Raw genomic sequence first — 210000 nt, forward strand, 5'->3', positions numbered from 1 at the left:
CTTGTCGTGTCTTGTCTTTTTTTCCCCTCCTGGGTTTTTTTTTTTTTGAAAGCCACTGAAAAAGCCATTTCCATTCTCAGCATTTTTCTCCAGTCACAAACGCTTACCATCACTTAAAAACACAGACAGAGACAAACTAGGGCAGTGCGAGGGAGTTTATCATGCAATAGAAATAACTTGGCACCCTCGTCAGTATTGATGACGAAGAGAAAAGCCTGCTGCACTGGTATGTCTGCTATTTAAATGGAGTGGCACGGGCAGATCTGTCTATACTTTTGTTAGTGTTGAAATGGAGTCGCTATCATTACCTGTCAATTATGCATGCTCCTGTGTTTTTATAACAAACTTTTTAGCGTTATATCTTCTACCCTGCCTGACATTTCTTCTTCAACAAAGCAATGTTTATCTGAACAAAAGTCATATATTTAGATAGGTGCAGCACATACTAGTTCACTTAAAAAGGGAAGACATCAGTATGGAGATGTGTGTATGCTGTTTTTACTTCATTATCCTTACATGCACGCACACACACATGCACGCACACACACATGCACGCGCACAAACACACACACACACACACCCACACACACAGACACACACACACACACAGACACACATCTTTACGAGAATATTTATGTCTATTTGTCATTGTAATCTCCTGGATATACAGAGGCATGTCCAGGAATCCATGCGTTAAAAATTGAGCTTGAGTCTAGCATCATTTGCCTCTGTACTGACAGAAGGGGAGACAGGGATATGTGTGCGAATCTAAGGGAAGGAGATAGTCACGTAGATAAATACAGCCGCCTTCATTTGGTATGCATTGCTTCTTCCCACACTGGGGAAATTTATAAGCAGAGTGCTGATAGTTTCCAAATCAGTTTGACTGGGGGGGGGGGGGGGGGGACCGGGCTGCTCAGCGTCAGAAAGATTACCCTTCCCTCCGAGAGTCTGCACCATTTTACTCTGCCCACTGTTTTTCACCATTCTACAATGTAATGTCTCCTGTCCACTGTTGTCACTTCCTATGACGTGGATCTGTTACTTCATAATGCTGAAGACACATCATTTTGCCTGACCCCCCCCCCCCCACACACACACACACCACACACCACACACTCATTCACACACACACACACACACACACACACACACACACACACACACACACACACACACACACACACACACACAAACACACACATCAAACCCACCTCACCTCACCTCAGTTCAGCTCTGATCCGAAGCACAGTGGGATTAGATCACATCACAGGGGCCACTATGCCTGTCTGGTCTACCATGAGCCCCTGGCAGGGCAGGGCACAGTTTCCAATGATTCCACAATCATTGTCAATGTTTTTAAATGAAAAAGAAGCTGTTCGGGCAGGCTCATGCTGCTAAGTAACAAAGTAACAAAATACAAGGAGGACGTGAAGCTGCCCTCCAAAATGTTTACGCTGAGGGGGGGAGAGTTTAGAAGGATGCAAAGGCAGCAAAAGACCCTACACAAGTGATGGATATGCCAGAAGTTAAAAACATCATTTGACCTCTCAGTTTGTTGGCAGTGTGGATCACAAACACACACACACACACACACACACACACACACATGCCCACATTGAATAAACCTTCCCTCGAGCTGAATACCAGTCCCCGTCGTGTAATAACTTCCTGTGTGAGGATGAGGACATTTTGTTCTGAGTGTTCTCTTGACTAGCATGCGCTAAGAGCTACTGCTTCATAGCTGTGTTTTAGCACCGCGTAAATATCCTGCATCAGCCCGGCCACACACCAGGCTATTTTTGTGTAATTATCTCCTTGTTTAGTTGTAAACAAACAAGCTTTGCCATCCACCCTCTCTCCTCTGAAGCTCAGCTGTGTGTTTGTGTGCGCATATATACGTGTGTTTGTGTGTGTGTGTGTGTGTGTATGTACGTGTCTTTCTCTGTGTGTCAACACACAGGCATCGCTCTCTGCAGGGACTACATTTGTTACGTTTAGAGAGAGTCCACTGAGACTCCCCTTCACTCTGCTTCCCCCGACTCCTCTGGGGGGTGTTTCCCTAATGTTTAAGCCTGACAGCCTCATCCGAAAATAAAACTCACCCCCAAACGAAAACTGCCTCAACTAACTCCACTGCGGAGTGTTTTCAGAAAACGTAGCGAGTTAGAGAAACGCGTGCAGTGGACACGGAGGTCACTGGAGGTCATGGAAATCATGGCTGTGGGTGAAAAGTGACACAAGTCCCCCGCCCCCCTCCATGTGACACCTCCAGCCGCCTCGTTGGCTACCACCTGAGCCCAGGCGCATGTCTAGACACGTTCCGCACAGATTAATGAATGCTCGAGAAAGGAAGGGGGGGGGGGGGAATCCAGCGGTGCCAGGATTATGACTTGATGGAAAAAAAGAGAGACAAATCTAGTCAAATTGGGCACCTTGCTCAAACAGGTCGTTACTTGAACATTTCCACAGTGCGGGGAGTCTGACACAGAATTTCATAGGCTATTAGCGTGTGACAAGTGACAAGTTTTTATCTTTCCAATTTTGCGACAGCAATTTAACGAATCTGTCAGCATGCATCATGGCTCGTGTATTTAGTGTCATCAGAGTCTGTGACATGTACATGTTCTGACACGTGTCGGACAAGGGGTGCAGAGGGCTCCACTATTAGGGGTCGTCTTTATCTCTCGGCCTTGCTAGGGCCTGTGAAGATGGGGCTACGTGGCTCCCTTGCACCTCAGTGTCCCCCACGACGCCCCCCCCCCAGTCGAGATGAGTCTGTCTGTCTCCTCACTTGGACAGCATGGGCAGCCCACAACGTCTCCCAGCATTAGCAACCAAATTTTGCTATTCCATTAGACCTGAGCAAATTAAATGCTCTTTTTGTGCACACGTGATTGTATGTGTGTGTGTGAGCAAGAGAGAGAGAGAAAGAGAGAGAGAGAGAGAGAGAGAGAGAGAGAGAGAGAGAGAAAGAGAGAGAGAAAGAGAGACAAAGGGCTCATCAACCCTGGCAGTATCTTGACAGGCTGCAAAAACAATTTCAGCCTGACACGTAAACCCTACACATCCCTTCCAGCACAACTCTCATCCAAGGTCCATCCATTTTTTTTTTTTTTTTTGGAGGCCAGCCGATTGTCTTGACTTTCACATCTCTGAGGCCTGAGGTTTCCCCTTCCTTCCTTCCAGCATGTTTAGCAGAGCAGTGAAAGAGTAAGGCCGCACGCCTCTTGTACACTGTGTTCCCCATTCAAATGTGGAGTGGCTCTTCGCAGACGACCATCATTCACTGCGCTCTGTTCCCCGCTCAAAGTGTTCTGTGGGCTTCCAATTTTCCTCCCCGTGCTTTTTTGCCACCATTCATTCATTTCCATTTTCAGAATCAATCTCACTGTCTATTTGATTTATCTCCCATGAAAGCACCGTTGAAAGTCAATTCCATGTTTGGTTTGCCTTTTTTTTCTCCCCAATGTCAGCGCTCAATGCAGATCTAGCTCCACGATGCACATTTAAGCCATAAACCTGTAAATCGCACTCATATTTTTTGTCAGAAGGTACAAATAACCCTCTAACACTCCAGCAACCGGGCTCGATTATTCTCTTTTTCCCTGCACCTCCACTATTACACCTTTCTGCTGGTTGTCCCTGTCTGCTGCCTGCTCTAAGCCTGCCATTGGCTTCAATGACCTCTCCTGGTGTCCTAGGTCTGATTTCATCTTGAAGTGGGCACTTTTTTTTGAGGAGATCAGTATCTCGACCTCCCTCTCTCCCTCCCTCTGTCGTTCTCATCTCTTCGCAGGCATGGGAGAGCTCATCGAGGTCAGCTAGGAGGATCTCTCTACGCCACCAGCACTATAACACAAGCAGTAGCAGGCAGTCTGAGCCAAGTTATTTCTCCAGACCATATCTTCCTCCTGTTTGAGGTCATTTACAAAGCAGATTCCCATCAAGGATATAATGACATTGTGTTGTGGCAATGAAAGATGCATTCAAAAACAAATGTTTCATTGCGTATTATATCTCACATGTATTTTTCCAAAAACATCACTCACTAATCTAACTAAGGAGGCAGTGGGAATGTTGTACACTATTCCCACTCCTCTGTCATTGCCCTTTTGACCTCACAGCTTGGGCACCCTCTTGAGTAAAACAGGCGTCCTTTTCAGTGCCTGCCAGCCTCCAACACCCCCCTCCTCCTCGCAGCAGACATGGGGTCCCCAGGGAGCGGAGCAGGCAGCTGCAGGACAGCCCGTCCGTCCGCACCCGGGGAGAGAGGGCACGTGCCCACACACACCCACCCAGCAGTCCTCTGCCAACGATACTGTAAACACAAACGGGCACGCACACACGCTGAGGGCCAAAACAGGTGCACACATATGTGGGCTTCTGCACTGGCATGCACTCACACATACACACTCATGAGCTCCAGTAATGTAAACACACACACACACACACTAACACACACACACACACACACACTAACACACACATGCACACTTAGGCACTCATTGGTCCCTGTGGAAGCACAAACACACCTTCTGACAGGACCCAGCAGATTACTCACATACATGTACACACACACACACACACACACACACACACACATAAATCCCCACACGCACACAAAAACATGGAATCAGCCAAACTGAAATATACAAAACAACTAGGTTGTGTTGGAACTGTTTCGCCTTAACCGATTCAAAATGCCCAAGGCTTGTCCAGGAACTGCTGGCACTGGGCTCTCTTAACATTTTTTTTTTTTTTTATATATATTTAGAAAAACTTAAACTACTCCCTGTGTGAGTGTGCTCTGACTAAGAATCAAATACACTTCTTTGTTTGTGTGCCACTGGGCTCGTACTTCATCTTAATCAGGTTATATAAGGCTGCTGCTCGTAACATTCAGTACATGCTAGTTAGACTGTTTTCATGTCTCTTTGTCTTTCCGCTACTCCTTTCCCCTTTCAACTAGGGCTGAACGATTAATTGCATTTGCGATTTAATCGCGATATGATAGAACGCGATTTTCTAACCGCAACGTTCACGATTAAAAAACGTGGTCTAAAAAAAAAAAAAAAAAAAAAGTTTTTTTTTTTTTTTTTTTTTAAGATGGTAAATTTTGCACACAGTGTTTAAAAAGTGCATGCCTAGTGTTTATACTTAAAATCACTTTTTTTAAATTACTTAAATGCACAGTGGCAAAGCCACCTATTTGTTGTTCTTGTTTCTGTAATGAGCAGTTAAATAAAAATGTAAAATGTGGGAAAGAATATTTTACACTAAATGTATCTAATATTGTGTTGGTCATATTTAAATCATTCATTACGTTTCGTTGGAAAAAAAAGAGGATACAAAAAAAAAATTGCATATTAAATCGCAATCGCAATATTTTGGTAAAAAAATCGCAATTAGATTATTTTCCCAAATCGTTCAGCCCTACTTTCAACGCAAAAGCCACCTGACACAAAGCAGTTGATTTCAGAGCCTTGCAAATGGCATACATCATTTCCCACTCTGGTGACGCTTCTCTCTCTCTCTCTCTCTCTCTCTCTCTCTCTCTCTCTCTCGCTCTCTCACTCTCAGCCAGACAGCAACACTCCATCGAGAGTGGAGCCTTCACCTTCACTACAGCAGAACTGGCTGTAAAATCTCCTCTAAGATCTCGCCGGACACAGGCCTCTCATGTGAATCCTTCCTACCGAAGCGTATGGCTGCTGGGAGGTGCACATCATTACCATAGAGTTATCAGGGATCCGCCCCCTAACCTCTGTCAAGGTGACAAATGTAAAAAGGTAAGCACCACACACACACACACACACACACACGCACACATGCCTACACACGACAATGCTGTGAATGCAAGGGCGATTTGATGAATGTTTCCAACTTTATTTGGACGTGATTGGACGAATATGAGGCTGCCCCACAACACCCCCCACCCTTGCTCCCTACACCCCCACCCAACCCCCCTCTCTCACTGCTCACTGAAGTAGCCTCAGCGGTCAGCTCCCATAGCTGTACCTCCAGGTTGCACCGCAGTAACGACGCCCAATTAAAATTATATGGCACATTTCATTAGAGGGGGAGGTAGCGAAAAAAAGGTACAGTCAAAACAATGCCCTGGAGAGAGCCGAGGGGGTGGGTGGGCAGGACAAAGCCAGTCAGCCATTTTGTGGCCTTGCAGCAGGCAGTACAAGACTGGAGGACTTTGCAAGTGAAAGGCACCTTGGATTCCTTTTCTCCATTACTGTAAAGGGGGGAGAAGGGGGGAAGAAAAGTTATTGATTTGATATGGCTGGCTTTTATCTACTTCCCCCTCGGACACGACAGATAAGTCCTGTAACATGTTTGGGTTTGGGGTCCTTTTTTCCTTTTTCTTTTTTAAGCAATAAAAACAGTGCTGAATACATTTTTTAAACATTTCTTTTTCCCTAAGCAAATCCCAAATGTATTATTCATATTTTCATGAGTTACATCTGGAGAGCGGCTCCAGCTGGCTCCAAACCACAATTATTGATAAAATGGTTTAATTCATTAATAAATAAGACTTCATACTGTGGACGGCGGACTGAACGCTGTTCATGTTATACACGGGGGGGGGGGGGGCTTTCTCTGATCTGTGAAGATGTGCTGGATGATAAGGCCTTTCCTTGTTACAGCCTGTGTGTGTTTGTGACAGAGCATCTAATAGCTTATTATATCTTCCAGGTAAGCTGGTTGACCCCGCCGCCCGCATTCACACTCGCATAGGCACACTCAAACAAACACAATCAGAGATGTTGCTAGCAGAGTGTGTGTATAGCCTTGAGGATGTCAACAGGACTATGCGTTTGTTGTGTGACATTGCAGCACACGGGGCAGTGCATCCGAGGTTAATTCAGCCGTTTACCGTAACAATGCCTACCGACAGTGTTCATAGCCATGACAATAATAACAACAAGTAGTTGTCACTACAGTGCCTTTATCTGGTTCTCTCGAATTCTACTGTCCAAAAGCGCGTTTCTTTTTTAATTGCTTTTCCTGCACTGGCCTCCATTTTTGTTTATGTTGCTGCCACCTATGATAAGGGAGGCAGTAATGGGGAAATTAATTTGAATACATTTACAGTTGTAAAATGTCAACCTCGGAGAAAGTTGTCAGTGCTCAGAAAAATGCAATCACTTTTTTTTTATCCTTCAAACAACATGGCCAGATTTTCATTACGAGCATGAAAGATGGAGAAGCTGAGAGAAAAACAAACACATGATTTTTTTGTGTATTTGCCTGCAAGTGTATAATTAAGTGATTGCTCTGTTCTTTATGAACAGCACGGCTCTCTGTTGAGAGTTCTACACTTCCTGGAGGCATTCAATGCCTCATGTGATGATTTATAATCCACAAAATAATTTTGAGACGGCCAGAAATATATTCCCAGGTCAGGAGTGTTCGGTCAGACTGGCCCAAACGCATCAGAGAGGGCCTCCCTTTTGTGACTTCAGATTTTTTGCTTTAAACACACACACACACACACACACACACACTTCTCAACGCAGCGAGCACCCAGAGAAAGCAAACATGGCAAAATAAAACTAAGCAGTTTTTTTTTTCAATCTTTCCCGAATCACAACCTGCCCCAGAATCTGCTAGTTAGCTTAAATGCCATCTGAAACCAGAGTCCCACATTGAGCGTGCCCCAGCACACAAACATGCACACACACACACGCACACAAACATGCACACGCACACAAACATGCACACACACACACGCACACAAACATGCATACACACACACACACACACACACAAACATGCACACACACACACATAAGCCTTGTGTGTGTGATTGTAATGGTGGAGATCAAACATACATTCAGGGACTACCTTGTCAAAGTGTTGCAAATGAGCATGAGGTGTGAAAGATCCATTAGGTCTTCCCGGCTTAAGACATGGGAGCAACCATGTCATGAAGCACAAATAGGAACGGGTTAGTTCTAAGGTTCGAGGCAGCTAGAGGTATAAACAACTGTCAAGCGAAATTTGCCTTCAGTTAGCAACCTCAGTCTATTCGATGTGGCTGTGTGAGTGTGTGCACGTGCGTGCGTGCGTGCGTGTGTGTGTGTGTGTGTGTGTGTGTGTGTGTGTGTAAACAAACGCATACTGTATCTTTCAGACACACACACAGCTTTCCACACAGCTCATTTCGCAACCCTTTTGTGTATGCATGTGTCCAGGAGATGCTTCACACCATTCCTCCATTCTCAGTTAACATATCTAACATTTGCTAACAGCTGATGTCTGTTCCATTACCCAGAACCCCTCTGATCCTTCCCTGCTTCTGCATTAAAAACGATGTTGTTGTTTTTTTTCAGCCAAAGTCCCGCTGCTGAATCAAACTGCCTCGGAACATAAAGTAATGTTCTCGAGTCAGGTGCAATGGTGAGCGTGCACGTTTGTGTGTGCATCCTCCATGAGGAAATAACCGAGTGGTAGCCACAGGCTTTGATGGCTAACGCATTGGTATGCAGGCAGAGCAAACATCCCCCCCTTCACAATCCCACCTTGCGCCGGGTTTGTTGTTTCAAACACATGTAATTCAAATGAATGCAAATATCACCATCCTCCACACATTTGAAGACAGGTGGCGTCATCCTTAAACCTCCTATCAACTGACACAAGCTTCCTCACTTCTCAACAAATACAATACAAGGCTTTTTTTTATGTTACAACCTCCTTTCATGTCTGTGTTTAGACGAGGGAAGGCTATCATCCCCCCCCACCTCCCATCCCCCCCCCTTTTTTCTCCCTTTCCCTTTCCTGCCTGTTTGTGACAGAAAGGAAACACATACATCATCCGGCGCGGCCGGGGCTGACATTGACCTGCGTCGGGGGGCTGCGGAGCACTTTCAGTGGTGATAATCAGCTGGTCACCTGGGCCCGGCGGCGAGGCAAGGTCGCGCCGGGGACAGGCTTGCGGAGCGTTGCAAAGCTGCCGCTGCCGCCGCCGCCACCGTCCCCCTCCGCCACAGCAGAGAGGTGTGAAGCATCAGGAATGCAAAGCGCTTCCCCCTCAGGGCTAGGGAGGACTGTCGCGCGCTATAAAACTCTAGCCCACATGCACACATGGGAACCTAACACTGTGCCGTGCCTGTGTGTAACATTTCTGTTTATCAACGCTGGGAAATACATGAGAGCCATATGCTCTAGGAGTGCCATGTTAGCTATGGAGACATGTGTACAGGGGAGGCCATAATCATACAATATATATTAGCTACATAGCTTTACACATGTACATATAACATACAGTATATTATAGCATTGCTTGTGTTATAACTCTATAGATGTGAACATATGTGCGAGATAAATAAATAAAATAAACCCCCCTGGAGTCTAGAGATGTTGAATTAGACAGCATATCTCTGGGTTCACTATGAAGAGGGTAGTTTTGTTGGTTTACTCCCGAGTTTCATTTTGAAACGTGAAGGCTCTTTCAAGCTCACACCAGAAGGCAGAGGCCTAATTAGTTGTTTGGTTGAGCTTGTTACACCATTCGGGGCTCGTGGCCCAGAGTGCGGTGCACTGCTAATACCAAACAGCACCACACTGAATTTGTAGCAGTTTGTCTCTCGGTAAGCAGATCATTTAGATCAACCAGCGAGAGTGATCAGACTAGCCATCCACTTAACAGCTTTCGTTAATCCTCTGAGGCGGCTGGCCTAGCGGACCCAGCCTGAGATTTGCTGCCACTCCCTGCACAGCGCTGAGACGAGTACGAGTGCCCGCTGTGTCTAAGCGGAAGTTTGTGGATCACAGGGGGTTGACCTTGATGAGGTCATCCAAGGTAGCCGGGCGATAATGAGCAACGAGGAGGAGAAGGGGGTAGCGGTAGGCCACGGACATGTAGCTTTTGTGACAATATGCAAATACTAGCACAAAAAAAAACGCTCCTCTTTTTCGGTCTCTTCTCTTTCTCTCTGGCTCGCTCTCTCTATTTCGGTCTCTCTCTTTCTCTCCGGCTCGCTCCCTCTTTTTAGTTTTCACTCCGCATGTAGAGTCACTGCCATTCAGCACCCATCACTCAGAGTGACCTTGCCACTGCAAAACAAATTAAAGTCCCATTCATTACACCGCGTGGCTCTTTGTTAGTGAGTGAGCGCCTGAGTGACGGCACAAGGACGGCAGCTCTTCTTTTTTTTTCTTCCTCATCTCTCCTCCTCCTCCGCCTCCCTCCATCTTTTGCTCTCTCTATCCTCTCTCTTCCCTCCACTGAGTTCTGTGGAGCGGAGAAGACAAACAGTGGTGTCCAACAGGGCCCCACCCTCCCTATACACTCCCCCCCCCACACACGAACACACACACACACACACACACACACCACCACCACCACCAACCTCTTTTTTTTCCTCTGAAAATGATGTGTCTGTCACCTCCTGCTAGCTGGCAAACCGTTCCTTTAAAGATCTCCACTGGGCTTAAATTATTCTGTTCAATTACATACACATAATGCACCGCACACTGGAATGCCCCCGCGAAAGGCAGTCTTTAAACTTGATTCAGAGGGAAGATTTAATTCCATTCAAAAATTCCGGAACACGTTCCTTTCCTCGAGTGGCCATACGTGGCAGTCACGTCGACAGAACGTTTGTGTTCGCAGTTCTCGCCGTGCAGACTTAAGTCAGCGGCATGAAAGTTTTATATTATTTCATTTATATTTGAGATTTCTGCAGCGGTGCAGCGACTCGGCTCGGGTAATTTGTCAAATGAAAACTCTCCTGTCAACCCGGATAGGGTGAGTGAACTCGCTAGTGCGGCGGATAGCACAAGTTTTAACATTGTGATTGGAGGTACCCTGTTCACTTGCAAAGGCAATGGCAATGGAAATGCACACACTGCTCAGTTAATGCTGGGAAGTTTGTTCTTTCTTCCTTTAAAGTCCTTTAAAAGAACTCAGACATCCAATTCATTCTCAATGCCCAGGGCAGTTGCCATGTAACTGTTATAAAGTGGAGTGGTTATAAAGTGAAGAAACACTAATGCATACAAAGAGCTGGTGTGTGTGTGTGTGTATATATATGTGTGTGTGTGTGTGTGTGTGTGTTTATATATGTGTGTGCGTGTGTTTACATGCCTATCAGAGAATAACAAAAACTTACACAACCCTCTCAGTTTTCCTGACACCTTCCCCTCTCTCTCTTTCTCTCTCCCCCTCTCTCTCTCTGCTGTAAATCTTACAAAGACTGTAGTAATAGCAGAATGAATAAATCACAGGGTCATTCCTCACTCATGCATCTTTAATGGCAAATTACTCACAGCAAAAGGTTGTTTCAAGAGTGTTCTTTCCTCTGCCTGTCCTTACACTCACACACATAGAGATCGTTCTTTCTTGCTTGAGAAACAAAAGTAAAAATAAAAGGTATGAATATATGTGTCTCTAAATAAATGAACTGTCAAGCCAAACTCAAGACGCACGATAAAAAGTGCAGAGGCTTATGAGAACGTCTGATATTTCACCTTACATTTTTCTCTTCATTTTGCTTGTCATGCTGTTTGATAACCTCAGAAGATTTCAGCAAGCTATAAGGAATATTTTCTCAGAGGTAACATTTTCTCCTTTTTTTGTCGTTTTCGCTTGTTCTTGAGTACACTGGTTGAAATAATGCTGTGTTTTTGATGTACCCCGGGGCAGACCCGGTGAAAAACCTTCAGATCTGAGCTGCTCCTCCTCTCCAGATGAAACCCAACGTGCCCTTTTTCAAAAGCAACCCTCCCGTCTTCATTTTTCTCTCAGCTCCGTTCATTCCTCTTGTCTTGTCTTCCTCCCTGCCCTGCCGTGTCCCATCAGTCCACGTTCTTCACCACATCCTACCTCCACCCAGTGTGATGTGTTTCAATAGACCACGGCACACACCCAGAACAAAAATCCTTACCTAAAACTGTTTTTGACAGCCCCCCTAGGCTAGTCAAAATCCTTCACCAAAAAAAATAAAAGAATCACGAAGCTTTGCCTGGGTAAGGAAAATTATGCCTAGTGTGGTTCTGTGTGTGTGTTTGTGTGTGTGTGTGTGTGTGTGTGTGTTTGTGTGTGTGTGTGTGTGTGTGTGTGTGTGTGTGTGTTTGTGTGTTTGTGTGTGTGCTTGTGTGTATGTTTGTGTGTGTGTGTGTGTGTGTGTGTGTCCTGACCGACTCTGACATACTGCTGCTGTGAGCACTGTGTCACACACTGTCTCACTCTCTCACGTGTCACCCCATATGCGCCAGACTACACACTGCCAGCAACATGCAGTCATCAGTGATACTGCCACCCAAAAGTCTGGGGACGCTAGTATGCGAGAGTGTGTCTGTGCGAGAGTGTGTGGACTGTGTGTGCATGAATCTCTCTGTGTCATGTTCATGGCACTGTGTGTGTGTGTGTGTGTGTGTGTGTGTGTGTGTGTGTGTGTGTGTGTGTGTGTGTGTGTGTGTGTGCATCTTTAAGCACTGCTGAAACCCATTCTTGGCAGGTGGTGTTTATTTACAGTAAGTCACTTTACCTCTTGTTCACATTTTATTCTCTCTCTCCGTCTCCCTCCCTCTCTCCCTTTCCCGGCCACTGTGTTTAAACCATAGCTGGGCTATTAATAGCTGTACCGCCTCATCTCTAGTTAGAGAAGAGACTGCATACGAACCATGCCATCTTCTGGCTGCTACGCTACAAATGAGAAGAGAGGGAGATAGAACAACAGCCAGGGAGGAATCAAGAGAGAAAAGGCAGGAAATTCTGTGGCTACCTTTGTATTTTCAGAAGAAAAAAAAAAACATGCCAGAATAATGGTCTGCCCTCTCATCATTGTCCAACACACATAGTATATATACCCGTATAGTTTTTTCCTGGATGACTTGAAAGTACAAAGTGCTTGTATGGTCTTGTATGAACACTGCCCCCCCCCCCCCCCCCCCCCCCCATCCACTGAAAAAGCAATTCAACTTAACAGACCTTTCAAAAAATGCTTTTGTCCACGGTTTGTAACAGAAACAGTCCCTACGGCTGAAGGCTATGCCATGGTAGACATACAGCATACCAGCCAACCACGTGTTCTTAGAAGTTACACTGGATTTAAGACACAGCTCAACAGTGACAGATATCTTAAATCATGCACCCCACAAACTTAACTCAAACCAATCAAATACCCCAACCACATCCCCTCTCTTGTTCTGTGGCTTTTGTCCAAATCTTGCCAGTTTGTAAGGTTGCTTTCATAAACAGTCCTTAAACTGTTTGTGTGTGTGTGTGTGTGTGTGTGTGTGTGTGTGTGTTCTTTCTCTGCCTCTGCTCTGGTTGTGTGACTCACAGGTCATCATAACCCAGAAGTGGCATACGAATAGAAGTGCAGGAATGGGTGTATTTTCAGATGAGTGACTCACTGTAGGAGAGAAAGAGGGAGAGTGATAGAGAGAAAGCAATCTCCAAGCACTGGATTCATTTAATAACTTGCCAAGACTGCTTAGAGAATAATGACCTAATGTTTGGGGCACAGAGAATGGTGAAGAGGTCTCTTTGTTTTTTTTCTCTGTGTTGAGTTTCTGTGAGATTAGGTCCAGTCTAGCTCAACCAGAGGTGATTTAGGCACTTCTGTGATTATGATACACATTTGGGCACAACTTGTTGAAACTACGATAGTGGATTGTGGTACTGCCCATAGACAAGGCTTGCCCAAAACTGGCCCAAAAAACCTTCAATCCTGTACATTATTGTGGGAATCAATACCGCTACTTAGAGCTTCACCATCAGTAGGCATTAGGGTTATTTTGAAATCCTCACATCAAGTAGCCATGCGATTATTGCCGTCACATTCCAGCCAAATGCTCACCCTATGGCACATAATTGTCACCGCATATATTTACTTCCTTATTGTAATTCATGCATGCATGCTGGGAAATGCTTTTTTGAGGTCAGGTTGTCCCTGTTGGAGTTTTTCCAAAGATGCATTTTCTGTGAATATGTCACAGTCTCCCACTGTCAGAACGCTTTATAGGTCGGCTGAAAACACAGAAAAGTATGCAGTGGGCAAAACGTTTGGACCTTAACTTCTCAGTTTGATGGCCTTTTGTGTGTTGAGCAAACGACTTTGCAATTGCAATGCAAAGATGGCTATTTAACCAGGGATAAAATTGCTAGTTTTCGCCGTTCTATCACCATGTTTCTCTTCCTAAAGAGATTCATTTAGTTTTCCTTCTCTCGGTGGCTATTTGTTTTTACCTCATTGCCTGCAGTTTCTCTGAATACAATGTGCAGACACATCCCTCTCTCCATTCTTCTAAGACCCATTTCTCCTTCTTCTTTCTGCACACGCCAGCCCCCAAATGAGAGTGCTCTTTCCCTCTCCACTTTGTCATTGTTAGTACCTCTTCTGCCTCATTGCCCCACCCTCCTCAGAGGCAATCACAGACGCCACCACCGTGTCTCCGTGTCCACACAAAATGGCTGCAGTATCCAAACCAGGTAGGCAGGCTTTTTCAATGTTTCCCCCTCAGACAATACAGACGCTCCTTTCCGAGATCTGCATTTCTTCCCTGGCTTCAAAAAGCTCAATTTATTCCACTCAGAGGCAAAAGGATCTGAAACTTTGATGTTCATTATGAAATGAAGGAGGCCTACCATTGGCTGTTGCCGGGTGTGTCTTCACCTTCCTGGAGGCTCCTGCTTTTATCATATTAAATTCACTACAAAAGAAGGACATAGCCCTCACAGTGTGTGTGTGTGTGTGTGTGTGTCTGTATGTGTGTCTGTGTGTGTGTGTGTGTGTGTGTGTGTGTGTGTGTGTGTGCACGTGTGTGTGTGTGTGTTTGTGTACCTCTCTGTGCTGTTATCAGCAACACCCCCACAGACTCAGACCCAGGAACAAACATTTTTGGGTCAGATACGACCGCATTGGCTTTTCATTTTCATTTAAGCTGCTAGCCCCACAAGGGTCTAAGCACACAGAAGGCCTTGCCCTTCTGTCGGAGTTACACATACACATGCCGCGAGAGAATCGATGTCATTAAGTTACCCTTTTTTCACGACTCACATGTCAGGTCTTCACACAGCTGTTCGCAGATGCCCTGGATAGATACTCCGAATGTGTTGCAGATAGTGATAATTGTTTGACACTTTATCACGTCTTGGGCCTGAAATAATCAGCACATTTTTGAAAGCACATCCAAGAGGAAAAGGAGTGAAAACATCAGATGAGACTGGAAAGTGAAAATGGGGTGCAACAGAAACACCCCACAATGCACTATTGCTTCCGTCTTATCATCTTTATCCGTTCTTTTTCCTCAGCGACATTTATGTCACTAGGGTTTTGTTTAAGAAGGGTCGTTTTTTTATTATTATTATTAATATAAGATTATACTTGGCACACTGCTAGCGAAGGGCATTATCGGCGCTAAAGCAGTGATGCCTTGAGCCATGGGAGAGATGGGTGAGGAAGATCAGATTTCAGAGAGATGCCAGGATTAGACAGGAAAACAGAGGCGTGTGTGTGTGTGTGTGTGTGTGTGTGTGTGTGTGTGTGTGTGTGTGTGTGTGTGTGTGTGTGTGTGTGAGGCGTCCACCCTGTCAGCTCATGGCAGATTAGCGTCGACCTGATCCCCCCCCACCCCCCGCCAACGCAGACTGCCACTTTCAATCCCAGAAATATTGTGGTTCCAAAATCAAAATCATCCTCTCACCTCGGTCGCACACTCTTAGGGAGAGAAGAAAGGGATGGGATGACTTTTCTAAAATAGATGGGTGCGGTTAATGGCACTAAACATTATATTTAGTGTTATTCTTAGCTTTAGCTTTAACAGTAAGGCACACACAGGTACTGTGGAACCTGAATCCTGGCAAAAAAAAGTACTTGACCACCGCAAAACACAGAACGTCCCCTTGCTGATCCGAAATGTACATCGGATACCTTCCCTGTGTGGGAAAGCAGCACTTTACTAAAGACATAAATACAGCCTAGGTAAATCAGTACACTTGATGGCTACAAAGTGGGCACCTTGTGTGTTAAGAACTGAACAATTCTTCTTCTGCTTTTTCTATTCGTCCTGCTTACCATGTCCTTGCTTCACTTGTTGCGTCAGAGAGCAAATGGAAATGGAGGCCAGGGGCAAAGGAGGCGACCCTCAGGGGAGACGCATGCATCTGTACTTTTCCGTTCCTCGCTTGTGACGCAACAGCCCACAATCTGTCCGTTTGCCGGATCTCTATAAACCCATGATGGGCATCCCTAAGAGCGAGGCCCTGGGACGAAACGAATGGATTGGAGCGTTCTTCCCGGCTCCTCATCACGTGGGAGCATCCATCTTCCCCCCGCCACACGCCCTGTGCCATTCCCGCGGTGCTGGACCTCTTCTTCGCTGGGGCGGAGCACGAGGAGCGTTTAGTAAACCAGGACAACCCCCTGAGGGCCACCTGGCAAACAAGGCCAGCGTCCCCCGTGTGTTCCCCACGCCAAACGGGACGCATACACAGGCCTCACAGAGCCCACAGGGTCCCACTCTAGGTCTGAAGACAGCCAACACTGGCCTAGTTCTTCAAACTGCTGAGTAGCAAAAGGTGCTCTTTCCAGCCTTTATTTTAAACAAAAAAACTGTCGATATTATGTTTATAGTCAACTCAGGCATTTAACAGTGCTGTGATTTTCTTGTTCACTATAGCATCTCACTGTTAAAAGGGTAAAAAGATACTTAACACTAACCTGAAGCACCTAAGCATCTTTGGAATTGCCAAAAAGGAAGGGGAAATCATTTTGCCTTGCAATCTTTTCTTATATGATAACAGACTACACACATTCAGAAAGAACAAAACTATTTGTTAAACGTCATTGATGTTCCTACAAAGTATATATTTGTAGCAGAGAACACTTCACTCAGGGTTGTATTTATCTGGGTGCCAATATTCTTCCCAGGAGAAGTCTCAGTTTCTCTTTACGACCACATGCTGAAGGAGTTATGGCGTCCCTGTCCTCCGTGACCTCACTCTAGGAAAGGTCGAAGGTTGCTCCGAAGAGAACGGCACGGGGCTAATCACATGCAACTGCCGTGCTCCCAAGAACTGTCACTCAGCCAGGGAGCAGCAGAGCGGTGATGGTGCCGTCGCCGCCCGTAACAACACCACCACCGTCACCACATAAAAACCGGCTGCGTGTCGTGATTCATGGCGCGACGGGGAGTTACGACAATGAACTAAACGACCATGGGCGCGGCGGACTCAAATCTCGCACAACACACCAGAATGACACCCCAGAGCTCCTGCTGCTGCTGCTCCACTAATAAAACATCTGACAACTGCAGCCGAGCCTCGGTGCCTCGCTCCGGCTTCAAGGAAGTGCTTTCAGACTGAGGACACTAAGACAGAATCAGCACTTTTCTTTTTGAGGAGAAGGAGGCGAGGCGAGGGAGGGAGAGAGGGAGTGAGGAGAGCGAAATGACCTCAAAGGCCGTTGAGCGAGGCTTTATTCAGCTTTGGGGAACTATAGCCAGTGGTTAAATGGGCACTGTAGTGTGGAGAAACGACACTATGTGCTGCCCTAGCACTTTAGGATAGGAATCGGGGACAGCGTGCCTATTTATTTCTTTGTTTTGTTCTGGTGGCAGAGAGGGGTTTTTTTTCCACTCTGCTCCCTTTCCAATTTCATCGCTTGTATTTCTTTCTTTCTATCTCTTGTGGTGAATGACTCTGCTACCCTTTCAGAAAAGTTGCCTGGGTAATTTCAGACTGCATTACCATATTTTGTGCATGATCACAAATCATCCCGGTGTGGGGTAAGTCCCATAAAACACACCCCATCAGATATGTACTTGAGCTATAGAACAACCACAACTGATCCATTTTTTAAGAGGGACTTTGAAGTGATCCCTGTTGCATACAGAGAGCCCTGCTGGTGTCCTTCTTACATCCCGGTCCATTTTTTTTTTCTCTCCCCCACACCCCTTTTTTTTTTGAAGGGCGGCGCTCCGAATCTCAATAATGCATAAACAGCAGAGCATTGTGGGATGCTGGCCTGGAAGAACATGCAAATGAGAGGAGAGGGCAGCAGAAGGGCTTGACTGGGAGCAGGACACGCCCTCCACAGAACACTGACACAATCTGCCTTCACCTCTGTACCGTTGACTATGGCAACACTCCAGCGAAAAATATTTTACTTTATACTTTATCTTTTTTTTTTTTTTTAAACACCTCCACCTGAAGTTCTTAGGTTCACCCACACACATTCCTGTGGCAGACATCTTGACCTTCGTCATACTAATCGCCCCGGCTCATATGCACGGGTGTATTCTTTCTACCACCATGTGGCTGCACTGTTCTTCCTCATGCATTTGTGACTCAGATAGAGCAAGCACAATAAGTTAGTAAATTCATACCCTCCAGATACAGAAATGTAGGTTATTTTTCATTGTATGCTGAGATACCCGTTTTTGTTTTTATAAATTGTGATTTTGTGTAGTTTTGTTCAGTACTTTAAAGAATAAAGATAATACTACATGGTGTATGCCAGAATTGTCACAATTGTGCTCTACTCACTGGGAAGCTGACTTTGAGTACGTCAGTAACATATGAATGCATTCTACAGGATCGTTTTGTCAACATGTAGGACTATCACTGAAGGACTAACACTCTTTCTTGTGTAAAGTCGGATCTGAGCTGTCTCTATTGTTCGAGACTGAAGAGAGAAAATCCTTGACAACCATTTTCTCACCCACTCACACTCACACTCTCTCTCTCTCTCTCATACACACATACATACACACACACACACAAACACACACATACACACACACACACAAACACACACACACACGCGAGAACAACGGAGGAGGAAACCGGGCACACAGCAGAATACAACAATACCATTTTAAGATGCTCACAATGAACATCCTCTTTTTACAAAAAGAAAAAGATTACGAGAAACACTCAGAGTGTACTTCCTCCAAAGGGCCAGTTGTGGGGCATCTGATGTAAGCTCTCTTGGGCATATGGTGGTATAAATCCAACCTTTTCAAGAGTTGCAGTGCAATTGCATAGTAGTACTGACAGCCACAATGTCTCTACTTTTTATAAATTAGCTTTATGTTTGCACCCCTGGACCATGGCATTTAACTATAGAGCTGAGCATCACATTTATACTGTGTCTAGGCAGAAAAACATAAAGGCAGAACAGATAGATTGGGGGAACAACGTGTTTACGTTTGTCATATAAACTTGTGCTAACGCAATGTCAACGTTGGAAATAGAGAACATGGGCTACATTTAGGCTAGTTCAAGTGAACTCCATTGACTAAACACTAACCAACTAACCAACCAACAAGCGACTTCATCATTTGCAAAACAAACTCAAAGAATCTGATGAAAAGATATTGTTGTCCTTTTTTTCAGCAACAGGTGTAAAAGCACATTCGATTGTCAGTTCAACTATCAGTGCTGTTACTGCGCAAGTATCCAATTTACCAGGTTAGTCAGGCAAGCGGGGGGTCAGCCAATAAGCGCTTTTAGCTTGTCGTGTGCAAGAAGTAATGCTGTAATAAAACCAATGTTACATAAACTATACAAACTCACTTTCATTTACTGGAAAGTGCTGACTCGGTGGTCTAGACACTGCAAGCACACTTATGTGTGAGCGTGCGCGCGCGCGCGCGCGCGTGTGTGTGTGTGTGTCTTTGAGATGATTGGAATGATGAGAAGTGCTGGGTGGCGCTGAGGGCAGGCAGGCATAGCTCCTTTTAATTACTCCACCAGGGCTCCCTCATCTGCGCTAATTGTTTTTTTATAAAAAAAACTGAAAAAAAAAACTGAACGTCACACCCCTGCCTCAGCCGTGACCGAATCTCTGCAGATCATCGTATTCCAGTAAAGCGTGACAGTCCAACTTCTGATTATTTTTCAATTCAACTGTGCAAGAAATGGATTCCTACCCCCATGATCCTGAGAGAGACAGAGAGAGAGAGAGAGAGAGAGAGAGAGAGAGGTGCATGGGGGATAAGGGAGGGTAACAGAGGAGGGAGAGGATGGCAGGCAGGCAGACAGCCTGATGAAGTCATCGTAAGTGTTGGCCTGTTGTACTAAACTAATCCTACCGGTTGACTAATGTGATCTAATCTTGTTACTTTCTAACCACCCGGAGAATCACTGGCTTACTACACAGGAAGACCAGCACGGATTTAAAACATAATCTGATATGTTGTTGTTTTTATCTTCCGAAACCTCAGTCTGCACATGTATACTGCAATACATACAAGTTCCCACAAGCCCCCGCAATGTACATACATACTCTAACACATCTATTATACATGTAATGTATGTATCCAACATCTAAATACAAAATAATAATAGAGGCCCTAGTACTTCTGGATACAATCCACCATGCAAAACACTGATATCAACCATTTATCTTAGAGACCCCTTTTGGAAAAATTAAACAGCCAACATTTAAATCAGCCTGTATGACGTATAGAGCACGCTGACCTGTGGACAGCACCACATTATTTCCCACTTTCCCTCACCATGGTCTCCTTCCGCTGCCTTTGTAAAAGCAAACCTATTATTTCCTCTGAAGTGCCTTCAGTGTCCAAGGCCGTACACGGGAGCCGCTGCGTGTGCCGCACTCCACTTGACTCACGGCTTGTGACGTGACGTGTTCCTGCAGTCACGCCGGTATGCTACCATTCCCCCTCGGCTCCTGCTCCACTGACCGCCACGCTCCCCGTTGCCCAGACAGCAACAGAGGAACTGGGTTAACGGCACAGCAGGATTACAACCGCTGCTGCTGCTGCTGCTTCGGCAGCTGTGGCTGCTGGATAGCCCCTGTCAGGCCAGGGCCCTAATTGAATCAGAAGTGTGGCGCTCTAAACAGATCCCTTTAATTAAGCATCTTAACAGACACAGGCGCCTTCCTATCTGAGGCGCCTTTGGCCAACCACTTCCTGCTCCCCTCCCTGCTATTGAGACACCACTCCAACTGACTCTGCTGGTTGTCACTGGCTCTCACTCCCAATCCCCAAGTGGTCCAAGAAAGAAAGGAAAAAGGGGGGTGGCACTTTTTGGGGGTTTTGGTTTGATTTGTGTTCGAGATTAAGTTAAAGTCACTAGTTGAAGGCCTCGCTCAATCAGCCAACACATGCACACACACACACACACACACACAAAAGACTCCACCACGTACACCCTCATCCTTTACTCAGAACATTGTTGCCATGGTTACTGTCAACACAATCTTCGGTGGGGAATGCTGAGGAAAGAGGGTCGGATGTTTTTGTTGGGGATGAAAGGCCCCTTCTGCGCCGGCCATGATAAAGTCGGCTCTGGCCCGAGCCCTCGGTGCTGACGGTGCGTGGCGCTCCTGACGGCGGCTAATCTGCTGACCGCAGACAGCCCGACAGCCAGCTAGCGCGCCACTGCCGGTGAACTGGGTTATCAGCGCAGCGAGATGCCTCCAAAACATTATCGGGGGGGGGGGGGGGAGAAAGTCAATACAGACCCTCTTAATCCATACGCACTGGCCTTTACTAGCTGAAGGCTTGATGCCCAATCCCCCAAACATCTCCACAGCTGTGAAAAACAAACAACACAAAAGAGTTTGACTTCTCAACCCTTTTATTGGTTAGGGTGGCACCTCTTCAAGCGCGTCCAGTGTCGTTCTGCCCGTGTGCCCTTGCCTTGTGTTTGCTCTTTTGTTTGATTCCCCGCTCGCCACCTTTTTTATTCGGATCCCGAGATCCGCTGGAGGGGGGGGCGCTTTGGTTGTTTCGGCGCTACAAAAAGGTCACCTCCAGCGCCGGTGCGAGGTGCCGCTTCCTGCAGCCGTGCTGATAAGGAGGTGTTACGCAAGCCTTCCGCCCGTGCTCGCGCCCAAGTGACCGCTCCCGTATCCACAGGCTTGTGCCCAGCTTCAGTCTACGCTCCTCCCCCGCCCCACCCCACCCCGACCCCCCCATGTGCTCTGCTATGCATGACCACACAGAACACATGAATAAGTTGGTGTACTCAGGAATGTCACGCTAATGCAACACACCAGTTAAGAGCAACAACATCATTACTTGCGGAGTCTGTTCCGCTCAAATGAACAGCCCTGAAGTCAAACTCTAGCTCACCAGGTTGAGCGCGGCATGGGGGGGGGCAGGGGGAGGGGGTGAGGGGGCAGGTATGACAGTGTAATACAGTGGAGATGACAGAATGAATGACTTTCACCTGCACTCCACACAAGCCGCCTGGCATGACTGACTGACTGAATGCGTTGCTACGATACGTGAGCAAGAGGAGAGAGAGAGAGAAAAGCACAGGCCTGACGGAAGTTCACTAAGAGGACATTTCTTTTGAATGAGCCACAGCTCCACTCCACTCTCCACAGTGCTATGGACAGACAGCTCTCCCAGCTTTTGTCACTCCGCACACATGTAGGGTAATTATATTGCCATGTGTACCAAGCTGGGCCCATTCATAGCCTGGGGCACTAAAGCACAGGCTTTTTTTATTACCTGCTCCAGACTGCATGTGGTTTTTTTATGGCTTTGTCGAGCAATTTCACCTCTAAAGTAGATTTTGATTTTGGTCTCAAGTACTGCATGGTACCTGTATTCTCAGTAACTTTACTGCTGCCACTAACTCCGCATTGAGGTAGCTTACAGCAATGCCGTCCAAGGGAAATGCCTGAACTTTGTGGATATTATTATTGACGTCCATGATATTACTTTCTGTTGCCATAGGATACAGCCAGCCTTGCTAATGAAAACTGGATGAACTGCAAATATTTTTGCCAATATAATTGCTAATGTATGCTGAGCTGCAACTGACACAGGGGAAAGGTATGATATCTCATGAGGAGTAACTGGCCCTATTGGCGTTTCATACGCTGAAATAAACTAAAATGTATGCAGCTGTTCAAATGCTACACAACCTGTTTAAAAGATCTTTGCCATCTCAGCACCTGAAAACTCCAAAACCTAACCAAGAGACGATATGTTTTGGACATGGATAAATATATGTGTGTTCAAACAGAAAAACCGAGAGAAAGCTAACACGCAAGGTACACAGACACAAATTTGAAAGTGTTAAGGCAATTTTCAAAGCCTTTTGAATGCGAAAATCAAAGCACTCCTGTCCGTCTCCTGAGTATCTATCTCTCTCCCCTATAGGGAGTACAAGAATATCTGACTGTGGAAGGATATTCTTACCTTGCTTACCTTGTCAAGGCAGAAAGGGAGACAGAGGGGAGGGAGGCAATGTTTTCTTCACATCACGTAGTGTCCAAAAAGCTACTGCTGATCGCTCCACTTCCCTTTCCACTCTGCACTGCTTTTGAGGACAAGACTGTTTACAGCACTCGGGCAGACTGTGGGCTCCCTTTCTGAGTAACCAAACACCATTCACTCCCTAAAATGGCATGGATAATTAAACTTGCGCTCTGGCTATTTTTATTTTGTTTACTTTTGTTTGACTGTTGTATTTTGTCTCTGTCTCCCTCTCTCTCTCTCTCTCTCTCTCTTTCTTTCTTTGCTGTTAAAATAACATTCCTGCTGGGGTTTCTCCACAGTAGACTGGATTGTTACGCAAACCGTCTCTGCTCTCAGGCACTGATCTCAGCTGCTCTGCGCCTCAGTTATACGGTCATACCCAACCCAGAGACCATCAGAGCAGCTACCACCTGCAGAGTAGCCATTTAAAAATGAAGCACTCTGCGCATTTCACACACTGATATATGCACTGCTTTAAACGGTGCTTCTTGCTAGTGACTTCAATCCAAGATTTATCCCGCTCCTCCCAACTACTGCCAGACAACCTCAGGCTACCTCTCTCCGTGGTTTGGGGCTAGTCTCGGGTCCTCTCAATACTCCTCCGGCCTGCTGCCTCGGCCTTCAGTTCTTTGAGAAATCTGAGCTTGTCACCCCCCCCCCCCCCCTTCTCTCTCTCTCTCTTTCTGAAAAGAACAGCTTTTCAGCCAGAGAGCAAATCCTCTTATTCGCAACCTCTAACTCACCCCCAGTCCACTAGCCTGTAATGTGAATCAGAGTGTCCAGAGCTGTGCTATGTTGCATTAACTCTAACACTCCCTGGAGAGCAATCATTTTGTCTGTATGTATGTATTTGTGTGTGTGTGTGTGTGTGTGAGTGCGTGTGTGTGCTTGAGAGAGAGAGAGAGAGAGTGCACGTTTGTGTCTTTGAGTGTTTGAGTGCCCAGATATTAGTGTAAGGTGTGACTCCTCACAACAGTAAGGCATTCATTTGCATCCTGGTGCAACTGTGTGTGCGTGTTTGTGTGCATTCATGTTTGTGTGAACAAAATATCGAAGGCATATCTAACTCCCCTTTCATATTGATCCTCATCTCCTACACCGCGGGTTCACCTTATGGGAAGCCACTCTCTCCGCAATCAAGTCAAATGGCAGAGTGAGGAGGAGAGGAGAACAGAGACACAGTCAGCCCCGCGCAGGATGCAAGGAGGCCCAGCATGGCATGGCTCTCGTGTCTAATTACGAGACAAGCTCGGAAGGAAATGCTGCTTGATTCTGAGCCCCCCCCCTCTCTCCCTCTTTCTCTCGCTCCCTCTTTCTTTTTCTCTGTCTTTCTCTCTCTCCCTCTCGAAAAGCATGAGCAGGTATCTGCTATTACGGCAAGCCATTTCTGTTTGGAGTACTGATATATGACTGCAAAGGAAAGATGTGCCAATTACTAGGCTGTACCCTCACTTGCTTCACCGCCCCCACTCTCTCTCGCTCCCTCTCTCTCTTTCTGATTTATGCCTTTAATAATCTTATTTACTGTACAAAACTCTAATAGGATAATAACAATGCCAATTCCAGGCCTTATTTTTGGAACCTTGCATAAGATCTTACTCAACCAGCCTAGTGCACAGGATTGAACTGGTTCACGTTTTTTTGGTTCGTTGTTCATGTTTATGGTTCACGGTTCAAGTTTTCCAAATACACAACTAATTTATCAAGTGTTTTTACATATTGTTGGGCTGCGTATGTAGAGAGAGGAAAGGAGAGAGAGATAAGGAGAGAGAGAGACTGAGAGAGAAAGAGAGAGAGAGAGATTAGGGTGGCATGGCAGTCAACATGGGTTAATTCACTGTAGCCTTTCTCTCTCCCTTTGCCTGCCAGCACAGCAGCATCAGCACTTTTCTATGGCTCCCTGGAAATGACTACTGCACAATAATAACCAGCCATTCCAGCCTGCCCGAAGGAGGGGGACTATCTGCTGTCATCACCGGCAGAACACTGCATTTTCCACATGGCATCCATACAACCTGTTTACTCCGCTCTTCTGCAATTAGTTTTAAGGGGAGAGGAATGTCATCACATGTTTTTTTTTTCTTATTTCGACAACTGGAAACTCTTGTGTGTGTGTGTGTGTGTGTGTGTGTGTGTGTGTGTGTGTGTAGGAGGAGGAGGAGCAGGAGGAGGAGGAGGAGGAGGAAGAGGAAGTGTGCACACACACTAGCAATTTTTCAGGACATCTCTTGCCATTCCATTTGCGGGGCAGGACTGACCTTTAAGCTTGCAGCGAAAGCATCCCGAGCTACAGCTAATGACTGCTTCTCAAAGTGCCCCAGTTTGAAGAGATTTGTATGCTAAAGACCAGAGCTAAGCCACTAATAAAACTTATTTAAAAAAAAAGACTCCGGACAGCCTCACTCTTCAATATCCTATACACTAATGACCCCCCTCCACACACACACACACACAGCATCTCATCGCTCTGGATCCGTGCGCTCGGCTCCCTGAGGAGAAGTCATGTCAGAGTGTCGACATGGCGCTCTTAATTAAGCTCTGGAAACTTATTTTTTTCTCTCTCAACTAGCAGGCCTTTCCAGCGTGGTGATTAAAGGCAATCCACAAACAAAGGGCTTGGAGATCCGCACAGCCTGGTGTGAAACAACGTAACAAAAAGACTGGGACTGATTTATAGTCCCAGGAGATTTAGGGAAGGTTCCGCCACAACTCTTTTCGTGACATTTGGATGCCCTTTGGTTGCACACCTCCCCCACCCCACCCCTCCACTCCTCTCCACCACCTAACCTCACACATGCCTTCTTGAAACAGATCTTCCACCTGCACTCTAACCTCCACCCCCCCCCCCCCCCCCCCCCCCCCCCCCCAAAAAAAGGTCCCACCCACACCTACACCCACCTCAGTGTTGAGCCCCAAGCAACTGTGAAAGTTGATGCTTCTGGAAACCCTCTTTCAATCAACTACCACCAGTGGTCACACAGAGAGGAACCTTCTGACTGTACAGAGCCCTGGAATTGACCTTTAGAGGGAGGAGGAGCGGACCTTTAAGTCACCAGAGAGGAGGGAGGGGGGGGAAATCTATGTGATATGTGGGAGAGTAAGGCTTGCCTTGAGGCAACTTGTGCATACTGCATGCATGTAGGAGCACACACACGTTTGCTCATTCCTGACACATCCATGTCCGCGCACATATGCACACACACAGAAACACACATATGCATACAAACGGCCTTACAGAGGAAAATTACCACAGGAAAAATACAGAGCCTTCTAGCGCAAAATGTGTGGAAAATGAATGGAAATTGCCTCACAATCTGGGATAATTCCTATAGATTTGGTGTTTGAAACCTTTGAAGAATCGAACTAATGGGCCCTAGACTGAGGGAAAAGATGAAATATTGCTTTCTGAGGGGTTGAATGAGGTTTGGTTTGGACAGGCCAAAAGAAAAACGCTGTGTCTGCCAAGTCTCTAAAACCTTTCCCACTTATTACATCCCCGGTCCCTGGCTTCCCTACCAAAGACGTCTCCATATTGCCAGGATTTCAGCTAGACGTGCTGGTAAAGTTTTACAGAGAACTATCTGACAAACACTCCATCAGTCCCTCGGCCAAAGCCCCTCTTCCGCACCTCTAACTCTGGCCCAGAGAGGATGGAGGCGCATGGAGAGGGGGATGGGAAAGCAATATCACTGACTCCCACTGGGGACAGAGAGCCACGGTTCCCCTTCCCTTCTCAAATGTCAAATCACTGAGCTCTGCCTTTATGGCTTTAAACTTCACAAGAGCAATATGGCCTCAGTCTTACTCCAAATCTTCCTCCAAAGGTTTGTGGCTCAAGAATTGGGCTCCTCGGTAAACTAAGATCGCGAGGCAAAAGCCGCGATGGGCGTCATACTCATTCCGAGTGACCGCCGAAGATGGTTTCACAGGAGAGTTAAGCTGTGTTATTGCAGCCCGATCTCACGGTGTTATCAGTGGTTTCCTCAGCCTTAAGATTGCACATTGTTTCATTGTGTCCTTTCTTCGCAGTGACAAAACAACTACACACAATACTCCCCATTAGTGCTTTGAATTAACACCAATAAGGCCCATTTAATTGGACCCCCCCTCCCCAGAAAACCCCTCCTACCACTTCACCTTATATGGGCGAGCAGCTGTAAGGGGAGCTGGGAGATGGATGCCCCCATAGTTACATCCTCAACCTTTCACCCAGCAAAACCTACCACTACTACCTCCAGCTGGAGGGAACTAAAACCCCCACACCCCGCAGGACTTTGAGTCACATTACTCACCATAGTCCAAGCTCCCATACAGTCCCTCTCTCTCTCTCTCTCTCTCTCTCTCTCTCTCTCTGCTCATATCCCCATCCCCCAGCCAACTCCACACAGCTTGCCAAAAATCAACCTTCATCTTGAGCACAGTGTCTCCTGTAGCAATCATCATTGGCTGTCTCAACAAAGAAGGTCAAAATAAAACCTTTCCATCCACTGTATGTTGTTCTTCTACTTTTAACAGGGGTTGTGGAATAGCAGTTTTATTCAATACCTATCACTCAAATTGTCAGTTTTCTGGGAATGTTCTCCACTGTTAAAGTCCATCACAAGGCTGTATCGGAAAGTACCTTTTTAATTGCCTCATTTCTAAATGCCCCGAACATTCCCTCTGGCCACTTTGGGGATTGAGTTAAGAAGCCCCGAGCCAAAAGATTGTGAGTAAACATAGTGTACTGCAATTAACTGCAGGGCCCTGGATTTGGCAGTGGGTGAGGAGGACACAGAACTTGCCCAGTCATGTCCGGCCTGGGGCCCAGTTCTCTCGCTGCCTCCTCCAATCACGGAGTCCATGGCAGAGGCTGCCACAGGTGAATCAGGCCAATCAGATGCCGGTATGACCCGGCCCCAGCTCACATATCCAGGCTAATGGTTCCTGACAGGATGCTGAATTGCTACCATGCAACATCAAAAAAATAAATAAAAAACGAGATGGAGCCAACTCAGAGACGTGCTCTTCTGTGCGTATCCATAGCATACCCACAGCCATCTTGCACATTTCTGTCTGACTTGTTTGTTTTTGTTTTTTTCTTTTTCAAGTATGGCCAATCTTTTTCTTCATCTACCAATCCAAATGCCCTCCTACGTACAAGGGACTCGTATTTCAGTCACTGTCAGTTTGTTTCTTGTCAGGCCTGTTCTCTTGTTCCTGTTCTCTCGTATTAGTTTTATGTGTCCTTTTCTGTCTCTTCCCTCTTGCTCTGAATAAATCTCTAAAAGTCTCCCTCTGTCTTTCCACATTTCTCACTGCACGTCCTGTACTCTCTTTGGCTGGAGTTCCTTCCTTCCAGCTGATAATCGGATCTCTTTCTCCCCAGCCTTCTCCTCTCTTTTCCTCTTTTGTTTCTCCTTTTCTTTTTCTTTCTCTTTCTCTTTCTCTTATGTACACACGGTAACCAAATGGCTCTCTGTAAGAGGCTACCAAGACTCTCTCTAAGCCTAACCCTCACAGACTCACAAACAACCCTGGTTTATTCTGGTGTTAGTGAGTAAAATGTTATTTACACTAGTATCAACCTCCCCCTCCACCTTCCACTTCTCCTCTTATCTTCCAAGCAGCTGTATTAATTAATCCGAACAGGAGCGTGGGTACAACACAGAATCCAAATAAATAAGTGATGCAAGTAATCCCTTTTACAGAGAGAGCCAGAGAAAACTCAGGAAAAATGGCTTAATGAGGACAGCATCCGTGCCGCTCAGAGGAGAAAAGAAGATGAAAAATCTTGGTGCTGAAATATGCCTTTTACAAGTGGATTTTCCATTTCATCATGCTAATGGCTATTAGCCCGAATCACATATAGAAATGCACAGTTGGCAAAAAAAAAGATGAAAACTTTCAGAGGAGTGAATAAAACTGGAGAGAGAGTTTGTAGGCTAAAGCTACAATGGTGTGCTGTAACTGTAAATAAACCCAGTCCAGGGCAACATGCATAACATGAGAGCTAGCTCTGCTCAATACATCCGAGGAATGTGTGACGACTTCAGTGATGCAACGAAGAGCAAGCATGCCACAGTCTAGCAGAGGAAAACATTCCACTTGTTTGTATGCATTTACATGTGAAATAGCAGAGAAATGGGGTATATTATGAAATATGTATTTCACGTCAGGAAACTGAGGAGAAAAATGTGAAAGATGATAAATAAAATAAAATATAATATTTTCCAATAGGCCCTGAGGGAAACAGCAGGTCACTCGAGACAGAATTGTTGAACAAGATTATTATTCTCTCGTAATGAGCTTCTTTGCCATCGGCTTAGCAGTTTCTGCTACACCACCCTAGTGAAGCTCACAGCCTAAAAAAACATATTGGATCAACTGCAAGGTCCCAAAACTTACACTTCCTGGAAGACAATAACATTCTTTTTTAGATCCTGCTTGTCTTACATGCAAGCATAATTAGTTCATACCACAAGCGACTTAAGAAGAAGGTGTATTCTAGGCCATCTTATACCATCCATAAACTTCAGGCCTGTCCTCTTGTTGAATGCTCACTATTGCCTCTTCTTTGTGGAAAGAAAGTTCTCATGCCTTATGGCGGGGTGTGCACTATAGGGGGTGCAAGGGATGCAGACGCACCCAGGCTCAGTCTTAAAGAGGGCCCAAAAATAAAATGATATTGCATGAGCCACGACCTTAAGCAAACTCTGTGTTTTCTTCGAAAAATAAACAAATTCAGTGCTTTAAGGTAGGGACAGGAAGTGTGGCTGGAACTATCTAAAAGGGATGTAAATTGTTTCTTGAGCCTATTCCAATGGTTAAGGGTACATTCTCATCAAAGTATGTAATTGCTATTGAACACTTATTACAGTATATGCCCTGCCCCCATATATGCCCTACCCTCTATCAGTTTTGAGATAATGTTGGTTTAGAGTTCCTAGCATGTAACAAAGACAAACAAAAACAAACTGTGGTGCAAAGAACGGAAAGAACATAAACAGCAATTTGAGAACACAACAAGGGAGGCGGAAAACACCAAGAAAATGTCCACTTTGTGTGTGTCTGTCAGTGTGTGTGAGAGAGAGAAACGCCAAGAGAATGTCCACTTTGTGTGTGTCTGTAAGTGTGTGAGAGAGAGAAACACCAAGAGAGTGTCCACTTTGTTGCTTAAAGTACAGTCATCTGTAAATTCTGGAGGTTAGCAACCCCCATGTCAGCACATCCGCTGTTTCATTGTATGATTCCATCATGGCAACAATACTAACCCAAACAGTGCAAAAGTAGGCCCATGTTTTTTACTATATTCATTGGGGAGGGGGGGACTTTTGCCATATTTTGCACGCCGGGCCAACAGCAGGACTGCGCCAGCCTGGCCTTACAGAGCTGTTCTGATATACCTCAAAGATTGCTGAATGAAGATCAATGGGAGTCATAACTGTCATTAGAGCTAGACCTATGCTCGCCAAAAAAACTGCTGCTATTGCCACTGGAACAGATTGCACTGTGCTGAGAACAAAAGGTAACACATTATTTTGCTTTGGTCCGTTAAAATGATCAGGTTTCCCCAAATGCACAACAATGTCTACCTCTTTTAAATAGATAGATCACAACAAACTAATGCAAGTGCTATGCAAGCTGCCCTTATGTGGTTTAATTAATTATGTTTTACATCTAAAGCTAAAAAGACAGTCATAAAACATAGTACATTGCATTAGATAATGCAGTGTTTAACACTTAACCAACTCAAACGACAGGGGCTATGTTCTAGGTCTGTTTTAGTATGTATTAGTTCTATGACTTCCTGCATCCAAAATAGAACAGCGTTTTGGAAGTCGAAAAAAACTGCCAAGTCAAAATTAAGTTACATTTATGCTGTTTACATTCATATAATGTAAACTCAATAATTTGGCAACAATCACAACAAACTCCAGAACAACATATGGTGTGTGCATACGTTGTTTGAATTTCAATAGAAAGTGGTTTGGAGGTGATTATTATTCATTATATATTACGCTTACACAAGCGCATTTATAATAAATGGACTGTGTATACAAAATGGACTTGTACACAAAAGTAAACACAACCATCTGTATTCTTCAGGTGCTACATCAGTAACCTCCGAATGTCTGCCAAGTAGAAATCCTTTCGTGGTCGACAACAACTTGCTTCTACATCGCAAACCAGAGCCCACGAAAAAGTGGAGGTCATATTTGCTAGTGAAATAGAACAGAATACGCTCTGTCTGGTGATTAAACATCCCTTGCGCTGTGCTGACTCGGTTTTTCTCTCTTTCTACCTCCCCTCCCCCTCCTCCAAAAACAGCATCAAAGCAATCAAAATGGTAATGTTCGGCATGAATGAGACCCATCCCCCACCACGAAACTCTGCAGACTTTTTCTCCATGTTAGGAAGAAACCAACACCCCTTCTCGCACAAAATGGAAGCTTCCACTATCAAACTGAAGCGCTTTGCAAAAACATTACAACAAATAGAGGCTAAACGCTAACATTTTGTTTGAAATACATCGAACTACGTTAAACTCAAGTATATCGTGATGATATTCAGTATTTTATTACAATCTGTGTCGTTGAGCATTTGAAACACGTTTAAATGCAGAGGCCAAAAATCAAGGCGCTGTTCCAAGTGCTGAAAAACTGCATTCCAAAGGAAACGCGATCGATTAAACTTAACAGAAGGCAAAACGCCTTCAACGAGGACACGAAATGACTAAACAATAAACAGTTGTATCACTAATCTTTATGTTGCTCTTCATTTAACATTGTTGTTACCCATAGTTGCTTGGGGAACTTCACAAATTCAACGAGGAACGGAGCAAGCATTGTGACTTTAAGCATTCTATGGCATCTGTTCGTGGTGCTGAAAAATAGCTCCTCTAGGCGGAAGAACTCCACTCGCTAAGTCCCTTCACTAACATTTCACGATTATACCTCTGATTTCACCCTACAACCAGTTTAGGTCGTTTATGAAACGACGAAAGTTAATCGTCTAACACCGTTTGATTCAAGATTGTAAAAAGTGAAAGTGCACCAGTGAGATCGAATCAAATGCTACCACGTCGTCATGTGACCAAGTAGAAATAATACCCAAGACTGGAAATAAAGTAACAAATTAGTCTATTTATGAAATTACAAACTTAACAGTCGTCTTAATATGTCAAGACATGCACTTAATTTCCATAATTTGACGCTGGATGCCCAAAAGTGAACACCGGATACTTGAAAGCATATCCTTTATTACTCTCCAGAAACATGTCGACCTACTCAAAATGGACGCTAAATTTTTCAACATTTCATGTTACACAACTTACAGTATTCAGACAATTTCACGATATACCTAAGGCACTTCTTTCGTATGACGACTTCGCCAAATCCAAACACACACGAATTCCAATACTTTTCAGACATTTGAAAAAACAAAATTGTCCTAAACATAACGGTCTATCACAATACAAGGCTACGCCGTGACATGAAAAATGATTACTAATAAAGGACCATGAGGCAAATATATGTAAAATCTTACTTGTTTTTCGCTTAAGGCTGTTATTCGTGTCTGTCTGTCGTGAAGCTGTTTCTTAAGCTCGCCATCCTATAATTGAACAAAACATCATCAGTAAGTATACTGCTTAAAAGAACCAAAATACCAAGTGGAACAATGCCGATACTGACAAAAACTTGAATTGATACGTAACGTTTTCCAGCAAAGTCACATTGAGGACAAAGCTGGGAAAACGTCTTGAAGTACGAGGTCTAAAGGAAACAAGATGAGATTTATGCTGATAAAGTTTCTCGTACACTCAATGCAACTGCCTTATTCTGAAGACAACCACAATGCTTTACAAATAGACATTTACCTGTGGGTCTTGCTTCATCTGTGCAACTAGTTTCTAAACGAAGAAAAGAACGAGAGGTGAATTACAAAAAGTGTTTCAAGTTAGTATGTTAGGGAGGAACAAAGCGGCGAGCATACACAGCGAGTCAGTTTCTTGCACCTCATAAATATTCAAGTCTCGTTCTGATCGCTACACAAAACCACCGCATTATTTCTCCAAATCCTTGTTGCTCTAAAAAGACGCACGACATTAGCAAAGTACTCCAAAAAGTACATTAACAATCTCTATTCGAAGTGCATGTTACGGCGTCACCAGATATAGAGGTGAAATATGTTAGATGGAGCACTTATTACCTCGGAATGCTAACCTCTCACGTTTGATCCCATCAGATTTTTTCTAGCTCTCACTCGTTCGTAAGACCAGTAATGGTATAATAATACGATGCTTCCCTTACCTGATGACATTGGATTTCTACTTTCAACGCCTCTTGCAGGCCTTGTAGTTCCATGTTCCGACTTCAAAAGCACTTTTGTTCCACTTTCGCTTCAATCGCGGGGAAGTTTCCGTATAATAAAGGTTTTTTAAAAAGCGACAATAACAATCGAAAGAAGAACTACTCAGTCTGCAAAGCAAGTTCTCGCTTCTTTACTGGGTACAGGACTCATCACTCACTTTACGCCAGTGAGCAAAGTGCTCCAAAGAGACCGAAAAGATTTCAGCACTCGGACAGATCCACTTCAAAAATAGCACCGCGAAGACGCATTCCGTCGTAAAGCTAGATATGTATTTCTTTAGGTTATTTTGAGTTGAATAAGGGGGACTATATTTTGTCCGAGTCCGCGGCTTGATTTCACTTTGCCTGGGGAAAAGTTGCGCTTCGGCTGTCAATGCTAATTCGAAAGTTCCCGGATGGAGCAGTGAAAGAACAGAACTCTCCCCTCGTCTGTCTTCCTCTCCCCCCTCTGTCACACAAGCATACGCTCAGTCATGCGCACTCCCGGAAACATATACAGGCGACTGATCTACAATATTGCAAGGACAAGTAGGCCTACTGAAGAAAGTCCTTATGGGTTGTACAAGTAGTAATAAGCTATTTATAAGGTTCTCTAAACTAAAGACCTTGTTGGTCAATGTATGGAAGATATCATATATTTTTTTTTGGCATTATATTTGATGATAGTATTGATACATTTTCCTTATTCTATATTTAATATGACACAACTTAAGAGTCTATGTTGTTTATACTGAGTCTATATTGTTTCTCTAGTTTTGAATATCATATGTGTCACTTGTTTTTTGTGTATGTTCACAACAGGCCATATTCACTGCCTGTGAGTAAACTAGTTAATCTTACCAAAACACACCTGACCTCATTGCTATTCATTTAATCAGTTTTAATCATATGCAAATGAGTTACTCGGCCAAACTACATGCATTAACCGAGAGTTGAATGTAGTCTATGGATGAAATTTGCGAACATGTTTGTGATCTTTCCTAATTCTTGTTTTATGGAACCATGTAAGAAAGCCTGGTTGGCCTGTAAAACTCATAAACAAGAGTAGATTAAACCGCAATATATGGACAAACTTACTGAAACAACTATAAGTTATAACTGTTAATGGATTTAATACATTATTTGTAGTTAGCACAGTTATGGACTAGGCTTACATCACATATGGGGCTCACTGGCCAAATAATTCTGAACCATAAAACCAAAACAATGGTCTGCCTGACGGAGGATTAGGTTTTTTTTGATGGCCCTCTGCTTTCTCCTTGTAGACTCCTCCCTCTTTCAAAACCTCCATAGGCCTCTCATTACTTTTGTGCTCTGTCTCCCCCACATGTAAATGAGCATCCATCCCCTCCAGCTATTAAGATGCAAATAAATATCATCCGTTAGTCTTAACTTCGTAAGTAAATATCTTTTACACTTCAGAGGGCTCAAACAACAGAACTAACATATGTGGGTCAACATGAGTTTTATCTAGTTTTTCACTGTAAAAGTAAACGTGTGCGCAGTTTACATTATATATTCGGGTATTTTAAGTTATCACTTATAATCCTCATACACAGTTATCATAGAATGCTCTCATTTTCCCAAATGTTTTTTCTTATGGGGAAAAGACTAAAAGATGGTTATTTTACCTTTTTCTTTCTTTTTTAAAAATCTGAACTTGTTAAAGGATATACCGTCAAATTCACATAAAACAAAATAGACTGTATCTAACTAATGAAAATCGGGTCATGAGCCGGCTAACAGTGTGACGTCTTGCTCATAAATATATTGCTCCTTCCCCCTTGCTGACACTCTCTACCCCGACTGTTCAAGGATGGCCTTCCCCTCCCCCTCCAAAGCATCCCTCCTCCCAAGCAGACCAGTCAAGTCGCAATTGGAGATCTTTTCGTGTGTTTGGCCAGCCGACGCCCAATCAGGAGTTGCCGCTGATGCATATGCCTTCAGACCGACGCAAGTAAGGATGCTGAGGGGCGAATCAGCGTCACGGAGTGGGCTGGTCTCGGCGCGGATGTGAGTTGAGAGTTGATGAGTAGCCGAGATAGCATAGCTGAGTATTTTACATCAGCTGTGTTAAAAAGCACTCATATTCGAAAATGGTCTTTTCAGCTCTGATTTCTCATGGCATATGAAGAAAATGTTAAAAAAAAATGAGAACAATTGTGGACGCATTTGAAAAGCTGTGAATAAAGCCTGTGTGTTAACAGTAACAGCATGAAAGGGTCTGCTTGCCTACTGAAGAGGGCGAGAGTGTAAAGAGAGCGAAACTTAAGCACCATGGACAGCACCGCTGCTGCTGGACCCGTTTCATAACGCTGCCACACTTCGTGTTTGTAGACTCCGATTTCACGTATGCCCTCCTCGAAGCTTTTTATTTACTTTCTCACCCAACCTTTAGCCTCACAGCATTTGCCATATTAATGCACAGCTCAAATCCCGAGGGATTTTTTTTGTCCTCCTATTTCGGTGGGTGTTTTGTCTCGGGCCTTGTCTTCGCATATCACCGTGTTGTGCTTAAACGGCGGATGAGATATAAGTTGGCCCCGTCTCCGAAATTACCTTTGTATCTCAGAGGGGAGATTCTGTTCTCTTTTTTGGTGAGTTGAGAGAGCGGATATGAGTTTCTCCACTTGAGTCGACCCCTCCCCCACCCAGCACAGGTCGAAGGAGCTGGTGCTGCCACGGCGCTACATCAGCTGTTGCTTTTCATTTCACGGCTCAGCGATGAAACTCTTGAACTCCTCTCAGAAAATGACCAGCAGTCGCTTTCAATTGCAAGATGCCTCGAGTAGGTTACCACACTCTGACGTCAACGAGCCAGAACCCTCTTTCTGGGAGGATTTTGTTGTTCCCCTTTCTCTCTCTTCACCCCGTTTGCCTACTGGGGATAGCTTGAGTATTTATAAACATTCCGAATTCCCTCAACAAATCCTTTGTCTTTAGGCCTATTTGAGAAAGAAAAGGTCTTACGAGTTTGAGTACAGAACGCTTCAAGTTAAAATATCTGGCTGGTCTATCATTTTACATCAAGATGAGAAATTAACTGGTAATAACTCAGCTGGAGGAATTTAATTAGGCTTTGTATTTGGTTTTAATCCCATGACCATGGATTTAATTTAATCTGTTCTTTTTGCTCATTCAAATAATGAAAGGGCATGACAGTGTGCTGAGCCTTGGCTATTTGTTAACATCAGTTCCAACCCATGTGTTTCAACTCAACATTTTAATGATTCTTTCAAAAGTATTTCAGAGACCCTGAGTCAGCGCTGTTGGTTTTGATTGAATCATCCATAAATAAATGCATAAATACATAAATATATATACTGAATACTTACACATTATTTAATTATTAAATGTGCCAAATTAAATTAGCTTAGGTTAAGTAAAATACAATTAAACTACTTGCATGTTTTATATTTCAGAGGGAACTGGGTCAGTAAAAGAACTTCACTGCCCTTACCCTGAAACACCCTGTACAGACATACTGTAAATATAGACTGACTGATTGTAGCCTTGAATGTGACAATGCAACAGGCAGTATTACTAATATGTTATTTGTATCCATAGATTTCAGTATATTCAGTTTATGAATTTTGATGTAGCCTATCAGTAAATAAAAAGCCTGATACCCCCACATCTGAAAGAGACATGCCCATTTATGCCACTTCGGCATCAATTTGTTGCTTTCAAGACTCTTTAATTTACCGCTACGTGGCCTGGGTTGAGAGCTGCACATGCTTTCAAGCACATTGGGTAGTTTGTCTGGTCTCTGTGCATATTCGATGACAGCAACCCATTAAGTAAACAGCTCTCACACACCGCTCTTACTATCACACTACTCTGTTCACACACTCCAGAGCTGAGCACTCTCATGCCAAGTGCCTCTTAAAAATCTGTCCCTGTTATTCTGGAAAGTCACAGTTACACCTTTGTGCATATTATACCTTACTGCGGTAGGCAGGAATGGTTTGTTGGTGTATCTCATGGTGACGCATGGTGGAGTTAAAGTTTAGCTGTGCTCAGGGGCCCACATGGAAGATGCACAATACATATAATCAATAAATTACATATAAATACATACAATCATAAATACATATAAATAAGGAAAGAAGGGCTACAAAAGGCACTCATGCCAGTGTTCCCAGATCTGTGTACTTGACAAAGCTGCGGCCAGGGTCTGTCATCAGATCAATTATAAAATTTGTAGAGCAGTCCAGCCGACTCATAAACTTAAAAGTAAGGTTCCTCAGCAAGGCCATGAAGGTGGTTAGATCCATATTACAGAACAGCTGACTGGCTCTAGTACTCCTGGGTTTCTTCAGGAGTATGTATAGCTGTATAGAGAGGGGTGCAGTAGGCTCTAAACAAAATAATTTTAAGATCATATGTACAGTGGTGGAATTTTCTAACCAACATGTTAGCTCGGACATAGAGCAATCTCCTCTGTCTGAACATGTCGGCATCATCCTCCAACGTGTCTGTGATAATGTGCCCTAAGTATTTGGTACTATTGGACACCCCCAGAGCTTGCCCAGAAAGATGAAAGGCAGGGAACTTAATATCCATGTCCTCCTTAGTTCTACAGACAATTACCACACTCTTCTTGGTCAGCATAAGATCAGCATCCTGGCTGCAGCGTGTTGACCAAAAGTGAGAATAAGTAGGCCCTCTCTGTGGTGGCAGGATGTGAAGCATGTGGGCAAAGGCAGTCTATACTGTATGTCAGGACCTCATCAGAAGTTTTCAGTATTTGTGCAGATGGCCCCAGTGGCCCTTCACTACATGCATAGGGGCCAGAGAGAAGAAGAAGGCGGAGAGGCGCTGTGAAAAGCCCTGTGTCTAATGGCTGATTGAGCGAGTAACACACTTTCCTGGAATAGAGCAGAGTCTGTCACTCATGCTCATACTGCGACGGTGAACATCATCCTCGGAGAGAGAGAGAGAGAGAGAGAGAGAGAGAGCCGGGACTGCGAGGGCCCTGGGCAGCGCTTAGTGTACAACATAATCCGCCAAGTGCTCAGTCTTGCCTCGGGCCCCGTCGTGAGTAAGCACGCCAGCCAGCCGAGTGGAAGACAGAAACAGAGAGTGAAAGAGAGAGAGAGAAAAGTGGGGGTCGGTGGAAGAGAGAGGGGGGGGAGAGAGAGAGAGAGAGAGAGAGAGAGAGAGAGTGGTGGATAAACTCGTTTTGACTTAGATCAGCCGGCCCCACCAAACTTCCTGGTTCTGACATCAGCAGTCCTCCCTCATCGGCAGCACTCTTGCTCCATCACTTTGACAGCCATTGCCATGGTCAGATGTGACAGGGCAAACTCAGGGGTGGGGATTAAACATGCACCATTATGCAAATATGTTTATGCTTCACTCTGTGCCCGTTAGGCATCATGGGAATTTTTTTTGTTGGTGCTTAAAGATTTTGGGAGATTGTTCGTATTGATAAGTAGCGCCAGAGAGAAGTAACGGGAAGATAAGCCAGCGGGGTTCCGAATTGGGGCGGTTTTTCTGTGCGCGGTTTGTCAAACACTATTTACTGTCGTAGGCTCCCACAGAAATAAAAGGGGTTAAGCGAAGCGTACAGCCCGTGAGCCAAATGATTATGGAATCAAGATGTGGCCTGAGTAGTCATCTACCAAATCATGCAGAAACGGCTCCATTAATTCACGACGCTAAATCATTACACTGGTCTCTGTGGTTATTTTTTATTATTAGCATCACATACTAAATGCAGTACATAAAAGCCATTACAAATGATGAACATGACCCTGTGTGTTGGGCCATCACTATCAGCGCAGGGGTAAGAGTCAACGGTTTCAGCTCGAATGGGTCATCTGAACATGCAACATGAGATATTATCACTGAACCCAGGCCATGAGTGACATTTGCCATTGGCTTAAGAGGAGCGAGCAGTCCTGGCAAGTTGCTGTGAAAGTGATGAACTGATGAATGGACAGTTTGGTGTGCTAGACTCACTTTGGAAGGTAAAGTGATGAACTGATGAATGGACAGTTTGGTGTGCTAGACTCACTTTGGAAGGTAAAGTGATGAACTGATGAATGGACAGTTTGGTGTGCTAGACTCACTTTGGAAGGTAAAGCTTTTCCTTGGATGTCCTTTGCTGGAAAGTGGGCCCATATTGTCGTGGCAACACTCTGAAAAGTAACATGCTGTCCAATTTCTCCCATTCCATACCTGTCAAACTGTGGATTGGAATGAGAATACGAACACATGGTGGTTCTCTGTAAATGGCCCATATCCTTCAAACGCCTTATGCTCCAAAAACAGGTTTTTCCACACAAAAATAAATAAATAATATATATATATATAAATATATGTATAAAGCACCATATAGGCCATGTACAACACATGGTAATAGACTTTACTGTTGAAAAGGATTTTGTGTGTGTCTCTCAGTGCCTTTCATGAATTACCCACACAGAAAAGAACCCTTATAGATCTCCACATCATTACACAATATAATGTTTTCTTTGAAAATTATTGTTGATGAATCATGATATCTGAAGGCTGCATAGCTAAATTGATTGTACCATGTATTGATGTAGAGTAGAAAATGGCCTTTCAAACCAGTCCCTGAATGTGTTTGTCTTATTTCACAAAGCATACACAGACAATGTTTACAAATGTTATGACTGACAACCAATATGTGCCTTTGCCCTGTGAGAAGGCGTGTTCTCACTCATACCCCCCCCTTTCCTCCTACGAGAACACGCTACTCATCCTGGGGTAGTCAGCGAAGCAGTGATTCACTCTCCCAGCGCTGAGATCACCATTAATAAGCTGCACTCTGCTCTTTCTCTGCCTCTGTTTGCAGCCTCCCCAGATAAGAGCAAGAGCAATTACTACACAGTGGCCAAGTGAACCATTGCCTTTTAATTTAGTTCACTCGCCTGTGTATGGAGAGGCCAGAGACATCCATGGACTTCTGGCACACAGAGCACATTTTCGTCCTTGTAATTTTCTCTGATAATGTAAAGCTTTGGAAATGGCAGATGGCATGAAGTCCAGCATTCCTTTATTACAGTTTCAACATAATGATGCTGGAGGGGGTATCAGTCACAAACCTAAACTTTAAATTGTAACGTTCTTACTTCTAGCCGTACCATTCTCAAGAGGAGGGAGATGCATTTCACATATTCAGTCATATTTATTCAGTTTGTATTGCTGTGAATTGTCTGAATGTTTATATTCCCTCCCCTCTGTGGAAATTCCTCAAAGACAAGCTGGTACTAGTAAAATAGTAGATCTGGAGATTTGGTTAAGGAAAAATGACTCACTTCCCTACATCCCCTCAGAGAAGCCGACTCAAGAGGAAAGTCATCCTCAAGGATACTCCCGCTGTTTGTTTTGATGGGGGATGCTGATGGTGCTTGGATTTATATCCACTGGGTTTTTTATTATCTATTTATTTATTTGCCTGGTTGGGAACAACAGTAGTGTTTTGTCTCCTACACAAAGGAGTGAATTAAACCCTTATCACAAAGATAAACTCCCCGCGTTGAGCAGTTGCATGATTAACATTTTGCCTACTCAAGTGAAAACGAACAAACAAACAAACAGAGAGCATCAGGGCTTGCACAGCATTAGTCACTGGCAGATGGGAAGAATGTTCATCACTGAAAATTTCTTTCAGACCTACAGGCAGGTTTCAGGCCTTCATCCCAGGCCGTTGTTTGCATTTAAATACATCGCCCTCTTTTCTAGCCAAATTAACTCATGCTCTGCACAGATCATGGGCACTGGTTCACTACATGTACAATGGTGATAGCACAGGCTAATTATGAGGAAAATAATATCCATGTACTGTATGCCAATCCAAACAGTGTTTTCGGAGAGTGGATTTGTCCCATCGCCCAGCTGTCCTCTTGCCCCAGAGTGGTTTGCCTATCTGAAGTGTTGCCCTGTGAGTTGGGGGTCTACACCACTGTGATGGCTCAAGGCAGTCTGGTAGTTGGCAGGCAAAGAACAGTTAAACACTGAGAGAGGATAGAGCCAGACAATGTGAATAAGACAGAAAGTAAGGCACAGTAGATTTGCCAGCAGCAGAGCTCAGAAGGAGAAGGTGGTATATATAATCGTTTAGCGTCTATAAACCTGGTGCTTTATTGCAAGGCATCAATGAGCTGTCTTACAACTCATGGACACAAATTCAAGATGCCTCCAAGAAATTTCTAAATGGACACCTGCTGTGTAATTATCATGTCAAATCTCTTTGTGAACTTATGTGTCGACAAATGTTTGAGTTGAAGGCTGGAAGGACAGATTGTACACATTACATTTTATCGACAGCATGTTTAATTTATAATGTAGATAGAATAGAATAGAATAGAATAGAATATATTTATTTGTCATTGCACAAGTACAACGAAATTGAGGTAGCAGCTCTCAGACACAAAAACAATACAAATATAGATTGAACATATATATATACATATTTACACTATAAAAACACAAGACATATAACACAACAGAGAGACAAATACAGGTCAGTTTTGTGCATTGTTAAGTGCTATGATGGCTCTGGGATAGAAGCTGTTTCTCAGCCTGTCTGTTTTTGCTATGATGGTCCTAAAGCGTCTCCCTGAGGGCAACAGTTCAAATAGGTGGTAACCAGGGTGTGTTGAGTCTCTGAGGATACTGTGGGCTTTTCTGAGGCAGCGTGTTTTATAAATGTCCTCAAGAGATGTCTTACTTCAATGTCAGTATGATCTTTTCTTGTTTTGAACCACTAGTGCTCATTTTGACAATTTCAGTATTGGGCTATAGTAGACTGCTATTTGACTTGTCCAAGACATGCTTTTATAGAAATGCTGTAACTTTCATGAGAGGAGACATAATGTTTTGGTACAAAATCAACACTTGCAGGTCAGCAGGCAAAGTAATGATTAACACAATCAATTCAACCACCCTCTCTGAAGGTTATCAAAGCACTTTCACGTTTAACTGCCCAGACAGGTTTTAATCATTTTTTATTGGTCTTACTGGCAATAACATTCATATCATGGATATTTCTCCATGTTGTGGTTACATTTTAGATGCTGCAATATTCAATCCGCCTGGAGTAAGCTCAGAAAAGAGAAAGCCTCTCCTAACCACGGGTAGTATTTTCATGTCTAGAGTTGAAGGCAAGCCCATTTCAGACCTTAAATGGTTATGTTTAGATGAATTAATTGTTCAGCATCTGCTAAATTACTTAATGTAATCACATAAAATGAATTAAAATGTATTTGGTTCCCCTACTGTTTCTGTTATTTGATGCGCCAACCTTTTGTTTGTTGGTGATGAGAAGATCTTTTAGAATAGCTGGCCAGAATGAAGTGAAAACTAGTCAGTGTATAAATAAAGAAATAAACAGATGTGTTAATAAAGCAGTAACTAGGGGTCCTGAATAAATCCACCAACACTAGATCTTCTCTAAATGTGAGCACGTTTAAATCTTATGCTTGAAAATGAACTGAAACAATAAGATCTAGTGTGTTATATATAGCAAGTGTACAAAAAGGAAACCAATTCCAAGCATGCTTGATTATAATCATGGAGAATAGTGATCAATATTTCCGTTCTTAGCCAAGACCAATACCTTTCACAGCCACTAGAAGGCAATAACCTTATTGGGCCTTCAAAACAAGGAGAAGAACCACTGAACAAGTGGTCAAGAGTGAAGTGGTGACCTTTTGTGCGATGTGTCTGATGTAAAATACATCAACAACTCTAGTATTCAAGTACTTAACAGTCTATTTAAACCAATGTCTGGCCATTACAACCAGACATGTTTTTACAACGTGGTAGTGTGTTTCAATACAAATGTCAAACTACCTCATATTCACTTTACACTTTATTTTCACAATGTGGTAAACTACTATATCTTGGGATGAGAATACACCTTGGTTGGGTAAAAGAAAGTAACCAATTACATTTCCTCATATGATTCTTGCATTCGCTTCAGTTATTACCACACCAGACAGTTAACTAATTGTGCATAATTATAGTATTATGAGTCTACGGTGCCTGGTTGACATTTCAATATGTCATGTGAGCAGATAAGCAATTAAAAGTGCATGCAGAAAATTATAAGCTGAAACCCCTGAATTAATTAGCAAATTAGCATGGATGAAGATGTTACTATCATCTAAAGAGCTGAGATGGGACGCACCTTAAATATTCAAACTGAAAATGCACAACTGTGCTATAAAATTCTTTCTGCAATCCTGAACATGTGTGGGTCTGAGTGCCCACGACCTGACCCGAGTTGGAGTCCAGCTCGCAGTCATTTTCCGATTCCCACTCCCAATCTCTCTTCCTACTCATTTCCTGTCTCTCTTCACTATCCTGTCTGATTGAAAAGAAAAAGCCCCAAAAATAAACAAAAAATCTTTCATTCCCAGCTGGTATGTACAAAAGAACAGTGGTAATATAACTGGGCTTCCCGAGAGCACATGCACCATGGTGGAATATGAGCTGCCTCATTCACAATCATCACTGATGTTAAACATCCCCTCACAGAAAGCGATCAATAACACCAGTCCCTTTGGGGCAGGGAGAAAAAGAGAACAAAAAATGTGCCTTTAAATCGCTGCCCCCACTCGAAAGTTTCAGGCAAAAAAAAATCTAAAAATCAATACATTTGGCTGGCCTTGTCAAGCACAGAGTCCTGGGAGCTGCTGTCCACGATGACAGGCTGAGTGGACTGCTCTGATCCTTTCTTTTGAGAGGCCACTGTTGTTGAACACGGTGGGGCCCCCACCATTTGATCAAGCCTGTAATCTCCAGGTCACCATGGGAGAGGGGGGGACCACAGCTCTGTTTCACTCTTTTTTTGTGAGGCCTGGTTGGCCCCTCCTCCACTCAGGGTGATGTCATAGGCTCCTGGGGCCCCACAGATGTCCCTACTGGTATGACATGGTGGTGTGGGAGTGGGAAATATCACACACGGAAACTGTAAAAAAAATATGTGGCAAATAATAAGGACACATTACATTGGATGTCTGATGCCAGTCCAGTGGGGCTATTTGTAACACTTAGCAGTAGAAGCAAAAAACTTATAAGTAGGGCATTCCCCCTTCTAAATTAGTATCTTTTTCATCCCTTGTTTCCAACTCCCCTCAAGATGACCTATTGTCTCTGTAAAGAGGCCTGCTTTGGTCAGACTCCTGTCCCTAGTTCATGGTGGCAAGCCTCCCAAGTCTCTCTCTGCCAGCTGGTCAGGGGTCTCCTGCTGCCGATACGGCTCCCATCTCACTTCCTACTTTCTCCAGCACCTGTTCCTATCTTGGCAAGGCTGTGTAGTATCCCAAGAGCTTGGATCATTGCCACCTGCTCTCAAACTCTACCGCATTTCCATTTCAACCCCCTTAAAGCCTTTCTGAAACACACTCTCATAGGCCACTGAAACAAATACTGCCACTTCGTATGTTTCAAATCTGACGGCCTCTCACAGTTAGACATTTATTTTGGCAGCGTGATGTTGCATCTCTTTAAGATCAATCCAATCCAACCTCCTCTGCACTGCAAGCATCAGTTCTGGACGCCATCTCTTTAGTGTCGAGAAACTACAATTCCCATAAGGAAACTGTACCACCTCAGATATTATACGCATGCGTGTTGCGGTATCAGGACGCGCGAATATTCCGTTTTGTAAAATGGCGGAGTGAAAAGGGCCCGGCATTTAATTTAGAAAAACATAAACTGTTATTGCCTAGAGTTTTAATTGACTTGATTATTGGGACTTTTAGTGATCGTTTCAAGGAACGAAAGGTATGTCGTCTCTATTTCTTGCACTTTTGCATTGATATTAGGCAGGTTCTTTACTCTTTCCAGGCTCTATCGTTAAGCTAACCTTGGCATAACTAGCTTTTGGGATTGCTGTAGGCTGCTACATACAGCGCATTGCGCTAGCATTCTAGCTAAATATGAACCGAGTCAGATGTTCCCAGCTAGTATGTCTTACACATGGTTACTATATTAGCCTAAATATTTTACCCGCGTGGTTCATAGTGAAATGTCGAGGATGTCGCCACTGGCAGACTGACTTCCAGGTTCAAGATCACGGGATCAACTTCAGGCTTAAAGTAAACCACTACGCAAACCGTAGCTTTTAAACTAGCTTTAGCTCAAGTTGGCGTGCTGTATTGTAGTTCAACGAGACGTTTAACCTAACACAGCTAGCTAGGTAGCTAAAAGTTAACTACCTGTTGGTCAAAGTTAACCATTAACTACAACGTTATCAGAATTGTTTTATTCCCGAAATCTTGTGCACTCTTAAGATTACATTGCCTATCGGTCCAGCCACCGTTAGCACCCCAACGTGTGTTAGATAAATTGTTGTTAAATATTGGCTAGCTAACCTAATCATGTAACAAAAGCTGCATTAATTTACCATTAGCTTAATTTACGTTGAAGCTTAGTATTTGTGTCGACTGACATTAGGCAGATAAGCAAGCTAACGTTATATACACGGTAGTTGTAGAACTGTTTGGTTGCCAAGGGTTGATTACCAGTATATCTGTTTGTGTTCTAACTTAAATCATCACATTAGATAAAGTGCCTTGATATTTCACTTGTTCACCCATGCAGTAAATGTGCTGGCCGTTGTATTTTATAGTGCCCCTGGTAGCAACCGAACTAAATAAAGGTGAGATTACGTCATGTTAAATTAGTTTAGGACAAGATTGCCGATCAGACTCTTAAATGAGGAAATTGGAGAATTAAAAACATTGAAGTTAGAGGCTATGTCGATGGACAGGTGCACTGATTTACCCGTCCAAAGGGAATTCCTTACTGAAATGCGTTCAGTCAAGTGTCAGTTATGAGCTTCTTGTGACGGCTACATTAGTTGCTGTTGAAATTACCTTCGAACATGATTTAAATTTTCGTGTAAGGTCGTCGTGGAACATATTCTATACTATTTGGGTGAAATGATCTCAAGTGTGGTAAAAACTTGCAGCACACTAACTGCCTGATAATCTCATCAAAAATTCACCACTGTGAGTTGAGAAGGAACAGCTCTGCCTCCATAGTACAGCAGTGCTACTGTGCTGTTGACTTTTACAACCATCAAAGGCACATGTCTGAGTTTTGATTGATGTTCTCTTGTAGCAGGTATCAGTATTGATATGGCGAAGAGGATTGCAGACAAGGAGCTGACAGACCGGAACTGGGATCAGGAGGAAGACACTGAAGAGGTAATGACTCGGAAGTACTCTGAAGGCCTTGAAGCAGCAGAAAGGCATTTTTGTCAAAAACTAGCAAGCTATCTAAAAGGCATGCAAAAACTGTCTTCACATTGCTATATACCATCATAATACATTTTAAGATGCCAAAACTAGTTGCCTATAAAAAAAGTGTCACAAAAAGTGGCAAATTGTTACAAAGTGTTGCTTTAACTTAAACCATTTATCCATCCAACCCAAAGATCCTACTCTTAAATCATTGAACTATCCTCACCAAAAATAGGTCCTCTGAAAAAGCAGTCACTGCTCAGAAGGATCAGTATATTCTAAATATATTCAATGTAATTCTAAATAGGCATGCATCCCCCCAATCAGGATATTGATGTATACTATTTTGCGGTTTGTTTGATCTCTGTGAAATGTGGTACACCGATAAGGATTGTGAAAATTCAAAGAAAAATCTCTCTCTTTTCTGACAGGCAGGGACATTTTTAGTGGCCAGTGATGATGTTATGAAAAGCAGACCCATCAAGAAAGCCAAACGTCGTGCTGCGGGCGCAGAGGTACCAAGCTTATCTTCCCATTTCATTTCAGAAAAGAAAGAGCCTCAACTAACCAGCCTACAAAAAAATCAGGTCACTCTTATAGCAGTTCCCTCTGTGGGACGTGTGTGAATAATGCATGGCTTTTCTCCTCTGCTGCAGAGTGAGAACACCGGTGCATTTAAGGGATTCCAGGGCTTCGCCCTCTCTGCGTCTGGACCGGCAGCGGCAGCCCCCTCCTTCTCCGGCTTTGGTAATGGTGCCAGCTTCAAGCCTCTGGCAAGCCTGACCAATGGCAGTAGCGGCGGCGCTGCTCCGGTTGCCACAGCAGCTTTCGGCAGCTTCTCCTCTCCTGGCACCACCAAGCCCTCTACCACCCCTGGTAAGGTCCTGCTCAGTACCCCGGCAGCCCACTCATGGTGGTTTAACCTTGGCCGTTTTTCAAAATGCAAAGTACAAATTCTATGCAGCATTTAGCAGATGTTCTAGGGGTTTCATATGGAGATTTTGCGACATTTGTGTTAAACTAGACACATGAAAATGATGGTACTGATAAGGCATTATGGCATTTTTGTCTCAAACTAGCGAGCTGATTAGCTGACAGCAAATGGTTTTGCACCCAGAACACAAAACTAGAGACTGAATAGACAAGGCAACTAGTGGGAACACCAGGTGTGTGTCTGCCAGTGGAACAGGTGGTTAGCTCTTTCACATAGCTTAATAATGCATCAGCGTTCATTTAAAGATGGTACAGAAAGTAGTTGCCTTCTAAAACATAAAAAAACAAGAAAGAAAAAAAAAACAAGAAAACTGCACAATGTCGCTAGAGATGGGAAACCTATAGTAGCTGCATGGTGATCGTCATTTTGATTTTCAGTTGTTTTTCAGACCTTACAAATGTCCACTTGGGGTCAATTTTGACGTATTCTATTTTGAGTGTGTGAGGGCTTTCTTCTCTTTAAAATTGGAAGTGTTGTTGTGACCATTTACGATTCTGGTAGTGCAGTGACTTAAGAGCACTAATAAATTAAGACAGCAATTCATTTTCTCCCTATACATTAGACCAGGTATGGTGCCATTTACTAATTAAACGTCATAATCCTGTTTCCTGATTTACTGGAGGTAACTTTCAGCAGTGAGATGTTCATGCCAGTTTGATAATTCCTTCAAAACATCCACTAAAAAGGGCTGGTGAATCTACATTTATATACTTCTATTTTGATAAAAAGACTTCCTGTTGTACCTTCAAAGAAAATGAGCATTCCGTAACAAGTGTGAGCTGGGTCTAGGCAGTGTTATTCTGTAATGGACTCAAAAAATCCTCTATTGTTGGAGCCTGAATCTTGGCATTCATGGCTAATGGGGCTGAATCGTGTGTGTGTGTGTGTGTGTGTCTGCTTTAGAGAGTGTTATTTCTGTGTAAGGAAAGGGAGGGGGGAGCTGCAGTGCTCACTGCAGTCACACACTTTCAGGGAGGGGGTGGGGAGCAGTTCGGCTTGAGGGATATCAAAGCTGTCAGATTCACTCTCTTTCCTCTCTCTCACACCCCCCCTACTCCCTCCTTCTCTCTTGCTCGCTCCATTTTTCTCCCCTCCTCCCTCTACTATTGCTGCCTCTTCCTCCTCCTCCTTCCTCCTCCTCTGCCCCCTCCCTCCCTTGGGGCTCCTCAGGCTCATTGACATTCAACGGCCCCTCCTCCGCAGCCCCCCCATTGGCTGTGGGTGGTGAGCGGCAGTGGAACGGCTCCGCCTCCGGGCCGACGGTAGCAGCAGTAAGCGTGGGCAGTGGCAGCGGCAGCGGCGGTAGCAGCACTAACAGCGGCGCTACCAACAGCAGCAGCACAGAATACAGGCGACAGCTCACCGCACTCAACTGCTCAGTGCGCGACTGGATCACCAAGCACGTCAACGACAACCCGCTGTGCGACCTCAACCCCATCTTCCGTGACTATGAGCGGCACCTGGGCAGCATCGAGAAGAAGTACGGTGGCGCCGGAGCAGGGGGGGCGGGCGCCACGGCAACCGGGCCCCCGGCGCCCGATGCCAAGAGCGATGCGGAGGGGGTGAAGGCTGGGGGATTGCAGCTGGCCAGCAGCCGTACCTCCACGGCCACCTCCAGCGGCAGCAGTGGTGGCACCGCAGCCCCGTCTCTGTTCAGCTTCAGCAAGGACACCTCCACGTCCTCCACCTCCACCTCGGTGGCCTCAGGGGTCACCTTTAACTTCGGCCAGAAGGTAGACAGCTCTGTGCTGTCCTCGCTCGGATCCGGCGGAGCGCCCAGCTTCTCCTTCTCCACCTCCTTGTCCTCCTCCTCTGCATCCACCCCCTCCCTGTTTGGTGGCCAGAGCTTGAGCACCACCACCACCGCGGCAGCAGGAGCAGCTGCCCCCTCGACACCCTTCTCTTTCAGCATGGCCAAGGCTGAGGCACCCAGCACAGGTAAACGCCCTCCGCTGCACCTCACCTCACTCCTCAAAACAGGGCACACGTGCTGGGAACACGCTGCAGAGACAGGAGTCCTGTCTCCCCCTCACCTGGGTAGAGGGCTGCAGATGGACCAGGACGGTCAGGATTCAGTGGGTCTCACATGCTGGGCTGCTGTGCTAGTGTAGTGACTGGCTGCTTTGGTCCATGTTTTAGGAGATAAGGGGGAGGTCAGTTGATCTTATTTGTTGTGATGAGAAATGTGCTGTGTAGGTAGTGGCAGTTGTGTTTAAGAGGGGAGTCTCAGGTAGTCTTGTTTGTGTATTAATTTGTATGACATTTTTTAGTTGTGGAAGAATACAGTACTGGTAGTTGTTATATTTTTGGAAAAGGTGGACCTTTAGTGGCCCTTGAAATGTATGTGATCTGATCACTGCATCATTCAAAATGTTTATGTAATGGAGCAATACATATCACATTTTTAGTGGATGGATTCTTTTGACTGCAAACTTGTCTTTATAGAATTGATGTATTCTGTTTTAATGAGCAGTTGGTAATTATGGTATTTGAGAAAATATGGTATTGGAGAACCTGAAAAAAGCCATTTTATAAGATTATACAACATCCTATAATGCACATCCTATAATATTTATAGCCCATATTCACGGAGAAATGATTCCACCCATTTAATCTCAGGACACTTAAGAGTGACAGTTAATGTTAATGATTCAAATAAAAAAAATGTAATGAAAGAATTGTCACTGTGAGTAGTGGCATGGTATGCATGTTATTAACAGTGTAAGACTGCACTGATTAAATGGAGATGGAGCTCATACTGATCACTAGTAACAATCATTGGACCCTGGGCACTGTGTGCCGTTACGGGTGCTGTGGGAATGATGCAGCACTGATGGCTTGACTGCATTTCCTTCTCTCTCTCCCTCTCTCTCTTTCTTTTGGTCATCCTCTCTGTCTCCCTCTTCTTCTGTTTGTCTGTCTCTCTCTCTTTGCCCCTGTCTGTCTCTTTATCTGACTGTCTCTCTCTCTCTCTCTCTCTCTCTCTCTCTCTCTTTCTCTCCCCCTTGTCCTCTCTCTTTCTCTCCCCCTCGTCCTCTCTCTCTCTCGTTCCCCTCGTCCTCTCTCTCGTTCCCCTCGTCCTCTCTCTCTCGTTCCCCTCGTCCTCTCTCTCTCGTTCCCCTCGTCCTCTCTCGTTCCCCTCGTCCTCTCTCTCTCGTTCCCCTCGTCCTCTCTCCTTCCCCTCTCTCTCTCCCTCTCTCGTTCCCCTCGTCCTCTCTCTCGTTCCCCTCGTCCTCCCCCCCCCCCCACCCTCTCTCTCGTTCCCCTCGTCCTCTCTCTCTCTCCCCATCCCTCCCTCTCTCCCTCCTCCTGTCTGTCTCTGCAGATGTGGGAACGGGGCAGAACGGGGCCGACGAGGAGTCAGACGAGCCTCCTGTTCCCGTGGTCAAAGAGATCAAGGAGAAAGATGCCTTCTACTCCAAAAAGTCAGTGGCCCTTGTACATACGAACCCTTTCACTCATACCGCTGTACCATCACTTCACCTGCTTGTGTAGTCCATGTCATCAGTGTAGGATGTCATACGTTTGAGCCATACACGAGATGTAATGATTCCATGCGGTCATGTTGGTCTGTAGGTGTCGCGTTGTAATGGTGTAACCTGTGCATTGTGTGTGTCCCGTCCTCCAGGTGTAAGTTGTTCTATAAGAAGGAGAGCGAGTTCAAGGAGAAGGGGGTCGGCACGCTGCATCTCAAGACGGTTGCCGAGGGCAAACTGCAGCTGCTGGTCCGTGCCGACACCAACCTGGGTAAGGACACAGCCTACGGGTACACACACACACACACACCCATGCGCATACATGCATACACACACACACTCGCAGCCATACTCACACACACTCGCAGCCATACACTCTCTCTCTCTCACACTCTCTCTCACACTCTCTCTCTCACACACACACACACACACACACAAACACTCACCCATATGCCTATCACATTTCCAGTTAGTAGGGCGAACTCATGTTTTACTGGAATGGCTCACAGATGTCACGGGCGGGGACAAGTATAGACTCGTGTGTTCCTTCTTTTTTTTTTTTTTTTACTACACTTTTGAAATTTGAGCTGGCAGTATGTGTTTTTCAAGTTGGTGGGCCAGCCAATTACTGATGCCTAGAATGAATCCTAGTCCGGTGCATTTTCAAAACTAGGGCATATGGACCACTGAAATATCGAACTACATATATTTGGCCATGGTTTCAGACAGGCAGTGGTGACCTTTTGCCGTGCATACTCCATAGCTGCCAAAAGAATTTCTGGAGGAACATAGCTAGTAAGGCTATATCTGTTTTAGCTGTGCTAAGTGCTAATACAAAATTAAATACAGAGTGTTGATTGTATTCCTTTTGCAGATATACGCATATGATGGTGTCAGAATATCTGCCCATGATCAACTAAGCTTGTTGTAATGTGTTCAGGACCAGGGACAGCAACTACGTATTAGGAAAATTAACAAATTATTTAAAATTCTGTTTTATGATGGGTGCAAAGGTTATAGAAAGAAGCTTATAAATGATGTATGCATGTGTACATAATCCGATTAATTTACCCAGAGGCTTGTGTTAATATAGTTTCACTTTCATCAGAAAGTGCAGGCCGACTCCACACAGCACCACAGTGTAGACGGGAACGATAGACTGCAGTCAGACTCCACACAGCACCACAGTGTAGACGGGAACGATAGACTGCAGTCAGACTCCACACAGCACCACAGTGTAGACGGGAACAATAGACTGCAGTCAGACTCCACACAGCACCACAGTGTAGACGGGAACAATAGACTGCAGTCAGACTCCACACAGCACCACAGTGTAGACGGGAACGATAGACTGCAGTCAGACTCCACACAGCACCACAGTGTAGACGGGAACAATAGACTGTCCTTTTTCAGTAATGCTAATAGGACATCAAATGTATTGGGTGTACTTTTTGTGGAGATCACCGAGCAGGATCTCATTGCTCATTCTCATTGTGTGTGTGTGTGTGTGTGTGTGCGCGCACACACACATTCTGCTTTCAGCAGGTTTGCAGGTGTGTGTGCAGATTTTGCTGTGACTCAGATATTAACAGAGCAGAATCAGCCGTGGCAGGTTCTTAGCAAGCTATCTTTAGTTTGTAGTCATGCCGAGGGTCTTTCTGTAGTGACTTAAAACAAAGTGATGGGTGAGTTAACCTTGGCGATGGAACGAATGCCTTTTGGCCCCCTCATAACAGTGGATGGAGGTGCTGGAGCTCTAATGCTATTAAACTCAGCACATTGCCAGAAGCAGATACTGTTTCAGAATTGAAAGCTTTGTGGTTAAGATTTATTTATTTATAATTTTTTTTGTCTTGAACCAATACTTTCTTTTCCCTGAAAATAACTTGGCAAATGCATAAAAGCAGGAAAGTCTTTCATCTTTGTTTACCGCCTGAGCAGAACGCTTTTTAAACTAGGTCATAATTACGGCCTCAAAAGGGAGTCAGTCTGACAGCTTTGCCACTCTTGAAAAACGCTGGCATTTGCATCTCTCAAGAGGAATGAGAAGCTGCTTTTTTCCGTGGGTTCTTGTTGTGTCAGTTGCTGGCTGGAGGTGTGTGTGTGTGTGTGTGTGTGTGTGTGTGTGTGTGTGTGTGTGTGTGTGTGTGTGTGTGTGTGTGTGTGTGTGTGTGTGTGTGTGTGTGTGTGTGTGTGTGTGTGTGTGTGTGTGTGTGTGTGTGTGTGTGTGTGTAGGAAATGCAGCACAGGTGTGCAGTGCCTCCCCCTGGTGGCCACAGCTTGTGTTGCTCTGTGAAATGAACCCTTTAAAGGGGATGGATTTCTTTTCTTCATTTCTTTTTTTTTTTTTTTTTTTTTTCCTTGCCTCTTCAAAGACCAGACTTCTAAAGATAGGTAGACTGCTATTTGTCTCTTACTAGATCTTTAGTCTATGGATTGTCTTTTGAATTTATTTATTTTTTTCCCCTCACAATTTATTGGATGCATTAAGCTTATGATGTCTTGTCTCGTTTGTTTCATAGGCAACATTCTACTGAACATCATGGTGTCTCCCACCATGCCCTGCTCGCGCACAGGAAAGAACAACGTGATGGTGGTGTGTGTGCCAAACCCCCCCGTGGACGACAAGAACCCCACCACGCCCGTGCCCATGCTGATCCGCATCAAGACAGGCGAGGACGCCGACGAGCTCCACAAGCTCATGCTGGAGAAGAGGGCCTGAAGAGCCTCTACCCCCACCCACACATCCACCTACCGACCCACCCACCCATCACCCCGAATCTTAAACCACCACCCTCAACTCACCTTCTGCATTCAGACACAGAACCAACCCCTGACTCGCATCCCCCCCACCCCCACCCCCACCCGGTCTTGTCCGTCGGACCCCGAAATACGGCTCCCCGTCCCATCTGTAGTGTCACCTGAAATGTGTTGAAACAAAAGAGGAAAGGGACTCATTATTTTCTTTAAGTTGTAGTGTTCATACAGGATGGCTTAAAGAGGCAGGCTCCTGAGTGGTAAACTAGGATCCAGCAAAGGCCTGCTGTCAGGAACATTCCTTTGGGTTTTAGTCTTTTATTTTTTTTTCCTCCTTCCTTTCCCCCCCCCGCTGCTATCAGTTTACTTAAGAGATTAGACAAAGGGGTGAATCATAAAGGTTTTGCTTTTATTTTTTAAACAGACAATTTTTATGGTGATCTTTTGTTTTTGTGTTTTCGCCAGGTGCATCAGGTAGGGCAAAGTTGAAATTGTTAAGAGTGTGAATGGAGGTTTGTTTGGCTTGAATGCGTTTTTCTACTTGCCAGGCTCGCACTTTTTAAGAAAAAAAGAAAAAAAAACAACAACAAAATGGTGGCTGTGAAGGCAGCGTCGGCAATCTCATCTGTTAAGTATCTGAAGACCGGAAGGAGACGGTGATGTGAACAGAAAGTTTTGTGAAGACTGAATTCTTTTTTCTCTGTAGATTTTTTTGGCATAATCAGAATGTTGAATGATCTGATAGAATCGTTTCAGATGTAATGGTTTGTTGTCCTGCACAAACTCTTGTGTGTGTGTGTGTGTGTGTGTGTGTGTGTATGTATGTGTGTGTGTGTGTGTGTGTGTGTGTGTGTGTGTGTGTGTGTGTGTGTGTGTGTATTTTGGCACTTGCTGTAATTGACTATTTATTCTTCGATGAGGGTCTGCGTTTGCGCCTTCCCCTCACTGGGTGAAAATGGACGCTGTGTATCCCTCCCCCTTGTCCTAAGAATGACCCACAATGCACCTCTGTCCAACCCTGCTGCGGATATTTACCACCAAGCAATCGGTTTCCTGATGCTACATTCAGTGTTTCACCGTGGATCTCATGGAGGTTTTTTTTTCCCTTTGTTTTTATTTTTTTCAAGTGACCTTTGTAAGGCCTTTAATGATGACAGCGCCTGGTAACATCTGTAGATTGATCGATTGGAGAATAAACTACACCAAACAGAGTTTCTCTTTACTAGTCTACTACTACTTTTGTACTGGTGTACTACACTACTTTACTGGTGTACTACACTACTTTACTAGTATACTACTTGTGACAACCTTGCCTGATGGGTGCAAAAGGTGAAACTTGACTAGCACAGCGATGAAAGGAAGAGCTGTTTGAAATTTCCATTGGCAAGAGTTTTAAACCACATATATGGTACGTGCGGCCTTGCCCACTGGGTGAGTAAATGCACTGTTTCCAGGCAAAGTTGTTGCCATCATTACAGTAATAAGTATAGGGTCTCTACAGTGTTTTTGTATCAATGCATATTTTGTTTGGCTCAAACCTAGTCATGAGGGTCAAAGAGGCTCTGCAGACTACTGAGCATCCTGTCTGAAAACTTGTATGTGGTGGTGTGAGTCTGACTGGAAGTGCTCATGTTCAAGGGGCAGGTCTGCCGTTTCAGGTTGAATGTCTTAGAAACCTGACGTGTGCCCTACACAGTCTGAGCTTGCCACTGTGTGCATGTGTTAATGTCAGCCAATGATTGTAAACCAGAAGGAAAAGGGTATCATAGGGTGGTGAATGGGAAGAGGATTGAAACGCAGACTCAGAATGGTTTTCTTCTTCTGGTAATTGTATTTTCATAAAGAAGTACAGGGGAGGGGGGACATACAGACACTTGGTAAATGATACAACAGAACTATGGGCCTAACATGCACAGACATTTCCTAAGTCATCTTTTAAAATGGATACAAAAAGTGCGTTTTTTAAGCATAAAGAAAGGTGTATGTACTCGGACCTCACGAGCTACATCTCCATGGTATTGACAAGGACATTTCTTATCCAGAAGCCTACAGGAAATAAATACAAATAAATACGGTCTCAAAACATTTAAAAAGCATTTTCAAAATGGCGCTGAAGTCTATACCACTGCTTCTAAGTATTCGGTCAAATAAACTTTTATGAAAGCAGTCAGTTTTAGTTTAACACTGAATACATTCAGTTCTCTCAGAATTAACAACACTGGAGAATGCAGACTTCCCCATAACACCTTTTTACTGTCGTTAAGCTTGCAAAGCCATGTAGTATGCGTTGCGTCGGTTCCAGTCTGTCAAAGAAACTAATGTGTCTTCAGACATGAGGCGTTTAACAAACCCTTTTTACACATCACACAGAAACCGTTAAGACCAAGGGAGGAACAAAACGTTGCAGGTCTACATCGCAGAAAGCTAAAACTGTGATTCCTTACTGGACTAGCTTGTTTAATCGTCATCTATGTGGCTCACATCAGTCAGGTCTGTCCAATGACAGGAAAGGTCTGCCAACAGGTGTACATTCTCATTCACTCTTGCTGAAGCGGTGTGTGTTGACCACGTCTGTGTCACTGCGGAACTTGAAACACTGGCATGCCGGCTGCAATGCAGTAGGGGGAAAAATACTCTCCTCAAGGTGTCGAGGCAAAGACTCCACCGAAGCGGGTATGTCAAACTCCCCACAGCGACATCTGCTTTTCTTATACGTTTTATTCCCCCTCCACCCACAAAGTAGCTACCGCTGCAGATCTCAGACGGAGCATTCTATTGAATGCGATTTCTGTCTGTGGAGTTGTGCTCGCAACTGGCAGGTAAGATCGAAGATGGCGACCTAGTTCTCTTTCAGGATCAATCAGTGAATAAATGAGGAATTCTTCGTGTAAGTCTGTGGGTACATATAAATGTGTGCGCCACGTGACGGTGAGTGATCAAAAGTTTCTTCCACTAGTACAGATCAGCTGGTAACGAGTGTTAAGGCTCAGGGAAAGACGAGGGAGACACCTTGCCTTTGGATAGTGTGTTAAGCACTGCGTGGCGTACTTGGCCTAACGCGTGTTTACTTCAAACAAGGCTCTTGAGGAGTGGAAAGCAGACTGTGATTCACTGAGTAGCTAAGCAGCAGAGTGTATTTACACGAAAACAGAAAAAACATTCTTTTTAACCTCCCCCCACCCCACACTGTTTAAATCCCCCCTCCTTTGGTTTCCCTGTCAGACTTGCACCAGATGAGTTTCCAGGAAAAAAAGCCTGCAGGATTTCCATGATGTCCCTATGCCTGATGTCCATGGTGGTGTTACCATGGAGACTGCTCACAACCTCCTCCCTCCACCCCCTATAGTTGTCCAAGAGGGATGGGGTGGTGGTAAGAACCATTGGAAGAGGCACTTTTTGATTGGCTGGTTTTTAATTGTTTTTTTATTTCCTCCAAAGGTTTCCCCTATTGTCTCTTTTGTTATTGTTGTTGTTCTGTGATCTCCTTTTGTCCATTCGCTCGCTCGCTCACTCACTCACTTGCGCCCTCTTCTTTAGTTTTTGGTGTTTTGTCCAGACACTAGATGGTAGTGTTGAGTCAGTGGCCTGATGCAGGTAGGCACTTGGTAGTGAGTGTCTTAGGCAGTCAGGCTTTCGCTAAGTCATCAGGATAGGTTTTTGTCTCACCTCCAGAATATCTGTAAGAAGGATGGCGACATGAGTACACAACACGGAGCATTCAGATATGACATTTCTATGTTCAATGCCATAATGGAAAAAAAATGGGTTTGTGTGTGTGTATGTGTGTACCTGCGGTGATGCGATGGATAGGGAGGGTGACGTAGGTGAGGTGGGAGAAGAGAAGGAAGTACTCCTCTGTGCGGTTGAGCTTCAGCCAGGAGCCCACCAGAGAGCGGCGTGTCCCCGACAAAGAGCGAGAGCGGAGGTTTGTGGGGTTGCCGTAGTCTGGGGAAAAACGGCACATACAAATTTGCCATTTAGGTCACTATCAACTACTGGTTGTAGTAGTACTGACCGATTATAGTAGTCCTTAACCACCACCATACTGATCTCCCAAAATGTTCCCATATAAAAACATAATTATATGTTATGAAATATATCATCACTATGTTGAAAACTTCACTTTGGGATCAGTATGTTTAAGCAAGTTTGGTGGTCAGCAATGCATGTTATATTTTTTCAAATCAAATCAAATCAAATCAAACTTTATTTATATGGTGCATTTCATACCAGGAGGTAACACAATGCGCTTCACAGAAGGAAGAAGTCTTGGGTATTCTCATCTGTGACTGATGTGCTATGGTTCAACAGGGTCATCGCCACTGAAACTACTACTGACAAAATATCTTGTGTAAATACTAATGGTCTAAATCCAACATTAAGTCCAGAATAGCATGACAAACATGCAGAAGAAATGGATGAACTATCACAATAACCAATATCTGTGAGCCTTGTGTAATAGCACTGGTAGGAGAGGAGGTGCTTGCAGTGTCTTTACTCTACTTTACCACTGGGGGGCAGTATATACAAATAGAAGAAGAGTCCCAACTTTTGTAAACCAAAAAGAATACTTCCTACAATATTTCTCCCAACTAAACAGAACTGAGCTACAGGTTTTTCTCTATGGCGCAGTATAACAGTGGTGGTTGAAGGATGGCTACCCTGAAGGACTTCAAGGTGGCAGTTTAAATGGCCCCCAATTAACATTGAAGAAAGGTTAGACACTGCATCAGACAACCTCAATCATCGAGTCAGATTTAATTAATCACGTCCAGAGCACTCGGCCTTCTCATAACAATGGTTAATCAGACTCTCGCTTAAAATAACCGCTAACAAACCTCACTGCATATGAAGTTTAGATTCTGAACACCACCATACAACACACCCACGCGCTAAAACTGCTGCAACTGCTACCACTGAACATGGCTCAGCTTCCGACTGTCAGGTGTGCTTGTTTCTATTTTGTGAAAATGATGTTAAACGTGTAGTTGTTTGTACAGTGTGTATTTATGGCCACAATGTCTACAGTGTTTTGTATATTATCAAGTCCTAATTTAAAGTAGCAGTAAGGAGTTTTGGTCAAAAACTAGCAATCCTACTGAAGGCATATGAAACCTTTACCCTTTACACCAAGACAAGCGTGTTTGTCTGTCCTTCAAATTACACTAATTTAAGATGATAATAGTATTGGTTGATTATAAAATCATTTTTTGCATTTTGACTACTTTTTCACTACATAGTATTTTGTGTATTTCTTGTGTGCTTGACTTTCTACTTGACTTATGCCAACGTTGGGCTTGACATGAGTTTATGAATATTTGCATATGCTGTGCTTTAGCTGCAAATACGGCACATCTTTAACATGTCAAAAGAAGGTGATAAGGAGTTACATATTACTACACAAACCTATGACACCAACCAGTGTTCTGCACCAAACTGCTCTGTAGCTGTAACAGCATGAAGCAGTAAATAGTGAACATGCGGTGAAGCCAACAGCACTAAACTCCTTCAGAAGAACATGCATTAAGCAGATTCTGATTCTGAATTCTGATTCTGATTCTGATTAAGGACACTTACAAAATAGCACAGATGTGTCCTACTTCCATGCTCACAGCCACCTACTTTGCGGAGGAACCCAATGACACTACTTGCTTTCCATACTGTTCAGCAGTGCAAGCAGTGAATGAGCAATTGCGGCAGTAACCATTATGCTAATTGGTCATCTAAGGGACATTTGTGGTGAATGAATCCACATGAACCACACATTATGTGATTAGGTCTCCTCTCTGGGCCTATTCTGGACTTTTCGATTTGCACTCATGCTTCAGAAGTATTGAGTTCACAGATTTGGAGTGTGTGTGTGTGTGTGTGGTGGAGAGAGTATGTGTGTGTGAGGTGGAGAGAGTGGAGGTTGCTCACCTGCGTCGTCCTCCTCCCTGAAGAACTCCTCGCTGTCATTGGCCGAGTGCGACTTCTTCATCTCGGCCAGGGTGCGTGGCACCTTCCTGCGCAGCGACGGAGAGAAGAAGGACGGACGGTTGCGCTCTGGGGTCGGGGGCGTGCTGAACGACGTCATCTGTGTGGTAGAAGGGGAGGGGGGGGGTGAAGCAGCAGATGATGAGTTGTGTGTATTGATGCTGACATGCTGGTGCATTGCTATCAGGTGGTCAGGAAGACCTCATAAATCTGAGTTTGTCATTCTGAGAAATGTCTGTGTGTGTGTGTGTGTGTGTGTGTGTGTGTGTGTGTGTGTGTGTGGCACTGACCCGCTCGTGCATTGGGGAGTCCTGATCCTCCTCCGTGCCGCAGGGCGACGTGTCTCCAGTGGGCACTCGGCTCACTGCCATCTCCGCGTGCCCTTTGCCCTGCGGACCCTTCATCCGCACAAACTCCATGTTGTTGGACTTGTAAAAGCCGAACGACATCCTCTGAGCCATCTTCGCTGCCACGCTCACCTATACACACACACAAGCACATACACAAGCGTTCACACACACACACACACACACACATCCACAGTGGCGACACGCAAGAGAGAACTTGACATAATTAGAGGTACATCATACAGAATTTGGCTTTATTTGCTCTGCAGAGGAACCGAAAACAGATGGTGGAGATGCTTCAAAAAGACTGAGATGGTTTGTGGTTAAGACTTTCACTTGAATAAACATGAAGGCTTGAAACTGAACACAAAGTGCCACGGAGGAACGTAAGTGAATCAAACTTGAGAGACTGCCAGAGCTGTGATCAGGGCAGGGCTGCACCTTACCCTGTTGTCGTAGACCTTCCTCAGGGCCTCGTAGCGGATGGAGCCCTGGAAGATTACTCCCTGGAAGGTGTTGGTCTTGTCGCTCGCCACCAGTTCCACACACACCATCTCTCCTTCTCCGACAGACATGTCGCTGAACACCTGTGCGTCACAGCGGACATGTTGGACAAGTCATCAGGATCTCACAACCTTACTAGCATCACCGCTACACCACTGCTTGAGAGTACATTTGTGTAGCTCCAGCAGTTGAACTAGTTAACCGTTGCTACCGCTGTTTCTAGACCTCTAAAAATGTACTCCACTTTTTAAAAAGCATGTAGAATGAATGGCAGTAATTTAAGATAACAATCTTGTAAAACAAGAGCCTGGTTTTCTAAAGAACACGCTAGATCACTTTACATTGGTCACTATGAAGATGTAAGTGGCATGACCTAAATCCACACAAGTGGCTAAAGTCTCTTAGAGCCATTCCCATTGAACAGATAAGATCATTAATTAGCTTCACACTTGTATGACATCCAACTTCTGCATGTCATTCTGCAATTGCATGGGCCAAACTGACAGTGTGTTTTATTTAAACACTCATCACCGTATCCATGACATCGTCTTTCCTTTCATGGCATCCTAACATCGTTGACCTCCTCGTTTGACAGACTAGACTAAGCTGAGTGGTGAGGCTCATTTTAAATCAAAGGGTGGTCGAGCTTTTACTGTCATTGGTCTAAATTAATGATGGAATAGTCTCCCCTTTGATGTTAGATTTGCTACCTGCACTTAGTTCAGAGGTTAGGCTTTTTATTTGTGCTTTTAGTCAGTCTGAGGTTTACTTTATGTTTTTAAATGTGTTCTTTTGTTGTATTTGTATCGTTTTGGTGGTTTTATTCTGTTCTATTACCCCATATTTATGCTCATCTCTTATCCATCCTCTTTTTTTATCATTTTTCGATTTTGCTTGCTTATGTTCATCTGTTGCATTATGTTTTTTCGCTAATCTATTTCCCTCTTGTATTATTTCTCTTATATTGTGATATATTTATAATATTTATGTCTGTTTTTTTAAAATAGTAAATTGATTAACCTTGACTGGGGTGCACTTTGGTCCTATTGTTTTTAAATGTGCTCTATAAATAAATGAGAGTTGACTTGACCTCATTGATTTCTCATCAGGAGCGAGGCCATTTGAAACAGTAGCTACCCGTTTCCCTGCCCAGTTAATGAAGCTGCTCTGGCAACATGGACGTCTGTGACCCCATGAGGTCACAATTCATTAGACAGCTGGCCACTCAGGACTCAATCAACAGCACATCCCAGGGGCCCCATTGGCCGGTTCCCACAGTCAATCAAACCCTCGGAACTGTCTCATTAGATTGTCTGGGAAGTAAAGGGGAAGGGAGGAGGGGGTGGGACTTACCTCGTCAAAGTTGTCGATCATGAAAAAGATGTTGGGGTAGCTCATCTTGGACTCTTCGCCCTTACTGTCCATGGGGTGTTTGCTGGGCGAGGCGAAGACTTGCTGGATATAGAAAGAAACAGGCAGAGATAGATAGACTGAATGTATGTACTGTACATATGTACTGTCCTCACTTGTATAAACAAACAAGTATTAGTATACAGATACACACATAAACAAAAAAATAAGCTTCTCTGTAACGGTTAAATACCAAAACCATGCACATGTCTCTATGATGCCAACAGACGACTCAAGCTGCATGTCCTTCCATCTCACCTGAGACTTCTTTTTATGGATGTGAATGTCACCTGCATCGGAACGAGTGCACACTGCACAGGTGACCACATAATCCAGCTGGGGATGACAACAGCAACAATATTCATAATCATATTAGTATATCATTTTAATATAATACTATTACATACAATGTATATTAATGCATAATCCCATATTATGAGATGAGTATGTATAATGTAGTGTGCACATTAAAAAGCTTCCTAGTGTGATGAGCTTCATCAGCTCTCCATAAGAAGACCAACTGCTGTAACCGAGCCCTCTTACCTTCTGCAGAATGAGGTTCAAGTAGACACTCTCCTCCCAGTCAATGTCAGGATCCCCCAGGCCAGGAAGCTTCTTGGAGTCCCTCCTGTAGACCTCCACCTCCACCTGAAGAGCACAAAGCACATACTTAAGTAAGCATATCTGCAGGAGACCTACTACATCTCTGTGCAAACAAGTAAAGTAAAATGTCCACATAGTACATATCTCATAATGTGGGATTATATTACTAAATATACCAATAATATAAATCGTTCATGCAGGAGACCCAGTACATCTCAGTGCAAACTAAACTAGACATGGACGTCATCATCGTCACCTATTAATAATAATAAAAAAAAACAATCACACAAGCCCCAGGTGCTTGACAGGTGTGATATTAGTTTGGGAAGGTGACACCAGAGGACATCATCAGTTCACACTTTCGTTGCTCAAGTGTACTTTACTTTCTTTTGTCCTTTAAAGCAAAAAGGGTCATCTTGATTACTGCTTCATGTCGCTGCTGGCTTTAGATTGTATCTTTTCTCTCTCCCATTAGATATGAGCCTGGCTCTCGCCCCAGCAGTGTGACAGGTTATAACTCACTCTGTGTGTGTCTGGGAGGCATGTGAGTCCTATGAGAGAGACGGACTAATAAAGACAAAAAAGAGAGGAAGAGATGGGGGCGGCAAGAGAGGAACGGGGGACTGAAAGAAAGAAAGAAAGATTCAGGCTGCAGATGATCATCTGTGAGGGAAGCTGATGAATCTGTCTGGGTGATCCACTGCTCCAGAAAACAATGTTTTGATTGATTTTGGACCATATACATTCTTACCTACTAAGCCTTATTGGTTAACTTCCTTTTGCCTGAACTAAATCTGGAGGCTCCCCATGGACTAAACCACATTCATCCGCAACTTCTGTTTTTCACTGCACTCCTCCTTCACATCTCAGTAGTGATGTTGTCGTTTGCATAAAGACCGATGCCCACTGGCGGCGCCTGATGCATGTCAAGGACCTTCATTCCTGGCTATACGGAGGGCAGTCTGTCCTTGGCTGCTCATAAGGCAAGGTGATTATGGTGATGCTTATGGGCTCTCCTTGAGTGTGTGTGTGTGCGTGCATATTCATGTTTGTGTGTGTGAGTGAGTGAGAGAATGAGTGTGTGTGTGTGTGTGTGTGTGTGTGTGTGTGTGCTCTATTCCAAAATGACTGTGCTTATCTTCCTGTGATGAAATACTCCCTCGTCCAAACTCCTTACTGGTTCACACATCGGGCATCTCTGACTTCATGATTCCAAGATGTGGGGGTTGCTATAGTGACAGTGAAGTGTGTCTCTGTGCGTCTGTAAGTGTGTACTACGATAATCCTATTGCCCTCTGAGATTGTGTCTGTGAATATTCTATTCTGTAAACCTCAAGGCAATAAACCCCTTCAGCTCCACCATGCATGTATTCACAACAGTAAAACCAATCTAGGTCACCAACTCTCCCCAACTCTTGGTGTCTCGTATACAAGCAGACCAACTCTGAAATACACATACACATACACACACACACACACACACACACACACACACACACACACACACACACATATATATCAACAATATATATATCATAACAACGCACACCCAATCCAAACCACGCTGACACAACAAAAAAGAGAACAAACAGCAACTAGGAAATCCCCAACGTGCACACAGAGTCAAAACATCTGGACCCTGAACTCTTGCCAGCACACTCACGGATGCTCCCTCCTTATTCAGCAAACGGCTCGTCTGAGCAGTCGGAGGCCACCGACTGACTGCATACATTATTGAGGCCCAACTGCGGAGCAGCTCTGCTCTTCGCGTTCCTTACGCCTGAAGGGACTCAAGGGTCGGAAACCAGGCTCGCACACAGGAATTAGACCATAAAACAGATCCAGTGTTTTACCTGTGGGAAGCCAACCACCAGGTCATTACCAGAGAGTACAGAGACTCTGCTGAAACTGTAGCCACTATACGCACATACGACATGACAGCCTTTGAGATTGTTCAGCAATAATGAGAAGTAGGCCTACCTGTATGTGAAACTATGATGAGTAGCTTAGGGCCATGAATGAGTCAACAAAACAGGTAAAGTAACCTACATAGTTAAACCTGGTTAGACCTAACGAGAGAACATCTGTTTATATAGCTACATTAATGTAGACTCCTGAGTAGGCTAGTGTCAGCTTGCACCGTCACCCAGTTCCAGAACTGACTTGTCCTCAGTGCACACGTCAAATCTAGCCCCGTGAGACATACTTTTAAAATTATTATTTATTTAAGATTATGTCATGACACATTTTGCATTGTAATGACAGTGTGTCGCTGCGCTGCTAAAAGCCTTGTTTTCTGGTGTGTCAGATGGACATTATGCTGATGGTGTAGATAAAATTATTTTACAGGGTGCTAACTGGGGCTGTTTTACTGGGCAGCACAGACAAACAGAACAGAACTACAGTTAGCTGCTGAGGTGAGTTCTCATTAAATTTCTTGTGATTTCAATCCATTTCACTGCACTTTCTAAAAAAAAATTTTTTCAATTGCATCACGGCATTACAGGAATGATACAAAATTGCGAGTATGGTTCTTACTGTGAACACACATGTCTGACAGCAGTAAGAGAAGGGGGGAGGGGGGGAAGGGTAGGAGGAGAAAGAGAGACAGGAGGAAAGAAAGAGAAGAATAGAATGAAGAAGAGGGAGACACAAGGAAGAGGAGGAAGATACAAAGATGAAGAAGAAGGAAAAGATAAACAAGAAAAAAATTATGAGGATGAAGATGTAGAAGATGAAGAAGAAGAAGGAAACGATGCACAAGGAAAAAAGATCAGGAAGAAGATGCAGTAGATGACGAAGATAAGAAGAAGATAAGAAGAAGAAGAAGAAGAAACCAGACGAAAAGGAGGAGTAATGGGCATGTAAGCTGGGCATTCTTTCTGACAGCCATCATGCTGAGCCCCATCACAGGATGCGCTTGGTTAGTCTGATGCGGTCAGTCTGGCTAGCCCTAAATCTTCACCATGTCATGCTCGCTCAAACATCAGACAGACAGATAGAGAAAGAGACAGGGGGAGGAGAGAGAGAGACAGAGGGAGGAGATAGATAGAGAGAGAGAGAGAGTGGTAGAAGAGATAGAAGAGAGGCTTAATGTCAATGCCAGCAGGATCCTCTTACCGCTTCAAGTGCAGTGCCATAAAAATGCTGTTGCATGCTGGGACACTGGCATTTTAGTGGAGGGGGCATTCAGCAATGCTGTCACAAGACCAACAGCACTTCCAACGAAGTTTAGAAGATCCACCCAGTACACATATAAAATGTTGAAAATTTAAATGCTAAATACTGTACATACATCTACAATAAAAATAAATGAATAAATACAATGGTAATAATGTTGTCAGTAGTTTGCCCGTCAAAGGAAATCCCAAGAGTTAAGACATTCCGTTGCTTGTTTGTTCAGCGTGCCAGTGACAATAGACTCACTTTTACTTGACCTTTTCAAAGGCCACTGAGTCAACAGAGCACTGCATCTCCACCTACTATGAATGCAAATGCACAGACTCTTTTAACCTCTTGATGCACACACAACATACTTATCCCTTGTATATATACAGTGGGGAAAATAAGTATTTGAACCCTGCTGATTTCGCAAGTTTGGCCACTTGCAAAGAAATGTGTGATCTATAATTGTAATGGTAGGTGTATTTTAACAGTGAGAAATAGAATATCAACAAACAAATCCAGAAAACTGCATTTTATAACATTTATGACTTTATTTGTATTTGATGCAGAAAATAAGTATTTGAACCCCCAAGCAAACAGCAAGAATTCTGGCTCCCAATGACCAGTTATGTGCCCAAGAAGCACACAGATTAGTCTTCATTAGGCCTAACAAGGTACACCTGATCTCAACTGGTGACGTGTATAAAAGAAACCTGTCCAAAGAATCATACTTCACACCTTCAACCTCACCACCATGGGCAAGACCAAAGAGTTGACCAAGGACGTCAGAGATAAGATTGTAGACCTGCACAAGGCTGGAATGGGTTACAAAACCATCGGCAAGCAGCTTGGTGAGAAGCAGACAACTATTGGTGCGATTATTCGTAAATGGAAGCAACACCAAACAACTGTCCATCGCTCTAGGTCTGGGGCTCCATGCAAGATATCCCCTCGTGCGGTATCGGTGATCATCCGAAAGGTGCAGAATAACCCCGGAACTACACAGGGGGAGCTTGTGAATGATCTCAAGGCAGCTGGGACCACAGTCACCAAGAAAACCATTGGCAACACACTACGCCGTAATGGTTTGAAGTACTGCAGAACTCGCAAGGTCCCCCTGCTCAAGCAAGCACATGTACAGGGCCGCCTGAAGTTTGCCAATGAACACTTGAATGATTCTAAGGAGGATTGGGAGACAGGATGTGGTCAGATGAGACCAAAATCAAGCTCTTTGGCATCAACTCGACTTGCCGCGTTTGGAGGGGGAAGAATGCTGAATATGACACCATCCCCACCGTCAAGCATGGAGGTGGAAACATTATGCTTTTGGGCTGTTTCTCTGCCAAGGGTACAGGACGACTCCACTGCATAGAGTGGACTATGGATGGGGCCATGTAATGTGGAATATTGGCCTTGACATTCCCTCCCATTGAAAACGCAACCTTAAGGATTTGGAGAGGATCTGCAAAGAGGAGTGGACCAAAATCCCTCCTGAGATGTGTGTAAACCTGGTGACCAACTACAAGAAAAGTCTGACGTCTGTGCTTGCCAACAAGGGTTATTCCACCAAGTACTAAGTCATGTTTTGCTAGGGGTTCAAATACTTATTTTCTCCATCAAATGCAAATTAAGTCATAAATGTTATAAAATGCAGTTTTCTGGATTTTTTTGTTGATATTCTATTTCTCACTGTTAAAATACACCTACCATTACAATTATAGATCACACATTTCTTTGCAAGTGGCCAAACTTGCGAAATCGGCAGGGGTTCAAATACTTATTTTCCCCACTGTATATATATATATATATATATATATGGCAGTGCATCAATCTATTCAAGCATTCCTTTCATTCAGCATCAATGCTACCATGTGGATGCTCACCTGTATCCTGTTCCTTTACACTAATAAAGACAAGAACATTGGAATAGAATAAGAATTGCGTCTCTCGACTTTAGAAGCAGAAGAGGCCCTGCTCTAAATCAAACGCATACCTGATATGGACCGGCACAGTCCAGACTTTACTTGTTGTCAGGATAATAGAGGGACAACACACTAGATATTGGGCCTCCAGAGGAAACAGAGTCTCATCACTGCCAGTCCACACCATGGAGAATTATTCTGAAGCACTGCTGCACACAGATACAGGAGAGAGAGAGAGAGAGAGAGAGAGAGCCAATGAGAAGAGAGAGAGAGACAAAGAGACAGAGAGAGATGAGCAAGAGAGAGGAGGAGGAAAGAAAGAGAGGGACAGAGAGGAGGAGAGAGGGGGACAGAGAGTGAGCACTCTATTTACATCCCTTGTGTTCTCCCTTTCCATTTAAATGCTAATGTTGGCTAAAAAAAGGCAGAGATTAAAAAGCGAGGGATGACTCTGCATGTAGGGAGGAGGAGAGGAGAGACGTCTCTCATTATTGCGGCACTGTGTGTTGCTCAGGTGATTTAATCACAGGCAGCCTGTCACGGCTCCGCCAGTGAGAGCACTAAACAACCGAGGGCCCCGCCACAATGGCAAACACTGTCAATACTAATCAGGCTTTCTGCCATGCCGCATTTGTGTGAAGAAAGAAGAGTGTGTGTGTGTGTGCATGTGTGTGTAACTGTGACTTTGTATGAAACACCATTTCTGGGTGTGTGAGTACATGTGTAGGATAACGGTGCCAGGTTAGAAAAGAGGATTCTTGGTTTGTATGAAGACCCTGTGTCTGTGAAGCAGAACTAACTTAGCGATGTGGCCAACTACCCAATAACCTAACTATGAAGATGTATCACAATAGTACTGTTCAGTTTACAAATCAATAAATGTCAAGTTAAGCAGTCTGAAGCTCAGCCATGTAAACAATTATGCTATGCTAGCTACATATATGTCCAGTTCAGAGTCCACGAAAGGGAAGGGAAAGGAATACACACACACACACACACACACACACACACACACACACACACACACACACACACGCACACGCACGCGCGCAAAAGTGGTGTCAGCAGCTGATGAATGCGGTCTTATGAAAATCACCCTGCTCTTAGCTGTTCTTTGTCCCACATGCACTAGGAAAAATCAATAGAGCCACCTGCACATAACTGGCTCTATGCTAGTCAGCCACCTGCACATAACTGGCTCTATGCTAGTCAGATTGTACAGTATAATGTCTGTCCTAACCACACAGGTTCTATTTGATGACTTATTAATTTTGCTTTTATCAACATCACAACAGTAATACAAATTAAAAGTGACTCAATGGAGGCTAAATGATCTCCAGTCTGCCAGTGAAAGTCTGTTAAACGAAGTCTTGCCTCAAAAATGCCAGTGAACAAAATCAAAATGATCAGTCGTGAAATATGATGACATGGACTGCAAACATATGGCTTCGAGAAGAGGTGCACAAAAATGAAGCTCACCGTGACTTGTTGTTTGATTTGATTTAGATAGAAAGGTGAGCAAGAGTCTGTTGTAAGTCAGACACTAGTCAGTCACAAAACCACTAACAGTCAGTCAACAGAACTTGAATCAAAGAGAATGACTATCAACATTGCAGCTTAAAGGTCCAGTACGTGTTTTTTGTTGTATGAAAATGTATGACAATTGTTATATGAAAATATGAATATTCGTCTGGACTTACAATGACATAACCCTGAAGGCATGACAAATAAATTGTGTCCCTCAATATTAGGGTGCACTTTACACACTTTGTTTGTTTGTTTGTTTGTTTCAGCCCCTTATAGGTATTTGTTTACATGTATGAGACATCATAATTACGAGAGAACATCTCAAAGCATCAACATGCACAGAAAACACAGGGACAACCAGCAGCTATTATCTTTCAGATTTATATCATTAATATAGCTCTAGGAGCATTTCTTTCTACCACAAAAAACACTGACTACACCTTCAAATCCACAGCATCAAGAACAAGAAACATGACAAGAAAATGAGAGGTGAAAACCAGAAACGGAGAGAGAAACTAAAAGAATTTTCGAAAGAGATGTAAAGAAGGTCTGCTGTGAGCCACCACATGTCTGAGACACTGTCAGTGGGGTGACTGCAGTGCTCAGCAGGGGAGAGACACACACACACACACACACACACACACACACACACACACACACAGAGTTGTAGCTCTGTAAATGGGCAACAAACAAAGGAGCAGTATTACACTATTCCAGCCATCCAGGATCAAGGAAGCCACTTAAGGATGTACAGACGGATGTACTTAAAGGTGCAAACATGGCTGTGTTTGACCTGATTCTGCTTAAGTATACATCCGCAGGGCCTTAAACCTAATGTGGGATTCCCAATTCCCTTATAATATCTGCTTCGCCACGAAGACGGACAACAACCGCAAATTCCCCACCTTCCATAAGGACAACGAGCCATCCTGGGGAAACTGTGGCCTGTTCTACCAGCAGAGGTCCATGATGATGAGACCAGCTGTTCTGCCAGCACAAAGGTCCAAGATGATGCCGCTGACTTTTCTGTCCTGTAGTTCCAGTTCCTCAACCCAAACCCAACCGATGAAAAAGATCTAGGATACATTTACATAACCATTATAGATAACTAATGCTTCAAAACAATTGATCTGTGATACTGTATGCAAGGGTTGTCTGAAGAAATGTTAACACCTAAAATGTTGGTGCAGTTTGTGCTGATATTTGCTTATAAGTGTCGTTGCCTGCACCTGTAATGGGGAAGAATACAGAACAGAACGTGATTTGCCAACGCCTCACACACACAGAGGGATAAGATATCTTTACCCAGAACTATTCATCACTCTAGCTCATGCAGAACAGCAGAGGTCCTTCCCTAAAAAAGCAACGCTCTTCACAGATTTCTTCAGTTCATTTTGCTTACCCTAATGCCTACTCTACAAAACTGATGAAGTGTGATAAGAGTTCATCTTTGAAACTGGATGTGTGACTGTGGTGAGATTTGGGAATATTGATGAGCTTACACTTAACTAAAGTAAGCTACAGAATCTTTTAAATTTTACAGGTATTTTTACTCTGGGGCTCTTTAAGCTGCGCGCCGGTACTTTTTTCTTTCCTTCAAAAGCATTAACGGTGAACTCGCCCTAAAGCAGTCCGATAAATTACATAGAGTTCCGATTATAGGGTACTACGCAAGTCGAAAAAGAGAGAGAAAAAGAATTGAAAAATTGAGCAAAAGGGTATTTCATTCTCTTACATTCTCAAAAGGTGATCCAATGGAGAATGGATGGATCTGTGAACTTCTACTGAGGATGGGACCAGTTCAAGACTGGTTTTGGACATGCAGCTGGAGAATACTGGACTGGTGAGTAGAAAGGTTAATATGATGTCCTTAGCTACTGGATTATTAGTTACTGGATTAGGATGCGTTCACATCTAACAATCAACTAAAGATGTGCTGACAAAAATAATAGCACACAGAATTTTACTAGACTTTCCATGTAACGTTTGGAGATCATGAATGAGATCTACGAACTGAGGGTGGAGTAATAATTGGACAGAGACATTGCCAGTGAGATGAACCTACTTTCTGTATGCACAGGTGACAAACAGCAACCAGGACCTCTCGCCCTACTCCAACTGTGCGGAGAAGCATGAGGGAGGCTCCTGGCACTGGGCGGGCACCAAACGTCAACATCAACAGTGTCTACACGAGGGGGGCAGAGCAATGCCAACAGCGTCCACTGGCACACCTTCAGGAAGCGAACTTCTCGAAGTCCATCTCAATGAATAGGCTATTGGGCCCGCATCATTCACCAACATTCCATACAAGTGGAATTACTCTGAAAGGATTAGGGGTGACACCGTATTCAAACCCTTGGTCGTATGACTGACATAACCATGTCATAAGCATGTTAAAAATATGTTATATCTTTTCATAAGTTGCCCTGACAGTCAGTGAAGGCTTTAAAAAATGTTTAAGCAATGCCAGCTTATAAGCATGTAACATAGGCTGCAATGGCGTCAAGAAGAGCTTTCATCACAATTAATGATGATGCTAATTGGTAAGATGACACTGTAATGGCACTGCATAATGACCGTCATGATGACTAATGACAAGATATGGCATCTGCCATGAGATCGTCAAGACAAGATGACGTCACTCTTACGACAGGGGGCTCAAGTTGCTGTTTAACTAGTGGGTATACTCATGACTCATGACGCACTAGATCTCAAAATAAAAAGTCTGTCTATCACCTGTTTATGACATTGAGTCAAAGCTGCAATGTGTTGAAATGGCACTTTCGAAGTACGTGTCACACTGTCACATACAAAAAAAATAAAACCATTGATTGCATTGGCTTGGAGACCTGGCATTTACAGAGAAACATTTAACTGCAAGTTGGTCTCAGGGCCTAGACTGCTGCAAAGGGCACCGTTATGCAACACGCAAGCAAAGCCTGAAAACATTACGCTTTCTTGTGCAGTCACGAAATCTGCAATGAGTCATAAGCCACCAGCATCTCTCTTTCTTCTTAGTCTGCTAAAATCCCTGGCAGCCTCGACAGCAGAGCATGCTATACTTCAGGAGGTATGATGCTAAATATAACATAGGCCTATACACTTTTAACACTTTTATCAGTTTTATCACACTTGTGCAGTTCTTGCACAATTTTATAACTGTAAGCATGGCACGGTGTCTATAACCAAACGAGTTATAAAGCTCCGCCCGCCTATTGCTCTCAGGTCAGTTTTCACTGAGATTTCAAGCCCCTCAAATAAATTCCAGGCTATGATTGCATATTACTTTTGCTCAACCGTCATTTGTCTGTGACGACTCCCTGGGACATCCGGAGGAAAATGGATGGGACAGCGTGTGACATCAGCCACATAAAAATTGGCTAATCGATCAGTTGAAGGTAGATAATTTAAAGGTCACCTGATTGTGGGTTACCTCAATATATAAAATAGAAAGCCTGGCCAGGTACTACTGGGGTAATTTCTTAGTCAGTGGAATATATGGGCGTATTTCACCGATTCCAGAGCAATCACAAGCCTAGGAAGACGATAGGGTCACTCACATTCTCACTCACTCACGCACACACCTTTTGCTGCTCTCCGTTTGGAATCACTTACGGGCTCTTTGTATTTCCTGACTTTCTTCTCTTCATTCACAATATAAGCACTTAAATAAATATACAATTCACGTTATTTTCTGTCCTGCGTGGTTTTAATGAACCTTGATTTATTTTTGTCGACAAACTCTGCGCGTCTAGCCGAGATTTGTTACAAGCGAATGTTGGAGTCAATGTTGGAACGCATATGGGGGAGTACTGGCTTGGTTATTAAGCTTGTTGACCATTCGAAAATGTTTGTACAGTCTTTTGGTAGTCCAAATTGGGCCTTCCTCTCTCACAACGCAAGGGCTGGAGGTCACCCAGTTCCTGAGAGTGAACTTGACCCACAAGCTGAGGCTGGATCTGGAAGACTTTGAGGGGAACAAAGTTTATACTCGTTACAAATCATTTGCTGTCTCCCCTGGAATAGTCACAGAAGGAAACGGCTACAAGCTCTTTGTTGATGGATTTGTTGACGGAAGAGCTGGGGAGAATTCCCCTTCGTGGGAGGGGAGGTAGTTGGGTATTCCAGAAATACACTCTACAGTCGTTTTGGCATCTAAAGTGAAGTGAAGTGAAGTGAAGGTGTATTCATCAGTTATAATTTTTTTCAAATTCAGCTAATTTCTCTTCACGTCCCTCTAGCTGTCAATTCTAAGTGTGCTAAAACCACACACACACACACACACACACACACAGAGTTGTAGCTCTGTAAATGGGCAACAAACAAAGGAGCAGTATTACACTATTCCAGCCATCCAGGATCAAGGAAGCCACTTAAGGATGTACAGACGGATGTACTTAAAGGTGCAAACATGGCTGTGTTTGACCTGATTCTGCTTAAGTATACATCCGCAGGGCCTTAAACCTAATGTGGGATTCCCAATTCCCTTATAATATCTGCTTCGCCACGAAGACGGACAACAACCGCAAATTCCCCACCTTCCATAAGGACAACGAGCCATCCTGGGGAAACTGTGGCCTGTTCTACCAGCAGAGGTCCATGATGATGAGACCAGCTGTTCTGCCAGCACAAAGGTCCAAGATGATGCCGCTGACTTTTCTGTCCTTTTCTGTCCTGTAGTTCCAGTTCCTCAACCCAAACCCAACCGATGAAAAAGATCTAGGATACATTTACATAACCATTATAGATAACTAATGCTTCAAAACATCTGATCTGTGATACTGTATGCAAGGGTTGTCTGAAGAAATGTTAACACCTAAAATGTTGGTGCAGTTTGTGCTGATATTTGCTTATAAGTGTCGTTGCCTGCACCTGTAATGGGGAAGAATACAGAACAGAACGTGATTTGCCAACGCCTCGGGGTCGGCAGCGGGTGCTGCGGGGTCTGGGTCGGCAGCGGTGGCTGGGAGTGGGGCGCCAAGAGCGGCAGAGTCGTCAACGGAGGCAGTGGCTGTCGTCGTCTGAGCAGGGGCGGAGGCAGCCGCAGGAGTGGGGACAGCGGCCCATGGCGACAGGAGTAGCCGGACCAGCTGCTACGGCAGGAGCCGGCGCAGCAACCGCGGGAGGAGCAGCAGCGGCAGCAAGAGCAGCGGCTGTGGGAGCATTGAACGCCGCAGGGATTGGAGCACGGAACGCCGCAGGGGCTGGAGCTGGAGGGTAAGCCGGGGTGCTGGAACTGGAGGGGACGAAACCTGAGGAGGTGTCCTGAACGGCGTTCGCCGGATGGCCAACCGACTACCCGCAAACAGACCGTCCAGAGTTGTTTCCCTTTCTTCCTCCTCATCTGAAACATCCTCGTTCTCATAGGTATAGTCCTCATAGTCATCTCGTAGACTGACTTCTCAAAGACATTTCTCTCAGCCCACTCATCCTCTGAGCACTCCAGTCCTCCCCACTCAATGAACCACCGTCCCAGAAGATCTCCCACGGGAGCAGATGTATGGCTTCATTAGCCACAAAATCAAAAAACATACAATACGGGTCCATTTGTACTGGTCGGCCTTTCACCAGGTTCAGGTCTGCTAGGTCCATCATGCTGGGTTCGTACTGTCAGGGTTTTTCAGGAAAGGACCCAATCGCAGACCAGATGCAGGGAAAAACTCAGAAACACAGAATACGCAGAAGATCCCAACTTAAGGATCCAAACACGGGCAGAGCAAAAACAAGAAGACAAAACAAACACAAGAAGCACATGACAAAATAAACAAACAGGGGAAAGCACATGTCAGGAACAAGGAAACACAAAACAAAGACAGATAGCCTGTGGCAATATTGGCTTAATAAACAACAATTATTCATCCTCTCATATATAAAAAGCCATACCTGATCATTTCACATCCACCAGTGACCAAAGAGAGTAACAATGGCAATTCAGGTGAGAACTCTGAACACCATCCTTTACATTGAACAACTTTCACATTGCTTGGAAGCTTTACATTATTCATATACTGTAAATTATGAACTAATTTCTCTTCCAGGTCCTTATACCCATACTGCTGTTCTGTGCAGAGGCCTTCTCTCAGACTTCTTTGCCGCTGGACTGTGCGGATATCTATGATGAAGGCTTCAGGGCAAACGGCGTTTACACCATATACCCAGCATGTGCCACGTCGCCTCAGTACGTATACTGTGATATGGAGACAGATGGTGGGAAGTGGACTGAGTATTTATGCCAGTGGGGCCAAAGTGTGATTGGGCTGTTTTGCCAGCAGAATAAAGTGGGGAGAACATAATTACAGGACAGAAGGAGCAGGAGAGTAGCTGCATTTAGAAGTAATACTTCCCTCTAACACGATAATTCATCCTCTCACGCATTAAGTGATTTGAATAGAGGGTAATTACAGACATAAGAATGTTTCTGTCGGACGGAGAGTAAATGCTATGCTATGCTTAAGTTAAAGATACAGACAATGTCCACGTGTCCATCAACACCTTGTAGGAAATACAGCGGGTAAAATAAGTATTGAAGACGTATCAGTAAGCGTGTTCAATACTTTTTCCCTGTGTCATTTCACATTATTACACATAACTTAATTTCTGAACTTATTTGTTTTGGTTTCCCTGTATATATTCATTACTTGGGTTGTTCCCAACATCTGGTGAAAATGTCAATAGCACCTTTGGAAATATATTTACTGAGAAAAATGGTGACGTGTTCGATACTTATTTTACCCGCTGTATGCTTTCCCCACCTTGAATGTAAATAAACTTCTAGAAGCACTAGTAGAGGTTCATAAAAAAAAAAGCCTGGAGTTCTAAAATCACTAGACTTGAAATTTCAAAGGTTAAAAAAAGGCTTTATGTTTTGGAGACTATCAGCTTTAGTCACCATTTTGTCATGAAACAACATTTGCAGGTGTTTCAGAGGAGGATGGATGGCACAGTGAACTTCTTCAGAGGATGGGAGCAGTACAGGAATGGCTTTGGACATGCAGCGGGAGAATACTGGCTTGGTATGTACATCAAAGATGCACATAAAAACAGAATGAAAAAAAAATAGTTTGTGTTATTTCATAACTAATGGAAAGTATGACTACTTGTAGGTTTGGAAGCCATTCACCTCCTCACTGAGAAGACTAAGTATGAGCTGAGGGTAGACATGGAGGACTTTAAGGGGAATAAAGCATTTGCCAAATACTCATCGATTTCCATCCGCAACGAACTGGATGGATACAGACTCACAGTGAGCGGCTTTCACAACGGAGGCACTGGTAAGTACATTTACCAGCCCAAGCCTAAACACAATCTTTATGGGCATCACGTGAATCCACGTTTAAATCTGACTTAAACGGTGCAGAGCATCATTTCCCCGACCACTCAAAACAGGCTAAGATAGACTTTAGCCCCTGACACGCCAAGCTGACGGTCGGCCGTTGGCCAGTGTCGGGCCATTGGTGAGCGTCTGTGGCCCTAGTTTTTGCAGTGTGTCCCAAAACATTGGCACTAGTTGGAGCCTTGTTGGCGGCTTTTCGGATGATTGAGCATGTTGAATCAGTGACGCAGTCGTCTCTGGCCTGACTTACACCGACTGACGAATATGTTGTGATGTGAGGAATGATGAGAATGATCTATCAGTATCGGAATTCTCTCATATACATCAAACACTAAATTATACTATGGTTTCAACAATTACATTTTGAATAAAATAATGTGAGGTGTACCTGAAATAACACTTGTGGAGAGATTCTATGCAAATGACCCTTGCCTTCATGTATTTTAGGGGATTCTTTGGCTTACCACAGTGGACAGAAGTTCAGCACATATGACCGTGACCAAGACTCAAATAATGACAGCAACTGTGCATTCGTAGGAATGGGAGCATTCTGGTACAACAGCTGCTACCACGCCAACCCAAATGGCCTGTACAGCTGGGGTGAATCCTCTGTGCTCGGAGCAAATTGGCGAACCTTCAAAGAGTTCAACTCTTTGAAGGCCATTTCCATGAAGATACGACCACTAGGGAACTAACCACAATACCATTTCTTCTTGTCTATTGTGTGTATGATGTATTAAAAAATAATACATTTTTAAATCAACTGCCTTTGTATATAAATTGCAGTCATTGCAGATTTAAGACAAACCCATGTTATTCATGACACAGTTATCATTCTCTGCTAAGGGTGGTGAGGTAAAGGTCTGTGAAAAGTAGGGTCTCAGATAAAGTTTTGCCATTTTTCTTTATACAACTGCCTTCTTATTAGTACCAACCCCTCAGCATGACTCATTTCAATACGTTAATACTTCAGATACATTGAATTTCCTTTTCTGTGTAAACAAAGCAGAAAAAATACCTGCTTCAGATAGGAATTCCACTGACCTTTCAGTAGGGTCAATAATTCGTTATTACTACTTGGAGAGTAGTACCTCTCACCAATGAAGTATATGATCTATACTACTTTCTCTATGGGAACTATGCACTTGTGACTGTCTGATTCTCTGTGCTTGGGAGTGCACATCATACAAAACACACTAGCATCCAGTCTTATCTAACCTTGCCTTAACTTACGGTCATCATCTATCTTACTCTAGTCAGTATATGTGTCTGGGGGGCAATTAAGGGAAAGCTGATGGGAGGGAGTGTTTGATTGGTGGTTGAATTGGTTGTTGATTGCCTTCAAAAATCCCCGACCATGCTTTTAACCTGGGTGTGAAAGTTTGTAATTATTACAGACAATATATTATACAGTTATAAAGCTTTCCCCTTTTTATTGAGGTTATTTTTCTACTAGACACTGATAAGTGTGATAAGGGTTTCACAATAGCAGGAAGAGGTGAGATGAGATCAAATGCAAACTCAGGCAAACCAGCCACAAAGATGGGTTGTGACGTTATTTGGAAAGTACCACACAGTATATGTCAAACTGTATTCACAACAGAACCATACGTTTTGATTCACAATCTTGAAGATTTTAGTTTTTCTCTTAATTTAAACTCCACAAACTACACCAAGCTTCCCAACAGCCAAAAAGGCAAAGGCAATTCACCACTTGTTGAGGATTTGTTATAGGCAATTAGTTTTGGTATCATCCAAATTCAGTTTGCCGGTATATTGTCATGTGAAAGACATTCCCATGCTCTGTGTAGTTTTGTGGCCTGGGTTGGATCACCCCGAGAAAATGTAAGAACATCTTTCAAAGCACAACATCGCCACCTATGCCACAGAAAGACACCAGTTAATCAGTGCCAACTGTGGTATGGCCGGTTTTTGAATGCCTTATAGGTAGTTTGGACCAAAACTGTTGCTTTAAGCAGATCTCGTGAAGGTAACTCTGACATACCTAGTGTAAGCTTGTGGTGGCCTACCAGGGATGAGTTCTAGTTTGTTTACAAATACTGAGATATAGTAGCAAGCACCATAATGACTGGGCCAAAAACCACTCCAGTGATCCATGCACTGAGGAATCATGACCCATCACACCCAATGACCACAAAATCAATGCAGTTTCAAAATCAGACCCTCAGCAGGATAAATGGATACATAACCAACAGACCATGGCATGTTTTGTAAACTACATAATTGGTTAAGCAGGAGAGTAGTACTGACATACTGGTATGCTGGTAAGGACTCTTCCCCAGCCCTACCAATTATGTAGTTTACCTTTAGTTAACTATAATCAACCAATATATAAACAAGCGCTGTAGTGTGGACCTTCAAAGGTCTTTCCCTTACCTTCTTGCCTTCTGTGTTGTCTGCACTGACGTAGGACAGCTTTCTGCGCACGTAGAACAGCATGTCGTCTTGCCTGGGGGCCCACTTCTCCATAAAGTACGTGGAGAACATCCATGTCCAGAACACAATGCGGTCGTCCTTAAAGCAGCCTGAGCAGAAAGGGATGGCAGGTTAGACTGAGGTTCTCAGAGCTACAAAGCTACACCCCATTTGTGACATTATCAACAGAGAGAAATCTACCTTTAAAATTACAATCAAATATCTAAATAGCCTTATAATAAAGAATGACAAAGTGGGATATTTCAGGAGTTTTCATCCAACTCAGACCTGAAAACTTGTGCCAAGGGATAACTAAGAAAAATAGTTTTACATTCCAGGTACTAGAAGTCATGCAGCCTTTTCTTCATAGGAAAGCAAGAACATTATATGCAATGCACTCTGCAATGTATTGATTCACCTGATAGAGACAAAAGGTATATTCCGTTATCTGTAGCAGACCCACTTCACACTTTAAAATACAATGTAAGCAAGGGAACTCCCTCAACTAAATCACACTGGCATCTTCTGTCTGGTTGCCAGGCAACAGTGTTGCCGAGCGGCAGGTGTCTCTGTCTGATGAGGTAAAATCCTGAGGTGGTGCACCACAGCGCTGCATTGATAGAGAGCTCCTACCACCACACAGCCATCTGTAGAGAGCTCAGACTCTTACAACCTCCTACACTTAAACAAACACGTTTAAAAGAACCCTGTTTCACACTACCTGCAATATCCATGATTACTTGTTCATAATCTGCTCATATGTTTTTTTTATATGAAATACAAGAGGGCACAGGATTTATACCCCAATCACAGGACCACGTCTAAAAATATATATATATATATATATATATATATAATCTGGTCACAGTAATCATCTGGGTTTAAATTTGCAAATCTTTGCACAAGGACATTGGCTAACTGAGGGAGAAAATCTCACGTTGTAAAAGGTTATCTGGACATTCTTCAAACAGCAGGAAAAGGTCAACCTTTTCCAGTGGGTTTATATTGGACATGACAGTTGGTGTCCCTCAATTAACTTTAGAAACATTGAATCAATACGGCTGTAACCATGGAAATCACACCGTGCATAACATCAAGAGGAACATTACTGTAGATCTATAATAAAGCAAATAGTGTGGAATTAATTCAGAGGGTCTTTTGTCTTTAAGATGACCACATGAGCAACCTAAAAGCCAACACCCATCTCAATGGTCCAATCTTCCCCATCAGTAAGTTGATTTCTCTTCCTTTTCGGTCTACACATGGAGGAGCTTTTTATACATGTTCTCTACAGTGCCCCCTAGAGGCGAATAAATAAAGACACACTACACAGACATTGCTGATGTAACACTGCAATAACACAATCTCCTACAACTTTCATCTGTGCCTTAAGCATAGCACACTGGCACTCGTCTTCACCTTGCTAACTTCAGACTGTCAGAAGGTCTGAATGATGAGAACAACTGTCACCATTGCACATGAAACAAACTTAACAACAACAAAAAAACACTAGGGGTGATTTGGTGGCATGCATCTGAATCAAAAGACATCTCCAGGGTGGTTATGGGATATCTGGCTTTGCCGCTTCGACTGAGGCAAGAGGCTGCTGTGGTTTATGATGCTCCTTATTGCAACTGTCTGCTTTAAGCGATGGTGACCCTCTGGCTTCCTCACCTTCATCACACACACACACACACGCGCACACACACCAGCCTTTCCCTCTCCACAAGAAAGAGCAGACAGTGGGGGGAACGGAGCCAAACAGCAAGCATGCTTTTGTGGCTTAATCAGTACAGCTGATATCTGGGGAGCACACATACCGGTAGAAATGTATAATTGTACAATACTCTAAGTCACATTGGATAAAAGCATCTCCTCATTGACTGAAAATGTTAAATGGAAAGCAGACCGAATGTACAAATTGTGTGAGGAAGGTAGGTTTCAGAGAATCAACTAAAAAAGAGGATACCGTGATTACAAATAAATAGATGTCATTTGTGAGGAGGGAGGTCTTCTCCTTTCTTGTGAAGTTTAATGTCAATGAAGTGATCTGTCCCTTGTATGCCTTGCTACTTGTTAGGCCACAAAGCACTCAGAACTTTCTCAAGTGAAACAGAGAAAAAGATGTGGCCTACAGGAAGCCAAGAGGATATTATGAACAACCCCAGTTCATAAAAGGTCAGAGGTCGGTAGTATACATTTAAATCGCATGTATTAATTGAGCACACTCCTTTCTTCCAAAGGCACTTGCAGTATAGGTTAGGTATAGGATTCTACAAACATGTGTGTTCCCTTCCAATCAATTCCATGAACCTGGTGTTCACAGCAACTTGATCCACCAGCTGAGCCACAGGAAAAACAACATTTGCCTATATGTACCGCCAATTTAATGTCTAAATAACTAACATTTCTCGAGGACAAAGCCCAATTAGCCTAGAAGATTGTCTAAATGTATTAATGACTATGCCCTGACCCGAGAAATGCTTTCCAAGCACTGCACCAAAAGAATACTGCTGGTGAATAAATCTGATCAGTGCAATTCTCCTGGTGATGGACTCGATTATAAATACTATAAATGTATTGTGTCTGTGTGTGTCCGTGTGTGTCCGTGTGTGTCCGTGTGTGTCCGTGTGTGTCCGTGTGTGTGTGTGTGTGTGTGTGTGCATGTGTGCGTGTGTGCGTGTGTGCGTGTGTGCGTGTGTGTGTAAGCTACCCTGAGCCATAATGCTCAGCTGCATTCTGAGAGCAGGGAGTAGCATTTCCCTTGGGTATCTGCGATGTGCATTGATTTCTCATGGAATAAAGAGCAGCGGTGAGCACTGCATGTGCAAACTCAAGGAGACAGCCGATAAGATGGGTCTGCCCTCTGGCCTGTCGCTGGTAAAGCCATATTTTGGCTATACAAATTAATTGGAGCATCGTTGAATTAATTCTCCCCTCTTAATAAGGAAGAGGTCTCTTCAACGTAGTCGTCCTATGACATGCCCTCCGGACTTCATCCCAACCACCAATCTCCAGTCCCCAATCCACAAGTTTCTGATTTTGTGTCTCAGAATAATTAGCTAGACCCTAAGCAGTCTGGTTTTATGCGCAGTCATTCCACTAAAAGCGCTCTATTTTTTTTTTTTTTTTTACTTATTGTTTATTGATCCAAGACAGTCAGTCAGCACAAGACAATCAAAAGAAAAGAGTTATAGCTACATTTATATCCATTACAGACACAGCAAAAGGAAAACTCCTCAGCACACATATCCATACATATAACACAAAAGAAAAACATAGACCAACAAAGAAAAAAAGACAAACATTTGTTTTTAAAAAACAAATACAAATTATTTTCTCTGTGACTGAAGCAGCGGAAGCCTCTGCTCAGTCATCAGATCTGATTTGACTAGACTTGTCAGCAGCCATTGACCAAGTGAAGCATGGCATCCCCCTCTCGACCACTTCGCTCCTCTGATGAACCCCTGTTGTCTTTGCCTTCCCTCAGCAGCAAGACATTGCAGGAAAGACTCTTTTCATTTGTGGTACCTCGTGGTGGAATGACCTACCTAGTGCTGTCCGTTCCAGCGACAACCTTGGCAGATTCACCTTTTTAAACAGCATTTGTCTAACTACTTAATTTACTTGAAGCATACCTTATAAATATATTCAGTTTTGGTATTTATTATTAATATATTATTAATATTATTATTATTATTGTTGTTATTATTATGGTAATAAGTGATGGTTTTACTTTAAGATTATATGTATTACTGTGTTATTAATTTAATTTCATTATACTTATTTCTTAATTTTCTCATTGTTTTTCTTACTGTTTTTTTATGTAATGTTTTTGTCACATTGGACTAAAGTGGCTGAATATCTTAACTATATAACTATAAAAAATGCTTCCACTCTGGCTATCTGCCGTCTAGATATCTATTTAGATATTGCCATTGTAAGTATTTCCTGCCATTCCTGTCATTATCTGAGGCCTTTATTCAAAGCTATGTTTCTACTCCATGGGAATGCAAGCCATAACCTTGTCTTTTTCTATACTGCCCCCAAAACTATAGGAAGTCATATTGTTGCCAGCAATGCTCACTCAGAACTCATTTTCCTTATCCTACCGTAGCCTTGCTGTTTGATACAAACAAAATGTCCGATCTCCAGCATGCAGAAGCTGTCTGATTAACTCCTCCCACTTCTCCATTCCTAAAGGTCGAAATATACTTCTACGACTCTGTTACTCCGTGGTCACGCATTTGCCTCGACGGAGTTGTTTTCATTTATGGTTCTCCGACGGTTGTGGGTGTTGTAAAGCATTGGTACTGATGTATTGACGGATCGACAGAGTCGGATAGTTACAAAATTTGGGAGGTGCACGTCAGGCCACGGAGAGGTGCTCGGAGAGGGTTTGCAACGTCGGAGAGGGCTCTCCGTGTGTCCGTAAATGGACGACCATAAATTGCGCTTAAGAATCATAATTGTTAGCGGAATGTCTGAGGTGTGTGATGTCCCCTCACTGCATGCTGGCCAGATCTGCAGAGACCATGGAATAAAACAACTGCAGAACCTCACATCTCCACAACACCTCACAGACATACACGAACTTCATACAGTTATGTCAGTGTATCGGGGTCAGGTATAGTACACTACTACTATGAGTCTTAAACTGAAAGGGTTTGTAGACACGTAAGTTTGGCAAAATCATGTGCACGTAACAAAAGTGGTTCAGCAAGAAGTCAAAGGGGGAAGTCAAGTTTGAAGGAGCCTGAGATTAAAGATAAACTTGAAATGTGGAACAGAAATCTGGGAACCACAACAGGGAAGTGTGAAGTTCACTACATTGATACAAGGAAACGTTGATAATGAACTATAACTCCTGAACTGAGATAAATGAGGACTGGACAATACATTTGATCTTAAAAAAAAGGAATAGACTGATATTCGTAACCAGACAGAGTTCTGAATTAAAGATCATAATATTTAAACATTAAAAGGTGCAGTCCCAATTATAATCCAATACAATGTTTGTCAAATTTAGCGAATTGTCCTGTTGGCCCTCTAGCTGTCCGTTCAGTGTGCGCGTTCAAAAGAACTCCGGTGTTCGCACACAGTCCTGACTGTCAATGGGAAACAAACATAGTGGCTCAGACTGAGCCATAAACAACTTCAGCCAATCAACACGTTCCTTCAGGAGCATGGAAGCGAGGGGATGTAATTTGCTTGTCTGTTGAGCTTAAATGTCAACAACCTGCTATCACATGCATCTGAGCATGCGATATTTATTCCTGATATAAATGTGTCCTATGAGTGGTAAGTTGTTGTTGGGTTGGGGAGGCAACTCTGCTGGCTATGTAGGTACTTTGATTCTGATGATCTACTATCTTCTTTTATACAATCAGTGACACTTTGACATTTACTTTTATTTGTGATTCTTATATCACTTTTATGTCATGGTCATTAAAATAATACACAGTGGGCCAATCCCAGCTATACACATTGGAGAACAAATCTGACTGTAAGACTTAATCTGCATCTAACAAATTATTCCTGACTCACTGCAGTTTGTGGTATGAACAAATAATCTGACAAGTCACTTGAATACTCAATGCACTGAATACAGCCTAGTTTAGTTGAGAGGGATGCTGTATTTACACACAAAGACTAAATATGGTCTAAAGTAAACCACAAACACCTTTAAGAAATCACATCTTCAGCACAGTCTCACCTCATCCCCTTCCTGTGGTGTCTCATCTAATGCCTTTCATATGTGGTGAACCACGGCTGCATGATTGACCTCTTAAAGAGACAGCACACTGCAAATTCATTTGAAAGTAGCAGAAAATGTGAGCACCATGGTTTAAATTTGGAGGGACATCTATGCAAAACAGACTCTGAAACATGATATGTCCCACCAAATCAGAACAGAAAGCTGACTAAGGGTCACACTGAAAAGGTTTCTGTTTTTGCATCCAATACTGCAAAGTGCAGAGAGCGCTATCTGATTACATACAGCCAAGCAAAGCGGTTTTATGAAATCCCCTACTCTTATATCTTATTCACAAGTACTGTTTGAGTCCACTGCTTCAATTGTACTATATGAGTGCTGAATGGTATGACATTTCTTAAACAAGCAACATAGAGCTGACTGTGTGTTTACACACTATTATATTGATGATAACTGTTTATATGAAGCATGTTGTACTGTGTTGCTATTTGTTTTATTGGATTCTTGGTTTGTAACCAACTTGTAATCTGTTATTAAAGCGCAGATCTTCACTTCTGCAGACAAAAAAAAGACTGTTATAAACAGAGGGTATAAATATATACCGTAGTCTATATTCCAAAGCCCAAATACGACGCACCTGAATCAAAACTACTCAATTGACTTAATTAAGTGATAGGGGCAAACAATAGCACATTCAGGTTTCAAATGAAAAGCTTAGTGCTATCGATTTCTCCAATTCAGTCTTGTGGTTGTCCAGCATGAATCACGGTGCCTCACATAGCCACCTTGCGCATCATTAGCTTTTACAACCGCTCTTTGAAAGGGGATACTGCTTGTGTAATCTGTGAAAAAGCCTCTGAATCCATGCACTTCTTTACTCAAGCACCGTGTGAAATTGGCTGAGCGCGTGTGGGCAGTGGAGCGCAGAGATCGATGAGTTCTGCTGGTCTGATTATTGGACGTGGGGCTTTTTTTTCTGTTGGCAGACAGAACACAGCAGGCAGGAGACTGGGGGGGTACCATCCTCTGGACCCGCGCCAGAGGAGAGGAAGTGTGTGTGTGTGTGTGTGTGTGTGTGTGTGTGTGTGTGTGTGTGTGTGTGTGTGTGTGTGAGTGTGTGAGTGTGTGTGTATGTGTGTAGGGAGGGTGACCTTGTTTTGGGGTGTACGTGAGCACCGTTGCATTGGCATTCAGGAAGATATGAACACATCACTTACTGATACGGGCAAGAATAGTATGGAGAGAGGGGAAAAAATCCTGGTTGAGAACACAAGAAATCAAATCCCAGTTACGCATCCAAAAAAGGCTAATGATCATGCTAAGACTGCTGTGCTGCTAAATGGGTCTGGGCCATGCTGCCATGCTATGAATCTACATACTAATGTATGTGCTATATATGTAACAGTACCATCAGTAGCACCCGGAGATGGCCGCCACAGTCCAGTTATTTCTAGTCTACATGGCATTCTGTATAATGAGAGACCACCAAAGCCGGCTATGATGCCTGGGCCTTTCGCGCTAAAAGGCCTCTCTTGTAAGCTTCTTAATCCTGGGTGACTGAGTGCACAACAGCGAGAGCAAACAAATGCTGCGCTGGCTTTCGGCCTCTCATCAAGACACCCGGAAGGCTGAGCCGTCTTAGAGGAGGGGGAGAGACGATCCCCGGAGTGGTCACTCGGAGTCACAGAGAAACAAGGCCAGACAACGAAAGAGGAACAGAGCGAGAGGGAGAGAGGGTGGAAGAGAGGGAGAGAGACAGAGAAAGAGAAAGAAAGAGGGAATAGACGAGACAGATAGAGTGTGGGATAGGAAAATAGAGATATAAAGAAATAGATATATAAAAAAAGGGAGAAGGTGAGAGAGAGAGAGAGAGAGAGAGAGAGAGAGAGAGGATGGTGATGGGGAAGAGCATCAGGAAGATCTAACAGAAATTATGGATGCCATCCATCAATAATGCTTATTCAAAACACAGCAAAAACGGAATAACTCCACGAAGTTCAAGTTCCCATTCGAGTGGGTGTCAACTACAGAACCAGTTGGAAAGAAAACATAGTGACGTATCAATACGGGAACTAAAGTTACATTAAATGAATGAGGACGGAGGTTAAAACCTGAGGGAGGACATGAGAGAGAGAGAGAGAGCGAGAGCGAGAGTGAGAGTGAGAGATGTGGAGAGATTATTAAGCACAAAAGTTTCTTATAGTCACCACAGCATCTCAAGCCTCCCCTGTCTACAGATATATTGACTTCCAAGGCTCAATCAATTTGAACAAAGTTTTGTATTATGATCCCTGACTCACTCCGGACTACACACCATGAAGCAGATCACATCAGGGCCCTCTTCTCACCGCCGCCCCTGGTCAAGCAGAAGGTTATTTTTTTATTCCCTTTAAATCGATAGCCTCGCTTTAGCCGAGGAAAACCTCCATCCTGTTGCGGTGGAGAAAAAATGCGCCGGCGGAGAGAGTTTTTTTTTTTTTTTTTTTTTTTTCAAGCCCCGTTTGATCCGATCCTTTCCACACGTCAATTTGGCCCGCAGGCTGCTGAGAGCAGCGCAATCTGGTGGGGGTGCGATCTGTTCAAATGAGGTGCTGGGGGTTAGCAGAGGGTTCACCTTTCCCACCCCCACCTGCAGACTCAGAGGACAGAGCAGGTGAACTGGGATGGAGGGGAGAGTGGACACCTGCCACAACCAAATGTACAACGTAATTACAGTTCAGCAAAAGCAATCACTTATATAGTACTTTCATTGTTTCTGTTTATTGACTTCTTTTCTGCAACAATGTTTGTGTTACATCACATCAATACAATCACCAATTTCATCATAATTGAAATATAATGGAAATCGGGAATTTAATCATTTTGGTGACGGAGGAACAGAGAAAAAGGCTCAATATTTATCCACAGCAATCTCACCGCGAAGCACGGAAGGAGATTTGGTGAGATCAGTGAAAAACAAATTGCTCTCCTCTTCAAAAGTGACACAGGGCCCCTCGTTCCAGTTCATTCCAGAGGGGCTAGCCAACCACAAGAAAGGCCAATGAATTAAACAAGATCAAGGCCATGCTTGGGAAAGCTTGCCTGTGAATATAAAATATTTAAGTATCCCCATCACCCCTCCACGTACACACACACACATACGCACGTGTTCTAACATACGTCACAGGGAAAAGGCTGGGATGGGATGAAAAGAACAAAGAAATGCTTTCTGGGGAATAGATGTGCCCTCCTCATCTGAGCACGATGTCAGAGAGCGAAGGAGGACACTGGGCATTGTTCTTGTGGATGGGTAAACAGTTTAACGATGCGCACAAACAGCTATGTGAGGGTTCAGATCTGGGGGGGGCAGAGGTGGGTGGATGGATGGATGGATGAAGAGAGAGGGGAGGGGAGGGGTGGAAAGAGGAGGGCAGCCATAGCCATCTCCAGACATCAAAGCACGGGGAGAGCAATCGTGCTGTATTGAAGCAAAGAAGGGCTGAAAGGCCATAAGGCAATCTGCTTGACGCTGCTGTGTGCTTACACACACACACACACACACACACGCACACGCACACGCACACGCACACGCACACGCACACGCACACGCACACGCACACGCACACGCACACGCACACGCACACGCACACACGCACACACGCACACACACACACACACACACATATGCGCGTGCACACGTACTAAAGCACAAGCACACATCGGGGGAGGGAGGGGGATGTTCAGGAGGAGAGAGACTAGGACACATTTGTGTGTCTGTGTGCTTAAAATGTGAGCAACAATTTCTTTTCTTTGGGGAGCATAACTAGAGTCTTAATTGTGTAGCAAACAATTACCTAGAGTTACGACCCATTCACACGTACACATTGGAGGCTGAGACTGAGACGCCTCTCATTTACTTTGAATGGGGTAACGCCATGCGTTGTTAAACTGAATTGTGATTCTGTTGCTTCGCTTTGCTTGCAGTAAACCAAAAAATACATTGGAGGTGATTTGCGAGGTGTCTGAGAAAACTATCTAACGTTAGCACATTAACAAGGTAACTACGCACAAAGTAAACAGCTTGCTAGAGAAGCTACACAGTGGACAGCAATTCATAGCAGGATGATTGGCAGGTCAACAACCAATCTCGCTACAAACATCTGTTCATCCATGGTACTCTTTTTTTACAAAAACTAAAATAGTCATTAGTGAGAATTAGTGTGCTCTGATTCTCACTAATCGTTATTTTAGTTTAGTCATTAGTGAGACTTAGTGTACTCTAATTCTCACTAATGATTATTTGAGTTTTTGTAAACAAGAGTACCATGGATGAACAGGAGGAGTGTGTGTGTGTGTGATTGTGTGTGTGCGAGAGTGTGTGTGTTTATGTGACAGAAAGAACAAGGGAAAAAAAAGGGTTTGAAATATCCAGAGGGACAGAAACAGAGAACAGAGAGAATAGAAAAGATCCAGCAACCTTATAAAACCCATCCCATAGAGAGACAGACGTGAGGGAAGAGCTTCATTAATTGAGGCAGCGCCGGCCCAATCTCCATCTGATTTAATGACTCCCCGTCCCCCAACCCATTATCAGTGAGACTTGAGAGAGGATAATTAATACTATATATGCCTCTATGTCTGAGGTCATTCTGGTACAGTGACAGAGAACACTTCGGCAAGAACCAGCGGCAACATCCCAAATGAAGGTGATAGTGAGAGGACACACTAATTCTCTTCGCTAAGAGTGGGAACAGAGTGTACTATTAGTCCGTGTGGAAAGGGGGCTTTATGTAGGTGTTTACATAGGGCTTTAAATAGGGCTTTATGTACCTGCTGATGACCGCAGGACATCAGTGTAAAGGTGTATCAATCCATGTACATGAATATTTAACCCAGTTTGTCCAAGGAAAATAATGAATGATAATGAAACTTATCAACGCTCTCATTGCAGGTCGTAGGTTTTAGCACCAGCTATGTAGGCTAGTGGTGAGGTGAGGAGGGAATACAAGGTCTAGTCTATACATCATTATATAGCCAATATATCATCATCATCATATATCAGGTATATGGTTAATTGGACTTTGATTTAAGCAGTACGACATGCTGCCACCAACAGGTCACACCAAGCATGACAAAGTGCAGCCTACTCTGTAGCTAGGAGTCATTAAACAATCTGGTGCCAGATTAGATTCCAGCTCATCTCTGAGGAGTCATTTCTGACTCCATCCATCCCGTCCCCTTCCTTCCTGTCAGCGAGACGAACTGCACTGTACTGTGGCAGGGTAAACAAGAAGGAACTTGAACAGTCAGCTCAACAGTCAGCGGCAAAAAAAGGGGAAACAAGACTGCGTGACACCTCGCCAGCAGAAATGGGTAGCGTGGGATGTTGAACTGAAAATGCTAACGCGTACAAAACACCCAGAGCCATGTTCAAAACACTCTCCACCACAGCTGTTGCTCACTTCTTTACATTTAAGTTCAGGGACAACTGCTGAACAAATGTCAACTATTTCCATGCACTAGTTCTAGTCCCAGATATACTTTATCTGTATTTTTAGTTCCCCTCATTGAAAGGCAAGCAGGGAAGTGTGTCCAGAAGGTACTGGGTGATTGACTGCAGCCCCAGCCAAGACTCACTGATGAAGCCAGCCTATATAGACGCCTTACACATCAGTCCAAATATATTTTTGCTCGGTGCCAGGTCTCAAAAGAGAGCTGTTACGCCGCTGCACTGACAACAAACCTTTTCTATTTTTATCTCCCGGAGTTGAGCGTTTTGAGCGTACCTTTTGTGCTATTTATACATATTTCAGCAGTTGCACTTATGTAACCTACCGGCACCCTAGCCAGAGAGAGGAGTTGTTAAAACTGATCAGACCAGCATCCCGGAGCTAAACCAGAAGCGAATGACTCATAAAGAGACCTTACATGACGCTTGGTACTGACTTTTCTTTTCCCCAAATCACTTACAGTGGTGCTAAAAGTCAAAGCACTGTTAATGAACAACCATAAATTAAAAGACAAGGCTAAAGTGTGGAGACCTCCACTAATTCAAAGGAATGCTATTATCCATTGTGAATCTGAGGAGTCCACATTAGCATTCTTCTGAAGGTTGAATGTGCTTCCTTTTTCTTTAAAGGTACAGTCTGCAATTCTGGTGAAACGTTGTTGATATTTGAGCTCAACAGCCAATCAAATTACACCCCTCCCTTCCGTGATCCTAAAGCAACGTGTTGATTTTTTGTGAGCGCACACACAGGATGGACAGCTAGAGAACCGCAAGGAGCAATTAGTTGAATTTGAAAAAAAAGTGTGTTGAATTAGAATCGCGGAATGCACCAAACAGTGTCCTGAGTTGAGTTGGGCCGGGCTGGTCTAAGCTGGGCTGGGGGCACCCATCCTGTTGGTCTGGTCCACTTGCGGGCAGAGTGTAGGCGTAGGTGGTAATGGTCAGACGCCAGACGCTGCCAGCCAGCCCGATAGATAGCAAGTGAGTCAAAGCGTTCGGTCCAGTGAGTCTTAATTACCCCTTAAGGCCGAGCTACACTTCTGCAGACACGGCTTTGCGTAATACGGACACGGACATGCGCATTGGTGTCCCAAGTATACTTGTTTTTGTGCTGTTGCAGACAAGCGTATACGGACAGGCTGAGCACGTGTGCACTATGACCTCATTGCATCTAAATTTGCGTCATCCGCACCATGCGGAGACCATGTGTAAACCGCAGGAGTATACCAAACGGTCTAGTACTCTCTGCCTGAAGGTGCTCATAACCAGTGCAGAAAGAGAGTCAAAGACAGAGAAAGAGAGAGAAAGAGAAAGACATAACTAAGATAAGTGAGGATAGTTCTGTGATACTCTATGAAGGCAGATCAATTAGCAAAGCTAGCATCCTGGACGGTATCACAGAGGTTTCAATGACTGCTGGGAAAAAAATCTGGGGAAAGTTTCACAAAAGTACCACCAGCCCTCCCAACAGGCCTCATGTGATCATGAAATCACCACCAGGCACAGTAACCGACGCAATCTATCAAAGAACAAGCACAGGCCACTGGGAACCCCCACTGGGCACAGTTAAAATCTAACAAAGAACAAGGATGCACCCCCTCAGTCATAATGTGCTGTGTTGTGGTGCTCATCACAGTATAATTAAAGACTCATGTAGTGTGTGAGTACAGATTTAGGGAAAGCACACTTGCGATCGTGCAAGCAGAACTGATTCTACTGGGGCACAGTGATGGCTTAACACTGACCACCTGCTTCCAGGTTTAACACTGTGGCAGTGAAGGAGTGGATGAGCGAGCATCCCACACACATCCCAACCAGAGACATGAGAGTAGACAGAAGCTCCACCTCAGGGGTCACTGCGCCTTGCTCGCCCTAACCCTGACAGCAACCCAGTTTTTTTGGGGGGGGGGGGGGTTTGTCTGGAGGGGTAACAGTGACACATCCCGCTGTGGTGCGCTGTTGAGTCTGGATGGCAGGGGAGCGCTTCTTGCCACAGCACTGCCAGAAGGACACCACAGCAGGAGGGATGGCCCACCCATCCATCTGTCCACCCTAAAAAAATGAAGCCTGTACTCTCCCCAAAGCTGAGAATACACCGCACAAAACTTGCATGCAAAGCTGCATGCAGTCAGTAGTCGCATATGTATAGAACACAAAGAGAGTTCTCTCTAAAATTCTTTCTCTCAATCCACCTTGCATCAAAAACAGCCGAAAAGCATTTACCTCTTCATGCTACGTCTAGGACAGCTTGTTTTGCTTTAGCCTAGTCAGGGCTATTACCCAGCTAGGGGGCCTTCAAGCAAAAGGGCTCCTAAATAGGTTTCTCCCTGAGTCATTGGAGTGGGTAATTGATATGCATAGACAGAGGTACTGACTCAATGAGAGCTCCTACAGACACTGCAGTGCTTTCCCACCGGGATTTCAAGGGCACGGACGGCCGGCCTTTCGGCAAAAACATACAGTTAGCCCATTGCATGACCCAGAGTGCATCTGAGAGCTCAGACACAACAGATGTGAGGTCAGGACTGCAGGCTCAGAAGGGGGAATCACAGAAAAACAGCTTCTCATGTAACGTCTGAGCTCCACTTATGGTCTCTTTACAGTGAGGTACCTCAGTGTGCCATTTTTAAAACATAAATGCATCACAGTGCATCAGAGTTGGATGGTACTCCAGTGTAAATGTGTGTGAAATCCCTAAGTGTTGCTCTTAATATACGCTGTGAAATAAGGTAAAAAAAAAAACAAGTTTTTGCATTGCACAACATGAAAACAAAATATATACATAATGAAATCCAAGATGCGTGCATGCGGTGTAATGTCTGCATGGTGATCAATGTGCCACAGAAATGCTTGGAGTTCTCAGTTGGTATAAAAACCCAAGACTGATGTCACACTGTCAGTTTGCTTGCTCAATCACATTTTCCCAGGGGGAAAAAAACAAGATCAAGTTAGCCCACAGGCCTCCAGATACTTGCATTCAAATGAATCACTGACCAACCAGCATGACTCTGATCACCACAGAGTGATGCTACCTGTGAAACTTCATGGACATCTGTAAGCAAGACAAATCTTGGCTTTCCCAAAAATGTAGCTGCCAATGTTGCCCAACGCAATGTACGCCTGTGTGTCTGGCAGCACTTGAGTCCATATCACATGCTCCTTCCATCCTTGGTTTTGGTTATGAAAGAAACACCTGATATAGAATGTGCACTGTGCTAAGACGCTGAATAGCCCCTTTGACAGGTCTGTGTGTCTACCTGTTGTTCTGCAGAGCAGATGCCCCTGAGGTGATTTCCATTTCTGAGATTAGATTCATTTTTATTCATGAGTTTAGTGTTTTGGATTACCTATGCTGTGTGGCGGTTCATGTGGAATACCCTTCATATGATAATTCCTTTCATCAAGTGAACAGGCGCACCTGGTTAACAAAGGAAAATGCAATTACAATGACAAAGGCCGGGCTGATTCTGTTGTGATTACTGTTTTTGGCACCTATTCTGACAGATTATTTTGTCTACACTGATGTCAGTTTCACAAAATATAGACCTACATTAAAGACTTGGATGCAAAGTTAAAATATCTGTTCAGAGTCAAGAGGAATTACCCAACGTTGCCCTACAAGGCTATCTTAAAATGTAATCTAGTTTTCAGGCATAAATAATAAACAGATTTGCACCTATCTTTGTGGAAGCCCTAAGTAGATAACAGGCTATTAAGTGGAGCATCTGAGCGTTGCAAAGAAACAGCCTAGTTTATGAGATTAGGCCAATTTGACCCGAACGTGGCTTCCATATCTCGATCATGCAGATTCAGAATATGTTTTGTTCCTCGCTACCGTTATTGTATTTATACAAAGTCTGTTGACAATACATCACCTTCGCAATGAAAAATAACGGCTTAAAACAGGTGTCGCCTACCTAGATACCACTGAATACACGTCTAAGGGATTCGTGCCGGGGAAAATGACGTCAGTATTGTTACTCACCAGCTTTGTCTACAGCAGTCTGCTAACGGTAATAGTCGACTATTCATGAAATAGACATTTCCTAAAGTTCGACTTTTGTATGAACATGCTCACAATGTTGCACTCCTTTTGTTACAATAACTTCGGCTGGCAAATTGTTTGGAACAAAATAAATTAGAGAAAAAACGCTGTTGAAAAGCGCACTAGCATAAAGGCTTGAAACTCACCCAGACCACTTATTTCTTGCCGAATGTTGAGACGGCTTCTTTCGTCGGCAATAGCTTTTAACATTTGCTGAAGAGACTGATCCAGGTCACCGTTTTCCTCTTCCACTGTCCCGTCTGTCTTACAATTACTCGGAAAGGATGCCATCCCCTCTCTGATCGCATGACAGTCCTGCTACAGAGCAATCACCTAGGAGGGAGAAACACTCCACGGCGAGGTGTGGTGGACGGGGACAGGAGATCCCCCCTGTAATAACAAGAAATCCCTCGAAATGTATTCCTCAAGATATCTCATGTAGACGTATTCCTCTCTCGCTCACTGCAACACTACAGTAATGACAATAGTTTTGGAAGGCAGTTCCAAAACATAGACGAGAGCTCACTTCCGTCTGCCGTATAAGATCAGCTGGAATTGCGACGGGAACACCCCTCGCACTTCCTGTAAGGGAGGACAACAGCGACCGCTTAAAGGGCAAGATACAACATATAAAGTAAAATATTATATTTCTACCGATGTGACAATGTGGACATGTCCCGGCACACTCAAAACCGGTATACCGTGTGAACATGCAGTCAAATTATTGATAAATATTAGTGGACACTAACTTGACACACTAAACCAGAGTGAGTGTTCCTTTACCCTCGCCTTCGGGTTGATGTTTGTCACTGCAGGATGACTGAAGCACGAGGTGATGTTGTTGAGATCACGCGCCAAGATACTTCACAATCGCACGCGACTTTCTTTTGCAATATCCTTAGGGATAACATTGTGATAACACCCACACATATTTCTTGTACGTAAATGCTGTGTTTTGCATTTAATCCTTTAACCAAATTGAATTTACTGTGAATTCTAAAACTGTATGTAGGTAGGTAGGCTAAACTACTCCCAACACCGGTATGTCATAGTTCCCCGGGTCTCAATTTGTGATATTAATTTATAAAAGTGGGGGGGGGGGGGGGGGGGGGGGGGGGGGTATTTTGTGTAATAGCTGGATTATGCTCCTTTGACTAAGTTGTTTTCATAACACACTAAAAGAAGATCAATCATGACATGACATAGCTTAGTTTTGCAAAGGAAAATAACTTCACAGAGAATCTTGCGAAACCACCATTGCTGATTAGATCACTCTCTCAGTAGAGCATACATTTCATTCCAGGTAAGGACGTGGTTCGGACTATTCTGGGAATAGCAATCCCTCAAGGTTCTGTGGCTCACCGTGCCGCGGTATGAACGACCCCCTGATTCATCACCTGGGTTTCTGCCTTCATCCCCACTGCGCTGTGGCTATCACATAGATATACCAATCACGTCAGCTCCCATGACTTTAGTGATAACGGGATGATGTCATGTTCTAAGAGGGAATACCAGGGAAAGTATTTCCAACAGGTTTTGTCTAGTTAGGCCTACTCACGCACAGCAAACGCAGCTATGTTAATTCACATAGATTATTTACTTTAGTGGAATTATCATAGTCATGCACTATATATATTTATATCTAATAAGCAAAACAATCAGTAAATGGACCTCTTCTTTGCTGAGAGAACATGTTTGTTTTGTCTTTGTAAATCTAATATGGCAATCCTAAAGAGCAATTTCTCTTATGACAATGACCAGTCGCTCTGCCCTTATTTAAAATCAAATTACTTCAGATGTGTGAATTAGACATGGTTAAACGTGTCTAACAAGGTGAATAAGTTACTTGGTCGACAAATGTGTCTGTTTAGCAAACACTTAAACGAGCTGTGAGTATGATGAACAAATGTACCTGTCAGCACTGACAAATTCTAACTACAATAATAAAAAAAAATGACTTGGACATGGTGGCACCATAAAAAAAAAAAAAGACTAGAGGTCTTGGATATAATGTTTTTTATTGAAGGTGAAAATTAACACACCATGGTTTTACAATGTTCGAAGATGTCTATGTGCCTTATGGTTAAAGTAATGTTATCTGAACAGCGGTTGTGTGCAAAATGTCAGATGAAGCCTCGCCGAATATCTGCAGGCCTGTTCCCTGACGGTCTCATTGACCGCCGTCCAATCGGCAATCCAAATCCTGGGTCCTGACCAGGCAACGGACCAATGGGGTCATAGCGTGGGCGTGGCAGAAGGCCATGGGGAAAGCCAGGCCTTTGGTCATATTCTCCACCAATGATGCCCGGGGGGTACAGGGGCAGGGGAACTGGAGGTGTGGGCAGGGGGTGAAGGGGGTATATGGGAGGGATGTGGCAGGGGTGACGGCTGGGCTTGAAGCTTCTCATCTCCTTGCGCTGCTTAAATCTCGTTTTGTAAAGCTGTGGGTTTAAGAGAATAGACAACTTTTTCAGAAATGGACAGATTGTCAGTTCACATTCACATTTAACACAAGATGCAGTCATTCAATGCTTGCCTAATATCAGGTAACTCGATCAAGTCAAAGTTGGCTGTTTTTGCTTAAGTATGTTGTCACTGTAGGCACCAGGGATAGAACAATAGACTAGAAGAGCAATGCACTAAACAACACACTTTTTAATATGAGTTAAGAACACTAGAATTTCAGGTAATTTTGCCAATCAATTGACATAACCCGGAGCATTTCTGTAATGCGTAATTTATGCTACTCCGATTTCACGGAGTCGGACACAGGGAACGCCTCTCCGATTTTAACCGCTCTCTCCGAGCACCTCGGAGAGGCTGTCGTGCGCCTCCTAACTTTTCTAACTATCCCGTACGAGAGCCCCTCCGAGGTTTGCTCGGAGAGGGCTCGGAGTAGTATAAATTTAGCTTAAGTGTATTCCAAGCTCTTGTAGTTGCTTACCTCCTTCCAGTCTGTATCTCTGGGTTCTGTCCGCTGGCTGCTCCAAGCTATGGGAGAAATTAATGTAGGGTGTCACTTCTTGATCGCAAGATAGGATTCTTCTGGTCAAACACTGAGCATTTGGGACCAGAGCACCTTATAGATAGTCGTATGTATTTCCTACACGTCTGGGTATACACTTCTGTTCTGTGTGTTACATCAACTTTGGGCTATTCCTTTCCGTCTTGATAATTTCTGAATCATTTCTGAATCTGTCATTCTATTCATAACATTACAGAGTAGAGCTGGATATCGCCACCAACCCCACAGTACGATACATATCATGATACAGATGTTGTGATACAATACATCACGAGATCACATAAGTATCAATCAAGATAGTACTGCTGAAAGTAATTACCTGATATTTATGAAAAAATGAATACATTTTTTAGAAGAACAAATTAAAAGCACATTTAATATGATAGCCCTTAGCATACAAAAAAGACATTAGTCTGTTGCAGTCTACAGGTGCTGAGTAGGAAGTGCATTCATATTAATGACCTGCAGATACCGGCGGTGAATACATGTATACATAATTAATTAAATCACAATACAAGAGGTCAAAGTACTGATACAGTATAATCAAAAATAGTATAGCAATCCAACAATAGACAGTCATATTAGGATAGCTGTATTACACAGTCTCCTGTCACTTAACATTCAGGCAGAGTGTTTGACATGCTATTTTTATGTGTTCATCATCAAATTATATATAATCATGCATTCTAAAATTCTGCCACTGCATCAAATACATCTGTATGCAATACAGATATTACATACATACCATAAACTAGACTATACTAGCTGAGATTTTGTTAGCCGATTAACAATGTTGTGCATTTAGGCTATCGGAATGGTCATCTTACCTCTGAAATCCCTGTGAAAGATGTGCCTCCAGAGAGAGGGGTCTTCTGTGGCGCTGCGGAGGTCTCTGCTCACGGCCGAGAGAGCATTCACTGAGGCCACATCCAGCAGCCGCAGTATCCTCAGCAGCATCTCCAGAGGCAGGACCGGTAGGCCAAATAACTCAGGGAGGCCCATTGCTGCGAAAGGAAGCATGGATTAAAACAGTAATCCACTGAGCACTCATCACAACCATGATGCCCTATGTATGTGTAGTCATTTTTCATCTTACATTTAATTTTAATGAATGAACTGAAGCGCTGTACTTATACTTTTTTTTATTTTCATACAATTTAATGCCTACCCGTCACAGTTCTGTTTAACTTTTCCAATTGCGCAATAACACTTAAAGTGGTACATTTAACATCCCCCAAAAATAGAATGCAAAAAAAGGAAAAAGCAACCTCCAACAGCCATTAGCGGACGAGCTGAAGGCAACAGTGAGACACACTTGCTTAACAGATTCGGGATTCATTTGACCCTTAATTTATTTTCATCGGAAGATTTTGCACAACACATTTTATTTTTTCTACGGTAAATATTGTAGCATTAAGAAAGAAAGGGAATTGTAATTGTAAGCAATGGGACATCAAAGAGCTGGTATATAAAATAAGTTGATTCCATGTCTGTTGTGCAATGTGGTTTCTGAAGATCCCATGCCTGTCATAGAGCCATGCGTAGAGACAAAGAGCACAGTACCTTGCCGGGCCGATGCCATCAAAGGGTACACAAGTTGGTCTTTAAAAACACGAGACAGCTTCCTCAAGTCTTTGTAGACAGCTTCCGCATTTTCACCTGATGTCAAAAATATGAATATAAGTAAATGTCATATAGTGAATAATGCATAATATGATGAGATTTAAGTAAGATTTCAGGATATGCTCAGTTATAACATGATCCCTCTTCATCAGCTCAGACCTGCCCAATGTTCTGTCACAAAGGATGATGATTTCAGCTCCAGCTTCCTTGCATTGTCCACCGTGTCATTCATCTTCAAAGTGGCTGCAAATTGAATAATTAAATAAAGACCATCAAGCTGCTGCAGGACATCCAAAGCCATCTGCGTTTTACATAACAGGCAGAAGAGTGACAATTACTTTTGGCAAAACCATATGCTTATGTGACCCTCCGTCCCCTCTACAAAAATAAATTATGCTGCCAGGGACCCATTTTGAATGTAGTTATTCTGAGGAGCATCAGGACATGAGTTCATCTTTCTGCCCTCGATCTTGTCTAATTGTCACAGGAACTAAAATATGTTGAATTCTTGTGTAAAATTAGCACGCTAATTTACTAGCAGACATCAGACCTGCCTTGCGAACGCCAACAACAGCACACTTGGCACTAGTGAATGCTAGCTTGCATTTTAATCCATGCATTTCTCTGTTATATGGCAATGTTGTGATATAAAAGCTGTTCTTTCTTATATTTCCACAGGATTTCCAACCTAAAACATCAAACTACACTATGAATAGGATAGGTGGCTAGTGGGAACGACAGGTGTGTTTATCACTTCTTCACATGACCATTTGACCATCAAAATGAATCTGTGTATGCTATAAAAAAGTAGCTACCTACAATACATTCCTTAACAAATAGTAAAAAAACTACATACTGTTGCTTTAAGTCTTGGGTACTGAGTAGGCCCTCAGGTTGTGAACTCACCATTGGTGACCAGCATTGAGCCCATAGGGACGGACACAACCACGGCCAGACTGTTTTCACAGAGAGGGTGGATGTACTGCAGTCTGTACATGCCCCCTGCTCCACGCCAGCCTGTGGGCATTTCACTGGTTCTTCCCTCTGACCCCTTTTCACATATAGACATTAACATTCCAGTTATGTTTCAAACCCAGTGATTCCACATAATCATAAAGAAAACAAGAATCAAATTTAGAGGCAAAATCTGAGGTGAAGTTTAGGTACAAAAGCTCCCCTGTATTTGTTGGGATTTGATACTTCGAACAACTTTTGGAGCAGTAAGACCTCCAGAGCTAAGGTTGAGCATATGATGAATAGATATGATTGGATGAATTTGACTTAGTGCATCTGAATCAGCCCACCCTGAGTGCCACCTGAATGAGTTTAGTTCCTATGTACAAATTATTCTTCAAGTGAATCTTGATTGTTTTTTCCATCTGCTGTAAAGAGCGCAGAGGAAATCCTCACCTGTGGAAGGAAGCCTGTCTCCAGCATGATGAGGTGCAGAGCCACCATGAGGCAGTCGTTGGAACTGCGGCTCTGGGAGCCATGGTGCAGCAACTCCAGAGAGTGGGGGACCTTTCCTTCCTCTGCCTCACTGCACAGCATGGGATCAGGGATGAAGGGACCTGAGATAGCCTCTTCGTCCATCTCAAGGTCTACCTCAGTGTCTGGGTTGGATGAGCTCCTCTGGCTAGTGCTAGGGCCAGGCTGTAAGGCACATAACACATATATAGAAACTATAGTTTTGAAGTGTTACATATCATGTCAGTGAAAGTCTGTAAGCCTGTCTGTTGAAGTGAGATTTTATGCTAAGTCCAGGTTTAGTACAGGTCTAGAAAACCAAACCAGACCATTTCTATACTCTTTAAATTCAACCAAAAACATAGTGTTTCCTGTAGCCGACAACTGCTTAACACTCATTTTACTTTACATTTATAGAGTACTGAAAAAATTAATTGATCATTAATGTTTTGCCTTTTACATCTCCTTTGCATTTGCAAAGCTTGAGATGAGTCTTCTGAGCCTTGGGCTATTTCAAAACAATAAGAGCTTTGTGTCCTTCTGGCCCTTTTCATCAGACACGCCTTAGAGGACTGTAGCATGACTCAGCAAAATCCCCCCTAAATATAAACACTGCAACCCCCTCATTCATACGGAGTAAGAGAAATTATAAGGGAAGCAAACTTGCACACCTCAGAACTCTTTCATCAAAAGAAATGACAAAAAAAAATCTTTGATCACTTTCATTTACAGGACACCAAAAGCAGCAGTTTTGCTTTCAATTCAGTCTGGAATAAAGTACAGCAGAAAAACTTTTAAACGACTTTGGTAATTGTATGCTTCATTTAAAACACTACAATGAGACAATTGGAGCAGACATTATAAATCTTAAAGGGTTACATTTCAGATGGTATAAATTACTAATTGAACAATCACAGATAATGATTGAGGAAATGTTCCACCAGCCACAAGTCGTGAACTTCCGACATACTTAGGCCTGAGGGTCTGCCGTGTTACACGGTGATACTGTTACAAACATACTATCCCAGATCTTACGTATAATAAGAGAGCATAACAATATTGATTAGTATTCCATTAAACTAAATGTTGCAATACACATGTCTGTTATAAATATAAGTTAAACCTTGTCTGTCCTCTAGAGCCTTACCTCTGCAGAGCGTTGTGGAGGTGTAGATGTGGATGGTTCCTGCATTTTATGGGGGGCCTTGCTGCTGGAGGTGGGCCTCTGTGATGTGGTTGGAAGAGACAGGCCTGGTGCTGGGCACGACTGGGGTAGAATGACACAGATCAGGTCGCCTGAAACAATCCCACAGGAGGCTAGAGTCTGCCCCGTGTCACTGAGAGGCTCCTTTCCATTCAAAGACAGGCCGAACTCTGTGTCTGGACTGCACAAGACACAAAGAACACAACAGGGAAGAGCTATTGTTTGATGATAAATGCACATAATGTGTAGTCTGCAACACCTATTTAGGAGTCAGTTTGAAAAAGTCTGATTGAAAAATGAAGGTACAGCACTGAAAACTAATGTAAATATTAGCAGCACAGGCAATTCCACACCTTTTCTATGAAGGGAAATCTGGAACATTTAATTAATTTCCCCCATAGTATAATAACATTATGATGTCATAGAGTTTGTAGGAGTTTTACTCATTATGCATGATTGACTGCATTATATAATAAGTGTATTCTGCAAATGGATGTATGTTCCCTGAGTCCTACTAGCAGCAGCAGCACTGACCTGATTTCACAAGATGGCAGAAATATTTCCTTGATTTGAATAGTAAGTTCGGTCAGAGTGGCTTGATCTCCTTCCAGGTCCAGACGACTGGTCTGTTTGCCTACCCTAACGCGCAACTTCATACTTTCAGCGTGGGTTGGCCTACAAGACAGAAACAATCGACAAGTTCAGACGCATGTGGAAACTCGAGTCGAATCCAGTGATGTCTATCTGATTACACTAATTAAATGTGGATCAAACTGGTGGCCTTGTCCATTTCCAACTTGTTTGCGAGATTAAGTCTAGAATTGTCGACGCATTAAATTATCAGCTGACTCATCCTGATCACGAGTGAATATTTGCACATAAACAAGTGCATCTGAGCAGCAGCCAACTTCGTTTACACCCAACTCAGCAATGGTTTCGTTTTTGTTTCGAGGGAATTGATACCGAATGCAACAATTGCGTAGAATGTCTAAGAACATTACCCATAAGATGAACCATGACTATTACTATAGCTCGCTAACCTGTCAAAATTACATTGTTTAACCTCTAACTAATAACCAATGCGGCGTGCAACAATAAATATATACACATGAAATATGCCTGTATTAATGTTTCTTCATAGTGAATGTTAGAATGTGTTGTAGGCTATTAAGCAAACCAGAGTTACCAGTTAAGGTATCAACAGCTTGTTGTACGCTGTGTTGACAGCGGTACAGATATCAAGGCGACGATGCACTAGCTAGCTCATGTAACGTTATCCAGATAGCAACTTCTTGCAAGCTGCTTAGAGAAAATCTCTACGATGTACAGAATAAACCCCAGATAGCATGGATGAATCAGTTCACAGATGCAAAAGTATTTTTACGTTGACACCACCCTCGGTTGCCAATAAGCCTCGCTAGCGTTGCGTTCATGGGACGAGTAGTGGATAATAGCTAGCAATAACTTTGTTGACATGTCATAGCTAACGCTGCAGTTAACCTACGGAAAACATGATGGTTTAAAAAAGGTTTGGTAAGAACGATTAACAAAAATCCACAATCATAAAACATCAGAATTATTTTCATTTGTTTAGAACAATGCAAATTGTAAAACAGCATACCTATTTTAAGCGGACACCAATATCAGAAGACGGCTAGCTAGTCTTTCAGCGATGCACAGTATATTGACCCTTATAAGCCGCCGTAGTTGTCGGCAATCGGCATGGTAGTCTACGTAACGCTAGACTGTCATACACTGCAGATTACATTTAGAGATTTTCTGAACTTTCAGTATTAACTAATTTACACAACCAACGAAGAAGCTCAAAATGAGTCGATCATACAATGACGAACTACAATACATGGACAAAATAGGTAAAAATACCTGGAGGATCAAGAAAGGATTCGTTCCCAACATGCAGGTGACGCACCATTCATTAGTTAGCTGGCCAGCTAACGTTGTGTAGCTTCCATGGCTATCGTTAGCTCATTTACAAGCTGGCTAATGTTATTTTACTGTAGGTGGTTAAATAGTAAATTGTCTAGGCTGACAGATTAAATAATTGAATTAATCAGTTCAGTACTTCTGAAAGTTAGCTAGCTATCCTACGTTAGATATGTCTATACATAATTATGCAGCAAGTAGGCTATAATAGTTGTCCTTTGCCATGTCAGTTTTCCCACAGCCAGCCCAAATGCTGCTAACTAAAATTAGTGCTCTGTTTCTGCTTTTATTTTCACCTGATGTGCAGGTCGAGGGAGTTTTTTACGTCAACGACCCACTTGAAAAACTGATGTTTGAGGAGCTGCGGAATGCATGCCGTGGTGGAGGTAAGACAATCTATTTTAGGTTATTTTCTTAATTTATAATCTAATATAGTAGATTGAATTTGCTGTCAGACCTCTTTGACATAATATGTCCAACGATTCATATCACCAGGTGTTGGAGGTTTCCTTCCAGCCATGAAACAAATCGGTAACGTGGCAGCCCTTCCTGGAATAGTGCATGTAAGTCATTGACAGTATCACCAGATCAACTTACTGGAGTGTTGAAAATGCAAGGGTCAGTAATAAGAAACAGCATTATTTGCCTTCCACAGAAGTCCATTGGTCTGCCAGACGTCCACTCGGGTTATGGGTTTGCCATTGGCAACATGGCAGCCTTCGACATGAGTGATCCCACTGCAGTGGTCTCCCCAGGTAAGTGTCCGGCCTGTTTCTCATAACTACCTACAAGTTTGAAATCACAATGCTACACCAGCAGAAGCTTTCATTTCCCATGGTCTCACAGCGCTTTCCTTTTAAAACACACACAGGTGGGGTGGGCTTTGACATCAACTGTGGCGTGCGCCTGCTGCGGACCAACCTAGATGAGGGAGATGTGCAGCCGGTGAAGGAGCAGCTGGCACAGGCCATGTTTGATCACATCCCTGTCGGTGTGGGCTCCAAGGGAGTCATCCCAATGAGTGCCAAGTAAGCATGGCTGCTCAATGAGAATGCTTGGCTTTTAGAGATGTTGAAATTGCCAAAAACAATCAATGATGCTTACTAATGGGGCTGTAAATTCTGAATTTTGCTTTAGATTCTAAAAAAATGTGGAATATATATATATTTAAAAAAAGGTCAGCTCACCTTTTCTTACAGTCTTGTTGGCATTTCAGTTAAGAATCGTGATCAATACCGTTTTACATCTTGTTTTTATGCAGTGTGTCTGTAAACCATAAATGTATTTGACGTAGGGATCTGGAGGAAGCTCTGGAGATGGGAGTGGACTGGTCCCTGAGGGAGGGGTATGCCTGGGCAGAGGATAAAGAGCACTGTGAGGAGTACGGCAGGATGCTGCAGGCCGACCCAAACAAGGTCTCCTCCAAGGCCAAAAAGAGAGGCCTACCTCAGGTACCTCCGCACAACAGTCCACACAGCTGATCACAAGAAGACATGTTTGAAAGATGATTGAGAGATCACACAATTTTGGTAAGAATAGTCCAATGGAGAATAATAGAAAAGGGAGATGGATGTGGCAAGTGTCTTTACAATATTAGCAGTCATTTGTTTGAGCAAAAGGGAAGAGCTGTAGTTACAAAAGGAACCCACTCCTTTGGGACCATAGAGATGACAGAGACCAGTTGAGCTCTATAGTCATAGAACATGCAGTTGAGCTCTATAGGCATAGAACATGCAGTTGAGCTCTAGAACATGCAGTTTAGCTCTACAGTCATAGAACATGCAGATAAGCTCTATAGTCATAGAACCTGCAGTTTAGCTCTATAGTCATAGAACATGCACTATTTACATAATATCTGGTGAAGACATGAATTAATTACGTTGTGTGTTGTAGCTGGGGACGCTGGGAGCGGGTAACCACTACGCTGAGATCCAGGTCGTGGATGAAATCTACAATGACTATGCTGCCAAGAAAATGGGCATCGACCACAAGGGCCAAGTCTGTGTGATGATTCACAGCGGCAGCAGAGGACTCGGCCACCAGGTGGCTACAGGTGGGCACACCCCTCTAATCTCCGCGAATGACCAGTCAGAGGCGTATACCTGAATATTATGATCATGGGTCAGTCAAAAACAATGAAGTGTCCGACAACCTGTACATTTCTGACTCCTACTCTTGTTTGTGTGTATGACATGTCGCCTCATAATATACCTGTCATCACTGTAAAAGAGGAACGGATTCCCAATTGACCCACTTTAGTATAAAAACAGGATTTACTTTTGACATTATCGCACTAGTCTATTGTAGTTTATAATCTCTGTTTGTAGATGTGTAGAACTGACATCTGGTAAACAACAACATGAAAAGAACCGAATAGGATGGACCAATAGCACGTTATTTCCTTATTTATTATTTAGAACTGATATTGTACATTATTGTACATATTGAACATGTATTTCCCTATGTTAGATGCCCTGGTGGCCATGGAGAAGGCCATGAAGAGGGATAAGATCATCGTAAATGACCGCCAGCTGGCTTGCGCCCGCATCGGTTCACAGGAGGGCCAGGACTATCTGAAGGGCATGGCTGCTGCCGGCAACTACGCCTGGGTCAACCGGTCCTCCATGACATTCCTGACCAGACAGGTAGGGTGAAAGTAGGAAAGTTGCCAAAGGTGAAAGGATTCATATTAAGAGAGTAAAACATCTCTTAGCATGCCCTGACTATTGAGAACAGAATTACAGAATTGCTTAAATGTTGATGGCTGGCCCAACTTGGGGAAGAAAGTTTACTTTGGAAACTCAATTTCTGCTACAAATTTAAATATATATTTGTATCCATTCATCCTCACTCTTTTTGACAATTACCAAGTAAGTTCTCGAAATGTCACATCCTCACAGGCCTTCGCAAAAGTCTTCACCACCACACCAGATGATCTGGACATGCATGTGATCTATGACGTGTCCCACAACATTGCCAAGGTGGAGGAACACATGGTGGACGGCAAGCAGAAGACTCTGCTGGTTCATCGGAAGGGTTCCACCCGCGCCTTCCCACCACACCACCCACTCATCGCCGTTGACTACCAGGTGCTCTGCCGGTGTTTGTGCCATATCTTTCAAATACATAGCCATGGTCACCACACCCCATAATAATAAAGCACTTTGTGTGTGTTTTTTCTAACCTTAATTTTTCTTTCCCAATCAGCTGACTGGGCAGCCTGTTCTGATTGGTGGCACAATGGGAACATGTAGTTATGTTCTGACTGGCACGGAGCAAGGCATGACCGAGACGTTTGGCACCACCTGCCACGGAGCGGTGAGTCTTCACCGAACCAGTGACCATTTTTACCATGTGTCATAACTGGCTTTTTTTCTCAGAACATTATTTATGTTGATGCTTTTGTTATTTTACACATATCATACAGTGGTGCATTGTACTGACTGATTTAGGAAAAGGTGTATTAAAATGTGCATACGTGTTTTACTGAGGTCAAAGTTACTGGTTTTTACTTGTGTAGGTTTATTCCCCCTCTGCTGGTACTGTTCATCAGTGCAAATTCTTGTTAAGTAGAAGCTTCCAACTGGTTTTGTTCCATTTACATTTAGTCATTTAGCAGACGCTTTTATCCAAAGCGACTTACATATGTGCGACTTACAATGTATACACATTTTACATTTACACGGATGACACACTGCACATCAGGAGCAATTAGGGGTTCAGTGCCTTGCTCAAGGACACTTCGACAGGGAATCGAACTAGCAACCTTCTGATTACTAAACAACTTCTTTACCTCCTGTACCACTGTCGCCTGTTGTTGTTCCGTAGGGTCGTGCTCTGTCCCGTGCCAAATCCCGCAGAAACCTGGACTTCCAGGATGTGCTGGATAAGTTAGCAGACAAGGGCATCGCCATCAGAGTGGCCTCACCTAAGCTAGTCATGGAAGAGGTAAATGTGAAGGGAATAATGGGGATTAGGGTTGAAGAGGCAAAGACCAGGAGTGTTAATAATAAATTGTTGTATAAGGAAGAGACGACGAATGATCAAGGACGTGAAGGTAGGTTATGTTGTCCCATAAAGACTGTATTAATGTGCGTTTCATTGCGCACTGTAGCAATTCTGTGTCCGCATTGGGCATTTTTCTCTCCATGCAGCAACCTCATTGTACATTTTTGTGACGAAGAGTTTACATTGATCTTGTATTGCAAGCATTTAGATAGTACTACTAAGTACATAAGTACTATTTTAGTTGAAGGCGCAGACAATGAACTCTCTTCTGGATGCTTCAAAGAAGCAACTTGATCATGTCCTTTATGGTTGTACTGGGTGTATGAGATTTCTTTGTTAACTGTTGATGATATGACTGGAGATAATACACCATTTCAAACATCCCCATGGCTTTATTGTGTTGTTTCAGGCTCCTGAGTCTTATAAGAATGTAACGGATGTCGTCAACACGTGTCATGATGCTGGTATCAGCAAGAAGGCGATCAAACTTCGTCCCATTGCCGTCATCAAAGGTTAACGGCTGAGGTCATCCCTAAGGACAATGTGGCAACCAGGTCCCAAGACTGGCATAGTCAACAGGAAGTGAGATCATAGCTGAATTCTTAAGATGCTGTCAAACAGGATGGTAAACAAATGACCGAAAAGCGCCTGCTGAGCATCAAAGAGAGGCTTCTTCCTGCGGAAAGGGCTTCCATCTGTTAGTGATGTCATTCTATCTATTCTCCAACGAGCAAGAGCACAGCTCCACGGATCCTTTCTTTTTTTGGACTCCTCAGTTTTCCCACAACTAAAAGTGGTCAAGTGGCTTCAAGCTTTTCTTTCGATTGTTTGTTTCAGCTGCAAAACTGACAGTTGACTGAGCAGGCAAAAGAAAAAGCTAAAAAAAAAAAATAATAATAATAATAAATTCTAATATCAATGATGTATTGCCATTATTTTCTGCACATTTCGGTGATGATCTAATTCTAAGCAGACATGTTCTCACATCCAATGCACTCTGCTCAGCCCATGTCAGTTATAGATGACTAGGGTCTATGCACGGGATACATTCTTTGTGTCAGAAAGCCTAAAGCAATGGAAGTGGTGAGGACGAAACGTATATCTGGGATGAACAAAATTTCAGGTTGGCATGCAATCGACCAGTGTAAAACTAGCCAAGTTAAGAACAGTGCAGAGGCAAATGAAGAATTAATCGTGTGTATACATCTTTAATTTTGCTTGCTTTTTTTTCTTCTGGCCCTGAACATGACAAATTCAAGCTGGAAGTTCAATCCTCCTTTATCCTGTGATACAAAATCAATTATAGATGACTAGATGACTCGGCTGTATGCACAGGATACATTCTTGGTGAGGACGAAACTTATATCAGGGTTGAACAAAATTTCAGGTTGGCATGCAATGGAAGAGGCAATGGAAGAATGAATCGTGTGTATACATCAAGCTGGAAGTTCAATCCTCCTCTATCCTGTGATACAAAAATGTTTTAACTGCCTTAAGAGAAGCTTTTTTGTCTCCCTTCCTGTATCAACCTCCTTTTGCATCACTCCCTCTCTTTTAAATCTCTTGGTTAGATTTTTAAAATCTTTTCATTTTAAGTTGTACATCACTTGTTTCTCTCTTAACTCTACTTGACACTGACAGTTAGTTTGCGTCATACACAAGCATACAATAGTCTCATTTGGCTTGTTTTTTCTGCTGTGAACACAACCATGAACTCAACTTCCACTACTACTAAAGATTAGTAAACACTTTATTGGTGGGGACAAGAGATTGACAAATTGTGAAAGTTTTTCCCAACATATCAAAAATAAATCAAGTATTCACAGAGACGTTTCAATTCAGAATGAGGCAAATCCATTAATATTTTTTGGCATTAATACAGTGGGATCTTATCAGAACTGCAATACACTGCCACGCAATATGGTGAGTCCAAATCAGCAGAATTAATTTCAAGATGCGGGTCTTTCCATGTAAAATCATCCAAGACATTAAGATACAATTTGAACTTGGTGATACTTGAAGGACTCTGACAGAAAATATCCTTAGTCATCTATTCTGAGTCATTAATTCAAATTAGCCCGAGTGTTAAGATAATAAAATTGTAAGGCTGTCAATGGCAACTGATCATTTGAAATTGCTTTGAAACCCTATTTATGAACCTGACCTATTCTAACTTTGTAACACTCAAATATTCCACCCCACGCACACACACACTTTTTCATGAGCTATGTTAAAGTAAAATAAAAAATATATGAACACTGGAATCAAAGTCTTCAGACCTATAATGTAGCTCCAAGTAATCCCCACTCTAATTACTGCATATTTGCTTGCATTGTCTAATCAGAAATCTCTCTACATTATGTCAGAAGTATAATGTATTACAGTTTTCCCAGGATAACAAATCCATGTACAAAAAGTTTTACAGAATCATTTTTTAAAAGATACACGCTAACTAGAGCAGGCAGATCATTCGGAGCCTTGGGTCACTGAGGTCTGCTTTAACACAGTGGACAGGGCAGTACAGGGCATCAGTGGTTAAATCATCACAAGGAACATTTCGCTTTTTTGCGGTCAAACATATTCACCAAATTTTGTCTTTTTTTTTGTCGTGCAACCATATTGAAATTGCTTTTAATCTTTCTCCCCTATAACTGGGGTTAATTAAATACATGTTTGATACAGTGCAAACAAAGACAAGGGTGAAATCATTGTGGCCAGCTCAAGGTTTCTTATTGTGACACTCCATCGTGGATTTAGTTAACAGTGATCATCCAAGGAACAATTATTGGCAGGCATTCTGTGTAGACTCAGCACAGCAACAAGGCAGGAGTTAGGTGGCGGTGTTGTCCTTTTTTTCCCTTTTTCTTTTTTGAACAAACACAAGTTCAGGTAGTACAACAGGTGCAGAAGTGTGGCACTGCATTTTTCACATGCAATGAACAGATCTGGTTGTTTTATTTAACAAAGAGATTCACACTTTGATCTTCAGACAGCACATGAAACCTGATGAACAGCTTGAACAGGAGAGTGAGATGGGTGCAAGCAATGGGAGTAGTAGCAGCCGCTACCCCATCATTTAACGACATGCATGCGCTGCTGGTTCACTTACAACCACAAGGCCAACTGAAGAGAAGCTGAGCCTTCCTCCATTCCTGCCACACATTCCCCAGTTCACTCCAAACTCAAAAAATAATACTTTGGGACTGATTCGGCAGAAACCATTTCTGAGTTCTTTGACCAATGCGGCTGGTTTGTTGGATGCATGTAGAATTTTGCCTTGGTTTGTTCATACTCTGAAGCATTTGCCGATACAACAGACGTATGGCCGAAGTTTGATGTTCGGTGACGGAGGATTCAAAGTATGATGGGTTATTGACTTGAAAAGACTGGGGCATCTGAAGCCAGAGGACTACAAACCAGGTGTCTGCCAAATCACGTCCCTTAATTCATTCAATTCTCACAACATTTAAAAGGAAGGAAAAAAATTACATTAAATAATCATTTAAAAAAAAAAAAAAAAAAAAACTCAAAGCAACCTTTTCTTTCTTAACACAAAATGATGGATTTACTTCAATATCCAACCACTCAAAAATATATACCAGCACATCATTAGAAATTCCAAAGAATTTGAAACCAATAAAGCTTTGTATTTTTCATAAATCCTAACAAAAGAAAAATTGGCTGATACTTTGAAGTCAGGTTTTCACTCCATTTTGTGTGTAGGCAACAGTTATTAGGCTTCTGACATTTTCCCTTGGAATTTCCAGTCAAACTGAAGCATCTACTCACCCCTACCCATATCCCTCCCCACAAACTACAGTTTCCTGTCTCTCTGAGTGGGTTAACCAATCCCCATGCTCATCCTCTGGCCAGGCGGCCACACCCACATGGAGAGCACGTCTTTGATTGGGCCTAGGTCGATGGAGGGGGGCAAGAACACTGGCGAGCGATAGCCCATCCCCACACAAGTCCTTAAATCGGCACCACGGTTCCCCCCAGATTCGGATGGGCGTCATTATGCGATTCGCTTTTAAGTGCTGAAGCAGCTCCTATGCTAAGCTCTGTCTGTTTTGTTGTAAGTGGCACGGATGACCGCTCTTTTCCCCTTTAGTGTCCTTTCAACCGTCGTTTTCAACATCCAGTTTTTACAGTTTGCCGCGCTGAAAGAATGCCTGTCGAGAAAGTAACAGGGCAAAAAAAGAAAAAAAAGGTCACACATACATTGAAGTGAAATGCATTACTTTTTCCTTCATTTCATTACAAGATAAAGATGCCCTCTTCGTCTAGAAAGTTCCATACCTTCATGTAGTTTTTCAAAACCTTGACATCAGGCTGCTGAAGCACTTGACAGAGTTCCTATGGAAAGTTGAAAAGTTAAGAAATATGTTTAAAAAGAAAAACACCACACTATATAAATACTCTGATGTTACAGGCAAAACTAGTATTTGTTTTGATGTTGCACTTGTTTTAGACTCTTTTCTGTTAGCACTTTAGTAGTACCGCCCCAGACAAGTCACTTCAAGCTGAATCTGTTGTGTGATCCGAATGGGCCCAGACTTACCTGTGTGATATCTGCTGATACTTGTAGGGAGGGAAGGTACTCCTGCTGGAGAAACTGAATGAACTCAGGCCCCTAAAACATAACAATGAAACGACTGAAGGAAGAGGTTTGATTTTCCTGCATTTCTAAACAATAGATTGGCACCACTTTTAACACAAAATGGCTCTTCAAAATGTATTGGTATCAAAAACTGTTCTGAAGATGACATACCCTCTTGAGATGAATCATTTTCAAGGTCAGTGTTATCTCTGATAGTGTCTGAAAAACACACAAAAAGTGACAGGTTAAAAAAAAAAAAAAAAAGTATCAAAATACTTTGGGGTATGACAGTGGTATTCTGGGGAACCCTTCAAGGCTTTTCACTTACTAGGACAGTCTGGGCATCAGAGAGGTCGAAGGTCGGTTTGAGGGGAGCCAGGAAGCATGCTGGCACGATGTGCTTGTAGATAAAGTCTGGAAATCCGACCAGGCCGTCTTTGCCTCCTGAGGGTGAAAGAGAGGCAGAGCAGCATACCTCAGTTTATGTCCCGTCAAATACTGCACTGCTTCTACACCAATCACAATGCTGCGTTTTCAAGGCACCTTAAAATGACATCTCAATATCCCCACCCAGTCGAAGCTTTTTTACTTTGTTTGACCCAGAGTAATGTAGAGACACGGCTCTGGTTTGGCCTGTTGTTTTACTTGCTCGTTTCCTTGTACACTTTAAAAAACAAAAATTAGCCAACTCAATTATGAAGAATTTCTCAAATATAACTGCACCAGCAAGTTACCACCTAGTTTACCACCTCCCTTGTAGATTAACCACCATAGCTAGCTTGTAGTGTTAACACCTAACGAAGTTAACTTAAATAACACACACTGATTACTAAAAGACTGGATAGCTGCCACCTGTCGCACCTGCCACCTGTCAAAATGACATACTTCCGACGGACTTGGACGCTCTATAGACAAGAAAATGACGTAAGTCACAATCCTCTTAAATTGACTGTGGTGTCAAGTCCCTCATGGCCCTGCTGTGTGAAGGCATCACGTTTGTGGCCGACTGACACGTACCCCAGAGCTCCACAAGCTTGGTGAGGATGATGAAGCAGGTCTTCTGGGCAATGGGGTCGGGGAAGTCCACTGCCCCCTGAATGATGGTGAACAGCACTCGCTCCACATTCTCAGCGCCTGGAAGACCGGGACAGAGACTCAGGCTCAGTTTTCACACAGGTGTGTACAGGCGTGTACAGGTATGCAGTGATAGGCATACTTCCACACACATTTTAGTTGATGCTTCATTTGTCAGATTTATTCTATCTTTTGTGCCCTGGAGATATCTGCTGTGTATACTAGTATCTACTGTGTTAGAACATGAGCACCGCAAACATAGTCTACTAATGACCTGTGCCAGTTGCAAAAGCAGCAGTCATGACCATTGTTGATGCATAGGAATATTTCACAGAAAGTTCACATAAAATTCCTAAGCAAGATGAAAGTTATGTTAAACTCCTTAGAGTCAACTAAACTCTGCAGTACATTTATACCAGACACCACTGGTTCATTTGGCTATTCCAACACCCCTAAAGGCTACAATCTACCCTGTAAAGCACTTAAAATTACCAATCTGTCTCAATTGTGCTATCTAAATGAACTCGCCTTGCCTTCACATTTACATTTAGTCATTTAGCAGACGCTTTTGTCCAAAGCGTCGTACAAGGGAGAGAACAGTCAAGCTACGAGCAATAGAACCTGGTGTAACAATAAATACTACTTTACATAAGAAATATAACAAAATGAAAGAAAAAAGAAAAAGAAGTGCAGAAATGTAACTGCTGTAATTGCAAGTTACGCACTAGTCACGTGGAACCAACGAATGCAAAGACTACCCCAGTTTCGTGCACTAGGCCGGCGGCGATCCACTCACCCTGGTTGGCCATGACCTCGTTCATGCCGCTGCCCGTGATGGTCTGGATGAAGGCGAAGTAGCTCCTCCGGAGCATCTGCTTTTCCAGCGCTGCCGTCTGGTCGTTCTCCTCCGCCGGCCGGCCCAGAACCTCAAAGATGGCCAGCACCAGCGGCATGAAAACCTGCTGCAGGAATGGAGACACTTGGCCCTACACCAGGGAGAGAGAGATAGAGATAGAGATAGAGAGGGAATTAGATTTAAACAACCAGAACTTATGCTAGTCGCAGGTTCGCTATTGTTTTAACGTACACGGCAGTTCATTTTCTCATTTTAATCTTGTACTACATTACTTTCCTGCTGTTTTTCCTTACACTTCCATTAAAACACCCAAAAAACGTTCAAAACTTTGTAATGTTTAGGAGCCAACCCAAACCCGTTATATACCTGTTCTTTTAAGTCATCTTCAATTTAACGACTGAATGCATTCACAGTGTAGTACACCTACATTTACATTAACATTTAGTCATTTAGCAGACGCTTTTATCCAAAACGACTTACAAGGACACCTGCACCCTAACCAACTCCAGATCCCCTGTGCCCTAACCTTGGACTTGGTGAATACCTGTTCTTTTAAGTCATCTTCAATTCAACGACTGAATGCATTCAGTGTGGTACACCTGCACCCTAACCAACTCCAGAGCCCCCCTGTGCCCTAACCTTGAACTTGGCGGTGATCTGGCTGATGAGGGGAATGAACTCCTGCAGGTCCTTGGGCTCGCAGTCCTTGAGCATGTGCTCGGAGGCGGCGGGGATGAAGGGCAGCACCTCTTCCTCCAGGCAGATGATCATGCGGTGGAGGAAGGAGCGCACGGCGCTGCGCAGGGGGGCCCTCTGCACTGGGCAGCTCAGCGCCGGCAGGAAAGCGTGCAGGCAGTCGCGGTACACCTCCGTGCAGCCGCACGTCTTCACCGTCTGCTTGTTGCTGAAGGCCTTGCTGGTGCGGCTGAGGGGGGACAAAGGCGGCACGCGTTCATTAGAAAGACAAGACAAAAAAACGACTCTTAAAAGGAGCAGTCCACAATTATGGTGAAAGGTTGTTGATGTTTGGGCTCAACAGCCAATCAAATTACACCATCCCCTTCTGTGCTCCTGAAGCAATGCGTTGCTTGGCTGGAATAGAGAGGGAGGTCACAAATCCCCCCTTAAAGCCTATCTAAAATCTTTGGTGAACTGTTAAAGACTGTGTTTTTTGTAAAGTATGTGAGGAGGTCAGAATCGCGTGTGTTGGGTTGGGGGGGGGGGGGGGTTGTACCTGGCGAAGCCGACGGCGTGGCTGAGACAGTCTGCGAGCACCGTCTGCCGCTCCTCGTCGGCCTCCTGCGGCAGCTTGGCGAGCAGCAGGCCGAAGCCGTCGATCAGCGGGTTCAAGAGGCTGCGCATCAGCGCCTGCTTGCGCTCCGCCGGGCTCTCGCCATACACGATCAGCACGCCCGCCGTTTCGAAGATGAAAAGTTGGTCGTCGTTGGTCAGCAGCGCCGGGAAACCGTTCTCCTGGGAGGGGCGGGGGGGCAAAGGTCAAGGTGGAGTGGGCTACAGGTATGTTGTGTGTATTTGAGTATAAATATGAGAATTGGTTTTGAGGTGTGTACACATGACATTATTATGTGTTCATATGTGATATTAGGTGTGTATAAATAAATACGTAAATAACTAGACAAAGCCTTAATTATCCAAGTTGTGAAGGCTTATTGGTACTCAGGGTCATACAACGAACCCCCCCCCCCCCAATGTACGTGTTGTCGCCTGAGAAGCTGCAGGACATTTGTAATCTTCTGAACATTGTCAACATACTATCTTAATCTCTCATTTCCTCTAGCAGGATTAAGAAAAAGGGACTCTATCACATTCAGCAGCATATCTCCGTGTAAAAATTCCGCTACTCGGCTAGCTTTTATATCGTTCCCTTGTGGTATCCGAAAGCTATTATTCCAGACTACATTAAAACGGAAGACCAACTGAATGAATTGAACACATATTAGGCGTCGAATTTCAATGTTGGCTAATTTTAACCCAGCGATGCCTCAAAAACATGGATAAAATAACATAAAACGATATTTTAGGACATCCTTGGTGTGTATACTCGATATTTCTGAGGCGTGTACAGACGATATGGATGTAGGCAGCCAGACTCACCGGAGGAGCCAGTTCCAGCAGATCTTGTATTCTGCTCAGGATGTCCTCAATGAAGGCATTCATATGTTTGCTGTTTAAAAAAAACACAACACAAAAAACTAGTAAATACAATCCTTTAGCATCACTCCTGTTCATCAGGTTATAAAACTGCATGTACATTTGGATGGAAAATCTGCTGTACCGCCCAACCAGGTGAAACCCAAATGACCAGTTGCAGTGTAGTGGGAAGTCTATTTAACTATTCCCTCAGTGAGCACCTAGCTGGGCCCAGAGATGGGAGCTGTCCCTGAGCTGTAGTAGCCCAGGTGCTGGTGTAAATGTCTGAGTGTAGACAAAGTGGTGACCGGCGGGCTCGGTGACTTACTGCAAGGTTTTGACGAAGCGTGAGAAGAGGTAGGCCACACGGCTCCTGACCTTAGGACTGCTGTGCCTCAGACCGCGGTGGTCCAAAAATGCCATCTGAGGGGTATCAGACAGGGGCACAGTAAGCAAGTGTGTGTGTGTGTGTGTGTGTGTGTGTGTGTGTGTGTGTGTGCGTGTGTGTGTGTGTGATGGTGAGTGTGTGAAGGACTGATAGAATGGCTGAGGGTCCATGTGAGAAAAATGGAATCAAGGTGAAAAACTTAATTCTGCAAATGGCCGTTTATTATAATTTGATATCAGAAAGACATGTGACAAGTCTTGTCACTGACTCAAGGTTAAACTACTGTGTGTGTGTGTGTACTTCACTTACCAGGACGCTTGGAATGTGCTGTGGCTCCACAATGAAGAACTTGTCATAACGCACCACGGTCTCAAAGAACTCCAGCGCCACAGATGCGTGCTGGTACTCACTGACCCCACTGCTGATGAGCTGTAGACACACACACGCACACACACACACACACACACACACACACACACACACACACACACACACACACACACACACACACACACAAAATGTCAAAGCGATGCAGAGATCACAAAACACAATCCACAAAAACACCCTTGTTCACTCTAACATACGTCCGTTGTAACACACAGTCACTGGTGTTTCCTCTTGTGGTGGTAGTGTTAATCCATAAAACCCTCCATTAAAAGGATCACTCACCGTCCTCATCATTTCCTGCAGGGTAGAGGCCTTGGTGGCGTCCCCGGTGAAGTGAGCGCCATGGGACGCAGGGAGGGCCTCGCCCAGCATGTACAGCAGCCGGATGGCCACCTCCACCTCCATGAAGGGAGCAGTCTGCCAACTCCTGAGGATCAAACAACAGAGGTGGCCATGTTAGCAAAATAAAGGCGTTTTAATATTGGTTTTCATTCTAGTCAAAAAGGCTATTTTTTTGCCCTTCAGAGGACAAGGAAAGAAAGAAAAAGCTTAAAAAGTGAGGAAGCATCTGCACACTCAAAAATGCAGTGATTTATTTATGCTTTCAGTCATACCACCTCTAAGGCAACACATAGATTCCTTCAATATTTTACTGGACATGAATTAATCAAATCCCATGGCTTTAGATTGTCAGCAAGCAACCGCAAAAAATATATGTTGAAACAGTCTTCATTGCAACAGCAGAAACTGTACGTTGAAACAGTCTTCATCGCATGCGGATGGATTATGGCTGGATGATAATGAAGGCAAGATCTAAGTGTTATCAGAAATACTCTTACTTTGATTAGCCTTTGGGATTACAGGAGGATTATTGTGGCCACCCCTGTCCAGTGCATGGAGACTTACTGCAGTGAGTTGTTGAAGACCCGGCGCACAGACCCCAGGAACAGCTCGGGGGAGACCTGGGCAAGGCGGTCCAGCAGCATCTTCAGCTGCTTACGGTACTCCACAAACATGGCCTCATCCTCTCCCTACACCATCCACAGGGGGACATTCTTGTTTAAAACAAGGACACGACGGGTCCATCTCCAATAATAAAGATGTTGGTGCTAAACTAAAAGGCATCAGTTCACCCCCAAAAAATACTACGCTTTTCCAATTCTATTTTACCAAGCTGTATCTCAAGCTGTTGTTTTATATGTTCATTTTATATGTTAGGTGATTGACCAGTCAGAGCTCCTAGACTTTGTGAAAGACTAACCAGCACTGAGAAGTATGTGGATATTAAGCATGTCCACACCAGACAGAGCCAGGACTTTCTCACCTCATTTTCGAAGTTGTACTCGTCATCGTAAGTCAGTTTCTTCATGACCGCCAGCATGATAGCCTGTTGAACAGCCAATGTTATGAGCCACGGAGAGGTTCCGCAAAAAAGATTGACAATAACACAGATAGAAAGCATGGCTATGAGAGACCAGCCTTACCTCCACATTGGCTTTCTGTTGGTCAGTGAGAAGTGGAAGCTGTGGAGAAAAAAGAAAAAAAGACACATAAGTATTAAGTATAAGTAAGGCACAACCTCATGTCTCCCTCTTTAACAGTTTAATGTCACCTTTGAGCTAAGCAGGCCTAGCCTGGATACCAGACAGAACTTAGCCCCGCCCACAACATTTGAAGTCGGGAAGTTCGGTCTGGCATCGCTCCATTGGGGAGAAATGATGCCCGACCTGAAGCTGGTTTTACCAATCAAATTGCTAGGGCGGGCTTTATACGATGATGGACAGATGATCAACCGTAACGTAATCAACCACGTCACCAACACACGGGTTGAATTCGTTTTCAACAAACATGGCTGTCGCTGGAGAGCTGAAATGTATAGATTCGAGTCCATTTAGACATTGACAGTGCATTCATTTTGAAAGAGGAACAGAGAAACGCGATCAAGGCATTTGTCAATCGAAAAGATGTTTTTGCCTTCCTTCCTACGGGATCCGGTAAAAGTTTAATTTATCAGCTGGCCCTGGTCACATACTACGTTGCTCTGATTGGTTGTAAGTAACCAATTGAGCGAAGAGGCATTTTTTCTCCTGGTTCGGTTGAAACACGCCCAATAATCACAGCCCAAGGGAGCGGTATCAGACTCATATTCTGACTAGAATTATGAGTATGACATCGTCATAATGTAACACAATGGCATTTGTAATAAACGATTCTTCCTCTCCTGTTCCCCATTAACTCCAAGTTAATGAAGCCATGATACTGCAGCCAATACTTAAATATACTACATATTTATACTTAAATAAACTACATATTTACTTAAAAGAAATATGACTTGAATATGACCTTTGAACTCAGGGAGAATAATGAGCAACCCCACCTGTTTGAGCACATGCAGGTACTCATAGCAGAAGCCCACGATATTGGCCGAGATGTCATCATCCTCGTGCACTAGCAGCTGCAGCATGAGTGGCACCTTGGCCTCCAGTGCCCGCAGTGTTTCCGCGGCGATCTTGACGTTGCCGGTCTTGTGGAGCTTGGTCCAGCTGAGCACTAGCGACTGGCCCATCCCGTTCACCAGCCGTGAGAACTTGGCCAGGAAGTCTACGTCTTCCTCCTGGCGGAAACCGGTGTGTGTGTGTTCGTGTTGGAGGAGGAAGAGAAAAGAGAAATCTAATCTTTAACCTCTGCACACACATAAATCCAGCAGAATGGCAACCAAGGACTGGAGAATGCATTCTGTTCAAGAGCTTCTAACAAATACAAACCAAAATACAATTTTGCTGAAAGCAAGGCATCCATGAAATCCTAAATAAACTTTCTCCTAGGTACAACTTGCCTTATTTATTTGAATAATACATGAATTACTATTAGTCAGTACAGCATCAGCAGTGATCTATTTAGGTGTATGACAACACTGAGCTTGGACAGCAACCTCACATTCCTCTTTGCTCTCTTTCAAAGGATCAAAGTAGACTTGATCTGTCATCAGGAGCTAGTCAAGTCATGTTTGATCAGCCTGAGACTCAAATAACTCCAAAATTTAAGTTTATGTAAGTATGTAACTCCAAGTTTAACATCTAATTCCGACGTATCGGATATTTGCCCTCTTTAGGGTGTAATTAGAGTGTGTGGATATACATTTTCACGAGTCTCGCCACCACCTCTGTCCTATGGGTGTGTCTCCTATCTGCTCTTTGGCTATTGTTTAGGCCCAGTCCGACACGCTGCGTCATACCTGTTCCACGTTAAAGAAGCCAGCGGACTGCAGCACTTGGCACAGCGACTCCACCAGCTTAGTTTTGTCAACAGGATCCATGCCTTTGTTGATAATTTCAAACAGGCAGTCGCAAGCCTCCTCTCTCAGGTCCTCCACAGACATCTGACTCAGCAACAAGTTAACAAATCTGCATGAGTAGACAACGCAAAGGGGAGGTCAGTTACTTTCGAACTCTGAACCTGGTCAGGGGCCCTGTTTTTGACCTTAGCTTAAACAAGCCTTTGAGGCCAACATATTAGCTAATGCTTCCAAAAGTAATGGGATTAGTAGAAACCTGGGTGGGATTTCACTATTATATAGCAGGATTTGCACACACAAAAAGGCAGACTTATCTGAAATTCTGAATCAATTTACAACAATATTACAACACGACATTTACATCCACCACATTTCCCCATGACCATGTTTAAAACGGGTAAATTGTATCCGAATTAATCGCATGTCTTTGATCAAGACATGACTTGAAGCCTATGGAGTCTGCCAATACTTCAGATATCCTTTTTAGTTTGATAATGCCTTCAATTACTGTTGTTTTAAAATGAAGCTTCTTCCTATTGCACAAGCTACTTAACCAATACTAAGCATGTTTTGGGTGAGAAAACATGACATAGAAAATGCTGCATTTAATATCTAGTAAAATACTCTTCAAGCAGTACTATTTCAGCAATCCTCTTTTTGTAATCTTGCTGAGACACCGAGGTAAAACACTTTACGGAAAAGCTGTCGACAAGAAGACCAATCTATTTGCATGGAGGTGTTGTTTGTTTGTCAACACAGCACAAGGCTGTGGGGGGCCAACACAACAATGTAAACACTAACAGATCAACAGGCCTGATGCTTCAACTGTAGGAGACCCTTACTGACTCCCAACTAGCGTCTCCCTATTTTCTGATTCCCCATTTTTATCTGGCAAACAGTCTTTTCAAGGCCATTGCTTTTCCCACTCCTGTGCCTCCTCTCTTTAAATGCGCGTTTGGACAGATTTCACATCAGTTAAACATCTGACTGCTCCCCAAAACTGCACTTGGCACTCACATACTACAGCCTTTATCTGATTTTAACCCCTGGGGAAAAGCACTGCCACCACACGTGTTCACATTGGGTGGGGCTAAACAGCTCAGCTGACCTGTCGTTGGCAATGAGGTTGAGGTCGATCCAGGACACATAGGCGCCAACCACCTCCAGGCACTGGCAGGTGAGCTCGCTGTGGGACTGCTGGTAGGCCTGCAGGATCTGGAACCAGGACTCCACCAGGCTGGGGATGCACTGCTCCCGCATGCCGTCTTTGATCAGGGTGTTCCGGCGCACCTCCTGGAAGGGGGGCAGGGGATAAACGGATTGGTCATTAGCATTTACATTCCAATTACATTAGGATTAAGCACCTTGCTGGCTTTAGCCAGACAAACACTACTACTACTATTATAAGTAGTAGGAGTGGTATTAGTAGAACCAGTAGTAGTCACCTCATGGGAGTGCATGATGTCTCGGTCGACCACCTCTGCGTCGATGGCCATGAGGGTGCGCAGGTAGATGTCGACGCCGTGAGGGTTGAGCCCGATCAGGGTGAGGATGTCAAAGAAGAACTTAGGCCAGTGGGTCAGGTACTCCCTCACGAAGGTCAGGGCCAACACCTGCGCTGCCTTGTTCCGGATGAAAGGCTTCTCCTGGTGCATGTTCATCAGCTGCGCACGAGACAATGAGAGGGAAGAGGTTTACTTATGTGCCAGGTGAAGGTCATTTGTTTTTGATCAAAAACATTTGAACAAAAGTCCCTTTGTTTGATTAAACCAACGTCAGAAAAAAAAAATACACTGGATTGAGTCAATGAGCACAACCACAACCAGAGACCATTATGTTATGTATGGTGAGTGTTATGGTAAAAACAGTTGTGTCATGGGGTCAAGGGTCACACTCACTCTTTTCTTTTCTTTCTCTCACACACACTCACACACACACACACACACACACACACACACACACACACACACACACACACACACACACACACACACACACACACACACACACACACACACACACACCTGTGTCTGGAGCCACTTCATCAGTGTTTCCCTGATGAGCTGCTGCTGGGCTGCATTCAGGACTCCATGCCTGTGACAAACACATAACACATGCACACATTCTTTCCAGGAACTGGATCCTCCAATAAGCCCAAGTCAGCAGCCCATCCCCATTAACATTTCATTTCATGCACCGTTGTATTGATGTGTAAAAATGATGAAAAACGAGCATGTTAAGTACATTATCTTCCGAGGGACAGTAATATCTACAGATTCTTTGTACTGGGAACGACTAGTATGCTGAGCTTAATAAGACACAAATCAACCTATACTTCTGAAAACAGGTTCTTTCAAAGCATGTCGAAACTAGATATGGGATAAACAACCGTCAAACCTGCTCTTTTCAGTGAACACTGTGCCTACCTGTATTTGATCTGATGCTCCAACACTTGGAAGCAGAAGAACTTCACATGGTCGTCACTAAAGGAAGGGAAATTACAAATAGAAAAAAATTAAATTACTGGAAAAACGTATTGTATACAAATACAATCATTAATGAGACTGAATTTCTCAAGTTGTTTACCTGTAAATGCCTTTAGCCAGGGCTTCGGCACACACCTCCCAAGCATCCTGAGATTCTTTCAGTTGCTCGAAATATGCCAGTGCCTGAGAGGGACGAGGAAAGAGACGCGCTGGCTTACAAACCTAGGTAAGCAAACCTGACACAAACACACCTCATTCTGAATCCACCAACACACTTCGTCCCATGGGCCGGGGTGTAAACATCTGTTGCATCCAAGAGCCCTTCCCCACTGTACGAAATAATGGCACCTCGGGCACCAGCCAGAGGTTGAACCATGTTCCCATTTGCCACTGATACCGTACTGAAGTCAGAGCTGGCAACACTGTCCCTAGCTGAACAGATAAACATACTGCATCATATGATGTTGGATGGTCATGGAGACTGACTGACAGGGAGCCACTGGTAATACTACATTTTGGCCGAGGACCATTTCTCTTCTCTGGAACTTATCTATGCCTGGGACTGCATTTCAGAGGATTTCCTCTCTGAAAGACACTGTGTACAAATATATTGCGCCAAACCCTTGTCACAAATGTTAATACATAAACTTTGTTTATTTGGTTCATTCCCTTAATGTAATGCTAATTTCTGTTTGCATCTAATTATGGTCATCCATAGGACCAGGCGGTCTGAAGTTGGTGGAAAATGAACCAGATCTAGACACCAAAGATAAAGGTTAATCAACTTCACTCAGACAAACAGTGAGCCAATAAATCAACAGAAATGATAAAAACACTGATATTACATTTAAGCCAGTAAGATCTGTTTCGAGCCAGAGCAATATTAAGAATGGACATGCCTTGGGCTCAGGGGAAAGAGAATGCCATCAAAATGTTGTCATGTCAAAAACATTGTGTTAAGTAAATACAGACAACACACTTATACAGTATTGTTTGCCCCATCTCAAAAATAAAAACACTCACCCCCGTCTCTACCATCTAGGAGACCTGTATTCAGCGCATAGGTCTAAAAATACTACAAGACTCCACGCACCCTGCGAACCCCCTCAGGGAAAAACAAAGATATTCCGTTTCCTCAACAGCACTAACTGCAGAACCATCAAATCACCAAATAGCTCCCAAATTCTCCATCAGCACCTTACGAATGAAGGGCACCAACTACGACTGACTATGAATTTGCATTTTACTGTGCTACTAAACACCTGACATGTTATTCTTATTTCGAAATAGATCTTCCAGTATTTTATTGTATTTTAAAGCACCTGTCATTTTATTTCTATTTTGCACTGGGTCTTATTGTATTTTATTGTATTTATACTGCATTGCATCCATAAGTTCCTGTCATGTTATTCTTATTTGCATTAGCTCTTAAATCCACGTAATGCATGTAATAGTATATGGGGTGGGGGTTAAAGGTTATGTGTTCCTATTTCTTATTGTGTTATGCCGTGATTGGTTGTTGTCTTGTCATGTGCACACAGTGGCAAGCTCCGAACAACGAACAGCAACCACACTTTCCAAACACCACTTAGACTTTAAAGTTACAATTTTGTAACTACTGCATTTTGAGATATATACTTATAACCATGAACTGCAAAAATAAAAATCACAATACAAATGCCAAGAGAAACCTAAAAACAGTAAAAAAAAAAATATATCTACGATTACATTACACCACGCGACTGCAAGGAGCCAATTTGGTTGAAAAAAAAAATAATAATTAGATACAGATCAGTTCCATGCGATCTGATCAAACGGCACACTGAGCTTCATTTAGTTACAGGTAGTCACATGACCTGCAACTTCGTCCTGATGTCAGTTTTTGTCTGATCAAAACTGTCAGTTGCACAATTCCGTTGCAGTGTTAAAACCACTAAAATAAATCGTATCACACACAACTGACACACAAACAGCGACATGACTAAACTGAAGAAAGACTGTCAATTACCAACAGTAAATCAGAGCAAAAGTCTCATGGTTGTCTGGACTAGTTTGCAGCCAAACTGGATCATCAGTAACATAGAAAAGGTTGCTGGGTTGTCAAATGATTTTTCTTTCCATTTCCAGTACTATAAGACTACCCCCTACGTGCAGTAAAGCAGAAGTACTAGCAACTACACTGAACCAGTAATTTACACTGGCAAAATTACCTTTGATAAAAGAAAACTGACTGACTACAATTGTAGACCCATCATGCAAGTAATATGACTATAACAACAGTGCATATAAGAGAGATTATGTCTTTCTTTTCTTCTTTTTAAACAGCCAAACATTAGTGTCAAAATCTTACCCTTTGTCGATAACACGCATCTGCATTGGGGTTCAACCCCAGCAGTGCTTGCTCATCCATGATGGCTGGTGCAGACTGGCAGGCCATCCGTGGGTTAGCTAGTCTTCAACTCGGGTTCCCTCTTTAGCTCTACCCAAAGGCAGATCACACACATCTGGGAAGAAAAAAAGACAATAGAGGAATTTAGGGTGACAGCCCTCAACTGAATAATGCCTTTGGTTGTTTCTATGACCACTGAGTGTACGCCCATCTGTATAAAGTAAGGTTAAAGACAACGTTCCTTGAACTCATTCACTGCTGAATGATTTAATTAAGTTCCACTACTTCAATGGATAAACAGCTTAACTCTTTCAAGTTAAGGCTACAGTTGACAGACTTCTAGAATAGGCTATTACTACTTTCAAATTATCCAAAGCGACAATATTATTTGTGGTGACAATAGCGGCTACGTATATTGTCATGAGGATTGCCACTAGAAAAGCAAGCTTAGGTAAACAGAGAGCCTCCGCGCTATTGCGGAATTGTTTTTAATCGGCTGAAGCTGAACCAACACCATCGAACTACTGAGTGATAAAGCGCAAGGATAGAATGGGGTAGCCTCTTACTTGTCGCTGACTGCACAGTATAGGAAACGATTACCAACACTGGTTACATGTTCACTGATATGATGCAACGCAGCGTCAACATTTAAAATGGGCAGGAATGTCTATTCACGGTAACGTCGCCTATGGCAGAGCATTACCGATGAGATGGCTAGCTAGCCAGCCAACTGGCGAAAATCAGTCACACCAAACAGATAACGTTACCGCTCTGCTAACACACAGTATACCCATGTTTAAATAACAGTTTATAGACACATTACAATAGCCCTGATATCTTTTAAATAACTTTTTAGTCGCAACACATCAGCATGGCTACCTCAGAAAGTTGAACATACCGCTGAGTAGCTAACGTTACCTAGCAATGAGCTAATGCATTACAGCTTGCTAGCAACATGCCTATGTGTCACATGCGCCTTCACATTACAATAACGTGGCATGGCGTGCGCGTTTCACTAATATGATCACTCTACGTTTGTCTGGTGTCAAGGTCGTACTAGCTAAACATAACGATACATATCAGGGGAATGTAAGCAGTGTGTTTGTGGATGAATAGTGTTTTAGCTGGTAAATATAGCACTGGCTAGCTCACCAGATAGCTAACGCGCCGACAGCTTTTTCTCGCGCATCAGCACGCCTCTCCTTTTCACATTGTGTCAAAAGTGCTCCGCAAAAAAGTTTACAATGTCGAAATGATCAAAAATCCCTTCTAACAGTGACAATAGAATGATTGTGTACCTTAATGTCGACTTTAAAGAGCCATCCCCCGTTATTCGTAGTTCCCAGTACAAATTATTCTCCTGAAAATGCAACTACTAACGTTACGTTGATGGTCCAGCTTAGCGAATCCGACTGGTAGATAGCGGCGTGTTGGCTACTCTGCTCAACGGAAATGGGAACGTCACATTTACCTGGGTCACGACCGCAGGAAGGAATTCACCGGCGTTTAGTCTGTAATTTTTGTTGTATTTTATTGTTAAAATTGAATTAACATAAACACGTATGTGTTTCGAGGGGCTGTATGTGATTTCACCTATTACCCATGATTTCAAATATTGATCACTGTCGTAATTAAATCAGCAAATGTGTCGAAAACTACTGTGTTTCACATGTTTACTACCTTATTTTACTCTCTATGTTTACTACCTGTGCTCGATCTAAATCTACTCGCTAAGAATCATGGTGCATTGATATAATGAAGTGCAAGTGAATCTGACTTGATGAATGACTAATGAATGTGTTCATGGTTTTATTCATAAATGTTAGTTTGTGAAAACCCATCCTACTTAAATTCCGAGTGGAGTAATTACATTTATGCTTTTGTCTTTTCATTAAAATAATGATGCTGTGATACTAAAATATGTCTGTTTACTTTCTCATTACATAGCTTTTTAAAGGCCCATCTTTTTAAACAAAATCCAATTCATGACTGTTGATTGCCGTTTGTGTCTGTAAATGACATACACGGCATAGTATAGGGTATTATATATAAAATATAGTATATATCGCTTTATTTGTTAATTGCTCAGCAGTCGTTCAGAAAAATCTTTATACCGCCTCCTCCGAAAAGATTGACGTCAGGATTCTCCGCCCTTCTACTTCCTCTTTCACAGTGGTCGTCAGCGAGAGACACCATGAAGGCGTCTGGCACCGTATGTAAAATTCGTTAAAACCTTGAAATATGTGTCGTTAAACCAAATTTTATGTTACATTTTACTGCGTAAAGACGCGTTGTACATGGATATGTCTTTTTATCGACATATCATGAGTGATCAAAATATATAATGCGAATTTCTTACCTGGTCCATCTCGATTCTAACATGGCGTCCCGGTCTCGTAGCGAGAGCCATGTGGTGCTTTGTAAAACTTCTTTAAAAATCGTATCTGACGTTATTTATGCTGTTGTCGGAATTCCAATGTCCTAGATTGCTGGTTCAGCTATGTTCGATCTATGTTAACTTTGAAACATTTGTTTTAATCGTTAAACTGTTTCTAGAGTGTCAGAATGCCACATGCTCGTCGTGGGCATAGCCTTGTTTAATGCTAGCTAATAACGTTAGCATACAGTAGCGAACTATATCTCTTGTTGCTACACGAGTTGAATTCTGGAAGTTTTGAGTACATGCATTGAAGTGCAAACGTTTATAGACGGTTATTTCATGATCGTACACGGGGACAGTGTTTATATATTATGAACCCGACACTGACTAGGATAGACGCGTATCCTAACGGCAATGTTATCTAATGTTACCATGAAACCAATCCGATGGTTGACAAGTTTATTTACAAAAGTTAGGGTTCCAACATTAAGCAGTCTGCAATGTTGTTGATTTTACACGTGTGTAGATTTGTAGCACCCAACCCAAAGGTCATGTCTAATTCATGATGTGATCCAGCATGGTGTGCTGATAGGAAAATGTACCTTGTCGCCTTTCGGATACTGATGTGTTCTAGAAAGTGAATTCAAGGTTCTACACTTTTGACAGATTTATGCAATGCATTTTGACTTACCCCTTTAATCTCCACTCCTGACTTACCCCATTAATGTCCATGTCTTCATTTCTTGTCTACAGCTAAGGGAATATAAAGTAGTTGGGCGCCTCCTGCCCTCTGCCAAGAACCCTAACCCTCCTTTATACCGCATGAGGATCTTCGCCCCTAACCATGTGGTGGCTAAATCCCGCTTCTGGTACTTCGTCTCCCAGCTGAGGAAGATGAAGAAGGCCTCAGGCGAGACCGTCTACTGTGGACTGGTAAGCACTATGTACAGCTTCTCATATGAGTGCTAGTGACCTCCGCTATAGTTACATTCTTAATGGGACCAACCACTACAGTGGTGTTAAATCTAAATACTAATAGTTTAAGTTCACCTCCAGGTTGGAGCCTAACTCCACCCACTGCATAAGTTTGAGATGCTAAAAGGTTGGCAAGGGGCTTAAGGAACTATTTTTTTCATGGGTATGTCAGTCATTTTATCATATGTCTAATGTGTATCATATGTTTAATGTAAATGTCTCATTAACTCAAGGTCCATGAGTCAACTCCCCTGAAGGTGAAGAACTTTGGCATCTGGCTGCGCTATGATTCCCGTAGTGGAACTCACAACATGTACAGGGAGTACAGAGACCTGACCACTTCTGGGGCCGTCACTCAGTGCTGTAAGTCCACCCTCGGAATCGGTCGCTTGCTGTGCACCTATTACTGGTCACGCACAGTTGGTGGCTTTTTTTTCTTCATGTTAGCAGTTAGTGTTTTAATTACTGAACTATGGCACAGAGATGGACATGAAAAGAAAGGGTGTAAGAAATATGACGTGCATTGTTCCCTGCTGTTTTGAAGTAGGACGTGTGGAAGCCCATATTTGTGCTCCAACCGTGTGGTCCCCAGTGAGGGGCCCTATTCAGATGTTTCTCTGTGAATTAGAATTCTACAATACAGTAGAGCTTCCTGCGCTGATCTACAAAATGGGCACTACTGCACACAAACCCAAAGGCTATTACCATCATTTGTAATATTCTTTTTAATTGTGTGCACAAATTAAAACAGTACCTTGTCGCCTTCTACATGCTGCTGTGCTGCTGGAAGTGAATTCAAGGTTCAACATTTGCGTGTATGCAATGACGTTAAAGTATTTAGCATAAGTGCAGAGAGTAGACACTGCCGTAATGACAATGAATGAAATTATCTTAATTCTGACGTGTCTCGGGGCTTAGCCGGTCTTCAGACGTGTGACATGGCTCGTGAGTTGACAGCACAAAAGTCTCACTCCTGACCCTCTTCTGTCTTGTGTTCAGATCGTGATATGGGTGCACGCCATCGCGCTCGTGCTCACTCCATCCAGATCATGAAGGTGCAAGTGATTGCAGCCAACAAATGTCGCAGACCTGCCATCAAGCAGTTCCACGTAAGTTTCAGTTTTAATCTTCCCCCTTTCTCCCTGTGAAGTCTGGTCTGGAAGAGTCATGAAAATAAGTACATTTATTGACAGTTTTGTCCTTCAATCAAATTTGTTCATATGTAGGTCTAATGAAATTAGTTCCGTTCCATTGGTGTAATGTATCGGGTGAATTTCTGCAGAATTGACATTGTTAAGGGTCCTTTAAAAGTTTTGAAATGGAAATGGGTGAACCCTGAAAATGGTTAAATGGATATTGAAACTTGAGTTTTTAGTTGAGTTGGCCCCAGTGCACAATACTCTACCTGTGGGCTTCACTCGTGAGGCGCAAGGTGACTGCATGCAGGAAACCCCTTTAGTTTGGGGGGCCTTGAATATTCATGAATTGAAGCGGGTCTCTCACTGGACTGGCCTTATGGTTGCCAGCTCTAGTTAAATAACTCGCAAGAAAAAAAGCCAAGTTCCTCTTCCAGATTTCAAGTTTCCATCTTCAGACCTGGCGGTTATGAACTGGCAACATCGATATACTGTTTTTCTGCTGGGCAGTTTTTATTCACAAGCATTCATATTAACTTTTCTGCGTACTATGAGTTAGGCAATGTGCATATGTATTCATTGGAACCAGAGGAAGTGGTGTATCGAGTCCTTATTCTGTCTCTGATGCTGAATGTCCTTTCCTTCTTGAATTCCACAGGACTCCAAGATCAAGTTCCCTCTGCCCCACAGAGTTCTTCGTCGCCAGCACAAGCCCCGCTTCACCACCAAGAGACCAAACACCTTCTTCTAAAGTATATGTTGATGCTTTTCAAAAAGAAATGGGGAATAAAAAGTTACAGAAAAAATCTTGAGTCATTTATATATTTTTACATTCTGAATTCAGAACTAGCAAGTTGACTACCTAAAAGATATTCAGAAACCTGGTAAACGCCCGTTGGGATAAAGATGCATTGCGAAAAACATTCTGGCGTGCTTAATGGAGTCTTGGCGATGTTGTGCTGTGAAAGCTTTTTTTGATGGTTGAGCAGAGTGCTCCGTCCAAGATGACGAATACATGGTGCATAGCCTGGGTGGCTATTGGGAATGACGGGCATGTTTATTGGTCCTTCACATGGCCATATACCATTAAAATGAGAACTATTTGCTAAAAACCATCTTAAGTGGCGAATTCCTACATAGTGTTTTAAATGAGTTGTATCAGTGTCTGTTTTTATTGACCACTGAGGATTAAAAGTCCGCTCTAACGGGCTTCTTCGTCATGGCCGATTCCTCATATGACGGTCATCAGGTGCCAATGCTAGCAATATGCTAAATGGAATGTAAGCTGTTAATCATGACTGCTACTCCACCTTAACAGTCCATCGGGGGTCTTCCCTGCCCTTTATTATTGCTAACCATTCGGAGGAGGAGTCTAGTGTAATTATCCTTTTATACACATTCATCTCTCGGCGCAGTCTTGTTGGGCTACACACGGCCCACATTATCTGACAAAATTGTACAGTCTGGGAACAATTTCTTATTCCTGTCAGATTACACGACTAGGGCATTTATCTGGCATTCCATCCCCGTACCCACCTTCTCAGTTACAGCATTTAAGCCTCAATTTTAATTGTACCATCAGGAGAGACTGAGGCTAAAAGCACAACATATGCCTTAATTGACAACTAATTAACATCAAAAAATATTTGTATGTAGCCACAAAGTATCAAATTGGCTTAAATTGTACATCTAAAACAAATGTACGGATCCACAAAATCTTAGTTTTCCCGATCTGCTATAGAAAACTATAGACGGACCTCTCATGTCTGTTCATAATGCACTTCCTTAGTAGCCTTTTTGTTAGTCCATCATTAAACATGTTTAAAGGGGAGAGTCCCCCACAAGAATAAATATATTTTTGTATGGAGGTCAAATTCAGTCCACAAGCCCAGAGTCCCGTCCACAGACAAACCCAATGGGCCCCTATGGACAGCGGCGTTCAAGGAGTCCCCGTGCTCCAAGGACATCCAAGGAGTCTTACATTCTTGACATTCTGCAGAATAATCTCTTATATCTTGTGTAGTTTTTCCCCCTCATTGATAAGATGGGAGTAGGCCAACAAAGACCATCCAGGTCCTCCAAACATGAGCATGTACAGAATGGCTCATACTACTACTATCAATGGCGTAGAATATATAGTATTCATGGGAGCAGCACCCTGGAGGGATTTCACAAAGCTCTGTTGAATGTGATTCCAGTTACAATTTATTCAGTATGTGTGCTTTTATCACATGTCCCACTTACCCACTGAGAATAGTATGTTATTAAGTTATGGCACATTTTAACATTTGTCAATATATTCTTTAATTCTATATATGATGCTTGCATACCATCATTTGTTGTATACATTATGGGGTGTTAAATGCCTTTGCATTTACAAGTGGAGAGTCAAACGGAAAAGGTAGGTATTACAGGAAGTGATTGTTGCTGACTTTGTGTCAATCAGCCAGTTTCGCGGGGTTAAGGTGATTAGAATTTGTGACGGTAAACCAGACATTCTCTTACCACGTTTCGTCCATTTTGTGTAAACCTTTTTAACCAGTTGGGCCGCTTTTGTTATTTCTGTGGACAGTATTTGGATTTTTAAAAAGAGACTGACCAGACGGAACCAGATGCAAAAATGGTTTACCGTCACAAACTCCATTCACTTTACCCCCGCGAAAGAGTTTGACATGTCTTGTAAACTTGTTTTTACTTTTGTAATTTTGATTTCCAACATTATTTGTTTGGCCCTTCTCGGCCACCGCTCAGTAAAATCACTGTGAAACTCCCGAGTTTCTGACGCTATGTATGTCATTACAGCATAGTCGGCACCTGTAAGTAATTGGCTGAACAACCGCAGACAGAGGAGACTTTGCTTGGTTTGGGACATGTCTTCATCCAGAGCACAAGGGAGTGTGGTCCCACATTCTCATTCAGTTAACTCATAGAGGACGGACCCAGTGCAGAGGAGGAGATGGTGATGGTTCGAAGATGTCGAGGCATACCAAAGCAGCAGCTGACCACTGACCCTCCGGCCTTTGTGACTAGATCAGATTTTATTGAAATTTCAGCAAACCACAAAAGGTTACTACTATTTTAATCATTTTAGAATCGGTGTCAAATAAGTGGTGGATATTACAACGCACACAATGTATGCAAATGTTAACACTTTATTTTAGTGTTGGTAGCAAGAACATACATCAGTCTGGCATACCACCCACCCTCAGACCTATCAAGCCCTTACAGCTCAAAGAAACAAAACTGTTATTAATAAAATTACTGGAAAATATATATATTTTTAAATACAAGAAGAAAAACTAAATAAGCTGAATGTGCCTGTGCACAGCAAAATACCAAAATGTTACAACTACCTTCTAAATGTGAACTTGAGAACAACAAAAATAGGTCCCAAAAACCTGACCAAATAACTACCGGCTCTGTACACACACACATACATATTAATTAATGTCAATTACAGGTTCTTAGTGAATTCTAAAAAGGGAGCCCAAGGAACAATTTTTTGTAGTTTTTTTTTCCAGAGGCAGAAAAGCAAGAATTTAAGAACTTAATCCAGCAAAATGAAAATGGGAGTTTCAAAGACCTCCATGAGCAGAGGATAAGCCTCCAAGTGAGGCAAATGCCATAGCGCAGGCTTGGGATGTAGTAATCTGTACTCCCTAAGGCACTATGGCTGAACACAGCAGTGATGGGGTCAGACTGGAATGGCTTGCCTGGAATGGAGGGCCTAGTATAAGTATTCAGAGAGTGCTCTGTGTTGGGCAGGACTAAAACATGACACGCTGTGGCTGAAACCAGGTAACACCTTAGGCCATTTGGATTAATAGTCAGGTGTATTTACCCAATCGATCTCTTGAAAAATGAGCACCTCGACTATCTGTTGAGGGCATAGTATGATTGAGAATATTATGTTGCACTTGCAGAAATTGCCCTTAATGTCTGGATCCCATTCCAGTATTATTTTGATCATTTTCTTACCAGGAAGGTGTAGAAAGGGTAGTTTCCTCTGGTAAAGCTACATGCTTCTAGAAACCTGAAAAGTGTATTTTGGGTCTCTCAATTCTTCTGCATGGTTTCAAATGAAATGAAGGTGCCATCTGAAAATGAATAATTTAAAAACACCATGACACACTTGTGGCTCAGCTGAAAAGCTTTGTCTAATTGAGAGGCAGGGAAGAGATAATTATGACTCAAGGACATGAAGACACTCATCATTAAGATTTAGGTGTTTCCTAAATTAGGGCCATATTTTAAGGGAGTTTTCAAGGTTTTGGAAATTAATGGTAAATATTTAAACACAGTACCATTATATTTCTCAACAGAAGGATGACTGTAGGCCGAACACACTCCCTGGATTTCAACCATTGGAAAAGTTCTGCTCTCTGCTGGTGGAGATAGGCCTGACTGAGGATAAGCCGCGCTTAACAGAACAGAGGAACAAGATTTTCAAAGAATCTTCTGGAGGGAACATGACAAGCTGCCACTCAAGTTTAATCAGCTCTACAGAAACGATCCACCACCACGCCTACCATTGAAAACACCTATCTCGACAAGACTTCAAAATCTATTACATGATGCAAATTGTCATCCAACTAAATCCTGGACCATAATCTAATGGACCAAACAATGGGGCTCAACCAACACCAGACTGCACGGCTACATTGAAACACTGACCACAAGGCCTGCAGGACACACCCTTGATAGAAACTCCTGGGTACGACTCAGACACAGAAAAGCACATGGATGCTTCTGAGATAACATGCACAGGATGAACTTGTGTGATGCTACAGATTGCCTTTGTGGGACCCCAGAGTCCTCAGGCACTGCCTTCTTTGAACAATTAAGCCCTAGCATGACTCACGGACACAAACTTAGTTATTTAACTACAGTATGAGATATTTGAGACATACGAATATAATATATATATATATATATATATATACAGTTGCAATAAAAATTATTCAACCCCCATTGCACATTATGTTTATTGGCAAAATATACAATTTCTCAGCTGTTTGCAATAAACAAATTACACAAGAATTGTTTAAGAAGTTTAATGAAACTAATATTACAAGGGTTTTATCCAAATTCAACACAAATGACTTTAATGAATTTACTGCAGTCTCAAAATTATTCAACCCCTTCATGACAAGCATCTTCAGTACTTAGTAGAGCACCCTTTGAAATTATTTAACTCCCTGTATCAAGCACACCTGGTGCAACTAATCAAGGGCTTCATTAGTTCAGGTGTGCTTGAGATAGAACACATAAATACCTGGACTGGCTAGGGGTTTGTTGAGAGTTACGTTTGATTGCATGTTAGAAATATGGCTAAGTCAAAAGAATTGTCCAAAAAGTTCAGAGAAGAGATCATTACCTTGCACAAACAAGGAAAAGGATACAAAAAGACAGCAAAAGCACTGAATGTCCCTAGAGATACAGTTGGAAGCATAGTTTGCAAGTTCAAAGTTGAAGGAACAGTGGCTACACTACCTGGACGTGGCAGAAAGAGGAAGCTATCAGTGGCTGCCACCAGATTCCTGAGGAGGCAAGTGGTCAAAAACCCTCGAGTGACTGCTAAACACCTGCAGCAAGACTTGGTGGCAGCAGGCACTGACGTTTCAGTTTGCACAGTAAGGCGCACACTAAAAACTGAAGGGTTCCATGCACGGACTCCAAGACGCACACCACTACTCACCCAAAAGCACAAGAAAAGTCGGCTCCAATATGCTGAAAACCATATAAATAAGCCACTAAGTACTGAAGATGCTTGTCATGAAGGGGTTGAATAATTTTGAGACTGCAGTAAATTCATTAAAGTCATTAAAAGTAACATTTTGTGTTGAATTTGGATAAAACCCTTGTAATATTAGTTTCATTAAACTGCTTAAACAATGATTGTGTAATTTGTTTATTGCAAACAGCTGAGAAATTGTATATTTTGGCCAATAAACCTAATGTGCAATGGGGGTTGAATCATTTTGATTGCAACTGTATATAGCTCTACAGAACACACTAGGTTAACACACTGTGCCGTCAAATAGAGAGTTAAGGCTATTGTGCCAGTTCAACAAGACAGGTGCTCAGCACAACAGATTGATATACACACTGGTGAAGTATTTCTGGTTGTGGTTACCTCATCGCTCTGAAGTCCTGCCCTGAAGAGATTTATTTGTAGGCTTTGCTGATTGATTTTACACCGCAGGACCTTAGGTTCTCAGCAAAACATGTATTCCTTCACCAAAAATCAACACAAAGACTGTAATTTCATCCACTGCCAAGAGAGACTCGTCAACCTCTGGTCAATAAAACTGACATCTGCTGTTTTAAAGACCACATCGATTTCATCAGAGGACCTACCCCCAACACCATGACAACCATCAGTTCTCCCTCCAGCAGACTACTCAGTTTTTGAGTATGAGCCAGCCACAATAACATCAGCCTGCACTGAAAAAAAATTAAAGATCTGTTGGATCTACCAAGAGCTGTCCACTGCCCTGGCTCACGCAGACAAGCTCCTGGGAGCAGAGGGAACCCGTGCGGTGGCGCTCCAGCTGTGACTGGGAAAGCTGCTGGTGCAATTAAGATGATGCACCACTCTACTGGACTGTAGCAAATTTGATGTGGGCTTCATGAAGTAGTAAGCATATAACATTTGATACCCTTGTTGGCTATGCATTTTAAAAATAATGACCTGTATGTCTGTTTACTTAAAACTATGGCTATTATTAGGTTATATTAGTTTATTCGTCTTTGCAACGTTTTTTACTCATCACAATTGCAGTGATGTTAATGACTGTACTAAATTAATATATATGATTCCAGCATACGTGGCAAACACAGAGTAGAGGTGACAAACCCACATAGAAATATAAGAAGGTGAACCAATGGGTAAAAGACTACCTCAGACTACACAGAGAGCTTCCCACAAGTCTCCATTCTCCTCGAGGCCAACATCAACAGGTGTATCTAAGGTCAGAGGGTTTGAGAATCACACCTTTGAGGAAATGTGGGAACTGTACAGTCAGCACCCCACCCAAAAGGACAGGCAAGAGCAATTCAGTGATGAACGGGGAGATAATACTGAAGGCACACAGTTCTGTGAGGAGGTGGTTGCACACGCCAGTGACCCACATCACGAGTGTGCAGAAGAGGTTCAGGAAATACATTGACAAGGAACATGACAAAAAAAAAAAGTGTTATGAAACAGGAACAGCAGAACTATTGATATTTTATATTTTCTGACATTGTCTGAATGTGTTTATCTAGATTTTTACAAGGTGATATGAGGTAGTTAGGCATAACAGTACAATACATTTGTTGTCCAGCAATATCAGGCAAGCACTTCCAAGTGTGACCCTTCATCATGGCCAGATGATACGGAGCTGTTATTCTCAAGCCAATCTGTGGAGTCCCCATTTATGGGTGAGTCTCGCAGTCAGTCTGAAGTCCCAGGGTTCCCGGCCCAGACATCCCCAAGCTGCCTCAGTCCAATTGGTCCAATCTTCCAGAGTCTGCGGTTTAGCCCGAGCGGCATGAGTCCACTATCCAGTCGCTGTCCACAACCCAGGATCATGATTCTCCCATGGAATAACCTTTAGAGTGACTCCCTTTTAAGTGACATTCACATTATGCGCAATGTAAATGAGAACAATCTTTAAACAATGTTTAAACATTTTTTGTACACAATTTATAACCAAATGTTGTTTTGTACGTGTTATGGGTGTTGCAGGTGGAGCTAGAGGGTTGGGTGCGTCTGTGGAAAAACCCATCTGCCGAAATGTCCAGGCTCAAAGACGACTCCCTGTTCAAATCTAACAGGGACAACACTTCACTGCTCAAGAGGCCACGGGTGATGTGGGATCCCGCAATTTTTTTCACAACTTAACAAAGGCTCATCAATCCATGTTTACTGAACTTAATATGTGCATTTTATAAATGTTTAAATAGTAGCTCAAACAACCTCCACATATTGATTGTGGTTTTACTTACACGTGTGGTGTGGATATGAATGTTGTGCGCCTGGATCAGACCAAAAGGAACACTATGGTCAATGTGTGGCTTTAGCTATAGAAGAATTATGCTGAGGAGTACCTTCAACATAGGGTCCTGTACACCACACTCCTCATGACTGTAGTGGAACCTGGAGAGATCGTCTCTGCATTAGGGCACACATTCCAGGCTACACCTCCTCCAAGAGAGCTTCCCTTCCCTTCCTGCTTCCTGCTTCGGCCAACAATGTACAGGATTACCGCAGTCAGATCCTCTCCCCTTTTGGCACTGGGCCGAAAATGGATTCCACCAAGAAAGTATGTAAATCAAAACATAATGCCATAGTGTACAATAGAAAACATTTTAGTTAAAGAAAGGTAAGCATATCATGCAAATTTGACATATTGTTTAGGTGGTGAAGCTGTCTAGGGAGTGTGAAGAATGAGAATCAACCGGTCCCCAAAATGTTGTACATGGGCCGTGGGTGTTGCCGTGTGGAGGGCCCAACAGCTGTGGACAGTGGGATGGTTGTGCGTCTGGACATCTTTCACTGGATCCACCGGTTTGATGCAACCATCCACACAGACTCTAACTCCATGTACGATGCGTTCAAGTCTGCGCTAGCTGAGGCAGTGCTGGCCTACAACCGTGAAGAACTGGAGCTGCTCATCAAGGCTGTCGGAGCCAGAGACCCGGCAACACTGAAATCTCCCTCTCAGATGAGGATGTGGTCCGCCATCACATTTCCAGGGAGCAGCTCAAACACCACATGTGGAAGGTCCCACTCAGGGCTCAGGAGACATTCCGCCTCATCCACCTGGCCATTGAGGAGCTGAAAGGTCCCGCTGGCCTGGACGAGAGCGGAGTGAGCCTCTTCAAAACACCTGGTTTTGAAGACCAAAAAAGCTTTTACAACATCGATACAGATAGTGTAGCACACAAAGTAAACATAAAGTGTGTGTGCGGGTGTGTGCGCATGTGAGCCTGTGTATTTACAGAGGCCATTGATCAGATGTGGGTAGGGTAGCAGCGACACCTGGAGTGCATCCAGGATCCACCAGACATGCACATGTATAGGGTGGCAAGTACCACAAAACATCAACAACGTGAGCATGCCCTTCTACAAATGTTTGTGTGGAAGCAACAGTCTGGAAGTATTCCATCAAGCTCTTTGAAACATGATTCCAGGTACTACACGTGTAGTCTGTATACTTGTAGCAAATCAAAACATGTAATTATTCTAAGACCTTTTATTGTGACGATCAGGTCCCCACTGCAGCACAGCCCTATCATGTTCACCTGATAAGTGGCATTGCACGGTGGAAATCAGACAGGAGCTCGGATGGCGTGTTTGGTGGCAAAGGACGGCACCACAGAATCTACTCGGCACTGCTGATTGACTGCCTCAACACCTGTTGACAGCAGCTGTTTGGGGAGGCGGTGGAGGAGAACTTCCAGGCCCCTGCTGATGTGCCTTCTGACGAGTTGCTCGGGTTGGAGTACTTGTTCAGCCAGAACACAGGGGGAGTCAGGGCCCTTCTCTCTGGACATTGCTGACGATGGACCTGGTCCAGTAGAAGAGGTGGTTCAGCCTGGGCAGCTCGATCCAGATGAGGCTGACGAGGCGTACCAGAGCGACGTGGAGACAAATGGTGATGTGCTGAATGCTGTCCTGCCCCACATCACGCTCACCAGTGAACCTCCACTGTCCACCCTCCGGCCATGGTGAGCAGCTGTGTGACTGCTAAAATGAAACACAGTGCAATGATTTTTGCAAAAACTAAAATATCCAAACAAAGAAATCTGTACACATTTCAACTTCACCATCTTGAAGGCAGACATAAAAAATACAAAAAAAGGGAAAAAAATTGATTAATGAGGTCCCAACCAAAAGGCCTGGACAACAGAGTGTACAACAGCTACGAACAATTCACCTCTGGTGTTGACAGCTTGGAGGATGCACGCATTTTATGCACGCTACAAGTAACAGTGCATTGTGCAACGTCAATAAATGAATGCAGGGAGTATATTTGTCTATCATAAAAGACGGACAAAGTGCCAGATTACTTGCAAGTAAATTGTAAGGATATGTGCCTATCTAGTACAATATCATCAGATACTTTTGCACATATAGCGATAGAAATATTGAACCATCTTACCAATCAGCCTACCAATAGTGATAACGGAATGCATTTAGAAGGACAAGGCACTCACACAGGTATGGTTTTAATATTTAATTTATTTTAATCAGTACAGTTACAATTCAAGACAAATTGTAAAGCATTTGCTTATACAAATGCAACTGAGATTGTGTTCTGATAGGCAGCGCTCTTTAATGGCTTCAACAAGTAACAATAAACTTTAAGTCTGAAATGGGCAAGATCACACATCCAGATAATGTTAGCACTCACTGTATGTGTTGAATAAAAAGCAGGGGGGGGGGGGGGGCTTAGGGGTCCCAGAGTCAGTGTGGTGCAGGGGGCTTGTTTGTGAGGAAGAAACTGTTCAGGTGGCGCAAGGTTTTGGTTTTAATGTACCGGAACCTTTTGCCGGATGGGAGTCTCCGGAAGAGGTGATGGCCGGGATGGGAAGGGTCAGCAATGATCCTGCCTGCTCTCTTGCTGGTCTTAGAGTGGAACAGGTCTGGGAAGGACGGCAGGTCGCAGTCGATGGCCTTCTCGGCTGACCGAATGATCTGCTGCAGTCTGCCTTTGTCCTTGGCAGTAGAGGCGGCAAACCATACGGTGATTGATAAGGTGGGGATGGACTATTAATGGGTAACTTAAAAGCAAAAAGAGTGGCAAACCATATACCCATTAACCACATAAATGAAACATGCAAACATAGAGAAAAACATGAAATGAGTCCAACATTACCCAAAGTCATCTGAACACCTAACTAAAATGATGGTGGACAATTCTGTCCCTTGCAGCCGGTCCGGTCTGCTCATCCAAGTGGACTGGCTCTAGGTCATCCTCAGGATGGTCCATGATAACTGGGATCCTCTCCTTCCTGATTGTAGCCACATTGTGGAGCACTGCACATGCCACAGTGATGTCACATGCCCAGTCTGGTGGCACCCGCAGCCCTAGAAGACATGTGAATCTGGACTTCAGTTGGCCGAATGTCATTTCAATCCGGGCTCTCGTTCGAGCAAGAGCCCCGTTGAAATGGGCTTGAGGGCCTGGTACTGGCTCTGCATAGGGGGTCATGAGGTAGGGCTTGCAGGCATAACCCCTGTCTCCAATTAGGAGTCCATCGTAGTGACCTAGTATATGATATGTACAATGTTGGATCACCTCTACATAAAATAAGCAATTTCTGAATGACATGAGATTTGCTATACCTTGCTCGAAGCTGTGGCACAGTGTAGACTCTCTGAATATCCCGGAGTCGTGGACAGAGCCCGGCCACTTGGCCTCAACATTTGTTATGGCAGGTGGAGTCAAAGATCATCTAAGATGAATTTCGGTCAAGTCATGGGTATTGTACAGTACATGGGTAGCCTACAGCAGGCAATTGCAAGGTCCATTACCCCTATTGTCAAAGACATATGATTGTTTTTATAGCAATGTAATTTGAGGAAAATTATGTCATAAGTACCTGCACATTAATGCTGTGAAAGCCTTTTCGACTGACAAAATCTGCCTTGTTCGGGCCAGAGGGTGATTTGATGGGGATCTGCGTGCAGTCCACTGCGCCAATGACCTTGGGAAACTCTGCATAATGATAAGCTCTGTAATGAATAGTGATAGGAATGCATTTTCATTAAATGGTGAAATATTGAATAACTCAATTACCTGTAATTCCATAAAAGCCCTCTTTGATTGCATTTACTCGGACATGGCCAGGGAATGTAATGAACACATCCATACGTTTCTTATTAAACAATCTGTAATCAGCCTCCCAATAGTGATAAGGGAATGCATTTAGAAGGACAAGGCATTCTCACACAGGTATGGTTTTAATATTTCATTTATTGTATTCAGTACAGTTACACTTCAAGACAAATTGTAAACCATTTGCTTATACAAATGCAACTGAGATTGTGTTCTGATAGGCGGCGCTCTTTGATGGCTTCAAGAAGTCACAATAAACATTAAGTCTGAAATGGGCAAGATCACACATCCAGATCATGTTAGCACTTACTGTAATATTTGTGTTGAATAAAAAGCAGTAAACACCACCTACAATACAACATATGTCAGAAGTAAAATTATCGATTTTCTGACTGTAGACTTGACCAATTACGTTTAAGATCAAATACACTATGGTACATCTCACCCCCATTCCTCTAAGTAGAATCTACAGTAGCGCAAAAGCCTAAAGCGACTAGACATTTCTGAGAGTCTACAGTCCCCCCGTTATATTTATTCACCACAGCACCAAAGGAGGATCCTCAAAACATAAGGAGGTCCAGCACAGATTAGCCAACTAAGAAAGACTGCACACAATTAAGCATTACATTACAAAACCTTCCAGTTCTAGTCATGTACAAAAAAAAACATCATTACTGGTAAACTATTCCATATCTGCTTTGCATCCCCTGTTTGCCTCATATCCACCCATAGCTCAGTACACCAGTCACACATCATTATTATTGAACACAATATCAGGGGAGAGCGCGAACGCAGTCCCCCACTACCAGAAATTATGCAATCGAGATTCCCACATTTGGGGAATTCGCATAGGTCAGCACAGCCGGAGTGCAATGGCTGAGCCTCGCCATGGGTGAACCACCTTCTTGATCATGGTGTCTCCCTTGCCAGGTAAGTATGAGTTGTTATGGGCGACCGATGGGACCTGATTCAATGCTATACATTTCACCTTAATGGTACAACTACGACTGAGTTTTCAACCAAATATTGAACCTATATGTTCTGACAATAGGCAATATGATAATGTAAGAATACAAATATTCTGTTCAGTTCATATCGTGTATTTAACATAAATCTAATTTTCTTTTCATTGTGGTGCATCATGGAATCAGGCATGATGGCATGCCAACATCCCTATAGCCAATACGAGTAAACAAGTCGAAGTATTTGCCTACATTTACCTTCAGTAGCTACAATTAATGTGAAATGGGATTACAAGACAATGGTACAACAACAACAACAACGTTTCATCCTCGGACATAATTTCGGTACGGATACTTTGAACAAAGCCAACGTTTGTGTTTTCATTTGTTAGCCTGCCAGGATAGCAGCCAGCTTGGTCGTCATTACCGACATTCAAATGTCCCGCGCATTTGTCCGATGAAATGTTCAAATTGTGTAAAGCGGTCTTTCAGATTTCTGCATTTATACAATGGAACTTTATTTTAAATAATGTTGTAGAGAACAATTTAAATTTAACAAACATTATTTTAGTTTTACTCGGGAAGCCCCCAAACAGTTTCCGGTGCAACCCTTTCAACATTCCGACTGGCATCATTTACCACAAACCATATTTTTTTTACGTTGTTACCATCTTATAAGTAGACGGGGTTTTGAAAACGTGGCATTATACAAACATACCTAGTCCAATAATCGTTTATTATACACACGTCCATAACATGACGCAAAACTTCTATATTGCTTCTTACAATGAGTGTGCCCTTCGAGTGTGGACGGAGTAAAGACCAAACTTCCCAACTACAGGCTAAGCCATGCCACGAAAACAGCCTATTTAAACGGAGTTTTGGCAAATACCTCAATTTAATTCGGTAGTCATTAAATACTTCAGAACATGAGTACTCAACATGACAGTCGCCCCTGACCTTTCAAAGTAACTTATGTTGACCCTTTTAACATTCCGACTGGCATCATCTACAAACCGTCGCTATTCCCATGCTTCAAATAGTTACAGTTCTAAAACATACCACGTATGTCATGCACAGATACCCAGCCGAAAAATAGCATGATACAAAATTTGGGTCAAGCCCAAACCATCTTAATTATAGGCTAACCCATGAAAACACAGGATACTAACACACCGGCTATGTAGCAATCTCTCAAGGGCTAATGGGGCAGAGACATTCAAAGTAACTTCTTTTGACAACCATTTTCTCCGAGGGAAGTGCACCGTTCCTGGAGGTACTGCAATGTCAGGTCGATGCGTGGAGTGGATGCGCGGGTAGGGGACGTATCAGATATTAAACTGACCTTTTTCACACGCCTGAGGCGAGTGACACGATATAGTGCATTATTTTTCTGCTTTAGCATATCGGTAGCAACATGTTTATTTTTACGAGACAAGACAACAGTTCATTACAAAAGACTAAGGCTATAGAGAACTATAGATAAGATAACCATCAGGCTAACTAACACAAAACGGTTTGCCTAAAATGCCAACACTAAAAACTAGTGTTCGGTTTTACCCTTTTAAACTTCCCACTATCACTCCCGTTTGAATTATGAAACCGTAGTCTTTTCGCTTACGTTCAGAAATACTTCTACGAAGTGACGTCTTTTCATAACACTGGCAACGTTGAATACTACATCAACCAGAATAGCTCACTTTACGCATATTAAAATCACTGCTACTTCGCCATTGTCATTCACAAATATGTTCTTCCCGGTGGGAAGTGCACCGTTCCTGGAGGTACTGCAATACCAGGTCGATGCGTGGAGTGGACGGAGCAAGCCCCTATTCCATCTCCCAGTTCCAACAATCAATTTAATATATGGTCCCCGGGTAGGGGACGTATCAGATATTAAACTGATAAGAACAGATACTACACTTGATCTTAGCCAAAAGGCCGTATATATGTCTATGTTTTAAAGTCCCTAGATCACTACGTTTCGTCCTGTTAAGAACATGCTTTGGATGAGACGTTACACAAGGCATCCCCTCAACCAATCGGGTACGAGTATAAAGAAAAGTTTATGTGAATCCGATCCCATGGAACGTTCTTGTAATGTCTATGAATTTAAGTGTAACAACAAACATAACATCGTGGGCTCTGGAAAGGGCTATGCTTTCAGATTTAATGTTTAATTTGAGTTTCAGTGTGAGACACCCCCACCACCCAGCGGAGAAAATTGGTTTTACAACATAACTGATACTCACTCGCAGGCAAATAACCTCAACCAAACATTTCCCTAGCTGTTCTGGTAAGACATTCTGCTGTCTGACAGCTGGGTTTCAGGTCACCATCCTGTTGCCCCAGCCAAGTGCAGTAATATTTGGTAAAGACTCTGATTTTGAATTTATAGTTATTTGAGCGATCAGCTGCATGGACCTTGAAGAAACCATGAGTGCCCCTTCCTCCCTCGAACTTCAGTGGTGAGATGAGATTTCAGTGAGCAGAATGTATTTTGAGGGGAAAAGTTACTTCACAGTGCGCTATTTTTTTTTCTTTCCTCAAAATATATTCTACTTTTCTGTTTGAAACTCACATGGTGACAGGAGAGTGCAGTCAGTCACCACACACAACATCAAACCCGGGTCTAAGGGAAATAGCCATGCACTGTAACCATGGCACCAGAGATGGACGTTCAGTATGGCAGGCAGAGCACATGCTACTGAAGACACAGTTCACACATCGTCTCCATCTCATCTCTTCATCTCTCCATCATCATCTCTGAAGTGTATTATGGAGGGAGCATTCTTATTTTGGGCTTCTTCAGGAACTTGGGCCTGGACAGCTTAGCATGTTTGAAAAACCACTCAATTGCACTAGAGAATTAAAGCAGTGCTACTTTAACATCAAAATGCTGAGGTGCAGAGGCATGATCAAAAGACATGTGTAATTAATTCATGCTGCATTGATACATGGCACCTCAGTATTAATGATTAGCGTAATTGAATTGTTTTGGTCTAAAAATCCTGTGAAAATCATATCAACAAATAATATTCTGTTAATGTAATTTTGAATAGTTCAAAGTAGTTCTGTTGGTTATTACAAAATGCAACTGGTTTCCAATTGTGAATATATATAATTCATGCAATTAAGACATGACAAAGTTGAACAGTTTAGGAAGTCTGACCTCCTTATTGAGCTAATGTATTATTTACTTAACTAAGGTTTGAATTAAGCTCAGTCCAAATGGGTTCTCAAACTTTGTTTCTTGCCTATCATGCACTCAAAAATGAATTATCTGATCATCATCATCATCTTACAATGATTTATGGGAAGATATAAAAATAACAATTCACTACCATACTGAGAAATCACACTGCCTAAGACCCTTACCGATGAAATAAAACACATAGAACATTCTTATAAGAGAAGTGATTCTTGTAAGAATACACGAAAAATCCATTATGCAGTCTTTGTCTCTTCAAGATAGAGCTTGCTTGGTTACTTAAGTCTGTGTATCTCAAGCTTAAAGCTGCACCACACAAGTACAGCAGTTTTTAATCTATTCCTAACCTAAGATACCCCAAACTCCCCTTTTGAAAGACTTCATCCCATATTGGATCTACAAACATTTAAGAGTTGGACACAGTAACTACCACATATACACACCGGAATTTCCTGCATGTAACTATCATAATCTGATCACTTCACTGTGCTAAACAATAAGCTAAAATGTAATTTATCTTTGACAACTGTATCAGGGGAGAGCGCGAACGCAGTCCCCCACTACCAGAAATTATGCAGTCGAGATTCCCACATTTGGGGAATTCGCATAGGTCAGCACAGCCGGAGTGCAATGGCTGAGCCTCGCCATGGGTGAACCACCTTCTTGATCATGGTGTCTCCCCTGCCAGGTAAGTATGAGTTGCTACTGGCAAGCGTGGGTACTAGACTCACTGCCATACAATTCCCACAGATGGTAATACTATGACTAGTCTTGCAATGAAACACTTCAACCAGTAATACATTCACATGCAGTTAATGGGTGTCAACTGGACCATACAGAAATCATGTTGTGCTTGAATAAAACAGACAACAAATTAGAAGTATGTCCCATGATGCACTAGCAGCCATTACGCACAAAGCAACCCATGTGATCATCTCAGCTGAAATAGTAACAAGGAGTCAATGACCCAGAACTATAAAGTAGGTATACATCTCCATTTGTACAACTAAAAGCAACACACTGCCAGCTTCTGTTATCAGCATAATCCGTAGTAGTAGCAGTATTCCACCATTATTCTGTTTTTAAATGTATCAGATAGCTGTCAAGCTAGCAGCTGCATAGCCTATTGTTTACATTCAGACATCCAGCAATCCCAACCAGCCTGTAAAAGAATGCCACGTTTCTCACGATCATCTGACTGCACATGTTTGTGTTGTGTAACGAGTGAATAAACACATGCATTTTTGCATACTGAAAGATGCTTTGGCGTTTCTTAATGCATACATTTAGAAATATTTCTATATTTATGTCTAATTTACTACAACCGGAAATGCCTCCATTTTGGTCCAGCTCGTAAACCTTCCGACAAACCCTCCCACACTATGGTTCCAGTCTGTGAAGAAGAGCACACAAGTATATCTAAATTTGACCGTTTTGACAATGTACTACTTCTTGCCCATTAGAGCCAGCACTATACTTAATGCATGATATAGAGGGTAATATAATGTATTGTTTTACAAGATCAAGATATTTCCACCTTAAAACCAGTGTGTAACCTATGCTTGGGTCTGGAGAAGCCTAGACGGAGCACCAGACATTGCATTTGAGATAAGGCTACGACGATTAATTTCAAACAAAATGCAGTAGAGGTTTTTACAAGCAATATCCCGACAAGGCTTTTTGGCGTCATTATTGTATGCCCTAAATACTTTGGAAAGGCGAATTCAATCAATATTTCATCAGAGATCACCTGAATGAGCCACTGAAATGACGCAATCTACCGGTTATGTCCAGTATTACTATACATTTGGAATACATTTTGATATTTCACAGATACATACAAATTCCGTTATAGTTAATGAATCACAAATTAACAAGTGGCTTATGTCTAAGTTACACTCTTGTCCACCCGCTGGAGAAAGCTGTAGACAGAGCCACAGTAGGGATATTAGAAGGTTACAGTTCCGTTTCTGAATTTGCCTCTGATGTGGCAGGCCTACCCACATAAGGTTACACAAACGGTCCATCAACGGTCGTTAAAAAGTACTAGTTTTACAGAGATACCACCTAGCACAAGACTTAAAAACACACATTAACTATCAATTTCAACTTGTAATAGAATCTGGTGATATACATCACTAACATAACATTTTCCTTGGCCATTTTTGTGTCACATTTTGTAAGCTAAAACTAAACCGGTAAATGAAAGGGCGACAAAAGTAGCTTACAGCAGCAGCTGATCATAGGCCTGATTTATAGGCTAACGTTAGCTGTGGCAGTCACTCAAGGTCATACTCTAAACTGCTTCCATGACCGCATCAACCCAAAATACCCAAGTCAATGTACACGAGTTAGCAACCCATTAACATATGAAATGCTGCGTAATGGACACTACTACACTACATTTTCAATGCTCCCGTCTCTGCAGACCGAATGTTTCTGACTAAATACGCAACATATGGTATACAAACACAATATCCGAACAGAATAAAAGTTGAAAACAACGTTGTATCGACGATTAAAAAAACAATGATACACTTTATAGATGGCTAAATGTGCAATCGAGGCAGACATCGTGGCGGGCACCATACTAGCTAGGCTACCTGTTCATAGCGCTAGTTCAACATGGCCTACATCCCATTCAAAACCACCAAAACGCAATAAAACCCAATATTATTAAAGAACTAACTACCCACTGTCAATTTAAACACTTGTCAATGGATTAAAGAAAACGCTCTTACCTTTTCATTGATGCACTGTAACCCTTGACATGAGTTTTGTTACAATAATTGTTGCCAGAGGCGGGAACGCCAAGACCATGTGACAAGGGATGGAGAATCATGGGGAAACCCCCATTAAAACCATAGACATATGTCTATGATTAAAACCGTTAAGAAGCTAATGTTGCAATTAAAAAGCGAAAAGCAAAATTAGTCCTACAGAAGAAAAAAAAAAAAACTTGTAGCATTCGTAAAATTCGATTATTTTTTCCTTGCAATGCAAGAACACATGACCCGACATGGATGCATATCACACGAAGCGCAACGTGCACTGACTAGCCAAATTGACTGTCATACGACGAAGATTCAACGGTCTTTTTTTATTGGCAATAGTTAAAGAAAGAATTTCCCACATTGAGATTTCATCCCGGTGAATCAAATTAGGCTGCACCCAATTCCTTATAAAGTTTGAGGATTTAGGCCGTAACCAAAAGACCAGTATGGTCTACTGCGCAGGCCCCATTGAGAACCGCTTTACATATTCACATATTATTCCTTTAAATATTCCTGAAGACACAAATATCCTAAAACTATTCTCGCCATATCGAATGACCCAAGGGCAACATGTTCATGTAACGAGACTTCAAAATATAGGCCTACGTTAGAACATCTAGCATATTGAGAGTTCATATATAGAGTATATACGCACATATTGTATTTAATATTCCTCACTTCTCCCTGTACACTGCTGCGAGCCCTTCTTTTATTTGAAATTGTTGCTACTTGTAATGTTATGTTTTTTTTGTTATATGTTATTTTTTAATCTTGTATGCCGTGTTGCCTGCCAAGGCACAATAATTTCGCTGCGCTGAAGCAACTTGGTGCATGCGACAAAAAACACTTTGACTGACTCCCCTACAACAGAAATAAAGCGCCAAGCACCTTTTCTTGTTAGCATTTTCAGTGCCCTACCTGAGGATGGGAATTGTGGAACGTCCAGGTAAGTTCCACGAGGCAGTCATGATTGGTTTTGACTTCCATTCCAGCGATTTCTGAGAAACGTATTCTAGGTATGCCTGTTGGACCACGCAGTTTCAAACAGCGTAAATGTTTGGCCTTGGTATCCCTTAATACCATGTAATGACCCGCTTGATCCAAAACATTTTTTTTAACAAAGTACATTTGCAAAAATAACGACGAGCAAGAGTGCACAAATATCACTCTTACTGCTACAGTCTGAGTCTGACAGCATTCTATATAGCTGAAAGCAAAAGTGCAAAAGCATGAAGCCTACTCTGCGCTCACTTCCTTGTTTTGAACACAACTTGTTTGCCAATTAATGTCACTCAACGATGCCACGACGACCACGCTTGGCAATAACAGTCAATCACGTGTCAATCCACCACCGAAAATTCACAAGAATGGGCCAACTAAAAAGCCATTCTCTACTAAGAACGGCCAAAAATGACCCAATCAAAAACATGCCCACCTCAAAGATACTTGTCTCCAATAGCCATAGCAACCACAGCGGCAGATGAAGTCTTCAGGTAATTCAGGCATAATAAGTCATTTATTCCAGCTACTGTAGGTATTGCTGTGCCAAAACATGCGACAAATACTCTGACTGGCATGCAGTGATCGTGCAGTATGTTGGCCTGTTCAACTTTTAAGAGTTTGGTTCAAATAACAAGGATAATACAAAAACACTGGATTCATTTAAATGAATGTATTTGTATATGATTTATCTCCAGGATATATGCAAATTTTACACCCCAGCTGTAGTTTTTTTTTTTTTAAATCTGCTTGTTGTAACCTGTGGATAATACACACAGTAATGTGCAAATTGTAATTGTATATAACGCCACATGAGGGCACATAACCATTTGAAAACATTACCTCCAAGAATAGGATTTAGAAGATGCACTAAAAACAAAACCTTCACCACTGTGTCATGCAGATGTCATGCCTCACATCACCACGACTGAGGCTGTGCCATGCAGTAAATCCAAGGTTTTCGAAAGACAAATTTAGTGTGGTCATTTGACATTCTGTATCCTGTTGTCTTTGGCCATATTCATGGATTTCCATTTCCTACGTATGTTGTCATGTTTAGGCAAGGTCTCTAACGCATTCTGAATAAAGGCCATGTTATTCACAGGAGTGTGTGCTGGTGCTCTAAGGTTGGGCCATTGCAGAGCCATTGTCTGTTTCTTTCAAACGGTCATCTCTATGGGGTACCAGTGACTGAGGTGTGAGACTTGTCGATGCATGGGAATGGCAAGCACTTAAAGAGCCATCTTCCAATCAAAGGTGTCTCCTCCCCCACCCCCTGCATATTTTCAGTGCCCTTGATGTACAGACAGCCGTGGTGGGGTTGCACCCTGGACACTTCAGGGAGTACCTCCACAATCCAACAGAGCGCCACACAAAGGTGTGACTCCGAAAAAAGAGCTGTGGGGTTGGCAGAGCACCGCTGACGTAGTGTTATGTCTGATTTGTAGGTTTGTGATCGGACGAATATTCCTTTTTCTGATCTGATTAAAACTCTTAGTTCTTGATGGTTCAGGTAAAAATCCTCAATAAATCCAGTAGTCTGGCAAAGTGTGAAGCAATAAGGTTTATTTAGTCAGTGCAGTACCAACAGCATAAACCTGAGTTCGTCTCGAGTCAGCACTGTTATCAGAGTTTAACCATCGTTATATGCATCTGATGAGACCCTCCTGTTACCTTAAATCCCTTATGGCCGTCCCCATGGGGTGTTTATGGCCTTTTAATTGGAATTTTGAAGGCCTGAAAACACTTGGTCTCATAATGCTTGACGCCATGTTTATTTGGTCCGTTATCAAATCCTCCCGTGCGCACCCCATGGCTAAGCCTTAACCCTCTTCATCAAAGCATACTCTAATCACCCCTGGCTGGGAGCCCTGCTCAGACCCCATGCAGACGAAGCCTAGTTTGCCTGAACCCGGGTTCATTTTTCACACATATCAACTTTTTAAATTGCGTGCACATGAACCCAGCGAATCCGATTGACTCAGCTGTAGTACATCCCCCACGCCTGTTGGTGGCGCTTTGGTGCTACAGACAACTGAATAAAACGGAGAAGAAGACAGGAGCATGCTATCAAAGTAACATATGACAGTAGTTGAGCTCCAACTAACAACGTTTAGCTTAGCCGCATAGCCTACATTTAATCTGCACAGTAACACATTATGGTGGTTTATAAAATCAGTGGTAAGAGCAGACTGTAGGTTAAGCGAAAAATAATTATATTTGTTATTGATAATAAAGAGTTTAAAACAGTGCAACAAAGCAATGTGCAACATGACATGTCTGAGTTGTTTAAATGCCTGTGCTTTATGGAGATGCTGAGCTTGAGCACGAGAGACCACAATGCAAGTGCTGTGGATCCTGGATGTTTCATGGTTTACAATTGCTTCCAATTTCATGGTTTTATTACTAACAACAAATGTAGGCTATTGTTGAGGGCTTTGTCCTTCACGTACTGTAGGCTACCTCTAAAGTAACGTTAACGCTAGCTAGTAGCTATCGCTATTGTTGTCTGACAGGACTAAAGCTAACGTAACATTCATCTGTTTTGAAACTTCCGTCTATAATAAAAAATCTTTTCACGTCAGATTTGCTCATATAGGCTATTGCTGACACTTTTAAAAACAGTTTTTTGAAAAATGGTCTGATGCAAATAGATTAAACAGTGATAGATTAAAGTGTGGCTTGTTAATGTCATCCCTTTCCTAACAACAGATAGATAGATACAGTTGTATTAATCCCGTTAGGGAAATTCACGTGGAAAAGGAGCAAGGTAATAGGAAGAATTTTTTTTTTTAAACTGGAGAGCTGTTATAACTGGCTGCCAAACTCACTGCGCCATGGCAACCCATTCAGTTATTAAATAATGCCGGTTGTGTCCGTTGTTCTGGCTGGTCTAATGATGCGATCACGTGGGGCAATCCGATTAGGTATGCGGATAGCGTGCAGACGCTGTAGACAGTTAGGCATTCTGATTGGTCTAAAGTGACTGTAGACAGTTAGGCGTTCTGATTGGTCTAAAGTCTACAGTGACTGTAGACAGTTAGGCGTTCTGATTGGTCTAAAGTATACAGTGTGACTGTAGACAGTTAGGCGTTCAGATTGGTCTAAAGCAGCGGTTCTCAAACTGGGGTCCGCAACACCTTGTCTGGGGGTCCGGGAAAAAGTCTGGCTTCCAAAGTTTTTAAAAATTTTTTTATTGCAATACAGTATACAAAACATGTAGACTAATGTTACACGCTGTACCGATACTAGACAAGTTTTGAAAGGTATAAGTATAGTTACTTCATTAAAATAGCACGCAATCAGAGCGCACTCACTATTCCGCTCCCTGTCAGGGTGCCTGCACGCATTGACTGCAAGGGCGGGGCTGCCCAACTCTCACCCATGCAACAGACAGCCTTCACTCACAGCGAGTGATCTCAGGGGAGACATGGCCTCATGTGCAGGAGCTCTGGCCGACCGTCCTCGGCTTGTTTTAAAAAAATAAGTGAGATCTGGAATTACTTCGGATACGAAGCAGACTGTGAAGGAAAGCCCATCGACACACAGAGACCCGTCTGTAAAACATGCTTCAAAGCCACTCAGGCAAAGGGAGGTAACACGTAAAATATGGCTAAGGACCTCTCAGACAGACACCCCGAACTTTTCAGAGAGTTCAAAGAACGACAGGTTAGCAAATGTGATTAAAAACATGAACACCCACAAGGTCACCCATATACAGCCTAACACGAGTAGCCTTAGCCTAGTTTAGCGACAAGCGAGTTTCCCCATCACAGAATTTTGACTATGCGTAGTACAATGATCATAATGCAGTGTGGTTAACGTAACTAAACCGCACTTTTCACGCTAGTAATGTTAACTGCCATAATCTGCAAGTGATGCATTTAATCTTCCATCAGTACAGGTCGTGTTTATCGTTGCAGAAGGCCCTTTTTTAAAGATAGGTTAGCCCTATTGCATGTAGCTATTCTCGTTTAAGACGTTGATTTAGCTTTCAATTTGGCTGCAAGAACGTAGCCCAGTTCATTGTCAAAATTAACCTCTAGAACAGTGGTTCCCAACCTTGGGGTCGCGACCCCTAGTGGGGTCGCATGGAATTGAAATGGGGTCGCCTTAAATAGTAAGTGATCAATACAAAAACATATAAATAATTTTTTTTTTTTATTATAAAAATAAAAACACCACACACAATTCAAAACAACCCCTCATAAAAATCGAATTCAAATAAAATGCGGGCACTCGGCATATCTTGATTCACACGACCACACATATCAACATAAACATAACATCAAACATAAACAGCGCACAAAGTAAGCTAGCTAGCAAGAAAATCAGAGCGAGAGAAATACAATTAAGAAAATGGAAAGATTTCTTCACCCACGTGAGTCGCCAACATCTTCAAGTGAAACTCAGAAACAGACACCAAAAAGACAGCGAAAATATGATGAAACCTTCCTTCAGTATGGATTTACTAGCATAACTGAAAACAACGAGGAGAAGCCTAAATGTCTGCTGTGTAGTAACGTCCTGTCTACCGAGAGCATGAAACCCAACAAGCTCAAAAGACATTTTGAGACAACACATAAAGAATATGTGGGAAAACCCAAATCTTTCTTTGAAAAGAAACATGCCGAGCTGAATAAGCAGCGAGTGTACTTCAAAAAAGCAATGACTGTAAATGAGCGAGCCTTGAAAGCATCTTTCGAGGTGAGCTATCTCGTTGCAAAAGCCATGAAGCCACATACCATTGGTGAGACTTTGATATTGCCAGCTGCTATTGAAATGGTAAAAACGATGTGTGGGGAGGGAGAAGCACAAAAACTGAAGACAATACCACTGTCTGATAACACAGTGAAAAGAAGAATAGATGCGATCGCTAATGACCAAGAGAGAACACTAACAGAACGACTTCGAAATTCCCCTGCCTATGCTCTACAAATGGATGTCAGCACAGAAGGAAAGAATGCCCATGCTTTGACATTTGTTCGTTACATGCAGGAGAATGCTATTCATGAGGATATTTTGTACTGTCTCCCTCTTCCTGAACACGAGACTGCCAAGGCAATGTATGATGTCCTCCACAGCTATATGGAGAAAAACAACATTCCATGGGAGCGTATGGTAGGATTTTGCACAGACGGGGCTCCGTCGATGGCGGGACGGCGAGCAGGCCTACGGACGTTAATCGTGGAACTGGCCCCCTCTGTAGTATGGAATCATTGCATGATTCATCGTGAGCAACTGGCATCTAAGGAACTGAGTGTGCCCATCGCAGACATATTGCAACAGGTCGTAACCATGGTCAACTACATCAAGCCACATCCACTGCGTGCACGTCTATTTGCAAAACTATGCGGTGATATGGGCTCTGAACACGACAATTTGCTCTTTCACACAGAAGCACGGTGGTTGTCGAGAGGTAGGGTGCTTGAGCGATTTTTCAAGTTGCGAAATGAACTGTTGGCGTTTTCCATGGATGTGAAAAAAACGGATTTTGTGGATTTTCTCTGTGACCAGCAAAAAATGTGCATCCTTGCATATGTAACGGACATTTTTGGAAAACTTAATGAACTTAACATAAGCATGCAGGGGAGAAACAAGACTATTCTGCAGATGAGTGACCGTATTGATGGATTCAGGGGGAAACTCGCATTCTGGAGAGAAAGCCTTTCAAAAGCAAACTTCACCCCTTTCCCCCAACTGAGCAACTTTCATACTGACAACAGCATCGATGACCAGTGCTCCACAACGGTGATGTGCGATCACCTGAAACGCCTAGAAGAGCACTTTACTACTTACTTTCCAGACTTGGATATGTCAAAGTTTGACTGGGTGAGGGAGCCATTCCATTGTGATGCAGGCTCAGTGGACCTGCCGGCCACCGCTGTTGAACAGCTGATTGAACTATCATGTGATAGAACGCAACAGGGGCTGCATTCGCGAGTGGCGGTGGAGGAATTCTGGTTTGGCGCAAGAGAAGAGTACCCAGAGATCTCACAGTGTGCTTTAAAACTGTTGGTTCCTTTTGGAAGCACATATTTGTGTGAAGCCGGATTTAGTGCTCTTGTGTGCATGAAATCAAAGTACCGTTCGCAACTGGATGTAACGGCAGAGATGAGATGCGCTCTGTCTAGTATACCACCCAACTTTGAAAGGCTGCAGCGAGATGTGCAAGCTCAACCGTCCCATTAAATATGGTGAGCCCATATTTAGCTCATATTTGTACTTAGCCTTGTTTGTTTGTTCAGAATTAATTAATTTGCAGCCTATAAAATCCTCACTTAATGTGGTCTAAAATGAACGTTTACTTGCAACATAGTTTGTAATTCTATTAGGCCTACTTGATTGAAAATAAATATTTTTTTGCAAAAAATTGTCAGTGTTTTGAATATCTGGGGTCACTACAGCTTTGTGATGTCAAAGTGGGGTCACAAGCCAAAAAAGGTTGGGAACCACTGCTCTAGAAAGAAAACGCTATACGTGTATAATCAATGCAGTGATGTCACCATGTTGTTTCCATTAGTATCTTGCTGGAGGATAATACTATAAATGCCATTTGTTAAGTGTTCGTGACAAGGCTAATACAGACAAGTGCTCATCACATCAGCCATAAAACAACTGCAGATTTCTGGTTTCCAAAGGTTGCCATCGTTCAGTGACAACAAGACCGGGTAAATAAACTGCACTGGACAAACTATGTGCTGAGACAGGAACAGTCTGGGAGTGTCAGTCTGGGATACCAGTTTTTGATAACATTAGGGGGATATTTCATGTTTGTTAATGTCTTTGTTAAAAATAAATCTTCAGAATCATCTCCGTTGGAAAACCCTACAATCTGCTTTGATAAAAAAATGTATTCCATCAATATTTGGTTTTTATGTAAGGTAAACATTAGGGGTGGGGGAAAAAATCGATTCTTCGATTTATCTCGATTCTCTCTAGAACGATTCTGTTTCGATTCAGAAAAGTTCATAATCGATTTATAAAAAAAAAAAAAAAATTGAATTTTTTTTTTTTTTTTTTTACACCCGTTTTGTGTTGAAATGCAAACTGCATCGATTATTGCATTGTTCATAGAAAGTCATAATTGTGACAAGGAAAAGCGTTTTCTCTAATAAAAAAATAGAGAAGGTAATTCATCTGTTGATTTTCTTTAATTATCAAACACAAAGTATGAAGTGATTTGAGACTCTGAGTAGCAAACTCAAATGTTTTAAAAATTGAGATGCATCGATAACCGTTTTATCGGTTTAGAATTGATAATCGATAATCGGTTTAGTATCGATAATCGGTTTAGAATCGATAATCGGTTTAGAATCGAATCGTTGACCTCTGAATCGGAATCGAATCGAATCGTGAGGTGCCAAGAGATTCCCACCCCTAGTAAACATTATTTAGCTTCTCAGCACATATTCCAAAAAATAACTTACAAATCTATCCTACATACTGTCAAGTAATGCCGAATGTAATACAATGATTATCTAAAACTCTTGTAATATTAGTACTATATGATTTTAGAGTAAAAGAGTCCAAAAGCATAAAACATTACAAATAGCTATAAGCCTATATGGTTTAATTTGGGATGTGATTATGAGGGGGTCCTCGGAAAATGTTCTACCCTTTGAGGGGTCCCTGGCCCCAAAAAGTTTGAGAACCCCTGGTCTAAAGTATACAGTGACTGTAGACAGTTAGGCGTTCAGATTGGTCTAAAGTCTACAGTGACTGTAGACAGTTAGGCGTTCAGATTGGTCTAAAGTATACAGTGTGACTGTAGACAGTTAGGCATTCTGATTGGTCTAAAGTCTACAGTGACTGTAGACAGTTAGGCGTTCAGATTGGTCTAAAGTCTACAGTGACTAGACAGTTAGGCGTTCTGATTGGTCTAAAGTCTACAGTGACTGTAGACAGTTAGGCGTTCAGATTGGTCTAAAGTATACAGTGACTAGACAGTTAGGCGTTCTGATTGGTCTAAAGTATACAGTGACTGTAGACAGTTAGGCGTTCTGATTGGTCTAAAGCAGGGGTCTTTAATCGGGGGTCCGCCAAATTATTTCATCTGAAGCATTTTTCCCTCTTCCAATAATGTAAAACGTCCAATAGGCTACATAAACATAAACAGATCGTAACAATTGCTTTCTATTCGTTTATAAAATAATACATAGGCTACCCATGAATCTTCACGCGATCATTTGATTAACATGGCAACATACGCACTTTTAGCTACATTTAGCTATCTGGTGCCAAAACACGTTACCTGCCATAACCATACAATTTAAAAGTTTTGTAATTTCTCGGAACAAAAGCTCCACGTCATACAGCACTGATGGCGGTTCAGATGATCTACCTTCAGAGGATGCCAACATGCCTTAATACCCAAAAACGCAAACTGTAGAAAACACGTAAATATTCAAATAATTATCTGAAGTTTGGCTTCATCTACAAAGAGACCGATGGTGACAAACTACCAGTGTGCGTGGTTTGCTCTCCCGTGCTATCAAACGAAAGTATGAAGCCATCAAAGCTGCAACGACACTTAGACTTAGAGACAACCCATGCTCACTTGAAAGAAACAAACATTTAATATTTCCCGTTTAAAATCTTTTGAGGGCCAGCAGACAATCAGCCACAGTTGGCGAGCTAGCTTTAAAACCCTCTTATCAAGTTGCATTACGTGTCGCTCAGACCAAAACGCCATACATAATTGCGGAAAGTTTAATATTGCCAGCAGCTAGTAATATGTGAAAAACAACGTTTGGGAAGGAGGAGTACGTGAAAAAAAACTGAAAAGCATCCCTTTGCTTTTCCCCCCTTTCAATTGATGAATTGGCAGCTGATGTGAGGGCACAACTAGTCGCGAAACTCCCGAAAGCAGATTATTTTGCACTACAATTAGATGAATCCAGACATGTCAAACGACCCTCTGTTTTTAGCGTTTGTGTGGTTGTCTACCAAAATGAGATGCAGGAGGAATTTATATTCTGTAAGCAGCTGCATGGACGTACAAAAGAGTTCAGAGACTTTCAAAGTGATCGACAATTTTTTTCCGTGAACATGGTATACCCTGGCCAAAATGTGTCACGATGTGCACAGACGGTGCAAGAGCCATGTGTGACGCACTGAATGCTTCATAGGGAGAATCTTGTTGCCAAAGACATGAGTGATGAATTGTCAAACGTCAGGCCTCTCACTAGGTATGAGATATTTCATCCATACTTAAGCTTCTCAAGCTACTCAATTCTTTGTCCCCCCCTCATTGAATACAGAGTAATGGCTAACTGTAAGGGAGAAAAAAAAATGATGTTCAAACACGTGTAGGGGAGTGTGTGTGTGTGTGTGTGTGTGTGTGGCTGACACTTAGTTCCAGATAAAATATATGAATATCAGGCCTAAATTTGGGGCGGCGGGGGTGGGGGTCCCTGCTCAGTGTCTCTCAGCCAAGGGGTCCTTGGGCTGAAAAAGGTTGAAGACCCCTGGTCTAAAGTATACAGTGACTGTAGACAGTTAGGCGTTCAGATTGGTCTAAAGTCTACAGTGACTAGACAGTTAGGCGTTCAGATTGGTCTAAAGTCTACAGTGACTGGACCAATCTGAACCCCTAATTGTCTACAGTCACTTTGGACCAATCTGAACCCCTAATTGTCTACAAAGTGACTATAGATTAAAAAAAAAAAAACTCCTACAATGACAATACAGCAACACAAAGAACATCATACATTATATTGGTACAGCAATACATTAAAACATCCACAGAGAAAGAACAATGACATCAACAGAAAGAAAAAATATAAACAACAAAATAATTGCAAAACAAAGAGGAAAGAATTAATTATCAATTATACTTTCACAACTGTGTGGAGGAGACATAAATGCCTATCATTTTTTGGGTTATTTTTGACCAAACGAAGAGAATTGATAAGCGAGTCCATTTCTAGCTTTAAGACATGGAAAGATGGAGGAAAACTTGGATTGCAAAGTTAAAAAAGTTTACTACAAATTCCAAGAGGTAGTTCACAGGGTTCTCATAATAAAAGAGAAAATCCTTTGCAGTAAGGGAATACTATAATTCAAAAAGATGATTATTTACATTTTTCTCGATTGCTTACAAGCGTCTGATGGAGATAATTTCCAAACACTGTTAATGACTTAATATAATAATCAAGTGCCTTGTATTATTAATTACCTTATATGAATCATGTACTTATGTAAGCAGGAACATGGCTTTTCTGTGTTTCTGCGTGTGTGTAACTTAGAATATTAGGTGCCACTTAGTCTGCATATGTACAAGAGCATGTTTAGACCAGAAGTAATAAGAAGGGTCGAACTGTGCTTCTTCCGACTTTGCAAAACTTCCATCCTTGCCTCGGATGTCAGAAATCCACCACGTGGTTATCTCTGCTGAACGTTCAACTTCTGTCTATATAAACCTTGTGCGATGTATTTATCATTGCTTCACTTTCAGCCTTGTGCTGGAAGTGAGCCCGATTGCAATTGTTGTTTGTCTAATAAATATACTTATATGCAGCTCCGGAGTCCTGAGGTAACTAGGGTGAATTTTCACCTATCAGCGTCTAGCATCCAAGCAACTGGAATAAAGCACATTGATTAATGAGGCTTTTTTAGCATAGCTGAAATGTTTCAGCAAGTTCAATATAACCAGTCCTGGACATGAGCAAAGTCTCTAACATTGTCTATTTTGTTACGGCCTACCTTATCTACGTGAAACTTTCAGTTGTTGACAGACACTCTTTTGGGCCCAAAATCTCAAAATGTAGGAATGAAAGTAGTGCATCAAATACACATTTCAGGATGTCTTGTAGTGAGGGGCTTTGGTTAAGAGGGTTTATTGGCACCTCATGACTCCTACATTTAGTTGTAAATGTTCTTGAGTGTAACTACTTCCTAGCTACTAGGATCTCAAGTAAGTAAATTACACTTTATAATTGGCTACATTATCATTACAGCGACTCCTATAAGCAAAGTTCCCTGCCATCAAGCTTGTAGAATGGGACTCAAACCTTTGAAGACCCTCAAATGAGAACATGGAGCAATGCATATCAAGTCTATACCTCATCAGCAACTAGTGGTACTGTTAAACTGTCAACATGTCATACAAGACTATCCCTACAATAACACCCCACCGTCAACTGGTACTCACTACTGACTCAGGCTCAATTTCTTTCTTTGAACATTATATCAGGGGATAGCGCGAACGCAGTCCCCAACTACCACAAATTATGCAGTCGAGATTTCTACATTTGAGAAATTCGCACGGGTCAGCAACGGCCGGTTGTGCAATGGCCGAGCCTCGCCATGGGTGAACCACCTTCTTGATCATGGTATCTCCCCTGCCAGGTAAGTATGAGTTGTTCATGGCAAGTGAGAGTACTACACTAACTGCCATACATTTCACCCAGATGGTGATACTATTACTGTTTTACCGGTTGAAGTGTTTAGTTGTACGTATATTCACAAGCCCTTAATGGATGTTAACTGGACCATACATAACTCATATTGTGCTGGGAATAAGACATAAAACGGACCACAAATTATAAGAGTGTACCATGATGTACCATCAGCCATCACGCTATACACAAAGCAACCCATTTGGTCATATTAGCTAAAAAAGTAAATCGCCCAGAACCATAAAAGTAAGGATACATCTCTATTTGTACACCTAAAGGCACTACCAGACAATTACCAATTGCTATATCAACACATGTAGCCCACCATTAATTATGCATTTAAACGTTGTCAGGAGGATCAGATCGCGGTCGAGTTAGCAGCATAGTATATTGTTTACATTCAGACGTCCGGCAACTGTCTTAATAGGCGAGCCTGTGAAAAGCTGGGACGTTTCTAACGATCATATTTATGAAAAACGTTTAAATTGTTCAAATAGTAAATAAACAGACGCATGTTTGTATTCTGAAAGATGTTTTGGCATTTCCAAATGACTACAACGGGAAAAGCCTCGTGTTTGATGCAGCTCTTAAACCTTCCGACGAACCCTCGCATCCAATTCCAAACGATGGTTCCTGCCTGCGACCAGGATGAAGTGCACACAACGAGTATATCTACATTTGGCAGTTTAGAAACGTTTCTAATGTTTACAGATAATATATTCAACGTCTTGTATAACAAGCTGCATCTCACGGAAGTGCAAGCCTGAGGAAATACTAGGTCGTGGTCTGAAATGGACGGAGCAGCAGACACTGCATTTGGTATAGCTATAGGCTGAGACTATTTCCAAAACAAAGTTTTTTACAAAGCAAAATTCCCACTAGGCTGGTTTTATTATTCTATTACCTAAATATTGGAGGCGCAAATTCAATTATCAGATATCAGCAGAAGGACAAACTGAAGTTTTGCAAAGTATACATTTGCGATAAATTCGGAGATTTCACCGATAAAAAATAAATGAACGCCTCACCCATTAAGAAGTGGGTACTGAATATGGCTACAAGTTCATCGTCTTCACCCAGTGGATGGAAGCTGTATTTGCACTAGACAGAGCCAAAGAATAGACATAGGGGTATAAGTGCATCTCAAAAAAGTAGAAAATCGTGGACATTCTCTCCCCCCGTCACATGCCTAATACGTAATCGGAGATTTTTTTAGTGCCCGACCTGAGAATGGGAATTATAAAATGGAGGCGAAAGAAGCAGCCGATATAGATAAGGCCTTTAGATTTAAGGTCTACGTCGTGCACATAACTTTCTTTCTAGTCGCAATTCCGTCTATAACTGAAAATCACACATAATTGAATAGAGCAATACATTAATAAAGCAAACCTGTACTTTTAACAAATTATAACATACCGTATATAAGTTTCATTAGCAGCGCTTTACGCAGGCTAAGTATTAAGAGGAGCCCATCTAATGAGGCCTCTTCCAACTCTCCTTCAAAAACACTTATAGGCTTAACTCACACACTCCTTCTACAACAGCCACAAGAAGTAAAGACCTTACCTGTCCAGCTAGAAAGGAGCCGAGTGTGTCCAGTCTCCAAAATAAAGTTTCACAACTGGCACCTTTTCGAGAAGTATATCTTAAACTCCATGGAAATGGCAATGGTGCCTGCGTCTTCTTGGTATTCCATAAAGCTGTGTACTGACCCGCTCGATCCAAATGTTTTTACAAAAAAACAACGTCGAGCAATATCACTCAATTATGATAATTGCATTCAATCACATATCCATCCGCTACCGAAAATGACCAAGAATGGGCCAATCAGAAAGCAATTTCAAGATTGGCTGCAGAGTTCACGAGCCATCAAGAATTAGCCAGACACCTGCCCACCACCTAGACACTTCGGCAAACTCCCCGTCTCCAAGACCCATAGCAATCACAGCAGCAGATTAAATCTTCAGGACTAGTTAAAGAAAAGAAGGATCTTAGTATTTCTGGGCTACTACACACGACTTGTACTCTGACATGCAGTTATCTTCTAGTGTTTATTTGAGGTGAAATTTTGGTAGCAAGACATTTTGGAAGCAGAAGGGACAGTTTAGATATTTAAAACATCTGCTAGTTTTTAACACACTGCACAGTGATGTGAAAATTGCAATTGAGCATGGCGATGCGATCATGTCTACATTTGCTGACAGTGAGTGAGGGCCATGGGGGCCACATCACCGGGACTGAGGTGGTGCTTCACAGTGAGAGGCAACTTGTTTTGGTAAACTTGCAATGTCAAGCAATTTATTATTTAAAAAAAAAAAACAGTCTTTGAAACAGAAAAGTGCTGTATTTGGCTTTTGCATTCATGTATTTCCACCCCGTGTTGTCATGTTTAGGCAAGGTCTCTAACTCATTCTGAATAATGGTCACGTAATTTACCGGAGTGTGTACTGTTGGTTGAGATATTGTAGAGCCATTATCTGTTTCTGCAAACTGTCATCTCTATAAGACAGTTTGTAAGGTGTGAGACTCGTCAATGCATGCACAATAGCCAGGAGCTGGGAGGCTAATTACCAAAGCAAACAAACACAGCTAGCTAGTCATTAAACAATCATTAATTTGAATAATGTACGTTTACTGTGCTGTTCTGCTCCTCCTGATTCATTTACACTTACTTGCTCCTTGTCATTAATATACTTCCTGAACCTCTTCATCTGCACACTTGTGATGTGGGTCACTGGCGTGTGCAACCACCTCCTCACAGAACTGTGTGCCTTCTGTATTATCTCCCCGTTCATCACTGAATTGCTCTTGCCTGTCCTTTTGGGTGGGGTACTGACTGTACAGCTCCTACATTTCCTCAAAGGTGTGATTCTCAAACCCTCTCTGACCGCAGATACACCTGTTGATGTTGGCCTCGAGGAGAATGGAGACTTGTGGGAAGCTCTCTGTGTAGTCTGCGATGTATTCCTTCACCCACTGGTTCCCCATCTCTCCCTTCTTATATGGGTTTGTCACCTCTGATCTGTGCTTGTCTAGTATGCTGTAATCATAAACATCAATTTAGTACTGTCATCATTAATATGACTGCAATCAAAGACACATTGCAAACATGAATAACAAACACTGATAAAAGCCAGTTTTGTGCAAACAGGTGATTTATTTTAAGCATGCCATTCAAATGGTATTTAAAATGCTTAGCCTAAAATGGTATGAAATACAATATGCTCACTACTTCATGTAGCCTACATCGTTTGCCACAAACTAGTAGAACGGTGCACTCACTTTCTCATGATACGGAGACGCTAAAATATTATCATGGGGATTTGCTATGACAAGGAAGTTGAGATAATAAACTACTAATTTATACAACTCTTTCTATTGCTCTGTGTGTGTGTGTGTGTGTGTGTGTGTACTGTGCATGAATGTACCTTTGGTGTTCCCCATTATAGCATCATCCAGTACAAGGCCTGAGCTTCAGTCACTGGTCTGCAAATAGCCTGGCAGACTATACACCACGCTGTCCAAAGGAACATATTAAGCAATGTTCCCCCAAAGCCCTACATGTTCCCATAACAGCAGCACCAGAAGTAGCCTTGGAACAGAGTGGGTGTAATACGTCCTGCCTACTGACTGACACACACACACACACACACACACACAGTACAGTGGTTATGTACATGGCATAGATGGGGCCATGTCCCCAATATACACACACACCGCACTACAGATAATCTCATTCAACAGCTGTACATTAAGTGGTTGTCCAACAAGGTTATGAGCTTCCCCAGTACTCGTCACTCAAACAATGCATTCTGCCCTGATATCCAGTAATTTATGAGACGGATCAGACTTCTCTTATACATCAACTCAGGGGAGAGCGTGAACACAATCCCCCCCACTACCAGGAATTATGCAGTAGTATGCAACACTTGTCACTGTAGACAGTTAGGCGTTCAGATTGGTCTAAAGTCTACAGTGACTTTAGACAGTTAGGCGTTCTGATTGGTCTAAAGTCTACAGTGACTGTAGACAGTTAGGCGTTCTGATTGGTCTAAAGTCTACAGTGACTGTAGACAGTTAGGGGTTCAGATTGGTCCAAAGTGACTGTAGAGTTTTTTTTTATCTATAATGACAATACAGCAACACAAAGAACATCATACATTATATTGGTACAGCAATACATTAAAACATCCAGAGAGAAAGAACAATGACATCAACAGAAATAAAAAATATAAACAACAAAATAATTGCAAAACAAAGAGGAAAGAATTAATTATCAATTATACTTTCACAACTGTGTGGAGGAGACATAAATGCCTATCATTTTTTGGGTTATTTTTGACCAAACGAAGAGAATTGATAAGCGAGTCCATTTCTAGCTTTAAGACATGGAAAGATGGAGGAAAACTTGGATTGCAAAGTTAAAAAAAGTTTACTACAAATTCCAAGAGGTAGTTCACAGGGTTCTCATAATAAAAGAGAAAATCCTTTGCAGTAAGGGAATACTATAATTCAAAAAGATGATTATTTACATTTTTCTCGATTGCTTAAGCACGTTTTTGATCGTTTTGTTTTGTTTTTCAAAACACTACACACAATTTGCACAACCACACACCCAATCAGCAAAACACCTCAGATCCTTTGCTAAATTAAACACTCTTGTAAAATCTATACACTAATTTATCAAAACCATATTTTGTTACCATATGAAACACACATGTTGCATATGACTTACTTCTGTTTGTACCAGTTACACACTGCTGTTGCAAATCTAAAACACTTTTAGCAATTCTACTTCTCAGTGATTAGAGTAGTGTGAGCGAGTACACAGAGAAAGTGCAAATATACAATACATTCACAAAACACTACACCAAAGACCAATGCTGCAGACTGATGAAAATATAATGTATTTCTCTCCATATACCCAAATCAGTCAACATAGAGAATCACAACAAAACATGTCCCAGTTTTCATGCTTCTATGGTAGTTTGAATAACACTGTAAGCTCAGCAAATATCAGACAACCGTAAAATTCTGTATCCAGTACAGGTTACTATTACAGCAAAATAGTAATTTGAGTAAAACAATAATACTACTATTACTACTACTACTACTACTACTAATAATAATAATAATAAGGGGGGGGGGATATGCGATGGTGACTTTGCTAATGTATGTGCACTAAAGTATTATTGGGGGCGGGGGCAAAAACATTCTTTGTATATACATATAAGCGTCTGATGGAGATAATTTCCAAACACTGTTAATGACTTAAGAATATAATAATCAAGTGCCTTGTATTATTAATTACCTTATATGAATCATGTACTTATGTAAGCAGGAACATGGCTTTTCTGTGTTTCTGTGTGTGTGTGTAACTTAGAATATTAGGTGCCACTTAGTCTGCATATGTACAAGAGCATGTTTAGACCAGAAGTAATAAGAAGGGTCGAACTGTGCTTCTTCCGACCTTGCAAAACTTCCATCCTTGCTTTGGATGTCAGAAATCCACCACGTGGTTATCTCTGCTGAACGCTCAACTTCTGTCTATATAAACCTTGTGCGATGTGTTTATCACAGGCACTCCTTTGGGCCCAAAATCTCAAACTGTAGGAATGAAAGTAGTGCATCAAATACACATTTCAGGATGTCTTGTAGTGAGGGGCTTTGGTTAAGAGGGTTTATTGGCACCTCATGACTCCTACATTTAGTTGTAAATGTTCTTGAGTGTAACTACTTCCTAGCTACTAGGATCTCAAGTAAGTAAATTACACTTTATAATTGGCTACATTATCATTACAGCGACTCCTATAAGCAAAGTTCCCTGCCATCAAGCTTGTAGAATGGGACTCAAACCTTTGAAGACCCTCAAATGAGAACATGGAGCAATGCATATCAAGTCTATACCTCATCAGCAACTAGTGGTACTGTTAAACTGTCAACATGTCATACAAGACCATACCTACAATAACACCCCACCGTCAACTGGTACTCACTACTGACTCAGGCTCAATTTCTTTCTTTGAACATTATATCAGGGGATAGCGCGAACGCAGTCCCCAACTACCACAAATTATGCAGTCGAGATTTCTACATTTGAGAAATTCGCACGGGTCAGCAACGGCCGGTTGTGCAATGGCCGAGCCTCGCCATGGGTGAACCACCTTCTTGATCATGGTATCTCCCCTGCCAGGTAAGTATGAGTTGTTCATGGCAAGTGAGAGTACTACACTAACTGCCATACATTTCACCCAGATGGTGATACTATTACTGTTTTACCGGTTGAAGTGTTTAGTTGTACGTATATTCACAAGCCCTTAATGGATGTTAACTGGACCATACATAACTCATATTGTGCTGGGAATAAGACATAAAACAGACCACAAATTATAAGAGTGTAACATGATGTACCATCAGCCATCACGCTATACACAAAGCAACCCATTTGCTCATATTAGCTAAAAAAAAAAGTAAATCGCCCAGAACCATAAAAGTAAGGATACATCTCTATTTGTACACCTAAAGGCACTACCAGAGAATTACCAATTGCTATATCAACACATGTAGCCCACCATTAATTATGCATTTAAACGTTGTCAGGAGGATCAGATGGCGGTCGAGCTAGCAGCATAGTATATTGTTTACATTCAGACGTCCAGCAACTGTCTTAATAGGCGAGCCTGTGAAAGGCTTGGACGTTTCTAACGATCATATTCATGAAAAACGTTTAAATTGTTTAAATAGTAAATAAACAGACGCATGTTCGTATTCTGAAAGATGTTTTGGCATTTCTAAATAACTACAACGGGAAAAGCCTCGTGTCTGATGCAGCTCTTAAACCTTCCGACGAACCCTCGCATCCAATTCTAAACGATGGTTCCTGCCTGCGACCAGGATGAAGTGCACACAACGAGTAATCTACATTTGACAGTTTAGAAACGTTTCTAATCTTTACAGATAATATATTCAACGTCTTGTATAACAAGATGCATCTCACGGAAGTGCAAGCCTGAGGAAATACTAGGTCGTGGTCTGAAATGGACGGAGCAGCAGACACTGCATTTGGTATAGCTATAGGCTGAGACTATTTCCAAAGCAAAGTTTTTTACAAAGCAAAATTCCCACTAGGCTGGTTTTATTATTCTATTACCTAAATATTTTGGAGGCGCAAATTCAATTTCATCAGAAGGAAAAACTGTTTTGTCCAGTATACATTTGCGATAAATTATGAGATTTCACCGATAAAAAATAAGTTAACGCCTCACCCATTAAGAAGTGGGTACTGAATATGGCTACAAGTTAATCGTCTTCACCCAGTGGATGGAAGCTGTAATTGCACTAGACAGAGCCAAAGCAGAGACATAGGGGTATATACTGTAAGTGCATCTCAAAAAAGTAGAAAATCGTGGACAGTCTCTCTCTCTCTCTCTCTCCCCTTCCCCCCGTAATTTAATTCAAAAAGTGACACCTTCATATATTCTAGAATCATTACGTCTTACAGCTCATGGAAATAAAAAACACTGTATTTTAAACTATTAGAATTTAACATACAATACAGAAATGTCGACGGAGAATTGTAATAGAATGATATGACAAATAGAAACCACTGATGAGCACCTTTCCCCGTCACATGTCCAATACGTATTCGGAGATTTTTTTAGTGCCCGACCTGAGAATGGGAATTATAAAATGGAGGCGAAAGAAGCAGCCGATATAGATAAGGCCTTTAGATTTAAGGTCTACATCGTGCACATAAGTTTCTTTCTAGTCGCAATTCCGTCTATAACTGAAAGTAAGAATCCAAATCACACATAACAATTGAATAGAGCAATACATTAATAAAGCAAACCTGTACTTTTAACAAATTATAACATATATAAGTTTCATTAGCAGCGCTTTACGCAGGCTAAGTATTAAGAGGAGCCCATCTAATGAGGCCTCTTCCAACTCTCCTTCAAAAACACTTATAGGCTTAACTCACACACTCCTTCTACAACAGCCACAAGAAGTAAAGACCTCACCTGTCCAGCTAGAAAGGAGCCGATGAGTCTAATCAGTGTCCAGTCTCCAAAATAAAGTTTCACAACTGGCACTTCTTCGAGAAGTATATCTTAAACTCCATGGAAATGGCGCCTGCGTCTTCTTGGTATTCCATAACGCTGTGGTGTACTGACCCGCTCGATCCAAATGTTTTTACAAAAAAAAACAACGTCGAGCAATATCACTCAATTATGATAATTGCATTCAATCACGTATCCACCCGCTACCGAAAATGACCAAGAATGGGCCAATCAGAAAGCAATTTCAAGATTGGCGGCAGAGTTCACGAGCCATCAAGAATTAGCCAATCAGACACCTGCCCACCACCTAGACACTTCGGCAAACTCCCCGTCTCCAAGACCCATAGCAACCACAGCAGCAGATTAAATCTTCAGGACTAGTTAAAGAAAAGAAGGATCTTAGTATTTCTGGGCTACTACACACGACTTGTACTCTGACATGCAGTTATCTTCTAGTGTTTATTTGAGGTGAAATTTTGGTAGCAAGACGTTTTGGAAGCAGAAGGGACAGTTTAGATATTTAAAACATCTGCTTGTTTTTAACACACTGCACAGTGATGTGAACATTGCAATTGAGCATGGCGATGTGATCATGTCTACATTTGCTGACAGTGAGTGAGGGCCATGGGGGGGGGGGGGGTGCTTTACAGTGAGAGGCAACTTGTTTTGGTAAACTTGCAATGTCAAGCAATTTATTATTTGAAAAAAAAAAAAAAAAAAAACAGTCTTTGAAACAGAAAAGTGCTGTATTTGGCTTTTGCATTCATGTATTTCCACCCCGTGTTGTCATGTTTAGGCAAGGTCTCTAACTCATTCTGAATAATGGTCACGTAATTTGCCGGAGTGTGTACTGTTGGTTGAGCTATTGCAGAGCCATTATCTGTTTCTGCAAACTGTCATCTCTATAGGACAGTTTGTAAGGTGTGAGACTTGTCAATGCATGTCGATGAGAAGCCCTTAAAGAGCCATTGTCAAAACAAAAGTGTGCCTGATTTTCCCTGCCACCACCCTCTCTTCTTCTTTTCTTAATGCAAACAGGCCAAAATATTGAGGAGTTCGAATCCAGACTCTAGCAGCAGTTAAGATTAAGGCACAGCATGGTTACACCTCCCTCTAGTGGTTGCAAACAGAAATGTTTGTTGTGATTGAGTAAAAAAACATAGTTGCGGTATGTAGTCTCTCGAGTTTTGTACTTTCCGTGAACCTGAAAAAGTTGTAGTGAACTGTACTACAATTATTCGGGAAGACAAAACGGCTTTGCGTGAGAGTATGGAGGCATACATGCAAGCTGTTTCGGACCCTACTCTATTCCAACAACCTCAGCTTACTGTTCGGAAAACTTTCTTTTCACATGATTTTTCTCCCTGGGTGGGAGTGCACCGTTCCTGGAGGTACTGCAATACCAGGTCGATGCGTGGAGTGGACGGAGCAAGCCCCTATTCCATCTCCCAGTTCCAAAAATCAATTTAATATATGGTCCCCGGGTAGGGGACGTATCAGATATTAAACTGATAAGAACAGATACTACACTTGATCTTAGCCAAAAGGCCGAGAAGCGATACCGGAGAACAGTGCAGGCAAGGTATAAGTTTCTACGCCGCAAATTTCACGAGGACGGGTGGCATGAAGCATACGGATATTTCACGGTAGAATATTGGTCTGTAATGTTCTGACAATAGGCAATATGATAATGCAAGAATACAAATATTCCGTTCAGTTCATTTCGTGTATTAAAGATAAATCTAATTTGCTTTTCAATGAGGTGCATCATGGAATCAGGCATGATGGCATGCCAACATCCCTATAGCCAATACGAGTGAACAAGTCAAAGTATTTGCCTACATTTACCTTCAGTAGCTACAATAAATGTGAAATGGGATTAAAAAACAATGGTATAACAACAACGTTTCATCCTCGGACATTTCGGCACGGATACTTTGTACAAAGCCAACGTTTCATGTTTTAATTTGTTACCCTGCCAGGATAGCAGCCAGCTTGGTCGTCATTACCGACATTCAAATGTCCCGGGCATTTGTCCGATGAAATGTTTAAATTGTGTAAAGCGGTCTTTCAGATTTCCGCATTTATACAATGGAACTTTATTTTCAATAATGTTTTAGAGAACAATTTAAATTTAACAAACATTTTAGTTTCACTCGGGAAGCCCCCAAACAGTTTCCGGCGCAATCCTTTTAGCATACCGACTGGCACCATTTACCACAAACAATAATTTTCTAACGTTGTTAGCATCTTATAAGTAGACGGGGTTTTGCAACGTTGCATCATACAAACATACCTAGTCGAATAATTGTTCATTAGACACATGTCCATGACATGACGCAAATCTTCTACATTGCTTGTCACAATGAGTGTGCCCTTCGAGTGTGGACGCGGTCGAGACCAAACTTCCCAACTAAACCATGCCACGAAAACAGCCTATTTAAACGGAGTTTTGGCAAATCCCTCAATAGCTGATTCGGTAGTCATTAAATATTTCAGAACATCAGTACTCAACACGACAGTCGTCCTTGACCTTTCAAAGTAACTTATGTTGACTATTTTTACATTCCAACTTCAATCTACTATAAACCGTCGCTACTACCATGCTTCAAATAGTTGCAGTTCTGAAAAATAGCACGTATGTCATGCACACATATCCAGCTAAAAAATAGCATGACGCAAAATTTGGGTCAAGCCCAAAACATCCTAACTATAGGCTAACCCATGAAAACACAGGATACTAAAATACTAGCTAGGTATCAATCTATAAATTGCTAATGCGCCAGAGACATTCAAAGTAACTTCTTTTCACATGATTTTTCTCCCTGGGTGGGAGTGCACCGTTCCTGGAGGTACTGCAATACCAGGTCGATGCGTGGAGTGGACGGAGCAAGCCCCTATTCCATCTCCCAGTTCCAAAAATCAATTTAATATATGGTCCCCGGGTAGGGGACGTATCAGATATTAAACTGATAAGAACAGATACTACACTTGATCTTAGCCAAAAGGCCGAGAAGCGATACCCAAGAACAGTCCAGGCAAGGTATAGGTTTCTACGCCGCAAATTTCACGAGGACGGGTGGCATGAAGCATACGGAGATTTCACGGTAGTTCACAATTGACATACTTTCTATTGTGCATTAAATTGTTCAGTACATTTAACACTGCCAAATGATCACCACACCAGTGCCATTCTTTGCTGGTAACGTCTGTGATGTTAGTCATTACCATAAAATATACGATCAGCAAATCGTATTGGATAATTTGTCAAACAGTATGTATCATTATTTAAACAAGTTTTTATTTAAATGCATCGGTATCTTATACAAGACGTTAAATACAAAACCCCAGGAGATGCGTGGCTATCAAAAGGCTAAATACATTATCGTACTTTTAACCTGTTGTCAAAAGTAAAGCTTTACTCCACCCAGTGGCAGAACAGTGTACGACGCGACAGAGGGGCGCACTAAAAAAAAAAATCAAATCGACTTCGGCGAGAAACTCAATGGTCTTTCCAGTACCACGGTCATGTCGCTTAAAAGGAGGAAACCCACGACCAAACCATGTCAGCAGTCACGGATTACTTAAGCGGGTTAATAAAGAAAGAACTGTAAACTCTCCACGTGCCAGGAAGATACCAAGAGCTCTCTGAAACACAAATAACAGACCCGTGCACATTTCCCCCCCTTCTTTTAATATTCCAGTGGTGGTCAACGTTTGTGAAATGTGATGGCAGTAGCATCTGAGGTTCACTCTATTTCATTCATCTAAATGTTTCCTCATCTATGCTATATATATATATATATCAGTGGCGGCTGGTGGTTTTTAAAGTGAGGGAGGAAGGACTGCGCACTTGGTTGCCATTGGCTTGCTTATTCTGTTGGTGGCATAAGTATGTGAGATACAAGTTGTTTCAGGGTGTTTTTGTGAACTACAGTACAAAATAGCAGGCAGGGATAAAATTGATACAAAGCCACCAGTGTGGCACTGTCATGGCAAAAAGTGACCGGGTGCCAAAAAGAGCCCGGGTGATGTAATATTGGCTTTCAAACGACTTATGAGTGACAGTTGCTATACCAACACTAGCATTACGTAACCCGGACACTACGTAACCCCAGCACTTTTTGGTCAGTCTCAAGAGTCGTTCGAAAGCCATCAGCTACTTGTTAGTCACTTAATATTCTGCCTACAACTATTAAGTATTCCGTTTTAGCTACACCTGCCGGTATCCTGTACATCAACATTTGCAGTCAATACTACTTTTTGAATGCTATATATTGTGGCTAAACACATTTTTACCCGGTAAATAAAGTGTTCCATTTTAGCCGTTTACATCATCATTTGCATTTCAATTGAAATTGTTTAGAGTAGAAATTAGTTTTTATAAAAAAGGAGAAAATATACTGATATACGGTGCTTGTTTATCTACCGTTTTAGCAAGCCAGCCAGTTAATTTGCTAACATCTTAAATAATATACGGTACGGTGCTTGTTCATATACCTTTTAAGCAAGCTAGCCAGTTAATTTAATAACATCTTAAATAATATATGGTGCTTGTTCATCTACCTTTTAAGCAAGCCAGCAAGTTAATTTGCTAACATCTTAAATACTATACGGTGCTTGTTCATCTACCTTTTTAGCAAGCCAGCCAGTTCATTTGCTAACATCTTAAATAATATACAGTGCTTGTTCATCTACCTTTTTAGCAAGCCAGCCAGTTCATTTGCTAACATCTTAAATAATTTAAGATCTACCATTATTTGTTGATATAGGCCTATTTAGAAAGACTTGGGAGAGTTCATACTAGCTTGCTAGCTATACACTAAGCAAAATAATGTGCCCCAGCTAACGGAGGAATTGCTAATCGCTAACGAGATGCTAGCGGCGAAACCGGTTGAAATTTACTTACTTTGACACTATAACAAACTTGTGAGTCAACAACTTTCCTAACACAGTCAAACATCAAGCACATGGTTGTTTTGCTTGGTTTATTGCAGGTAAAATACAGGCAAGCTGGTCTCAGGTAGCGAAGTATAATGCAAGACGCTCTGGGGTAAATCGCGTTATTGAGGTAGTCTGACTTCCTAAAAGAGCCCAGGTGACGTAATGCTAACGTTGGTATAGCAACTGTCACTCAAGAGTCATTCGAAAGCCAACATTACATCACCCGGGCTCTTTTTGGCACCCGGTCACTTTTTACCATGACAGCACCATTGTACTTTGAAAGCTGGTGGACAGCATGTCTTTGGACTAGACAAGGCCAGAAGGAAAGGATGCAAAGCCAATTAGTCAAATCAGGCCTACTCTTGATTTGAAAAACTAAATACAAAATTCTGGGCCTATTTCCCCTCTCAATTACTGAAGCTATTGGTTATTATTTGACAAATTTTATTTTCAGCTGCAATTGTTTTAAGAAAAATTAGGACACAAGACCAAAAGTGATGCCATTTAAAATGCATCATGCTCTGAATCATTCACCAAGTAGCCTAATATGAGGCCAATGCCCAAGTGACAACGTAGGCTAATTAGAATAGATACGAAACACATCGCGTTCTGAAACATTCATTAACAATTTCCTTTCAGACTGTCAGCTGAACAAGAACAATTCTTGCATGCCTAGATAAGCAGTTGCATCAATAAGTCTCTTCAGAACCTCCCTATTTTGGCGCACTTTAGCATTGTGGTGCGCGATTTGCAACCGCACACCCTCATCCACGACCTGATCAATTGGCATAGTGCCTAGCAAGGACAACCGAAGTGCTGCGCCAACGTGGTCTTGGCATTTATCATGACGTTTTGTTGCTTTGTCCAAATCTGTAATGTCGGCGAATCCATTTACATGTGTGTGATTTACCCATGAGCAAACAGGGCCAGCAGTATAGCCGATTGTTAGTAATGGTACCAGTGAGCCATGAGTATTTCGCATACCAGTTAGCATTAACGGCAGCGGTTTCACCACTGGGTTTAGTGACTTGAATTTTTGGAAGTGGTCTCGCTGTTGTTTTCATACTAACCTTCTCTCTGTAGCTAAATGTAGAAAACGGTTTGTTCAATAAAACATGTACAATGTCTTCATTCTCCATTGCACATCTCTTTATTTGCAATATTTCTACAACAATCCAAGGGTGAAGTTCTATCGATATCCTACAGCAGAATGATCGAGCCGGGTAACTTCTTTCGCTCTTAATGTGTAATCCCCTCCCTCCAACGCCAAATCCGTTGTTTATTGGTTAAGCGATGTTGGCGCAGACTCAGACGCTAGGGAGGACTTTCCTCCCCTGGGTAATGTAAGTGAATGAGCCCCACGAGCCGCCAGTATCAGAGACCGAATACATTGATCTCAATAGGGGCAAAAGGGAGGACGGCGCTCCGTGCAATAATTTCTGGTTACGATAGGGGGTGCTAATGTTATTTTAACTCAGGGAAACGAACTGTGATGTGCATAGTATTAAATACTGATATCAAACTGCATTTTTAAAGGAGTTTAGTCAGTTCAATTAAAAAAAAAATTCTCAAAAAGTTTGGGGAGGTCCTTCCTCCGTTTCCTCAATGGAAGAGCCTCCTCTGATATATATATATATTATTATTTTTTTTTACTTCAAATATTCACATAGGCCTCGCTGAAAACTACCAGATATCGACCAAGACAACAAACAAGACTGTGTTACCTGCCATTCCAAGAGCATTAAAGTAAGGACAGTGTGTATTTGCAAATATAAAGATTTTAAGAGTGGTTATAGAAGGGACTGATTTACCATGCCACTGAGGACAAATTTCACTGGCGACCTCTTCGGCATGTGTGTGTGTCCTGTGTCGCAGCCCAAAATGCACACATCATTTGAATGTCGCTCCTTTGATGTTACAGTATCTAAACCCTTGGATGTTGTAACTAGCAGGAGCTCATTCAACAGCAGCAACCTCAACCAAACATTTCCCTAGCTGTTCTACTTCTGATAAGACTATGCTGTCAACTGGGTTTAAGGTCATCATCCTGTTGCCGCAGCCAAGTGCCGTAATATCCTGTAAAGGCTCTGATTGTGAATGTATAGTTATTTGAGCGATTAGCTGCATGGACCCTGAGGAAACAGCAGTCCAAAACCATGAGTGCCTCTTCCTCCCTCGAGCTTCAGTGGGGAGATGAGATTTCAGGGTTGGTGAGCAGAGTGTATTTTGAGGGTAAAAGTTAATTCACGGTGTGCATTTTTTTTTTTTTTTCTTACCTCAAAATATATTCTACTTTTCTGTTTGAAAAGTTAACATGGTGACAAAAGAGTGCAGTCAGTCACCACAAACAGCATCTAACCCGGGTCTTGGGGGCAATAGCCATGCACACTAACCAAGGCACGAGAGACAGAGGTTCACTGGGATGGCTGGCAGAGCACATGCTACTGAAGTCACAGTTCACACATCATCTCCATCTCATCTCTCCAGCTTCATCTCTGGAGTGTATTATGGAGGGAGCATTCTTATTTTGGGCTTTTTCAGGAACTTGGGCCTGGACAGCTTAGCATGTTTGAAAAACCACTCAATTGCACTAGAGAATTAAAGCAGTGCTACTTTAACATCAAAATGCTGAGGTGCAGAGGCATGATCAAAAGACATGTGTAATTATTTCATGCTGCATTGATACATAACACCTCAGAATTAATGATGAGCGTAATTTGTTTTAGTCTAAAAAAATCCTGTGAAAATTCGATCAAAAATAATGTTAATTACATTTTGAATAGCTCAAAGTAGTTATGTTGGTTATTACGAAATGCAACGGTTCACATACTTGTTTCTAATTGTGAATACTTAATTGCATGAATTGTGTAAATAACGACAAAGTGGAACAGTTTAGAAAGTCTGACATCCTTATTGAGCTAATGTATTATTTACTTAGATGAAAATCATACTAAGATTTGAATTAATTAAGCAAAAAGCTCAGTCCAAATGGGTTCTTAAACCTTATTTCCAGCAAATGATGTACTGAAGAACCAGATTAGATGATCATTTTACAATGATTTATAAAAAATAAACTACTACCATACTGAGAAATCACACTGCCCGAGACTCTTTTCAATCCTTCAGTAACACGTAAAAGATTCTTACAAGTTAAAGTGCTTCTTGTAAGAATACACGGAAAATCCATTATGCAGTCTTTGTCTCTTCAATTTACATAGGTTACATAGATGTTTAATGGAATTAGGAAAGGAATTAATGCCAAGGTCTGCTTGGTTACTAAAATCTGTACATCTCAAGCTATAAGATGCACCAGCCAAGTACAGCAGTTTTTAAATCAATTCCTTACCTACGATACCCCAAACCCCCTTTTGAAAGACTTCATCCCATATTTGAACTGCAAACACACGAGTTGGGCACAGCAGCTGTATAATCTATACCACATACACCCCTAAAATCTCCTGCATGATTCTGTATCATATAGCCCTTCACTACTGCACTCTGCAAAACATTAAACTAAAAACATCACTTATTTTTAACAATTGTATCAGGGGAGAGCGCGAACGCAGTCCCCCACTACCAGAAATTATGCAATCAAGATTCCCACATTTGGGGAGTTCGCAGAGGTTGTCTACAGTTATTCTAGACAGTTACGCCTTCTGATTAGTCTAGCCTCTACAGTTTGTTTCCAATCAGAACGCGTATCTGTCTAGAGTTGCAACTGTAGACAAGTTATGAGCTCTGACTGGTCTAGAGCTGTCCAATCATAACCCGTAAATGGCCACGGTTGCTATGCTAAACAGGTGTGTATCGTTAGCGTCTGAAAGTCAAGGCAAGACTATATCAAATCAAAGTATCAAAACATCTTCAGGTCATCAAGAGAGCCATACGGATTAATATATAAAGGCCTGTCTGACATCACTTCACATCAACATCTCTGAAACTTTATTACGGTCACTGTATCTACTGTTCGTTTGGCTGGACAGGACATACTGAATAAATCGCCATCGCTAATACTGATTGCTTATACTTTACATATTTTCTGGTAAGACTGAAATACTTCATGTGTATATTATTATATTAGTTTAACAGTTTTCTTTTCAAAGATCAAGTTAAACGATTTAAGTTAAGTTTTCGATCATTTGTTTGAATGAAATGACGTTAGGTAGGAGGGAGGAGTTCTGTTGACAGGTAACGGTACCACTAGTTAGCGATTACTGAGGGAAATTCACCTCAGCCTACTCGAGATTTTACAATTTTACTTTTAAATTGTGGCTTTTACTGTATTATCTTGTGTTAAATGGGTTGAATTACACCACACTGAATAACTAATTTGTGCAGTCAATTACCTAATTACGCTAATGTTGTTGGGGCGTTACTGTAGGCTATTTTAATGTTTCGCAGTGTGACCCCAATTACTTCTGAATTACCTCTCAGCCTGTGGTAAAGTTAGCGTTCATTATTATATTAGTAATTATTTTATTATTATAGCAATACTAATGTTGTTGGGGCGTTACTGTATTAGTCAGGGGCGGTTTTGGGCACGGGCGAACCGGGCAGCCGCCCGGGGCGGCACTTTTTCATGACACGTGGGGGGCGGCACCAGCACTTAATTTTTTTTTTTAAATCATCTGACCCGCGAAGCGGTTTTCTATTATCTATCTTATATCACTGTGTGGGGAATTGGCAAATTGGCGCCCCCTACGGCTGCAGGCGCCCCTGCTCGCTAAGAAGGTGCCGTGCACAGCATAGACATATACAGTACTATATCTATGGTGCACAGATCCTGTGTGAGAAGGGGGAAGGGGAGGGGGCGCGGGGGACAGTTCACCTCTGGTTCTCCCAAATGGAACTTGTTAGTTTGGAATTTTCCTCTGCTAAAGTAATCAACTAAGCCTACATGATCATAGGCACTCTCATTATTCACATTATTGTAATTGACAGTAGCGGCTTACTTTCACCACTGATGTTATGCTAGGCTTAGGCAAGTTATCTCTGGTTAAAATTAACTAACGTTAGCTATTCACTAGCTGCGCTAGCTAGCTAGACAGTTATCGTAACGGTGTTAATTACCGGACTGCGTGTGCTATCGGCAAACGTTCACGTTGTCATGTTAATCCATTATTAAACTGAGCATATCGATTGTTAATGCTTTATTAAACTTAGCATTTTGATTGTTTAACAGAATGGCCGTTGTTTGACACAGTCAGATAACTGACATAGCTACGCTAGTTCACTGCCCTGTCAGGGACAGGGTAATGCTAGTTAATAAACTAATAAACGTAGGTCTACATCTAACAGTGCCTATCCAGATGAGTTAAATTAACTGAAGGTATATTAATGTATTCTTTCCCTGCGGTGATTGAACAATGCTGGTATGGGATGTTGTTATCTGCAATCGTGATGACCATGAGATTGCATTGTGATCTGTAAATTCTCGCCTCCAATTTTTGCTTGTCATCCATCATATCTAGTTTTACATTTTGTACACATCCCTCCATTGCACAATGAAGTCCCTTTTGAAGGCTTCTAGACGAAAATCAGGTCCTTCTGTCTCTAAAAGTTGCCTAGAGCCTCTTGGGATATAATTCTGACACTAGTCAGCTCCTATAGTTTGTCTGAGTTAGCAACAGTAACTAAGGGGGGCGGGACTTAGCGATAGGTCAATTGAGAAATTTAAGTTTGTCTTTCACATATTGATATTATAATAATAATAATAATAATAATAATAATAATAATAATACGCCCGGGGCGTAATTCTGTGTAGAACCGCCACTGGTATTAGTGGTTTGAAGTGTTGAAGATGGCAAGCCCAGTTATCCGCGTCGTCAACCCGGATGCCCCTGAAAATCGGCAACAGGCTGCACTGATGGCGACAAAAGAGTCCCGTCAGTATCGGGAGAAGAGGACGGTGTTCCCCAAGCCTCCGCTGGAGCTGCTGAGCCAGGCCACTGCTCGGGGAAAGGGAGAGATAGGGAGAGATAAGGAACCAGTGGGTGAAGGATTTCCTCACAGAATACGCTCACAGCTTCCCACAAATCTCAGTTATCCTCGAGGTCAATGTTGACCACTGTATTTACGGTCAGAGGGGCTTTGAAAACCACACTTTTGGGGAAATGTGGGAGCTGTACAGCCAGTAGAACAGGCCAGAGCTATACAGTGCTGAGCAGAGTCAAAATATACAGAGGGCACACAGTTCTGTGAGGAGGTGGTTGCACACGCCAGTGACCCACATCACAAGTGTGCAGATGAAGCGGTTCAGGAAGTACATCACTGACAAGGAGCAAGTAAGTGTATATGAATCAGGATATCAGAGCAGAATAGCACAGTAAATGAACATGGTTGAAATGAGTGATTGTTTATATCTCTTTGGCTTAATGTGTTTGTTTGCCTTTGGTAATTAAAAACTGGTATGTTACAAAATCTAGATAATTGCATTACATTTGTTGTCCAGCAACCCCGACCCCAGGCAAGCACCCCCAAGTGTGACCTGTCATGGCCAGGTGATGAGACTGAACTCTTAGCTGCAAGCCAGTCTGTGGAAGGTAAGTGAGATACAAAGCTTATCAAAGCATCAAACTTTTTTTAAATTATTAATTCAAAATACAAACTACTTTCTTTGGTAAATTCTCAGATTCGGTCAAGCAGTCCAGCAGTCAGTCTCTGAAGTCCCAGCCCAGAGATGAGTCCACCCTGCCCAAGCCCATCGCTGTCCACCCCAAGCACAGGCACAAGTCCAAGCAGCCCGAGGCCACTGCCGTCCAGCCCACGGCCACCACTGTACAGCCCAAGCAGCCCGAGGCAACCGCTGTCTGCCGCAAGATCAGGCACAAGCACAAGTCTAAGCACTTGTCCAAGGACTAGGGGTGGGGGAAAAAAATCGATTCTTCGATTTATCTCGATTCTCTCTAGAACGATTCCGTTTCGATTCAGAAAAGTTCATAATCGATTTATAAAAAAAAAAAAAAATTGAATTTTTTTTTTTTACACCCGTTTTGTGTTGAAATGCAAACTGCATCGATTATTGCATTGTTCATAGAAAGTCATAATTGTGACAAGGAAAAGCGTTTTCTCTAATAAAAAAATAGAGAAGGTAATTCATCTGTTGATTTTCTTTAATTATCAAACACAAAGTACGAAGTGATTTGAGACTCTGAGTAGCAAACTCAAATGTTTTAAAAATTGAGATGCATCGATAACCGTTTTATCGGTTTAGAATTGATAATCGATAATCGGTTTAGAATCGAAGACCTCTGAATCGGAATCGAATCGAATCGTGAGGTGCCAAGAGATTCCCACCCCTACCAAGGACAAGCGGCCCGAGGCCACTGCTGTCCAGCACATGCAGTCAGAGGCCACCGCTGTGCAGCCCAGGCAGCCTGAGGTCACTGCTGTCTGTCACACGCAGCCTGAGTCCCCGTCCACATCCCGGGGTCATGACCATCCCATGGAGTCACCTCAGACTGATTCCCCTGTAAGTGATCCTCACATGATTTACAAGCAGTGTAAATGAGAACAATTTGTTTTACATGTTTTAACATAACTTTGTACACAATAATAACCAACTGTCGTTATGCGTTTATATGTGTGTTCCAGGTGGAGCTAGAGGGTTGGGTGCGTCTGTGGGAAGACCCCAATGGCATCCCATCTGTGGACGTATCCTGGCTGAAAGAGGACGTAGACAGAGGGCTGTTCACCCCAGTACATACCTACAAGGACATCACTGGGCAGCTCAAGAGAAGACGGGTGATGAAATCAGACCGTATGTGGTTTTATCCCCCAGAATCTCCTGGCTACGTGAGTGGTGCTCTGCCAACAGCACAGCTCTTTTTTCTGAGTCGTGCCTTTGTGTGGCGCCCTCTTGGGGTGTGGAGGTACTCCATGAAGTGTCCTCGAGGTGAGAAGTGTCCGGGTGCAGGACGCAACGTACACCTCTACAAATCTGGCTACCACCCCCGGGTATAAACTCACTTCACCTGTGTTAAATTACAGTTGAATATGTATTACTATGAATGTAAACATGCCAAAATAATTGTTTTCTTTCTTTTGAATGCTTTGATTCTCTCCCCATATGTACTTTAGGTACGTCACATCTGGTATTCCCTGCTTACTGAGGTTTCTTTTTGTCATTTCTCTCATATGATTTTTTTGGTGTTCTGTTCCTCACTTAAATTGTGAGACTTAATATACAACCCTCACACTGTCAAGAAAACACTTTTGTTTGTACTAGGCCATATTTTAGAGTTAATAAAGCCGTATTCACAATACATTCTCAAGGAAATGTATTTGAAAATGAAAAAGCATCAGAACATTTTGGCCTACAAGTTACAGTTTAAAGCACAGCAGAACATGATGAAATATGTTTGAGGTCATTCTTGTAGTTATTTTACTAAAGCACCTATACCATACCCAGCCATACCCAATTCTCAGCATACTCCTATCCTTACACTTTGTTTAGCTGTCAAAACCCTTCTGTTTGGTGCCAACGAGACCAGATAGCTAAGCGCTACGCACAAGAGCAACAAGACATCAGTGCTCAGCACAGCAGGCTGATGTACACGCTCCTGAAACTGCTGTGGTTGCGCTCACCTCAAGGGTCTCGCACCAGTCCTGAGAGGGGCACCATCTTGAAGGCAGACATAAAAAAAATACAAAAATGGGGGGGGGGAAATGTTATTAATGTAATGTAAACATTTTTATTATGAGGTCAAAAGGCCTGGACAACAGAGTGTACGACAGCTACGAACAATTCACCTCTGGTGTTGACAGCTTGGAGGAGTGAGTGTGTGTGTGCACATGATAAAGTATTTTTAATATGTACTCTGCCACACACACACACACACAATGACACATTATTGTCTATAAATAGTGCCGTGTTGTTTTTTCTTGGGGTTCCCCATTTCATGCACGATACAAGTAACAGTGCATTGTGCAAGGTCAATAAATGAATGCAGGGAGTATATTTGTCAATCAGAAAAGTAGACAAAGTGCCATATTACTTGTATATTGTACTTGTAAGGATATGTGCCTATCTAGTACAATGATATAAGATACTTTTGCACATATAGCAATATAAATATTAAACCATCTTTAAATCAGCCTCCCAATAGTGATAAGGGAATGCATTTAGAAGGACAATGCACTCACACAAGTATGATTTTTTTGTATGATTTTAATATTTAATTTATTGTAATCAGTAGACTCACACTTCAAGACAAATTGTACAGCATTTGCTTATACAAATGCAACTGAGATAGACGGTCCTCTTTAATGGCTTGAAGAATTGTCACAATAAACTTTGTCTGAAATGGGCAAGATCACACATCCAGATAATGTTAGCACTTTTATAATATTTTACAATATTTGTATTGAATAAAAAGCAGTAAACACCACCTGCGATACAACAAGTCGGACATCAAATTATTGATTTTCTGACTGTAGACTTGACCAATTACGTCCAAGATCAAATACACTATGGCACGTCTCCCCCTCATTCACATAAGTAGAGTCTACAGCAGCGCAAAAGCCTAAAGTGACTGTAGACTCTCAGAACGCCTAACTGTCTACAGTCCCCCCGTTATATTTATTCACCACAGCACCAAAGGAGGATGCTCAAAACATAAGGAGGTCCAGCACAGGTCAGCCAACTAAGAAAGACTGCACACAATTAAGCATTACATTACAAAACCTTCCAGTTCTACAGTCATGTACAAAAAAAACATCATTACTGGTAAACTATTCCATATCTGCTTTGCATCCCCTGCTTGCCTCATATCCACCCATAGCTCAGTACACCAGTCACACATCATTATTATTGAACACAATATCAGGGGAGAGCGCGAACGCAGTCCCCCACTACCAGAAATTATGCAATCGAGATTCCCACATTTGGGGAATTCGCATAGGTCAGCACAGCCGGAGTGCAATGGCTGAGCCTCGCCATGGGTGAACCACCTTCTTGATCATGGTGTCTCCCTTGCCAGGTAAGTATGAGTTGTTATGGGCGACCGATGGGACGTGATTCAATGCTATACATTTCACCTTAATGGTACAACTACGACTGAGTTTTCAACCAAATATTGGTCTGTAATCTTCTGACAATAACTAACATGATGATGTAGGAATACAAATATTCTGTTCAGTTAAGATGTTTATTAAAAGATAAATCTCATTTGCTTTTCATTGTGGTGCATCATGGAATCAGACCTGAGGACATGCTAACATCCCTATAGCCAATACGAGTAAACAAGTATACGTATTTGCCTGCATTTACCTTCAGTAGCTACAATCAATGTGAAATGGGATTAAAAGACAATGGTACAACAACAACGTTTCATCCTCGGACATAATTTCAGATCACAAACTTTGTACAAAGCCAGCGTTTCATGTTTTCATTTGTAAGCCTGCCAGGATAGCAGCCAGCTTGGTCGTCATTACCGACATTCAAATGTCCCGCGCATTTGTCCGATGGAATGTTCAAATTGTGTAAAGCGGTCTTTCAGATTTCCGCAATTATACAATGGCACTTTATTTTGAATAATTTCGTAGAGAATAATTGAAATGTAACAAACATTACTTAAGTTTAACTCCGGAAGCCCCTAAACAGTTTCCGGTGCAACCCTTATAATATTCCGACTGGCACAATTTTCCACAAACCATTTTTTTTTACGTTCTTACCATCCTTTAAGTATACGGGGTTCTGAAACTTAGCACCATACAAAAATAACTTGTCAAATAATCGTTCATTATATACGTCCATGGCACAAATCTTGCACATTGCTTCTTATAATGAGTGCTCCCTTCCGAGTGTGGACGGGGTCGAGACCAAACTTCAACTACAGGCTAAACCATACCACGAAAACAGCCTATTTGGTCAATCCCTCAATAGCTGATTCGGTAGTCATTAAATACATCAGAACATGAGTACTCAACATGACAGTGGTCCCTGACCTTTCAAAGGGATCCTCTACTACAAGCCGTCAATATTCCCATGCTTCAAGTAGTTGCGGTTCTGAAACATAGCATGTCAAGCTCAAATCACCTAACTGTCGGCTAACCTATGAAAACGCAGGCTACAAACATACCGGCTGTGTATCAATCTCCCACTAGCTAATTCGGAGAGACATTCAAAGACCTAGGAAAATAACTACTCATTCCTGACCTTTCAAAGTAACTTATTTTGACAACAATTTCTCCCCGTTATAGATAAATATAGATTATCCATAAACCTTCGTCTTCTCGTTTACATTCAGAAATAATTTAACGAAGTGATGTCTCTTCATAACACTGGCAACGCTGAATACTGCATCAACCAGCATAGCTCACTTAACGCCAATTAAATTACTGTGCTACTTCGCCATTGTCATTCACAAGTATGTTCTTCCCGGGTGGGAAGTGCACCGTTCCTGGAGGTACTGCAATACCAGGTCGATGCGTGGAGTGGACGGAGCAAGCCCCTATTCCATCTCCCAGTTCCAAAAATCAATTTAATATATGGTCCCCGGGTAGGGGACGTATCAGATATTAAACTGATAAGAACAGATACTACACTTGATCTTAGCCAAAAGGCCGAGAAGCGATACCGAAGAACAGTCCAGGCAAGGTATATGGTTCTACGCCGCGAATTTCACGAGGATGGGTGGCATGAAACATACCGACATTTCACGGTAGCGCACAACGTACATGCTTTCTAATGTGTATTATCATGTTTAGCAATGTCACCGCCAAATGATAAACACACCAGGACCATTTTTGTGTTGATCACGTCTGTAGTGGAAGTTATTACCATAAATCATCGGATCAACCAATCATATTCGAGAATTTGGAAAACACCAAGCATCTTAATTTACACACATCTTCCTTTCAATTATTTTAAATGGTATACTAGGCTACAAAACACAGCAGCGTAAACACACGCAAGAACACGCAAGAAAAGGCTAAATTGTTTTAAATGTCACGTGTTAAACGTAATGCTTTACTCCACCAAGTGGCAGAACATTGACACAGCATGTCATTAGGCCTAAAAGTAACCAAAAACAAAAAAGGTGTCTAGCCCCATGGTCAACTCATTTTGAAGCATTTTGACTACCAAAACACCTTCAAATCCTCGTTTCTCAGTATTTCCAATTGAAGAATTCAGGGCATTTATATCCTGCGTTGAGAAATACAAAACTGACTATTTTTCTAAAAGTATACAAATCTGTCAAAAGATGCGAACTCCTACTCACTGATATTTTGACGTAGAGAGGAAAAGTTAAGTTTTGCGATTGACGTGAGGTGACAAAACAAGCCATGGCAGTGTGATGTTCACCACACATTAAAGGCAAACAACAGACAGCCCTACTTCAATTAACTTTATTTAATGAACACATTTGAGTTATTTCTGATTAACCTCCCGTAGTTTGTCGAACACTTACTAACTGACTGCACCGATAACTACAGTAAACACTGATAGCTTGCAAACTTGTCACCCCAAAACCCGCGCCTTATAATTTTGGTCGCAATTCAAGTCCGTCCAAAATGGCCGTCGTGGATTTCACGGTCATACTTATCACACCGACTCCTGGGTAGGGGAACGTATTAAGCGCTGAACTCAACTCCTACACACACACACACAAAATTAAGAGACAGGAGTGGGCCATGACTCTCAAACACTTCATCCCAATATGAAGTGGCCAGACAGACACAATAATCATTTAAGGCAAGTCAATGTGAGCTGACTATTTCGAAAATTACCTGCCTACATTACTAGGCAATCTAAAACAGCCAAACGATGAATGCACCGTACCAATACTGTAGGCTATTTTACACGCCTGAGATTAAAGTGATTTGCACCAGTCACTCAACATACAAAACTTGCCATTAAAACTTGGTAAGACACAAAACTAAATTGCACTGCTTACCTCACCCGATTAAGAGAACATTTTCACAAACATTTCATAATTCGTTTCAATTACGCAACCCACTGTGTAATCCCCTCCGTACAACCAATCAGTTTCAATACACAGAACATCTAATATTTGCTGTTTTAAGGCTCTTTGACCAAAAGGGAGAGTTGGAAAAGGCTGTTCAAAGTGACTTGCTTATGGCGAACTTAATTTGACAAGGCGACATAGACCTGCAATCTCTGTTAGCCGACACAAATTCCAAACATTACTACAACCAAATTCAATCTATTTTCTTTTAAAAAAAAGTCACAATAATTAGTCAACAACTTGCAACTATGTAGCCTAAAGAAATAGAGTTCAAGTGAATAAAGCGGGAACAGCGGAGTAGGCTGCCCTGCTAGGCCACATGTATCGAAATAAATCGGCCTAAGCTAGCCTACAATGACAAGAATGACCAGTTTCAACAAACCATGCATGAATATAAGCCTAGTGTAGGATGGTTGACCTGACCGTACCTTACAGTCATTTAGCAGAAATACTAGGCAAATAAACTATGGTTAAAAAAAAACTCCCTAAACATTTCACCTACCATGACATCCTCGGTAGCCTACGGGTGGACCGACACGTGCAATTAGCCGAAGACATCTTGCCTTTCCCAAGTCGAGAAGCACAACGCCTTTAGCTAAAGTTATATTTTGCTAACATATTCAGTCAATTTGGCGGAACCCAACAAACCTCGTCGAAAATTGAAGCTAAAACTGCTGTGTGTCACCCAAACTATATCGCCACAGTGAGATGTAACAATGCTGAAAAGCCTCTAGTTGTTACTTACCGCTTTTTTTTTTACGTTCCTCCATTCCAGCCAACAATTCCCGGGTGCGCTTACGGTTAAACGAAGCTTCAGGTCAGCCTTCTGCGATGAAAATTATTGCAAGCTAAATTCCATCGGTTGATGTAACAAGTGTTGTAACGAAGACTTTAGTCTGTTCCTCTATTAAGAAGAGTTCGTCACATTTCACTTCGACCAACTGTGAAGGTCAGTTAGGCAGTGGCGTTTCTACATTAGGGGCAGGCCCCACCAGATCCAGATGACGCTGTTGTGCAGAAAGCTCAATACATTCGTACTTCGCGGCAAAATATATATTTTTTTTTTTATGCAAAGTAGCGTGAATATGTGTGTGAATAAACGTGACTCACAAGCGTTATAGTCTTGTTTTGGAGTAATTTGATTCGTGTGTTTTTCTGTATGTGTGTTTGCTCTGTGAAATGCTGCTCTCCGCTGTCCCTCCCTTTCCGGTGGGGCAACGGCCAACCCTGCCCCACCTTTACCATGGAAACACCAATGAGCGTGAACCACACAGTTAACATTGATCGGTGGGGCACTTTCAGATGTGCCCCCCGAAATCTGCCTGGCAACTAGACTGGAATAATGCGAAAACCGCGAGACCTGTACGCCGTGACAAAAAAAAAAAAAAACATACAGTCAGTCAGATCAATGCCAGTAACGGCACTGCTAGTTAGCTATCACTAGATTTCGACTATTTTGGAAGTGTTTTTTAATTCATACAATGAATAACGTAGATTATTTGTTGAGGGTGCAATTTAGTACATTGCCGCTGGAAGAAACATTAGAAATCAAACGTTTGGGACCACACAGACCAGACGACTTGATCCTGCTGCAGCCTGGTCAGAAAGCGACTCGAACTTTCAAGACGGAATGGTATGACAGAAAGACATGGCTATGACATCAAAACGAGCACTGTTCTGTTTCCCATGCCTTCTTTTTGGAATTGGTACTAATGCAGACTCAGTTCGGACAACAGATGGATTCAAAGACCTGAAGCATCTGGCAGAAAGAACAGTGTAACACGAAAGCTGTAAACCCCATAATCAATTGCGCCCTGCAATTGGGACTATTGGGACAGGTAAAAATCATGGCACAGCTAGATAGTGGAATCAGTGGAACATTTTAAAGCACAACAAACAGACGGAGGAGAATCGTTATGTACTGGGGAGGCTGATATCGTGCATAAAGCTCTGTGGGAAGTGCGAACTTTGAGACGATGTGCGAGGGCGACACCAGGCTGCAAAGGCACTACGATGTGAGTCAAACTTTTTTTTTTTTGGAGCTGATGGATGTATCAATGCAATCTGCAAGAACAACGTTTCGTTCATTTAGCAGCATGTTTTGTTGCTGTTATTTGTTTCAGTTGTGCCCTTTGCTTCATATTGTATGCCACACGCTTTTTAAATTATGCAAGTTATTTGAGCTATGTGTCTGTCTAATCTTTTTACTTTGTTGCAATCATTTTACTTTAATGCTGTATTATAGGCAAAATCTTTGTGTCGCGCTGAAGCATGTGAAATGTATTTGAAATAGGATTTCTGCTCCCTGCTGGCACTCAAAATGCAGCCCATATCATATCTTACTGGTCTATATAGGCCTACTACTTATAATAATCAGCTACCTCTATTTTTGAGATGGTGACATGACGTCATACAAAATTGCCCCACCAGAAATTTCAGGCTAAAATCGCCACTGGAGGGGATAGGAATCGAGAACCGGTTCTTGTTGAGAACCGGTTCCCATTGGATCAATTCCTTGGAATCGTTAGCCAAAGCCGCGGCTTCTGTTAATATAGAAGGTAAACTCCTCCAGACCCTGTCTATTGTGTTAGTGCCATTTGTTTCATTGTGTTAACCAGCTTTCACTATTTGTTTATGTCAGTTTTAGTTTTAGTTCAAGGTGAATACACTTTAAAAAAAACTGCACTGCAATTGGCATGTTCAAATATTATTTAGCACAGCGGATCAACTCTTGTATATCAAGGACCCCTAAAGTGCCACAAATACGAGGCAAATACTTTTCTTTGCAAATTCTTTAAATTGCCAGGGATTAATGTTAGCAGTGGATACGTTTTTGAGAAAGCTTTGCCAGGCAAGTGTGTCAATTTTAACATTCTGCGTGAAACAATGATACCGGAGCTGAGCAGGCCGCATAACGCGAGTGATATGATAGCAGAGACCCTTTAATAGAGGGTCTTCGGTGATATTAATTAAACGAAGTTTCGAGGCAAATAATTTGCCCTAATGGGAATACAGAGGTTTTTAGAAGTAGCCTACGGATCCCCAAGTCCTTGAAAATGTATCTTGCCCATATATGTCTTTACTTCTGAGTTTATTATCCTGTTCATACACAATTGTGTTATCTTTTATCATATGATGTGCCTAATTATCTATACACAGAGGATTGGGCCTATGTGTAGGCTTCCTGTATTTAGGCCTGAAGTGCCAACGGTAATCAAAGCAGCGAATAATGTTTTTTTTTTTGTCATTTCTCTCATATGATTTTTTTGGTGTTCTGTTCCTCACTTAAATTGTGAGACTTAATATACAACCCTCACACTGTCAAAAAAAAAAACGTTTGTTTGTACTAGGCCATATTTTAGAGTTAATAAAGCTGTATTCACAATACATTCTCAAGGAAATTTATTTGAAAATGAAAAAGCATCAGAACATTTTGGCCTACAAGTTACAGTTTAAAGCACAGCAGAACATGATCAAATATGTTTGAGGTCATTCTTGTAGTTATTTTCCCAAAGCACTTATACCATATGCCACAGGTAGACAACCATTACGAGAGAAAAAAGAATCTTAAGTTTAATATGAGCCATACCCAATTCTCAGCATACTCCTATTCTTACACTTTGTTTAGCTGTCAAAACCCTTCTGTTTGGTGCCAAAGAGACCAGATAGCTAATTATACTGTGCAACAGCATTTCACTTGGACCTGGAAGGTTGAACCTTACAGTATAAGGAAAAATGTGTAGATCCATGTTTGTATACAGCCTCAAACTCTCTAAGCAAACATTTTAAACATGTTTAAAACTTCAACAGTTTATAGCATTTAATAGCATTTGAGCAGTGGTTCCCAAAGGGCCCATTCATGATCTGTAATTATTTCACTGTACAAAATGCAGCTGATGTCATAATGATGTAAGCTCTAATTTAATTTAAGTAATAATTTATGCTCATTTAGTAAAGATTCTGGTGAACTTCTACCGCTGCACCATTGAGAGCATCCTCACCAACTGCATCTCAGTCTGGTATGCCAGCTACTCTGTTGCGGACCTTCAAACACTCCAGAGGGTAGTGAAAACTGCCCAACGCATCACTGGTTCCCCACTCCCCACCATCGAGGCTGTCCAGCACAAAAGATGTCTGCGGAAGGCGCGCAGCATCGAGAAGGACAGCTCCCATCCCAACCACAGACTGTTTGCCCTCCCCCCCTCAGGGAGGCGCTACAGGTCCCTCCGTTCCCGGACCAGCAGGCTCAGGAACAGCTTCTTCCCTGCAGCTGTCACCCTGTTGAACTCTGCACCACGGTGATAGCCCCTCCTGGCTACCCCCTCACACTCCTTCCTACAGTGACTATATTCCCCCCTCTACCCTGGCCTATCACATCTGCACTAATCACCATTATTGCTGCTCATGTTCTTACTGCTCATACCACTTATATCTTATATTTATATTACCATTATGCACATACTCTGCACTCTTCTGTTTTGCACTTCTGGTTAGATGCTAACTGCATTTCGTTGCCTCAGTACTTGTACTCTGTGCAATGACAATAAAGTTGAATCTAATCTAATCTAATCTGATGTGGCCCTGATATGATCATTTCCCAAGTAAGCTTAAAAACCCTGTCAGTTACCACCAATGTTTCTAAGCTCCAGCAGAGGGCAGTGTAGGCCTTCCGTAACGGCACCGTCATACTGGTACCTTTCACACCTCATTCAAGTCAAGTCATTCAGCTTCCTTTGTGTGTGTGTGTCTGTGTGTATGTGTGTGTGTGTATGTGAGGCTTTGGGTGTATCCTCAGTGTGGTTTACCAAAACACCCAGATTGCAAAAACACCAAGGGTGGTTGCCACCCACTTTCACTCCGACTTCACCCAAAGGCGGCATTTTTGAATTTCTGAACACTGTCTCAGTGGCTGATGGATTGTGAAAGTGAGGGGGTGACGCCAGAGTGGGTCTATGATATAAGTGTCAGTCCAATAGTTGTAGTTTCTTTGTTGTTACAATTTATGAAAACATCATGAGACAGGCAAATGTAAACATTATGTTTAGGAGTCAGCAATTATTTAAAACAATCTTTTGATACATTGCTTTTGATGACTGATGTTGTTGTCCTCCCCAGCTCATGCTTTCACATCAGTGCTGTTTTAATTATGGGCTGTTGTGTAGGTTATTTTGCTCAGTATTTACTAAAATTATGATTCTTAGCACATAATTCAGACATGTTTATCACATGCTTTGATTGCTTAGTTCACTCATTTCATATAGTCAAGACATAACATGCAGACGGTTCTTCCTTCAGAGACCCAATGATATGGGTGTGGGTGATTTTGCAATTCACCTCTTGCACCATACTACAGGCAGTTTTATGTATTTCTTAAACTGTGTTTCAAGCTAGTTTCATAAGTTGCATGGTGGTGTGTGTGTGTGTGTGTGTGTGTGTGTGTGTGTGTGTGTGTGTGTGTGTTTGTTTGTATGATGAGGATTACATGTTCTCAAGGGTACCAGACAATACCATAGATACATTTTCTCTGGTTGTTCATTCTTAAATGGTGAGGTGTGATATCTTTCTAATGAATACCAAGATTGTCCTCCAGAGCTGTGTTTATCTACACATCTATAGTTGACAGCATGTCTGACGAGCTGATAGATGTGAACTTTCACGCTAATCCAGTTAGGTAAACACGCATGTGGGAGGCGTGTGAGTCATCCTCAACCCCCCTCCCCACGCACAGACGCACAGATGCACAGACGCACTCATGCACTGGCACCCCAAGACTGTACGTCTCTAGGCAAATACCAGTCCCTTGGGCGCCTGAGTGGGGGGGGGAAACAGACAAGGAAAAAAAAGAAACCCAAACAAAAAAGGAGTTTCATAACTTTGCCAGGTTGGTCTTGATTCACCTGTCTCTCTGCTGACGTGCACGACACAGAGAGTGAGCCAACCAGACTCACAGCTTTCACAATTCCCTACTTAGTGGCTACAGTCTGCACCTGACGTTCACAAACAACCCCGATAACCGACAGAGGGTGGGGAGGCAAAAGTACTTTCCCTGACTCATTTGTAGACTCCGTGGAAAAACAACTGCATGACTGTTGAGATGACTTGACAGCTGTTGGCTGTTGGCTGTCGGCTCCCCGTAAAACTATCACTGTGTATGAAAGCAAAACCCGCTTGTGTATCTAACACAACTGACACATACATGGAGTTCAACAATACATATGCAATGTGCTAACATATTGCTCTAATAATATTTATATCTAATAATATTAATGTTTTGCACAGGACAGTGATGAATTAAGTGATTATAGTGAAGTGTGACAAGATACAAGACGCATCTTTGACAAAGCAGAGAAGCTTCACTTGTAGCGTAATCTACATCTCCCCTGAGTTTGTAGTCATAATGATGAGGTATTTGGTTATCTGAAAATACCTCTGTGTGAAAATATAACAGTGAAGGCTTGTTAGAACAAGAGGCTGTTTGTTCCACACAATATAAGCATACATAAAATTAAGATCTTATGATAATATTATCCTAAAAATCTGTCTTTACAAGGTCCCAAAGCACCCAAGAACAAGGCGCAAATGAAACTTCTTATTGTGCTACTCAGACTCCATGTATATATCTAAACTGATGACAACACAACTAGTTAATGATGGATGTCAGAGACAGAAATGAGCCGAAGAAAAACATCCTCAGGCATTATTTTCATGGAAATTTACAACAGAAATGAGGCAATAAAAAGATGATGACTCCATCTTTCTTGATAACTTTTGGAAAAAAATGAATCAGATAGAGATGATGAACTTGAAAATGAATGATCAATTTGAATTATTGGTATTATTATCCTCATTTAAGGCTTAATTGGCCTCTTACTTAACAGCTTTCAACTCTGTTTCATTTCTGAACTCACTTCACACATACTCACAGTCACGCTAACGTAGCAAAGAACGACCTCACGCATATCAGAATCAGGCCAAGTAAGTTTGCACAAACAAGGAATTTGACTTGGTAAAGTGGCTCTCAGTGTGCTTACACAAAATATACATTACAACACAATACAAAACAAACAGTGCAACTCATATGTGCACTCAAACCTCTGACACACACTTCCCATAGAATAAATGTACACGTGCACAACACACACACACACACACACACACACACACACACACACACACACACACACACACAAACACATTCACAGATGCTTTTATGCTCCCTGTAGAGAGCTGAAGGGATGCAGACTGGGGGGGTATTGAGCTGAGGGATTGAGAGAAACATTTGCAAGGTAACAAAACCAAACAACAAAACACAGCCAGCCACGTCGTAAAGGTTAGGGTTTCAACACCAATAGTCCCACAGCACTTAAAGCCCTTAAGGGTTTAATTGTATGTTACAAAACTGGAAAAAGCCTTGCCACTCTGTCTTCACTCATAGGTGTGTTCACTGCTTCCAGACACTTAGTAATTATTCAGACTGCAGTTTTTCCCAGAACGTGTGAGGATTTGTCTATAGCTGTTGTGTGTGTGTGTGTGTGTGTGTGTGTGTGTGTGTGTGTGTGTGTGCTTGTGCATGCATTTGTGTGTGTGTGAGAGAGAGAGGGAGACAGAGAGAAACCCTAGCGTCCACAAGGATCAAATGATGGGAACCCATGTGTGTGTTTACTTCCCAATGCAATACAGAGAGCCCTGGAGATGAGGGGAAAAGCATTGTTTGAAGCAGGTGTTTGCCAAGACCATGACAGAGAAAAGATGGATGGTTGGAAAAGAGTGAGGGAGTGACTGACAGACACACAGAGGGAGAAGTCTCAAACGTTAACCACCTCTAGTGTTATACACCACCACAAACCACAGAAACACATAGTGATGTCCTTGCTCATTTAAACACTGCGTCATTAGTAGTGTAATGATAGGAGTGTGCGTATATTGTGGTGTGAAGTTGATGGAGTGAGACTCTGTATAGAAAATGTATCTAAGCGTTGTGTCATATCGTTGTTACCTTGCTGCACCATCTCTTTCTCTTGAATGTATTAATGGAGATAATATTTGTTGCCATGGAATACGTTTATTGTTCACCTAAAGCAACATTATGCAGGTTTTTACCATTTTAGGGTAGACTCTTTCTATAGGTAGGGCTTACTAGTTTTTACCACACTGGACATTGCTAACTGGCTATGAATTTCACTTTGTAGTTTTGTACTCTGTGTCAGAAATCCTGCTTTTCCAGCGTTTACGGCAGTGTTGTATAACTAGATCAGTTAGCAACGTAGCTAGCTTTTATGAGTGAGTGACAACTGTTGTTGATTTTTTTTTTCAACACAAACCTGTTGGCTGTTAGCTGGTTAGTTCACTAGCTTTGCACAAAATTTGACAGTTTTACACATTATTTCTACCTTTTTAAATTTTCGCTTGTGTTGTTGATGGCTTTGTCTCCTACTGTTTGTTTTTCGTTATCTTGTTGATGGGCATTTGTACGTGGACACCAGGTGATGGCTGATACCCAGGCTGGTGTGGACGTGTGAAAATGGCTTCCACCACTCTGCATCGCTCTTTCCCACCATTGTTTCGCAATACCTACAGGAAGTGAGCTATCTTGCTGCCAGGAAGAGAAGTCTCTCAGCCTCGCACTCTCTTGGTCTGTCATGCGACACTGAACTTGACCATCTGTCTTATCCACCACGTCCGAAAAGTAAGAGGGCTTTGAGAACCAGGTTAAAGGAAGCCATCTGGGCAGTAAAGCAGGGAAAAAATAGCACAATGAATTTTACTGCCCCCAAACTGAATCATCCAATCAAGGCCAGCTTTGCACCTGTTGCTTGCACACATTCGCCAAGTGAGGGCAAGTGCTCTATGTTGCTGTTTACTTCAACCCAGTCTCATATAGGGCCCTCATTTCATTGATGGGCAACGCGGCTGGCAATATGCAAAACGACAAGAAATGTGTTGTTTGCTCTATTGTAGAACAATTACTGAGCTCTATGTGAATGTTAACAAGGCATTTATGCTTGATTGCGCCCTGCTTTGTGTCAATGAATTAATTAGCAAATATCTCACTGCGCGGTTCCTGATGTGCAAAGCCAATTAGAGTTGCTCGTTGACTTTAGGGCCCTTAGTGTTCTATACTTTGGCTGGATAAGACAATATGGAGAGATTCACTATATGATATGGGCGGTGTCTTTCTCTCTCTCTCTCTATCTCTCTCTGTCCCCCTTCCCTCTCTCTCTCTCTCTCTCTCTCTCACTCACTCTTATGTGTGTGTGTGTATGTATGTGTGAGTGTGCGTTTGCGTGTGCATGTGCGTGTGTGTGTGTGAGTGTGCGTGTGTGTGTGTGTGTGTGTGCGCACGCAGCAGGTAGTAAAACTGTAAATCTCACACTTTGAAGCAAAGGAATGAGGATAGGTTTGTTCTATAGGGCGCTTTGCCAGGCCGCCAAACACACACACACACACACACATACACACACATACACACACGAAGATTCACACCCAAATAGTAAGATATCCCATTGTTTTGACTAGTGAATTAAAATGTTGTTTGCACGCACTAAGACATTCATACACATAATCCCCCCACCCCAACCCCTGGGTAAACACACACACACACACACCTGAGGCTGCATACACGTCACGCATGTGCATGTAAACACAGCATCATTAGCCAGCTGTCCGTCAGGATGTGGATGACGTTCTTGAAAACATCCTCTTAGACAGCAGGGCAAAACAGCAGAGGGGGGTTGTGAGGATGAGGGATGAATGAGACAACAAGTGGATGAATGAAACACCTAAGAAGGAAGGACGGTAGGGTGGGGGTTGGGAAAATCTTAGGGAAGTCCTCCTGGAAGGAAACTATTGTGTGACAGCAGCAGTGTTATATTTTTAGTGCCCCCCCCCCCTCTCCAAAAAAAGACAAGTGGAGGGGGATGTGTACATCCCTGAAGCGCTGCATGTTTTGTTTTTTTGAAAATGACTTGTGTGTTCACAAACAGGGGGGGTCCTGATACATCAAAGAGAGACCATTACCTGAAGACAGACAGCAAGAGAGAGAAGTAGAAGGAGAGGGTGGGGAGGGGGTCAGACAAACAACAACAGAGAGCGTATGAGATCTAAAGCCTCAGACCACAACAACACATGGATATCTTTCCGGCTGTTTGATTTTCCTAAAATGAGGTGCAATTAAGCACTTCCTGTTTTGGTGGCCTGCAGAGGTACTATTAATATAGAATACGGTGCGTGTGTGTTTGTGTGTTTGTTTGTTTGTGTGCGTGTGCGTGTGCGTGTGCGTGTGCGTGTGTGTGTGTGTGTGTGCGTGTGTGTGTGTGTAAGTGCATGTTCATGTGTACATGTTTGCATATTTTGAAATTAGTTTAGCCATCCTGGTTGTGTGTTTATGTGATGTAATTCTTCAAAGCTTTTTCCGACACGGCGTCTATATGCTGACCTTTTGACCACCTGATCACCTCTTCAAACCACCTCTGCTTTTACCTCTGTGTCCAGGTGACACACATAAACAGAAAGACACACACATCAAAGACCCAGCTGCCTCTTGCACACACACACACATACACTCTCACACACATACACACACTCACTCACCTACACACAGATTAGCAGATTACAGGGAAAGAAAATGGTTGTTATATATATTTTTTTCTCTGTCTGGTTGGTTGTCATGAAGATTACAGGAACCTGACAGCTGTCACAAGTTTTCTGTTTGTGATGAGATAATATGTCACTCACTCACTCACTCACTCACTCACTCAAGGAGCTCATGGTCAATGCTACATTCCAAATCGAGTCGAGCAACATGGGGCCTCCAGGCGGGGCTAATGCCAAGGACAATGTCCCCTAAAGCAAGAACATGTGTTAGACACTCACCGCATTAATGAACACAGAACTCATGTGTTTACAAGACTGGATTGATGTCTTATTGATTGGCTCTATTATTCCTCTAGTACCATGGAGCCATGCTGAGGGAGTGGTGGTGGGAGGAAGAGGAAGGGATTACAGGGAGTTTTATGGCTCAGGATTGAGTGACGGCTGGACGTGTGATGTGAGGGCTTTTGTTTCGGTTCTCACATCCCCAGTAATTTAGTTTATACCATCCTTTGTGGGTGAAAATAATTCTGTAGCTCTTAGATTGTTTTGGGAGAATCTACAAGATGTGAACTGAGCACCAGTCCTTCATCATTTTGTATTGGTCATCTTCATTAAGATGACAGGTTAAGCCAATGTGCCCAAAAAATTGGAGCTGTGTTTGCAGCTGAAAACCGATGTTTCAATCTAGGCCGTTCCAGGCCCATTTGTCAGCTGACACAAAAAAATGTATGCAAAACTTCAGAGCCGAAGAGATCATAAAGATTAAACACAATGACTTGACGATAACCCTCTCGGCAGAATGGCCTTTTGTTTGGGGGGGACAAAAACAAACCCCCAAACACAGGAATTAAGAAACAATGAGCATCCTTCATCTGTAAACACCCTCCCCCTTATTCGTGCCACCTTTGCATTAACAGCTGGGTTGGGGGGTGGATGCAAAGAGGGTTGGCCTACATCTTCATCTCCCTCTCTTTCTTTCTTTTTCTTTTCCACTCCCTATCCTTCCTCTGGCTCTTTTCTTCGCTTCGACCAGCTCTTCCTTCTCCTCCTCCTCTTCCTCCTCCTCTTCTTCCCTTACATCGCTCGAGCTCAGACTCGGGCAGGAAGCGCGCAACAACAAGGCGCAGAAAATCTAAGTAAACTTCCAGGTTCTATTTCTCCCGCTTCCTGAGGGGAAGTGTTTTCCGTGTGGTGGGAAAATGGATTTAGGCCTTCACTCATCGCCTTTATTCAACATAGAGCCCCCCCAACCCACCCACCACACTCCACACACACACACACACACACACACACACACACACACACACACACGCACACACCCACGCACACACACACACACACACCAACTGGACCCTCAGGGCCATTGTGTTTCTCCATCTTGAGAGATGAATTCAAGACCCAACTGCTAGGTTTTGTAAACATCTCTCTCCCTCCCTCCCTCCCTTTCTCTCTCTCCCCCTTTCTCTATAATGTGTATGTGTGTGTGTGTTTGTGTGTGTGTGTGTTTGTGTGTATGTATGTGTGTGTGTGTATGTGTGTGTGTGTGTGTGTGTGTTTTAACACTAAAGGTGTTGGTTTGCTTTACATTTATGAGTATGTGGTCTAACAATGACAGTGTGTGTCACTTCAGTGTGTAATCTAACACTAACGGTGTGCATGTGTGTTTTAACACAACATGGACATTTTTTCCAAGGTTCTGTTCGGTCAGGCCTGTTTTAGCAGGGAGATTATCATTGTATTTCAGGCGTCAAAATCCCATTGCAGAGGAAAGGGACACCTCATTCACCTGATGGAAACCCCAGGGTCTAAATGCCTTCTGCATCAGATAAGGTTAATTGTGGGCTCTCTTCTAGAACAATGTGAAGGCCTGTGTCTGACAAGGGTTTACACAGAAGAACTCCAAACCATGCTTAAGGTAGCAACAAACGTTTGAGTTCTAATAAATCTCCTGTTTACACTTACGTTTAATCATTTGGAAGATGCTTTAATCCAAAGCGACTTGCAGTGTTATGCAGATATATTTCTATATCAGGGCTTGTGCTCTTTCGGTGAGGTTGGCACCTTGCTCTACCAGTTGAGCCACAGGAACAAGTGTAGCAGAGAAGGGGGTCAAGGAACATGTATGATAAGGACTAAAAAATAAAAAAAATTCCATTTAGCAGCTTCATTTTTGTAAGCATATCTGCTCATCAAACCCATAATCTTGGTGTTGACACATTGCTCTACCAGTTGAGCCACAGGAACAAGTATGGTGTTCATGGTGATCTAAAACTGATCGCAAATACGCACTTGAAAAAAATAGCTGTGTGAGTGCACATTCAATTCAATTCAATTCAATTTTATTTATATAACACCAAAACAATCCAATTGTGTCAACGCGCTTTACAGAGCCTAGTGCCTGAGCCCGCCTAGAGCAAGCACAATGGCGACAGGGGCAAGAAAAAAGTCCCTGTTAACAGGAAGAAACCCTGAGCAGAACCTCGGCTCATAAGGGGGGGCCCATCTGTTTGGAGCCGGTTGGGTAGAGAGGTAGAGATAGAAGGGGGGGGGGGGGGGGGTGTACTAGTGTTTTAAAAGGCTTCACATGGGAGAGGTTATCACCATCATATACGTTTCCTTTCCTTTTCCCCAGGGATAGATCTAATGATGTGGAAGGCGTAAAAAGGTGAAATCTTTTGATCGTGTTGCGATGTGGTTGAACTTTGACCAATAGTCATGACGGCATTCCTCTTTGAGGGTGTTGTTAAGTGAGGTGATGAGTCCACTCAGGTCTCTGTTGTGACTGGCCCACAAGTCTGTGTAATGACTGGACCAAGGCTTGCCCTCTTCAGACCAGCTGTGGCCAAGGAGTTCAGAGAGGGTTGCTGTGCAAGTTCCCAAGCAAGAGAGAAATATCCTGGAAACAATGGCTGCCATTCTTTTCTGGGGTCCGTAGGAAGTTTAGGACTGAACAATCTGAGTTCCTTTTTTTTCGGACAACATTGTCAAAATGTTCTTGTTAATGTGAGATGAAAATGTGACGAAATGGTTTGAAAATGTTTCAATGACATTTCAAGGCTGATTTTGTACCACTAAGAAAAACCTTTGTCAGCATAAGAAATGTAATGCTCTCACAAACACATAAACCATGTTGGTGGTCTGGGTATTTCCAAGGTATGTGTCCATAAAGATTTATTGTCAGCCTGTGTGTGTGTTGGTGGGGTAGACAAGTAGCTAATAGTCGCACTTTCTGAAAAAACCTTTGTGACTAGTAAAAGATGTGTGTAGTAGTATTCTTGAGGAGACAGGGGGGGTTTAATACTTTCAACACATTTATTGTGTCATCTTGCTATGGATGGTATTTGTTCAAGTCATTGCATGTACATACACACACACACACACACACACACACACACACACACACACACACACACACACACACACACACACACACACACACAGTCCTAGCGGTACGAAGAGAAACTTGGCCTTTGTTTATCCTCGAGGAAGGGGAACTCTGGGGAGTCCCATTAAGAGACATGAAACTCAAACAAATATCTCCTCATATCACTCGTGGAGTGAAGGAGTCTGGGCTTTCAGAGTAATCTGCACCATATGTGTCGTGTCAACACTTAATTCTAGGTACTACAAATGGAAAAGAAATGAGCAGATAACATTCCTCCACTTGACAGAACTGAGAATGATGTGCTTTAGGAGGGAAAGCATTATTCTCTGTCTTTCAGAAGAGTATTATTTATCGCAACTAACACCATTCGAAAGAGTTTTTCATTCAAATAGTCTGTACGTGCTTCATGTGCTTCAGGTTATAAACAATGGACTTGTGTTAAGTAATGAGTGTGTGTGTGTTTGTGTGTGTGTGTGTCCATGTCAGCACACACTCAAAGGAAGTGAGTGGCCTAGAGCCAGATGCAGGTGGAGGAAGGGTCGGAGGATGTTGTGCCAACAGGTGCCACAGCACCTGCCAAACACTCATCAAAACTTTGTGTGTGTGTGTGTGTGTGAATTTGTGTTTGTGTGTGTGTGTGTGTGTGTGTGTGTGTGAATTTGTGTGTGTGTGTGTGTGCATTTGTGTGTAGGTGTCTTTGTGTGTGTGTTTGTGCATGAATGCGTGTGTGTGAGTATCTGTGCCTGCTTGTCTTTGTGTGTGTGTGTGTGTGTGTGTGTGTGTGTGTGTGTGTGAGAGAGAGAGAATGTGTGGTGGGTCTGTATATCCTTTTTCACTTTAATTTCCACTGCCATCCAAAGACGCCATGTTAATCAAGGCATCAGATATCTGAGGCGAATGTTGACAGGGAGACAAGTTTGATCTTTCACTCCAACAGAAATCAACATGAAGGTTGTGATTCCTGTGCTTTGGTTCATTACAAAAACATGCAGCACTATCTCCCTTCATTACTTTCTTACAGTAATTATGGGACACTTTTGCCATTTGGCAGGCCATCACAGACTCAGCTCACACACACACACACACACACACACACACACACACACACACACACACACACACACACACACACACACACACACAGGCACAGACTTGCAGACACTCACATACACATGCACACAAACAAACGCACCAATGCATGTGTACACACACACACACACAAGCACAGACTTACAGACACTCACATACACATGCACACAAACAAACGCACCAATGCATGTGTACACACACACACACACACACACACACACACACACACAGGCTTACAGACACTCACATACACATGCACACAAACAAACGCACAAATGCATGTGTACACACACACACACACACACACACACACACACACACACACCTCTCAACACTCAGTCCTGTCTTTTTAATCCCATCATTCATACTCCCCTTTTAAAGCGCGCAGCTGCCCCACTCCCTGAAATCCACACCGCCAGATTGAGTTCCCCTCTCACCCCACTGCCGCTCCGCTCCGCCCACCCCACCCCACCCCAACGCACCCCACCCCACCCCTGATACCTGTCAGTGGTCCACTGGGTGTAGGGGTGGGGTGGGGTGGGGTGTGCAGAGCGGGTTACAGCGATAGGGATTTGGAGGGCTCCGTTTCCAGTACTGCGACTCCCAGACTCAGATCTTACCGCCAGTTAGGCAGCCGGTTCGTTTGATCCGCCACACAAAACTGGCGCTAATCAAACCTAATCACTGTGCTGGTCCGCTGGGGGAGCAGGCATCAGATCCCACGCCAAGACAAATAGGAGGGGTGTGACTTCTTTATCCGAGAAGATAAAAATCCTCTCTTACTCTGTCCCTCCCTCTCTCTGTCTGTCTGACTCTCTCTCTCGCTCTCTCTCTCTCTCTCTCCTTCTCTCTTAATGTTTGGCTTATTATGTTAAAAACAGCTTTTTTGAGGGAGGATCGGCATGAGCGTGTGTGTGTGTGTGTGTGTGTGTGTGTGTCTGTGTGTGTGTAGGTTTCTGATGGGTTTACAGCAGATTCACCTCTGAACTGCATGGATCCATCCCCAGACCAAATGGCCTAGTCAGTCTGCAACCAAACAGGCACATTATCCTGGCAATAAAACTGCCACTTTCAAAACTTTTGCCATGGGCTCCCATTAATCACTCCCAAAAAGGTCTCACTGCCACACACCCCCAGATAAACACACTCTCTCTCTCTCACACACACACACACACACACACACACCTTCTAAACATGTACAGCAAAACAACTCTCCCCTTCAGGCAAATAAACTTTAACACACTTTGAATGAACCTCTAATAACCAACAAGAAAGTCTCTACAAAACCAAGCAATTTTTTTGTACTTTATTGTGTCTCTTTTCACAGAGAACGAACACTTTGCCCTCCTTCCATAAGGGCACTTGGACATCCATAATGAATAGGGCATGTTTTTGTTACATGGCCCTAATGTTTGGACCCCCAGCAGCAGCGTTGAGTGCTTTCACAGCTTTTACAGTCCCAGTGGGCCTGGAATCAGGAAACTCTAGACCTAACAGCCTCTTCCCTTAAAATAACACAGGCGCTAACGCCCCGACATAAAACTCTGTGTTAGCACGGCATTGGTTTGAGCTTGGGTGCTCTTGCATATCTTGCTGTTTGACTGTGTTGTTGTTGTCGTTGTTGTTGTTGTTGTTGTTAATCTTGTTAATTTTCTTGCTCATAAGGGTTTTCTGCTTCTGTACATGCCATCTGTAAATGATCTTCACATTGTTGATCTTCCAGCCTGTTGGGTAAAGCGTTTGGGGTCAAGGGGTTTCCTTCTGCTGTGTTGGGGTCAGGGTGGCGTTTTGGTGTCAGGAGGTAAGTTTGTGTGTGTGTGTGTGTGTGTGTGTGTGTGTGTGTGCTTGATTCTTTGTATGCATGTATATGTGACAGTACCTCTTTGTATTTTTTTCATTTACAGCATGTTTGCAAACATGCACCAATTTTTTCAGAGTGTGTGTGTGTGCATGCATGCGTTGTGTGTGTGTGTGTGTGTGTGTGTGTGTGTGTGTGTGTGTGTGTGTGTGTGTGTGTGTGTGTGTGTGTGTGTGTGTGTGTGCGTGCGCGTGTGTGTGCGCGCGGACGCTGTAGACTCCTCAGGGGTCAGAACAGCAGGAACTCTGACTGGCCGCTAATGGTCCAGACATGAGGGGCTTCCTGCTCTTGGGGCTGTCAATAGCTTTAGCCTCTAACCCCCTGCCTCAGAGCGCAGAGTGGAAAAACACATGGAGGCACCGGCAGCACCACAGGATCACCATTTGTGACAGTGGAAGACAGAGGGAGAGAGAGAAAGAGGGAGAGCGGGAGAGAGGGATTAAGAGAGACAGAGCATAGTCAAGATGAACAATTTGGGAGACAGAGAGAGAGAGCGAGAGAGTGAGTGAGTGGTAGCGCATGAACAAGAAGAGCAATTTGAGAGAATGACAGAAGGTGAACAGAAGAGAGGGAGAGTGGTTGTGGTAACGCATGAACGAGAAGAACAATTTGAGAGACTGACAGAAGGTGATCAGAAGAGAGAGGGAGAGAGAGACTGAGAGGGAGAGAGACAGAGAAAGAAAAGTGTGGCATATGGAATGAACAGAGCGAGAGAGAAAAAGAAAAGCCATGAGGTCAGGAGGTGATCAAAAAGAAAAGACACAGGAAACAGAATAGGAGAGAAAGGAGAGGCCACAGGAGAGGGGAACGCATGAGAAACAAAAAAGAAGAAAAAAAGAGAGAAAAGAAAAGCGGGGCTCCATTAAAGGACATAAAGACAGCCCGTGGACCACTTTGTCCCCCTAACAGCTCTCCGGAGACCTCGCACCTGAGAGGGCACTTAGCACCCAAAGACATGCTAATCACAGCCCTCACACATGCCCCCTATCACAGCTCATTATCCCCCAGCTCCCTAGCAGCTCTCTGTGCTCCTCTCCTGGGCCCTAATGCATGCATAGTTAAAAATGTATAATACATGGGTAAGTGTGTCTGTGTGTCTGTGTGTCTGTGTGTGTGTGTGTGTGTGTGTGAGTGTGTGTGTGTGTGTGTGTGTGTGTGTGTGTGTGTTAGGCTCCCTGTATCCTTCTCTCTCATGACTTTTTTTTCTTTGGTGCTGATTTTTTTAACTGCATATCTGTTCATTTTATAGAAGTAGTTTGTAAGATCAACACTCACTGTGCACATGGTGAGGCTAGAAGGCTTTCTTTCAACTTGCCTCAAAAACACAAAGCAGAACTGGAGCCTGCCTACACAACATCCATCAGCTTGCCCACTCTCTCCAAACAAGAATCGTTTTTCTCTGGCTGTATATAAAATGAAAGTATAATGTGGCACCTTACATGTAACACCACAGCAATAATGATTCACTGCGTGACTGTCTGAGTGAAATGTCAACTAGAACGGATCTTCATACTCGCTTGTTATTTTGTTGCCATGGCGACCCCTGCAAAACAAATGTACAAATGTACCGTTTATGAAGTCAAAGTTGTCAGAGTTACATGCACACTTCCTTTCATTAATCAATGCTCTAAGACAGTTGGAAATAAAGGGGAATTACAAAGAATCAAAGAAAGAAATACAAGAAAAAACCCAGTTCCCCAAACTGAATTCCAACGAAAGGTATTGATGTGTTAATGAAAACTTGTGACTACCACCCATGCATTAAAACTGTGTGGGCTTTTTAATATAACGGTTGAGTGAATAATTTTGCATTTGGGGAAATTAACGTGAACTCTGGGTGGAGAGATGTTTTGATCAGATGTCCATGAGTCAGAGAGTGGACGTAGTGTTTGGGGATACCCTTTTGGTTTCCACATTTTGCTTTGGTGTCTCTAATAATAGTCTACAATAAATGACATCAGTGACACAGGTGGCCTGAAAGTGACACAGAAGTCAGTGGTGCAAATCCACCAACTCCACTCAACCTTTGCAATGTTCTCCTGAGACAGAGACACTTCACAAAGCGAAAGTATCTTGTACTTGGAGTGATTTATTTTTTAGAATAAAATTGTATACTTTGATTGTTTGATATATGCATTTTGGGCATGTATGTATGTGTGTGTGTGTGTGTGTGTGTGTGTGTGTGTGTGTGTGTGTGTGTGTGTGTGGTAGTGAGTGAGAGAGAGAGAGAGAAAAGGTTAGGTATTATATTTTTTAAGGAAATTCTCAAGAATCAGCCAAGATTTCACATTTCGAACAGTTTATTACAAATGATCTGCGTTAAAGCAGCTATTTTGAAACAATTTAGACATCAAGCACTCAGTCCATTCATGTCATAAATAAGAGCATGGCATTCCATAAGTGCCAACAGGGAGAAATAAACAATTAAAATGTATGGGGACAGTGAAATACATTGCAGTATGCAGGCAGTTCTGATTATTAAAAAAAATCCCTGAATTCAGACCTTTCAATGTACAGTTAGCAATATTTGTTTGTCGACTCAATACTGACACTGGACTCATATTTACATAGCTTTAGAAGACCACTCAATGGCCTCAGGGCTCAGCCCAAATACACTCTGTCAAAGCTCCTTTACATTTTGATGTATTACAGAGCTCAGCGTTGTCCAATGTCCAGGGGAATGGATAAGGAATATTTACAGTGGCAAAGTTCTTGATGAAACGTGGATGCGTTAACTAGATTGAAAGCTGGAAGACTCAGACTCCGTGGACACGGAGGACATCCCACCGCGTTTCTTGGGGAGAATTTTCAAGCTGGAGCCACGGCTGGGAGACAAGGCACTGCGGGCAGATTTCTTGAACTTCACCCCGAGGAAGGCGTACAGAATCGGGTTGAGGCAGCAGTGGAAATACGCCAGCGCCTCCGTGACGAAGATCCACTTCTCCAGGCCTTGCTCCAACTCGCAGCTGTGGGGGATAACTTCCAGGGTCAATAGCGTGTCCACCAGGATGCCCGCGCAATACGGCAGCCAGCAGCTAAAGAAGCAGACGATCAGCACCACTGTGGTCTTCAGCGCCTTCTTCTTCTGGGTGCCCTTGGTGCCGCGTGCCAGCTTGGAGATAATGATGCAGTAGCAGATGAGGATTACTAGTCCCGGCAGAACGAATCCCACCACAATGTGCTGGAACTGGAACACTGCGCGCCAGACTTTCGTCGGATCAGGGTAGACCCGCTCGCAAACAGTCCTGACGGTGATGTCCTCCGCCTTGGCGAACACCAGGTCCGGCACGGTGAGTAGTATGGCCGGGAGCCACACGCCTACATAGATGACGCGCTCCGCCAGTAGCTTTCTTGGCCCCTGGCTGTTTGTGGCCCTCACCACGGCGAGGTAGCGGTCCAGGCTGATGAAAGCGAGAATGAGCACGCTGCTGTACAGGTTCACAGAGTAGATCATGTGCACAGCTACACACATGAAGCCACCGAAGTACCAGTCGCTGACTGCATCCACGGCCCAGAAGGGCAGTGACAGTACGAAGAGCAAGTCAGCTACAGACAAATGAAGGCGGTATTTGTCAGTCATAGTTCTGGACTTCCTCTGATAGCCCATCACTATCACCACAAGACCGTTACCGATGACCCCGAGCACAAAAATGATTGCGTACACGGTGGGAAGGAAGATCCGACTGAATTCATGGCTGACAGCTCGGTCACAGGCTTCCATATATTCCAGTCCAAAGTCCCCAGATCCAGACTCGGAGCTGTTATCTTCAAGAAATTCGTCTGATAATACAATATGCTGCAAAAAGACAAAAGTGTTAAAACATGAACCGTTTATAACACATATTCAAAACATAACCATAAATATATATATATAAGCGCGTAAATACATGACACATGCATGCAAAGTAAGCACCCCTAAATTCCAATTTACCTCGTAATAAGACATGGTGAGATTTCAGATAGTAGTCCCTTTCACCTTGCAACTGACACACAGGCTGTGCTGTGTATTGTTGGATTGTGCAGAGGTCTGTCTGATTTTAAACAACCCTGACCCCCATGCACCTCCCACAGGCGGAGTTCTCTCGGGCGGGCACGTGTGCGCAATGCGCTGTAAAGCAACAGGTAGCATCTGCTTTCCTAAAATACACTTTCCTGTTTGTGCGTCAGATAGCGATTGTAAAGTTTGAAAACATGTCACATTTTGGGGGTATTTTGAGTAAACTATTGAACAAGTTTATTTTTCAAATATCGAGCAAGTTTAAGCGATTATGTTGTAAAACTGACCTTAGTCAATCCTGCACAGACATGAATCACCAGCAACATGATTACACAAAAAAATTAGATATCGTCTTTACAAATGTTATAATAATTCACTATGACCCATAAACTTTGTGACAGCTCTTCTCCTGTTTGCTTGGATGCAGTTGACTCTGACGTTAGCACTGGTGGTACGCAGCGCTTGACTACGCCAGTGACTCTGAGATCAATATCTGTTTGCAATGGCGTGAAAACCCCTCAAGTGAGACTGCCGTGTTTTCATACGCGCTTTCAAAGGACGAGACCGAGTGGCACTGTCTACTTCAATCTTCCCGCGCAGAAGTGCAGCGCCTTTCCCGAAGAAGCTTACCCCCCTGGAACCTTTTATGTGCGTTAAATGGACTGTACACCCGTCGTTTCAGTAGGTGCATGAAAGTTATGTGAAGTATTTGCGTGTTACTTCTAAGCAATGGACATGAGGATGGCGATTGGCCAGTTCTCATACCTCACTCCTGCCAAATTCGGATAAAAAAAAATCTGACAATATACTCTCTGCTATTCTTCTTTCGGTAATGATTCTCCCTCAGACCCAATACGTTGAGAATGTAACCTTATTATAAACCTTATCTCTGACAATTCTTGCATGAGTGTATGTTAAAGGAGCTGTCTGTCAGTTTTCAGAATATGTGATTAAATAAAAGGCACAGTTTGCATCTTTGAATTCTGAGCCTGAACCTGATATCACTCACATCTTCCATCCCTCTGTCACTCAGAATTCACACTTTCTTAGTATGCTAATCCCTTAAGCCTGGCCATGGGCTCAGGTAACAGGATGGAGAAATGGGTATGAGACTGTGTGTGTGTGTGTGAGTGTGTGTAGGGGAGGGGGTGGGGGTGGGCTCTGTGATTGTGTGTATATGAGTGAGTGTGAATGTGTGTCGTTGAGCTCAAAGACCCATTTGCGAGGCACTGCTGATGAACTCTCATTGTCAGGATCAGAGAGAGGCTGTGTTTGCCAACCGTTCAGCATCCAATACCTTGTGTAGCAAAAGCCATGGAGATATTAATTCATCATGGTGATAACAGTAGGAAAATGAAAGTATTTCAGAACAGTTTGATGTGTGTGTGTATGTGTGTGTGTGTGTGTGACAGTTCCGAGAGATGCTTGATGTGCATCTTTGTGGGAGAGGGGGAAGGGAGGAACTGTGGTGAAGAGAGTACCGCCCTTCCAAACCAACATGTTCTACCACACTGCTGTCTAGAAAGGTTCCTGGCCTTTTTAGGTGTTTTTCCTGCATGTACAGTTCGTGAAATACGTGTCTGATGTTAGCTGGTAAGATGACCGATAAGGTGACTGTCACAACAGTTAACTTGTGCTGCTGAATTCACAGAGGGGTAGGTAGCTACATGTATACTAAGACCCTAATTACATGCTCGTTAGATTTACTGATGATGCAGTACAGCAAGAAGTATGACTTACTCTGTGTCACCAGCATTGACATCATCATCAGTTTCATCAACCTCTTATACCTCACTTTCATCTATTCCCTATTTCCCCCTTGAGCCTCTTAAAATGAAATTTTTTTTATAGTCTTTAATTTTAATGTTTGCTTTCATTTGTCTTTTGAACCCTTTCCATATAGTAGGCTAGAAATAGTGGTAGTGAAAACCAGCAAAGCAATGGAGGTTTATGTAACCAGCCTAACAAACAAAGGACAGTCTAATCTTTTTCCAGCGGTTCTGTGTGTGCATCTCTCTCTCTCTCTCTCTCTCTCTCTCTCT

The 210000-nt window shown here is 42.8% G+C and overlaps 9 protein-coding genes, 2 long non-coding RNA genes, 11 other non-coding genes and 1 pseudogene across 33 annotated transcripts in view; 6 read left to right on the plus strand and 17 right to left on the minus strand.

The window, feature by feature from the left end:
- Positions 1-34224, minus strand: part of phf21b (PHD finger protein 21B) — an 80667-nt gene extending 46443 nt beyond the window's left edge. For 2 of the 8 annotated variants that reach the window (XM_031582974.2, XM_031582973.2), the window contains exons 1-3: positions 33507-34224; positions 33074-33106; positions 32743-32808 (exon numbers count right to left, since the gene is read on the minus strand). In XM_031582974.2, the coding sequence (XP_031438834.1) occupies positions 32743-32808; positions 33074-33106; positions 33507-33560 (153 nt within the window). In that variant the 5' untranslated portion in view covers positions 33561-34224. Of the gene's footprint in view, positions 1-32742; positions 33107-33211 lie in introns of all 8 variants that reach the window. The other 6 variants (XM_012841338.3, XM_031582978.2, XM_031582977.2 and 3 more) reach the window with 5 other exon arrangements.
- A 10964-nt stretch (positions 34225-45188) lies between these two features.
- On the plus strand, positions 45189-55233 carry nup50 (nucleoporin 50). 3 transcript variants are annotated; one of them, XM_012841388.3, is made up of 8 exons: positions 45189-45332; positions 46674-46759; positions 47227-47310; positions 47452-47671; positions 48960-49727; positions 51115-51214; positions 51418-51536; positions 53788-55233. In XM_012841388.3, exons 2-8 carry the CDS (start codon positions 46691-46693, stop codon positions 53985-53987), a joined length of 1560 nt encoding a protein of 519 aa, XP_012696842.2. In that variant the 5' UTR covers positions 45189-45332; positions 46674-46690; the 3' UTR covers positions 53988-55233. The 3 variants fall into 3 exon arrangements, with proteins under 3 accessions (XP_012696842.2, XP_012696843.2, XP_042566064.1); XM_012841389.3 differs by having other exon boundaries at positions 46677-46759; XM_042710130.1 differs by lacking the exon at positions 45189-45332 and adding an exon at positions 45631-45646.
- A 600-nt stretch (positions 55234-55833) lies between these two features.
- On the minus strand, positions 55834-95341 carry kiaa0930 (KIAA0930 ortholog). Its single transcript, XM_031583286.2, has 10 exons — positions 94641-95341; positions 79207-79355; positions 62803-62907; positions 62518-62595; positions 62203-62304; positions 60792-60932; positions 60289-60477; positions 59942-60098; positions 57812-57967; positions 55834-57699 (listed from the first exon to the last, which is right to left on the minus strand). The coding sequence occupies exons 1-10, from the start codon at positions 94783-94785 to the stop codon at positions 57659-57661; spliced, it is 1263 nt and encodes a 420-aa protein (XP_031439146.1). The 5' UTR covers positions 94786-95341; the 3' UTR covers positions 55834-57658.
- Positions 74877-77572, plus strand: LOC116224181 (microfibril-associated glycoprotein 4-like). Its single transcript, XM_031583287.2, has 5 exons — positions 74877-75411; positions 75515-75697; positions 76393-76489; positions 76580-76747; positions 77257-77572. The coding sequence occupies exons 1-5, from the start codon at positions 75400-75402 to the stop codon at positions 77502-77504; spliced, it is 708 nt and encodes a 235-aa protein (XP_031439147.1). The 5' UTR covers positions 74877-75399; the 3' UTR covers positions 77505-77572.
- Positions 95342-96495: 1154 nt separating the features above from the next.
- fbxo7 (F-box protein 7) lies at positions 96496-103530 on the minus strand. The gene is made up of 10 exons (XM_012841374.3): positions 103435-103530; positions 102348-102488; positions 101757-101994; positions 100553-100795; positions 100049-100193; positions 99302-99385; positions 99083-99178; positions 98347-98523; positions 97439-97485; positions 96496-96935 (listed from the first exon to the last, which is right to left on the minus strand). The coding sequence occupies exons 2-10, from the start codon at positions 102467-102469 to the stop codon at positions 96618-96620; spliced, it is 1470 nt and encodes a 489-aa protein (XP_012696828.1). The 5' UTR covers positions 102470-102488; positions 103435-103530; the 3' UTR covers positions 96496-96617.
- On the plus strand, positions 103520-108687 carry rtcb (RNA 2',3'-cyclic phosphate and 5'-OH ligase). The gene is made up of 12 exons (XM_031582292.2): positions 103520-103734; positions 104065-104143; positions 104253-104320; positions 104413-104512; positions 104629-104785; positions 105052-105208; positions 105651-105810; positions 106227-106402; positions 106658-106846; positions 106965-107075; positions 107586-107705; positions 108175-108687. The coding sequence occupies exons 1-12, from the start codon at positions 103642-103644 to the stop codon at positions 108280-108282; spliced, it is 1518 nt and encodes a 505-aa protein (XP_031438152.1). The 5' UTR covers positions 103520-103641; the 3' UTR covers positions 108283-108687.
- An 810-nt stretch (positions 108688-109497) lies between these two features.
- Positions 109498-126843, minus strand: xpot (exportin, tRNA (nuclear export receptor for tRNAs)). Of its 2 annotated transcripts, none has more exons than XM_012841369.2 (25): positions 126690-126843; positions 125353-125506; positions 123103-123185; positions 122943-122999; positions 122541-122610; positions 121962-122180; positions 121625-121809; positions 120457-120625; positions 119599-119835; positions 118706-118744; positions 118546-118608; positions 118128-118252; positions 117504-117648; positions 117144-117263; positions 116775-116869; positions 116411-116480; positions 115530-115768; positions 114935-115220; positions 114236-114425; positions 113383-113499; positions 112694-112809; positions 112537-112584; positions 112327-112398; positions 112065-112121; positions 109498-111937 (listed from the first exon to the last, which is right to left on the minus strand). In XM_012841369.2, exons 2-25 carry the CDS (start codon positions 125437-125439, stop codon positions 111911-111913), a joined length of 2916 nt encoding a protein of 971 aa, XP_012696823.1. In that variant the 5' UTR covers positions 125440-125506; positions 126690-126843; the 3' UTR covers positions 109498-111910. The 2 variants fall into 2 exon arrangements, with proteins under 2 accessions (XP_012696823.1, XP_031438151.1); XM_031582291.2 differs by lacking the exon at positions 126690-126843 and adding an exon at positions 126544-126657.
- A 650-nt stretch (positions 126844-127493) lies between these two features.
- On the plus strand, positions 127494-130805 carry rpl18a (ribosomal protein L18a). The gene is made up of 5 exons (XM_012841371.3): positions 127494-127603; positions 128525-128704; positions 128980-129109; positions 129746-129855; positions 130541-130805. Exons 1-5 carry the CDS (start codon positions 127586-127588, stop codon positions 130631-130633), a joined length of 531 nt encoding a protein of 176 aa, XP_012696825.1. The 5' UTR covers positions 127494-127585; the 3' UTR covers positions 130634-130805.
- Positions 128302-128430, plus strand: LOC116224260. Its single transcript, XR_004165531.1, has one exon. It is a non-coding gene; the product is annotated as a small nucleolar RNA SNORA68 (small nucleolar RNA).
- Positions 129425-129557, plus strand: LOC116224261. Its single transcript, XR_004165532.1, has one exon. It is a non-coding gene; the product is annotated as a small nucleolar RNA SNORA68 (small nucleolar RNA).
- Positions 130806-135779: 4974 nt separating the features above from the next.
- LOC116224070 lies at positions 135780-151169 on the minus strand. Of its 2 annotated transcripts, XR_006152876.1 has the most exons (5): positions 149579-151168; positions 141478-141610; positions 141221-141330; positions 139174-140962; positions 135780-138758 (listed from the first exon to the last, which is right to left on the minus strand). It is a non-coding gene; the product is annotated as an uncharacterized LOC116224070 (long non-coding RNA). The 2 variants fall into 2 exon arrangements; XR_006152877.1 differs by lacking the exon at positions 141221-141330 and having other exon boundaries at positions 149579-151169.
- On the minus strand, positions 142488-142651 carry LOC116224221. Its single transcript, XR_004165496.1, has one exon. It is a non-coding gene; the product is annotated as a U1 spliceosomal RNA (small nuclear RNA).
- Positions 144438-144626, minus strand: LOC116224229. The gene has a single exon (XR_004165503.1). It is a non-coding gene; the product is annotated as a U2 spliceosomal RNA (small nuclear RNA).
- Positions 146419-146582, minus strand: LOC116224262. The gene has a single exon (XR_004165533.1). It is a non-coding gene; the product is annotated as a U1 spliceosomal RNA (small nuclear RNA).
- Positions 151170-160853: 9684 nt separating the features above from the next.
- On the minus strand, positions 160854-161019 carry LOC116224223. The gene has a single exon (XR_004165498.1). It is a non-coding gene; the product is annotated as a U1 spliceosomal RNA (small nuclear RNA).
- A 6077-nt stretch (positions 161020-167096) lies between these two features.
- LOC116224224 lies at positions 167097-167262 on the minus strand. Its single transcript, XR_004165499.1, has one exon. It is a non-coding gene; the product is annotated as a U1 spliceosomal RNA (small nuclear RNA).
- Positions 167263-170490: 3228 nt separating this feature from the next.
- Positions 170491-170681, minus strand: LOC116224226. Its single transcript, XR_004165500.1, has one exon. It is a non-coding gene; the product is annotated as a U2 spliceosomal RNA (small nuclear RNA).
- A 1270-nt stretch (positions 170682-171951) lies between these two features.
- On the minus strand, positions 171952-172142 carry LOC116224227. The gene has a single exon (XR_004165501.1). It is a non-coding gene; the product is annotated as a U2 spliceosomal RNA (small nuclear RNA).
- Positions 172143-177610: 5468 nt separating this feature from the next.
- LOC116224225 lies at positions 177611-177750 on the minus strand (annotated as a pseudogene).
- Positions 177751-181372: 3622 nt separating this feature from the next.
- On the minus strand, positions 181373-188041 carry LOC116224172. The gene is made up of 4 exons (XR_004165481.2): positions 187782-188041; positions 182652-182688; positions 181772-182038; positions 181373-181534 (listed from the first exon to the last, which is right to left on the minus strand). It is a non-coding gene; the product is annotated as an uncharacterized LOC116224172 (long non-coding RNA).
- LOC116224222 lies at positions 183890-184053 on the minus strand. The gene has a single exon (XR_004165497.1). It is a non-coding gene; the product is annotated as a U1 spliceosomal RNA (small nuclear RNA).
- Positions 185452-185642, minus strand: LOC116224228. The gene has a single exon (XR_004165502.1). It is a non-coding gene; the product is annotated as a U2 spliceosomal RNA (small nuclear RNA).
- Positions 188042-206243: 18202 nt separating the features above from the next.
- Positions 206244-207967, minus strand: cxcr4a (chemokine (C-X-C motif) receptor 4a). Its single transcript, XM_012841360.2, has 2 exons — positions 207893-207967; positions 206244-207757 (listed from the first exon to the last, which is right to left on the minus strand). Exons 1-2 carry the CDS (start codon positions 207905-207907, stop codon positions 206693-206695), a joined length of 1080 nt encoding a protein of 359 aa, XP_012696814.1. The 5' UTR covers positions 207908-207967; the 3' UTR covers positions 206244-206692.
- Positions 207968-210000: the final 2033 nt, after the last annotated feature.

The sequence above is a fragment of the Clupea harengus genome, chromosome 16 (genome assembly GCF_900700415.2).
Source record: "Clupea harengus chromosome 16, Ch_v2.0.2, whole genome shotgun sequence".
In the NCBI taxonomy this organism is placed as follows: Eukaryota; Metazoa; Chordata; class Actinopteri; order Clupeiformes; family Clupeidae; genus Clupea; species Clupea harengus.

Excerpts from the sequence above, each read along its gene's own strand:
- nup50 (XM_012841388.3), top strand. The coding sequence starts at position 46,691 with ATGGCGAAGAGGATTGCAGACAAGGAGCTGACAGACCGGAACTGGGAT. Across the intron at positions 47,311-47,451 it reads GTCGTGCTGCGGGCGCAGAG|AGTGAGAACACCGGTGCATT; the intron begins GTACCAAGCTTA and ends CCTCTGCTGCAG. Across the intron at positions 51,537-53,787 it reads CCGTGCCGACACCAACCTGG|GCAACATTCTACTGAACATC; the intron begins GTAAGGACACAG and ends TTTGTTTCATAG.
- LOC116224181 (XM_031583287.2), top strand. Across the intron at positions 75,698-76,392 it reads CAGATGGTGGGAAGTGGACT|GTGTTTCAGAGGAGGATGGA; the intron begins GAGTATTTATGC and ends CAACATTTGCAG. Across the intron at positions 76,490-76,579 it reads AGCGGGAGAATACTGGCTTG|GTTTGGAAGCCATTCACCTC; the intron begins GTATGTACATCA and ends GACTACTTGTAG.
- kiaa0930 (XM_031583286.2), bottom strand. The coding sequence starts at position 94,785 with ATGGCATCCTTTCCGAGTAATTGTAAGACAGACGGGACAGTGGAAGAG. Across the intron at positions 79,356-94,640 it reads GCAAGAAATAAGTGGTCTGG|GCTGCTTTAAGGACGACCGC; the intron begins GTGAGTTTCAAG and ends CTTTCTGCTCAG. Across the intron at positions 60,099-60,288 it reads ACTCCCCAATGCACGAGCGG|ATGACGTCGTTCAGCACGCC; the intron begins GTCAGTGCCACA and ends TCTACCACACAG.
- fbxo7 (XM_012841374.3), bottom strand. The coding sequence starts at position 102,469 with ATGAAGTTGCGCGTTAGGGTAGGCAAACAGACCAGTCGTCTGGACCTG. Across the intron at positions 101,995-102,347 it reads CTGCCATCTTGTGAAATCAG|TCCAGACACAGAGTTCGGCC; the intron begins GTCAGTGCTGCT and ends TGTCTTGTGCAG. Across the intron at positions 96,936-97,438 it reads GAGATACAGACTGGAAGGAG|CTTTACAAAACGAGATTTAA; the intron begins GTAAGCAACTAC and ends TTAAACCCACAG.
- rtcb (XM_031582292.2), top strand. The coding sequence starts at position 103,642 with ATGAGTCGATCATACAATGACGAACTACAATACATGGACAAAATAGGT. Across the intron at positions 105,209-105,650 it reads AAAAGAGAGGCCTACCTCAG|CTGGGGACGCTGGGAGCGGG; the intron begins GTACCTCCGCAC and ends TGTGTGTTGTAG. Across the intron at positions 105,811-106,226 it reads CGGCCACCAGGTGGCTACAG|ATGCCCTGGTGGCCATGGAG; the intron begins GTGGGCACACCC and ends TCCCTATGTTAG.
- xpot (XM_012841369.2), bottom strand. The coding sequence starts at position 125,439 with ATGGCCTGCCAGTCTGCACCAGCCATCATGGATGAGCAAGCACTGCTG. Across the intron at positions 122,181-122,540 it reads TGAAGTGGCTCCAGACACAG|CTGATGAACATGCACCAGGA; the intron begins GTGTGTGTGTGT and ends TCTCGTGCGCAG. Across the intron at positions 112,585-112,693 it reads CTGATGCCCAGACTGTCCTA|ACACTATCAGAGATAACACT; the intron begins GTAAGTGAAAAG and ends TGTGTTTTTCAG.
- rpl18a (XM_012841371.3), top strand. Across the intron at positions 129,110-129,745 it reads TGGGGCCGTCACTCAGTGCT|ATCGTGATATGGGTGCACGC; the intron begins GTAAGTCCACCC and ends TCTTGTGTTCAG. Across the intron at positions 129,856-130,540 it reads CTGCCATCAAGCAGTTCCAC|GACTCCAAGATCAAGTTCCC; the intron begins GTAAGTTTCAGT and ends TGAATTCCACAG.